The following is a 245,702-nucleotide window of genomic DNA, read 5'->3' as shown; positions in this document are numbered from 1 at the left end:
TCATGATTTATTTATTTCACAACAAATGAACAAGGAAATAAATGTTCATGGAATTTCTTGCAAATTTGTTGAAAACAGAAAACACAGCTCTGGTAAATTATTCAACCTTTTGAACTAAAACTTCAGGGAAACACTCTCGGGCGCAATGTCTGAATCAGCAAAAGTCAGGGGAGCCGAATAATTTCTGGAGGCTCTGTGCTCCACACATGCACACATATACTTCCACACTCACACAGACAGAGCTTCTAGGAAAGGGCTCATAGTACATCCCGTGTCCTCAGGTCCAGTTAGGCAGCCTTGTTAAAATAAGCAAACAGCTCGTCTCGCCCTGTTTGCAGTCTGGCTTTCTCTGGCACTAAATATTGGTGACAGGTGTCTTAAAGCAGGCGCAGCAGCACCTGGACTTCATTATCCAACCAGACACAGCTGGAGCCCTGCCAGCTGCCAAACACACACACGCGCACACACACACACACACACACACACACACACACACACACACACACACACACACACAGGAGACGGACACTCAGTCAGACACAGCTACACATGTGTATACACTCAGCCAGTGGCGTGACTGAGTACGCACACATACACGTCGGCCACCGTGCACGCTCATTCTCAAGCTTGAGCCGCGTGCACGTACAGGTATGCAAACGCCCCAGCATGAATTTACACACTCAAAAACACACACGCACCATACACTTTCTCTCACTCCCCGAGTTGTTCACACTGAGGCTCGCTCTCCCTCTCTGCTGCTGACACACGTACACACGTTTTGTATGACTGTGCTTGAAAGGACCCTCATAGAAACACTGTGATGCCTTCCCTATTACACAGCCCAAGCTTCAGTCATTACAGCTACCTGAATCGTAATCTAGATCTCAGCCTAAACTTCAACCTAAAACTAAGCTGCTGCCCTCAAATGGCCCCTCGAAGGCGTGGACCGACCATAATACCTCACTTTGCTACACGTCCTGACTTAAAGAACCCAATCTTTGCCGACTCATCTGCTCTTTGCTCAACCTGCCTCATTTTGCCACTTGGCTGGACCCTCATCATTTTGATAAAAGGTCCTCACTTCACAACAGCCTTATTTGGGCACAGGGTCCTCACTTTGCAGAAATGCCCTAATTTCTCTGAGATGTCCTCACTTTGGCGAAATGGCCGTAGTTTAGCCACGTCATCACTGTGCCAGAACGTCCTCAGTTAGCTGCAACGTCCTCGCTTCGCCACAAGGTCCTCACTCTGGCCAAGACGTCCTCACTTTGCCGGGATGCCCTCACTTTGCTAAAGTGCCCTCACTTCACTTGAAGATTGTCATTTGCATAATGCCCTCATTTTGGCAGAGCGCCTTCACTTCACCACGATGTCCTCACTTTGGTCGACCATCCCCGTTTTTCTACAACGTCCTCATTTTGCCACATCCTCACTTTGCAGCCATGCCGCTGTTTGTCAGAATGTTCCCACTTTGCCACAATATCCTCGCCAAACACAATTTGCTCCTCACAGAGAAGTATTAGAGCACACAAACACCCGAGACCGTGCACCCATAGAGAAACACACCCAAAACGTCTGCATCTTTCCATCTAATGCCGTCTCTCTCTCTCTCTCTCTCTCTCTCTCACACACACACACACAAAATTGAATTCGGCCTGTTGCCTCTTGCTCATCCAGACAGGGTCTTCCTCTCCTCTCTGCTGTCGCTTCCCAGCCAGCTGGGCAGGGCAGGCCCTCAGGACGAAAGTAAACATAGTTCCCTCACCCCCCCCTTTCTCCCCCTCCCTCACCCCTGCGCCGTCCCCACCCTGACGACCCCCTGGGGCCCCTCGCCTAGCTGTCTTGTTTTTGTAGCACTGGCAGCCTCCGCAGACAGACAGACAGCAGTAGTCTGTCCCCTGCAAGGCCGTACTAGAGCAGAGCGGTCAGACCGATATTTAAGGTCAATACTGATTCTGTTTTATCTAATACTGGATATCGGCCGGGCACTGTTAGCCACCTGTAATATGAATATCATGATAACTTATATTATAATTCAAATGAAAGTGTTTCGCAGGTTTAGAATAAGTTAGCGCTGAAATGATAAGTCAGTTATTCAATTGGTCGACAGAAAATTAATCAACAACTTTGATCTTCAATTAACTGTTGAATTCATCTTTCCAGCAAACGTGCAAACATCTGAAAGTGAAGAACGTGAATATCTTATTTTGAATTGTTAACTGGACAAAACAAGCAATGTGAAAACCTCACCTTAGGCTCCAGCAGCTTCTGATAGTTGTTTTTGTTTTTTTTAAAACTATTTTTATCTACATTTTGTAGATCAAACTATTAAGTTATAAAATAATCAACAGATTAATTGATTATTTTATTGCACCTCTACCGTAGGGTGTCATTATGTCCTATAGCGACAGCAGAAAATGACATTGGACTAGAATAAACGAAGGACCTTGAAGTGACGCTGAAGAAGATGTCGTAGTTGACAAATCCAAACAAGCACTTTGAATAAACAAACTTGGCCATTGTTCCGTGAATAGATACACCAGGAGGTGCAGGTGGTAGGGTTTTTTCTTGGATTTTCCCCGAGGGAAAACCCTGTAAAATGCTGTCTCACATCCCGTCCACACTTCATGCTGTGCAGCAAGCACACCCATCAACATAAAACCAGGTAAACCCAAAGATCCCTTTATACAATTCTGATGGTTTGGTGCAAAAATAAATGCACTACAGAGTGCGTTTACTTTGAATAATGCGTCTGTCCACATATCTTGACGGCATGGCATTCCCAGAGGTGGAACAAATAGATACTGTCACCGGGTAATCAACATACATCGGCATGTTAGTTTGCACATTTCCTATAGAGGACCCCCATGTTGTCACCCACTGAGAAACAGATGAAGAAATATCGATATCATGTTCCCACGAGAGCTGGACAGAGGAATATCGATCTGTAGACTAGACCACAAACGAACCATCAACAGTCATCGATGATGCAGTCATCACAGCCGTGTGCTGCAATGGTAAATTGTCTTTCTGTAGTGCTTTCATCCCAAATTTTTTCTTTCATTCCCCCCTTCCCTGTTTCTCACACACGCACACACACACAAACTGATGACAGCAAGCTACCATGCAAGGTGCTGGTCTGTCCATCGGGAGCCGTTTGGGGTCCGGTGTCTTGACCAAAGATACTCTGACATGTGGACAGGAGGAGCTGGGGATTGAACCGGCAGCCGTGCGAGTATCGGGTGAGCCCTGCCCCCAATCAAATCTGTGTTGGGTCCCCAGGCAAGCTGCAATGATACAATTTGTAGAGGCTCACGCAAGCGCACACTAAAGCACATCAAGCAGTGCAAAGGTCATGCGAGCGTCAGCATACCACGGTTATTCAACGTAGGCTAAAGCGTGTCCGATGTGATGAACAGCACCTACTTGACTGGCATTTTTCTACAGTTCGCAGTGAGGAAAGACAGAATGTTCCAGGCCGTATTTAAACCCAGGAAATCACAGTCACATGGTAATAATAGAAAGCTGCACTATGCAGGGGTATAGTTGAGAGTTGGTTAGATGGTTAAAACAATTAGATTAGATTAGATTTGCAGAATAACCGCTGCATACTTTTAACTTTTTTTCTTTTTTTTTTTTTAATATTGGTGACATGAAAAAGGGGTATGACATACTAGTGATTCGACAAATCCCAGTGTGTTGCTGTCTGCCTTCCAAAGCCCACACTGGTCAAACTCAGAGATTGTGGAGTGGCTGTGGATGTCTGCATGTCGGTGGGTAGGCCCATCTCTTCTGCCTTTTGCTCTACTAGCCTAACTCTCTTCTTTTTCCTCAGCGGCGGGCCCTCCTCAAGTACACATGCAAAGTGGAAAATGGATCGGGGCTCTCCTCTGCCTCATATGTAAAAAAAGAAAAAAAGAAAAGAAAAAAGAACCCAGAGAGCCAACATACAGAAAGACAGATGGGCAGACAGACAAAGCGATGGGGAGAGTGGATGATGGATGAGAGATGGGATGAGAGGGAGAAAGAGAAAGAAGGAAAGACTCAGAGGATGAGTAAGCAGGGCAGTCTGAGAAGTTGAGGAGAGATCAGCGGAGTTTACTTGGCCCCGGGGCAAACAGGGGCTGGGTTAGATTGCTCACACTTCAACTCTGACCTATTTATTGACTTGCTCATCATCGCTGGCTTTCCCAGGAACGCAACCCAGCTCAGTTCATCTGTATTACACTGACTTACAACGAAAAAAAAAGAAAAAGAAATGACTCTCCAGCAGGTTTTGCAAATGCAAGTGAGCCTATTAGTGGTTTGTCTGACCACCAGACTTCTTGGGGAAAGTCTGTGCAGTTTAATAGCACATTGGTGAAGCACACAACGCTGCCAATCCAGAACAAATGCACAGACTTTTCTCCATTTACAAACTACACAGTGACTGCTGTCTTCATGTACTGCATGCTGTAATTATGAACAACAGAATACCATCTGCAGAAACTTAAACTGTAGTAAATCCAAAGAGAAAATCGTGCTTCTCTATCGTGCAATCACTCCCCCCTGGATGAAAAAGACACAATTGCATTTAGCTACATTTAGGAAAAACAACAAATGTCTGGAACATATTCTACAAATGGACAGCGGAGAAGTACATTGTGTTGGAGGAGTGGCTGGGGAAGTTTCTCCGGATGTGTCGATTCTCTTTCTGCAGCGTAAAAACTTGTCGTCCTTTGAATCTGCTGCAGTCGCTCCGAATCCCAGCTGACCGCAGCCACTTTGCGCAGAAGAGACTTCACAGCCACATTCTAGGTCTACGTGGGGACGACTAGTTTCATACTCAGGAAAAAATGTTGGGTAGGGTCCGTCCTTATGGTGTAAGGCTAGCATTTGATTTGCTTCCCATCAAACTATTTGACACAGCATACAACACTGCACAAAGTTTTTAATGATACAGTGACAAACTGTGATGGACATTCAGCCAACGACTGTTGAATCCTAAGCAGTCTTGTCGTACTTCTATTTACTTTCTCTGTTTCGTCTTTCAGCCGCGTCGTTGTTGCCATGAAGCGCTATAAAGTCGGCAGCCACTTTTAGAAAAGCATCAGAACAGTCAGGGGGCTGAAGATGATACTAACTGAAATCCAGAGAGAAGACCTACCTGAGATCCAAGCGTTAGACGATGCAAACAGAAATACTGAAATGTTTGAACGTGCAACTACAAACTTTACGTTGATCTGCAATGAAACGGCCTGGATTAAAGCTTTTTAAAGGTTTTATAGATATCTAGGTTACTAACAGCCATTACTCCATGTGCATTTAAATGGCTGTTTGTCCGTCCTGTTTATATCAGTAAACGTGGACTAAATATTAGCAACACCTCGGAATATGACGCAGTGCAATTCAACAGCACCACAAACAACCTTGGAATGACCACCAGGTTGAATCACCTCTCTAGAACAGTTTGAACAAAAACCAGAAGATTATAGCCTTCATCGAGGAGGATTTATTGCAGGACTGTTGTACCTGACTGCATCAGGTTTAGCTAGGTGGACCTAAACACTGGCAACCGAGCGTTGCCCTTCTTTAAATGCTGTTGTATGCAACCTGAACGTCTAGCAAACCTCCAATTTTAACCCAAATTTAACCTTGACATCGACACACGTTTTTTGACCTGCAAATCATTAAATCGGTTTGTCGTAGGTTTCTAGGTGAGAAAAGTATTAGAGTGCCATCCTCACATGGAGGAAGTGAACCCCGATATTTGATACCTGAGCCTGTCCCACAAACTCATCATCTGAAGTGACTCCCAACTTTATCACTGACACAGATTGTGCTTGATGTTAGCACCATTAGAACCTCTACACGGTAAAGAGTAAGATGAGTAAGTTCTGAATGTGAAACCGGACACTGGACGTGGAGATTCTATCCTGAAATTCTCTGCAACAGTTTATAGCCTCAAAAACCAGAATCCACAGTTTGACAAGTAGCACTGGCACGAATGCTAGCCTCTACCTCACCAGTTTACACACACACATACTCTCTTACACACACACACACACTCACTCACACTCACACACATCTGCCAACAGCTGACAAGTTTCCAGACAGACTCCGGCCTCTCCAAGCACACACAAACACACACATACACACGCATGCCTGCACAAAAACACACACCTCTGAAAGAGACTCAGCATTATTTTGTGGATTTGTTTTGGTCTGGTGCAAAAAACAAGTCTCATTGGCTCTCGTGTAACTCGTAAATACACACACGCACACACACACAGAGAGAGAGAGAGAGAGAGAAAGAGAGAGAGAGAGACTGTATACACACACACACATATACAGAGAGCAGATGCAAACCACAGCAGCACATGCAGACATGCAAACAGCCAACAAGGACACACTAAATCACAAAATACACAGTGAAGCACACAGACTTAACACAATTTACACAAACTCTATCACAATATATACACAGTCTCTCACAAACACAGCATGCACGAAGACATACACACACACACACACACACACACAAACATGCACACACACACACAAACATGCACACCCACACACAAACATGCACACACACACTCAGAGGAGGTTTATAATATTTATCCACTCACCTCGCCTGCAGCAGTCCAAGGGCGTCTCGGTCTGTGTTGAAGATGCCACTCAGTGTGTGTGTGTGTGTGTCTGTGCGTGTGAGTGTGTGTCTGTGAATGTGTATGTGTGTGTTAGCGTGCCAGTGACAGCAGTGGTGTGTTGTGGTGTGTTGGTGAGTAGTGCTGCTGTTGCTGTGGAGTGAAGAGGGAGAGACAGAGAGAGGGAGGGAGAAAGAAAGGAAGGGAGGGAGGGAGGTAAGGTGTACTCTCCCTGCATCCCTCTTCCTCCTCCTTCTCCTCCTCCTCCTCCTCCTCCCCAGTCAGCAGGAGCAGCAGAGTGGCAGCAGACGGAGAAGGTGGGAGGATCAGAGGAGTTAGAAAAAAAACAAAAAAAAAAAAACAGGAGCAACCCTGGCTGGCTGAGAGCGGCCAGCCTGTTCGCTGACTGTTTTTTTTTTTTTCTCTGAGTCACAGTAGTTTATGAGCATCTCAAGAATACTGAAGCACTCGGGGACGTGAAAGAAAAATCCACACAAATAAACATTTTACGGGTTTTATACTACATCTAATGTACTTTAACCTCGCACCTTCCTACTGTCCACTGCCTCCGTCCTTCCTTAGGAATCTGCTCTTGGGGTGAAGAGAATCACTCTGAGGGACAAGCAACTGGACGACGTCACAGACGGACGGGCAGATCGGAGACAGAGGGGAACTCCCTATTTCCCACAGTGCTCTCGTCCCCTGGGTCCTCTGCTTCCATACTGAGCTGTAACATCAGTTTCCGGAAGAAACTTTCTCATTCATTTTTCTCAGGTTGCACTGATATGGGTTTGCTGTAAGCCGATAATTTCTCCCTTCTTGCCAGAATAGATACGGATCTGCTCTTGCTTATTGTCCCGATAAAGACAGTCACAGAACCGTACGGAGTTCGGACATTGTGTTTTTTTCCTTCAACTGATGAACTCTGATGATGATGGCAACAGGTGGCAACGGTGGCAGCAGAGGAGTGAAGAAAAAGAAAGGAGGAAAGAAGGGGGAGAAGATGTCCGACACAGCCTGCGGACGCAGTGTTTTTCGTCGGCTGCAAGCCCTCTGAAGGTGGGTTTGATAACGACCCCACACAGGGGTGAATACCGGGGGCTCCCCGCCCGTCAGTCGGAACTGAAGACGCCTCTTGGATGAGCGGCGAGACGTCTTCGTGTACCTACAACCGAGCCCAGCTGCGCCAGATTCCGCTCAACTTCAAATGTTCCGTGATTGTTTTTTTCTACGACATTTCTGCACTGCTATTTTTTTGTTACTTACCGGCCTACTCATATGCCAGGAGCGAGTTTATCTCCGATAAAACTAGTATAAGCTCATCTGAGTCGATAATATGTGCCCCCTGAGTCAGGCCTTAGTTACGAGTACAATTGGGGAAGTCAAAATGCTCTTTTCGTAAACCTGCTGCAGGGAGTGCTGAGTCATTCCTCCCTGCGTCTGATTATTTTGTTTCAGCTCTGACGTTGCACTGTGGTTACAGTATGTGATGCTTAACACAACGCACATGTAACTGACAGACTGAATTCACTTTCAGGAAGCGTGAAGTGGAATCCATAAGCCTGTGTCTTGATGAAATTACAGTTGTTGTACATAAAGAAGCAGCCAAGGCTCAGAACTGGTTCTTGATATCCAACAAAAGTTCACGAGTAAATTCAGAAGGAACTGGTCCAAATGTGCCATAAGGAACAAACTCCTGTTGTCTTCACTTGTCTTGAAATACGTGGACATGGAGCAGCGTTAGATCATTTGTTTGGCCTTGTGTAAATAAACACTTGACCAATGTGATGAATGATACGATAAGCAGACAAAGTTTTGCTCCGTGATCTTCTGGCGAACTATTCCTTTAAGTGATGGTGAACTGGGATTCCTCCTTCTCCGAAACACACTGAGAAACACAGAGGAAGCCAAAACCAGATGGGAGGACAGCGATTCAGACGGAGGAATGAGACGAGGAGAGAAGAGTGAATGATGAGAGAAGGATGAGCAGACGTCTGAGGACCACCATGTCTGCCCACATGTCGTTTTCCCTCCTTCTCTTCATCTGTCTGCCCCCCCCCACCCCGCTTTATTACGATTTCTCCTCTTCCCTCATGTTTTTCTCTATCTTCTTCTGCTGTTATTTCTCACCCCTCCCTCTCTTCCTCTCTCTATGTGTCTTTCTCTCCTCTTTCGGTCACACTCCGTTCTTCACTTCGCTCTGTTTCTACAGCTGTCTCCCCGCAGCTCTGCACTTGTTCTCCCTGTTACCCTCTGGTCTCTTCTCTGTCCTGATCTCTCGTTCAATTCTGTTCCCTGAACTTCATCGGCTTGAAGTACAATTCGCCAGTGGAGACTCACACGGATTTTGTTGTTAGTCAATAATTCTAAATTGCGACACGTCAAAGTTATAACCCTCAACATTTCAGTCCTTTTCGATTTGACAATACTTGTAGTTACTGGTGCGTTTAATGACCCAGGTCCCGGAGTTTTCATTGCAAATGACGCATGTATCAACCACTGGGGGTGACAAACGCGCCTTGAGCAGCTACTCCGGTCAGAAATGTCCTCTTCGACTTTCTCTCATTCTCTGTGCCTCTCGTGTCTTTCTCTAACTTCGCTCTATCTCCTCTTCCTCCATCTCTCCCTCTTTCTTCTAAGTCTGCTGCTGGTGTGTATGCCGGCTACATTAGCCGCCGCTCTGCTCCATTACCAGATTTATAAGCTGATAGACAGAGTTCAGGGAGGCTGCCAGACCAGAAAAATAAGCCCCACCCACCAACAACAACACCAATTAAAGGCCACCACCCTCTCCTCCACACAAAAAAAAAAAAAAAAAAAAAAAGGGTATAGAGGAAATGTGTTGCACGCGGGCTTACAACACTCCCTTGGGTGTGTTTGTGTGTGTGCCCATTTGCAACATGCCAAACAAAGCCTGGAGTCACTAGGGTTGGTGCACGCAGACAAAAGAGCAATTAAAGGAGTTGTAAACACCACAGCAGACAGAAAAAAAAAAAAAGGAAATGCAAAGAAAAAAAGTTGCCCATTTCAGCCTCTCTCTAAAATGTGTGATACGAAAGACACTTGGAATAATGAAAAACCAGATAAATGAATAGAAGAAAACCTGGAGGTTAAGCTGAGTTTGGGGCAGTAGATATCACAGGTTGCCACACACCAACTTACAGACACCACCGTCCTGTTTCCCAGCATTGACACTATCCAGAACAAGCAGCAATTTTATTTGCAATTTTCTCCCCCGGATGGGTACATCCCGGCCTCCGTACCGAGACGACTTCTGTCTGTATTTGGTTTGTGACCACCGAACCAACTGACGTGATTCAATTGACACGATGCTCCGCGATCTGAGCATTTGCTCTATGTCGGAACGCATCTATACATCGCATCCATGCTGGAGAGCATTATTGCTCTAATACCACATTCCCCGTAAAATCGTCATCCATATTTTCAAGTTAGTCGGGCTAACATGGTGAGATTTTTTGGTTTCAAGCATCAGGTTAGTTAAACCACATCAGTATTTCTGCAATGGTTAAGTCTTCATATGGCCTTTGCATAACGTGGTCATTTTGATATTCTGCCAGAGTTCTTAAGTTTATCATTTTGGCAACACCTCTGGTGATGACCGGTCCCTGCTTTGGTGTTTTGCTCTGAAATATCGGCACTAAATTGACATTTCGTACCAAAAAACCCACTCACTGTACACTCCTGCTGGTGTGTTATATTGTTCTTAAAATTAAATTCTTTCTTAAATTTAGTTTGAACCACCCCAGCAGTTCTTTTTGTCTGTTGGAGAGAGGAAACGCATCAGTTCCTGTACAGCTCAGAAGATTTTCCTGGGAAACAGGGAACTCCTCAATAAGCATTTACAGTGGAAGTCGTCACGAACTGGAGCCAGGCTGAATCATCACGGAAAGTGATGGAATATCAACACAGACTTTTTATTTCATGAAAAGGTTGAAATCATCAAGTCTGTCAAACATGATCAGACACAATTTAACCAACCAATTTAGGACAATTTTATTGTCGGCAAATCCTTGTTAGTTTCACTTTGTTCTGTCTGAACTTTAAATACTCTGGAGTAGCATTTTTAATTGAACTGATATCTAACAAGACCCAAAGGAAATATTAAGTTTTCCTTCAGAATGATACTGTAGGTATCGCTTCAACAAAAACCCGAAAATATAGCTTTTGATGAGAGCACCATTACTTTGTAATTTAGTGCCTTAAATGACACACCATGTGTCATGATTTGGCTTAATTTCGTGCTACGAAAAGTTCTGTAGATGCAGTTGTTAAACATTATCTCATCATGAATAAATTGTTGCGGACAGCTGTTTTCGGTCTGAGTTTTTGAGAGTTTCTGAAACTGTTCTTCAAACGACAGCACCCAGAGAAAAACAAGGCTTAGCTTTTAATTAAAGTTTGATGAAAGAGAAGAACAGCCAAAAGTCTCTGTAAGTGAAACTGTAGGAAAAATATAATTTCCTGCTTATTAAGATGTTTTATATAATTAAAAGAGCAAATAGGGGGGCTTATTGGAATTTAACTCAAAACAAAGAATGACAGTAAAATATCTGATGAACTAAAAGCAACAATCTGGACGACCATTTTACTGACAAGGTAAAATAACACCAGAACTGAGGTGAAGCTCTCCACTCACACTGGTTCCCATTTGTGACTGGCGGGCTGGCTGAAACATAAGCACTGCCCTCCAATTATTTGTGAAAAAGGTCCAGGGGTCAGAGGTCACAACTATTTATTACTGAATCAAAAGGAAGCCCAGTGTTTTTTCAGATGCGTTCAGGAAGTCTGCTCTGCATTCCCACACTAACCCGCCGTGTTTAGACTGAGGGGTCCTGAGGTGAAAGTCACCACGGGCCACAAACTCTCCTGGACAAGAAGAACCGAGGGTCCTCGCATTTCGCTGCCAAAAAAATCCACATTAACAAGACATTTAGTGTAGTAGTGAGTCTAAAAGCAGGACTAGACAAGATTTTTTTGGTAAAAATATCCAAGTGCTCTCAGTAATCCCCACTGGCAGAGACGCTGCAGATTTACATTTTACCTGAGTGAATATTGTTGTCAGAAATGTCATCCAACGGAAAAACTTTTGTCCTGTTAAATGATAATCATTTGGTTTTAAGCATCATATTACCACTGCCAAAATGAAGGCTAAAAATTCTGCAATTGCTTGTTTATGTAATGCGTCTGTGTAAAACAGAGAATCGTTATCAGCCGATATACCATCGTCGTACGTCTTTAATGGGGCCGTCAGAACTGCTTGGTCGACAGCTTCGGAAGAACGAAGAAGTTCGGAGCAAACTATAAACACTTCTGATTTCTGATGTGGTCGGACAACACATCACAAGAACGTGTTGGGACAATTATATCTGGGACCTTAAAGTAGTAGTGTGTAGGATTCTGGGGGCTCTATTGGCAGAAGTGGAATATAATATTCATAGTTTTGTTTTCGTTAGTGAATAATCACCTGAAACTGAGAATCATTGTGTTTTCTTTGGCTTAGAATGAGCCCTTCATATCTACATAGGGAGAGGATCTTCTTCCACGGAGTCCGCCATGTTTCTGCAGTAGCCAAGAGCAGACAAACCAAACAGTGGCTCTATGGAGGGCCCTCCGCGTTTTTACGTTACCTGAAGGCCACCGTAGGTTCTCCTGCAAGCTGAGAAAGGGAGGGGTGAGGGGAGGGGTGTTCAGTTGGTTGCAATCTGCAACCTCACAGCTAGATGTCACTAAATCCTTCACACTGGTCCTTTAAACTCTTTAAATAGCTATGTAAGTATCAGCCTCAAAAAATCCAGTACTGGTCAGGCTGCAGCTCAAATTTTCTACATCAGTGTAGCTGCGAGGGTGTGAGCGGTGTTTTTCATCACCTGCCCACGCCCAAGGGGTCGGCACATACTGTACATTTGGACCGTAGAAGCAGTCTACTCATATGTGGACCTGTCCACAAACACAGACAACCGGCACTGCATAAACAGAACTGCACGTGCAGCCTCTATCAACGCTGCTGTTGATGTCCGAGTCCATTTTGCAGTATATCGGGGCCTGCAGCCTTCTCCCATTTCCCCAACTTTCACATGGTACATTCCAAAGTACACCCCGGCACTGACCTCCTTAACTTCCTGACCACCAGGTCTTGGAGGTTGAGCAGGAGCTTGGGGTGGGGTCATCTAAGGTCGTCTGACTCGTCTGGCCAATAACGGGGGCACTGATGAAGACTCTCTCCACTGCATCAGTCTAACTCACTGTGGCAAATTGCTTTTCACCCACAGGTGGGTGGGACACATGCACATTCCTCTCAGAGAAAGTGGCAAACCCCCTGCTGGGTGCTGCAGTGTGAAACCAAAGGTCACCGAGAGTGACCTGCAACCACAGTGGAGCCAGTTTAGCTATAAGAATGGCACTTACTTCATCGTGCTGAGCTAAGTGCTTTTATATGTGTACATGTAACTACTTCCTACTTCATAAACTATATCTTCTTATGCTATATAGACACATATCAGACTGGTAACCTTTAGATGGGAAAACGAAGATTGCAGACATGTTTTGAACACAACTGGAGGGTTACGTTTGCAGAGAAGCTCCCGGCAGAGGGCGTGGTTAAGCCATGGCAGCTTTTCCAGAACCATCAGGTCTGAGAGTTTGTTTCCAGCCTCGTCCCCGGCAGCTCGGGTTACTGAAACACTCTGAGAATCTGAGGCGTGGGGTGAAACCCCTCAGCAATACTGCACCCTTTGTGTCACTGCCTCAAGCCCCTAAGCAGGTGTAACAGCTGAGAGGAGAGCAGAGGAGGGCAACTGCTGCCTTAACACCATCATGGGATCATTTAAGACATTCATACAGAAATCCTTTCTGGGAACAACAGCACAGTACAGAGTCAAATATGGCTTCACTAAGAGGAGGCAAACAGAAATTAGCCTTATTTGGCACGTCACCCCTGTTTATACAAAACATATGATTTTGAACAACTCACTGCTGTTTTTAACACGTTTAACTCATATACTGCCTTGACTCAGCTAAGAGTAAGTCCTCGAAAATTACATAAAAAACCTTATCGTTGTATTAGAGGTCCTCCTGTGTCCATTTCTTTAACTGAGAGCCAAACGAGTGCGGTTGGGTCCAAATTGTATTCTCTCTAGTCGGGTCAGGTAGGGCCCTGTTGTGTTACCTCGGGTCTCAGGTTGGTACGTCAAAATGTCTGATACCCAAGCAATCGACCTCTATCCAATCACATGGTGTGTGAAATCTTCATTTTTTTGAAGCGGACAGAAAGCGTGACCTGCTCTCTTGTAGACCACAGCTGCTGTGTAACTGGTGGATCATCCTTCCGCTGTCAGTGTGGTCGTTCCACATTTTAAGGGCCTCGGGTCTATTCAGGCTCTCCTCAGGTCCCTCTTCGGATCAGGTGGTATAGAAAAATGACATTAAAAAATGAACACTCTGCGGTCCAAGTTCCTCTGGGACACGTGAGGTGCTGGATGTGTGGGATGTGAGAGACTTTTCCTTGCCCTTTTTACCCTTTTCTGCCTTTTTTTGTATTGACTTTAATGGGAGCAACTCAGCAGGTTGGGCTCAATGCCACATCACACGGCCACAACAAACAGAAACACATGACAGCTGTTTTAATGTCCTCTACAAGATTCCATCTGTTGACTTGGAGAGCGACCCTAGACTTGGTTAAAATCTAATTTGCGAAAAATTCTTATTGTTTGTTTTAACCTAACTAAGCAGCATATGGTTTTGTTGGTTGGAGGGAATGATACTAAGTGCCAACAGCTGCCAACAGATGCAATATTTCTATGAAGAAATACAACCGTCTGAACAGCCTAATTCACAACAAGAGCAGCCTGTCATAAAATCTACTCCCCTCAGGAACTGACGAATAAAAACTACAAACTGTCTCCAAGCAGCCGTCTGTAGAAAGCTACACTCACCAAAGGTACATTTTTTCAGTGCCTGGCCTTTCTGAAGACGCATTTCTGAAAGATGAAAACGAAGCCCTACTATTTGTTGCCATTTGGGAGGGAAGAGTTTAAATTACATGACTATGTAAAAAAGATGACTTATTTGATATATTTAATCATTTCTGGTAAGAAGATCTCTTTCCTTGCTGTCCTCGATGAGAACGTCAGAGGTCAGGTGCAGATCAGTGTCTTTGAGGTTGGATGGGATTCAGTGTCCCACTAACCAGAGAGTGTTTATCAAGGAGGATTCACCGAAACCCTTCAGTACTTTCAGTGACATGTTTTTCAATGACTTTTAATGATTCAATCCTATATTGTAGCATGGCAACTACTGTACGGTTATGGTGTATTTTCGGTTCTTTTGAAAAAACAAAAAAAAAGCATTGTTTGTTGGTTTATTGTTAAGATGCAACATGAACCCTGACCTCCACATTCTTACTTTTCACGTTGCTTCGTCGTTGGTGAATTAATAGAGTAGTTTAGAGCAGGGTTGTGTCAGCCTTGCTCCCAGTTTATCTGCAGGCTCAAAAGGCATTTTTCCTCATAGACCACCATTATTCAGAACACCTACAATGGCACGCGAGGTCAGATATTAGTCTTTATGTTATACGTTTTTAAATCATGAGGATTTAATATTTGTAAAACTTTTGCAAGAACCTTGTGAAGCCATTTCTATGCTCTTCCTCTTAAAAGTGTAAAGGACAAGAGTGCGGGTTCAGTGAGGAGACACTATGTCTGTGTGCAGTCGGCCACACCATGAGAAAGACAACCAGGGAGCGACAAAGCTTCTTTGTCGTATACCCTGAGTGAAGGCCATCCAGCGAATGGGAACCTTCTCGGTACCTGAGTTATGTACTGCTTCCTGCACTAGCACTGAACATTGGCTTTGTAAATCCACCTTGGACTGCAGAATAATTCAATGTGAACATTATAAGCATAATCCGGAGACTGGACTGGTATTCAGTGGCTGAATGCTTGCCACAACAGGTCTCGAATTCTGCTCATTCCAGCTAAAACTTTGTGTTGATCCACGAAGTCTGTGGAAAACTGTTTTGTCTGTTGCTACAAACTGAGAGTAATTTAAGAGATAATGTTCAAACCTGGCATGACATGGTCCATAGATCTGATACAATATGGCACGCTAGCCCTCGCCCTGCCCGAGGCCCCTCCCATGTTGCACTGGTATGCAAACAGCTGCCCAGCGATGACACTGCACATACATGCCTCTGTGGACCCTCCAGCCTGGGGGGGGACATTTAAACTTTAAAGGGCCAAACTGGACAGCTGGGTGTGTCCATGCTGCATGGGTGTGAGTGTCTATGTGTCCCGTATATGCATTCTCTAGCTCACCCACTCACCACTAGACTCACTAGTCACGCACAGTGAGGACTAAGGGACCTGAGGACAACTACTTTCCTAGTTGATGTCACATTTTTATCGATTCCAATTGTTTGAGTGCTCCAACACACCACTGAGTCTACACACCTTATGCTTCATCTTCTTCACCCGATCAGAAGATAATTTTCACTGACTGAGACTGAGGAGCTTCTCAAGCCTACAGGATAGTTTTCTCATCTACAAGCCTTCACGGTTTCTGTTTGAGTTGCGTTTGCTGTCCCACCGTCATGGGTGCATTTATTGCCAAGATGCTGCTTCCAACGGTAAGCAGCCTGGTGTTCCTGCCTGCGGCCAGCGTGGCGGCCAAGAGGGGCTTCCACATGGAGGCCATGGTCTACTTCTTCACCATGTTCTTCACTGCGGTGAGAATTTGCCTATGGTTCTGTTTTGATGTGACAGACTAAGAATGTGTTGCTTCCACATCAGTGACTGTGGTGCTTAAGTGAGATTTTGGTGTCTGAACGTGCAGTCGGCCGACAGCATTGATGCTTCTGGTTCTGATTGGAGGATTTCATATTTTTTTTAAACCGCTCACGTGAAGTTCTTCATTTGAATGTTTTCTATTTGCTGTTCAACTCAAGAGCATGAAGTTTGATCAATATATGTATCATGACAGTTGTAAAGAATTTATATTTGTTGGACTTCAGTTGCATTTTATCTAATCTGAATCCAGTACGAGATCTGTTTATCAAGTCCAAACCCTACCTAATCCCTCACTGATTATAAATTACCTCATTTCTAAGAGCTATGTAAACTCAAATACTGACACTCAAAGAACAGGACCTCAAGTTTACCGGATAACTTATCGCTAATTTGCTGTATTTCTAAAGGACTACCTGTATGTTTTGTACATTATTATTACTTCGATGACAAAGAGAGAGAGGAGATAAAATTCATGATGCAAAAATTGGCTAGAGGCTCAACGTACAACTGACTCTAAAGTGTACATTATTGAAGCCCAACGCAATTTACAAGTTATATACAGTACATAATTATTTTAATGAATAAACTGCCAATTTCAGCTTCATTAACAAACTACGAGTTTTCTTAAATACCACTAATCTGAAATTCTCCTGATTTGTTTTCTCTCAGATGGTTCAGTGATTTAACTTCCCAGATATTGTGAGTGTCTGTTTTACTTGAACTTGTGTGTCCTCCTGTAGATCTATCATGCATGTGATGGACCAGGCCTCTCCATCCTGTGTTTCATGAGATACGACATTCTGGAGTACTTCAGTGTTTACGGCACGGCTCTCTCCATGTGGGTCACACTTACAGGTAAAGTCCTGGTGTACAGCCGGCCACACTCTCCATACAGCATCAGAATGTGTTTTGTGATATGACCGGTTGGTAGTTGCAGCAAGTACCGGCACATTTTAATGTATCTGCGTCTTTCTGCCAAAATCAATGTCCATGATCATGACATGACCTTGAGAAAGACGTCTCACACAATGACTACCAAGACTTCCACTTGTCTTCATTCCACAATGAATTTTTGCACAGGTGTCTTTCATTGCTGTTGTGTTTTTTTTTTTTTTTTTAATGTAAATTCAAGCAGCAAGCACTTGCTAGAGCAAGAAAATAACAATTATTAATTAGCATTCAACAACTGCACTTCACAACCACAAGGTTAAAAACCACCAGCTCCGCCCGCAACAGTTGTCGATGACATATGTTGTGTCTTTGAGTTCTGCTCACATGTGCTCAGATGTGCACACACACACAACCACACACACACACACACACACACACACACACATTAACACATTTGCTGCTCTCCGTAAGTCCTTAAGGTTTTGAAACAAGGGCTTTAAATCACGTGCTGTGGAGGCCCGAAGGCTCTGACAGCTGACTGCACTGATTGGTCTGCGCCCTTTGTTGGAAGGTGTGCTAGCTGTAAAATAGCGAGCTAAATATCACGTCTACGCTCAGCTTAAAAATGTCACAGAGCAAAAACAGAGAAGGTTTTTACAGACTTCAACGGCCATTACCATGTAAACCATCCATTGTGCCCAGGTCTATGCATTCCATACACACTCTTCCACTCCAGATTTTTCGGTATCCTGGTGATAAGGTTTGAAAACCCCTGTGTCACATCAGTATGTGTCTCCTTGTCCCAGCTCTGGGTGACTTTGATGAGCCCCAGCGCTCCAGTATAACCATGTTTGGAGTGTTGACCATCGCTGTGAGGATCTACCAGGATCGCTGGGGCTATGGGATCTACTCTGGACCCATCGGATCAGCTGTCTTCATCATCACCGTCAAATGGGTGAGTGGCCCTAAAATGGCAGCCAAGGCAGCGATAATAGGTTATTGTCTGTAGTCAGGTTTGGTGAGTTGGTTTTGATTTTCTGCAAATGACAGTTCAGTGTATGGTCGTGGCAGACAGAGTACGTGGAACTTTCTTCTCAGTCCTGTCCACTCTGTTTCATGTCCTTCACTCATCTTCCTCTTCATGATCTTTTTCCTCTCCTGTTTCAACATCCTCTGCTTTCTTATCCCTCTTCCTTCCTCTTATTCTCTTCCAGTTTTTCTGAATTTTTTCTTCTCTTTTCAGCACTTGTCACAGCACTTCTTCTCCCATTCCATTCTATCCCTATACTCTCCTCTCCACTTTTCCTCTCCTTCCTTCTCTGTCCACGTTCCATCAATCGATCAATCAATCAATCAATCAATCAATCAATCAATCAATCAATCAATCAATCAACCAATCAACCAATCAACCAATCAACCAGTCGTGTGTGTGGCTAATCCCTCTGAGAATACCACCGTGACAAACTGAGTGTCTCTCCTGGGTTTCCAGCTGCAGAAGATGAAGCAGTTGAGGGCGGTGTATCCAGAGAAGGCGGTGTACACGCAGCAGGTCGGTCCGGGCTGCTGCTTCGGCGCTCTCGCTCTGATGCTGCGTTTCTACTTCGAGGTGACTATCATCCAAATTAAATGAATCCTATGAGATAAATATTATAAAATGCCAAGATCGTGGCTCGGCAGTGAGATTATTTCTTGGAACGAGGCTACATTCTCACTTCTTATTTACATTGTTAGACTCTTTAGGTAGAAATTAAAAAATTATGTGATTGGTTAATGGAAATTACTAAAACAGTTTGAGGTCTGAACTATTTTGTGTTGCTCATTGATATACAACTACTCACAACGCAGCTGACTGTCTAGTTCATTTGTTGAAATAAATTAACATTAATAAATTAAACTGTTCTCAAGACAATGTGCTGCATTCTCTTCCTTGCAGGAGTGGGACTACGCCTATGTTCACAGCTTCTACCATCTGTCTCTGGCTGTGTCCTTCGTCCTGTTGCTGCCAAAGAAGAACCGCTATGCAGGGACGGGACAAAACGCTGCTAAACTCAGCTGCTTCACTCTTTGCTGCTGCGTATGTCATATTTATTCATTCTAAACAAGAGAGTAAGGCTGAAGTGGCAAGTGGTCAGGTCATATGTGAGGGCAGGATAGTTTTAGAGCAGTGGTTCTGCATGAACTAGGTGGAGAGTGAAAGATAAAAATATTTAGGGGGTAAACCGAACCTGTAATAAAGACGCAGCATTCACTGGCAGCTCCTCCGTGTTGCTCTAATCCTGTTCCCTAACTGTTCCCTCTCCAGACCATGTCCCCTGGTAGCTCTAAAGAGAAGAAGGACAAGCCGAAGAAGAAGTCTTCTCGGACCGTGTGGACAGTCCCCACTGAGAAGCCGTGGACACAAGGCCGTAGCACCCCCACCCTGCCTCTTTACAACCCCCCACCCTCCACGCCTGTCAAAGGGACCAGCATCAGCAAGCTCAAAGAGATGAACGGCTGGAAGTGAACCCAAAAGCAGAACTGTCAGTCAGTCTAACGTAGGAGGACCTCATGCTGAAGAACAGGCATAGATTAGTGGTCGGCTATGAGTGCAAAATGGGAAAATCACCAAATAACTGTCAGCCAAGTGCTGATAAACCTGTATGTGGCTGGTAAGTTAATCTGCTTCAGCAGGAAACCAACCATCATGTGGATGTGCCTTTCTACTCCAAAAAATCCTTTTTGGCCGGTAGGATATTTAAGGTCAGCAGCGACTTTAGGAATCCAGCAGCCGCTGGAGCCAGCAGGTAAAGAAACAACAGTACCCTTATGTGGTTACGAAATTTAGGGGCGAGAACAAAAGGCAAATTGGGCCTCTGCTGCCCTCAAAGACCCGATAAGAACACAGCTGTCTGAAGCACTTGTCCAAAGCTGAGGACAGGCAGCGAAAAGAAGACTGGCCTTACGAAAGAACACACACAGCACAAACCGGGAGACGGTGGCTGAGAGAAGCCAGTAAAACTGACTGGAAAATTTATGAGAAGAACAAACAGGCAGATGGTTTATCTCTCCAAAATATATAAATTGTCTTTAGAAATGTTCCTCAGGGGAGACCTTCGTCTGCTTGCCTCTGTCTGCCCCCCCTCCCCTTCTTTCTCTTTCCCACCTCTCTCAGGGAAAGGAACCACGCGGCTGAATTCGGTTATGAGAATTACAAGACTGTAAAGCACATTTTACCGTTTTTATACGTCCTCGAGGTGCCAAATGTGTCATGTGGAGCATCAGACATTGGAGCGAGAGGACGCAGCGACCCAGACTGAGCATCTTGATGTGTTTCTGGATCAACAGGTGGACTCCTTTGTCTGTTAACTCCAGTTCACTGACCGAGCAGCCTTGGCTATGATTTCTGTCCCTAATGTGCCTTGTGTAATTTTTCTTGTGAAAACTTTCATTAATATATTGTTATTTATTGCAGCACGGAATATTGTATATTCAGTATCTTGTGCGTCGGTTTTTTATCATTTTGTTATGATTTATAAATAAAATGAAATGTTGTCTACCTGTTTTTAACTGGTCTTTGGAGACAAGGTGGAATTTTAACAACCATAACTATCCAAGTCATTATCACTGTGCAGTGATATGCACTTTGCAGAAGCGACCATTGACAAAAACCCTGACTGGCACATACTTCAAGGCCCAATCCAGTCTGGCAACACTAATCCAATTCCAAACCCACATATCCCGTTGCACTTTCACTTCAGGAGGACATGGAGTTGTGCGTCCACGCACGTCACCTGCCCCGAACACTACCCAAAGACTACAAACGTGTTCTGCGTATCTTAGACAAAACAGTCTCCAGCCAAAATGTGAATGAACCTCCCCTCCACCAGGGAATGTTTTGAGCTGGGGCCAAGCCGCCAGCTCCTGTGCCCAGAGAAAGGTGTTTTTGTCTGGGCTCAGAAACCTGGCTGGCTGGGCCACCGGCACCTCCCAGCTGGCTGCACCTCTCGGCCCTGACAGGACGGTAACGCGAGCCTTTTATTACACAAGTGTGAAACACTTTTCAGCTCCTTTACGACCACTGTCTATCCCACACCACTCTGCTGAGGGGCTGAAGCCCACACACGTTCAGGACGGTATAGCTGTACTTGTGAGGACTTTCTACTGTCTGTAATCCACGGCCTTAAAAGCACACTTACCTAAATCTATGACCGTATGAATCCTAATCTTGACCTTAAATTCGAGCCGTAGCCTTAAAAGAGCCGTTGTGAGGACCAGCAGAATGTCCTCAGTTTTAAGGAATTTCAGGGTCAACTGACCCATAGGATCCCACGCGGTCCTCATAAGAACAGAAACACAGAATCACACGCACACCGTCTGAGGGCCCTAACCCGCACCCGTCCGCCGCAGGTTGTATTGGGCCGGCCGCACATAAGCGTTGATTGACAGTCCTCCGTGGTTGTCTGCACCCACATTCCAAGGCCGTGTGGAATTTCAGTGGCAGAGTATCGAAATCTAATAGAGAAATACATCTGAATAAATAAAAAAATGATAAATTCTAGACCAGGAAAGAACCCTTTCTCCAATATTCCACATGTGGTGGCCTGTTCAGAAAAGGTAAAGAGAAAATACGCTATATCAGTTTTCATTAGAGTCAATTAGGCACCTAAGTACACGGCGTGAAGTGACGGCGACGGACTCTGGTATGTTTGCTATGTTTGTGCTTCTAGCTATGTGGTGTGGATGCTTTCTACGGCGAGGCAGCGGCCCGTGTGCCACAGGTCCTTTCTCTGTGCGTCAGCTGCTGCCACGGCGGTTATTAACGCCGCGAGGTCAGCTGCCTCTCAGAGAACGCCGCGGCGCCGCGGCCACCGCCGCACCTTCGCTGCCGATACTGATCAACCAGTGAAACACTTCAACTGGCGGTCAAATTCAATACTTCTGCCGGACGGAGCCGTGAGGATTAGTTTGGGGTCCATGGAGAGAAATGATATAATATCCATTTCTCATTGGTTTGGGGAAGAAGAAAGAAAATCTTTTGATTTCTGCATTGCTACGTGCAGATTTCAGTTTTTTTTTATAGGGATTTTGAACATAACATATTATGAGTATAACATCAACGACCGGAGTCACCATCAGCGCATTCCACAACCAGCCTCTCCTGGTCTACTACACACTGTTGTTTGAGCATGGAAGTTTATCCTTGGCCCTGGGAACAGTAGTTTCATAAAGCAATCTTAACACAAGGTCCGCTTCCTAGCTTTTTTCCCGAGGTTTCCAGCGGCAGAGTCGGTCGCAGGGCTTCATCCGATGACGTCTGAAACTTTCCGAAACGGACAATCAAACGGCCGATGCCGGCTTAACGCAGGGATTGCCCCGGTGGTCGAGGCCTTTGAGAAGAGATGAACGTGCAAAAAACGTTAGCCCTGTTATCCGCATTTGTACGATTTACGGTGTCTCTCGTCCAGCCCTATGACGACAGATCTTTTTTTGCCCTGCCTTTTAGCCTAGCCCTTTGGAACAGGTCTAAACACTTCTGACTTCAGATGTGGTTGGAAAACGCACCATACAAGCCAGTTCGAGCTGGTTCAGATCCTCAGACGGTTTGTGTTTGAGCTGGATAAGGCAGCTCTCTCCTTATTGCATAACTTACTGTGATTTAGACAATCATCTATCAATAATAATGCCACCTTGTGTATTATGAGGAAGCGTGTAAGAGAGTATTACCTTTTCGACTGTTACAGTCCCACAGATTTGCACTGCGGTTGCTCTGAAAGGGTCAACTTCCGTCATAACACGACCTGAGGGGCTTCACGACTCCCAGGACAGACGCTGCTTGGCTTCAGAGAACAGGCCCTATTATAATGGACGGGAATTCAATTCAATTTTATGAATGTTAATGAACGTTAAAATACAATTTTACTACTCGAGAAAGACATAAGACATAAAGACGTAGAGAAAAACATCAAGAGATAAAGACGGACTGAGAGAGAGAGAGAGGGAGAGGAACTGGGCACAAAAGAGTAGGAATGCAAGAGAGAGCTTGAGTGAAACTGTGAAAAAGTCCAACAGAAACTAATCTGGTATTGATCTTATGTAATTCTGTTTGATTCTGGTTTAGCAGTGACCTGTGGACCTTAACTGAACAGTGACGAGCAGAGATTAACCCATGGCAGCTTTCTCAACAGGGGGTCTGCGTGTGTTCGCTAAAGCTCCCTCCAGGGGAGAGTTTAGGGTTAATCAACGCACATTTTCACCAAAGCACAATCATTCATTTGGCTGGTTCATTAAGTGTCCAAAGAATTATACTGACTTGACCAAATTAGCCAAGTCAGATAACTTGCACAGCATAGGTGAAGATCATTGGCTAAAGTTAAAGAGCCAAACATTTAGGTCTAATGACATATACAAAACAAGATATTACCAGTCAAACATGGTAGTGGAGCATCCTCATAAATGCCATCATGCTAAACTTGTGCCTCTGCTGCCATCTATTGGACTACACTACATAATAGCATCCTAATTAAAGGATAATACCACACTGTTTTAGAAAAGTGTTGCGACTGTTGATTTTTGATATTTATCTCCGACAAGGAGGTTTCTGTTTTTGCCCGTGTCTGTTTATTTGTCAGCAGAATTACACAAGAAGTGCTGAACCAATTTGCACCAATCTTGGTGAAGGGACCGAGCATGGGCCAGGGAAGAACCCATTACATTCTGGGGCACATCCGCATCATTTCCTATGAATTTGAATTTTTCTCTCTGAAGTCTGGTGGATGTCACATTGGCCTTGGTGGAGGTCTGCGCTCTACTGAGCGCCATTCTACTTTTCCACTGTTTTAACTTCAAACCACGAGTTCAAGTTAAAGGACCGTGGTTGTGGTTTTGCATATTGTAGATTTTCTTCAGAGGATGGTTAAGAGTGATTCACTTAGTGTACTGAAAAAGTTTAATGACATCAAATAATTTTAATGTTTCAGACAAAGAGAAATGCACATAAAAAACACAGCACTCGGAAATAGATAAAACAACACTGATAATAAACCCAGTGTAATTCCAATATCACTTCTGAGGTGTGGACTCCAAACAACCCGAATCTTTTGTGGTAGTACGATCTCCCTTCGTGTCTAAAGGCGGACTGGTCCTGTTCCTGGTGATGGTGGGTGGTGTTCGGGGAGGTGTGGCCCAATGTGGTGCACAGCTGGATGGTCATAGAGAGATGATGGCGTTGCCTCGGTAACCTGCCAGTCAAACAGCTGTAGTTCAGCATAACGACGTAACTTGCTAAAAAATTTCAAAACTCCTCAATATCCTCTTTGTTGCCACTGCCATGGAAAAGGAGACATGGACTATCAACTTTCCATCCATGTGTTTTTGTTATCAATTGGTTTTTAGCTCTTGTTTTTTCTATATGGATTAACGGCCGATGGAAAGCTGGCGACCGCGGGCTTGTTTCACGGATTGCACGTGGTGTCAGCATCACATTTCACAACTGATCGTCGCTCGCAAATTGCAGATAACTTTGTGAGTCAGCAGGGTTCTCACGTGATCCCCTATGACATTTTTTTTTTGATTGGTAAAATTGGGGGATCACCTCGCGTTGCAAATCACGGCGTCCACGTAGCAGACTTAGTGAAACGGACATTAACAATTGTAGCCAAACTACCGGGATCATTTCTGATTTTCCCGTCAGTACCTGCAGAAGGCTCTTCACATTTATCTGCATCTCCTGTTGGTTTACACACAACTTCAGCTCCTCTCCTGCTCCAGATGGGTCTTCTGATTGGCTCGCTGTGTTCTCACTGGTCAGAGTCATCTTTTGGAGTTTCTCACTCAGTCTAAGAAAACAAGACACACTTGTCTAAATACTGTGTTGGTTACAAGCGATCCTAATTTTTTTTAAAAACAACGAGCAGTTGTATCTTTACGCATTGACAGTGAGTGAGTGTAATTTCAATCAATAAAATCACTCAGTGTATTCATGTCTAATTTACACAATATCGTTTTCTTTATGTGGCTCTACATGTTTTATTTTTAGGTGTTTTTTTTTTTTTTTGCTGCTGATTCAGTCGACGGGAGTTGTTTAAGAGAAATCAGAGTTTCCACTCGGCTGACGCACCACTGCTCGTTTGGAGGTCAAACCGTGACACCATCTGTCATTGTGATGTGAAAGTGAATTACTAATGGTCCTCCATTTATATTCTCAGTCGGCAGCAGCAGCAAACCGGTTGCACTTGGAACCTCCCAAGTACGGAGGAGCTATAATTGTGTTTCTACTTGTAACATCCTAAGCTGCAGCACATCTGTCCTAACGTCTGTCGGCTGTGCCACAGTCGGTGTAGAGTAGGTGTGTCTCAGCCTTCTAGTTGGTTTTTTGTGTCGCTGACCTTTGTTGCTCAGAGAAGGAGCTGCAGGCCTGCGTGGACTCCATCAGCTGGACTCTGACTGCTTGTCCTGCTGGACTGGACAAAACATCAGACACGCTGCAACCGGGGAACAGATTCATGAGCATCGGAGGCAGCTACACGGTCAAACACACAAACACACACACATTTTACTACTATTTACTCCTATTCAGAAAAACTAATAACAAAGTCATTGTTTTCCAAGAGGACCCCTAGTGAAAAAGATTGATTGATATGCATAATCACATCTTAATTGTATTAATGTAAAGAGAAGTTGAGCTGAAATAAACACTGTTCAGTTTCTCATGAACTGAATGCATTATATGGGAGAAGAAGTTGGTTTGGTTTTTTTAAAACATAAAAAAGGAATCACAAATCCTAAATTTGGTCTACATTTTGGAATCATCCAGCAGCTGAACACACTCCTGATGTTCTTTCTACAATGGAAATCAAATATTATTCGGAAAGTTCGTCCCAACACTGTTGCAGAAGTTCCCATCAGTGTGTTGCACCTGCAGCTTGCTTTGCTTTCACCCTCTGTCCAGTTCATCCCAAACCAGCTCCAGTGTTTAGGTCTGGAGACTGTGCTGGTCTACCATCATGTGAAGCCGCCGTCTGGTTCTGTTCTTCTAACGTTCTGGGTCATTATCTTGCTGCAGGATGAAGCCCCGACCAGCCAGTCCGTCTTCCTCTGTTACTTGTCTTTTTCTGTCCATTCTGACACCAGTATACCAGTAACGACTTCCTGTGATACAGTACTGTCCTAATAATGCATCAGAGGGTTTGTTCCGACACTATAGGAATAGTTTGCACTCCACTGCTGCAAGAAAAGCTGTAAGTTAAACAGTTTCTCCATCCCTGTAAAAAGCCTGTTTTCTATTAAAATTTACATGATTTTTCAGTTTTTGATGACCTAAGCTTTTTTTTTTTTTTTTTAACCTTTTTACGGTTGAACGCTGAACTTTGTACCATTTAAGGTTTTTCACTGGACTTGAGCTGCTGAAATTTCAATAAAAACTGGAAAAAAGTATATATACAGTCATATTGTGAAAACTGTCACAGCAATATCTCGATACGGGTGAGTTGGTATTCACTGATCGACTAAAAATGACATGGAAAGGTTAAAATTAAGTTCATCTAACTGACTGACCAAAATCCAGTGACTAAGGGGGGTGAGCTGAAACCCTGACCTCCTCGTTGGTGGGATCCAGGATCAGCATGCAGATGAAGTCCTGTCTGGCTCCCTCCAGGTTTAGGAGCTTTCGGAAGGCCTTCGATCTGTTCTCGTAGTACTGACCGGCTGCGGGGTTGTACTGGATGGCCAGAGAAAACATGTCAGCTGCCTCCTGGAAACGCCTGCAGGTGCAGACACACACACACACACACACACACACACACACACACACACACACACACACACACACACACACAAATACAGCATCGAAACAAGATTAATTGGCCTTTCTCTGTTTCTCTGTGTTGATGAGTTTGTGTGGGTGTTAATTTGCATGTTTATGTGTGTGTTAGTGTGTGTTTGTGTTGTTCTGACCCGTCCTGGAAGCAAAAAGTGCCCAACGTGTTGTGGAGGACAGCGAGGCGCAGCCGGATAGCAGGGTCATCAGGCCGCATCATCTCCTCAGCCTGCTGGTAGTCAGCCAGAGCATAACACCACTCAGCCTGCTTAAAAAAACAGTCTGAGACACACACACACACACACACACACACACACACACACACACACACACACACACACACACACACACACACACACACACACACACACACACAGCCCCATACATACACATAAACAAATAAAGAGATCTTTCCAAACAACGGGATTCAACATTTAGTTCACACCGTTGGATAATTTCATAGATCAAGTGGTTCAAACAGGTTTGGTCGAATCAACAAACTCCTATTTTTATTTCCAGAACAGCTTTTTCTGACCATCAATTTCACTTCTGCAAATGTCTTGTTTTGTCCAACCAACAGTCCAAACCTAAAGATATCTTGTTTACAATTATATCAAACAGTGAAAATCAGCAATTCATTACATATGAGAAACTAGAATTAATTAATGATTGATAGATTATCAAAATTGTTGTTAATTTTCTGTCAATCAACTAATTGATATATTGACTGATCATTTTTCCTCTCGCGTGTATAGACACTGCTGAGGGTTCATCCAACAAGCCACTTAAAAACTAAATCCAAACTAAACTGAATTAATAAATGTATTATATCCAGTTGTATGGTGGAGAGTGGTGAAACAGCATAAACTGTGCATTTACTGTGGCTGGAGAATCTCTTCACACTCTACTGCTGAAATATGTTGATCAGATCCACCTCACCTGGTTGGTCATCGTCAATGTCAGAACATACCAACAACAAAGAAAAACGTAACAATGTCACACGGGATGCTCTGTCTTTTTCTACGTGCAGAAAGTTGCAGACTTCAGCTTGAAAGCGACGATTGGTGAGTATTTTCTTCCCCGCAGCAGCAAATAACAGTCAGATTCACAGAGCTGCAGCTGATCCGCACTGAAGACTCAGCGATCGTGTGGCTTATTTCTGGCTCTTAAGCCTCATATTTTGGCCTGAACAAAACATTCGCCACCGACGAAAGTTTCAATATACACAAAATGATTGTGCACAGTATAGAAAGAGATGCACACACACAGACCAAACGTTCGCAGCCTCACCTCCTCGGTTCAGGTAAAGGCCTGCCTGGCCCTTCTCCTCCTCGATGGCCTTGTTGAGGAGCAGAGTTGCTTCAGCGTAAAGGCCTCTACTGAAGCACTGAACAGCAAAGTCATTGTAGGTGAGAACCAGCTGAAACTCCACCTCCTCTTCCAAAGAGCCACGCTCATCCCTCTTGTCGCCTGACCTACGACCCCCCTCCTCACTCTCGCTCAGCTCCACAGCCTGGACCAGATCCTCGATGGCGGCCGTGAAGTCTTTCAGACGTCGGTAGAGTATCCCTCTGATGGAGAATTAGAGTGAATGAAGTTCTTAGATTCTGTAATTAATATAGCAACATTCTGAATTTTGGTAATTTTGGTAACTGATTGATTTTTGTGGTTAGTTGATAACAAAGATGACCAATCACCTGCTGGCTACGGCCTCACAAATGGCGGTCTGACCAAGTAAGCAGTTTAAAAAATTCAGCCCTGGAAACTTACGGGAGTGTGACTTTAACACACTATCTATCAAGTAATCAATAGATTCATTACCCATGAAACATGTTTACTAGTTGCAGCTCCTTGCAGTCACATAACGAGACGTTTGCATGTTCTCTCCACATCTGCATGTTTTTCGTTCAGGTGCCCTGGTTTGCTCCCGCAGACCAAAAACATGCTTGTATTTTGTTGACTTTACTTTACAGCACCTCAGCACGAGTGAGATGCCTTCTACATTTTCCACCGCTCTATTTCTTACTTGAAGCTCGTCTGAGTGTTTCCCATTGGTCGGACTCACCTGAACAGGTAGAGGCGTCCGTCCTGCGGGCAGTTCTCCAGAGCGACATTGATCATGCGGAGGGCTCCAGGCAGCTGGCCAGTCAAAGCTCGGTCCACAGCCTTTTGTCTGGCCCGCTCACCGGCTTGCTGCAGCTGCAGCAGCAGTGCTCCAGCCTCTGGACACGTCGGGTTCAGCGCCAACGCCGACTTCACGTCCTGATAACAGCGTGATGTCTGGATATGAGAGAAAATGGCACTTTAATAACAGACGTGACTGTGTGTTTACAGTAGGTGCAGTATACTTAAGATACCATATGAAACTTTATCTGGTATGAGTGTTCTTTAACACAGTCTGTACCAACTAATTTTTTCTATGTCTGATTATGTGGATACACTGATTAATTTTTATTACATCAGAAAGATTGTACTGTAAGATTTTTTTTCACTGCATTAACTACTTTGAAAAATCTTGGTATTTGAATTTTTCTTTCATTTTTGAAATTTTTTATTCACCGTAGAAATGTTTTAACAAGACCTTTGTTTTTTGCTTGTTGTCAGTAGGAGAAACTAAAGATGGTCTCAAGCCCTGGTACAAAACACTCATTCTATTGTCCTATTTAACGGCTTGATTCTTTACAGCATCAGCTAACTGCCTGAGGTGTAAGGAGTATATGCTGCTGGTTTTAGGTATCTGAAGTCCGTGAGAGGTCCCTGCAGCTGTGACCTGGCGGAGCCGCTGGTGCAGTCGGGCTCTGAGCGTGTAAAGGTCAGCGGTGGGACCGTCTGACACCATCCAGTCGTTCACCAGCTTCAGACAGTCAGTGTGGTGACCTGCAGCTGTCAGACAGGCCAGGCTGGGATGCAAGGCACAAGATGCATTGATGAACAATGTGTGCGGATGAGAAACAAAACTAGAACGAGAACCATAAAAAACAAAACTGCAGATTGTAAATATCACACCTATGGTCTTGAGTACTTGTAATCAATGACATGTCTGGCCCGTCTGCAAACAGCCAATCATACTGTCCAGTGTGAGATAAAGCCGCTATAATTTAGATCAATGTATCTGTGCTCAAATATCTTGAAGCAGAATATTTTTGAAAGGCGGTTGTTAGTAAACCTAAGCAAAAGTGCACAGTTTTAATCTAGATCTCTGCGCGCAGGTTCTTTACCTTCTGACTGCATAGGCCCTGCAGCCGGGCTTCACCTCAGCAGCCTTGCTGAAGGCCTCCAGAGCCTCCAGGAAAAGACCTCGGTCAAACAAACACTGGCCCTGAGGATCAGAGGAATGTTCAGGCATTTACCTGAAATACCTTCCTCCGCTGTGCTTTCAGTCCAAGTTGGTGTGAACAGACACACACTGAAGTGAACCGGTGACATTGGTGATAAACCCCAGCCAGGACCAGGACGCGTTGCCGAGACCCTTACCTGGAGATAGTAGATGAAGGCCAAGCGGTCGCCGACAGCTCCGGGCTCCAGGAGCCAGGCCTTTTTATAACAGGCTGCTGCTGACTGGAAGTCACACAGCTGCAGGTAGGCCTCGGCCTGACCCACATACAGCTGAGCCTAAAACCCACAACAGCAGAGATGATCACACTGAGACAGAGAGGGTGGAAAAACACGAACAGAAACCTGCTGGAGCTTTTTAAAACGTTTCATTGCCAGCAGACACTGGCACCATACCAAGATGGTAGACACACAAATGAACTGAAACCACCAGCTGGGTCGTAGATTATTAGGGTACTTTGATCATTATCATTATAATCAGGGAATTTAGAAACAAATCTTTGTATTGCATTTCTGCCTCTCTCATAAACACCTGATCTATTTAAAATAAAAATGAATTTGAAAAAAAAAAATCAAAAATGTGAAGTGTTAGCACTGCACGTCACCACCTGTGGAAGCACAAATCATAACATACAGTAAGTTTTCACACGGGTAACTCTGTGTCCTAGTTCCTCCAGCACCTGTTCTGGTTGCAGTGTGATGGCTTTGGAGAAGCAGACAACAGCCTTCTCATACCGGAACTTCCCCATCGCCTCTTTTCCATTTGTGTAACTGCAAAGAAAATATATTACATGTGTTATCCAACCCCGAGAAGGCACCGGCTGAATTCCATGTTGCAACTATGCATATAAGGCCTCTCATACTTGGTTTTCCAATATTTGTAACACAGATATGATCTTTGCCTCTCTTCTAGAAAACAAAGCTGAACAGCATTTAAATAAATCCTACAGTGAAATACAATCGGCTCGATCCACAGCACATGGCTATATGTGAGCTTAAAGTGGAACCCTGTCATTCACTCCTGAAAATGTGTTTTTGTTTCATTTCACTCATGATTCTCACTGCTCGGCGGCCTTGCTCTGAATGACGAGGCTCCCCTGTAGGTCTGGTCTCTGAGGGCGTTTGTCTCCCGGTGCCAGAAAGATTTTACTGGAGCCAAAAAGCTGCCTGAAGGTGCTTCTCCTCCCGGCCTCATCCAGCTCCTCCTCTGACACGGCAGTGGGAAATAAACTCTGCCCCTCTGCCTGCTGGTGGACGGTCATTTGACAAAGATTTAACATCAAAGAACAAAACCTTTCAGTTTTCATGAGGGATTCCAATTTACAAAAGGAGGAGGATTAGACTGGCTCGCAACCAAAACAGGGTCCTTTCATTGGAAAAAAACAAACCATTTTTAAGTGGACTCTATCCCAAACTAGTTTGTTTGTTAGTATGTTATGAAGTTAGTAAAGTACGTCTACTTATTTATGGTTTTGGTATCAATTTTTTTCAAAGTCATTTCCTGTTTGAGAATTGTCCTTAGTTAGATAATAATAATAATAATAAGAGGAAGAAGAAGAAGAAATAATAAGAATAATAGAATAATCAAGAAAGTTTCACATAAAGTAAAAGCTAAAAATATCAGAATGAAGTCTAATTAGATGTTTTCAAGGGTCTAGGTTTATTGCCACACACACATTTTACAAGACAATAACTGTGAAGATTTTTCCCAATTGAGCCCATGATACAATTATGGTACCAGTTATATTATATTGACAATATAGTTAATAACTTGTATTGCTTTTATAGAAAAAGTGAGATAAAAATGTGAACATTATAATAAAAATGGAACAACATAAATCAACAATGCAGCTGCAAATCATTTTTAAGAGAGAGAGATAAGGTGAAATGGTTGAAAATGAAATGTTGCTGCGGTGTAACCTCCTCAACAACGTTATTTTGTATGGAAAATTAAAAAATAACAATAAATAAAAAAAAATAATTCAAACCGCTAGCGTCAAGCTAAAAGCCTTACACGAATGTTAAACTCGTTTAAACTGCTTTGGGGTGTAACTCTGTGTTTGGCATTAACTAGCCAAAAAGCCGCAACTTCTAGCGGCCGCTGTTCGTCGACTAACGTTTCTTTACCGTCCGGTCGTTTCTCTCCTCGGAAGCGTCCATTGCTTTGGACAAACAGCGGGTAAAAGCTGTTCTACATCAGCCCGCTGCCTTTCGCCCTCCCTGTTTTCACCTCGCCGGCATCTTGGGGCTCCCGTGTAACGTTCAAATCTGGCCGTCCCCATGGAAACCAAGTTCCGCGCGCGGCCAGAGGCTTTTATTTTGCCTCTTGTCTTGAGCGAGAGGCTTCCCCCCCGCCCCTTTCCGGCGCCGTTTCGATCTTGCCCCGGGGACGGGTTCAGTCCGAGAACGGCGTGCCCCGGTTTCGGCTACGGTTTCGGGCTTCGAATTTACGTTAGAACAACATTTGTTTTGCGCTCACACACCTGGGAATGTGCCTTCGGCGGTTGTGAAGGCTTTAACTGGGATGCGTGACACCCGTTCACAACAACAACAACAACAACAAGCGGGTCAAAAACCGGAGAACCAGTGGCCAGACATTGTCATTTGAGTTCCCCTCAACCTCCCCCTTAGCTGCCGAATCGGAGGCTCTGGACTGGGGGCCGGCCCGCACCTCTGTAGTTCCTATACAAGACGTCTGGGGCTGGAGGGCGTAGCTAACTCTGCTCCAACAGCTACGCGAAGACTTTTATTTTGAAAAAAAAAACCAACGTAATTACGCACTCGGCGATCAGCTGACTGAATTGTTGACAAAGCAAAACCGACCAGCCGGCGGCTTCGGCGATGAGATGCTGTTGGGACTGTAACGACTGCGGCGTCCGGTGGTCACTTCACGGCTCCCTGCGCTGCTGTAGAGTCTCCCCCCTCCGTGATTCCTTCCTTCCTGCCCGCACGGTCGCACGGTCGCCACCTCGCGCGGCGGCAGCGGCAGCATCGGTAGCGGCGGCGGCGGCGGCTCTTGTTGACTTTTCTTCGGAGAGTTTCTTGCCCCGACCTCGTGATCCATGTGAAGCGGGCGAACGGGCCGGAGAAGGTAAACCCCGGGACACGTCGCTGCCGTCGGTATGGACATCCAGAGCGAGAGGAGGAGGCTGCTGGACGACGAGGGCGGAGATGAGGATCCTACGGGACTCATGTCTGAGCAGGCTGCTTATCTGAGGTCGGTTCAGGGGCTCAGTGTGCCCGCGGTCTCTATTCTGCATAACCGAGAACAAATAGTTGGGATAGTTGTTGTTTTTTCAGGGGCTTTGCGTCTTGCTCTTTGACTCCCATCCACCACAAACGACCTGCTCTGAAACTCACCCGCTCTGAATGCACTCTGTCAAGGATCCAGTCGTTTTCACTCATTTCCAGATAATGTAGAAAAAAAGCTGCGTTCATTGTGGTCAGAGTGACGTCGTCGTGTCCAGGTAAACGGTCAGCGCGGTTTCTTTACCACGCAGCGGTGACGGAGGCCAACATCAGGCCAGTTTTCGTGCTCATCGTGGTTGTTTCTTTAGTTTTAGCACAAATGTCAGATGACAGCTGAAAACTGACCATCACGCGTTTCCCCGAAGACTGTTTGTTTTCAACAGGTCAGACCCACTGGTACTCAGGTAACAGTGACGTGAAGCAGCGAAAACAGGGAGGTTTTGCTTGACAGATGACTTAAATGGTGACACAATCATCGAGACTGTTGATAGTTGATTTTCTTTTAGTCGACTAATCGAGGAAACGGCTGATTGTTAGCGAAAAGGAACCGAGGCCAGTGGCCTCCTGGGTCAGACCTGGGTCAGGCCTGGATCCGGCCTGGGTCAGGCCTGGGTCAGACCTGGGTCAGGCCTGGATCCGGCCTGGGTCAGACCTGGATCCGGCCTGGGTCAGACCTAGATCAGGCCTGGGTCAGGCCTGGGTCAGGCCTGGATCTAGCCTGGGTCAGGCCTGGGTCAGGGGTCAGACCTAGATCCGGCCTGGGTCAGGCCTGGGTCAGACCTGGGTCAGGCCTGGGTCTGGCCTGGATCCGGCCTGGGTCAGACCTAGATCAGGCCTGGGTCAGTAGGATACCTAATCATACGCCCTTCATGCAGAGATGGTCTGCAAAAATGGAAGGTTTGCATAATTCGTAGCTGCAGGGCTAACACACACTGGGAGGGTCCTTTCTAAACGTTGGGTCTGCTCCCCGTTCACCATCTGCTCCGCTCGGACACCGCACTGAAAACCTGGATTAAACCACGTGTTTGTTATCCTGACTAAAGTCTTTATTGATAAGTCAAACTTCCTTTGGTTGAAACCGCGCCTCGCTACTTGGCTGGGGGTCATTGACCAAACATTTGAAAAGATGCAGCTCCCGATGATCGTAGCGCCGCAGTGCAAAAAAGAACAACAGACGTGGTACAAACGACATGACTTTAATTCTCAAAAAGTACACGCAGCAAACAGTTTGCGGATGAGTTGTGCAAAGAGAGCCTGCAGGGCCCTGCTGAGGCTTTTTAATGGGCAAACGTGCTTATGTAAGCGGCCGATCGTGCGTGACACGGGGGCCCTTTGACCCTTACCGCCCGCATTCTGTTCCTCTTTCTCCCCACAGCAAAGTGAAGAACAGGAAGCTGTACCTGGCAACGTTTGCGTCCGTTCTGGGTCCCATGAGCTTCGGGTTCGTGTTGGGCTACAGCTCCCCCGCCATCCCCGAACTCACCAAGATCGCTGACCCGCGGCTGCGGCTGGACAACGACCAGGCCTCCTGGTTTGGGGTATGACAACCGGCCACGATGATTCAGCATCACATGCCCTCAAAACAAAACAAAACAGTGTGTCTTCTTACCTTTCACCGCACCATCACATGCTGTCCGCGCACATCGGGCTGGACTCGCTTGAGTTCGAAACCTAGTTACAGTGTAAAGAAACGCAGAGATAAGCTCTCAGCAGAGGTCAGATGCAATTAAAAGGACAAAGATTCGGTTGAAGCCAAACATGGATTACTTCCTGAAAATTCAAAGACGTTGATTAAATCAAAGGGTACCGTAGATGATTACCTCAAAAGCCAATCTACATTTAATTGGGGGATTGAAACTGAACACTCAGGGACCCAATTACAATAAAAGTCAGTAAAGATAGTGAACTACATAGTAAATAGGATTTAATTTCAGACACACAGTTAAGGAACTGACAGTTGGAGCTCTTCCAACGGTTTGATTCCTCTCGGTTGAATCGCTGGTACAAAAGGTTAACTAAGTTTTGTGCACATAAAAACTGAAAGGAAGAAGCCAACCACAACTCCCACCGTGCATTTCAGTAAGAAACATCCGACGGCAGAATTTCAAATTCAGCTGTGTACTCTGCCACCGACGAGCGGAAGCTAAAGATTCTGCCTTTTTAGAGTCCTGATAATACAACCTCCAGATTCTGGCTCGGTGTTCGGCTCATCTAAATAATCATGGTGCCGTTTTTTTGGTCCCCGGCTGCGACGACCGAGCGTTTGGAATTCACTACCGCGCCGATTCACACCTCTAACTGGCTTCGTCTCTATGGCAACAGTGGTGGAGGCTCACGGGAATCGTAGGGTGTGGAGCCGTTCGCGATACCAAACTTGGTGTTTAAAAACAAAAAAACAAAAACCAGTATGATGGTTACATTAACCAGGGGACTGATATGATTGAAAGAAAACTTTGAAATGGGAATTTACAGTAGAGAAAAATACTCCTGGAAGCAGCAGCAGCTCTACAACCCCGTCCTGTAGAGGGACCCTTGGGACTTTTTTTTTTTAAACGATTTTAGTACGATGCCTATCCCCAGCTTCAGTGCCATTAGTCAAAACGCTTCGTGTCACACAGAAAAAAACCTTGAGCCACGGAGTCTTCCCACATACGAGCACCGGTTGGTTTCTGGGTCTCTGGTCATATACTAAGAGTTAGTGGGTCTCAAAGACAAATGCTTGCCCCTAAGCCCCCTAACGGGTTCCTTTGGCCACATCTGTTCTTACATTCATTAGTTTGCTCTTTTATTTTGACGAAACATCGTAACCAAATTGTTATCAGATCAACTGGAGCTGCAATTTTCAGTCTATCGACAGAAAATTAACTATTTTGAAAACTGAATAATCATTGAAGTAATTTTTTAAGCCAAAATGCCAGAATTTTTTTGTCTCCTATGACGGTAAACTGAATGTCTTTGGGTTTTGGACTCAAGAAGATGTTTAAAGATGACACTTTGTGCTCTGGGAAATGATAACGGGGTATTTTTCACTTGTTCTGGCATTTTAGAGATCAAACTATTAACTAAGAATGGTCAGGATGAATGGATAATGAAAACAATCATTAGTTGCATCCAACAACAGAAATCTACAGGAAAAGAAATGTTTGTTTTTAAAAAAGAGCTGTTACATGTTTTCCTCTTGCTGCTCCTTTCTGGTTAAGTCAGTGTGTATAACGTTTCTAGTTAAATGGGTATTTGTCTGTGAAAGAGCCGTTTTGAAGTCATCAACTGAAATTAGCATCGTAGATTAAAAACATGACTGAAGGGTTTAGGTAGAAAATCCAGTCAGCAAAAAAAGTGCAGATTTGAACAATATAACGATGATAATTTACCGTTCTAGTTCTCACGTCTACATAACCTGGATAATTAAAATAGGTCAGATAAAACTGTAAAATTCTAGAGGATATTCTGATGAAGCTGCGTGTTGTGTGTTTTTCAGTCCATAGTGACGGTGGGCGCAGCGGCGGGCGGCCTGCTGGGCGGCTGGATGGTGGAGAAGATCGGCAGGAAGCTCAGCCTGATGTTCTGCTCGCTGCCCTTCGTCTTCGGTTTCACCATCATCATCGCCGCACAGAACGTGTGGATGCTCTACCTCGGCAGAGTGCTCACCGGCCTCGCCAGCGGCGTCACGTCGCTGGTCGTCCCGGTGAGAGGCGCTTGCTCGCTGTCGTTCAGTTCTGTCTGACAGACCCTCTCGCTCTGTTCGCTCTGGCTTGGTCCCGCTCCTGCTGACCGATGACGATGGCCTGGCTTTTCTTCCTCTTCCTCCTTCTATCCTCGATCCATGCTGTGATTTCCTGTCCTGTGGCCTCCAGCCTCACTATCATTGGTTTAAAGTCCCATTCCTACCTTCAGTTTCAGTCAACCACTTGCCTCTTTTTGTCTGATTACTCTGACTCTCCAGTTTGCAGGTATCTGATCACTGATCAGTTCCTTCACTGGTATATTTGTAGTATTTTCACAGGAATATTGGCGTATCTAAGTGTTTTCAGGCGTATGTTTATAAAAGAAAAAAATCTCTCTTTTTTTTTTTAAACATAATCAATTATTCAGTTAGGTAGAAAATTTACTTCAGTGAATCCACGAATCATATAAGTTATTTGTAAAGCAAAAAAAAGCCAAACATTCTCTAGTTTTAGCTTCTCAAACGTAAGACATCTCTGTGTCTCTCTATTCTATGTCATTGTAAACTGAAACATTTGCAATTTAGAACATTAAAAAGACAAACAAGCAGTTTGAGGACATCATTTTGGGCGCGGCTAACTTGTAAAGTGCATTTTTCTCTATTTTCTATGGTTTTATAGACCAAACAATTAATCCGTTGATCCGGAAAGTAACCAACATTTTTTTAAATATCTAATTAACCGGTCACTGTAGTGGACACGTGATTACGTTTCTATAAACAAAAGCCTGAAAGCTTAAATGCCAGAAATATCATTGAGAGTCGGTCGATTGCTGTGAGCGACTGTGATGTTCTGGTATGTTCCTGCTGTGTAATGCTCTCGTTTTTCTCTCCTCACACAGCTGTATATCTCTGAGATGGCACACGAACGGGTCCGTGGGACGTTAGGCGCCTGTGTGCAGCTCATGGTGGTGCTAGGCATCATGGGGGTTTATTTCGCAGGTATGTAAGATCAGATTTGAAGGGTCTGTGGCGTCCTCAAATCTCACGTTGTAAAAGTCTGACTCCAGGTCCGTGAAACTCACTGACTGTTTAAATGAACATCAGAAAGAACACACATCAGAAGGCAAAGCAAATTAATTCATATGGTACATTTCAACAATGAGGCGACTCAAAGTGCTCTACGTAAGAAATGGACCAGCCTACAAAAAAAAAAAAAAAACTTGGGTACATGAGACCCTGTCAGCAACCCAGAAGGCCCGCCTCTCAATTACTCGGATTGGCCGATGGGGATGTGGGCGCTTTTCTGCTCTGAGTTAAAGTTTTTTTCAACTTGAGGTGTTTCAGAGCGTTCCTGCAAAAAAACGCGAGGCGCTCCGAGGGTCTAAGACACGAGGCGCACAAAACGCTTCCTGCCTCTAGAAAACAACTGGAAAAGCTGCATCCTGTCTGATCGGGGCCTAAGACAAGATGTAAAAGAAACACAAGATCAAATAAGACAATATAAAAACATAAATATGATTTAAAAAAGGGGTAAACAAAATTAAACAGAGGATAATTTAAAAATAGTATAAGACAGATGAAACGGGAACAAAACTGACAGTGCAGACATGAACGAATCGTCCCAAATTTAACAAAATAAGATGCAGTGGCAAACAGAAAAGTTCTAAGCCCTGATTTAAAAGAACAGAGTAGCCGAAGATCTCCAGTTTTCCGGGAGTTGGTTCCGGATCTGTGGAGCATAGAAACCGGATGCTGCTTCTCCACGTTCAGTTTTGACTGAGGGGACGGGAAGCAGACGGGTCCATGAAAAGTCCCACAGCTTCAGCACAGCACTTTTCAAGCTGTAAATCACTGAGAGTTTTCCATGATGTAACTTTTACATTTTACTACATCCACCACAGTGACTACATACAGCAGAGTTACAGATCTGCCCTCTCACCTAAAAATGTGTTTCTCCCTGCTCATTATCTCTATTGATTCCCCCTGTGACGCTATCAGACACCTTGTGACAGCATTGTGTTGTTTAAAAAGCTTTTCTCTGAGGTTGCCGTGCTGTTTTAAAGCCCTGGATCGAAGGTCGTGAGGAGGAGATGACCAGGACCTGGCCATCATGTGATGTGATCGTCCTCAGATACGATCGGATTGCTCTGCTGCCTCTTGGACGGCAGCGCTCACAGCTCCACAGCTGTTTCTCGCTAATCTCGTTAACCGCATGCCATTCACCATTTTTCTCAACAGAAGCCGGTGTGTGTCACGTGGTGCGGGTCGTCTCGTGTTGGCTAGGGTGCCTTGGCACTGCTCAGATACAGCAGTTGTGAATCAGTTCAGTCAGTGGTTGGTAAATATGGTGTTTGAGTTGTGTTGAAGGTCTCTAGAAGGTCGAGTTATGGTATAAAACTATGAGGTTGAAAATACAGGTTAAGCATTTAGTTGTTCAATCAACCAGTCAATTGACATAAAAATAATCAGCAACTTTTATACTATCCTGTTATTTGTTTTGTTGATTTTACAAGCAAAAACAGAGAGAAGAATGCTTCACATTCTCAGGTTCCTGCTTCCGAATCAATCACTTGAAAAAAAGAACTTTATTTGAATCGCTAATAACAATAATCTGCTCCTACAGCTCATGTCAAAAGGTTGGTTCATTTAAATTATGAATGAAATGTATTTTTAAAGATATTTTCTAACTTGGTTCTAGTGGCGTCCTGCCACGCAGATACTTTTTGAGAAATCTGCCTCCAACTCAAACCAAAATGGAGGTCAATGCAATGAACAGTTTTCAGGAAAGCTGTTTCTTTTTTTTTATGTGAGAGGCACAACACGCGCGCACAAAAAAAGATTGGTCAAATCCTACACGAGCGTCTCTTTCCAGGAGCACATCGTGCGACTGTATCGAGGTCTCTTAGATCCATTGTGCGTGCCTCTTAAGAACGACACTCTTGGTATAAGTGGCTCTTGCATGAGGCTCATTGTCTCAGTTGCTCTGGGTAATTCACAGACGGCGCTGCACCGGGTTTTCACCGAAACAACACAGTCCCTTTGAAAACTGTTCGTTCCTCGCCGTCTCAAAAATGTGGAAATAACTAAATTAGCTGCATGACTAGATGCCCCTCCTAGAGGACAGTGAAATAATATGTTTGTTATTTGGCTTAAATGCCCCTTTCATGTGTAACATATCTGATATTTACTTAGTTGTTGTAATATACAGGACAAATGAGGAAAAGCATCATGTTACCACATGAACTAAAGATGTAAAAATTTTATGGCACATTTTTATCTCAGTCCCAGTGAAGAGAAGTTAATCACTAGCCAGAAAAACTGGGCGTAGAATGAGGAAATATGTCCTATGGAATCTGGTTTTTCTGAGGAGTAACGGTTTTTATAGCTTGTAAACTAAAAAAGAAAAGAAGAAAAACTTCAACTTCGTCAGAAACCAGCTGCCACTCAGCACAAAGGTGAACACTGCGGTCATTGTAGGACATTCGGTGGAACAGTCAGATGAGCAGAGAGATGTATTTTTAGACACAGCCGATGAAGACGTTCGTGAGGAGACCTGGACTCGACAAGGCTCCTCTGTGTCCTGCAGCCCTCAGTCTGTCTTGTCCGGCCGCCTGACACGTTTACGGCTCTAAACTTCTCGGGGTCACTGAAAAATGGGGACGCAGGTACAATCTCATCTCAATTCGTACGTTTTGGTGATTTGACAGAAAAACCTAATGTAATTCAGGGACACAGAACAGGACCCCTGTTTCTTTTGGGAGGCCCGAATCATCAGCCAACATAGTTTTGTTTTCATTTGATGAACATTTTTAAAAAGTAAATACGCAGCACAACTGTGGTGCAGCTGTTGTGTCACCATCTCGTCATAAATCTCCATCTTAGATCTTTTTCTTTTTATTACGGAGGCAAATTGCCACCAGCACGGAGACAAAGCGTTACCGGAATTAATAGTTCTGTCCTACTCACCCAGTTGAATATGATGTAATGTTGAGGTTGGGCGTTTGCAGCAGCTGCACTATAGAGATAAAAACAAAAAGAGGAGATAACCAGTCAGAGAGAAAATACAATAAAACATTAAAAAAAAAAACAACATTAGAAATAAAGGTAGAGTTAAGGCAGCGAGTAGACGGGTCCCTCCTGAAGGGATGGTTGGAAAAAAATCGTTGGCCCCATTAGGCCAACCAGTGCTGTGACTGGGTTATTTTCCTGGGGAAGAGGCTTTTAGAGGAACTCCGCTGGATGATGTTTTATCCTTAGCTTAACCTGGATGTCTCTTCAGTATGTCTGTGACCACGAATTTCACAGGTTAAGCAGGTATAGGATGACTGTCCTGTTCTTGGCTCATATAAAAAGGTTCTGTCAGCTGGTCGAGACCGACCGCTGAGCAGAAGTTGAAAGATCAGTGTATATAAGCGAAGTGGCACAGTGACTTTTGTGTCCAACTCAAACCAGAGTCTAAATTCATCGCATGAGGTGACCGGCAGGCAGTTTGGAGCTTTACATACCAGAATTCCCACAGTTACTGTAACAATTAAAGGCTTGGATAAGAATTACAGCCTGTGTGACCTTATCACACTTTGTTTGAATCTACGGATCAAAGAAGCGAGTAATAGGGAAAGCACTGGCCAGAGGATGATTTGAACCATCTGCCTCTGTTTAACTTTTATGGAAGTCAGGTGCCTCTCTTACTTTTGTTGAAGTATTTTCTGTGACACTTCATTTCTGCTCGGCGCCGTCGTCTTGTCAGCATTGTATTTGCTGTGAATGTGGTACTGTGTTAATATCTGAATCTGCTTCAAATACTGTTGTGTGATGGCTGAGTTGATAGATAATCCATAGTCCGTCCCAAACGGAGCCGAAGCCTTTGTCTGACACGTTGCTTAGACCAAGTTGGTTAGTTGGGGCCCTAGTTGCGAGCAGTAAACCAGAACCGAAGCGGTTGTAGATCTGAACTGTGTGAACTCGTCCCGCAGGACTTTACCTGGACTGGCGCTGGCTGGCGATCTGCAGCTCCATCCCGCCGACGCTGCTGATGGTCTGCATGTGCTTCATGCCGGAGACGCCTCGCTTCCTGCTGTCGCAGGGCAAGAGGCGCGAGGCCGAGGAGGCGCTGCGCTTCCTGCGGGGACCGGACGCCACCGTGGAATGGGAGTGCGCTCGCATCGAGGACGCCTGTGAGGAGCAGGTGAGTCCACGGGTGGGTCGCGTGGCCGCGAAGCGGCGTGGACAGTGTCAGCCGGCGAGAATGTGGTTTGGGATTGAGCTGGGAAGCGAGGAACAGAGTGAGGTACAAATCGACCGGAAAATACAGTGCAAGAGCGAAGATATTCCGTCGGCGACAGCCCCTTCCTCCTCGCCGCAGGAAACGGCGAAGTAAAAACCCTGACTGTTGGGGTCAAAGGGTCAAACGCTCTGGTCTGCAGTCCCAGACACTGAAATGTCTCACTGATTGTATCCTTAAGAGTTTTGTGTGGCCTCATGAGCGCGGTCTTTCCTCTCAGGGCTCTAGTTTCCAGATGTCCGACCTGCAGGACCCTGGTGTCTACAAGCCCCTGGTGATCGGCCTCATGCTGATGATCTTTCAGCAGATGACGGGGATCAATGCTATCATGTTCTATGCGGAGAACATATTTGAACAAGCGCATTTTAAGGTGAGTGGGCTTTAAATTGTCATTCATGCAGGAATGGATGCGAATGCTTCGTGTGTGAAGATTCAGTTGTTTTTCAGGAGAGCGACCTGGCCTCAGTGATCGTGGGTCTGATCCAGGTGGTCTTTACTGCAGTAGCAGCGCTGATCATGGACAGGGCTGGAAGGAAAGTCCTTCTCATCATATCAGGTATTTTCAGTCGCATTTAAAATTTGAAACGAGTTTTATTTGCTTTTTTTAATGTAAAGAAAAAATAAAATCCCAAACTCTCCCTGGCGGCCACGAGTTGTAAGGCGCTGACTGTGAGCCCGTCTCGTCACACGATTCCTTCCATCTCTATCAATTTCTATTTTCAAATCAGTTTCTATTGTGTGCATTTTGTTTGCACACTCATGTGTGGTCCAGACTGCTCAGATTAAATGGCAGCCGCCCCAGTGTCTGCTCCGGGCAGCCCTTATCACATCAGGTGACCAGACTAGCAGGCTGTGGGTTGGCGGACCTGGTGGGTGATGAGAGGAGGAGGCAGGGCCTGATTTATAGGAGGAGACCTGGAACTGAGGGTTCCCCCTAGTGGAGGTGGAGAGGACTCCCACAGCAGGACGGACCGATCCTCTCGGTGGTGGTGCACAGCTCTCCGGACAGAGAGAGTCTGGACCACATGTTAAAATGCAAACACCCCACATACAGTGCAACGGGAATACAATCATGTCATCATTTCAGCTCTGTCTTTAGCACCAGACAAGATAACTATGTCATGGCAGATTTTTTTTTTGATTGTTTTCCCATTAACAATCAAGGCGTTGCCATGGCGATCAGCACCACGGCATTCGGGGTATACTTCTACTTGATGTCCAAACTCCACAGCACCACCTCCCCGAGCCTCTTGATGCTGGGCATCCAGAGCACGGCCGGTGTAGAACCCCACGCTGACCTGGCCTGGCTGGCCCTGGCCAGCATGGCCGTCTTCATCACAGGTGAGAGCGTGGGTCACGCACAGGTGTCTCCCCCTTTCCATCCCTTTGTCCTGTACTTAGGTCTGCGCTCTTTGCAGCATCCTTTTAGTTCCACGTCTTGTGTTACGTGTGACATGTTTCAGCCAACGGATGTGAGGAGGACAGAAAACTAATGTTGTGTGACAGCACCCATGGGGCAAAGGTTCCCGTTTTAAAAAGGGCAGCTGGAGAGTTCGCTTCAGCTTTCAGCTGATAATCAGATGATTTTGCCCCGATCACATTTGGGTCTGGGTAATTCACAGAGCCAAATGTACTCATCTGCAAAACCTCGAGTCCTTCAAAAGGACTAAATAGACTTTGACAAATTTGGGGCAACCACACTGGTGATGGTGATTTTCAAGGATATATGGACTGGCCTGTGTGTCTCCCCCACAGACTGTGCCTCATTAATAATCGTGTCTGTGTGCAGGTTTTGCTCTGGGTTGGGGTCCGATCCCGTGGCTGGTCATGTCGGAGATTTTCCCCGTCAAAGTGAGAGGGTTTGCCAGCGCTCTCTGCGTCCTTACCAACTGGAGCATGGCTTTCATCGTCACCAAAACCTTCCAAGATATGATGGCAAGTGCCCACCACTCTTTTTTTCTCTTTTTTCTTTCAATGTTTTCCTTTATTTTTTTTTAGATTTCATTGCTATTTTTTCTCTTGATCATGAGAAACTTGTAACTTATTTCGTCAACTCAACATAATATGGGAACTTTTTCTCGCAATCATGGCGTAAATATTATGGGGGTTGAAGGAAAAAATATCCACTTGTGTCAAGATCTTCACCATGATTATGAGAAAGCTTACGTACATGTCCTGCCTCGCTCTGGCACGTTTTGGAAACTTTCGGGGGATTTATTTTTTGGACCTGTCAGTGTCCATACAGATTTGATTTGAAATAAGAGCTGAAATAGCTAAATAATCGATTATTGATCAAAACTTGAGTCATTTATCGTCAAAAAACATTGTGAGTTTTTGCTGCTTTTCTTTATTATATATCACAGGGAACTGAATACGTTTGAATTTAGGACTGTCAGGCTTTGGGAAATTGTGAAAATAGCTTTTTTTTTTTTTTTTTTTTTTTACAATGTTCTTAGTTATAATAATTATAATAATAATCCTTAGTTGCAGCCCGAGATTAAAATGGTACTTGGTTTGAGTGAAATCCATAATCGTCAGTGCTCTAACTGTGTAAGGCCAATTTATTTGTATTGAACCTTTCAACGGCAAGGCCATTCAAAGTGCTTTACGTAAGACATACAATTCTTTAAGGGAAGACACGAAAGAAATACAGGACAATATAAATAAAAAGATTATAAGATAGGAAATTCAAACAAAGCAAAATAGAAGATTAAAGCAAAGCTGAAATAGAATACGACAGATTAAACGGTAGAATAAAAGTTAGAGTGCAGCTGTAGTGCAGTGCAAGATATGAATAACAGTCATGTGTTTTGGTGTCCACTGTGAAGCCATGAGACCTTCCTCTATGGCCCCTCCAACATGACTGAGACATCCATGTCTAAATAACTGTGACCTCTTCCAGAGTCTTCTCACCAGCGCCGGGACCTTCTGGTTGTTCGCCTGCATGTGCACCCTCAATGTCGTCTTCACCACGGCCTTCATCCCAGAGACCAAGGGCAAGACACTGGAGCAAATCGAAGCCACATTCAGAGGGACTTCAGGTCCATGAACATCACGCGTTAAAGACCGACAGATCTCTGATCTCATATTTCTGAACTGACACTGTGTGGTAGTTTTAAAACCTTAGTTAAGCCTATGAGGCTGATTGAGACACTTTCTTATCCTTTTTTTTTGTTACAGAAACAGAACTAATCCAGATTAATACGACAGCGCTGCAATGAATCCTCCCTCCATGAAGGTTATGATGTTCGGTTTCTGTTGAAACGGTTTTAAGGAGGTGCTGATTTACCTGTATGAGGGTTTTGGAGGATGTAGTTTGCAGTGCTGTTGAGCTGTATCGCTTTTTACTAAAACGTGTTTCTAATATTTTGTCCGTCCCATTTACATCAGTGAGGTTAAACTAAACTGGCAGCTGGGTGTAAATCATCTGTGTTTGTAGGAAGTCAATCAAAGAATTCGATAATCAGGCCACGAAATACAGTCTTCCACAGGTTAAACCCTTTACATTTTAAGTTGTGCAGATAAACGCCACATCCAACAGCAACAAAAGAAACCGAAGGGCATTTTAAAAACTCGGTTGCAGACTGACTCCCAGTGACTCCCATTTTCAGCACAGGTTTAGATCTTTCTCAAAAGCCCCTGAGATGGGATACTCCGACTGCGGCGGGACACGGAGCTCGTGAAGCCCAGTGACACGGCTGTACACTGCCCCCTGCAGGTTTCACTGCCGTAATTCACCTCTAAGTCTACACATCCAGATCGGTGAAGTTGTTCCCTGCAGGTTTCAAAGTTGCTCAGGTGCTGGGCAGTTTGACAGTTTTAATATTTGCACTAAAATTCTCCAGAGAGTTTGAATACTGGAATCCAGGAACATAGTAAAGGTGATATGTCACACAGGGGTCTCTGTTCTTCGGAGTCTGAATTATTTACCGTGACGCATCAGAGCAAATGGTGGTAAAGGTATACTCCATCCAAAACGTAACTCGCTGAGGTTTTTATCGTCTTTAAAGGTCCCTTTAAAGGTTTGTTTTTCCATCTTTTAAAGAGAAAAGAGAGGTAATTCTTAATTAATGGCATTATAATGGATTCCAGTGGTGCAGAGTTTTTGTTGTGGTGGGGGGGCACGTCAAAATGTCCATAGGTGTTTCTCAAACTGCAGCTGCAGCGTAATCTACTTTCTTCTCTCTTCTCCCATGTTCCCAGTGCGTTGTGGTTCCAGATCTCGCCAGTCATGGTTAAAACACAGCTTCCGTCTCGATCCTCATGTACTGAGTTTGCTAATTCGACAGGTTAACTCCATGATAGTTTTCTACTCTTAGCATAGGTTTGGACCTTTTTTTTGCCACCTTAATTCCCCTTTGAAAAAAGCTTGAACAATGCGGAAGCACGCAGATACTTGTGCACATACTCGTGTTAACTCAGTTTGATTCAGTGCAAAACTGCTATGGCACTGAAGTATGTCCCCTCCTTTACCAGATAACAGCAGCGTCTGTTCTTGCTCCTCAGATTGAACGTGTCTTTGGTGACTTTTGCAGAAAGCAAACAAAAAAGATAAATTCATTGAGAAGCGAATGCATCACGAAGGTACTGGAGTCGGCCGTTTCCACTGACTGGACTGTGCCGAGTGTTCATTTGACTGTGTAGTTTACATCGTCCGAGAAATGAGGGGAAATTAAACAGATTCTGCCAACTGTGAACTCTCTGTAGAGGAATATGGGTGTGTTTTTGTAAGGATTTTCTCTTGGGATATTCTTGTAAAGGAAATGGTTTAAACATATCTGACTTGTACACACTTGGGATAGTGATGATATTTGATTTCATACGTAAAAAGAAGTGACTTGTCTGTAGAAAACAGATTGTCCAACTCCTTTTTTTCTTTTTTTTTTTTTTTTCAGTTTATATGATTTTTATGGGGTTTGATTGCTTTGAGTTCAGTGTGAAGCTATGAAATAGATAAATCATACCACTCTTTAAACCAATTTTCTGGTGGCTGGATGATTGTAATATAATATAAAAATCCACTCTGCGTTCAGTCTGAACAGAATAAAATAAACTCTTTGTTCCAGTTTTTGTTCATTATCCCGGTGTGAGATTGAATCGTGCCATGAACTGTGTCTGTGAATAAAATCACTTGTTTTCAACATATCGTGTTACGCAGTAATGATTCAAGGATCTTCAGCTTTATTATTATTTTAAATTACAGCCTCTACTTGTCAAAAGTCAACATGTGATGCGCGGGGCAGAGGGACGTCAAAATAAGCCTTCCATCAAAGTTAACATTGAGGCAAATACAACGTTCTGGAGGGATGATGCACCCGGCTGAAATACATGTATTTACAAAAGTAAATCATTTTAAACAGAATATGTCGCTTGAAAAGTTGCATGGTGCCATGAACCGTAAGTCCTGGACTTTATTCTGTTATCCTTGACAGTTGGCAGACATGTGTGACCTCGGGTCCTCTCTCATTGTGTCAACTGAAGCAACCGAAACTAAACCCAAAATGTTCCAAGCATGTACAGAAACTTGACAGTAAAGAATTTGCAGCGGCAAACTCGGATTACCAACCCGGCAAAGCGGGCAACTGCCCAGGGGCCTCAAAAGCTCCAGGTTGACTCCGTATCATTTGGGTCGACGCGGTTTAGTTAATCAGAAACTTGTTAGAAAATTTGTACCACTTGAAGGACAATATCAATGCTGACATGTCCTCGGTTGGGCAGCCTTGACTTACAGAAGGACCCTGAGCCAGAATCTAGTTTTACGATCTTGACCGATTTAGTTTGTGTGTAGCTGGTTCAGCTCGCATTCCATGCGTCTGTTACAGGTGTCTGGGTGTAGACCAGAGCCCAACGTGGGCACAGTGACGCCAGACCCTCACAATCTATTGCAGTTTTTAAAAATAGGTGTGAAAACGTTTTCGCGTCTAACGTTGAACAGGATTTTTTAAAAAGTGTTTTATGTGTGGGTTGTCTTACCACAAATTAAAACCAAACCATAATATAATATTATTATTATTAATAATAAGGAAACACTGTCTCCACTTTTCTTGGCAGTTTTAAATTCCGAGTTTGCGCACTACAATGTATATGACTCTTCAAAATAAAAGCCCCCTCAGGTAAATTTTCCACTGACGGGACAGATTTGTTGATTTTTTTTTTTTTTAATGTTCTCAAGTTTAGGTAACAGCCCTAAAGAAAATAAACAACACTTTAAAATTCATGAAAAGATGTTATCGAATATTATCTTTATTACATCTTCTCAAAGTCTGCACCCTGGAGAACTATTGTGACAGCTGACCCGCACGCTTTTCCGGTCCGCGGTCGAAAATAACGGAAACGCTTCCCGAGCTGCCCAGTGTCACCTCGCTCAACGTCCGGGCTTCGCCTCCGGTGTGCTGCAGCTGCTCGGGCTCGGAGACTCGGGGATGCTGCTGCAGAGATGGAGTTGAACCACAAAAATAGCAAAGTGTCGGAAAGAGTTTGAGACAAAGGGAGGGGGTTTAGCGTTAGTTCTCCGGCTGAACTGACTGCTGGATGGGGTTTTGTTGAAGATAAGACCGGAGGACGTTGAAGAAAAATCGGGTTTGAAAATGAAGCTGCTGAAGCCGAGCTGGGTGAGCCACAACGGTAAGCTTGTGCAGGAATCTGTTGGACCAAGTTGGGCTTTTGTTGTCGGAGGGGGGTGAATTGATAAGGAGGCATCATGGTGGTGGTAGTCGACACTTGTTTGACTTCTTTGTCACTTAACGGTCACTCACAAACCAGACTTAATTCAACAAGTGAACACAAATACACTCGGCGTTTTTTCCGTTAACGGTATCACTCCTCTTGCTTCCAAATATATTAATGTTTGCTAACCGTAGCTAGCTAGCTAGTTAGCGCCCCCCCCCTCTCCCGGCTAGCTCGGATGCCCTGACGTTAGCTAACTTACCTGCCAAAATGACCCATGTCGAAGTTGCTCTCTTAAAGTGACTTCTTGTTTAATACATTTACCACATTTACAGTTTTTACAGTCGACACTTTGGCAGTCACGTCTCAGTTTCGTGGTAGTTAAGAAGTGTCTTTTGGTGAAATCTGCCAACTGTCAGTTTGGAAAGTTATGCATTCAAGTAATTTCTTGTTTGTTTTTTTTTAAGATTAAACATTTAGTCTATCGGGCATCCTGTCGACTGGCACATGTCTGTCACAACATGCCAGAAAACCAAAAGGGCAAGTGATAAGTTCAAGTGCATTTTTATCTAAGCTACCGGACCATAACTTATCCATCCCTCATCGACACCACCGTCGTGCCCTTGAGCAAGGCCCTTAAGCCCCAACTGCTCCAGTGACCAGCAGATCAGACTGCTTTTTTGTGCTGGGCACTTCCAGCTGTGAATGTGTGTAAATACCCTGACAATACCCTGTATAAATAAAGGTTAAATTTAAAAAAAAAAAAAAAAAATTACAGTGATATGAAAAAAGGGAGACAGTAAGAGGATCCATACAGTTTAAAATGATAACAACAATAACAACAACAATAATAATAATAATAAAACTTTATTTGTGTAACACCTTTCATAGACGCAGCTCAAAGTATTTCACATAAAACAACAACAAGTAATAAGAAAAAATATTTAAACAAAAGAAGAATAACACTGAGTAAAATGAAAAACAAAGCTGAAACCGAGAGATGTTTGGTATCTTTTGTTGATAAATGACTTTCAGTACTAACGCTCTTAAAACAAATAGAGATTATTTTCATTATCGATTAACTGAAAACCGATTATCCTCTTGATTAATTGTTTGGAGAAAAAAAAAGTGTAAATGCCTGTTATAATTATTCCAAGCACAAGGTGACATCTTTAAATGTCTTGTCTCGTCCAACTAACAGTTAAAAACCCAAATACTCTCAGTTTACTGCCATTCAAGACAAAGAAAAGCATCAAGCCCAAATGCCAAACATCTGCATTAAATGTTTGGCATTTTGGCTTCAAAAAATTACTAAAATGATCATTCCATTACCAGACTAGTTGCCAGTTAATTCTCTGTCAGTCGACTAATAAATTTTTCGACTAACCGTTGCAGCTGTAAAAGCGTCACCTTCTTCTTTCGGTGTGCACAACTTAAAATGTTTTATTTCAACTTTTGTGATAAACCCTTGGAGTTGAGCCATCTGGTTTTTGAGGTGATCCTTAGACACATAAACATAGACACTGATAGATGATGAAGGCAAAAATAAAAACCGAAAACAAAATCTCCAGTAAAATAATATAATAGAGCTGCAGCTATGTTTTTTTGTATTATAGACTAACCTGTCAATAATTTTTATGATGATAATCACTTAATCATTTACTCTATAAAATAGTGAGACATGCTCTCAACAATTTCTCAGAACCCAAGATGATGTCTTCAGATATCTTGTTTTATCCGACCAAAAGTCCAAAACTCAAAGATATTCAGTCTATTGTGATATAAATCAGAGAAACGCATGAAATCCTCATGTTTGAGAAGGTACCAGCCAGTTTTCCCGTGTTGTTGCGTGACTGACTAATCATTCCAGCCCTAAAAACAATAAATTACAACAATCAAAATGAAAGAACATGTAGAGACACACAGGAGCAAACATCAGCAGCTCTCGCGCTTTCCAAAACCACTTGTCCCATAGCGAGCTTCAGCAGCAAATTACCTGATAATTTATTAATGAAATGAGAGAATTAGGTTGTAATGCCTTAATCTACGATATATGCTGCTTGTTGTCTCAGTATTTTACTGTTGAACATGTTCTTTAGTATGTGTGCTGTTCAGAGACTGAGTATTTTTATCTGTGTATTTTTACTCCTTGTGTTCTCTTGAACATTCCTGTCATATGTTCTTTTTAGGGTAAGGTAAATATAGGTTAAGTAAATATAAATTGTATATAAAAAAAACAGTTGTTTACATATTTTAAATATTGTGCAATTTAGCTGTGTTACATCAAGGGAGAGTTGTAGGGTCAAATACATTATCTGAGCAATTTCAGAGGATTTCACAGAAAGGTCCCTTTACAGAAAAATCCTAGAAAGCATGTTGAGCTAATCAACAGTCACAAAAAAGGAAACAGGAAAGCAAGACCAGTTTCAGATCATGGACATGTTCTGACTTAGCTGTGGAAAATCACAGAAAAGTTGCAAAGGAATTTTCCATCAGGCCAATAGTATGAAGAAAAAAAAAAAAACTGAGGTCATTGTGATATTCCTGTGTTGTGTTGAAATGTGTCCCAGTTAATCTTTTCTCCATTAACTACTACTTTTATTCTTCTGTTCTCAATTATTATTCGTTGTGTGTCTACACTGTCAGTCTGTCTGTTATTCAAATCACTGTTGACAGACACAGACTAACATCATTACCTGTTGACTTATGTGTTGTGTTCCACAGGCAAACCCATATTTTCAGTTGACATTCACCCCGATGGGACAAAATTTGCAACTGGTGGCCAAGGTAAGACCAGCACTGTTGTTCACATCTTCTGGCACCGAACCTGCTTCGCTGTTTTGGGATGTTGTGCTGAAATGGACGTTTGTCATTTAGGGTCCACATGCGGGTAGTTTCCGGTGCTTGATGGAAATTGACAGTGTTGGTGTCAGGTTTAAAACTCCCAGTTCTGAGTCTGTATCGCACTATACTAGATGTTATCCTGCAGCATCGGATTACAGATTTGTTTTGCTGCCTGAAAAATGTTTCCTCTCTCTCTCGCTCTCTCTCTCTCTCTCTCTTTCCCCTCTCTCTCTCCCCCTCTCTCTCCCCCTCTGTCCCTCTCTCCCTCCACCTGTCGTGTTTTCAAATTACAATACGGATATGTCTTTATAGTTCTGTCACGAAACAAAAAATAAGGGGCGTATGGGTTGTGTATTTTATATTATTTTTTTTAATGTTGGATTTTTTTTTTTCAGGAGAGGACTCCGGAAAGGTGATGATCTGGAACATGGCACCAGTCCTCAGAGAGGAGGATGAGAAGAATGAGAATATTCCCAAAATGCTTTGCCAGATGGACAATCACCTAGGTAACCAGCATGATCTGTATTAGTTTACATGTTGATTCAGAAAACCCCGTCGAATGTCGAAATGTTTGATTAATTGATTGATTAGTTGATGAATACACCCCAGTGAACAGTTCTCCTGGTACCTCTGCGTTTAAGAAGCTGTCTGTTCTATAACTTATTCAGCTTTACTGTGAACGAGGCTTGTAGTACGACGAATGCAACAAACGAGGCACCCACTTCTGCTGCTACCCCTTCTACAGAGAAAATACAAAACGGCTAAGGTCGACATACTGTAGGGTCCTTCAGAACGAGGTCGGGCTGCGCGTCCACCATCGTATCGAAAAAGCGGCACAGTAGAAACTTTTTTAGAACTACACTAACTAAGCAACCTTCATACTAAGGGTGACACACAGGTAGCTGCATTTCCTGCTGTGTGGAGCAACAGCTGTGAGAGTTTAATTCAGTTCCATTGCTGACTTCAGAAAGTTAGAAAAATATGGTTATGCAAACCCCTTCGTTTGACCTGAAGGAAGCTTTCCACCCCTTTCACGCTGTCAGCACAGCACATCTGAGCTGGCGTGTAACTGGCCCTTCACTGGAATAGAATAGAACTTCAGTCTTTAAAAGGTGGAACCTTGTCTCCGGCCCGTCCGGCAGTTCATTAAAACATCAAAACATACACACGCAGACATAACAATAGTACTGACAGTATGAAAACTGCAAGTACTTAAATACAATACACCCTTAAGAAAATAAAACATTAAAACTGAGCCTCTATAAACTGTGCAAGCCAATTGTCTGTGGGATAAATGACTTCTTATACATTCTTTGCAGCCTCTATCACTAAAAGTCTGGTTACTTGTAGCTGTATTTATTCTACTGATAGATTCCACCGCCCATCCTAGTTCAGGTTTCTGTGACAGCTCCTCCTCTATCTTTACAGGCTGCTGCTGTTTACTTCATTTTTATTCAACAACTTCGAGCAGTAGAACAGGTTCTACATATTCAGCCCCCACATTTACATCTACTGTTCGTACTTGTACTATAAATAGTAACAGGAGTGGTGTTCCAGCAGCCTAAAGGTTGGAGAAGTTGGATTCTGAGGAGATAGCTGTTAGTGTGACCCCCCCCACATTTTCCCTCTCCACGGTCAACTACTTCTGCTGAGCGTCCAGCGGCAGAACAGTACATCTGTACTCGTGATAGTGCTCCCATTAAAAATGGGACATTAAAATAATTTCATCTGTTCTGCACCACTACTAACAAAACCACGAACTGCTGAGGTGTCAAAGGACCAAATAAATGTTACAAGCAGTCAGGTTTAATAATAGGTACTATTCGTGGCCACCATAACAGGCAACCTCCTCAGCACACATCCATACCAGTTATATTTATAACCAGAGTTAACAGAAGTGTTTGCCTCCGCAGCATGTGTGAACTGTGTGCGCTGGTCCAACAATGGGCTGTACCTGGCATCAGGAGGAGATGACAAGCTGGTTATGGTGTGGAGGAGAGCTGCGTATGTATACACACATACTCACAAACACAAAATGTGCAAATACAGAAGAGGCATTTGCTGCTACAGTCCAGTCTTGATGAATTAAAAAGCAATATTGTGTTTTTTGGATCAATTTCATGACTATTGTCACCACAGAAAGTGTTTTCAATTGAAATGAAATGTTTAAGGTTTGTCCTGTTTTTGTTTAGAACATTCAGAGCTGGTGTATTGGTGGTGACTAGGTGCGTGTATCTCTGCAGGTTCATTGGTCCGAGCACAGTGTTCGGGTCGAGCAGTAAGCTGGCCAATGTGGAGCAGTGGAGGTGTGTCACCATCCTGAGGAATCACACTGGAGGTAATCACACCGGCGATTCGGGAGGTAGAGCGGGTCGTCCACTAACAGGATGACCCGACCTTCCAGCTAATCGGAAGGTCGGTGGCTCAATTTCGCCTGTCGAAGTGTCCAAATGTGGCTGCGTCCTCGGGCGAGATACTGAGCCCCAAACTGCCCCCGATGTGATAGACAAAGTGCTGTATGTGAATGAACCCATTCAGTGGTCGAAAAGACTAAAAGAGCGCTATATAAGTGCAGTCCCTTTACACAAAACAAAATTAAATAGATGTACAAACACGACACATCCACAAAATGCACAGACATGCAGAATTACACTGTAACAAACCCAAAAACACACTTATGCACATCACAGACCCTCTTCATACAGACTAGTATCTTAACTAGTAACAGGCAGTGATGTGTGTTGTTTGTAGATGTGATGGACGTGGCGTGGTCTCCTCATGACATGTGGCTGGCCTCCTGCAGCGTTGACAACACCATCGTCATCTGGAACGCTCGCAAATTCCCAGGTAGGAGACTCGCCTGACACCAGAACCAGAGCTCACCGTGTCTGACGCATCAAAGCTCAAATAAAAAAATGGAGGAGTCGTTGAATGGAAGCTCGAATCGATTCAAATCTGCTCGTTCAGAATTAAAAGTTGCTACATTATAAAACGGACAGTGGGGTCCAAAAGTCTGAGACCACTTTCCCATTGTGTTCTCTTTTGGGCCCCACTGTATCATTTCATCCACATTTTGGAAAATAGGGTTGTTGTTTTTTTTTTGTTTTTTTTTAATCATTTCGCTGAGAATTGGATGAGTTCAATACCAATCTCGTGTTTTAACAGCCAACACGAATCTGTAGTCAGCAACCGGTTAGCTTAGCATAGCATAAAGGCTTTCTGCCCTAGTATTGTTCTCAATATCACCAAATGTCGCCAGAATAACACATTTTTAAATCCTATGCATAACGGCAAGTATTTATAAAAAGTATTCCTTTTGCTGAAAACAAAACAAAATAGTGAAACCTCCTCTGCATACTCTATTGTAATTTATATGGCGATTGCAACAAGGCTGCAACTAACAATTATTTCCATTATCAAATAATCTGGCAGTTATTTTTCTTTATTAATCGATCATTCGTTTGGTCTGTAAAATGCCAGAAATCGATTTTTTTTTTTTTTGTTTCTTTTGTTTTTTTAAATTTAAGAAGCCCGTTAAAAGAAGGAAAAGCAGTAAATCTTCATATATGAGAAGCTGGAACTTGGGAATGTCTGATTGATTTTCTTTTGATTAACTAATAGTTATACTATATTATTTGATACCTGGTATGCTAGTATTTATTTTGTTTTATTTATTTATTAATTTTAATTTAGCCCCTTACACTTGTTTTTTTATTGAACCGCTATCCAGTTCAAGCTGTTGATAGAGCGGGATTTCTCCCTTGGCAGCTCGTCATGCATGTCCCTCTGTCTTCTTTGCGTCTCCAGAGATGGTGACATGTCTGCGAGGACACACTGGGCTGGTTAAAGGTCTGACGTGGGACCCAGTAGGGAAATACATCGCCTCCCAGGCCGACGACCACAGCCTCAAAGTGTGGAGGACGGTGGACTGGCAAATGGAGGCCAACATCACCAAGCCATTCAGCGAGGTACGAAAACACTGCAACCGTCAGCTCTGTCTGATGGCAGCTGACATTGTTATGGTATTACTACATGGAAACATCTGCGCTTGTCATGTGTTTTCACTCATTTATTCAGGTGTTTCTTTTAATTTGTCATGTCTGTATAGTCTGCTGCCAGTTCTGCCACATGCACAGTCTCACCCATGAGGTTTTGAATAATCTTCTCTCTCCCCTTCTCTCTCTCTTTCTCTCTCTCTCTCTCTCTCTGTGTGTCTCAGTGCGGCGGGACGACCCACGTCCTGCGTCTGTCCTGGTCTCCAGATGGTCAGTATCTGGTGTCGGCTCACGCCATGAATAACTCCGGCCCCACCGCTCAGATCGTGGAGAGAGATGGCTGGAAGACGAATATGGACTTTGTGGGCCACCGCAAAGCGGTCACCGTGGTGGTAAGGAAGTTTTAGCCACGTGTTCATCCTTTAAAGATATGCTGCACCCCAAGGCTATCTGCATACTGATGGATCTGGTTTCTCTCTCTCTAGAAATTCAACCCAAAGATCTTTAAGAAGAAGCAGAAGAACGGCAGCTCTCCAAAACCCAGCTGTCCGTACTGCTGCTGTGCTGTTGGCAGCAAAGACCGATCCCTCTCCGTCTGGGTCAGTTCACACTTCAGTTTGTGTATAGAAAATAACATATGAGTTTGAACCAGTGATGCAGGTCTTCTCTGCCAAGTTGCAGATTTCATGGCTCACATTTGTTGTTCATGACGTGTGTATCTGTTTGTTCTGGTCAGCATGAACAGCTTCAGCAGCGATAACCCATCCCAGTAAATGTAACAACTCTCTGATTCATCTGTACCTCATGGAGCCTGGTAGAGTGATTCGTTTAATATGTGACCACACAAAAAAAATTCAAAACTCAAAATTGAAACCTCAAACAGATGCAGGTGCTTATGTGATTTCATAATAATGAGCGTGAAGGCAGTGGGAACCAATGTCTGGCAGGCTGCCATAGTTTTTGGTATCGGCGGTTTCAATAAAGCCTACCCATCAGTTTCAGTATGAACAATGTTTTTTTTTTTTTTTGATGACTGCTCAGTAGAAAGCTTCTAACCCCATTTTAGTTACTGTTCAGTGAGGAAGAAGATATGAAGGATCCTGACAGTACTAACATGGCCTGTGTGTTTCTCCTCTACAGCTGACCTCACTGAAGCGCCCTCTGGTGGTCATCCATGATCTTTTCGATAAATCAATAATGGACATCTCTTGGTGAGTGAAGAGGGGCATTGTGCGGCCTACCCCGTACACTACCGGTCAAGAGGTTTAGAACACCTCCATTTTTCCAGTTTAAAATTTAAACCGAGTCCTGTCTCGGTGACACAGTCTGTTCCAACGCTGCCTTTGTGCAGACAGACGGTCTGTAAGTCATCAGCTATTGTTGGGAAACCTGTAGGATTCATTTGCATTAACCTTCAAGGCTTCATTTACTTCCATTGGTGTAGAAAAGCTGTAAGTAAACCAGTTTTTTCATGCTTGTAAAAAGCCTGTTTTCTATTGAATTTAAATGATTTTTCAGTTTTCGGTGACAAACTTTTGAGGTCTTTTTTTTCATTTTGACTGTTAATGTATGTACATTAATTTTTATTTCCCTGAGACTCCACACTGGGATGACACCACTTAAAATGAAATAGATTGAAACAAAATATTACGATTTATGGTTTAGAAGAATCTTAATCCATGGAGTTATAATTGACTAGTGTGTCCTGTCAGTTTTACAAACACAGTATACGGAGAAAATGCTGTTTGGATCGAGGAGGTTTTTTGCGGTAACACAGGGTTATGAGACATCACTGGTAGTGTTACACCCTTACACACCCATCTCTGAGTTTGGTGTGTCTGTGCGTGTGCGTGTGCGTGTCAGGACTCTGACAGGTCTGGGGATGTTAGTGTGTTCGATGGACGGCACCGTGGCCTATTTGGACTTCTCACTGGATGAACTGGGAGACCCGCTGAGCGAGGAGGAGAAGGTGAGACACACATCATGTAACCACATCAGGCTGATCATCTGTGTGTTTGCAGCACAATATATTTCTGAGCAGAAAATTAGTTATTTCTCTCAATACACACAAAGAAATCACTGATCCTGTCAAGTCTTTTCCCTTCTTCTTTATGTTACTATACTAGCTCCCAACCAGTATGTTGGATGTGAACTTTTCTTGTTCAAACTTGATCAAACCAAAGTCCCCTGAGTCATGTGACTTATTTACAAACCCTGGTTTCCTTGTAATTGGTCAGTGTCACTCAAACCAAAGACATTAAAGATCCCATTTCCAATCATCACCTTATTCTCCAAGGCTTTCCGAGCCAAAGTCGTGACATCACGTCCGGGCTAGCCTCTGTTCCATTAGCTTCAGTATTTCAACACAAACTCTCATTTAGCATTTCTTTCATCCGTCTGTCTGAAGAAATGAGGTGTGTTTTATGGATTACTTTCCATATTCTGGGACAATCCACTCCATCCACTACAGTAGTTGCGATTAGAAATTGAAATCTTGATGATTTTAAGTTAAATAACGTTTACTTTTAATATGAAAAAGTAAAGCAGTGCAGGTACTTAAGTCATTGTAACCTGGTTTCATCCATATCGATCAAACTCACCGGTGCTCTCTTCGAAAGTCATTTTTCAGCTTTCGACTTGTAATCTCTGCTGTCTAAAAACGTCTACAGCGTTCTGTCCCCTCTGTCCTGCTGTTATTACAGACATGTCTAAGACTGCTTGACTTGCTCGTGGACTCTGAACCTCTACTGTCAAGTTATGGAATTTAGCCCACTGGCATCTAGGGCTTATGGGAAATGGTGTTCGTTAAAGGCTGCAGAAGACATGAATATTAAATAAAAAATCATATTAGAGCTATTGTCCATATCTAGGCACTTGAAGTGAGTTGCACAACATACTGCTGAGAAAGTCTCTGTTCCAAGGCTTGGTGTGAAGTTTTTAGTGTACTGACAAATGCCATTTGGATTTTGAATGAGGTTTTCTAACTTCTGGAACAGAAACTGGAAGGTCCTGCTTCACTTCAGGTCGCTATTTAATTCCCGTTTGGATCCTGTCCGTCCTTCCATTTTTCTGTCCAGTAAATCAACAACCCAAATCCAACTTCTCTCTCTTCCTCTGACATACAGAACAGCATCCACCAGAACATCTACGGGAAGAGTCTGGCCATAACCAGCACTGAGGCTCAGCTCTCCACCACCATCATCGAGAACCCCGAGATGCTCAAATACCAGCAGGAGCGCCAGAACTCGGCCCAGGCTAACTCAGGACCGGGCAGTGCCGGGCCCGAATCCTCCGCCCCTAAACTGAACAGTGTGATGAACGGAGAGTCTCTGGAAGACATCAGGAAGGTGGGAAAGTGAAATGTAACATCCAATAAGCAGCACAAAGTGCTAACTGCTGTCTGTTTGGTTCAGTCAAAACAAGGTCAATTGAAGTGAATTCTGATTAATTTGATAATGAATCCTAATTTATTAGTTCACGCACTGTATGGAATAAATTAGAAATATGCAGTACTTTAAGATATCAGGATGCAAGAAAAGACAATATCTAGAAACACAACTGATATTTAGATATTAAAGGGGCTATATGGAAGTTTTCTCTGTGCTGAACGTGGTTTCTTGCTGGTAGCAGATGGTGATGGTGATGGTGATGGTCAAGAGCTTCGGCCGTTGTTGTGTTTACAAGACAGAGGGTTAGAATACAATCTGGGCAGAGCTACTTCTTCATATACTCATGTTGGACTGAGGGCAGGCTGGACGCCACTGTCACTCACTGTCGAAAAGTGACGAGACAGGCCGGCTGGGCGGGGGCCAGCTGGTTAGCAGGTCAACTTCAGTAGAAGAAAAGAAGTAATAGAAATATAAGCAAAATAAGGGTTGATATTGGCGTAGCTTTCCACCGCTGGAGACAGCCCTTGGCGAGTAAAGGAATGAAGTTTGATGCTGAACACAAATGATGTAGGACAAATTGGAAATGGTGCATATTCAAATATCAGTGGTTAATCGGATGCATATTTATCATTTTCAAATAAATACTTGTGATATTTTTGGATCTTGAATTTCTTGGATGTATTATTCTGTCCTCTCAGAACCTTCTGAAGAAGCAAGTGGAGACAAGAACCGCAGACGGCAGAAGACGAATCACGCCGTTGTGCATCGCTCAGCTGGACACAGCGTAGGAGAACATGAAACACAAGCTCTCTGATTTTCATTGGTAGACAGAACTGATACCTTCATTTACAAGATGACTGAGTAGTAGATCGCTGTCCCGCTTTCCCTGCAGGGATTTCTCGCCGGCCCTGTTCAACAGCGTTCCCATCCTGCCCTCGGGCTCCTCCATGTCCAGTCAGCTCACCACTCAGCTCAGCTCTGACTCCAGCCCAGGACAGGCCTCCTCTCTGGGGCTGAGGCCCAGCCATGACCCCATGCTCACCTCACCTCCAGCCAGCAGCGCTGCCAAGGGCCTGGAGGACAATAAGGATGGGTACGCAGATCAGCTGGAGAAGAAGCTTTTACTTTTGTTTTCTTTTCTACCCTCTCTGTTTGTTTGTTTTTGTTTTTTTTTTTTTTAATGTTCTGTCTGCGTCTGAACCAAATATCTCACTCCGAACTCTCTAACGTCCTTCCCTCATCATCCTCCTTCCTTTTTTCTTTTTTCCCTTCATTTATATCGCCCATGATCTTCTCATTCTCTCCTCTTTGTCTTATTTTCTGGTTTCCCTGTGTTTCAGTGTGAAATCCAGTTTGCTGCTCACTTCTGCCTCCAAGATCGAGCCAATGAAAGCTTTGGACTCCAGGTTCACAGAGAGATCAAAGGCCACGCCGGGGGTCACAGCCGCCATCTCCTCCGCCGCTGGACTCACGCCTCTCGAAAGGTCTCAGTATAAGTGAAGCAGTAAAGAAAAAATGGTACAAATGGGAGGTGGACCAAAGCTTAAAAAGAAGAGAATTTTGATTTTGATGTTTGTCCAGCAGGCCAAAAGATGGCATCTCCGCTCTGAAAGACGTAAAAACCAAAGAAGATACCAGCAGCGACAGCGAGGACAAGATGGCCGCCATCAACAAAAACCTGGCGTTTGGCAAGAGGAAACCAGAGCTGCTGATAGATGGAGGAGAAGTGGTGGAGAAGAGGAAGAAGGGACGGCCCAGGAAAGACAAGATGTCCACTACCAACTCCCAACCCTTCACTCAGGTAGAGAGATGGAGGGAGAAGATGAATGAACAGATGGAATGTTTAGAGGTCTCAATGAACTGGTACATTATTGAATTCCAAGCCATCCAGTTATTCCTTTATGGAAACATGATCAAACGTAAAAGGAAGTACATATTTAGGTTGTGGAGACATTTATTAACTTTGTAGTTATGGAGTTATTTTAAAAAATGGCTTGAAATTAAATGGCAAGTATTTAAGAAGTCTAGTAAAAGCTCCTTTTGTGCAGATGTCCTGGAGCACCAGAGAAAGATAAATGAGTGTTTTTGTCTTTCCCCTTCCTGTCAGATAACTCCCCCAGCAGAGCGGGAGCCCAGCAAGGTGGCAGCTCCTCCAGCTCCTGTAGCTGTTCTCAAACTACCAACACCAAGTACGAAGAAGGCCTTCAGTCTGCAGGTAACACGCTGTGACTCCGTGTGATTTATTTGTGCTTCTGGTGGATTCAGAATTTGTATCCACCAGGAAGAACTTATTTTATTTTTTAGAACCACTTTTATGTACGGTTTGCGGCAGGAAGCGGAACTGTTAAATCATACCTGTGTTTCCTTTCTCCACCTTTCTGAGCACCTTGAAGGTGTAAGGCTGGCAGTTTTTTGTTTGAGCCAACAGAATGAAGTCAAGTTTGCAGTCAAACTGAAGCAATATATTGGCAGTAGCTTCAGTCTTGTTTTGGTTTATGTATTTGAACGAATAACAAGACACAAAAATACGTACATCATTAGAAGAGTAAAAAGGAGTGTATGGTGGTGTTTGTTTTGATTGTACTGGCCTTAATTCACCCGTTTTTATATGTTATAAGTGGCCCATCTTTTTCTACCCATAATTCTTGATGTTTCTGTAGTTTGTGTAGATAGCTGTTTAACATCTGACAAACAAAACCGAACAAACTCTTGAAAGACTTTCATGCATCTCAATTATATTTTTATCTGAGGTAACACTGCACAGATCAGATGCGTAAATTTTCCTGTGTCAACACACAATGTCCGTCAGTTAATATAAGTCATACTTGTTAAGCTATAAATGGAAAGTGTGTCTGCGCGTGTGTCTGTGCGTGCGTGCGTGTGTAGGTGAGCATGGAGCCATCGGTGTTCCTGGAGGTGGAGAACGAGGTGTCGGTGGTGGCAGGTTCGAAGCTCAGCCAGCTGCGATGCTCCAGAGACGGACGAGACTGGAACACGCTGCTGCCCAGCTCAGTGGTCACTGCTGCAGGGAGCAGGTGGGAGGCTCCGCTCGGATGTCCTGTGTTTTCATACACAGACAGAGCTGGTCTTTATTCACTTGCACTATTATGGAAAATTTGTTTAATATCATAAGTTCATAATTCAAATGGTTAGACAAACTGTATAAATAAAGAAATCAACAACACTAAGTCAGTTTTTCCTGCTCTTCCTCTCCCTCAGCGACGTCCTGGCCGCCGCCTGCGAGGACAGGATGTTGTCAGTGTTTTCTTCCTGCGGGCGACGGCTCCTTCCTGCCATCCAGCTGGGCACACCTGTGTCAGCTCTGCACTGCTCGGCCCACTTCGTCATGGCTCTGACTGCTGGAGCAACACTCTCCGTCTGGTCGGTGCTCATGTATTTTGTTAAAAATGTCACGTGGAGGATTTTTCTAGCCTTGATCAGTGTTGATTAGGGGTGTTTCCACTGAGAGCTACATTGATTTGGGGTATTTTGATGTAGGGTTTAGGCTGTTACAGATGTTTTTATCTTCAGTACCAGTTGATAGACAGGCAGTTTCTGATATGATCATATCTGATGCAGATAATTTTGTAATTAAAACATTTTGTTAATTTGCTACCTGTCTGTGCAGGGACGTTCAGAAACAGAAGGCTCTGGTGAAGAACGAGTCCCTGCTGACCATTTTATCTGGTGAGAAACTGCAGCAAGTGATGACACTGGAATAGTTCAGGAAACACTGTGGGAAACACACTCGTCTGCTTTTCTTCCTGAGGAAGGAGAAGATGATATCAATCTCACATGAATGAACACTGGAATAGTAATAACAGGGGTTTTTGTTGTTGTTGTTGTTTTTAAACATCTTTTGCCTCAGTTGCACCGTGAGGAAAAAATTGTTTGTATAGACTGATCTGATATGAGAAGACCGATCTCCTCAGCACCTTTCAAATTTCTTCTTTCGGTGTTTAGGTTTATTAAACTGATTTTGCGCATACGAGATGATGATTTATTGCCGATGACATACAGAATTTATTACAATAATCTCAGAAGATGCAGGTCTAATCTCTCCCTCCTTCTCTCTACATGTCAAACTTGAATTCTGAATTCAGACTCATGCCTTGCCGAAACTGATACGGAAATGTTACCGGCCCGACCTGGATGAGACTGCCGTTGTGACTTTTATGTAAAATAGACCAGGGTGCTTATTCAGCCCGCCGGGTTAAATAGCCGTCAGGTTAAGGGGGAATGTGTAAGAACTGGCCAACTGTCGAATTCACACTTAAAACAACTGGGGGCAGCATATTACCAGAAGGTTGGGTTGTCCCTCTCCACTTTAAGAAACAAGGAAATGCACTCTTTGGTCCCTCCTCCCCCTCCCTGTCCCCTGTGCCATAGTCAGGCTGGCCGTCGGGCAGACCGGGACAAATCCTGGTGGGCCGCAGCATCGGGGGATCGCTGGGCCGTCAAAAAATCCCTAAAGTTTTTACCGGCCCTGCCTGTGTGCTTCTCATTCGAGGTGCGCACGAGAGAGTGTGGTGTGCGTGTTCCGGGACTGGGCTCACTGGCCAATCGCAACCAAGTTTCAACCCTCGCGTTGAGCTGACGTCAGCACACGGCGGTTGTCGACATGTTGCCAAAGCTGCATGGATCGGGCAATGAGTTTTTCCAAACAGGTTTACCCTGCAGTCTGATTATGTAACTGGAAGGATGCTGTTTCACACCCAGTCTGCCCTGTGAGAGAGTCAGGGAAGATGTGTTGGTGGCAGGAGTAGAGGACGAGCCACAATAGGTGGAGGAACGCGAGAAAGAGAGAGAGCCGCTGGAGCAGCAGCATCAGTAGCTGAGCTTGAGGGAAGATGGAGGAATGTCGCCGAGAGAGGACGACTGCACCACAGGTTTATAACCTACTCGCAGTAACTACTTCTTTATCCTCCCATGTTGGACTGAGGGCGGACTGGACGCTACAGTGACTCACTATCGCCTCTTGAGGCACAAAGTGGCATTACGAGAGGGGACGGGCCTGGGCTGGCTGGTTAGCAGGCTAACTTCAGTAGATATCTCTGCAACGCAAAACATAGACGTCTTTGACATAACGTCAAAGCTCTTATTTCTTCAAATTCTGTTGATGACTTTAATTCCTGTTTGAATGTTTTTTAAACTAAAATCTTATTACATTGAATGTAAAGGTGCGTGTCTGAAAGGGGCTCGTGTTAATTAGAGCTGAAAGTAGATGTATTTTTGAGCTTTGGCAGAACCAGGGTAACTAAGATAAGCTGACCACATCCTGACTCCAGTTCTGTACATAACACACAGAAATGAGATTGATATCTCATGGTAAGGAAGCACAGAAATGTAGTTCCTAAAATGCTGAACTCTTCCTTTAAAAATATATTTAACACCCGATGTACCTGAACGATCTACTCAGGATTGTTTTCTTTTATGGAGATGAACCATAAGAGAGTTTAGTTGAGATTTTCTTCTCACGTGAAATTGTTTCCAACCACATCATGTTGACCTAACCATTTCTATCCAGTGAGTCCAGAGAATCCAGTCGTCTTATTCTCCCTAACAACATTTTGCCTGTGTCTGCAGGTGCTGACATCACAGTGTCTCAGTCTCTGCTGACCCAGCAGGGAGTTCCAGTCATTGGACTGTCCAACGGGAAGTCCTACTGCTTCAGCCCCTCACTGGAGACATGGTGAGACGCCGAAAAGTTTTGTTGTTTTGTTTATCCGTTTGTTGGCTTGCTTGCCTTTTAGAATTGTTTGATTGATTCTTCTGTACAAGATATATGAGTTACTGTGTTATTGTCGGATTTCAGGAAAAAAGAAACGGACGAGTGGCACAGTTATGCGCCTGTTGTAACACGGACACACTCATAATGTGAAATTCATTGCTGCCTGAATATTTGGCCACAAGACTTGATACATTTTAATTTTGAATTTAATATTTTACCATCTCTGAAACAAAATGAAAACGGTTAATATGAATTTGAAGGGGAAAATATCAACAGCCTCAACTTGTTTCATGTTGCAAGTTTAGTGTTTATTGACTGTGTTTACTGTTTTTGCAAAATGACATGACATGTACCATGATAGGCATAATCATTTTACCCAATAAATAGATGGATAAATAAAATAATAAAGAGTAGAAATACAGTACAACAAGGAAAATGTAGCTGTTGCAGCTTCTACTAATTCTATTGCATCTGTTGAGTTTGGTAAAAAAGACTCTTATGTCTTATAGAGTATTGGTAGTATTATTGATTCATATCTGATTAAACTGCATCCAGTATAAACTTTAAGAATTGTCCTCTTCCTCTCTCAGGACTCTGATAGCAGATAAAGGAGATTCCCTGGTCCAGTGTGCTGACTTCAGGAGCTGCCTGCCTGCCCACGATGCACCTGTGTCCTCAGGGCCACTGGCTGTAATGCAGGGGCGCAACCTCAAGTACGACAGTAACATTTAATCTCCCCTTCTTACCACCAGCATCCGTTACCCACAGTTAAAATGTAACGAGGAACACTCTCGGCAGTCTCTGTAAAGACTGTGTTACACTGGTTCTCTCCATTCAAAAAGAAAAACTGATGTTAACACGTAACTGTCTCGGCCTCTAATATAAGACAACCCCCACTTTTCAAACCCAATTTCCGAGGGAAAATAATACTGTCAAAAGAAACTTCTATCCAGGCCGCTGCGCTAATGAAAAGTGTCTCTGGTCCCCGCAGTGCTGGGCGGCTGGCGTCGCGCCTGTCATCCACCCCTCACCACCTGCAGCAGAGCATGACGTTGGCCTTCCTGGAGAATCAGCTGGCGTCCGCGCTGACTCTGCAGTCAGCGCAGGAGTATCGCTACTGGCTGCTCATCTACGCTCGTTTCCTCGTCAACGAAGGTACCGAACCGTCGCCGTCTAATGATTTCACCCTTACTGCAGACTGACAGAAGTAAAAAAACACATCAGACATAATACTGACTGTGGACATGGAGTGTTAAGTATGTTTTTTGAGAACAGCTTCACTGTTAACTGACAAAAAAAATCAAGCTAGTGGTTTACACACAAGGAGTCAGAACTTAAACGTTATTCTGTTCTTCCTCTAACTGTGTGTGTGTGTGCATGTGTCTTTGCGTGTGCGTGTGTGCTCCGTCCAGGCTCAGAGTTTCGTCTCAGAGAGCTCTGTAAGGAGCTGCTGGGTCCCGTCCACAAATCTGCAGCCACGGCCTGGGAGCCCACCACTCTGGTACGACAGCAACGCTCCGCTATTCGCTGGTTGAATTTGTTCTATCCAAGCTTTGTTTGTTGTTTTCAGAAAGTTTGCCTTCCATACATAAAAAATTCAGTCGCCTCTCCTTCCTTCTGTCAGAGGCTGATTTTTCTCCCATGCTTCTGAGTCTTTTTTTTTTGGCCCAGATTCCAATCCTTTCAATATCAGCCGTCTGCCAAGTCCAATCTAATTTTTTTTTTTTTTTTTTCCCCCATTTACCTAAAGGTTGATTAAGTATGTATCTGACACACTGACATAACAGCTGTTGCTACTAAATCTGGCACACCCTTATTTTTCACTAGTGACTTGATTGAAATGCTGGAGGCCCTGAATCAGAAGTTTAGACGCTTAAATTATTGATATTATTGATACGATAAGAATGAAAGGCAAACTGGAGAACGCCACTCCTGAAACTGACGTGGCACGATCAGTTCGCTTCACTGGAGAAGACGACATCATCGCTCTGCTGGATTTGTTGGAACTACAGAAACACTAAGTCCACTTACGTTTTTAACAGTGTGTTACAGAGCGAAGAGTCTTCCCTCACAAATGATCATTGGCTGTGTAGAGACACACACATCCAGCAACAGCCAAGTTTGGCTTGTTATCAAGTTACTTCTGGAATACAAATTAATTAGTGACAGGTGATGTGACCTGCCAAGACAACATTTGTCGGCTCTGACTAAAAATGAGAAGCCGCTGCCTGAATGTTTTGGACACTGATCTTTGCTAACGATGAAGGAAGTGGAGATGTAGCTGATTCGTTGGAGTCGGAGTTTAGCGATTCACTCTATTTTGCCATCGTGAATATTAGAGATCACGACCACTCGCATCGCTGCGCCCCGAATAATTTTCCACGTTCACGCACTCTTATTTCCACCCGCATAAGATAAACGAGCCTCGACTGATTGTTGGTGTTGCAGCAGCAGAAGGACGGAGATTAGTACAGATAAATAGAGAAAATCAAAAAGTAAATGATTAGGCGTGTATTTATAACAGGAATAAGAATACTATTAAAGTAGTAACTATACAAGAGCAGCTAAACTCGGATCAACAGTTCAAGCAAAAATCATACAGTACCCATGACCAGGGTTGTTCAATATTAGTGCAGAAGTGTCTCAAGTGACGGGACAGAGTGCTGTGATTATTAGCAGCAAAGACAGCTACGTAAAGTGTTAACCAGAGGAAAACTGTGTCCAGCAAAATGCTCGTGCTGCTCTGAAGGAGAGCAGCTCTTCAACACCAGCAGGCTGAGGTGACGACACGCGCCAGAGGACAGCGAGGAAACGGCTGCGATCGGCTTTATTTTAGCTGATACGTCCTTGCAGATATGCTCGGATCGGCCCTGACTCCGGTCTTCAGGATCGGCTCAGGACATTTCTGCTGACACACACACACTAAACACTCAAAGGGAACCAGAGGCAGCAAATGTTGACCATGTCTTATTCATTCATGTCGATTCTTGACTACAACTGGAGCCTGCGCTTCATTCTTGGCCTGCAACTAACAATGATTTCCATTATTAATTAGCCTGTGGATTTTCTTTTTTTTCTTTCAAACAAATCCCAAGGTATCTCACTTGTTTCGTCTTTCCAACAGTCCAAACCCAGACATTCAATTAATAATGATAGGAAAGCAGAGAAAAGCACATCTTCCTCATGTTGGAGAAGCTGAAAGGAGCAGTTATTTGGCATTTTTGATTATTAAACAATTAACCAATTATTAAAGTTGTTGCTGGCTAATTTTCTGTTGGTCTATTAGTCAAATCTTCCTCCCTGCATCCCAATGCGAACGCTGTCGCCCTGTTTGACCTTGTGCTCTGTCATACATGTTGCTCACTATTATTTTTTTCTGTGTGTCCTGTGCGTTCAGGGTCTGCGGAAGCGGGAGCTGCTGAGGGAGGTTTTGCCCGTCATCGGGGAAAACCTGCGATTCCAGAGACTGTTCACCGAGTATCAGGACCAGCTGGAGCTGCTGCGCAACAAATAACAGACACAGAGACACGCAGACTGACACAGACACACACTAGGACTCCTCGTGAAACCAGTTTGGATTGTCCCAGCTCGGCTCGCTTCGGGTAAATCTGACTGCTTTGATCCACTTGGGAAGCTTGACGCGCCGTTCTGGCTGAGACCTGAAAAAGGTCCCGAGTGGTTTTCGGAGAACTTTGATAACAGCCAGTCCACAGTTTTTCAGTGCTGTCGCTCACAGAGGACAAGTGGGTGCCTTTTTTTTTTTTTTTTTTCTTGTCACCATTTCAGTTTGAACTGCTGTCTTTTGTCTTTTTCCTGCTAAATGTGTTTTTTCTGACCTATGCACCTCTCTCCCGCCCTCCTAATCATGAACTTATGAAGATACACTCAAGAGAGACGGTGATAGAAAGGCCACAGGTTTGGTTCCTGTTCACTGCCAACGTGCAGCATCAGCAGCTGTGTGTCCTATTGAATCGTTCTCAACTCTCTTTTTTCCTCCTCAGAGAGAGAGAGAGAGAGAGCAGAGGTGAGACGCTCATAAAAGGCGAATAGAAATCAGAACGGATGTAAAGGAGCAATATGCTTGTACCAAAGTGATGCCTCACACCAGTACCTGCAAGCTGAAGAAGAGGAAGGGCGACTGCACAAAGCTTCGGCTGATATTTCGGAATCTGCCAACATACTCTCTGTCTTTATAAGCGACGATTCCGATGCCACAGTGTGAAGTCGCAGTAACGTCACAGCGGAAAAGATTATTGAATTTATATACTGAAATACGGGACGGATTTCTGGGAAATGGAGTCAGAAGGGATCTCAGATATTCAACTGATGACAAAAAGGTTTCCTTTTTTGTCACTTTGCGGCCAATCACAACCCAGACGGAGCATTCGTGTAAAAGTCAAAGTACACTTTGAGCAGTTTAGATATTAGAAAATGTATTTGTTCACAACGAGGAAGCACAGCAGCCAAGTTATTATTGACTGAATTTTAAACCAGCCTGGTTTCAGACCTTTCAGTCACTGCCCACATCTGATGCCACACCTGATTTAACATGAACACCGTGTCAGACTAAATAACAAAGTAAAAATCACAAGTCAGTCCAGTTATCAGCTCAGAAATCCGTTGTAGATGTGCAGTAGCGTTGATTAGTCAGAACATCTGGAACTGTTGCTGTTTTAGACATAAGTACAAGCTGTCGAAACTGGACGCCATTTTTTTTTTAAGTGTTATACACAGTGTATCCGTGTTGTGATAGAGACTCGTTACCTGAACTTCATCAGCGCCTCTAAAATCAAATCAGATTATTTTTTTAACACAGTGAATGCACTTAAAAAGTCACATTTTTATTGTGTTAGATAAATGAGTTAAGAACTAAACTCAGTTTTCAGTCAGGTATTAAGCTTTTGTCAGGACAGTTTGGATTATATCTGTATACCATATCGTAGTCTCCTCCTACCGGTCTTCCTTGAATTATTATCTCTACACACGTGTGAACCGACGTTCAACAAAATCTGAACAGTGACTCCTCGAGTTTAGAGGAGTTCCACTGAGCTGTGTTTTTTCTGGGCTCTTTTAACTCGTACTCTGCATCGAAGATTTTCCAAGGTGCGTTGTGAACATTTAAGTGTGCGAGGTAGTCGGAGACAAAATACTCTCGTACGTGCTATAGTTTGACTAACTTATAACATATGAGCAGTTTGAGATTGTTACATCGTCTTATTCTTGAAATCATGTGGACATTTCTCATATATATATATATATATATATATATATATATATATATATATAAAAAAAAAAAAAAATGACAGAAACACAACCAGGTCTACAAAGCTAAAATACTATTTCTTGCTGCACCAGTTTATTTTATGTTTTGCCAGGCGAAAAAAAACCACTGCTGAAAGTTCAGTTTTTCAGGACTAAAGGGGGAAAAAAGTTATGTTTTGTTTTTGCCTGACATCCACTGACTTGACTTTTTAACAGGTTTCAAAGGCCTAAAGGTCATGAAACTCATCAATGAACTTCACTTAAAGAATAAAAGTACTGGCGTTTAGCCTTTTGTTTGTCTACAGCAGCAGTAATGCACTCTACTGTCAGCTCAGTCTGTTTATATAAATGGGGACTGTAAACTTAGAAAGCTTGTTTCCTGCTGTATTTCACCGCACTGTGTGGAAAACAGCACTGAGGCAGACACATGACGAGTCCAGAGGAAGATTGACTTCCCTTTCTTTACTAATCTGTACAGCGTTTCTTTCTCTTTGTTTCATTTCTTAATTTTCAGTTTGGTTTTTTTGTCATTAGTCATTTTTCAATGTTTGTACAAGGCAATTTTTTGTGTTTCCATTTTCTATAAGAAAAAGAAAAATGAGCGGAGACAAGCTGAAATTTTACTTTTGAAAAGAGAGTTAAAATTAAACAGATGAAGAACAATTGGGTTTTGGTAAATTCTTGTGGTATGCCTTCACTGTGTATGCGCATGTGTGAGAGACAGAGAGAGAGATTGTCAAAGAAGAACCTGTTAACGATCACTGATATAATATTTGCGTGACACATATATAAAAGGAAAAAGAAGTAAATTTAAAAGATGAAATGAGTTCTCCAACCACTGTAGTGACCCTGCGAGGCTCCTTATCCAGCTTTGCCTGACCCAGGTTTTAAACCAAAGTTTTGGACAAGTTAAAATCTGACCTCTTGATGGCGCTAGATGAAAAGCTGAGGAATCGCCAAAGCTGTTGCGGTTCATCCTGAGGGAGACTAGTTTTAGCAATCCATCCAATAGTTGTCGATGTTTCAGTAAAAACCACAATTGTGAACCTGCGGGTGGCGCTAGAGGAAAAGCCAGGGGATCACCAAAGTCAAAAGTTCCATGGCAATTCATCCGTTGGTGGATGTGCTTCATTCTGGACCAGAGAGCCATGTTGCTAGAAAGGCTAAAAAAAAAAAATAAAAAAAAAATAAGAGAGAGTGTGGAAAGGTCATGTTGTTAACGAAGTCAAGCGTTTATCCCGTGTGTGGCATCTGAAAAGCTCAAATTTACATTGGCTGGTTCCAGATGTCTTCGCTTAAACATATTCTTTCATGTACATGTTTATGTTTATGTAATGACTGTTAAGCTTGATAATGGACACAAATTCCCACCGTGAATTAAGACATTCAGAGGAATTCTCGAGGTCCAGGTCTGGTCCACCTACTGACTTTGGTCACGTAGCAAACATCCAGCCCAGCACCTTTTCAGCCTGGACCCGACGACAGTGAGCACATCACAGTACATCGAAGTCCAGAGGTGGTGGGAGGGGTGGTCACAACTCACGGCTCCACTTTGGCCTCAGCTGAACGCCACTAGCATGCTAACGTGCATTGAGCAGGTAACACTGGGAATGTGAGCTTGCAAACACTCCAGTTGGGAGAACAACAGTTGGAAAATTCTCTCTGGTGTTAGCGTTAATCTCAAGGTTTGCTCGCTGGGGCTGACAGAGGGGTCGGTCCTCAGTTTTAGAAGTGTCCTACTGACGTGCCGGACAAGTGGAAATCTCAACCCGTCGGTAGCCTGAGATCAGAAGGCAGAGGATCACCACCAAAGCCGGACCGATAAATTGGCGAAGCTGACGTACTGGCAGGTGAGACCTTGCTGTAGCACGGAGACGGCTAAGACGTGTCTGAGGTCAGTTAGAAGCAGCGTCTCTATTGCAGTTTGTCCACCTGAGAGCACCAACATCCTCAATAATATAATAATAACAATCAAAATATTACAAGTGTATTTTCCCACTGTTGCTAACTATATTCAGGCCATCCCTTATCCCTTATCCCAGGGCCTGGCTGCTGTGTGGCTGAAACCAGAGTAGAGAGAGGGAGGCTTCCCCGAACCGCTCCGTCACAGTGACCTGCTGATGTTAAAATCCTTCTGCCGCCTCTGATTGTTTTCATTATCTGCTTCCACGTGGCTCCATCCTCATGGGAGGCTGTGGGCAAACGGTGTTCGTTCTCCAGGAAAAAAAAAAACTACATTTCAACCCACACACACGTAACATATTGATGGTGTGGGGCAATTTCCTGACAACACCCCACAACTCACACTGCAGAGGAGCGTGCAGAGTTTATCTGCAGGCTTCCTCATCCTCCGCTCAGATCTTCTTAACACATCACACACGTAAATAACACGATCTCTGCAGGGTTTCTATTTGACTCTCGCTCATATAGATGGAAAGTAGTGGATGCAGAAAATAGATGGACGCTTGCGGATGTTTGGAAGGAGCTGATTGTGTGAACACTCTGACCTCTACCAGGTAAGATGGACATCTGGTCTCCTGATTGGAACGTTGCTACCTGGACCTTGCTGAACCTCCTCAGTGTGTTTTCTTACGGTGAGTTGCCTCGAAGCCACATGTTGCATTTAGCTGTTGCTTGAAGGTTGAACCTCACGGGACAGGCTGGGTTTAGGAAAGATCTGGATCGGTCTTGAATTAACTGAACTGATTTCCTAAAGGCAAATTAGAGTCACTTCACGATTGGTGCTTCAGCTTCCGAACGGGGCAAGTTTAACATCAGGCTACCTGTTGTCTTTCATTCTCATCTGAGCAAGGTCTTTCTTGTAGTTTCTTCTGAGGCCATTGGGTTTTTTTTAAGCTGTGAGTTCTTTCAAAGTGACCTCTGCTTGAGGTAGAGGTAAAATAGAGATTCGGACAGTTTAGATTCTCAAGGACCCCAACGTTGGTGAAGTTGCATTCATGTGATCAACTTTAGGGCATTTATTTATCAATCCAAAACCGATACAAGTTGCAGATGCCGCTTTGATGTCCGCAGAACCGTCACGTTTACTGTTGGTGGATTTCTGTCAGTCTGAGTCTTTTTTTTTTCCTGTGTGGTTGTGCATCAGAAGTCACTGTGAAGAATTCTGATCTGAAGAAGTGTAAAGAGGATGAAAAAGTGTGTGTCACTGACCTCAGAGACTGTGGCAATCACCCGCCTTCATCACTACAGAGTGAGTACGCAGAAACAGACGCGCAGCAGTCGGATATCTCGATGTTGGGTTGTTCTCATCATTCTTGGTTTTATCTTGGTTTTATCTTGGTTTTATCTTGTTTTCACGGTTGCTCCTACTTCAGCTTTTCAAAAGAGGTCGACTTCAGTTTAAACCCGGTCAGAAAAATAGCTGTCGACTCATTGGTTCACTCGCTCATTTACTAACAGCCCCGAAGTCCCCAGATCCTCTTTTCCCACCTTGCTGCTGATGTTTTGAAAATTTCAAGAGGTGGCGGAAGTACTCAGATACTTTACTCCAGTAAGAGTATCGATGCCACACTGTAAAAATACTCGGTTACAAGTAAAAGTCCTGCGCTGGCAAAGTAATTTAAGTAAGTAAGTGTGTTGTTAAAACTGGATATTCCTGTGGTTTTGCTGCAGAGACTCAGAACCTGTCCTGTTACTACCAGTTAATAGACACATCCATGTTGAACGGATCCTTGATCTGTGAGGTGAGTCAGGAGTCAAACAGCCACGCTGAGCCTGACGTCTCTCTCATCGTCAGCAGGTAAGCACTGACGAAAAGGAGAAAGAGAACTACTGAAATGAAATCTTTGACTTTATACTCTGCCGATCTACTCGTGTACAATGTACTTGATTTTTTCAATCAAGAAAATCATGTAAATTACACGCTAACTTTAAGCTACTCAAATATCATTCTTTAATGTATGTTTAATGTGTGTTACCTCGTTTATTCTTTTTCTTCTTCAGTATGAATAGAATCTTGTCCTGTGACCGCATCTTCAACAGTGTAGCCTCCTTCAACATAACAGCCAGTATCAAAATCTACATCACCGGGACAGAGAAAAGATCGCCACCTCTTACCTTTAATCCTTCCAATGCAGGTTAGGGGCCCAGACATGTGAGTGTTTGACTTGTGGTCACTTCACTTCCCGGTAGTGTCAGCAGTCCTCTCCTTTTCTCCTTGTCCCCTCTCCTCTCCTCAGTCAAACCCTCTCAGCCCGTATTAATGGTGCTTCGCTCCACCAAGGACTCCGTCGTCGTGTCTTGGAGGAGCACCAGTGACAACAGCTGCCGACTTCGCTACAGAGTCAACAACACTCTGACGTGGTCTCAGGTCAGCATCGAGGACACACAAACAACTGTATATGTTACGTATGAGGACATTACATTGACCGACTGTTGACTTCCCTGGAGGCCAGCCCCAACCTCAACGATGTAGCCGCCAAACGCCAAACCCAACCCTACCACAACCCTGGGCCCAATTTTGACCTTCACCAATAGTCTTTCTGTTGAAAGTCGGCATTTGCTTTATCTAGACCGAGTTGAATTCCTCCCGTCTTTCGCCTGGAAAAAAATATTTGCAGATAAGCGACTTAACAGATGACAGTAGCTGCGTGGCAACATGTCGTGGCAACGGCAGGTCACGTTATCACTTACGTGTCACAGCGGCTGACGACGTTACCGGTGGAAACTGCAAATTTTTGACATTTCTGTGCCTTTTATTTGTGACATGCTGCACGTACAAGGCCTTTAACCCTACAATAAAGCCAACCTCATGGGGACCGTCTTGCCCCCCGGTGGCACGTGCCCCCACATCGTGACCGTGTGAACGGGTTTGCGTCCCCACAACAAGAACACACGCATTCACATATTGAAAAGCGCTTGTCTCATCTGAGCTTTGTTGTTATAGGCTCTTTTCTTTGCTTGAGCGTGGCCCCCGCTTAGGACTTTGGGAGGCATCTTCTTCCAGAGCGAAGGCGAGCCCTCAAAACCAAATCCAATGATGAGAAATCTCTGTTTGGAGGGAGAACAGTGAGCTTAACTTTCACTTTGCAGGGCTAAGGTTTCTAAATTGGACCATCAGCAGGTGAGAGTGTTGAGAAAAGGGCCACAGAAAAAATAGGACACAGCTTTTTGATGGTTGATGGAAACACGGGTTTTTAGGTGACATTTGGAAAACGTGCTCCAAATGCTCTTGATAGAGTCAACTAACACCCAAAGTCCGTCTTTATCTTGCACTCAGCTATCTGTTTTTTGTCTCCAGACTTCAGATTTTGTACCTGTGTCCCGAAATCAGAAGCCGGTCTACACGATCGAGGACCTCCTGCCGTTCACCATCTACAGAGCCGCTGTGGCTTGCAGGGAAAAGTCTGGCATGTGGAGCGACTGGAGCCCTGACGTCACCGTGAGGACGCTGGCCAGAGGTGACGGCTTACATTCAAACAGAGATAAAATTATAGGCCAGGAAAAAACTGAGTGTGTCCCCAAATTATTGAAATACATTCCCACCATACGTGGCACTACAATAGAATACACTACTTCACATTAAACAAGTGTTTTTAAAGAGCTGTGGTTTCGGCGTCGGCTTCAGTTTTTTAATTTTGTGCTTTTCCTTTGCCAGAGCCCTCCAGGGCTCCAGAGGTGTGCTACGGAGTGGAGAAAACAGACTCCGGTGAACGCTTTTATCTCATGTGGAAGGTACACTGGAAGTATTTAGAATAGCCATCTATGAAATTTTCTTCCTTTTCAGTTTCTAAAGATAAGTCAGCTTCTGCAGGTATCACGTCCTCTCTTGACTTATCTTTGACGCTTTGTTTTCTACAGGGAATCTCGGGGACGAGCAACATTCCCTAAAAAAACCGAGTTACAGATTTGATCTTGGCAGCAGCCAAAGTGTCCGAAAAAATATAACGTTTGAAGGGTCCTTTGGTTGAAATATGTCAAAGTGTCTCCTAGGAGGCAGACATTCGTCTCTCAAAGCTTCCGCTGTGTCTGCCCCTGGGAGAAAAGTGCCCGGTTCCTGTTCTGTGCTGCAAAGCCATCAGGCAGTTTCCTCCAAATCCAACCTGATGCCGCAAAGTCTAAGGTCCGACGAACTGGCAAAGACGCCAGAAAAATTCTTGGCATCAGTGTTAATACCGAACGAAAACGATGGTAAAAAAAAATAACTTTTTAAAAAAAACAAAAACGGGAATAAAACAAAACCAAAAAAAAAGTATCATTTGAAAACAAGAACAATGAGAAAATGTTTAACATTTTGAATAAAATCATCTGCTCTTCAGGAGTGGATTTAGCTGTTTGACTGTAACATTGCGCTAATTAGCAGCATTATGAAATGTCATGTCTCCGTCAGTAATGCCGGCAAACGTCACCAGCTGTTGAGCGTAAAATAGCAACAGATGTACGGACCAAATTTGACCCACCATGCGAAAACCGAAACGCCTTGCACAAGAGGCTGCAACAAAACAGCTGGAGCACACTATGGAAACGTGCATAACAAGGTAATCTAACGTAACCTCATCAAGGGCTTTGGATGGAGCATTGCGTTTCAGTTTGGAGTCGAGTGTCGTTTGTGTCGCTGTCTGTAGGCGTGAGGGCTAATGTGAGCGTCGGCCACCCAGATCATCCTCTAGGTGTTCGCTAAACGGACCGTCACCGCGTCGAAGCTGTCCTCCGTTATTAGGCTTCCCCTCACGCTGAACACCGTCGGTCAACGGGATTTTAACGAACCTGTGATAAATAAGAAGGAGCTGTGACAAAAAGGAAAACCCAGACTGAAATGTGTTTAGTTTTTGTTGAAATAAGACAAACAAAATCGAAAGACTAATAGTTGACGACAGTACGTACATTTTTGTACAGAGACTGAGACGGAAACTAAATAAAGGTCATGTGCCAAAATGTAAAGTTCCTGCCGTTGGTTTGATTAGTTTATGTTGAATATACTAAGTCCAAAACTTTTAATGCTTCTGGTATAAACTTTAAGAAAAAAAAGTCTGGTCTCTGCAGGGTCTTGATCTCCATGAGGCTGGAGGTATTATCCTCGGTTACCAGGTGAGCTACGAGCCAGTGAGGGAGCAGCATCTGCGGCACAGATTCACTCAAAACGTCACGGGGTGGAGGATGATCCTGAACGTGGAGGAGGGGACCTGGATCGTCACCGTCGCCGCCTTCAACAGGGCCGGCTACGGACCTGCTGCAAATCTCAGCATTGACACGCAGAGACGGAGCTGTGAGCGGCACGCCGGTTATTACATGTGGTGCCACTTTCACCTCCACCGTTTATAAAGGCTCCACTAGCTGTAATCAGAGGCTTCGTTAATGCCAACAACTGTCGCGTTGCCGGGTTGCGGAGAATCCACCTCCAGCAGGACGCTCTGCTAGCACTCACATTCACTGCCAGACGTTAGCAAGTCATTAACACAGGGTAATGTGTTTCTCAGTTTGTAATAAGCCTTCAGCAAAACGTAGTCAATCACCGATAAATGTTAATAAACAATTAATAAAGGGTTCTGCAATAATCCATCAAGTGCGTAGTTATAAATGTTAATACGCAGTGTATGAATTTTCAGTGGCTTTTGGTCCAGAGGTCCCAAAGCCTTTTTCCAGAGCTGGTCACACAGACCAAGTCTCCCTAATGAGGCAAATAAATATCTAGAGATGAAAGGGCATGACAAGTTTTGGAAGAGGATTCTCCACAGCCTGGCGACCCACAAGTTGTTCGTAATGGAGGAGTTAATTGCAGCTTACAAACCCTTTATAACTGGTGCCTTTTCAGAAAGTGGTACCTTCCATGCTAGTAGTTAAAACGGCTCATTATTTTCAGTGTCCTGTCGACGTGTTGAGGTTTACCAACAAGCAGGGGGTTTCCGAGCAGTTCTGCAAAATGTTATCTGGCAATAACTGCTGCTGGATTTCGCTCTAAATTATCTGCCAGATTACTGAGATAAAAGTCAACAGGCCAGTAAGTTAATGGCCCACAGCACTGGCACGCACGCACGCTCGCGCACACACACACGCACACACACACACACGCACGCACGCACGCACACACAGGCAATCTTCTGTAAAGTTGAGCAGCCTTTAACTTTTAAAAAGATACAAACAAATTTAAAGCTTGTGCTCTCTGTTTATGCAATATCCTGTGTGTGTGCGTGTCTTTGTGTGTGGGTGCGAGCGCGTGTGTGTGTGTGCCAGTCTGTGCGCTTGCATCTGTGTGCTTAGTGTCAGAGAAGGAAGCTACAGGGCAGTCACACAACGTTCGGATAAAACCTCTTGCAACACTGAACGGTGACGGTTTAAATCTGACCAGTTATTTTGCTCAATGTCGAAATCACGATTTAAAACCGTTTGACTGACCTGAAACGTGAATTTGACAAAACCGGGTTCAGATGAGGGACGGACGGGTGCCGGACGGGTGCTGCGCCTGTTCGTTCTTCTCAGTCGCCGATTATCCTGTTGTGGGTTTCCGCAGATCCTCCCCCGGTCAGAAACCTGTGGGTTTCCAGTTCTTTCCCCACTGCCACAGACCTTCTGGTCCAGTGGGAGATCCCCACCGCCCCGCCCGTGACTCGTTTCGAAGTTCAGTGGCACCCCGAGACGCATCCGTCCGCCAGCCGTTGGTCCACGGTGGACGGCTACACCAGCTCCACAGTCATACAAGGTACAGCTGAGTTGGAGTATTGAACTGTGCATTTATTTTTCTGAATTGTCCGTTGGGCTAAATGTTCGGCTGGACCCGAGCGGACGCTTTATCTGTCGGTCAGTGTGAGGACGTCATGAATTCAGCAGGCAGTTATACTGTTGACACCATTCCTGCGGCAGGGCAGTATGTGTTTCTGAATGTGTAAGGACTTTGGCTTTTGTGTGTCGCGAACAGGTTGAAAAACAAAAGTAAAAGTTATAAAGTATATACAGATTTTTCAGTTAAGAGTTATTCCTCATGAACCATTCGAAACCCAGATCCAATGGCTAAACAAACTTTTGATCAAGAATAAGTATGGTGATATTCAACAAATCCCATGAATAGATCAAAACCAGCAAAGAACTAACTAAAAACAAGTGTGTGTGTGTGTGTGTGTGTGTGTGTGTGTGTGTGTGTGTGTGTGTGTGTGTGTGTGTGTGTGTGTGTGTGTGTGTGTGTGTGTGTGTGTGAGAAATGTCTGATTCCTCTGAGTCACAGAGCTCCGCTGTTTCCAGAATCCATTAAAAGCACATCAGTGAGTCACACTATTGCACTGGGTGAAACATTCCTTCTCCACCATCCACACACACACACCCTTGACTCAGTCCCACACACACACACCATGCTGCCCCAAATACTAACTAGAGCGCCAAATGTGGATTAATCCACTGCTGAAAGTAGTCCCAAGTAGTCACAAATGCACCGTTTCCTCCTGTTTGTTGAATTACAAACTACATTGAGCAGCTGCTTTCTTTTTTTTTTTTTTTTTTTGTCTTTGTCCGTCTTTTTAAAAAATGAAACTATATATTTGTGAGTGTGTTTTTCACGCCTCAAAATTGAATGCTGGACCGCGCATATCCAATGAAAGATAGGCACTGTCCTCTGCGCTGTAACACCATCTACAAACTGATCTGTCACATGACAGCCATGCGGTTATTCTGTTCATCATCAGATCCTGATTGTCGGATTTTTGTTCAGTTGCTCGCAGTTCACAGCAAAAGCCTTCCAGCAGAGAAATGTGATTATCGGTAGCTGGGCTTTTACTCTGAAAGGGCTGCGAAACAAAGAGGCCAATTAAGAGAATCACTGGAGTCCAGGTTGGGTGGTAGAGCACACGCAGGGTCTTCTAACTGTGTGGCGTGTTTGCAGATGTTGACCGGGACGAGTCCTACGTGATCAGGGTGTTCCCCGTCTACGAGCAGCAGTGTGGATCTCCTCGGTCCATGTCTGCCAGTCTGCTGCAGGGAGGTAAACAGGAACTCCTCACAACGTTATTTGTCAATAAATGGATTTGAACGTGAGACGTAAACGGTGTCCTCTGGCTGTTTGTTTTTTTTTTTTTCTCAGCTCTGGTGGAGGCCGTCAGGCTGAAGGCCGTTAACGTGACCAAAACACTGGTGACGGCTGTGTGGGCGTGGCAGAACAAGTCCTGGCCAATCAGAGTGAACAGATACGCGGTGACGCTGAAGGAAAACTCAGGGGGACAAAGTAGGGTGACGGAGTTTTCCCCTGGGATGCGTCGCCCCATTAGTCTCTGATTTAAAAATAAACTGGAGAATTTAGCCAATAAGAACACATTTTATCTTTATAGCGAATTATTTGTCACATCACTGAGCAATTTAAGCAAAACTCGTAGTGTTTAAGAATATTAACAAGAATATATTATTTTAATGTGAAATCCCACTTCAATTTCTTGCCAAAACACAGGGGTTTTTTTTCATATAAAAAGTAATGATGGTTACGCTGGTGAAGAGTATATTTGATGGGACGTTTAGAGATTTGGAAACCGGTCTTTTCAATCATCTGCACGACTATTCCAGCTCTGTCCGTGTGGCCGGACCAACAGCGGCACACCTTTACCAACCTGAAACCTGGCACCGAGTATTCTCTGCTCCTGCTGGCCGACAACGAATCCAGACACATCGTCTCCGTCAGAACACACTTCGGTGAGTTTCACCAGCCGCTCCGGAGCACGGTCTTACATCACGAATTGAAACCCAGCGTCCACGTGAGAGCGCCAGCAGACAGATCTAGCGAAGAGGTGGGAGGCCGCTCAGCGAGGTCCGATCAGTCCCGGGATTTGGTATTAATGAGCAGTATATGAGCATTGATCCGATGGTTTATAACCGGCTAGAATGTAGTGCTAAGCAGAGCAAAGTGTTTATTGATGCGTCTGTCAACCACTTCATCTCCTCCACCCATAAGCAGAGGCTGCTGTACTAACAGATAACGAATCACAATGTAGTAAAATACAGTTGTAATCATAGAAAGCATTTCCTCATAGTAGAAGTTGTGATTGTTGACAAATACTCTAAATACTCCTTAACTATATTACAGTGTGTATTATTAAATGATTATATTCTGCTTCTAAATGCTAAATAGGAGGAGTTGAAGTAAAGAGTTAGCAGATTGTCTGGTGTTCAAACAGCAAAAATGTTTTCTCATTTTCTTTGGGTTTGAGAACAGGACTTTTCAGCCTTTTATAACTGTAATTTTGGCACGATGTTGGTTAGGTACTCGTATTTTAAAGCATAAGCACGGCCTGGAAAATGATTTCTGAACCGTGGAAATCTCTGGAATGATGGCTCAGTCACCGGTCAACATGACATACTAAAATAAATGAACAAAATCTGGTGCAGAAACACATCAGCTGGAACTGTCGCTGGCGTAAAAACATTTACAAACCCTTTGATTCTGGTTTCGAAAGAAGTGAGCGTGGATGTGCTTCCTTTTCAGACGAGGTCCCGGTGGTGGCCACGGTGACTCCTCTCCTGCTGATAGCTCTCACTGTGGGGATCATCTGCATCCTGTCCAGGACTGTGTGAGTCCACGCGCCAGTAAATCACGCAGGAATGTAACCTGCTGTCCGTTTAACGTGGCTGGTGATTGGTTGGATCACGTGGGAGGGAGGAGCTTTGGTTTTGCCACATTATGTCGCTCAGCATGAGCGTCTCGCTGTCGTTTGGCCTGCAGCCCAAACAACTTCTGGAACGTAGGAAAATGTCAAGAACGACGACTACAATACGTTGAAAAGATCATCGAGACATACGTTTTGTTTCTAAAATATCAGATCAAAAATATTCCTCGAAAAAATGTTACTTTCTTGCTCCAGCTGCCAAATTAAATTTCCTCTGCACTGCGCAGGTACAAGTCGTACTTCTTCCCCCCCATCTCCAGCCCTTGGTGCAGTACGGCAGGACAGTGGGCGATGGACCCAAACCACCAGGTAATCTGGTTTTCACAGCTTTTACATCTGGGTTTGCTCACGAAGTGGCGCTTACTGCCGAGTTTCCAGGTGATTTACCTACAAGTTAGGAGACGTTCTGCTCACAGCCGGACTTAAAGACAGCTGGTTCACATGACACGACCAGTTTTAGTCTCAAGGCATTTTTTTCTTCAGAGAAAATTCAATTCCGCCTCTGCACTGCTCTTCCCAGAGCAGTGCACTACTACTACTAATCATGATGATGATAATAATAAGACTAATAATCTTAATCATTATCTCTGATTTCAAACTTTTGCTTTTGAGGATTGAGCCCCCTCTGTACAGTACAGGCCAGTGTGGAGCGTGTTGATTCATTATCACCTGTCCGTAACATTTCACATTTGTTGGGTTTAATGTGATTGAAGCCGTTATCTGTTTTAGTATTATTTTGCAAACTTGCACAATGTGGATTATTCTAAGTGGTCGTTAGTGGAGGTTATTGCCAGACTCTGTGAGGCATTAGCCTCTTAAAAACTTGATTTTCCTCCTTTGTTTTGTTTTTTTAAGTTTCTTTCTGGCCTTGGAAATAGTAGTTTGACGCAAGAATTCTGACTCAAAGTCACCTCCTAGCTTTTTCCAGAGCTTTCAATTTTATCGCACAGTCTTCATCAGTGTGAGATAAATCTGAAAACTATGGAAAATGCCAGCAAATGGTCCTTGAGTTGGGATTGTCTTACCAAACTTTGTTTCAACTCCTCACTGAAGGTACGTGATGTTTACAGTTGGTAAAATATTCAGAAATGCCATGTTATTTTATGGCCGCACCGTTCAGTTAAATAGAAAACGTGCAAGATTTTCCGTGACAGGTTTGGTATCTTTGTAAACTTTGGGGATCTCCACTGGAGGACTTAAATGAACAAATCCCGGATGCAGTCTGGCAGAAAATTGTGATGGACCCTACATGTGACAGATGTAAGCAAGCTCCAGCAAGTCTATTGCATGCGTTCTAGACATGTCCGGATACCTGTTATTAGACTGGACACAGTGTACTGATTTATTTGGTAGATTGGTTGTAGACTGTGAAAATCTTCAACAAAAAGACCTAGAACTTAAAAATAAATTCCCGTGTGTTGCAGCATGTGTCTGTAATGACCCCAGCGCACCAGACAGTTCCTGTCTTCCAGAAATCTAAACTTTTCTTCATCCATACACAAGTTTTGTTCCTGGTTAAAATCCCATCATTTATTCCCTTGAACAGAAATTTGCAGAGAGAAACATCCTGGACATCACAGACTTCCAGGTGCCAGATATACTCAGAGAGAAAAGTGTCATCGCGGTCGAACCAAAGACTCTGCCTTCATCAGAAGAGGACGTACACGAAGACAGCTCTCTGCTGCCGCCCAGTCACCTGGTCGTCAAACTTTCAGCTCTCAGACTGGACACAGAGTACGTTTCTGATTCTCCAGTAACCGCAGCGCACCAACCCCAGTCCCACCATCCTGACAGAGTTTCCATGTCTGAGGAGGGCAGAGAGGCCGACGCTGCTCTGCTGCCTAAGATCAACCAAGCTAACAGTCGGTTTCCTCAGAAAGAGGAAGAGAACTGGCGGCTTCGCCATTGCCAGACATCTCACCAGAGCGCTGTAAAATGTCATTTTCATGAACTCGTGGCTAACGCTGATAGTCCCTGTGTTTGTGGGATGACCAGTGACGCACAGTATGTTCTCAACTCTTCCTTTCAGGGGAAAATGGATGTCGAAACTGAGACTGAAGTGACGGGCTGTTCCTATCTGATCTGTGAGGGTGATTATATCGCAAACAGCTGCTTTACTGCAAAAACTGCAGATGAGGACGGAGACATTGTCAGTATCGCATGCTAGGTCGTCGACATAGTTGAAAAAAAACAAGACCAAAAGGCTGTAGCCAAGCTAGCTGGCTCTAACAATCATTACATCTAAGACTCAAGCTCATGTCTGTTCACATCCACTCACGTCTTTTTGTTTTCTTTTTGACTATTTAATCTGGACACGCTGTCGGTCTAAAATAGACTTTGTCAGCCTCAGTTGTACTTAAAAATCAGCATTTGCTCAGGATAGGATGATAGAATAGGATGCTAACGAGCCTACAGTTAGCATGTTGAGACTCACGTAAACAGCTATTACTGTTTTAATATAGAGCTAACATAATCTTTGATGCTAGCGTGTTAGCATGATTATCATTGCATCTTGCATACAGCGGATGTACTCGTGGCCAAGTGATTTGATTCCAGCTCGGGACCTTACGTTGCAGAAACAGCAACAACAAGACACGCATACAGTTTGCATATTTGCTTATGTTTGATATGTAATGTTTATCATATTAGCATGTTAAAATGCATATATTTACAATATTATCATGTCTGTCAAAATGTGGTCGTGGACAAGGAGAGTTACAGATATTAAGCAATTTAATTTCCAATTAATTTCAGTTTAAGTTTCGCTAATTATGATTAAATACACGCAATACCTTTTTATTAAATTACTTCAAAGTCTTTGCTACATATATTATATGAGTGGTCAGGCATGGATGTAAACTGCAACTTGCTTGTTTGGCAGAGGCGTGCAACCGCGAGGCCGTAATTCTAGCGTTGATCTTGGATACCGCATTAAATTACATTTAACAGATGTATAGTACAACAATTCCCTATTACAATAGTAATAGGGAATTGTTTAATGTGACAGTATAGCCGCATTTTCAAAGTGATAAAAAAAACAATGCTGACTCGCGTTCAGCTGTTCAACATAAATATCCCGACTTTAATTGAAATTAGAGGGTTTTTTTTGGGGGGGGGGGTTTTAAACGGTGGCTTTGACATGCCTTCAAATTTTGCTTCAAAAATAAAATGTTGCTTTTGTTACGCTGTAGGTGTCTGTGGGGTTGACGTAACTTATCTGAACTCTTTACCTTTTATTTGATCCTTCATCACACACAGTCTCTGAGTGTAAGTTCAAACCTGACAGCTGAAGTGTCTGTTGCTTTCAAGTAAGAGTCTATTGTTCGAGATCTTTCTTATTTTTGTACACCTCTGTCTCACCTTTGCCTTTGACTGTAGATGTTGTAATGGCTGTCTCATCCACATTCAAGCAGTGAATTCAGATGATCGGAAGTCATTTAACAGTGAATGCAACCTGAAAGCGATTCCCTCGACTTACAGCTGGTTTGTCGTAACAAGGCAGCAACCAGTTCAGACAACTGCTGCTGTTTCGTTTTTTTTTTTTTTTTTTTAAGACCCATCTGACCCAGGTCTGCCTCGGCTGGCTGGGAGGTCACGTGCCAAAGGCTGGAGGTCAGAGGTTAGAGTTCATACTGATCCAGTGTCTGATCAGCTGGTGGGCAATGGTCTGTCTGGGAGGGATGGTGAAGGCTGGACGGGTTCCTCTGAACATGGAGTCAATCACCTAAACAAACAAAAAAAAGGTTTCTGTCCTTAATTTCAGGTAATTTTCATAAAGATCTCTGTCCTCATCGAAACGAAATCTTTGGTTGTTTTTTTTTACTCGCTATTGGTCAGAAAACATTGTAAACCTCTGCTCCGTCTCAAATGTCGTCGACGGTTGACTGCCATATAGCCCATGTCCCTGTATGAGAAGGTTAACGTGATGCTTCTCCAACACTGCCATTTTGTGGATGGACAGACCAGACAGAGAAAGATTTTCACATTTAGCAAGCGACGGGACAAACTGAGTTCTGCAGAACAGGTTGTCTGTTAAATTTGTAGAATGTGTTCATATTGTCGTTAAGTTGATAATATGAGAAAACTGTAAAAGGATTCGGGTAAAGACTTTTTTTTTTTACACTTCAGATAGAGCTGAAAGACAAATCTCAGCCTCAACTTTCTCTAAACATCTTTTTTTCTCTTTATCAAAATTACAGAAAACAAATTGAGTATATCTCATGATCATATTTTTATTATCATATTATCATTTTTATTATCACTTTTCTTACTAATATAGTTTCATTTTGCATTTAAAATAATACAATCTGTATTATGCATCATACCATTATGTTTTACTGTATCTTATTTACATCATGTTAATTGTTAGAATCACTGGTTGAAAATACACAGTGTTATATACTCTGTAAATGTAACCATGTTAATTAACTGATAATAAACTCATTGATTACAAGTGACAGCCTGAGTCAACACTATCCACTGATGAAGGCAATGAGATATAGCCGAAAGCTCCATTGAGTGGAACTTGCGCTAAAAATTTCCCAGGTCTGTAACGAACCTTCAAGCTCAAATTATTATTTAAATAGTTGTCATCACTAGTAGCAGTATTGAAACTACCTATTGGTATTCGTGCTAATAGTCGAATGTGTGGTTTAGGGTTGTACCTGTTGCCGTGGGAACCATCGAGCCTCCTCGATCTCGTTCTCGTCCACTCTGATGTCCGTTGATACGGCGACAGCGAGGCAGCCGATCATGAGGTTGGAGGGCATCGGCCAGGGCTGGCAGGAGACGTACTGAACCGGTCCGACCTTCACGCCGCTCTCCTCCTCCACCTCCCTCCTCACCGCCTCCTCGATCGTCTCCCCTGCAGGAACATGAGGGGAGACGAGGTCACATTACGAGGACTCGCCTCTAATTTGGGCTTGGTTTTTTGGAAAGGTTTGGGTAAGGTCAAAGTTTAGGCATTTAGCAGTTACGGTTAGGGTTTCGGTAACTTTTGGGAAATTCACGTGGGACAATGCAATGTGTGTGTTTGTGGTAGTTACCGGGCTCTATGAATCCAGCCAGACAGGAGAACAGGCCAGCTGGGAATATCTTCTTCCTTCCCAATAAACACTGGTTTCCATCAGGGTGGATCACCAGCATGATGACCACTGGGTCTGAAAACACACAGAGGACAGAGGAGCTGTATTTACACACAAAAGATATTCAATTCTTTCACTACCACTGTATTTATTATCATAGCCTCCAGTTACAGCTAATCTTCAAACCTTTTAGCAGTTCTAACAGTTGTCCCAATAACATTTAATCATGTTTGTCCCATCTCCACACAGAATCTCTGGAGCTCAGCCCCAGTGACCATCGGGGTCTTGGTCACCTCTTTTACCAAGGCCCTTCTCCCCCGACTGCTCAGATGGCTGGGCGGCCAGCTCTTGGAAGAGTCCTGGCTGTTCCAATCCTCTTCCACCGAAGGATTATGGAGGCCACTGTGCTCTTGGAAACCTTCAACGCAGCAGGATTGTTTTGTAGCCTTCCCCTCCTCTGTGCCTCGACACAATCCGGTCTCTGAGCTCTGCAGGCAGTTCCTTGGACCTCATGGCTTGGTTTTTGCTCTGATACACATTGTCAGCTGAGAGAGCTCCAAATCACGTCCAATCAATTGAATTGACCACAGGTGGACTCAAATAATGGTGCAGAAAAATCTCAAATCATCCCGCCACCCACAGCCACCACAATATCCTCGAGCAGAGAAAAAATATTCACTGTTTTCCACCTGAAAATGTCAAATGCTCACTTGTGTACATCAGCACTGAAATGTCAACTGAATTCAAATACGTACTTTCACAAGTGATTTTGTTTCTTGAACGCAACTTATATCCTGCAGGCTTCTACACTCAGCATTAACATCATATACCGAGAGCAGACAGGGAACGTGGGTGGTGCTTCGTACCGACTCGTGGGTAGCTGGTGTTGTGAACGCCCCGCAGGCTTCTGCAGTCGGAGTTCAGGCAGCTCCTCTTGTACCCTCCCTCCTCCAGCTTGGTGCTGCTGCCACACGTCGGACAGAAGCTGTAGCGGCTGTGCCAGGCCAACACCGATCGAGCCTGAGCCACCACTCCTGGGGGACCGAGAGAGGGAACCAAGTTGGTTAGCTGATTTTAAAATATTTATAAAATACGGAAGTCTTATAAAATGAGTTGTTCTGGTTGAGATGCAAGAAAGAAAGATGTAAAAAAGCAGCTCTGCGTCTGGACATGTTTGTATAAATGACAACTAATAAACAATAACTAAGGAAATACTGTATCTTCCTCACCGGCCTCTTGCTCGTTGAATTTCAGCAGGTCTCTGTTGGGCGTCTTCGGGAAGGAGCAGTTCTTCTCTTTACAGCGTTTCAGAAGTTCAGCTGCATCTTCATCTGTGCCAATGGCAAACCAAGCGGGAGCCCCCTGAACACCCTCCTCTGTCTGAGAGGAGGTGGTGGAGGAGGCTTTTTCCCTCTTGTCCACTCCTAGGAATATGAGCACAGTCGCAGGTTTCTGGAGAAGGTCTTTAACCGCCTCATATCTGAACCGACACAGCTCGGTCTCAGCCTGTTGGGAGTCAGAATCACAACCATGTCACTTAAACTAGCTGCTGGCTGCAGGGTAAAAACATCTCTGTTCTTCTGTTACTTAGTTTCCGTTTCAGTTAGGTGGTGACTTTCAGTTTTCCAGAAATCTTGTAGGTGACAACAATCAAACTGCGTCTGTTCAGGTATGACAATACAAACCTGCTTCTTTATGCAGATGATATGTTACTTTACTGTTCAAACCAATCCCTTTGCTAACCTGTTGAAAAACGTGATTTAACTTATTTAGCGCAAGCTTTTTAACTTCATATTAAACCCATCGGAATTTACATCGGTGTATTTTGGAAAACTGCACATTTGTTTTGCACGTACATATTTTACGGACATGGCAAGAAAAAAATTCAACCATCCTGTCTGTACCATAACTAGTCCACAAGGTGTTCCCATTGAAAAAGTGTCTGTATACAAGTATTTGGTTTGAGTTTGAGGGTTCATTCTTGACCGTGTAACTAAAAGTTTAAAAAAATATGTATATATTGTTTTGATAACAACTACACCATCTACATGTCAACTCAGTAAACTCCATCCTCTGATAACAGCCATGAAATATGACTAAAAGCTTCAGAAAAACAAAGTAAGAGGACCTTAGGAGAAGGGTTTTTTTTTTTTGTCAAACAAGTATATGAGTATTTGGATAAACGGTAGTTAAACTTTCAAAGCTCAAAAGAACTTACTGGTTAAAAACGAGGAAATTAATTTGTTTGTTATTTTGTAAGATAGATTGTTGTCTGTTTCAGACCAAAGGAATGTTAGAATCACACATTCATCTTCCTCAGTGTTTAAGTCCTTGCATGCTAATTATCACTTAAATGATTCCTTCAGTCCTTGTGTTCTTGAAAAAGTCGACCGTCATTCTCCAAATGTTACATTTTCGTTTGACATCGCTTCATTTACAAGGCACTCTTCCAGAAATGTCCTTTTTAATACCACATAGAATTCGATTTAATACCCTTTTCCCTGTCAAAAAGGTCAAAGAATGACGGAAAATCAGAAAATAAAATGATGTATTTTCTACTATATCTTTTAAGCGTGTGAATCGATTGATATTTATATCATGTTTTTGTTAGTACTCCCCAGCTGAACACAACAATAATTCTCAGTCATATAATCAGTCAATTAATGTGACCGGGACCAAGATAAGGGGCAGACAATTCATGGGTAGATTAACCGATTAAAAAATAATTAAGTTTTTGCAAAAATTGACACTTGCCCATTATGAGTCAATGACATCGCCAGCTACTGTGGTTATCAGTAATAGTAATAATAATAGTCCTAATGAATAATGGAATTACATGATAACTCAATTAAAATGCCTCCAGCATGCACGCCGGCTCTACTGTAGAACATCTCCCTATAACCTGCAACCACTCTCTAAAAAAAATGGTGTAACTAACATCACTGACCACACCAGGCAGGACAAAAATATTTAAAAACCTTTGTAGATAAAATATGAGACGTTTTAATACTTTCTCGGGTCTGTGTTTGAGGGAACTGAATCCAGTGTTTTTTAAGTTTCTTCAAGACCTGCAGCTTCCCTTTACTACCGAGAGTCAACTTCAGTGTTGACAGTATTCCGCTCGGTGTTGCTAATACCAGGCGGACTTTACCAAAAACTCAGTAAACTCATCGTGATTGGTTTTCAGACGCGTACAAAGATGTGCGCGCTCAGCTTCAGCAGCTTCAGCGCAACAGTGTCCGTGACTCTAGCCTTCAGTCACGTACCCCTGTGCTGTCGTCCTCCTGGGAGCTGCTGACCATGGGGCTGAGGTTGGAGAACAGGAGGTAGACTGTGTCCGGGTCACTCTGTCTGGCCTCCAACCACACCTTGTCCGTCCTCTTCCCGCTCAGCCGGTCCAGCGTCTCCCTGCTGAAGTAGTTTTCCTGCTGGCTGAGGTCGGAGCCCGGCAGGACTCGCTGGCAGCCGTCGTCAGTCCGGCCCAGCAGGTTGGCGATGTGTCCGTGGCCCCAGAACTTGGCGACATCGTAGGCGGTCTGTGACGAATTGTTCACGGAGTACTTGTCACAGCTTGAAGACAGAATACAGAAAAGAGGTTAGAGATTTCAGGAGTCCATCTCTCCAAGGGCGTGGGTTTTGTTTCAGAAGTGGGGGGACATACTGAAGTCCGGGCTTTTATTTTTCATCATGTAAACTGACTGACATTTTTTAATATTAAATCAACAAATGGCTTTATCTAATATAGCAGAGGTCATTTATGAAAAAACCGACCATCAGACCCAGTCTTAGCCTCTATTAGCCCGTAGCTTTAGCCTTCTTTAGCTCCTGTTTTAGCCTCTTTCAGCCTGCATTTTTTTGTTTCCCTCCAGTGGGATGATCATGTTGCTCTGTTTCTGCTGGACTCGGGCATGGCCGGCTCTTTGCTAACATGTTCACCAGAACAGTTTATACAGGTGGTATCATAGCTGAGGTGACAGTATGTCAGGGCTGTGTCTCTGTCCACTGCTTTTGGATTTCGTCTGTCCCCTAGTGGCTAAAGCGGATTAATGCAGCTTTACTCTTAGACCTCTTAGATCTCAATCACTGACATACCAGTGACTTTAAAGATCGATTTAACAAAATGTTGCTGTGTACCCAACCCCACCGCCCTCATGACACAAAGAGAACCGGTTGTACCCGTGTGACAGCAGCGCCTCCGCCACACCGTAGTGTCCGTTGCGAGCGGCGAGCATCAGCGCCGTCCAGCCGCTGCATCCCGTCCGGTTGACGAGCGAGGGGACTCGGGACAGCAGCGCGGCCACCTGGGTCAGATCTCCTCTGGCCGCAGCGTCCAGAAACTTCTCCACCAGCTCCTCCTTTGCGCTCAGCTGGAGGCTCGTCATTGCCGCCTGCCCGGACACCGAGGATGAACCCCCGCGTTAATAAACCAGGATCTGGACACAGTTATCTGGTGTGTTTATTTGGTTCGACCGGGCAGTTGACGGCTGATTTCTGATTTATTCCAGCTCGTCAGATCTAATCTGGGTCTCAGCTAGTGTCTGCACAGTCAACCAGATACATGAAACATGAAAAATCAAAATCATTTTGAAAAAACTGTTGGATCCATGGACACGGTATTTCTGAAGTCATGGCCATGGCTGAGAATGTAGCTCAGTTTGGATTTGAGAAATCAAAGGTGTGAACCTGTCTTGGCCTGTCGAAGGGGAAACTACCCGACAGCCTACACAAGTGGAGCCGACACCAGGAGTCGATCGATCGACGGGAAATTCATCGGTATTGGTATTTTGACAATAGCGTGCGTCAATTTTCACACGGAATTTCTGAGCAGTTCGCGGTTCCTGCTTCTTAAACGGGAAGGTTTGCTGTTTGCTCCTCGTAGTCGTTTTAATGACTTCGACCACAAAACAAGACGGATGGTGTCGCTCTGGGCTCCTGCATCGATCGAAGTAAAATAAAATAAAAAACCAAATAGTCACCAGCTGCAGCCTCATGCGAAACGGTTGAAATTGAGCTAAAACTCAGCCGGCTTCAACACTACAATGCGTGTAGGCGTGAATGCACCGGTAGCGATCATCTAATGATGAGATGTGTAAAACCAGAGTATTTCTCTGCACTGAGGACTTTTACCTTTGTTGCTTTAAGTGCATTTAGCTGATAATACTCACAATAATACTTTGCTTAAGATACTTTTTCAGAGCAGCACTTTTACTTGTAACGGAGTACTTTTCCAGTGTGGTATCAGTACTTTCACTTGAGTAAAGTATCCGAGTACTTTCTCCGCCACTGATCATCCGTGACTGGACTCGGTGCCCCTTTTATTTGTCTTCCGGGTGTGTGTGCGTGTGTGTGAGAAGGGGCCCTCCCTCTCGTCCTCTCATTGGTGCAAACAGCTGTCAATCGATCTCGCGCTGTGCCTACCTAATCACGCGCTGTTACAAAACGTCCACGTAACACCTCGAAAAACACGTGCGTTTCGGTGGTCACACTGTCGCGATGATGATGATGGTGATGATGATGAAGTCGGGCAGGTGTCGGTGCGGACGCCCGGAGACCGGTACCGGAGCCCCCCGAGACCCGCACCGGTCTGCGGCCGAGAGGTCACTGCAGCGGCAGGTAGCCACTGTAGGAACGGTCACACCTGGAAATTAAACAGACATCTGCCTCAACATCTGCCACCAGCAAACTGAGGGGGACCGACGAGTTAAAGGGGGGTCGTACAGTCCTCTGAACCGGCTCTCCGGTTGCGCCGCTGCGCCGGGACGCTTTACCGGGTAGTCCCGACTCATTCCCGATCGTTTCGGCAGCAGCAGCTTCAGGTGAAATGTCGTGAAAGTCTCACCTTGTCCCCGGGTCCGCGCCGCGTCGCCTCAGTCCGGGACGCAGGTTTGTCTCTTCTGCTGCCTCGAAGGCGACGCGCTGCGTTCAAGAGCAACGAGGACCGTCCCCGGAGCTGCGCTGCCTTCAGGTGCTCCGTAAAGCTCAGAGGCCAGAGCTGCCGTCCCGGTCAAGAAGGTCGGGAGAGAAAAAACAAAGCCCGCCCACCGCCTCGTCAGACCCGGGGCTGCGGGGCCGACATTCAACGAGCCGGCCCCTGAAGCACCTGTCCCGGGACTGTCCCGCGCTTCTGCGGAAGTTTTGAAACGATTCGGAGGAACGTTGAGGTTCCAGCGAGGAGCAGCTCGCTGTCGTTTGAATCCTCAGTGTGTTGGACAGATTCACCGTCCACATATAACAACTAAACGACCCACATATTCATGTCCGAGGTGTTGGTTGTTTGAATGATCAAAAATCTCATTACAAAAATAAATGCACCAATTTATCTATTTTTTATAAATATACATATATCATTTTTTCTACTGCTTCTGTACTAGTTTGGTTTTATTTGTTGTAGCAGCCGTGGAAGGTTTTTCTGATGTGCACTTCCGCATATTCACGTTGCCTCTGTGAAAAACGTCTGGGGCGTCCGGAAAGATGTCTTAACTCGGCAGCCCTCTCTCCTCTGTCCTCCGCCGCTGGGCGCAGCCTCGCCCCGTCCCGAGTCATTCTGTGTCCGGCGAAGGGCAGGGCAGCCCAAACCGGCCGGTTCGCAGGTGTTCGGCACCTGAAATCTGCTGTAGAGCCGCCGGACGACGAAATGGTCCAGAAGAAAAACTAGACACAGACTCCGGTTAATATTTTAATAAAATAATGTACAAAAATGACGTTACCAGAGACACAGAGCCACCTGAACACCGACACACACTCTGCAATCAGGGGTTTTATCATCACAGGTAAACCTTAAAACTGGACACAACAAGTTAATATTTGCACTCATTCATGTGAAACACACGGAGCATATGGCCCGTTACTGTCGGAGAGAAAAGGCCCAGCCATGTCAAAGTTGATGGGGTCGATTAGTTTGTGGATGAGACAGAAATGTTGTCAGATTAAGCTGAATGGAAACACAACATTAGACTTTTAACACTTTTCTCTTGTCACAGTTTCACGTTGGTGAATCTTGAAAGCGTGGTAATATTTCTGTCTGCGGATGAAGGCTGCGGAAAACCGTAATACATACACACGTGTTGCGTGTGGACACTGTACATATGTTTTTGTGTGTGTGTGTGTGTGTGTGTGTTAGGAGTAAAAGGTCAGGACGCTCTGGTGGTTTCCCCGGACCAGCAGCAGAGGCGGGAGGTCTTTGGACAGCGTTTCCAGCCAGCACATGTAGAGAGCGCTCGACACGGTGCCCTTCCTGGCCAAAGGCAGGCTCCTAGGGACGGAGAGCAAGAGAGGGAAGCGGTCACTTCGGGGGGGCAGGTATCAGGATCGCTTATCTAAGGTGTGTCAAAGTTAGGGGATCGTTGCGAAATATGGCCGTTTACGTTTACGTCGTGGGGTTCAACTTCCATAACAGCCCCCTCTGCCCTCAAATGTCAAATGTCAAAGTACATGTCACCTTATGTCACAATATTAATAGACTTGTTTTGATGCAGTGGGTTTCATGGACCAGAGAGTACCGGGGAGTTCTGGGGTCAGTCAGTGACTGTTTCAAGGTGAATCCAGTTTTTCCGGCCCTGGTCTCTGATTTGCAGCTTTATCCGCAATCAGACTTTAAAGTGACGCCTGCCTCGGTTTAAATGTCTGCTGTTTCACAGTATTTACTGTATCTCCCCACTGAGGCACGTTAGAGCGGCTAGTTCCCTTGGCATCACCGCCACCGTGGCTACACTGGTGAAGGTGAACGGCAGAACGGCTGCTCTGGACAGCGTCTGCTTGAAAACCGGAAAGGGGCAGAGAGTTGTACACATCTCGGCGGGCGAGCAGGAGGAACTAACAGAAGCTTCTCGCCGTGTCTTGGGCTGCGGCTCGCCATCAGCAAAACCAAACAAATGAAGCTCTTACATGACGATGAGTTTGGCGGCGCTGGAGTGTTCCTTCAGCAGCTCGTTCAGCCGGATCTGACGGTTGGTCTGAAAGTCACACACACAGGCATGTTCAGCGGCTCTAACATGGCAGCGTAACTAAGGCGAGCTATACAACGTGGTCAGAGCTGGCGTGCCAGCAGTATCTGGGCAGACCTTGGCCTTGTAGAGCTCCAGCTCGTTGTCGGTGATCCTCCACGGCTCCTGGGCCTTCAGCCTCTCTGCAGCCTCCTGCTCCATGTCGTCCTCCTTCAGCCTGTATGGCTCGATCAGCTCCTTAAAAGTCAGCTTACTGCAAAATAAATAAACTTCAGTTTTGATACAGCGCTGTTATCTGGGCAACCACTCTGCCTGACGCTGAACTTTGGAAGTACATTTCAAGACAGTTTCGAACCCGTTCAAAACAGCTTTCTCTCTTTTTTATTTCGAAGCCCGGGTACCTAGAGACCGACTGAACAGACCTGGCCCGGGGACAGAAACAAGATTCTTCCCTGAGAATGAAGAGGAATACACAGACCTAGAGCTGCACAAAGACTGCAGGCAGTCTCCCCCTCATACGCCTGCCGTTCACGAGCCAAGCTCTGAAAGACGGTCTGTGGAAGTGTTAGTCTGGCAGGGTCATAACTGTCTGCGGGATTTGTTAAATTTGGGCTGAAAAGTATGTTTTGTTTTTTCCTTTTCCTTTCTCTGCGATGAGGAGCCCTCACATCGTCAACTCCATCACCAGAATTTGAGCTGAGCTAAAGGGATCTTCGATCGACACCATCGGAGCTCGTACTTGTGTTTCTTGGGTTTGGTGTTGATGTCCCCGAGGACACTGATGTCGGAGAAGTCGATTCTGAACCTGCTGAGCAGCGTGGCCATCCTGCCGGGACACGGGGACAATAGCAACAAATTAGAGACTCGTAGAGGGTCAACATGTGCTTTAGTTTCCCTTTCTTTGTTCACCCACGCTTGCTCCAGTGAGCGGAAAAGCTGCGAGGTTGCAGCCTGCGTATTAGTGCTGAGCAGAGGCAGTGGACTCACACTCGGCGGTCGTGGTCGATGCGGTTGATCTTTCCGCCGATGAAGACGCGGATCCTGCAGTCGCCCCACTTGCTCCGGTTGGTCAGCAGGTAGGGAATCAGCAGAGTCAGACCTGCGAACGCACGCACGCACAGATGTTTCTGACAGCAGTTTATAGGTTTAATCCTTTACCCCAATTTCCCGTTGGTAGCTGTTTCTGTTGGGTTTACACTGCGTAGTACTTTTCAAATTTACCATCAGTCTCTGTGTGTTAATGTGCTTCCGTCTGTTTTCCTATTTATATTGAATGGGGTTTGTTAGAGTCCATACCCAATATAAACCTGTGGAAAACGACTCGCTAATGGAGTGTTAACTTTTGCGCTCCAGAGAAATGAAGGCTCAGTGACACAGCACAGGTTTGAGAGAGAGAGAGCGGGAAATAAAACACATCTCGTGCTCTACCGCGGAAGTAAGCATCGCCTGCCACAAAGCTCACTCCTCGGTCACTCACAACCTGCATTGTCCTTGGGTTAAGCATCTCAGAAGAGGTGCATCTGTCCAACGAGCTTTAATCTAGAAACCCCGGACAAAACAACAGTGAAATTAGTTTGGGTTTGATACCGAATGGTGTTGAAAGTGTGATGGAAGTGGGGAAATGATGGTTCAGTAAATTCATCCTGTAGTTCAAACAGTCCTACATATTTTCTGCTGGACTGCAGAGACACCGACACAATCGGCAGACAGGGAATCCGAAATCCCCTGCACAGCTGTATAACTCAGTCTGGAGCCTTGGTGCCTGGGTGTAGCAGCAAAGCCTCCGTCTCTGTATTAGACCTAACAACTGACCTCCGTCATCAAACAGCCACCAGACATCTATGGTTCCTTTGCCCTGTTTCTTCTTAAACTGCTGGCTGGACTCCAACAGGCGCTGGTCAGTCAGGCTCAGAGGAGACTTGGTCTCTGCAGCAGAGGACAGCACACAGAGGAACATGACGCAAAGACCAATCACTTTGACATCTCACAAATCCTCTTCTCCTCCGTCTCCCCAGTGTCAGAGGAGGAGGAGATGGACGTCTGTCTGTCCAGTGCAGAGAGAGGCTGAACAACAGAGAAAAGACGCAGCTCCCGACAACTCCACGGCTGCCTGACTGTGTGTCTTACTGAACCAGGCTCGCAGTGTCCCCCTGGTTCCCAGGACAGGAAGTGTGGTTATCAACTAATAACTCAGGATGGTAAGAAGAAGAAGTTAAGAAAAACAAGGAGGGGGGTTCATGGATATCTTCCTCCTTTACCTCTCATGATGAGCGGGCTGCTCTGGTTGCTGGTGGTTTTTGAAGGACAGCAGTCCGAGTCTGAGTCCTTAGCCAGACTGACAGAAACCACCACCTCCCTACTGCCCACCGGTGGCTTCTCGTGGGACGACAGCAGCTCGTCTGCAGGGGGGGACAAATCGGGGACACACAGGCAGGCGCCTTACATACAGCAGCCGCGACAGGTAGGTGGACTGATGGGTAGACAGAAAAAGACGGACGTACCTTGTCCCTGGATGTGAGAGACGTCCAGTCCTTCCTGCAGTCGGAGGATCACCACTCCAAACTGCAGGTCGAAGGCGTCACTGGGATATAAAACACAATTGAGCTCAAAGGAAACCTGGTTTGTAAACTTAACAAGTAAAACAAACAAAAAAACAAAATACTATTTATACTTTTTCCAAATTATTTCCTTTTTTTTTTTTTTTTTGCCTACAGTAGCAGACGGTGGATTTATGTTGACGTAAAAATCAACCTGGACTCAAACTGGAGTACTTATTGTGTCATGCATGTAACGGCTCCCAGTCCACATGGGCCTACAAGACACCATAAATTAATACAAAATTCATAAAGCCAGGACGGGGACCAGTTCTTCATGTACACTCCCAAGCAACAAATAAAGCTTCAGACCATCCTACAACAGGATTCATTCATTCATTGGTTCAATTCCAGCCGTCTGAGAGAAGAGGGTCTGGTTCTGTATGTCAGGTGTGGAGTTCAGTTGAACTTGAAGTCAACTGAACTCGAGCCGAAGCCGTTTTTCAGGAGGAGTCAGTTATGTTGTCGTCGTGAAGGTTCCGACGCTTGACATCCTTGAATCTACTGAGATCTTTGCAAATAGGTAAAAAGAGGGATGCAAAAACAAAATGTCCACCTCAGAGGCCACAGACGAATAGGTGTGATCTCCAGAGGATACAGGACATAAATTGGTTTTTTTGTACACGTAAACACACTTGATACTGTCTATGTAAATGACATTTTCAAATGATTACAAAACAAGCCCTTTAAATAAAACTGTAGAAGACGGAAAAAAAGTTCGCTTTAATCGTCATGCGACTTTTGTGCGCAGCATTCCATAAAAAATATTTCTCATCAAAGAGTTTGCGTCGACGTCGTAAACGCATTTGTGGTGCCCTTTGATTTCCGAGTAAAAAAAGTAAGTACTGAAACTGATAGTTTCAAATTCAAAATCTTTCCCACATGAAAACATACTATGTACGTATTACAAACTGCACATTACAAACATCTCCTCTGGCTACGTTCAAACTTCCGTAGACACAAAAGCCAAACTTCAACCATGTTGGAGGCGGAAAAAAATACCTTTGTAAAATGCTAGTGGCTCTAAAAAACATCCAGCCTTACTGTATAGTGTTGATGTAAAGCTCCAAGTCTCTCATGTCTCCATCACTCCAGTTGTTCTTGAAACCCATGACCAGCGTATTGGGCTTCAGACGACCCAAACCAACAGCCTGAAGATCAGAGAGAAAGGGATGTGGCAGAGCTGGGACAGCGCATTTCGAGCTTGATGATTGTTTTTACTTTTTTCAAAATCAGGAAACGTGCAGTTATTTTGGGCTTTAATTTGGAAGGTTTGGTGTAAAAAAAAAAAAAAAAAATTGAGCAGGAAATTAAAAAAAAAAAAAGAGAGGCTGCATGAGATTAAAAAAAATATATGGTAAAAAAAATGATTAAAAAAAATGATTAAAAAATGTGAGCAAAATCACACGATCAAAAGAATACGCTGCAAAAGTGATAGAACAAGATGTAAAAATTATCCTGATACAGAAAATAGAATCAGAACTAAATATATTTTAATAGGAAACAGGTTTGTATACATGGAGACATTTAATAGATCAAATTAAGTAAAAAAAATTGAGTTAAAAAAAGAAAAGTTTGGAGTAATTTGGTTTATGGGTCATTCATGTCTCTGCTTTGAATCTCCAGAGCAGCTGTAAAAAATCTGCAAAATTAAAGTGAAGGAGCATCACTGCGGAAATGAAGAACGCGGCATGAAAACCTGCCGTCGCTCTCACACTGAGATCATTGTAATGATGCATGGAAAATCCACCCGATACACAAAGCAGCGGCGGAGGAAAAGATGTTTCTTTTAAGGGCTTTGGAGTTACAGGTTTTGACCAGGTGGTCTTACCTGCAGGAGGAGCTGCGTCCCGTGCCTCAGGTTGTCGGAGAAAACGGGAGTGTAAAAGGCCTTGATGCGTTTTTCACTGAGCCAGCGCTGACAGCGGGCGTGGTCCTGGGACAAATCCTTAAAGTTCGGCCGGCGGGACACCTGGACCAGGAGAGGGACAAGTCACGATAGAAGACACAGGCGAGGTGATGAAAGAGTGGAGTGTGGTAGAACGTGTTTCAGGCATCACTTGATTAAAGACGTACAGTCTTGATGTGACCGCAGACCATGAGACCCACGTTCTTGGTGAAAGAATGAACCAGCTGGAGCAGAGCAGGACGAGAGTTCGGATAACCAGTCAGCACCAGACACTGTGGCCTGTAAACACGGAAAACGTGAAACTTAATAACTTCCTTAAACATCAGATTCAAGTAGCTCACGATGACTCTTAGTTTTGGCTGTTGTGGAATTTGGCTCCACAAGTTTTTCTGCTGGATACTTGTATTTGAAGCCCCATTAAACAGGATCAGTGGATTCAGATTTAAGCCTTGAGGGTCTGAGTTGGTACAAAAACCTTAACAGCGCCACGTCTGAACCCAGAATCAAAGCCCACATCTAAGCAGCCAGCTGACCTGAAGTTTTTAACGTGGTCCTCGACTCCGGTGAGGTTCAGACAGTGAGTCAGAGCCTGGTTGTACATCAGAGCCTGAGTGGATGAACCCCAGTTCACATCTACGGGAAAACGGCACACACGTTGGTCAGAGCAGTGCATCCATCAACTATGAGCGAACAACAGCCCCGTAACTGATAAATAGCAAAGGCGAAAAATGGATGAAACAACAAAGATTTACTCAAAGTAACTTTACCCAGGTTTGATTCAGATCAAACCATGTCACTGACGTTTCTGACTTCATAGGGGGTCAAGGCTCAACACCTGCATGTGAACATTTCCCTAATGCATCATAACCAATGAGTAACACAGCTGTTTAGTGAAGTATAAAATATGACACAGCCATATTTCACTATTTAGCGAAATAAAAGTGATGTTCCCATTTTGGGATTGCTATTAATCCCCTGAATTCTTGCGGTAACTGAGAAGTAAGGAGGTTTCCCCGCTGACTTCGGCAGCCAGCATCTAGTGGCCCTTTAGACGAACTGCATTTTTTGGGCACTTGATGGTCATCGCCACTTGACAGCTACTGGGCAGCTGCCTGGACCCGAGCAGAAAACAGGTGGTGGGAACCTGGTCGGTTTTACCGCCGGGCGTTAGAAAAGATGAAATGTCACACCACTGAGTTCTTACCGGGTTTCTTGTAGCTGACGTAGATGTAGAGAGCGAGGACGATGAGCAGAGTCACCAGAGCTGCCCACCAGTTGATCACAAACATCACCACGCAGCACAGGACCGCCCCAAGAAGAGACACCCACATGTTGAAGTATTTGAAGCTGGGGCGCCACCCTGTGGCGAGAGACGAGAGTGGAACAAAAAGAGCCATACTGGCACGACGACGGAACGCCAGAGCGAATATTGACAGCCCGTGACATGGCGGACAGTTGTTTTACAAAATGACTGCTGCTGGTCACTGCAGCAAAATCAACGAGGAAAACAGAGTTTAAATTACGCAAATATTTGCCAAAGCCTTGGCAAAGCCAAACTGGCCGTATTGGATGCAGAGGTCATATAAGTCATGGTAATGAAAGAGTATAAGAGGTCAATACTTTTCTTCACACGTTCCCGCTCATTATTACATTTCAAGTCGAGTCAATTTTTCTCTATATAGCCCAAAATCCCAAATTTTTCTAAGAGAGTTTAACACTTATATAACACTATATAAACAGAAATGGACAGTCAGCAAACTTTAAGCAGTAAAAGCTGGATTTTGGTTCCAACACATTTCGTTTTGAAGCAGTCGACAACTTTGTTTCTACCAGAAGTGCTGCTCAATCTTTGAAAATACTTTTGTTCCCAACTAAGTTTTATTATACAACCCAGACTTCAAGCATTGCTGGTAAACTTGGCCAGTTTGAGTCAAGCCAAAAATTCAACACTCATGCGGGTATCGTTTTACACCGAAGGCGAGGAACTTTAAAAAGGCATCAAGTACTCAACAACAATGACATCTCTGTACTCGTGTCACCTTCTGGGAAAGAGTAAGATAAGAATTATTTACAATGACTGGGGGTTGAGGTATACACCTACCCTTCCACTTTATGCACTATAACGGTTAAGTATGAAAGTATGGGCAAACTGGCGACAAAGGCAACTCTGAAAGAGTTTCAAGACTTGAGACAGAAGTCCAAAGTCCTGAGTGTAAATGTAGAATACAAAAAACTAATCCCACCTTTCAAGTTTCTAAACGAAATCATTTTCCTATAGGATGAACCTGTGAATTTATAAACTGTAATAAGTTTCAAACCTTTTTAAATCGCAAAAGACGGAGTCGAGTTTAACGTCACTAAAACCCAAGTGAAGGTAATTCTTAAGAAAATCTAACCTTATCATGAAATGATCATATATGAAGACTAGAGTCAACAAAAATGTGACTCTCAGGGCTCAGTTGACGGGAGCTCCCAGCCTCTGACGACAGAGTTTACCTGGAGAGTTGGCCATGGAGGCATGGAAGACGGAGAAGTTGATGAGAGCGTAGGAGGCCAGGAAGAAGTTGGAGATTATGGGAGCGATGATGTTCAACTCCGCTACAACAGAAAGATTCAATATTCAGGACCAATTGTTTGTTCTGTTACTTCTTCAGGAGTTGAAGCTTTAGTTTTAAGGCTATAAACTAAAGTTTTAACTGTAGATTTTAAAGTCTGTATATAGATGGAGCAGTGGTGACTCATGCAGCAGCCTACCAATGAGGATGAACGCGAGGCCAATGCAGAAGGTCAGGACGTAACCACGGAGAGGCTCGTTGTTCTTCCCATAACCCTTTGCAAAAACGCCCAGCCCTGGATAGATGTTGTCCTTACACAGAGCCTAGAGTCACAAGAGATTTTATTCATTCATTTTATTTGTGAGGTTGATCATTTGTTAAGTCAGTTGTTCAGAGATAGAGAGAGATCCGACATTACAGCATTGGCTTTGGGATGAAAAATGTTGGTAACTGTTGGATCGGGCTCAGGCCCTGATGGATCGGGCTGGATCGGGCTCCGGATGAAAATATAGGCATGTGTAGTACTAAAGCTGGTTCTACATTGGTTCTACATTCTACTGTAGAATTTCATTCTCTGGTCTTCGAAGTTGCATTTTGACAAAAAAAAAAATCACTTACAGTCTGTATCAGTGGACATAGTTTGCTCTGGTGGCATGACAACGTGTCAGAAAAAAATAAATGGAGCTTATGTTAAGTTTTTTTTTTTTTTTTTTTCTGGTCAAATTTTAACTTACTTCAAGTTTACTAATCCTCCTTTTAGTTACTTGCTTATTTGGAAAAATGATCTCAACACAAGGTTCTTTTGTAGCTGTTCTGGAGCTTTCAATCGATGAAGTTTGCCTAGTTGTCTTGTTTTGTCTTTTTCTGAGTGCTTGAGCGACTTCTCGTCCATTTTTGGTTTAAAAGTTGAGCCCGAAAGTTTCTTCCCTCCCTCTGAAACCAACTTTTTGTTGGAACCCAATCTTTATGTGGCCAGCTGCTGTCGAACTGCCAACCTCACGTGCGTGCTTGTTTAGCCGTTCGTCCGCATTCATTACTCCTCCAAATTTGCGAATTTTTGGTGGCGATATATTCAGTTTGTAGCTATTATTAAATGTTCCACTTTTGTGCGTGTGAAGGGGTTGCTGTTAGTTATCTGTAAAATATAAATGAAATAAAACTTTCTGGTTTCTGACCTGGAAGACTTTGGGTGCACTGACCAACGAGGCCAGAGCTGAGGACAGAGTGGCTGAAAAAATCCCGGCCGTGATCAGAGGACCGAAGCCCGACACCAGACTCATCACCTGGACAACACAAGTACACAATCTTGCTTCATTTAGGTTCACATTTAAGATCCATACAGGGTTTGTAAACAGCTTACACGACTTGAACAAGAGTTGGGCGGCAGTCCTGCTATCTCGACGACTGGGGATTGTGGTTGGGGTTGTTGTTACCAGTCAAGAACACAAGACTCTTAGCACTTACGTGTCCTGAAAATCTAAAAAACTGAATGAGGCTGTTTAATCTCCTAAAATCCCACAGTGAGAGCTTCACACAGTCGTTACAGCAAGTGGAGAAAAGAGGCACAGGGCTGCTGGATGAAACGCATGAACAACACATTCAGAAACTCACTGCAGTCTTTTAAAAATCAACAGGCTTTGGTCCTAAATAGAGTAGTTGAATATGAAAATCACCTGATCACAAAATACTGACTGAATTGAAGGACAGGAGACAAACTCTGCTTTCAAAGCTCGATACCTACCAACATTATGGGACATCTGTTAGTTGTTAGTACTGTAGAAACCCCACCATCGACGCTTCTGAGGAAACAAGCAGCGTGTAAGAGCAGGACAGATACACACAAAGGTTAGATCTTTTTTCTGTTAGATTTTATTTTCTGCACATTTTACAGAGCAACTTAAAATAAACAAGAAATAAAACAAGAGCAAGTGTTTCTGTCTGCAGGAATTACACAAGACTGTGACATGTCAGCGATATCAGTGTCAGCGAGCTGTGTGTGTGTGTGGTTGTGTGTGTGTGTGTGTGTGTGTGTGTGTGTGTGTGTGTGTGTGTGTGTGTGTGTGCGTGTGTGTGTAGGTGGATGTTGTCAATGCTCTCATTCAGCTCTGTCTCCAACCAGCAAGAACCTTGTGACTCAAAACAACAGTCACTATTATCACTGCTGCACTTTGTTTGGGAGCACACACACACACACACACACACACACACACACACACACACACACACACACACACACACACACACACACACAGTGAAGCCATCTACAACCAGACACAGAGAAACAGGATCAGAGCAGCACTCTGACATGTTTAACACTTGGGTTAAACAACCAGAAAAGAATCTCCAGGTGTTTATTTTTAATGTGACAAACAGTCTGATATCAGGCATAACTTAAATACTGGATTTCCTTGTTGGTCCTTGAGGCAGAAATATTTATACCCAGTGACTGGAAGTGCTCGGTGTTCCATCAGTATAAAATCAATAATGTGGCAAAACCAAATATCCTTTGACACTTTAGATTAAAAAAACATTTTTGATTCAACGTGAATATTTCAGCAACTTTAAACTAAAACAAAAGGTTCTCAATAGAAATACTGAGAGCGAGAGGACGAGGAAATTGTTATTAAAAAAAAAAAAACTAAAAAAAACTACACACAGAAAAAAGATCGCAGTGTTAAAAAGCTTAAAAATACGTTATTGCACTTTTAGCAGCAAAAACAAAGGGTGTAAAGTGTGAGTCTTATAATGCAGCAATAGTAAAGAGTAGTATCATGATTAAGTTAGATGAGTCTTAAGCTGAAGGCTGCATCATTAAAACATCAGTTAGTGAAGCCCACAGCGCAAAGACAAAAGATATCATCAAGGAAAACTGAACTTGTTCGTCGCGGAAGCGATTTTGATCAAACTGCTGCGTTTGTGGTTTGCTGATGTGTGTGTGGACGATGGGAAACGGGATGGTGTCATATCCTGACACGCAATCGCTGCCGGTGTGTAGGCTCCCAGAGAAAACAGTAGCTGTGGGTGTTCAGATGCGCGGCGCCTTTATGTAACACAAAATTCCCCGAGCTTGCGAGCGTTTTGAGTGAAACGAACAACAAATTTCTCCACCCGATGGGTCGTCATTTCAACATTACGAATTATAATTAACAAAATGTTCTTTTGTCTTCGTGTCTTCTGAAAAGCATCAACGTCCATACTGTCCGGACGTCAGGATGGCCTAGAGGCTAAGACATGTACCTTATACTGTCACTGCAACGTTCCTAGTTTGAATCCAGTGATGCATACGAGTCCCCTGCTCTCTCCCCTTACTCTCAACCCCCAGTTTAACCAAACTTTTTTGGAAAAGGAGATCCGTCATGTACTTCCTTCACCAAGCTTGACCGGTAGTGTTCCTGCACAGATGAACTCGCATGGACGTTGCCATGTCCCCAAATCTCAGAGATTCGTGTAAAAATATAAAATAATTAATAACAACTTCACTTCGTTTCAGTAGGATCCCCATTAGTCTCACCAATGCCGAAGCTATTCTTCCTAGGCTCCACACAACACACACATTTTACATGATACAATCCAAACTTACTATGATTGTTGTGGCGAGGTCACTGATATCATTTCACTTAAATCTGATTCTCGCACCAAAACACAGATAACTTACTGGGTTAAAGTACCCACAATGCCCTCGGGTACATTAGGGCCAGGAGGCAGGTCTGCTATGTTACCGAATGCTGCTCTGGCATCAGATAGGTCTCAGGCTGCAACTAATGATTATTTTCAATACTGATTAACCTCCCAATAATCAATAAATCCACTAATCAATAAATCTTTAGCCTATAAAACATCAGAAAATAGTGACACATGTCCCCAAAGCCTAAGACTGATGTGTTGAAATGTCCTGATTTGTCCAACCAACAGTCCAAAGCCAACGACATTCAGTTTAGAATTATAATTAAATTTGGGAAATCCCTACAATGGAGAAGCGGAAACCAGAGAACACTTGACATTTTCGTAAATAACTCGAATGATTAAGCGATTATCAAAGTTTTGTTTCAGCACTAAATGGGCCCAGTGTATCTTAACTGAAAAACCCCAAAACCGTCAACTTGTACAGGCCAACGAGTGCATGATGGACCCATCACAATCAACATTATCCCAATACACCGGTGATCTCCATAAACCCAAAAACCCCCCCTCAGCTGAGTGTGTGACAGCTACCTGGAAGTCGTTCATCAGGCCGTACTGACAGCCTCCCTCCTTGCAGATGGAGAAGTCGTAGCCCAGCGTGCAGGCGGCGTCGGTGCAGTTCACCGTGTCGCTCACCGTGTCGTTGTGGTCGCCAGTTGCATCTCTCACAATGCAAGATCCTGGCGGAGGAGAAAACCAGAACGCTCTGACATATTGTGACAACAGCGGTGCTGGGGGGGGCAGAGTCAAATCATCAGGGAGGTTCAGCTCACCTGGTTCTGCTGGTTGCAGTCAACCTGTCTCTCTCTTTGCCCACTTCTAATTGCTTTCATTTTTTTCTTTTTAATAGGATAAAAATAGGATAAAACTATACTTTACATCTCTTCATGTTTAACAGCATCTTCCTGTTAATGTTGTACAGGTGTAGACACAGTTTGTGCAACATACGAAAAGCTGTCGTCAGACCTTGCAAAACCAAGTCTATATGAGGCTGAGTTTAAGAAGACGAGCTTCAAAGAGCTACAACTCAAGTACCTACAGGTTGATAAGTGCTAACGTTAAGCTCCATGTAGCGATTGTGTAGAACTTTAACCTGCAGAGATGGTGACGGCCACGTAGGTGACTCCTGTGATGACGATGGCCAGCAGGGTTCCTTTAGGGATCGCTGACTGAGGGTCCTAAAGGTAGAAGCAGGAAGAGAGTCAACTTAAAACTACAGTATGTAACTTTTTTCTAATATTCTTTAGTTGAAATAGGCTCCAAAACATGTCTTAACGTGGAGCGGTGCCGTCACAGGCTCCAGTGACCCAGACTCATTGAGCAGCCTGGCAGCAGGGGAGAGAGGTTCCTCGCCCTCGTGACCAATCAGAGAAGGACAAAGTAACGGGTAGGAGCTCACGGCTGTCAATCAGTACGTGAACTCACCTCTGGTTCACTACTCAACTCATTAGGCTTCAAGCTAGTATTAACTGCCAGAAGACGCGGTGATGGCTGATTGACGGGCTAGCGAACACAACGAGGACACGCTGCACAAGTAAATACACAACTTCTCCGTCACAGTTTCATCCTCCCAGAAACTCCACCTGAAGCAGCGTCACTTTTTAAATTTAATATCGAACTTAGCACAGACGCCTTAGGTGACGTTAGTTGCTCTGGGTAACGTTGCAAGGTGTAAGATGTAAAAACTGAAAGAAAAAGAAAAGCTGAACTCACAGTGAGGTCTCCAGAGATGTTGGCTCCAGCCAGGATCCCGGTGGCTGCTGGGAAGAAGATGGCGAACACAGAGAAGAACGTCTCCTCCTCTCTGAAGTCTGGACCCAAGTTCTCTAGGAGGATGGCCGCTGTAGGAGGAGAGAGACAAAACAGAGGAATATGTAAGCTGGACTTTTACTTTAAATTCTAACACAGGAGTTTTTTACATGGGGGATACTTAAGACTGACTGGGATACAGTATAAACCAAAACCAAGAGAGCTGTTCTTGGGCTGGGATAATAACAATGCAGACTGACTGTGGTAGCCGAAGAATCCTTTGGGCTCTTTGCTTTCTGTGGGCAGGAAGCTTCCTATGAAGTAGTTAACGATGGCTCCCAGCAGGATGATCAGGAGGACAATCTGAGCCTGATGAACAGAGGAACGGGAAGACAGAAAAAGAAAGAGATGGAGTGGTGGATATCAGTAAGAGAAAAAAATAATAAAAGCCCTGGCTCAGACCAGAGTATCAGGGAATGTTATAAGATTTTCTCAGATCAAATTTTGCCCTATTTCTAGCAAAAGCATTTTCTACTGTGTTTGTGTCTGGGGAGCTGTTACACCTGAAAAAAATCGCCGATCAGGGTCCTGATTTTAACCCTCGCACGCCAGCTGCACTAAGAATGTCCATATTTTGGTGATCCCGGCAAGCAAGTGGAGGTGCATTGAAGTTGGTAAACTGCAGATAGTGTTCACATACTTACAGCCTGGCTAGTATCTGGCTTAGAGCAGGAAATTCGAACGGGAGGAGAAACAAGACTAGAAGTCCACAGTCCGCAACCCAGAGCTCTGTGAGGCTCTGGGTTTTGTACTCCTCCTTCTTCTTGTGTGTCTAACACAGTGGAGATTTCCTTTGGTAACACTATCTCGTGTGAAACTTCTACATCAGCAGTCAGTATTAATGATTGTTTATGCTAGTAGTGTTTCCTGCCTGCCAATGTGGTGGTTGTTATACCCTGCGAGGTGAACCGCAGGACCACAGTAGCTTACTTTGAGTATCTCATGTCACCCTTTTGCATTTCGGGTGTCAAGTCCACTTGACTTTCCTGTGATATTGCTGATTCACAGTCCTACCTTGGCTTCCCACTCCATCCCAGCCACAGAGATTCCCAGCAGCAGGATGACGGTCAGAGTCCCAACGATGCGAATGTCATTTAGTTCATCGGTCATCAGGGCGTCAACATCCTGCAACCAATAACCGGAACGGGAACAAGGTGAGTATCACAATTAGTTGTCTATAGACAGACAGATGTTTGAATAATATGCCAGAGTATTTCTCACATTAAGCATCTCAACGACTGTCTCGGCGAAGCCTACGACGTACATGGCCACAGCCACGGCGTTGGCGAAGGCGAAGATCAGACCGATGGAGCCGCCGAACTCCGGCCCCAGACTCCTGGAGATCAGGTAGTACGCCCCTCCTGGACAGAAGACAGAAGAGAAGGCCCAGAGTTAATCACGGTTTCATCGTGAGCTACTAGTGAGCTGGAACGACAGGGACGGAGATCGTCCTCGCCAAGAAAGGGGCTTTAATTTGAAGTGTGCTGGTAAAGTGATGATGTTGACTCATTGGGAACATTGGAACAAGTTTTACTTGTTTTTACTTTACCCTCTTGATTGAGCCTTGGTGCAGCTGGAGCTAAATATGTTTAATTTTCAAAGCTGGTCAAATGTGAGTGATCTTGTAGTGTGAGCTGGTTAACAATGCCACCTTTAACATGGTGAATTTCTCTACAAGTCGGTTGTTAAATTAGAATATTTAACAACCGGTCAGAACTTTTAAACCCCCCTATCTGGTTGTTACAACAGACCCTGGTAACGTTTTCAAAATAAAAGCTCACGATAAGATGCTGTCTCACCTCCTCGTACGAAGCCGTTGGTTGCTATAGCAGAGGTGGACAGACCAGTGATGGTGGTGACCAGAGTGGCCATCAGAATGATCGCGATGGTCAGCCCTGTTACACAAAAAATAAACAAAGGCAAACCAGAGCGAAAGAGTGAAATTGCAGTCGAATTTTAAGGAGACCGCCAGTGAGCTCCAGAAGGACGACAGCGGTCAACCATGTTAAAAGGACCTGCCCGTAAAAGCGACTAGCAGCGTACTTACAGTACAGAGTCATGTCATCATCAACTTTTTGCTCCATTGTATAATGTGGCACAGCTACTATGCCCATTAGCTAGAAGTGCTAAAATATACATAGATGACTAGCCTTGTTCTGAAGCTAGCCACCTGGCCAAGGGCGGAAAAAACTATTGTCACACCACTGTCGCTTGTGTAATCTTTTGCCTGTGTCGTTGAAAGACCAAATACATTTACAAGACCAAAAATAAACAATGTGCTAGTCCTTCAACACTTTCTGACTTCCCTGTCTGTGGCTCTCAGCTCCGAGCCCATCGGTTCCTGCTGAAGACACTAATCTTTTTAGAAAGAAAAAAAAAACACCTCGCAAACATATAGTGTCATTCTTTAAAAAGGCTCAGTGATTTTTCCTAAAACAGCTGAACGCTAGCTTTGGACAAACGTTACACAAACAGGAAAACGCTGCATTTGCTGGGGACTATTTTCACCTGCGGATTAATCCACATTCGATGCTCTAGTGAGCATTCGGGGCAGCAGGACGGTGTGTGTGTGTGTGTGTGTGTGTGTGTGTGTGTGTGTGTGAGTGGGTGGGACTGAGTCCAAACATATCAGGCTTTGGAAACACAAACAGCACTTGTTAGTCAGACACATTCAGTGCTGCTTTGGATCTTTTCATGGGTTTTGTTGAAGAGGAAAACAACATAGAGCCTTATCCTTGAAACCACAGACGATGCCAAATTATCCATCTGATGGGGAAAGCTTTGCTCTGATTGGCCGGTCTGGAGGCGGGGAGCCTGAACTGAAGGAGGCTGAACTCCCTTGGATCCTCCTCCTGAGGTCAAAGTAAAATTTGACTTATTTGCACCCACCAATTCCGGCCTGTCCGACAATCCAGGACATTCTGATGAAGAGCATCACACCCCAGATGTTCAGCATGCAGCGGATCTGCAACACACGCACACAAACACATGGTTAGCCCTCTGGGGTCCAGCGTGGATTGACAGATGGGAGGCGAGTACCGCAGTGTGACGGTGGAAAAACGCGGTGCCGTCCAATCCCTTGTTAATCTTTATTCATTTGATCAGATCACGGAGGAAAATGGAGGAAATGTTATTTTAACACTTCTCCAGGCAGGTAACACTAACCAAGACTCCCTTCACCCAGCCAAACTTGATGGTCCCTCCTTTCGCCTGCTTCGCCGCCAACGCCGCCGCCGCCTCCTCAGCCGCCGATCGCTCTTCCCCATTGGCCAGGCCCTCCTCAAACGGCTCCTTCCCCGCCAGTCACAGCCAAGATGGAAAAAAGAGAGGAGGAGACAAAAAGACACGCAGGTGAGCAACAGGTTATGAAATGCACTGCGTTTTGGCTGTTGAATTATTATAAAATATGAATTCTGAATGTAAAAAAATTGAATTATTTTTAGTAATGTAGGCTCTGGTAACCAGCGAGGAGGATTTGCCATTTTGCCATTTTGCTGATTTTCACTAATTCATTTACTTGATAAGTTCAGACTCGGCTTCAAGGCAGTTTGAGGCTGTGTTTCATATATCAACTCAGACAAGCCTGGTTAATAAGAGCCTGAACTCTGGACACAAGCCTGGATTATTCACTGGTTTAACAAAGACTCCCACCCCGACTTTCTCAGGGCGGTTAAAGTGACTCCCTACGCAAAGAGCTACTGCGGGGCACCTATGAAGTATGTAAATATAATACAATACGTAGCCAAGGACCATCACTGGACTGGCCTCAGAAGACGTTGGTCATGTTTAATGTAGTGGGGTCAAGGTCGAGGCCTCAACGAGATGCATGTGACATTAAACAATCTAACAATTGTGTTTAGAGCCTGGCGACATGTATGAGTCGGTTTTGGCTCCGTGAAATGAGGCAACTGTAGTTTCTCTAACTATGTGATGCGCCGCGAACGCGAGTCCTCGCTCTGTGCTGTTTCGGGAGCTCAAACGTCACCCGGCATCCTGCCGTCGAGGTACGACGTACGCCTACGTTAGGGCTGCCTAGCTGTATCAGGGGAGCGGGAGCTCGGCCGGGGGAGCCCGCAGGGTCCTGAGAGGCAGCATTGTGGCGTGTGCGCGCTGGGGTCCTGCCGCCGCCGATGTCACGGAGCCCGCTCGGAGGGAGTGTTTCCTGGGCGCTGGAGTAAACTGACTTCTGTCAGGTGGACATGTGACTTAGTTCCTCCCAGACAAAGAGTAGTCCAAATGAAAAATAAGAAAGTCAGCAGAGGTCAGAAGAACTTACAGTGGGCAAAATACTGATTCCCCATCACTAGGGTAGTGATTCCCCATCGCTAGGGTATTGATTCCCCATCCCTACGGTATTACTACAGTATTGATTCCCCATCACAAGGGTATTGATTCCCCATCACTACGGTATTACTACGGTATTGATTCCCCATCACTAGGGTATTGATTCCCCATCACTAGGGTATTACTACAGTATTGATTCCCCATCACAAGGGTATTGATTCCCCATCCCTACAGTATTACTACAGTATTGATCCCCCATCACTACGGTGTTGATTCCCCATCACTAGGGTATTGATTCCCCATCACTAAGGTATTACTACGGTATTGATTCCCCATCACTAGGGTAGCGATTCCCCATCACTAGGGTATTGATTCCCCATCACTACGGTATTACTACGGTATTGATTCCCCATCAGAAGGGTATTGATTCCCCATCCCTACGGTATTACTACAGTATTGATTCCCCATCACAAGGGTATTGATTCCCCATCCCTACAGTATTACTACAGTATTGATCCCCCATCACTACGGTGTTGATTCCCCATCACTAGGGTATTGATTCCCCATCACTAAAGTACTGATTCCCCATCACTAGGGTATTGATTCCCCATCACTAAGGTATTACTACGGTATTGATTCCCCATCACTAGGGTAGCGATTCCCCATCACTAGGGTATTGATTCCCCATCACTACGGTATTACTACAGTATTGATTCCCCATCACAAGGGTATTGATTCCCCATCCCTACGGTATTACTACAGTATTGATTCCCCCATCACTACGGTGTTGATTCCCCATCACTACGGTGTTGATTCCCCATCACTAAGGTACTGATTCCCCATCACTAGGGTATTGTTTCCCCATCACTAAGGTATTGATTCCCCATCACTAATGTATTCCTGCGGGAGTTTTCAAAATGTTTTTTCATATCACCATATTATTCTTTACAGGACCTCATCTTACTATAAAGATTTAGATTTTACATGTATTAAGAACATGTTGCTGATAATACTTTTAAACCTACTAATAAAACTTACTATTAAGTACAATTTCGAATGAAGGATTTTTTTTTTTAACTTGTAATGATGTGTTCTTAAATTGCAGTATTGCTCCTGTACATTTCAGTAAAAAGTGTGAATCCTTCTTCCGCCGTTGCTTAATTCTGCCATGCTACTGCAACATGTTGCTGTTGCTGTGAAATCTGACCCGACGTTGTTTTTGGGTTATAAAGGTCTTAAAACTGGGTTTCGTGTCGTTACTTTATCGAGTTCGTCGTGCAGCTCCGACAGCGACGGTCTGGTCATCTTCTCCCCAAACGGCGCAGCAGTCTGCCGGTAGAACTCGATGTTGGGCACGGCGTCTATGGTGTTGTGTCCGAAGGTCCTCATGTAGTAGGTGTTGGAGTGGGAGTCGGAGATGTGCGTATGTCCCGTGCCCGTCGAGTGGAGGCTGACCGAGTCGCTCTTCGCCGTGTCCGGCTCGTGGAAGACATCGGGGGGGAGCCCGATGTCCATCGCGCTGCCCAGCGCGCCCAAATCCGTGAACCCCACCATCCTGAACCGACCTTTGGAGTCCTCGGGCGGCTTGGATCCATCGGCGGGGGCAGGTGCCGGGGCCGAGGCCGGGGCTGGCGCTGCGGATTCCGTCACCACATCCACCTGGAAGCGGCTCTGAGCGGAGCCGCCGCTCCTCAAGGACGGTTTCTGTCCGGACATGTCCGCCCGGATAGACGATGAAACCGGCCCGAAGAATCACTGACGCACCGAGAGACAAACACCTGCTCCAAAACCACGGCGAGGTCCAGGCAGCAGCGCCGCAGCATTTAGCACCGAGCGGACACGCGAACCAGCAGAGTCACGGAGAAACACTCATTTACTCCTCTGCTGTCCTCTGGCAAACTCCGGGTACTGGACGCGCCAGGACGCACGGCGATGACCTGTGTGTAATGTGCGTAAAAGACACCACCTCCCTCTCTCTCTTCTCTCTCTCTCCCCCCTTCCCACTGTGTCTCTCCGTCTGTCCCGCTATCCGTCCATCCGTCCCTCCATCCAGGAGTTGGCGAGAGAGCATCGTCCCCTCAGATGGTGACTCAAACGGCTTATTGTCATCGCCCTCTTTCTCTCTCCCTCCTCCTCTCCCCGGACTCCCGAGACATCCCAGCGTGCCGGGGGGGAGGACAGAGACGGGGAAGAGAACGGTGGATCGGTGTCCATTACGCGTCCGAGTCTGGCACGCGTCCTGGCGCATCCAAGTCGAGGAGAAAAGGGAGGAGGGGGGAACTTGAAGAGATGAGAGAGCATCGGAGATCTTAGCTCATCACGTTTCGACACCAGCAGAACATTTCTCTGTTTGTTTGGGGTTTTTTTCATACGAGCCGGAGCCCCGGGAACCAAAACCCGGCAAGTTCCCGGACCGGCAACGAACCTGGCGACCAAGACACGTGTTTCAGAAGCTGCAGAAAAGTTACTGAGCAGTAAAACTATTCCCGTCCCATAACAACTCATAAACATAAAAACATACAACTGCCTGTGTGTGTGTGTGTGTGTGTGTGTGTGTGTGTGTGTCTGTATGTGTGTGTGTGTGTGTGTGTGTCTGTTTGTGTGTGTGCGTGTCTGTGTCTGTATGTGTGTGTGTGGTAGCATAGAAGAAAGACAATTGTCATCACTGCTGGTGACACACTGAGACATGCACACAGAGGCCGAGACACGCAGGGGAGACGAGTGTGTGTGTGTGTGTGTGTGCGTGTGTTTGCGCGCGCGCTCGCGTGCAGCAGCAGCAGCGTCATTAGCATAGGGAACAACAGTTGCTTTCTCTGTCAAAGTTCTTGATGCCGAGGCCAAACACTGGACAACAAATACCAGGACAGAACGACGCGAACCAGTTTGACCAGTTCAACCAGCTTAACCGACTGTAATGAAGATTAGATTGGGTTGCGTCAGAGGCAACGTCACATCGTCACGATGTCACTGGGATGCTCCTGGTCACGTGACAGTGTTATGATCAAGTTTAATAGGGAGGAAGACGTTAGAAGACGTCAATGAACTGACCTCAAAACTGCGTCTGGACAATGTTGGTAACGATATTTTAATTAGTCAACATTGGATGAAACAATTTATCATGTGTTTCCATTAAAAGAAACAATCCTACAACAATGCGAAGAGCAGAAAAGAAAAGAAAAGCAAAGAAAAGAAAAGAAAAGAAGAGACGTTTTGATTTCTTCATTTCTTCAACATGTTGCTCCTTCATAAGATGAAAGCAACGAAACCCAGGCAGCTCCTGTCAAAACCAATCCCGAACCTGCGGCGACATCAGGCTGCTCCCGCCTCACAGGAGGCTCCTGTGACGGGTCACGTTTACCGACACCGACACCCCGTGGCCAACACGAGAACTACAGGACCAGGACCAGGACCAGGGTGGGGAGTCGGCAAAGGTACCGGTACGGCGGTGCAGCTGGAAGTGTTATCGGCAAAATCCCCCTGAAGTATCAGAGTAAAAGCACTGGCTCTGCAGACAAACGCCCAACTGAAACAGGACCAGTAGGACCAATAAACAGTGTGTAATCCGCTGCTTTCTTCTGTTGTAGCCGGTCGAGACGGCACTAGTGCTTTATATATATGATGTAGTTTAGTCCAGTGGTTCCCATGGAACGGGTCGGGCCCCTCCGAAGGGTGAGATCGTTCACGGGACGGGAAATGTTGGTGAGTTTCGCCCTGTTTGGTCCTGCCATTTAAATGAAAGCATTGGGAAAAGTCTACAGGAAACCGCTCCTGAACATCTGGGACGCGAGCAGTTGAGTCGGCCGGACCCCGCCTCTCTCTGTGAGGGGCCCTGAACCGAAAACCCAGTAACTGGGTCCACTTTTGGACTAGATGCGCTTTACTGGATATGCTTCTATACAGTTGTTTTGTTTTTATCGGCCTCGTTCATGCTGCTCCAGGTGTGTTTGGCAGATTCAGGCGTCACCGCATCTCTTCCGTCTGTTACCAGCCTCTGCTTGGTTTAATGAAAAGTGTAACTGCGGCTCGTGGCGAGAAGGAAAACGTGACGGTTTCTGCCATTTTGATTTCGACATTTTGATATTGTGTGTAGCTTCCTGGCCTTTTTCTTTTCTTTTCTTTAATTAAAATGGGATTAATTCATTGCAAAGTAAACCGAAGGACTGAATTCCCAACTATCACTGTACGTGCATAAAACGATATTAAAACCACTGGCAATTTTTCAGCTTGTGAAGCAGATGACTTGTTAGCGATGGTGCGGTCCGCCTTCAGGTTTGGTAGAGCCGCCTGGTCGTCACCACGGAGCTGTTGTACCTGCGGGGACACGGAGAGTGAAAGGATCCGATGTAGTCAAATCGTCGAAATGTTAGCGGGAATCGACAAACGTCACAACTTCTTCCTTTTTCCAGACCCGCCCTGAAAGCAGCATCAGCCTCTGAGGTGTTTTACCTGGAGAAGGGGGAGGAGTGATGTGCTGTCAGTCCCGTCTGGCTGAGAGGAGCGGAGGAGGAGGAGGAGGAGGAGGAGGAGGAGGAGGAGGAGCGGTGGTTGGCGTCCTGACTGTGGCAGAGACGCTCCCGACCGCAAAAACACAAGGACTCCTCAAGAGGAGCAACAGGAATCCCAGCCAGAGCTGCGTTCTGACACACACACACACACACACACACACACACACACACACACACACACACACACACACACACACACACACACACACACACAGAGTAATGCTTCCATCACTTCAGAGGACATTACATTGACTTACACTCATTTGCTGGAGACTTGCCCTAACCCTGACCTAACCCAGTGGTTCTTAAACCGGGGATTGGGACCCCTCGGGGGGGGCGCATGGGGGCCTTGGGACGGGGCTAAAATACGTACATAATGGCGCCACCTATAGGCTGTGCGATTAAAAACACACCAATTCCCGATTGCACAGGTTACTTCACCGGCGTAGCTGGACTACAGAGACTCGGAGTGCAGAGGTGGGATTAGAAATCAGGAAACGTCAACTCAGTTGGCGGCGTCACGTCTCCCTTTTAAATTGACTGTATGATTACGCAGTCCTAAACCTTGCCTTTCTGGGATGGGGGTGGGCGGGGCCGAATATTTTCATGCTCAAAAAGGGGGTCCCACTCATAAAAAGGTTAAGAACCGCTGCCCTAAACCTGACCTTGAACCAAGTCTTCGCCCTGAGATATAATCATCTCTGTTATGGGAACATGCTTTTTGTCCCCAGGGGGGAAGTCGAGTCCCCGCAGTGTGACAGAATTGTGTCCCCCACAACAGGGGGGACACAGTCCGTTTCCTTCTCTGGTATCTACTTTCATCAGGAGCCTCTGGTTCTTCATGTCCCGTTTCCATGGCATCACGTACAGTCTGGGGATCATGGGATGTCGGGCCGAGAAGGTTGGGATGTGGGAGCAGGACGCCCTTGGATTGGATATGAGAAGACAGTTAGTTTGCTCCTCGGATCTTTTGTCTACTCTTTCTTTCTTTTTTTTTTTACTAAAGCCTTTTCATGCCTGGGTTTTAACTTTTTAACTGCACATTTTCCAGTGCAGTTCCTGAGCGTTGCTGTTGTGAGACAATGAACTGAGCACTGAGCCAAAACAACACAGTTCATGTAACATTTAGACTGAAAAACTGTTGTATAAGGGAGAACTTGACCGTTCTTGCATTTATGGCTTGAGAGGAATAATATATTTATGGGTACTCGTATTTTTCTGGTGAACCCGTTTATGAGTAAATATTGAGTCTTGTGCAGGTTGAGAAGAAAAAGTTAATACTGTGTTCAACTTGTGGTCATGGTGATTTTTTGTTTCTCTCGTAAGGTCGAGTGACGAACTGATGGACTTGATGATTGGTGATGTCAGAAATGATGACGGATGCTATTTTTTTTCTGTTTAGCCAGAAAAATTTAAAAGGATCACAAGCTACAGTGATGTTTCAGACTTCAGGAAAAATATTTCGCCTCCATCTGAATTCATTTTTAATTTCTCATGTGGATCTGACGTTAAGGGTTCTGTTTTTCTGTGTAATAGTCGGTAAATGTACTCACTCGTGCTGGTCAGAGCTCCCTCCTGCTTCAGCCATGTTTGTTGACTGTCAGAGTCGCCTTAGAAACGCCCCCCCCCCCAGTGCACCATGGGTCTTGGGTAGGATTACGAGAAGAGACTTTGGGAGTGAATGATTCAGATTCCACTGGACACACGTGGCTCTAGAAACTATTCCAGAAGCAACGGACCGGTGACTTTCTTCAAGGACTTTCTGTTGACCACAGAGACCTTTTATTAAACCAAAACGAGAGGAGCACTTGGGTTGCAGAATGTGCGGGCACATGCACAGATGTGCCGGGGGGGCGGCACCTTTGGCATTTGCAGTTAAGGAGACCACTTACCTGTCTGTCCACCTGAGTTTACCTTGATTCATGGTTGATACGGTGAAAGTTATTGGGGTTTTTTAAAACTTTTTTACTTCTGTTTTAGAACCACATTCACATACACATGCACACCTACGAGCGTACGGAAGACTTTCTACGCCTTTATTTGCAAAAGGTATAAAACTTTAAACAATGATGGTAACAAAAAACAAAAGCTGTTTGGGAAATCCGTTCAGGTTTTTCCCGCCATCCCTTCTTTCCTGCTGATGGATTAATTGGCAGCTCCACTCTGATGTTTCCAGTCGTCTGCTGCGTCCGTTTTCCCATTATTCTTCCAGCGCTGCTTCTTGTAGACTCAGGATTTGTGTCAGCTTTTCCATTAAGAAGATTTCCTCAGTGATCATCAGCCACTGGTCCTTGTGGACCCTATAACCTGGGCTTTGTTGTAGCACTTTACGCGCCATTTCCCCAGAGCAGTTATTTTCTGACATTACCAAACAATACGTGAGTGATCAACAGCAAATGTCTCTCCAACATCTCTGACGTCTATGTAACTGCTCGCTTTTCACCTTCCTCGCAATGAAGAAACAAATCAGATTTTTTTCCAGGTGAATTCTCTCCATGTCCACGAACTGGTGGTTGTTTGGTGAACTTCCCTCATGTTCTTCCAGTCATCATCTGGAAGTTTAAAATATTACACTCTTTTCCCCATTTTCTCTGAGTGTTTTACCATTAATCTTCAACCCTTGATAAAATTCCCAAATTATTCTTGTGTTACTTTCCTTAAATGCGTTGATTTTGATACGCATCACATCTTTTCTGTAATAAAATAAAATAATGTAACTCCCATCCGATCTGAATGCAGCATAAACCAAAGAGTTGTGACTTTTTGAAACCACGGTAAGTAAATTTGACCGAGGTTGACAAGTGACAGCAGTTTAACGGATAATGTGACATCCACCGTGGATTGAAGAGAAAAAGAACGCAAACAAACATAGCAGCAAAAATAAAACTTTATTCGAACAAAGAGCTTCATTCCCCAACAGAGGAAAATAAAATCCCATCATTAAATCTGCGTATAATTTTTACAGAATCACAGTGACGCTCGTCTCCGTAACAGTCTATCGTTTGGATTTCAACTAAAAAAGTAAATGAACTGGAATCGGCTTGGCGACGTTTACACACACGGTTACAGCTGCAGAGGCAGAGGTAGCAGCTGACCACCTCCTGCATGACATTTTAATGCCGTTTTCCATTTACATTTCACTTAAGAAATGACAGTAAGCACAGCTTCAAGGCACCATGAGGCAAATATAAGAAAAACCCTGTCAGGGGCTGTGGAGTATCTACGTTCTGGTTTGAAGTCCACAGCTGGTTTGAAGTCCTAAATGTCTTCATGTAGACAGAAATGTGTTTGCTATTTCAGACAGCCGAGAATATCAATGTGACCAGCCGAACCGGGTGAAAGACAGGAGATAAATCCGGCACTGAGTAGCTCGATCTCTTCAGAGGTGCACCACCCCAAACGGGAGGCCTCAGTGAAGTCACTGCGACCAAAAAAACCAGCTGAGGTCAGAAGACTTTCACTACGTTGAGAGGAAATACGTCTGAAGCGCTGTTCCTGCCAGAGAGTTTGGTTTCCGATCAGCCAACCAAACGCTGATCGCAGGCCGGCCAGGCAGCGCTTTTAAGAGCTACCCGCTGAAAACCCGGCTGTGGCCTGTTTAACTTCCCGCTGTGCTGCGGTGATGTAGAGGTGTACTCCGGGCTGTGCCGGTACACCGTGACGCCACGACTGGGTGCGGTTACAGGTGAAACAGACTTGAAACTTTCCAACAGCAGCCCGGTGTGTGGTTACGCTTTCACAGTATTCAAAGTCTTTCTGCGCATCATCCTCATCAAGCCTATTACTACATGTTAGTCCAACACACCCCAGTATTGTTGGTTTGTAACTCTCTGCTATTATAAACTATACATTTACAGCATATTTACGGACCTGAATACAGCGCTTTCATGTCAATACGCTGGTTTCCAGTACAGTCAGGCGGCTTCGTCCAGCAGTCTCTGCAGATTCTTCTGCACCTGGAGGAACAGACATTGTGTGTTGTTGCAACTGTTAACTCTTTGCTTTATGATGTGGTGCTCACGAAATGCAATATCTGATGACAGTCAGTGTGTTTCTAAGGGGTCAGTGTGTGTAATTTTATAGCCACTGGTATAAATCAAAATGTACAGTTACACAGGGGTTGGTTGCGGTAAATCTAGCAGCTATCCAGGTTGGTTCACTGGGCAGAGATAACGACTGTTGGTCGGTAGTTCTAGTTAGTCAGGTAAGATAGTTCACTGGCCTGCTGACCTTCCATCCTTCTAAAGAACTAGTTCGGCATTTTGGTGAATGCACATGTTCGATTCCTTTCGAGACGAGAGGATCGGCATCGGTGCTCGGGGCCGGGGGGCAGGTAGCCTAGCTTAGCGTAAAGACTGCTAGTTTCGCGCTACTAGCGCCTCTAAAGCTCACCAATTAAGATGTTGTATCTCATTAGTTTCATCCGTACGGGAAGAGAAATATAAAACTGACGGTGGTTTTGGTCCGAACCCGGGAGCCTCACTGTGATGACCAGCCGCCGGGACGCTGTGCACAGTCGCTGCGTCTGGCGGTTTTGTATAGAAATGGTTCCAGCGTGTAACTCCCCTTTAAAATAATCATTTTCATATTTCTGTTCCTGTACATATCAAACAAAGGACATACATGTGTTAAGTAATGAGCTTTAGTGGTGCTGGTAGGTGTGTTTTTGACATTTGGACCCCTGCTGCCAGTCTTCATGCTGAGCTAAGTTAACCGCCTGAGGACATAAAAAAAACCCCTCTTTTCTTTAGCTTTATTTTATTTCATTTTCTTTATTGATCGATTGATTGTATGCTTCTTATTTTGCTGATCAGCGAACCTGTGCTCTATCTCTCCTGTGCGGTGAGGCCTATCGTCGTTCAGCTGTGTGTTTACCGTCCAATTCAGTGTCCGATTATGATGAAACATTTTGCTCAAGGTTAACGTACTGTAGGTCAGGTGACCAAGTGAGTGTGTTGTTCCTCATAAAATGAATAGGTTGGAGGGGGCTACGCCGTTGGTGTCTTGAGAGTAATCAAAGATAACTGGAAATTGGAGATAAAATAGTGTCGCTGTGGTATAATTTCACATACATAGATAAATATTCATATTTCCAGTCGGATCGGGCTCGCGTTCGCTTGCTAGGGGACGAGTGACGGATGAGAAACGAGCTCTTCTTACCGATGGCGTCAACACTTCTCTGTGAGCAGATCGATGACTATTAATGTTTGATTAACAGCAACGGGCGTCTGGTTACGCTCGGTCCCCTGGAAACCCGTCCCGAAGCTTTTCTGTTTCTGTGGCGTGGACTCACATGTTGTGGACGGGGAAAACGACCCACACACAAATTTCCCCCACTGTCCAGTGGTAGAAAGTAACTAAGTACATTTACTCAGGACAGTTTTGAGGTATTTGGACTTCACCTGAGTGTTTCCATTTTATGCTGCCTTATACTTCCCCTCCACTACATTTCAGAGGGAAATATTGTACTTACTACCCAACTACATTTTTTTTTTTTTTTTATGGCAGCTGCAGCTGTTAGTTACTTTTCGGATTAAGATGTTATATACAAAACATGAGATCGGTTTATAAAGTATAATTCATTATTATAGATTAAACCACCCAAAATAATATGAAGCAGTTAATATTAGCTCCATCTCAACTAACTACGTTACATTAAAGTACTTATAGGGGCCATCATCTATAGTGGGTACTTTTACTTCTGATACTTTAAGTATATTTTGGTCCTAATACCTGTTTATTTTCATCAAAGTAAAATTTTGAATGCAGGGCTTGTACCTGTAATGGAGTATTTACAGTATCCAGCGTAGTATTGCTGCTTGTAATTAAGTACAGTTACCCGAATACTTCCTCCACCACCGCCACCGATTAATTTGCATTAATTGAGTTAAAAGAGATTTAACTAAAGATTAATTTCAATTAAAATAAATAAATACTTTGGTCATAGACAATGAATGGATTTGGAGCAGAAATTGATGTATTGTCAACTTAAATCATTGTAATAAGTTCCAGGACTTTTTAGTCTCATTCACAGTCTTTCAAGTCTTTTGTAAATTCGCTGAAAAACTGTCTTGTTCAAGACATACTCCCAAAAAAATCCCCGAATTCCCCCCAGGCAACTGTTAGTTTCAAAACTAAACATGGTTTTCATTTATGAATTAACAGGAAATTGTGGAATGGAGGGATGTTGATGGGGATAACAACAAAATCAGGGGGTTTTCCTGTATGTTATATTGAACCTGGAAGACCCAGATTGACGGACTGACTGACCTTCTCCAGCTTCATCAGGTTGATGGTCAGTAGTTCAGAGAAAAGCTCTGAGTTCATGTCAGCACTCCCTCGGATAAAGTCGTTTCTGGAACAACCACACGATAGTTGACATCAACACTTTAAAAAAAAAAAAAATCCTGGGAAAAGGTTCAGATGTGTCAAGGAACATGTGTATGTACGTTTTTAATTACTTTTATTTTTTGTTTTTCATGCTCTTTGTTGTAAATAGTAGATGTTAATAAAGAACCAAAGTGATACCAGAACTTCTGGGTTCTGTTCCAGAGAGTAGAAATTCTCAATCAAAATCCCATCGACATTTGTGGTCTAAAACTCCGGCCTTGGTATGGTGCATTTCTCAGCAGTACGGCATATGGCTCGCTTCATATGTCTAGATAAGGATGGTTTCTTTTCTTGGTTTCTTTTTTTTTTTTTTTAATAAAAAATCTAATATCGTTGTGTATTTAATATTTCTGTTATTTTTTTAGTGGCCTTTAATGACCACCATTTCCCTTAATCCCCAGGACAGAGGGGACTTTGGAGGAGAGCGTTGGTCAATTTTATGGCTATGGACGTTGTGAACAACGTCACAAAGACGAAATTCCCTGTGCTGCTGCGTTTTCTCAGGAACCGTCGCTTTTTTCTGCGCCCGTGAAGTAATTGTTGTTTAACTTTGTTAAATTCGCAGAAGTTTCAGTTTCCAAAAGCAAGTGCTGTGGCGGATGAAAAGTAATCCCCAGGAACTGCTGCCTTTTTTCATAAAGACAGATGAAAGAAGTGCTAAGTGAGAGACTGCGTTGAGTTACAGGAGCCTGTGGAACAGAGGCTAGCCTTGCGTCTTCTCATGTATTCGGCCCTCTTTAACATATGCAGTAATGGTATCTTATCTTATTTTATCTTTAACTTTGCAGAGTGACTAATTGGGCCGATACTCGCCAACCTTGGGAGACCCGACGGAGCTTCTTGTTGTGAATATCTGAAAGGGCTGCTAGGTAAGGTGTTTCGACGAGTAGGAAAACATAGGAATGATGATTGTAGCTCTTCCACATCGGTTTGTATGAGTTTTTTCCAAGCTTGGTTTTCTGGGTTTTTCCAGGACTTTTTTCCTGGACGAGCCCAGTGTCTCTGACGGGTTGTGGACTCACCCCTGGTGGGTGAACTCTGTGACGGAGCCGAGCGTCGTCAGCGTCTGCTCCAACGAGATGATCTTATAGGTCAGGTAACAGGAAGACAAGACCAGGACACACACTCTGAAAAAAAACACACACACACACACACACACAATCAATCAGTGATGAATCATGGAGCCAAAGGTTTGGAGTGACAGAAGTGAGTGAATGGACGAATGAATGAATGAATGAATGAATGAATGGCAGTAAACCTACAGAAACAGGTAGACAAACAGCAGAGTGTTGAGAGAAACTAGTTTCAGAGTCCTGCTTTCAATCACCACCTCTGATTCTGGAAACAGAAAAAAAAAATAAGTCAATTTGTTAAACTGGTAAATGTTCTCTAGTTACAGAAGACTGGTTTTTAAGTGGGCCACATAATTTATTCAGATCCCTTTGTTTACTGTCCCACAAAGAGATGCAACATGACTAAAAACAGATGCAAAACAGCAGCAAAAAGACACAAGACAACCACAATGTGACGGAAATTGACCACAAAGAGGCACAAAATGACCAGGGAGAGACAGTAAAACGTCCAGAGAGACATGAAAGAACATGAAACCATCACAAAAGAAACATGACTTCAAAGAAACACAAAGTGACCATAAACCACACAGCCATGTGGTTCTCTTTCAGTCTGGGGGTCTTGCTCTAATGTAGAAGGGGTCGGGGACCCTTTACATGTCTGTGTCCTATGGGTCCGTCGTGTCATAATCCGTCCATGAGTTGGAGGCTCACAGATTTGGTCAGAACCTCTCAGCTCTGTTCCCTATAACCTTGACACTGGCTGATGGTGCAGACAGAAGGATCGTCCTACCGGCATGGTGCGTCTCGTGCTGCTTGTTGTCTGAGCTCTGCTGGTTCTGATGCTGGTTCTTCACTTTGTGCTGATGCTCCGGATGCTCGGGAGGCGCCGCTCTGTCCGCGTGCTTCAACACGTTCAGGAACGGAGGAACGGGGAACTCTGCAGCGTCGAGGAGACGGAAGCAGTGGGAGCAGTGTGAGTGGGGCGACTTTCAACTGGAAAACCTGACTTTGAGCAGGTATGACATGCTGCTGAAGTGTCCTTGAGCAAAACATTGGCTTTGTCCTGGTACTGCTATCTACAGTATGTGTTATCCTCGCTCTGGATAGGCCATTAACTCTACTGCCATCCTTCTCTTTTTCTACTTGTTTAACAGAGGATCACATGATGGCCCTCTGCTGTTCATCTTTCCTCCCGAGCTATTCTCAGGTGTGTTGAATGATCCTCAAAGACTGTACGTTCGTCACGTGGAAGGAAACTGAACAATGAATGTAACCAAATGACGTAAAGGATGCAGAAGGAAAATTTAACCGGCAAAAGTTCAAGCCCCTGTTTCTGCTGCTGAAATGCAAACTGGTTCAGATATCTTCGGTCTTTATGGCACGTGTTCTCTAATTGAGTAAAAGAGATGGGTTTCATAGGTCCTATTTGTGGATCCGCAAAAATATGAGCCAATCATTTGTTGCCTGTGGCTGCTACGCTGCTACCTACTTGTTGGCTGGCTGGTGATACCTGCTAACTTCTCGTAGTCGGGGGTCTGGGAGTCGGAGCTGCTGCTCTCCTCCATCTCCTGCCTCCTCTGTCTCACTGCTCCATCCAGGTCGCTGAAATCACCTGGAAAACTCTGCAGGGACACAGAGACAAGACGTCAGTCAGTCGGTGAGTCACTTACTTACATACCACACCTCCGTGATATTACTTGCAACTTCGACTCAGCTATTATTTGAAAAAATGTCTGCATGAGGAAGGTGTGGAAACATGGCATCCTAATATTTTCAGAGTTGGTGGTGAAGTTAATTAGATGGTGATGATGATGTGAAGGTGATGAAGGAGACACCGCTGACACCGTCTTGATTGCATTTAAAGGTTTTGTCAAGTCGAGCATCTGCAGATCTGCTTGTGAGAGGAGGTGAAGCCGATGAACGGCTCTGAAAATCAGGCTTGACCACCGACTCTTAAATAGGACAGTTGTTTTCCTAAAAACTGTCACGAACATATGGTTTCAGTTACAAAGCATTACCTTCCTTTTCAAGCTATGAGGCCCCCTCTGAGGACCTTTGACCTAGGGACTGTGATCCATGCCTCTATTTTCAACGCATGGTTTCAGTTCTACATATATGACCATACACCTCAGTGGGAAGAACTCTGTAAAATCAGAACCGAGTGATGTGACTGGACCACAGTTCTACAGAGTGGTACCACATGTAGTGCTACACGAACACGGAGTAGTACTCCTGTTCTGGCTAGTGCTCAGACTGTGCTGCTGTTGATGTGTCCGTGGATTTTGATGTGTTTGAGTTTGACGCACCAGAGGAAAGCGAGGCGTTAGCGGTGACCTCTGACCTCTGAAGATGTTCTCTCCCGAGGAGGGGATGGGGCTGCTGCATGGACTCTTCTCCTGCATGTATGCATATTTATAACAATCAGATATAGTGTGTTTTCTATGCTGCAAGTGTTTACTTCACCAAAGCTGGTTGATATCAGAAAAGTATGAATTCTTGGCAAACAACTGTTTCAAATCAGAGCTTTCAAAATTTGTAAAAGGGAGAAACGATTACAGCGTTTAATAGAAGCACAATTAGTAAACTTTGCAAAGCTTTTGCTTCAAGCTAAGAGACTAGATTAAAAGGAAATGTGGAATTTAGGGGTTTTAAAAAACTTGCTATTGTCAAGCAATGTCAATTTATGTCAATTTTGAATCTGTAATATTCATATAGTCCAATATCATTACCCCAAATCTGAGAAAAGACCAGATGAAACTTCAAAAAGAGACAAAAAAGGACAAAGATGTCAGCTGTACTCAGTCATCATTTACGTCTCAGTTCAGGAGTTTACAGATTTTCACCTGGGATTGAATAACTACTCGGGTATATACTGCAGTACATGGCCGCATGTGGGAAATCTGTCCTACCTCCAGGTGAAGACAGACGGACATCAGGAACTTGTAGGTGTTGTCTCTGGACAGGAGGGACACGAACACGTACTGCAACAAATAACACAGCAGTTTTACTGCATACAGCAAAGCTAACAGGTTTTGTTTAGTGATGGATGTGGATTGGACAGTTGTTGGAAACTTTCAGTGAACAGACTCGGCTTATCTGCAAGCACTGTAATGTTTTTCATGCTCAAATAGATGGATTTCAGAACATCTTCCACATGAACAAGTGCCCAAACAAGTAGAGTTACGTTCTGCTTGGATAAAACCTTGTTGAGAGGAAAACGGTGGGTCTTACTCTCTCACCCTGTCATTTGCGGTGGCGATCACCAGAGCGTTTGGCACCAGGATGGCGGTTTTGGTCTTCTTGATGTGAGTGACGGACACGACTGGGATGGCGATCTGGGACGAACAAACACCAGGATGAAAAGCTGAGCCCTGCAGGGACTAGTCTGCTCTCTGTTGGTACAGTATCACTGTCATAAGGGCTTTGAAACCTCATCATATAAAAGGATTCGGGTATATGAAGGGCTGTTTCACCGCGTCATGGACCTCTCACAGCCCCAACCATTGCCATAGACACACACGAACACTAGTTTTTTTTTTCTCAACCCAGAGTGATAGATCCAGATGTTCTCCACAATGTAGCAGATGTGGAACAGTCCAGACTAGAGAAGGGGTACAAGTTATCATCAAAGGCCTGGTCACGCCAGCATTTCAATCAGCAGAATTTGTGGGTAAAATCAGTTCATTTTAAGGGAACTGACGTCAGCATATTCATTCTAAGGGGCGAGGTAAACGCGCGTCAAGTTCAGCTTCGATGAACTCTGGACTAAAAACCACTTCACAAAAGACATGCCACGCGGTCTGAGGCCATTTATAAAGCTTAAATTATAGTTTGTAGGTCCACGTAGCAGCGAGGGTCCACGCGATGTAAACTTCCTCATCATGAGTAGATGATGAAGTTTACATCACGTGGACCCTCGCTGCTACGTCATGTACTCGTCATGTACACGTGGGTCCATGTGCAGCTCAAAATGTTTGCCCCTGCAGACTGGAAGCGCAGGCTTCACGTGCTAACACGTCTGACTATGCATCCATGTAACATGACCGTTTTGACAAGGCTATATTCAGTCGTTCGTGAAGGATTTGATAGAGAGATGTTTCTTGAATTAACCGTGTTATTTGGCTCGTTAGTGACCAAGCTAGCCATCCTGCACATTAGCAGGTAGCTTGGCTTGGCCGGTGGACTATTGTGGCACACGCGTGCTAGCATGTCAGCGGTTAGTCAGCACAGCAGCTGGCTCCACAAGTAGTCAGAGTGAGGACACTTATCTTCTGGCACCACCCGTCTCACAAGGATGCACAAATAATTGTCATAGAGCCAAATTTTTTTTCCTTTTTTGTAAAGTCCTGCTCTCTGCACTGCAGTCGCTGACCAGTAGGTGTCACTAGTACAGGACATGATCCCTCACCGGCTTCTCACCCATTTAATCTATTACACGAATTCACCTCATATTGACCTCTTTTTTTCTTTTTGCCCTTTTTTGTGTAAATCCAGGCTGCCTAGTAATATGGTGTCTTTTCCGGTTTTTGGGTTGTTGTTTTTTTTTTTTTTTGTTTACTATATTTTTGATAGTGTTAAACTGCATTAAACTTAATCTATGTAAACCGTTTTCAAATTTTCACCAGAACTCTCAAGAATTAGATATCTGGAACTGAAGAGACCATAAAAGTAAAATAAGGGTTAAATAAAATTAAATGACATTGAAAAATGTCTCATCTTTGTTGCACCACAATCACTTCTTTATTATCTGTTTAGTTGTTCTTTAGTTTCAAACAGAAAATATACAAAATACATTTAAATAAAAATGTATGTTTCCTGTCAACCGTCTCCTGCACCATAGAGAATACTTCAAAGTTTTCTGTGAAGCTGCTCCAGGTAAGTGTTGATAATTTAAACCAACATCTCCGTTGGCACCTCACTGTAGTTGCCACAACGAAGCGATAACACTCAGCCTTATTACATAAGATGGTTACAATACAGACACTGTAACACTGCAAAGTCTCCGTTTTAGACTTTGAAATGGAAACAAGAGACAGAAGTGAGATAGTCTGAGGATTCTGCACCAGAGACCTCTGAGAGGGAAAACTTTTGATTGCTTTTCCACAGCGATGTCGCGGCTTGATGTGCATGACACCAAAAACAGCATTTCCTGGCATAAAGAAAAACAGACCTTTGCAGTAACAGGCAACTCTGTCCCCGTTTACAGTACCTTTGTGTCTTTGCCAAACACCTTAGAATGGAAGCAGATCCAGTGGTCGGAGACAAACATTCGTCCCTGGTAGAGGATGTCTTTCTGCAGAGCACAGGTGTAACCTGACAACCAGGTAAATAACGTCAGGTGACTGAGGGGCAACTGCAAAACACCTCATTTTTTAAAGCGATAGTTTAGCGGAAAAGAGACAGAAAAGAGACGTTATATAATACGTTGTTGGGATCCAAAAAAGGACAGAGCTCAACGAGATCTATTTTTATTTGAATATAAAGATTTTAAGAGATAAAAACATTTTATTTAAACAGGCAAAGTGATGTTCAGTTATTTACTTTTAGCCTAATTGACTGCAATGGATTGGAATTGAACAGTTATTGCTGAATTTATATTTACTTTGTCATAAGGATTAAATCATCATGTAGTGTTTAACAAACAGCTCGCTGGTATCAAATTTTCAACTGTTACCTAATCCCTCATTCAGTATTTAAGGTGGAGCGGACAGTTGTGAGCATGAAAGACTTACTCTGTCTGAGCTGTTCCTCTTTGCTGATCTCCTTAAATATTTTATGGTACTGGCAGTTGCTCTTTGAGAGCTGAAACACAACACGCACACACACACACACACACACACACACACAGTTAGGACACAGTAAAATGCTCACACAGGCATACTGCAAAGGCTGAGTAAATATTACTTATTAGCGTAAATATCAATATTAGATCTGATCCCAAGTCACATCAATGTCAATTAAAGTAAAAGGATGACAGACATGTGGTATTATATTAATACACTCCACGGTAAAAAACATGACATTAGTCTGTCATGGGACGAAGATACTCAGTAAAGTTGGAGCTTCCAGTCTGTGGCTTTGTAACACGCGGCGCTGTGCAGGTAAAGAAATACCCAAACTTTTCCTTCGCTCACTGCTAGTTTTGAAACTGAACACATTTTGGGATTCGAGAGAACTGTAGCGTTAAGAAAACGAGGTATTTGGCATCCAGGGCTCCCGCGGTAAAAGTCTCTCTCCCATGTGAATCGTGGGCACGTCTGAGAAAAAAAAAAAAAAAGGCCAAAGCTTCAAGCCTTCAGTGATACATGCCGAAGGAGAGAAGTCAACCACGGCTACGCAGGTGCATTTCAATAAGAGATGTACAATCAGAGCTTTACGCCATGTTCCCCACTAACAGTTATCTGAAGCTAAAGATCGCACTTTGTAGAAAGCTACACCCGAATGTCACCTGACAGACCTCTACATGAGTATAACATTCATAATGGTTGAGTGCAGTAATATTACTGTTGAACAAAACGTTTTAATTCACAGAGGTGTAGGAAGCCCTCTCTCAGGCTAGAAGGAGGGCTGACATCCAGACCGGCACGACCCACAAGCTGCTCATCCTGACGCTTGGTGACCGTGTCAGTGATCATCAGTGAGATAACGAGGTTGTGGAAAAAAGCCAGTTGCCAGAAATGACCTCTGATATCACTCAGCCGGGGGGGGGAAAAAAAGGCTCCCGTGCCGTGACGTTTACAGGCGTAACAAAATATGTACCAGAGTTTACTTCCTGACAGCTCACCTGGCTGTAGTGAGACTTCTTCCTCTCTATCTTGGAGTCTGAGACTGTCTGGACGTGAGTCAGCTGAGTGTGGTCAAAGGTCTTTGACCTGCAGATGACAAAATCAGTACACACAGAGAGGAATTCACTTATTATGCATCAAAGATGACATCATATACTCACCATCATATATTACTCCTTACATGACATTTCATGTCTGTCTGTGACCCCTTGTACGCTAATTCAAATGTATTTATATAATACCTATATACTGTTTATTTATATGACACTAGTCTAAAACGGAGTTTAAGGGACCTTTTAAAGCTTCATTAATTAATCTTGATGCAGAGCGAGTGGACAGTCGCCCAGACACCACTTTACACAGTGTACACAGACACAGACCAACATTACTATTCATCTGGATCTGGCGTCTCTGTCACTGGATGAATCTAGGTCCAGTACTCGCTCTCTTTTAGCTCTGGTTTTGGTCTCCTCCCGCTCCCGAGGGAAACATCTGGCTCTTTAGCTGCTAAATGCTCCACCGTGTTCACCAGCTGCTCTCTGACTGTGTCTGTCTGCTGTTTGCTACTGGGCAGGTAGTGGACGGTGGGTTTAGCAGAGTTTGTTTAAAAAAAAAAAACGGATTAATTCACATTTAATGGGAAAGATTATAATGTTGGTTGGTCCATTTATCCAACACTTTAGTCTAGAAAAAGCCGTCTTAACATCAGGGGGCCCAATTGTCAATTAGAATTTGGGTCTTAGAAGATAGATATGAGCGCCACACATTATTCTTTATTTTGTGATGAGATATTTCAGCCGCTGCCTCAAGAGTCAACAATAAAAACCTCTTTAACAGAATCCAGATGCATTTGTTAGCATCCCGTGCACTGTAAGCATCCAATGTAAGTCTTGATTCGTTAAAAAATGAAACAAGAGACCAACAACAACAACAACAACAAGAAAAATTTTGAACAAACAAACAACACAGAAACGTATCCTGGTGTTCACCTGACTAACACCGGCTTCCTCCTGCCTGAGAGCCCCCGTTGCTCCTGATCAGCGGCCTGCAGAGGCTCGCTGTCCGTCCTCCCATTTCTCTGACGCTCCTCGGCCACGTTCTCTAAATCTGAACTGCAGACAAGAAGGGATTAATGGTCAGTTAAAAGAAAAGTGCTTTCTTATTTAGCAGCAAAAGCCAGCAGGGGAAGCTAGAGAGAGCAGAATAAGAGCAGATATAGAGTTGGAAATGCAGGGGTCATTGGGTATTGCACTTGCATGAAGTTGGACAGCTAAAGAGACAGATTAGAGAAGAATGGTCAACAGATCTGTGCAGCAGAGAGAGAGAGATCCCGACTTTTAATCCATATGGGTTAATGGGGTCAACTGTAGGACCCACCCTGCCTCGTAAACACACTATTAATACACAGATTCAGTTTGCAATGCAGCCCGGCTCCCTTTTAAAAAAAGGTTTCAGTCTCCACGTCCATAGGTCCACAAGGGACCCTGAAGACCACGTGTTCACCGTGGTGCAATTAGTTTGCGGTAAATCTGTAAAATTGACATTTTTGTTCTTTAAATAACGGAGCCACCACTAAATCACAATGCAGACTGAAATGATAGGAGCCTTAAGGCCCGAGCACCTGAGCTGTTGCCATCTTTTAGAGGGGCCCCCACTTAAAATCTAGTTCTAAGGCAACTCAGTCTTCCAGGCCACAGTATGAACTGTGCTTTTAGTGAATGGGAGAGACGCCGGGGTTGGAAGGGGCTTGTTGCCCCCTCTTTTTGCCCCCTGGTGGGTTAATCAGGCCCTGCCACAAAAGACATTACAACTGATTTCACAGGATGAGTTATAACAACCACAACGAGTCATCTTCACGTGTAAAATCGGTGGGGTGTCCTTTTGATTGTCAGTGGAGTCAATGGACAAATGTTCCACATCCTGCGAGGTAACAATGTAAATTAGAGGTTCGGTGCAGGACGGAACTGACTCCATTCTGTTTACTGAGATACCTGACGAAGTGGAAGCCACATGGGGTCTCATTCAGCTTGATCAACCACATTCACACAGTCGACTTTTGTTGTTGGTTTTTAAATTAAAAAAACCTCCATCCATCCAATCAAATGTCAGTGTAAGGATTTACTGCCGCTGCAGATTAGATAACCCCGTATAGAGTCTCGTTCCCAATGTTGATGAAATGTAGACACATATTACGGAATATAACGTTTTGTGTGGCGGCTGGAGCCCCACTACATTTTTGAAGCCAGTATCAAAATTTGAGATTTCAAAGTCAAAAATTAAAAATCTATACGATCTGATATTCTTTTTCTTTCTTTTTTTTTTTACACGAAGAATGATTTTTGTTAAGTATCCCTTATATTCGGTTCTTAAAGAGTAGAGCCCGACATGAGCCGCGTTTTTACTGTGTAAAAACAAACTTGTCGGTTCTCTCTGGTGAACAAACTCTGTAATGGAGACACCGTTTCCAAACGACCTTAATCACCCCGTATCTCTGACATTACTATACCGATTTCTATTACTTATCAGTCCACATACTGTACACACAGATAAGAGTTAATAATATCTTTGTTGAGCTCATTTCGGCCGATTTATCAGGGTCTAGTTGCAACTCAGGCTTATTTTCATTACTGATAGAGAAAAGAGCCGCGGGGTGATGTCTCCAGTTTTACTTGTTTTGTCCAAAATTCAAATATATCCAGTTTGCAATGTTATACGAGAAAGAAAAAACAGCAAATCTCACGTCTGAGGAGCTGGAACTAGAAAGTAAATGATCTGATCTATCAGAATTTTTGGTGGTTAATTTTCTATCAGTTGACGAGTCAATTGACAGCAGATTGTTTCAGCACCAACAGAGGCACTATTACCGATAGTACCGCAACACCACTACCAATAAAAAGACTACAAGGCCTATTGCAGCTGCCAGTCCGCTCAGCACCATTATCTGTATTGCTTCAGAATCTAGACATCTTCTCTTTGACCCCGTTTGTACTCAGGAACTCACTGGGACTCCCTCTCCTCGTGCTTTGTGGCTCCTCCGTCACACTTCCTGGCGTCTTCCTCAGACGTCTGCTGGTTCGGGCACTGCTCCGTCATCACGCTCGACGGTTCTCCCCAAACCACACGCCCGGCTGCGCCGCCGTCCCGCAGGCTGCCGTGAGAACCGAGAGGTGAACTGACCCCTCAGCCCGATCCTCCGCTCCTTCACCTGCCTGCGGGAGTGTGGGCTGGGCCTCCCGGTCTCACGTGTCACAGCCAATCAGACGGCAGGGCAGGGTGGTGTGTGTGTGTGTGTGTTTGTGTGTGTGCGTTTAAACCTTTGATCGGTGACATTTTACCCAGCTTTGTTCAGAGAGTAAAGTTTCATTTTTGCTCTCTCCTACGTCTCTGTGCACTTTAAAGTCTTGTCTTATTCTATTCTCCTGTATCCACTTGGGGTCTGGGCAGACTGAACATGTTGAGATATTTAGTGTCAGTGGGAACACGGTGATTTCCCATGCGGCTCCCTCACTTTTCTACCCTCCATGGCTGCCCAGACAAGATGAAAGCTGACTGGTTCCCCGCTGCTGATAAAAATTGGATCATTTATTTCCTTTTTACGGCGCAGATTAACACAGAGCAGGGGGGCCCAGTAGAGGAAACACCTGTCGCACGGCCTTACGCTGACCGCGGCCCTCTGCGATAACAATCCAGCGAACCGATGCTCTCTTCACGCGGAACGTGTGAGGTTGCGTTTTCAGACAAGACTTTCTCTTAAGTAGAGAACACGATGTGTCTGAAGCTTGTGTTAAGGGGAGAAAGTCACCAGACTCCCTTCAAAAATCGGGCAATTTAATTTTGCCTTGGTAACAGTAAAATATTGTAATATTTGTAAAATAATGTCTACAACCACTTTTTTTATTGTTTTTCGATTGTGGTAAGTTCATGCATTAGATTTCAGTTATCTCAAAAAACACACTTTTTTATTTAGGAAAATGCGGCGCATGAGCATCACACAAACTAAAATAATCAAGGTCTTAAAAAACTACTTTTGGAAAGAAGAGACCCTCTATACGACAGGACTGCAGCAGTGTTGATATTGTCCTTTAGTCAAACAAATTGTCTAAGACGTTTGCCGTTAATCAAATGAATGAAAATCGGTCGACACGCAGTGACCCTGTGGGTTTTTGGGCCTCTGGGGTTCCGCAGCCCCGGGGATTTATTTTACGTTTGGTAATCCAGTCTTGGATCACATCCCATTTCATGCTGCTGCAAATGTTGCTCCAAGCCCCGTGCCCGGCATCCCCTCGTCATGCTACCCAGGCACGGTACCTGCTCTTCTGATCAGCTCCCGTGGAGAACTGGCTACTGTATCATCGTGCCAGCGCCGGGAGGATCCCAGTGGTGTTTTTACGTGGGGTCCAGCCACGTGGCTTACAGACGCCTCCTGGAGGATTTTGGCGCACACGACAACGACTGCACATTACAGCTAAAATTAAAATAGTCGGAAGTGCCGCCACAGTACGGATATGTGCATGTGGCCATTAATGAGAAAATTGGCGAACTCCTCAATGGAGCTGCAGGGACAGTTGAGTTGTCACCTGTGTGAAAATGTTGATTTTTTACTTGCAGATTTTTAGTTCCTGAGTAAATTCAGCCTGAATGAGGATTTATGATCCCGCCTGTGTGCGTGTGCGTGTGTGTGTCTACCTGGTCTGACTGATATCAGCTGTGGGTTACTGGGTCACGATGAAAGTCAACAAACATGTTATGAAATCTCTTGTTCTCCCTCTGTCCCTCTATTTCACCTCGGCACAAGCACATACGAATGTAGATACACACGTTCAAAATTACACAGAGGATGAACTCTGTCGTACAAAAAACACGCTGTTGTGCACACAAGCACACAACACGTGTACCTACGCACACAATTGCCCGGCTCTACTTGCGAGGACCCTCGTTGACATAGTCCACTCCCTAACCTTAACAGAATAGTTGGTTTGGTAAACGGGTCAATTGACTTTTGTGCTGAGACGTAGATGAGAGGACCGTAAATGTCATGTTGGCGCACTAGCTAACATGAGTACGGAGCGGGGGTCAGAACGTGGTTTAGCCTAGCTTAGCATAAAGACTGGAGGCAGCGGGAGACAGCCAGCCCGGCTCTGTCCAATGTTCAGGACTACACCTACCAACAGCCCTACCGCTCGCTAATCAATACATTGGATCTCACTTGTTTAACACAGATGTGAAAACGTACATTTGTTTCAGCGATAAAGTTTTGTAATGAAACCAAGATTCCGAACTACTCCTCTAAACTAAACCTGGTTCTAATATTAACCTGGAGACCGAGTCTGAAGCCGCAAAAAAGAAGAAAAGGGCCAGTGTCAGGATACCGGGGTTATTGACTGATAGAGTTTTCTGTTGTTTGTTACGTCAACGTGTCCGTTAATTTAGTGACTGAGAGACTCACAAGTCGCCTTTAGTGACTGTACACACACACACACACACACACACACGCACACACACACACACAATGCTGCACTTTGAAATACAAACAGAGCTGAGCTGTTTGCCAAATCTTTTTTTCCCCAGGTCTTTCATTTAGTTCTGCTTTTAACTTTGCTGGTTCATCTTTTCTCTATTTTGTATGGTTTTCCGACATTATTTTAAAGTTAATAGTTTGTAATGATTACACGAGTATTATGTTGCTACACAATCACGTGTTGCCATTCTGCATGTACTGCAGGTATTTTCATTTTTCCTGTCTCTTGCTGTTGTTTTTAATATCCCTCGTTGCTCTGTTCTTGTCTAAACTGTATGTTTCTTTGAAATGCAATAAATGCCCTTTAATGCCACAACATCCAGACAATTTAATTCAAACTGCTTTGGAAATGAGGAAAATTGAATTTACTTCAGTTGCTCGGATTGATCCACATTAAGATTTAGTGACCCACGGTTGGACAATAATTGCTGAAGACTGCAGAGTCCCCTGCATGTTGTGGTGTGTAAACAGAGGCCAGACGCCCTTTGAAACACAAACATAAACTACATGAACTGCGACTCAGGCTCAGGCACTGAAAACATGAAATGTCAACACAGGATATCTCAGACTGTCTGACTGTTTTTCTGTTTTTTTTCCATCTGTTCCTCAACTTGGAAATGGAAATGCAGTATTAAATCCTTTAAGGGACCCCTCTAATTCCAGACAGTATTGGAAATTCATTCTTTTCAGGTCACAGCAAAGAGTGTGTGTGTGTGTGTGTGTGTGTGTGTGTGTGTGTGTGTGTGTGTGTGTGTGTGTGTGTGTGTGTGTGTGTGTGTGTTTATGTGAGTGTATGTTGGGAGGTGGGTTGGGTTAAAATATTTTGAACCACAAAACGGGATCCTGAGACAAAAGTGCAGCGCGAGAAAACTCAAAGCTCCCGCAAGTTAAACTGAGTTTACCTGACATTTTCCAGGCTGACTAACTCTGGACGGCGCAACACGGATGGACAGACGCAAACAACCCATAATGCAACACTCTCCTGCAGCAACAGGCTCATGCTGTAACTGTATTTGGAGAGAACATCTGCCGTTACCAAAGTATCGGACAAAACTGAAATTTTTTACTATATTTATGTGATGTTGGCGTTAAACGAAAACTCAGACGATCACTAAAAATATTACGGTGCATCCTGAGGGGGACACGAATGACCAGCGATCCATCCGATATTTGTGAGGATACTTCAATAAAGCACAAATCGTCAGCCTCAAAAAACAAAAAGTTTCAGTGGGATTTATCCTCTTGGGACCATGAATGTCTGTACAAAGTTCTGAGTCAAACCATCAAGCAAAAGTTGGGACGTTTTCAGAAAACGTCACTGCAAATCTTCTTACCGGTGACGTCCAGCCGGGTCGGACGGAGCACAGGACGATGTGGACATCGTGCCTCTTCTTCTGAAAGGCAACGAGTCGTCGGTGCTGTAGTTCTCCATCCGAGCAATAGAGCCACTGGCTGGCGCTTCACACGGGCAGACCTGATTCTGCTAAACCAACTTTACCTACAGCTCAAAACAGATTCTGTGGCACATCTGTATTTGAGTGGACCCCCCCTTCCTCTAGTCCATTCATGTGTATTTGACCGTACTCCACTGTTTTCCTCAACTATATACTGCAGGACATGGTTTGGTCACAGAAGACACTCCTCCCAAAACCTCCGCAGCACCATACCCTGTCTGTCAGTCTGTACAGTGGTTGTGTTTGTTTGGTGTTATGACAGTACAGCGTGTCACAGTCTTACGGACCGATCGCTGACCCCTCTTCTTCCTCCCCTTGCTGCCCCAAATCTCTTATCAGAGTCTCTGGTCAGTGAGCGACAGACTCGGGACTGTGTGTTTTGCGCTTTTACTGCCAGAAATGTCTGTTTTGAAGAGAAGATTTTGGCGTGTTGTTTGTTTGCCATGTTGCCCAGGGACATTGGAGAAGACGGACGTCAGTTTCGTCTCGTGTCAGCATTCCTTACAGAGGCAGGTCTGGGACGTGTTTAGCACTGGAAAGGCATCAAAAGTGGAAGAAAAAAAGGACACTTTGATCCATATCCAGTCTTATTTACATGTTGTATCTTGCATATTTAACATATGTAGAATCAGAAAACACACATCGGAGCTAGTTATTGACAAAAATCGCCGCCTTCATCGTGAGGCTTGTGCTGGCTTCTGTGTTCACATCACGTCAGACCGACTGTAACCGTGAGCTGCCGGGGGGGAAAAACTGCTTTGACAATGTTCAAACACATGTCAAAGAGTACATGAATTGAATTTAACATATACGCACGGTGTCTGTAAGAAGACAGTCAACGGTGGGAAAAGGAATCCTTTTTGAAGGTAACTGTAAATCTCTACACAGCTCAGCATTGGTAGACGATAAAACTGCCAGTGTATTTATGGCTTTGATAATGGTCGTTGCTGATTCCCACAGCTGTGTGACGTCCTGTCGGCATCATCTCAGAATTTGGTGAAAGCCTTCTTCTTGGACTCGTAACCAGTTCTTGCAGAACCGACGCTTGCACCCGTCGCCGACGTTCTCGGCAAAGCTGGCCATAGGCCCGTGGGCGTCGGGTGGGACGATCCCTCCATGGACACCCACCTGGCGCCTGTTGGAACTCCGTACCCGACGGAGGACCAGTCCGGGCTCGAAACCTTGAAGGACGTGGCTTACGCACGTTTTCTTATTGTCACCTAATTCCATGAAGAGACCAAAACCAGCAATGTGTCAATTCGTCTGTCCACGCTTTCTGACTTCCCTGCTCCGTCTGTGTCTCGCTGGTTCCCGCCGAAGGCCTGAATCTTTCAGACACATCAAAAATATATATAATATATATAAATATGTATAACTTCCCTAATACGGCTGCTCACTGTACTTTTATATCAAACAAATGGGAGGCCAATAGTGCCCACATCGGTTGGGCACTATTTTCAGCGGTGGATTAATCCACATTTGGTGTGTGTGTGTGTGTGTGTGTGTGTGTGTGTGTGTGTGTGTGTGTGTGTGTGTGTGTGTGTGTGTGTGTGTGTGGGACTAAGTCTAAATAAACTACAGCGTGTGTGTCCATGTTAGTGCAGGAACAGTGGATATATGGAGATGTATCGGGCTTTAGATACACACACAGTGCTTGTTAGTCGGGCACATTCGTCGCTGGTTTGGGGGTTTTCATGGGATTTGTTGACAATAAGAAAACTCATCCTTTCATGTAGAGAGTGAGAAGAGCAGTGAGCGGTGTTTTTTTGGTACATAGAATAAATAAGGTCCAAGCTAAAAGAGTTCCCGGTACCGGCAGAAAATACCGGCTCTCAGACTAAAAGTTCCGGTACATCCGTCTCTGCCTTCACGTTGCCACGTTGCCTCGTTGCCCCGTCTCCGTCCCAGAAATGAGCTGTCGGGAGCTTCTCTAAAACCAATAACTGCCCATAAATTCCTGCACCTAATTCATTCAGTGGGAATTTCTTCCCAGTGAAGAGGATGGATTGACTCTGCCTCCCTCTACAGCTGCAGCAACACTGCTTGGAGCCACGCGCGGCTAAATACTAGCTTTACCGGGTGTGCGGTCTTCTGTCTTTTTCTAATTCACCCAGTTTCTCCACTGTGATTAAAGTTTCATATCGTTAATACATGGTCCTCGTACCGAGTGGGAGCCCCCGGTGTGTGTGTGTATTGTGTGCTCTACGCTGTCTCGTGTCTGTATTTATTCCGCTCACCCCTTTAAGCGACTCTGATAATGAACTCCCGTCTGCGTTGACCGTTCGGGTTCGCACAACGCCATTTCCTCGGCCACAGAGAGAGGAGGGATTTGGTCGTTGGACATTCCTTCATCGCGTCCGACGGCAGCCAGCTGAGCGACAGTTGTTGTTCCTGATCTGCCTTCCTCCCTCTTTAATCCATCTGTCGGAGACTGTTCGGTTTCTACTCCGTGAACAAAACGCGGACGACTCTAAAACCTTCCTCTCACAAACGGTTCAGGTGGTGAAACAGCCACCGGACTGCTGACAGATGTTCGCGTCCTCTGTTGAAATTGATCCGCTGAATCCAGGTCTCTCGTCCTTTTACGCTGTAAAAGTCTCCGTAGTGGTCATGATGTTTGGCTTTGGCGGAAGCTGTTGTGGAGCGGTATTCATTCAACTGCACGACCGTTTTGGAGGCTGCAGTTTTCGTACTGCATTCGGGCTCCGCGCAGTTCAGCGACACCGCAAACTACAGCCTCCGGAACGACGGCGAAATTCGCTCGACGGCCTCAACGAGGACTGAACATTCTGATCTTCGCGAAGGGAAGGATTTATTATGGGGACTCTAGCGTTAGCTTGGGTTAGGTTTAGCGAGGCGGACCTAATAAAATGGCGGCTCATCTCAATCGAGCTGTAAATTTGAACGATCTTGGTCGCATCATACTATTGTGGCTTTATTATTACTATTATATACTATTATTGTTTAACTCAGAAACCTACAGGTTTCGGCTTTTGTTTCCCACGAATTCGTCTTAAGGTTGTTCAACGCATCTCGGAGCTTCTGAGTGGCCACGGCCCAGCGGGATGATGAGAGCTGGACCTAGTTCCATGTTACGCTGCTGCTTGGTGTACACGTCTTATGTGAGTTTGTGTGGGTTCTTGTTTTGTTTTTGTTTTTTTTACACGGCGGCATCATTTGTCATGTATTTAATGCGTTTCCTGTTCAAGTCGGGCCTTCTGTGTTTTACCCGGCCGCGAGACGACGGTGGCCCCTCGGCGACAATAAAGTCGGAGAGTTGAGGTCCTTTGCCAAGTCACAAAATAAAAACAAAGGCCGCTCTCCTCTCCTCCGTTACGATCGACTGTATGTTCTCAGACCGTGTATCACTGAATTATAATAGAAACTGCTGCAGAATGTGGCAAGACAAAGATAGTCCTCCGTTAGATCATCTGTAGAGACCGCGGATGCACTTTAACACCCGCCTCAGGAATATTATAGGTTTTACCGTTAAAGTCGCGAGAGTCTCGTTACATTGGTCAGATGCACACAGCGCGTGGTAGGTGACTATCGGAAGACGGCCGGACAGATCCCCTTCGTTCTGTTCGGTGCTGAAAAGCGACAGGCAGACAGACATCACAGCGCCCCCCCGTGGCTGAGTCGTGAGCCCGGAGAGCGGCGCCCGGGGCGCGTCGGTCCGTCAGAAATTTGGCCCCATCCAGCCCCGGTCTGGCGCTTAGGCAAACGAGACCAACGCCGCAGCGCCCCCCTGCGGCCGAACAGCGACGCCTCGCGACTGACGGAATCGCCCCGTTTTTCTCACCAAATCACGAGTTCGCGGCTCCTGGGATTTTTGTTGTTGTTGTTGTCCTGTTACCCACGTTGACAGAGAGAGAGGGAGCAGATAAAACCCTGCAGCTTCTTCCCTAGAACATCCTCGTTATCACAGAAAACAAACACGAGGAGACACTAGAACACACATTATGTTCCTTTATTACCGTGTTTTTATGTGAATGTTTGATTACGTAATTATTGGAAAGGCGTAAATCTGAGCGCTTCTCTCGGATGTCAGGTGGTTTTTTCCCAAAACTTTATCGGTAGGGTCACATTGTCGATGTCTTCAATATTGGAGAAGATGGGATCGTTAGAAATGGGACCAGCGGTCCCGCAGAACGTCGAACCCGCCGAGCACCTCGGTGTCCGGCGGACATTCGCGGCCGTCGTTCCGCCCGCGATGTAGTTTGCGAAGGACCAGAACCCGCTCCGGGACCAGACCCGATCCAGCAGCCCGTTGCGGACCCGCGTGTGTCCATCCGCGGCTCGCTGCTCTCTGCCTCACTGCGGCGGGCTGGCGGGCCGACAATGACTTGAATGCTGATTATTGTGGAGATCGACAAAGGAGACAAGGAGAGGAGGAGATGAACCGCTTCCTGAGAGCTGGGGAGAACGGAGGGCTGCTGACCGACTGCAGGGAGCTGTCACCCAACCACACCGCCTCCTCCTCCTCTTCCTCCTCCTCTTCCTCCTCCTCCTCCACCGCCGCCTCCATCCCCATCCCCATCACCTCCTCCTCCTCCTCCTCCAGCGCCGCTGGCTCAGCCGACAGACACGCGTCCCTGCCCTCGCTCCAGACCCGGGGACCTGGCGGCGGCGGCGGCGGCGGCGGCGGGTCGGAGCCGAGGAGATCCGCGCTTAAACGCAGCCGAGCCGGCCGGGAGGAACGAGAGGAACCGGAGGCGGCGGCGGATCACTCAGCGGCTGCCGTCGCGGTGCGCGGCGGCGGCGGAGGCGGCGGCGGTGGAGAGCTGTGCGTCGGGGTCGGGAAGCAGCAGCAGCAGCAGCAGCGTCGGGAGGCTCAAGGACGCGGCGTCGGTGGAGACGGTCTGGAGATGATTTCAGCGGTCACCAGGGAGGCGGACGGCGCCGGCGGCGGGAGCGGCAACAACCACAACAACGGCGTCTCCGAAGTGACCACGGCCTCTTCTTCTGCGACATGCGCCAAAGGCAAGGAGGAGAGGAAGGGGAAAAACGTGATTCGGGGCTGGAAGAGGGAGAGGGACAGGGAGAGGGACGCCGCGGCTCCGCCTGCCGCTCCTCCCGCTCCTCCCGTCCGGACGAGGAAGGAGAAGCCCGGCGATGGCTCGTCTCCTCCTCCCTCTGTCTTCCTCCCGTCGTCCGCCCTGCCCGAGCATCATCCGTGCCGCGACGGCCCCGGACACTGCCTCTGCGCCCCGCCGGACCCCAGGATCGCTGGAGATAACGGCAACGCTAACAACGTAAACAATAACAATAATAGCGGGAGTAGCGGCGGCGGCGGCGGCGGCGCGGCAAATAAAACCGCGCTGGATTGTGGAGTAAAAAGCGGCGGCGGCGGCGCTATTGTTGTCAGGCGGCAGCATGACGACACGCCGGCCGCCAAGAAACACAGAGGAGCCGAGAAGGTAAGCGGCTCTTCATCGTCAAGGCCGACGATAACACGCACACACACACACACACACACACACACACAAGAGCAACGCAAAACAGAAACGCGCACACGGCAGCGGTCACTTCACACCTGCGGCCACCTGATCTGCGGCCACGTTCCGTGTTTCCGGGCAGAATTCTTCCCTTTTCCGAGCTGGAAAACGCTCAGACGGGAAGAGAGAGACGCGAAGTAGTCTCGACATTCAGAGCACACACGGTCGGTCGGACGCAGGTGCGAAGGCCACAAAGACGCCCGCACAGCAGCAGCCACACGGCGGGGACGTGTGATGGAGGGCTGACCGCCAGCCTGCCACATGATATTTATTTCCCATTGTTGCTGCCCGGCCGGTGTCAGCGTCCCCAGTCTGTCCGTCTCACTGTCTGTCTGCTGATTTTTGCCACGCTGATGCGCAGACATGAGGCTTTTTCTGTTTTTTGTTGTTGTTGTTGTTGTTGTCTTTCTTCTTTTGGAGAGGAGATGAAGAGAGAAGGAAGAGGAGGAAGAGGAGGAGGAGGGAGGCAGCAGCGGCTTCAGCAGCAGCAGCAGCAGCAGAGTGTCCTCCATCTCCATCCTCCTCCTCCTCCTCTTCCTTCCCCTTTCGGAACCATTTCATCCAGTCCTACTCGTTTTTGCTGGAGATTAGGGGAGAAAGCAACTATCTCCATGTGCAGTGGCGACTCAGCGAAGGCGTGAGGGAACGAGACTGAGCCTCCTCTGCAAATCCCCCTTTTTGTTGCATCCGCACGGGCTTTGTTTGCTCATTTCATTTGGGAAAAAAACACTGTGATGTCAAAATTAATCAGGCTTCAGAGCGCGGGTCAAAATCTTTTTAAATAGGCCGTAAATGCTGCAGGTTGACAGGCCGGGCCGCCCGGGGTTTAATGAGCAGCCCCGGGGTCCATCTTCTAGCCGTTTGAGGGAATAACCGGGGATGTTGCCGCTCGTGAAATCCTTTTTTTTTTTAGTTTAAGTCATCCCGGGGAGAGACAAAGATGGAGGAAGATGGAGGGATGGGTGGAGAAGTGGCGGGGTGAGGAGGGGGAAACAGAGATGTTGGATGGAGGGAGGAATTGGACGTGACAGCAGAGGACAACAGCCTGAGAGAGTCTGAGAGATGCAGGAAAAAAAGAAAAGAGAGAAACAGATGGATGGTGTCCAGAAGGAGTTTTTTGGTTTTTTTTTATTTTTTTATTTTCCAGGGATGCGGGATTAGACGAGGCAGGAGAAACCCGAGCGTACTCCCCGCTGCTGGCAGATGCTGTTGACAGGAGGAACGCCGGCCTGTCCCGCCTGCTTTGTTTATTTGTCGATCTGAAGGATTCCTGAGCGGCGGTGAAACACTTGCGCACACGGTCACCCGGAGCTCCGCGGTGACCGTACTCTCATTCGCTGTCAGCAACAATCTGGGCCCCACTCGAGAGCCTTAGCGGCCTGTGGTGGTGGTAGTGCAGCCCCAGGGGCTTTTTCACAACCTTTGAACACTGAAAACCGGGATTGTTGCCCACATTAAGAGGGTAAATATTCGACGATAGCCTGGTAACTATTGGCACAAACGACGGTCACCTGCAGACACGACCCTCGGAAGACTGCGTGTTGATTTCTCGATATCATTTGGGTCCAGTCTGAAACGTGTCTGTCGCAGAATTTTCAGTATCTTAGTCCCCTTTAGGTCCTTCCGCGTTCAGACGTTTCCCGCGTTTGTCTGCAGTTTCGCTAAGCTGCGACTGTGTTTTAATTTTGGGCGACGTTCTCCAACGGCAGCATCTGTTCGACCTCGGGAGCACATGTATTTGCGATGAAATATTCTAAACTTATGGCTGAATCACTGGTCCCCTTCGGTCGGATGCGCTGGAGAACGCTGGCGAGTAGACCTTGGGGGTCGACTATTTTGGCGCAGAGAGTAAAGCGTGTTCGCGCCGCTCAAAGTAAGTAAAACTCCGGGGGGGTCATGCTGGAGCCTGAGCCTGTATGGTTATTTAGTCATCTAAACTATGCGGGGAAGGAAAATCTGTTAAAGCAAAGGAACCCAGAGGCGGAGCAGTGGACTGTGACACCTGAGTCGGGGTTTGTGTCCTGTGTCCCGAAATTCAGGCCGCTACACGGCTGCAGCTAGCAGCTGTGCTCGTTACTGGTGAACCTGCCGGGTATTTTTCTCGACTAATCGCCCGATAATTTGATGAAAAAGCGGCAAAAATTCGGGCCACAAGTTCCCATAGCCCCGGTAGAAATGATTCGTATTTCAGTTTCTCGTTTCGTCCAGCTATGAGTCTGAAACCCAAAGAGTCGAGCAACTGCTGACATTTGAAAGGCGTGAAATCACTGAAATTTTACACAAACGATCAACCGGTTATCTAAACAACTGACTAATCTATTAGTCATATAATCTCTTAAGTTCCACTCTGCTAAAACGCCTGGTCAAGGGAGATAGGGTGGGTTTCGTCGAACGCTGAAAAGGTCAGAGCATCCCGTCTCATTCTTCAAGTCGGCGGTGACTTTTTCAGTGTTCAACCAAGACCACAACCTTGAGGCTGGGGCTTGCCTGGATAGATCCACAGAAACGCTCATCGGGCTTTAGTTTCCCAGAGCGGATATTGTAAGTGCATTTTTTTATTTTTACGAGGCAGAGTGAGAGTCGGAGAGCATTAAAAATCAAACTGCATGTTTAGAGACGTGAGATGTGAAATTCCTCCCCTGGAAAAAACTGCAGTGCATTTTAAAATGTATTCGGGCCAGAGTGTTTATGAACCACTGATTGCATAAGGTCGTTAATATGTTTTAAAAACCCTGATCACAGCTACTCGGGAAAAACCATCGGGTGTAACGCGGATGAACCTAAAAGGGACGCAACCAGTAACGAGTGTTACGAGTTGGACCCGTGTCTCACAGGTCAACGTGAGAACAGTCTGGGCCGCCTGCTGAGGATATTTGCCCAGGACAGGAGCCTCTTCAAGTCAGCTGAATGGGCAGACGATTGACGCTGCTCCCCTTCCTGCACCCGATGGGATGAACGCATCGCTTGCTGTGTGTAGGAGGGAACCTTTTTACTAGGACCCAGCCCGGGTCTGCCGTCCAGCGGCTCTGACGCATCTCTGTCCGTGACGTCCCACAAACCCAGCGTCTCCCGTTTAGCCTTGAAAATAAATGTCATGCTTCGTCCTCTACCTTGGTCGGCAGCCACTGCTACAATTATTATAACGAGTCTTATTATTATTAATCATTAGTCTTCTTCTTATTAATGTCATCGTCATATTAATATTATTATACATCTTTAAGTGGAACCCGCAAATGTAACTATAAAGAGTACGGTCCGGACCTGTTCTCTATGAAAAGTGCCCCGAGAGGAACTTGTGTTACGATCCGCGCCATATAAATAACACTGACTTTACTTGACTTAGTCTGAAGTTTAGTGTGGTGTAATTATTCTTGAATCAAACAGCTTAATTGCAGTTTACAATTTGCAGTTTTGGCACTGAAATTAATCAGATTTTGAATCGTGAGCACAATTAAATTAAATTGAATCCAAACTCGATGAAATAATTACAGACCTGCTGACAGGAAGAACCGGTGGAAACACTGAGTACGTTAAATTGCTGTACAGGTAAAACAAAGCCTGGATATGACCCGAAGCTCAGATACTACAATTGAATTAAAGATGATTACCACAAAAAAACAAAAAAAACCCAAACCCCTCATAATATAAAGAGTTTACAGAGTAGGCAGAGGTCCTGGTGTGATCAGCTGCAGACTGGTACCTTACCCCTGGTAACTTTGGTGCTTCCCTATGAAATTTTGGTGTTGTTGACGATGAATTTCTTCTGTTTTAACATCAAAATCTTCCCTGGCAAGAAATTTGCAATGTAAAATAATGACAGAAAAAACAAAATGTTCCAGAAATACACTCAGCTAATTTCCATCATTCACGCAGTCGTGTTGGTGGATTAATTTGTAGCTCTGTTCCCGTTTCATCGTTTTAAGCCCTGGATCATGTCAGTTTTCCCCATTTTCTTCGCCGCTGTGCTTCGTGTAATTTCAGGATGTTTTTTTTAACAGAGCATTGCTTCCTATAACAATGTTTTTAGAGAAATCACAGCGATGAAATACAATATAACTCACAGGGAACTTATATTTTAGTATTTCTTGTAGCACTTTATGAACCATTTCCAAAAACACAGTTATTTTCAAACATTTTCAACACAAACTGCAGACTTTTAACCTTGAGTCGTCTACAGAAGCAAATCTTTCTTTTTTTTTTCCAGGAGAATTCCATCGATATTTGTGAATTGGTATTGGACACATTCAATTGCTCAATCATTCAAAAAAACAGGACTAGGACCAGGACTAAAAGGCGGGACTTAGGCATATGTCATTATTTGCAGGCATCAAATGTGAATTTTGACCCGATGATGGCGCTGGATGAAAAGCGGACCATGAATATCTGAACCAAATTTCATGGCAATCCATCCAGCAGCTGCTGACATGTTTCACTCAAAAACTAAATGTCGCCGGGGGAAAAGTCAAAGGTGCACCAGTGGGATTTGTCGTCTGGGAACCAGGAACGTCTCAACTAGATCTTATACTAATCCGTCGAGTAGATCTTGAGACATTTTGCAGGGTAAGTGACGACTTGTTGGCACCAAATGAAAAGTGGAGACTTTGAATCCCAATGACTTCGGCTCATACAAACTGCTGAGAAATCATCCCCTGGGGACCATGAATGAATTTTAGGGCAATCCGTCGCACGGTTGTTCAGATATTGTGGTCCGGCTGGACCGACCATCCCACCTTGTCATTCCCTGGAGCCCTGCCGCTAGCCTGGCTAAAAATACACACACAAAGGGGTCAACTGTAGGGATGAGATGAAAACAGCTGAACTGAACTGCTACCATTTAAAATGCGATCCAGCCTCGGTGACGGACAGAAAAGAGCAGTTCTGCTGCTGCAGAGGCTCAGACTGTCATCTGCATGACAATAAGTTGCACTCGAGTTTGTCTGTGAGCGACAGCGGCTGCTCCGTTATTGCTTTCTGTCTGTCAGTCTGGATCCCTGCAGGCCGAATGAAGGTGAAACAACAAAAACATTCTGCTCCCGTTGGATTTTATCGGTCTATCTTGAATTCTGATCATCTCACGGTGGTGTTGACGTGCTCGTCAATGTCCGCTTGCTACCGTCGTTTTGTTTGGAAACATCAAATCCCGTTTGCCGTAACCGTGGCGAGCTGACGGCTGACGGCGGGGCGGAGATGTTGTGAAAACCGGCAGCCCTTTGGAGTCGTCCCGTTTACCTGGCGGGTTTTAACGGGTTTGCACAGGCTGGGTTTCCATGGCGATGTTGACGGCGTTCGGTTTATTCAGGGGGAGCTGCGATCGGGGCGTGATGCCGCATGTAAACAGCTGATCCTGAGCCAGTGTGCATCAGGACGGAGGGGGAGCAGGACAGGTGCATGTGGGGAAACACAGAAGACCGAGGGAAGAAAGCTTGTGAATTGTGATTAACCTGACGTTATATCTCCTAACACGTCAAATGTTCCTTCGTAATCATGTAGGAAAAGTGATTTTATATTTTCAGCCCAGTTGCTATCGCTTCATGCATAAATAAACCCGCATTTTACTTCAGGTGTAGGTTATTATAATGATAACAGCAATACGCCACACCATTAACACCGGGGACTTCTAATGAAATCCTTCCCACCCCCGACTTGCTGAACACACCGCTCCCTGTCCGCGGTTCTTGGTTTCTGCTTTTCAAAAAACACGACGGACGCTCTGAAACTCTCCGCCGAGATCATGTTGTCGATGCATGCGAGGGGGGGAAATGGCTCAGACGGAATACTGGTTCCTCTCCTGACACCTCCTTTGAGTAGCTGTCAGGTTTCAAGGGGGGCGACGTCATCGTCTCCGCCGATTCCTCCGGCTCTCGGGCCCATTGCTGGTCTGTGTTTTCTCCGTCGAAGGCACCCAGGTCCCCCTGGCAAGCGAGCCGGGGGGGAACCTGGAGTTGAGATTGTCCCGTCAGCTGAACCTGTGAGACGTGAGCCTGTGTTAAATTTACAAAACACCAAATTTCATTTTACTTGTTGAGGAATTGTACATGTGTTTTATAGTTCACACACCGTTTGTGTGTGGATCAATAACCAAAGACTCTACTGTGGCTGTCGTGTTGCTCGCGTTAACAAATGGTTGCCACGGACACATTATACGTAACAAATTCATACAAATCACTAATAATCGGTATTTGTGATGCAACGCGGCACATCGCATTTATGAAATGTGAGGGCGGAGGGCGCATTACACGGCACGATCTGTAAACCAACCGGGCCCAAATGAAACCTGCGCCGATAGCGATGCGCATCGCCTCAAGCAGTAACCGCGCGAGGTCCCGGGCTGGGAGTGTGCGAGCGGCCCGGGACCTCGCGCGGTTACTGCTTGAGGTCATTACAAAGTGCTTTTCACTCAGAACGAGCGCGTCTTCCAGCGTGCAGACAGTGAGGTTAATGACAACATCATAACAGTAAAAACAGCTTCGCCGCACGTCTGTTTTTTTTTTTTTTTTTTCAGGGCGGTCGTTAAAATGGAGCAAATATGCTTCGTTTCACGACACCGCTGTGTTCGGTGCTCAACAACACAGTGCAGTTATATTAATTACATCCAGTCAGGCACGAGCAGTATTTAAACCGTGATCGGATTAGGAAGGTGCCTGTGCTGTGGCCTCACAATGTCTAGACGATGCAGATCAGGTTATTTGAGAGGGATTTTATTTCTAGCGTCTGCATCTTTACGCGTACCCTGTCAGAGAACAACAGCCTGGGGCGAAGCTTCCTGATCGCTGATGTCAAACATTTTGTTCTCTAAACACTTTGAGGATTTAGAGGCAACGGGACAAAAACAAGCTGAGAAAAAAAACAAAAAAAAACAACTTGAATGACTGCATCTTTTCTTTTAAGCCAAAATCACATCACATAAATCACTTACAGGTAGCTTCGCATTAGAGATACTTTTGTAAAATAATTGGTTTTGCAGATGTGTCGATTCGACCTTCAGATGGAGCCTCTCCACAGCTTTCAGGGGAGGCTTTCAACGCGCATTTTCATTTTGTCACTTCGAGTATTTTGCCCCAAACCATCGGTGTGAAAATGATAAAGCTGAAGAAAATCTGCGCAGGTTTAGTGCATCCAGCAAATTACACTTACAGTCTGTTGATGAAGCCTCTCAATACGACATCGAGTTTTACAGTGTGACAAAGGCACAGATGTTGTGAATTTAGTTTGCTGCCTTTTTCTTTTGGGGGGGGGGTTAAAACACTCTTTATCCACTAAATTCATTATGTGCATCTAAGTAGAACCAAATAAATTTAAATGACATGAAAATGGATCCATTTTAAGAGAAAAATAAAAAGTAATCATAACTGTTACGCTTATTAGGTGTTGTTTACCGTCTGATAATCACTGACTGACTGGGCTTTTTATTGAACACGTTATCTTCAGAAAACGGTCACTGGTCCTCAGCAGGATTCAAGCTCACGCCGTCACGTGTCCGGTCTGCACCTGAGGCTGATAATCAGCAGCTCTTTGATGTTGCTTATCCTTTCATTTTCAAAGAACACTGGCTGGAGCGAACCTCGGGCGGCGTGGTCAGACGGTTATCTGACAGCCAGCTACTCAGACTTCTTCTCAAACACTGAACGCATTTTCAAAAGGCCAAAAAAAACAAAAAAAACGTGTGACTCCTGACTCTCGATGTGGTTTTCCTCTCGGTCTGACTCACGTCTGCTGAGACGTCGGATCGGACACGCGCACAGACTTTACAAGAATTTGTAGCCGTTAAACTCCGAGTCCGGCAGGAATTCTTCACAGAAATTTTACAAGGAGAGAGCATCGATTTGGAGACGTCTGCGCCGAGCCTCAGCGTTCGGGGGCAGTCGAAGTGGACTGGAGCTGTGTTTAGACAGAGGTTAACGCTGAACACTGAATCTGACGTCATCCAGTCAGACACGTCCATTCCAGGCAGAAAATACAGGTAGAAAAAACGTCCAGTATCAGCAGCTTTGAGTTTATTTTTTCCCTACAGTATCCGCATCAACTGCAGTGTGGTTATGGTTGGGACAGGTCGCGGTTGTGGAGAGTAAATCATGACTAAGGTACGGTTAGTGTTAGTAACCAGCGTTGAAGCGGCGTCAGTTCATTTTTGGGCTACCTCAATAAACACAGGCATATTATCACCTTAAATTTGATATGATGAACGCGTCAGCAAACGATTGGCTATTTACGCCTCCCACATCATAGTTTATCCGGAGTTGAGCCTGAGTCCATCTGATGAATGTGAAGTCCAGTACTCCCTCTCTTTTTCTCCGTTTTGGACTGGACCGGCTCCTGAGGGAAATCTCTGGCTCTTTAGCTGCCAAATGCTCCACCGTGTTCACCACCCAGTCAAGTCAAATTTGATTTATATCGCCCATTATCACCCTCTGTGCTTAGACTCTCGAATCCGACAAGGCTAAAAAAATTGAGGAAACCTTAGCAAGAGGGACTAGAGGAGGGATCTCTCTTTCAGGACGGACAGACAGGAAACAGAGCAACATAGTAGATTTACAGTATGGACAGTCGCGACGACAACGTTATAGATTGTAAACATTAATGAAGAATATGATCCGGGAGGCAACTTCCAGGTGTCGCCGACAGATAGGACCTGAGCCACGCGACCTCCTCTGACTGTGTCTGTCTGCTGGGTGGGGCCGGGCGGGGACTGGACGGTGGTTTTATCAGAGCTCCTGTCCTGCTGCCGCTGGAAAACGCTGAGACCGAAGCACACGTGCTGGTAAATCTGGCTAAATACATTGCTCCTGTGTCCACCGACCCACCGGCCCTTTGGGAGCTTGAGAGCAGGTGCACCGGTTAGATTGGGCACTTTACAGCACCCGGGCGCCTTCCGTGGATTTTTTGCACCGTTCATGCGAGTCTTGCGGGGAAATAAACTCACACGATGAATCTGTTATCAAAAGCTGGAGTTTAATTAGTCCATTGAATCTTTGATTAATTGATTACCTGTTTCACCTGTAATGAAAAGTCTCTTTCTCTTTTCTCTGTGAAGGAGGAAACCGCAAACTAGTTGCAAGCAGTTATGCTGAGCGCTGTGCTCCACGTCGTATTTCTCATCAGGACTTGCAGTGGGCTTCTTGGTAATTAAACTGCTCTTGGAGCCTAATGTGCAGACCTCGGAGAATGTGACTGAATGAGTTCAGTCTTAGAAATGACAGATGGCGCAATCGACACCATCAAGACACTTCTGAAAAAAAAAAAAAAAAACGATTTAGGTTTTGATCAAATTTACCCAAAGTCTGTACATGAATTTGAATTTTCTTGGCAGAGAGGCCGGCCTTGCAGCTCAGCTGGTGATGAAAACTTGTCTCAGAAGGTGCTGCTTCTCAAAGATTAATGGGAGAATCTTGTTTTTAATTCAGAACCAGAATCAACACAGCCTAAAGTCCTGTTATTAACAGTTCATGAAGAGACTTTCTACAGCTCTACCTAATGTTCCATGTCATTTCGTTATCAATCAAAAATAGGTTTTCCACATTATTATGACGAAGAATGTCTTCTCTAAAAGATGTAAATTTACCAACAAATACATTTTCGGGAAATGTTTAAATATTCCCTCATTTACTCCCTTGATTCTTTCACGGTTCTTCTCGCTAAAGAAGGAGAATCATTAATCTAAAGATCAGAGTAAAATCCAGCTTCATCTCAGTTTTTGTGGTGCAGAGTGGAGCTGGTGGAAGAGTTTTGTTTGGGTTTTGTCTGTCGGCTCCACTGAGCTGTGATGACAGGAGGTTATTGGTTGAAAACATAGAAATCAGACAAGCAGAAGGCAGAAGCAGCCCCCCTGGTGCATTTGACAAGGATGCAGGGCTTCAGAAGCTTTTTAAAAATGAGCAGGTGAACTTGACAGTCCTTTTCATGCCTTAAGACCTAACTTCATCACTATGCTTCATTTTTCCTGTCGCCATCCTGGGGAAAATGTCGAGATCTGCAGGTGTAAATTCTTTAAGTCTTTGAATTTCAACAAACGAGACCTTTAGAGTCATTGAAAATGCTTCAGAAGTCACCAGAAACTCCACTTGTTTGCGTTATCTCCCTCCAGTCTCTGTGTGTTTATTCAGTAGATTACTTAGGATCTGGGACAAATGCTAATTTTTCACTGGAGCTGAAACATTTTCACCTCGCACATCTCGTCTTCACCACAGCTGGGCGGATTTGCATCTTTTTCGCGCCCAGTCGCGTCCTTCCATTGACTTTGTGTGGAATCGTGCTGCTTGTGTCCGAACACGCCTCCAGACCTTCGGTCTTTGTTTCTTCTTCTGAATCTCTGCAGATAATGGGGCCGAGATTTTTTTCCGCCAGTTGTCTGTCACAGCTGCTGATTGACTGGTCAAACCTGAACGCCGGGACCCGGCCCACCCAGTAAAGGATTGTGGACCGGTGCAAACAGGAGATTCCGTTCCTGGTGCGGAATCCGTTGTTGTTACCAGTTTAGAGCTGTGAAACTAGAGGCCTACAGCTTTCAGTCTACTGAAAACCAACTGAAACGGGGGTGTTTGATTGCAGCCAAATGAATGTGTCATGTTATGTGTAAAAATACCAAACACTGGATCATCTAAATGTATTTTATGACTCTGACGGCTCAGTGGAAGCGTGGCAGGTTGTTGGCCAGTTCCATCAGTCTATGACCTGTAAGAAAACCGTAAAATTAGTGTTGATATTGATGGTTCCCAGAGTGCCATCCCTAATAATTTTGATTTCTTCTAGCAGCAGCACCACCGTGAGAAAAACTCTAGTTGGACACAAGAAATATAAAGTCTAATGCCGTGAAACCTTCTGGTCACGTTCAAGCACAGCGAGGCTTTGCAGAAGTAGAAAGTGATTCAACATGTTTGCTTGTCCTGCGTTTGCTTTTTGGAAGAGAGAGCTGTCGTTGCAGCTCCCGCTGCTTGTCTGTGAGCTAAAACTGTCAGTCACGTCGCACCTCCGGGCGCAGCTCCATCAGTGATGTTACAGCCGGTTTTCTGCCTCCATTCGGAATTGTTGTCGACACGAATTAGTCAAATGATATCACAGTGACCCTTTGTTCGCTCCAATTCCCCGCTTCAATTTTATGCATCTTCGAAATTTTGTGATCGTTTTTTGTAAAACGAAGAGATTATTAGACAAATATTGAGAAAGTGGAAAAGGTCTCCTGCTATGATAAATACACAAAGAAGAAAATAGATGCCAAAAATGGCCACCGGGTCATTTGAAGGGGTTCATAATAAGGTGTGGTGTGTAACCAGTGCTGAATTGATCAGCTTCACACGAAATATGTGATCAATCAGAGTTAGGTGATACAGACTAAAATGTCAGTATTTGCTCAATATATTGTCGTTTTGATTCGTCAGCCTGAGTCTAGAAGTAGAGTAATGATTTTCCATTTGAGTTGATATTTAGACAGAAGCTGAAATATAAGAGATTAGGCCCAAGTGGACGAGCATGACGAGTAAATGGCGCCGCTGACAGACTTGTTCCCTACTCGAGGCACAGAAGTGTGTTTTCAGAGCAGTGCCACAGCTCATGTGGGGGCTGGACTGAGAGTCCATTAGGTATCAAAGTATCAGTGCCGACCAGTGTGAAAAGGCTTCGTGGTAGGATGGTACGCCCACACGCTCTGCTCTGCATTCATTCACCACAGCCTCCACTGCTCAAGGAAACACCGTAATAAAGAAAACGCATCATAATATCACCACCCACCATCTGTCATTACCTGGAAAACCTTCTAAGAACCACCCGAGATCCTCTTCTCCTTGTCTGCCTTTCATATTTTATTTGACTGCAGCTTTCTGAAAAACACCGTGTTCCTTTTTATACACAGAGGGGTTCTTCAGTAGAGTGTCTCGTCTCTTAAAATCCAAATCGGATTAAAGCTGCTTCTGTCTGAATTGATCATTATGGTGCAAAGTGACAGGAAATTTGGTCCAAGTCAAAAATGTTTTGGAGTTACGGGGCTGGTTTAGAACATTTCAAGTGTTGTTCAATTGTTCTTCTCATCATAAATGTTTTGTAAGAGCAATTCCAGCGTCTGTGGGCAAGGTCTCTGTAGAATAATTTGAGGCGAATGCTTTCTACAAGGATCCTGTGAAGCACCAAAAGGAGTGATCTCGTCATTTTTAGTTACGATATAAACGCGCTCGTGTGTGCCGGTCTGGTTTTAGAGCTGGCTGGTGTTTGGTTCTGGGCAAGCGTTGTACAATTAGGGCTGGGGTTTGACAGGATTTTAATCGAATCCAAATCCAGTATCAAATCCCCTTATCGAATCCTATTAAGGAACCCAACTCCATGTTAACTTGGTTAGCTTGAGGTTGTTTCCATGTTGTCTTTTGGTGAGAGCCTGAAGACTCAATTATGGAGTTCATCGGTGTCTCTAAGTGTTTACAGTTGATGTTCATTCTCTATCACGGGTTGTCTAATACTACTTATTCCTAAGGATTATGGTGGAGTGCGAAACAATAATAACGCAGATGTGTATTTTAGCTGTCAGCTAGGAACAGAGCGGACCTCTTCAGAGGTTCCACGGAACCAGCAACGTCCAAATTATATCCAGTCTAATTGGATCTGGTGGGGTCCTGTTGTATGGCTTGTTACTGTGGCTGCACATTAATTGATGCTGCTGTCACTGTTGTTGTGCTCCATGTGTTTGGATCTGTTCAGGTCAATTCTTCTGTATATTGGATCAGATCTATTTTGGATGTGGTCTGACTGCCCCCGGGTTCTTTTTGGACTGGGTCTCTTTCTTTGGAGAATGAATTTTAATCTTGTTTGGGTTTTTTTATTTTTGTTTGTTTGTTTGTTTTTTTGTGTCTGGCATTTTCGCCTTTATTTGACAGTCAGTGGAGAGAGAGGGGATGACAAGCAGCAAAGAACCCCGAGCTGCCGAGCTAAGGACTCAGCCTTAATGGTATGCACCTAACTAGGTTAGCTACCGGTGCTCCCCGGGTTTGGGGTAAGTTAGTTTCAGATCCAGTCTAAAATTTTTGACCCATGCAGACCTGGCTGCATAAGGTTCATCGCACTCACACACAAACATACTGATTGCACGGCCATCAGGGGCACTTTGGGGTTCAGTGTCTTGTGGAAGGACACTTCAACATGTGGACCTCGGACCGATCCACCGACCCTCCAGTTTGCGGATGAACCATTCTACCTCCTGAGTCACAGCTGCCCCCGGTCGGGTTCTCAGAGAGTAGAAAAGCTTTTTTAATGTGTGCAGCGTCATCTCAATGCAAAGTCTCTGCATGTCTGTATTCCATGACCAGGAATAAAGAAAAACCTTTGTTCTGTTTCTTGGAGCGCGGTATCCAACTCTGTACACCATCCCGTTGAGCCATCACTGACAAATACACTGTCACGTCATCTCAATTTATAAATTGAGCCATGTTGTGTTGAAGGTTGTTTTAGTTTGACCGTTAGTTTGACACTAAATTTGTTTTTCCACCATATAGAGCGCTAGTTTCACAGTGAGAACTCAACCAAAATAGAAAATGGCCGGGGGGAGAATGCAGTGCAACAGGCACCAAAGAGCGAGGGAGTTATGTTCATCAGCTTACAGTCTCATCCGAGGTTAACGTGTAATTTAAATGTCTTGAGCTTTTGCTTATGACCTTGACAAACACATCAGGTGTAGAATAGCAGTCATTAATTTAGTGCTTCATTACTTTGACTAATGGACTAATGGACAATCTAACTCTATATCCGTTTAATACAGGTTTAACAGGGTTAACTGCCTCAAACAATGGTCTTCAGCTGATGCGAGGAATCCACGTTTGTTTGGTTTTTCAGAAAAGTTCGGATATATCGGAGCTTTCAGAAAAATCTGAATATCCAGTCGTAATTATGACTTGAGTGTTGAGGTAAAGGGTGGTTAAGTTGGAACCTGGCAATCACGGTTACTCCTGCACAGTGTGAAGGCAGCTTCTGTTGTACAGAACATTTCCGGAGCCACAGTTCTCTTTATCCAGGCCTCAGATTTCCCTGTGGTTACTTGATTGAGTCTCTTGTATATTAAAACCATCTCTGGTTTACGTCAGCTGCCAGACTGTGATGTCTGTCTTCAGTTCAATTATGTCATTATGAAAACGCTGCTTGCAAACACTGCAACTCTGGGAGATTAATTTAAGCAGAATGGGGCTAACATAATTATTGTTAACGGTTGATTGTGTAGCAGCGGTGTTGTTGAAGGAAGGCAGCGGTTGTTAGTTTTCAGATATTTTGCAGCAACAGAGTTATTATGGCATTGAGTAATGTCCATTGTTTTCCACTCGGTCGGTTTAAATGGCACTAGAGCTTGTCATTCAATAGGAAAGTAAGTAGTCTGTGTGTGTTTGTAGTGTGTGTCTGTGTGTCGATAATGTAGGGAGTGACAACGAGAGTAGACATGAGAGGCTGGAGAGAGAAAATGGAAAATAAAGATGGCTACCATTTGCTAAAACCGCCACACACGCACACACACGTGCCACTCATACACAAACACACACTCGACAAACCGCAGTTTGTCTGCACATTCACACACCGCCACACACACAATGCCTCATCTTTCAGCAGCTTGACAATAAAGACAGGGATGATTTCTGACTGGGGATGAAAAAAAAACTGTCAGTGTGGCTGCTCACTGAGGGATTTAATAGGAGGGGAGGAGGAAGATGAGAGAGAGGATGGGATGAGGGAGGAGGGAGAGAAGAGGAAGGAGAACAGGGGAGGACACGAGGACACAAAGAAAGGAAAGGAAAGGGAAGGAAGATGAGGCACAGGAAAAATAGGGAAGAGAAGACCGAAAGATGCGGGAAAGGCATAAGAATTAAGAAAAGAAAAGGGGGAGAGGAAGGAGAAAGGAGGACAGGAGATGTAAAGAGGTTGACAAGAAGAAAGGGGAGAGCAAGATAAGAAAAGGAAGAGAGGAGAATATCAAGAAAACTGAGAAAGAAATGAAGAGTGCAAAAAGGAGAAGGGGTGGGAAGGAAACGGGGATGAGAGGCAAGAAAGGAGGTCGGGAGGAAGAGGAAGACGGGGGGACAAGAAAAACGGGAGGCGCAGAGGAGAAGAAGAAGGTAAGACAAGAAATAGGGAGAAGAGAGATAAAGAAAGGAAAGGAGGATGAAAAAAGTGGACGAAAAAAGATGAGAGGAAAGAAAAGAGCTGAGAGAAGTTATGAGGCAGGAAAGAAAGAGTGGAGATGAAACAAAAGAGGAGGAAGAGGAAATGAGGAAGAGGAAGGATGGAGAAGAAAATGGGAGGCATGGAAATGAGTGAGCGAGGAGGAGGACACGAGTACAGGAATAAACGAAAGGAAAAGGGCAGGAAGAAGAAAAGAAAGATGAAACAAGGGAAAGGGAGGAAGGAGGATTAGAGAGGAAGATGGAAAAGGTGAAGGGAAAGAAGAAATGATAAGGAGAAAGGCCAACAAGAAGAAATGAAAGGAAAGGGAGGAGAGCGGGGGGCGTGAAAAGATGAGAGGACACAAAGGACAGAAAGGAAAGAGGAAGGGCAAGAAAGGATGAGAGGAAAGGGTGACAAGAAGAAAGGGAAAACAGAGGAAGAAGATGGAATGAAAAGAAAATGGGAAAGAACAAGAAGAAGGAATGATAGAGGGGGAAGAAGCAGTGCAGTGGGATTAACAAATAAGGTGGATTGAAAGAAGGGGGAAGACAAGAATAAAGGAAGGGAAAGAGGAGGAGGAAGGAGGGACAAGGAGCAAGAAATGGTAGAGAGAAATAAAGACCAGCAGAGCGGTGAAGGAGTGAAGGAATGCAGGAAGAGAAGACAGTAAACAAAAGAAAGAGGAAAGGACAAAAATAGGAGGAGGATGAGTAGAAAGAGGAAGAAGAGATAAATCTGGCACAGGCAGCGTTTTCTCATCAAACAAGTCGTCAGAATTCAGTTTTATAGCTTCTATAAACACTCCTGCATCCATTAGCAGGGCTGGGTGAGGGGGCGGATGGATGGAGGGACGGATGGATGGATGGAAAAATGAAAAAAATGAGAAGATGGATGGATAATTGGATTGTTGGATTGATTAAAATTCTTTATTGGCATTTTTGAACACATTCTTCTGTAGTCCGGGTCATTAAAATAAGATTGAAGATTAAAAAAAATAAGCATAAAAACCAACGATAACAAACGACTCTTTGTTTAATTATAGATTTTAGAGGCAGAATTAATGGAAAGCTCAGCTGGCTCCCCCGACACCCACCATCTACCCTCCCTCTCCTGATTAATTTGAGTAAATCCAGCTCTGTATGCGGACAGCTGTTTGTGATTCAGCCTCCACACAAAGCTCCGGCGCGTCAAAGGAAACATCGACTTGAGGTCGAACTGCAGCAGATCTTTTCCTGGGTTCTGTTTTCCTCCACCCCGCTGCATCCACTGCCTGTCACCGCTGAAGTGGATTCGAGTGCTGGAATCGATCAAGCATACAGCTTTGATCTTGATCCCCATGTCCCGCGAACACAGATTTTACATTTTGGGTTTTTCTTGGTTTTTATTTCTATACATTGTTTTCATCTAGCCTTGAACCGGAGCGCTGTCGCTACGCTCCGACCCCACACCGCACACGCGTTTTACAGTGACAATGTCAGCGTCACTCGCATGTGACTTATTTGTTGAAGCAATAAAACGTGGACGGAAACCCGGCTGGTGAGCTTTAGCAACGAGGGCTGCTAATGTGCTTTGTCCATCGTAGTCAAGAGCTGTTTCTAATCTTTACATGTCACTGGAGGGTTTCATCAGCCGTTGTTGGGTACAGAGCCAAAGTTAAACCAGAACTTCTAGAAGAAAACCCATTTAAAAATCAAATAACCTCCAGAAAAGACAGAGACATCTAATGGCGTTGTCAACTTTTCACCTCTGTTTTTTGGTGGCCTCCAATGAACATTCTTTACCTGGACCTCGTGGACCAAATGCCACAGCCCAGCAAAAGAGGTCCATGGATGGGACGAGGGGTCGCGGCACGTTCCGACACGTTCGTAGTAAGAGCCGGAGAGAGGACGGGACGGTGTAGACGTTTAAAGTTACCATGGGACAAGAGGATTTGTAGATTTTGTGGATATGAAAGAAATCGAGTAACGATGGCACATGCGATAAAACCATATGCTTCACGTTTACATCAGAAAATGTTTTGGGGGTGAGCTCCGACTGACTGGTTGACAAAGTCATCCCGGGTAAAACCTTGAATAGATACAGAGCAGAGCAGCTAATGTTCCACTGAACTTTGAGCCAGGACCTGCTCCCACACAGCGAAAGCTCCATAAAGTGCTGCAGCTAATGCTGATACGCTGACTTTACACTGACGCTGACGTCTGGTAGCTCCTGCTATTTAGCCAGGTGTGCCGCCGATCAACGGCTTCCCATTATCCCGAGACAATTTCACAATCTTGGGATAACAGAGTGTTTTGCTTACGTTTTTCTTATGTCATTATATTGTCACGACAAAACGACTTTCTTATACCTAGATAGGCGATAGGAGATAATATCAAGATAATGAATCGAGGTAATTAACTCGTTATTTGGAGATAATCTGGAGCTTCAGTATTTGTGCGATCTTGTGAAGGGCCTTTTTGTTTTGCAACTGAAAAGAGGAAACCCACTACATCTTTGCGGCGGTATACAGAGGTTTTGCAGTCTGCCTGGTGACGCTGTAATTGATTCTGTGAGGAAAAACGTGGGCAGATTTCGTCTGAAAGACAGTGAGCAAGACAGATTCTGTGTTTGTGCACAGCCCCGGGGTCCGTGCATATTTTACTGTTATTTGGGTCTCTGTGTATTTCGTTCTCCTGCGTGGTTCAGTTAAAGCAGTAATACTTGAGTTTCTCTCTCATTTTTTTTTTTTTTTTCATCATTTTGGTCTTTGTTGCCCAGCCAAAGACACCGAATGCTTCACAAAACAAGGTATTGGAGACTCAGGGAAAAAAACACAACAACGGAAATCAATGAGCGCAGATGCCCAAGGCGAGAGCAGTGATGCAGAGTTTCAATCAGCTCCTGTTCATGGTGGGAGGGCAAAGGACAGAACAAGAAAAGAAACATACTGATTTTGTTAACATGAATATATTGGATTCACCACATGAAGTCCTCCAACATAAATTGTTGTCCGGAATGACTCACATTTCTGATCTATGGTTAAGGTCTGGTTAAGATCTGGCAGCTGAAGATACTCGGTTACTGTCAGGGAAGGGCAGTCTTTGTGGTTAAATAAAGAAGAATGACTGCTGTAGAGCACGGTACCTGAATCACGGTCCGTCACCCAGAAGTGACACACTTTCTGAGGTTTTTTTTTTTTTTTAGGGCAAAATAAAACACTACTCCCGCCTTTGCTACTACGTGAGAACATACATTATTTACACGGCGGGAGAGGTCGCTTGCCAGGAAAAACGTAAGCAGAAGTTATTTTGAGAGTCCTCACCGGTAAACAGCGCTGTTCAGTGCAGTTATTTGCAGTCGTGAGAGCACTGACTGTAGCGTGACATCGCTACAGCCCTGAATGACTTTTAAGGGCAACACATGCTGGCAGTGTGTTGACGTGCTCCATCGTGGGTTGGTACGTCACCGTCCCCAGCGCTGTGTTCGTTTTTTTTTCAGCGTCGATGCACGTCAGCAGTTCAGGAGAGCAGCAGTTTCGTCACACCCCGGACCGGCAGACCCTGGCCGCTGTACCCTGGCTACTCCCTCCTTTCCCTTGCCGTGAGATCCTCTACCACAACCCTGTCCCCTATAAATTACGTTTATATACGGCTAATTTATAATTGTAAATATGTTTTGATGGAAACATTAACTGCGACTGGATTAGGTTTTTTTATTAAAATAATGAGGACATTTTGTTACTTTACGTATTCGTTAGAGAAAGAAACCAATGAAGACTGCCGGTAAGCAACCCTGTCTCCTACACATCCCGTTAATGTATGACGAAGCTGCATTCCCAATTGCGATGTTGGCTGGATGAGGTTCAGAGGCAATGTTTAGCTGAACGGATGAAGTGCCGTTCACGAACGGCATCAGAGTTACAGAGAGGTGGTTAATGGTGGGTGAGACTGAGGTTCGCATCCAGAGTCTGTGGTTTAGGCAACTAAGACCTTTAAGAAACTTTTTCTGTATTTAACTAGACTACAATCTTCCCCTAACCTCAACCAAGATGTTTTAGTTGCTTGATATTAACCAAACCTTAATAAGAGCAACAAGTCCACCAAATTAAACGATACAATACATTGTTTGCAACTGCCTTCTAGAAGTGTTCTCTGATCTGCCCCCACTGTCAGCAGGACGACATTATTTGTCTGTGCCTTCAAAAGCTTGTTATGGTGAAGGTTTGGTTAGGTTTAGGTTTAGGTACAAATACGTCTGGGAAGATTCTGTGGTGTTTCTGTAAATGCTACGCAAAGGCAACTGGACTCACTTGAAGTTCTTGAAGACGCTCGGCCTCTCATCCGAAAGGCTCCTACAGTTCTAACTGACCAGTGGGGAGTCCCAGGTATTAATCCTCTGGTGAGGTCAGCACCGTTTGTCGTTGAGGTCACATGAGTCGTTGACCCTCCCGGTCATCACGTGAGTCGAAACGTCTTCAAGGACTTCAAGCAAGTCCAGTTCCCTTCGCATAGAGTACAAACACTGCTTGGTTGGGGTTGGGTTAGATCGCATTGTAGGGCCAGCTGGTGAATGAAAGAGGGCACGGATTTAGGGGAAATCCATTTCCCTAAGCGTGTGTCATCTCGCGAGCGATAATTTGAAGCCATGAGAATAGAATCAGATAATCAGTGAATCGTTTTAGTCGGTTTTTAGGCCGAAATGCCAAAAGTGTCCTGGTATCAGATTCTTTAATGTGTGATTTTTCTGCTTATCTCTTTTTTGTATTATTCTAAATTGATATTCATTGTGTTTTGGGCTTTTCATTAGACAAAGCGAGGGATTTAAACCTGCCACCTGCAACCATTTTCTGAGATGTTCTTTTCTGATTGATCAGCCAACTGAGAAAATGATAAGCAGATTAATCGCAAAAACCCAATCTGACCAATCCTGCATTATCCGATCACTGCATCACAGAATTTCTCATGGGCATGGTTGTGATGGTCTGGTCATTCAGCTCTATGGTTGTGGCTGGAGGCCGGATGCTTTCACGTCGTCCCTCCGTCCGTCCAACTGTACGTCCAACTGTACGTCCCATTCTCGTGAACTCGATATCGATATCTCAGGAACGGTTTGAGGGAATTTCTTCAAGTTCGGCACAAATGTTCACTTTGACTCAAGGATGAACTGATTAGATTTTGGAGGTCAAAGGTCAAGGCCACTATGACCTCACAAAACATGGTTTTGGCCATAACTCAAGAATTCGTACGCTAATTTTGACAAAATACACTTTATACCTTTTATTCAAAGTCTTCACTCTATGTCTTATATAAGTCTGGACAGGCACGGATGTAAACTGCAACTTGACTGGTTGGTGGGGGCATAAAACAGCACGGCGGTAAATCTAGTATATAACGCTAAAAGGCGCCTCCGGTGCTGCTGTGATCTTTCTCTGTGTATTGTAGGATTTTTTTAATTAAGAAACATTGTGAGAAAGGATGATTTGTTTGAAGCATTTAACACTCGAGGGAGCAGGCTCGTGTTTTTATTGTTATTGTGCTGTGTGACTCGGCGTCCTGGCTGACTATAGCTGCTGTTTGAATTGCGATTGTGCGTTTTTAGTCTGGGTGTCTGAGGGAGGAAAAAGGCGTTAACGGCGGAACAGAAATCACTGGGGATCATGATTATTCTTTTATAGTTAATTTGCTTTGTGATTTGGTAGAAGGAGTCCTGGGTGGTCTTTGTCAGCAGCTGCGTGGGAGTTAACAGATGGTTTCAGGAAGCGCAGAGGATCCTCTGTCTTTTGTTTTATTGCCATTTTGCATGATAAATTTGCATTGTTTATCAGGGTTTTAACATAATTGCAGTGCAGTAGACAGCTGAAACGAGCCTTCTTATAATACCAGCAGTACAGACGGTGGGACTGAAACTAAACCCTGCACCCTGAAGTATCGGCGAGATTCCTCTACATATTTGGGCCACGCGGGGGACCGGCGGAGGGAAAAGAAATTGTTCTGCAAGTTGCGAGCCTGAGTGTAACTTTATGGGGATACGGGGGGAACATCAACACGAATAATTTCACATAAATACAATCTGTCCCCGCGAATGAACCCTGTCAGGTTTCCACGTCGGCCTCGTCCTCCTCGAAGGTATCAGACTCCGTGGTCGGGGATTCTCATGTTTTCCAGTTCTTTCAGATTTTGACAAACAACTGCAGCGTGAATCAATAAGATTACCGGGGAGAATATTTCACTCAGACATCCAGTTTTCTTTGGCCCAGATTCCAATCGTAGTCCTTTAATATTGAATATGTGCTGATATCCAGTCCACAGTGCCGGAGCTGCAGTAACCTCAGCATTTTACGCTGCTGTAGAAGAAAAATAGCAGAAGGGGTTTTAAAGGAGAGCACAGAGCACCCTTGACTCTTTTGTTTCTCTCTCTTTGACAGCGACCTGTGTGAGTAACGGCTTGATCTTCATAATAACACAACAGAAGCACAACTCCTTTATCTGGGAAACCAAACGCCACAGAGGAGTTCCGACTTGACACTGCGCCGCGGTTTTCTCAAGTATTTACAGACTTGGCATGGCGAGCAAGTTCTTTTTAAGGCAGGAAATCACTCAGAAATATCGTCCCGTGAGATATCCGTCGAGCCTGTAATCTTTATTGAGTTGTAACAGCGAGAAAAATCTTCCGTTGCTGATTGCTGCCGCTCTCTCAGCAGAATTATTTCCCAGCGCCGTTGTAATTGGGACCGAAATAAGTGGTGAAGATAAGAGCGGAGCTCTCATAGGCACCAATGACTAAGTATTTCAGTACATGTAACCGCGGCGATTGACGGGGGTTAAGATCACACACACACAAGCTTTGAAGACTGTGGAAACGCCGTTCTTGGTTTTTATGAAACGCTGCTATAAAAAAGTGGAGGACTATGATATAACTCTGGACGTTTCACTCTGAGGCAAAGTGTCCGACTGGCTGTAATACGAGTAAATAAAAATGTAGCTATGATGAATGTAGCGAGCATGTGACTCCAAACGCTAGGAGCGTTACTAATACTTGATACACAACGAGACTAAGGCTGTGCCTAAATCAGAGCTTTCCAAGTCCAGCCTGAATCCCCCGATCGGGCCGAGTATTCCGTTTCTGTATTTTATTTTGACACGGTGTCCTTGTGCTTCCTGCTTTTTCTCATCCATAGCGGAGCTGCGACGATTACTCAATGAATCGAATAGTTGATCAACAGAGGAATAATCAGCAACTATTTTGATTATCAATTAATTTTTCATGCAAACATGGCAAAAAAAAATGAAGATTTCCTGCTTTTCTGTGTTTCATATCATATTAAACGGAATATCTCTGGGTTCTGGACTGTTGGACGGACAAAACAAGATATTTAAAGACGTCTTTTTGAACTTTGAGAAACTGACACGACCAACTGATGATGAAAACAATCTTTAGTTTCAGCCCTAATCTATTTTTTTTTTTGGTATATGAACACTCAGCATTATTACAAATGGGTTTTTATTTTATCTTCCTTACCTACGATCATGAGAAATGTATCATTCATTATTCACTTGATTAGTGAAGCCTCCAACCTAAAGGCTCCAACAGTCGCCACATTCATATTAACCTTGACCTTATAAACCTTTTTACTGTTGCTACGTCTGTGGAGCTTTCAGCGCTTTCCTTTCCAGAGGTGCAGTGGGCAGATTTACCCGTGATTTTTAAAACAATGGGTCCTCGATTTCAGACCAAAAGCAGCTTTTGAAATGACAGCTGTGGTGTTTGTTTGTGTCAACTGAAGTCAGGGTTTTCACAGCCCCCGAGGCGCTCTGCAGTTTTAATAACGTTCATTCGTTTGTAATAAAACACCAGACAGTCACTGTGAGAGTTTCAGCGGGTTCCAGACTTGTGGTTGTGGTTTTGGGGCAAATTTCTTTCGTTGTTTTTGTTTTGTTTTTGTCTTGTTTTTTTTTACATTTTGATCACAGATTATGCTTTTAAATTGAAACGATGTAAGCCGTGACCGAAGAAATAAAATATTCCTTCTCTCGCAAATAACACAATTCAAATACACTCAGGAGTTTGCCGATATGACCAGTCGCTAATGGCGGCAGATGGTGGCGAACGTAAGCAGAAAGCTCAGTAGATATTGCTGAGTAATGACCATTAATGAGTCAGATCACTGACTACTGCTACGTTTTGACAGTTACTGCAGTCATTGCTCTGTAATTATCACTTGTTGCCACAGAGGCTGCCGTTCGACAAGGTTACATATACTAGGCCCATTGTAAGGGGACGGTGTGGTATTTGTTATTGTAGACTTATTTTTGGATCCTCCCTCGTAACTATTGGTCATAAGTGACTGATATTAGTATAATTATATATTCTATTTAATATGCAGGTGCATAGCTTTTGCCTGCTCCACCTCGACCCTGTTCTTCTTGAAGTTATCCCTCGTTTCATTCTCTCGTATTGCTCTCCTCGTTATACACCGATATCCACTCCAACGGGAAAAATGTTGATGGTTGCGAGCTTCCCGCAGCTTTCAGAGAGAACTTCAGTGTGACAGAAATGATTTTCCAACGTTTCCCCTCGTATTCATCGGAGATCCCTGTAGCTGCTGTATGAGACGACTGTGTTATTAAAGTTTTCAGGGAAGCTGTAGGAGGCTCCTCTCCCAAGTCAGCGCTCTTGCCTGAGGCTGCATTTCCCAAACAGAGTCTTTGAGACAAGGTTATTATGGCCAACCGACATAAAAGACAAAGATATGAGAAGAACACCCAGGTTGATAATGGCTGACGATGTCTTGTGAATGCTTTAGACCACAAAAAACAACCTATGATCTGCATGTTGCCAAACTCCATTTTGGAGAATCACATCCACACAGAAGACTTGAACAGCATGCAAATGCCTTTTCCTTGTCAGCAGAGAAACAGTTTTTGTTGTTATAGTCTCACTGGATGAACTCCGGTAATGTTGCCCTATTATACTGTTGCAGGTTTCTGCAAAGTCGCTCTGTACAAAAGTGGCAGCTAATTATAATCCGCAGCTTCTGTGTGTACGTGTTGTTTTGGAAGCACGGGTCCCAACTCACCCATAGCGAGCGAGGGTGAAGTCTTTGGCTCCGGAGAACTCAACCAGCCGCCCGAGAGGGGGAGAGATGCATCGAAGTACACGGAGTGAAGAAACGGATTTTTTTTTACAAGTCTGGATGTAGACGAGAGATGATTAACTGCCGCTCAATATTAGGAAGTTGGTAACTGAAGACTGCAGATAGAATAATGAACGGTGTGACATTTGGAGAAAATGTCTCCTCTTCTAAAATGTCCTTCGGATTCTCGCCTCCATCATAGAGCGGGATCCCGCACAGAAATAATCAGACGCGGTTAGAGTCGTGTCAGGAATATTAAAATGGCCTTAATAATCTTATTTACTCGTATTTTTGAGCATCACTCTTTCAAAGCCTTCTTCCTCTTCTTCAGAAGTATTCAGCACCGCCATGGACCCAAATTTCATTAACTATAATGAAACTGAGCAGAACCGGACCTGAAGTGAACTAAAGTAAAATTACAAATTGAAATGCAGGGCACTCTCCCTCGCTCTGATTTCTAATGAAATCCTCTTCTTTTCAGGTGGACCCCATGTTCACAGTGCCAGCTCCCCCTGCTCCAGGCCACCCCGCGGCCCCCGGTTCCTCTCTGCCTTTGGCTCCTTCCTTCTCCCCTCCAGCCCTGCCCACCTCGAACCCCAAGCAGATGGCGGTGAGGACGAGGTCTGTCGGCACCAACACCCAGGACGGAGGCATCTCAGGGGCGCTGGAGGGCGACTCGGCCTGTCTGGGGCCCTGTCAGCCCGGGACCAGCGTCAACCTGGAGGGCATCGTCTGGCACGAGACGGAGGAAGGTAAGGCGTGTTTCTGAAGTGACATCCTTCTGGGATGTCAATGGCGATTTCTCACTAGTAAACACTCCACTGTAGCATCTACATTACAAAAATGAGAGACTTTGACACTTTCTGCCACCACCTCGAATCGGTCAAGGTGGATAGAACATACTCTGCGTTCCTTAAAACATTAAAAATATACGCTGCATTTGATAGGGACGGTTACAAGGTCATTGCTTCTTGTTCTTCACATAAATAAAATCCCCCCCATCCTCCGCCGTACTGGGTTGGCAGCAGAACTGTGGGAGGCAGATTTCTCAAAATGTCGCCACATAAATCCACACGTCTTTTGTGTGAACTGACGTCCTAATAGCGCGCACCGTTTAATTCTAAGGTGACAAAGGACATTAAAAGTGTTTTTTCCACCTTCCAGGCAGCAACTGGCTTCCATTCATTCCGCGTTTCCACGGTCAGTTTCGAAAATTAAGAATTGCTTTGCGGCAATTCTTGCTTGAGTTAAGTATCAGAGAGAACATCCAGCCCAGGAAGCCAAAAACGCCCAGCCTAGCCTAAATCCTGAGCAACTATCTGAAAAAACCTGTGGTGAATAATGGATCAGCCCCTTTCGCCAACGGGATTTGCGGGTGCTGACACTGGTCCAAAGATGTCCAGGCTGCGATTCAGGTCCACACCCCCGATTCTCTCCCCCCTAATGTTTCCGACTTCCTGAGCAAGAGGATTCGATTATTTTGTTTATAACGCTAAACAGAGGATTTCTGAGTTTTGGACTGTCGGCCGGATAAAACAAGTGATGATATTATTATATAAAACTATTAATTGATAAGGAAAGTAAGTAATCAGCAGTCGATAATGAAGATATCTGGTCGTTTCAGCCCTAGTGTAATGCCATAACTTTGACCAAAAACAAGCAGCGTTTTATTCATTAGACCAGTATTATCCCACATTACGGTGCATTGCTCTGTCATTTTGATCCTTTTTAGTCTAAATGTTTCATTGGTTATGATTTTTATGTGAAGCTCTCAGAAGTGCTTCATAGATAGAGCAGTGCGATTAAGATAAGGCAGTGATTGAGAGGTGAAGAAAAACCCCAGATAAAGAGAGTCTTCAGACACCGTGGTGAGCCTGAGGCCCGGCTAACCGGGCCGTGGCGGGATATGCCGTGTGTGTTGCATTACGCAGAGTCGAGAACAAAGTGAAAATCTTAAAGGAGAGAAAGCCACTGAATGAACCTCGGAGGCTACGCCGCGCTTCGTCGTGTGTCAGACACGGGTAAATAAAATACTTCTTCATGCTTCGGTGAGGCTGAAACTCATCGGCGGCGTCTCTGATCCCAGAGCTTAACTTGACTTTACTTTGACAAAACATTTTTCTTGCCGTGATGTGTGGAAAAGCCCAGACTTACCCCTCACTGCACTCTCCAGCGCAGGGTTTGCCTTTTTTTTTTTCATCTCCATTGTTTTCACTTTTCATGATTAGCGGTTGTCCTGCCTATTTCCTCCCTGTCCCTGAACAGATATAACAGACTGAGAGACTGAGAATCACAGATGAAACAACTTTTACTGAACACAGGCCGAGTGAATTCTGCACTTTGGCTGTTTCCCCGAAATCTCCGAGAGGAAATGTGTGAAAACTCATTTGCACGTTTCCGGAAAATGGTTCGTTTTGGTCGTCCTCATTAAAACCGGTGTTTGCAGGATAAATTCGACGAGGGAGACTGTAATTGGAGACTCTTCGTTTAGAGGCTTTAGACGGACGATATCCACATTTCTGACGGCTCCCGAGGAGCAGGAGTCTGTCTGAAGTCAAAGCTGAGTAAATATTTCCGCCTCCTGAGAAATGGTTTCGCAGGTTTACTGGACTGTTTTGTGTTTCCACAATGATGCTCAGTTTACCAGAGAACAACAGCATTGGTCTTCTGACAAAATAATCTGAACTCAATACAATTCTTCCAGCGCTTTAATCCGCACCTCAGAGTCTTCTGCTTACATCGGTGGATGGAGTCGGTCCAGTTGTTGTCGTGTGACCTAAACAGGAAATTTTGTTCATGTGATAACAGCTGGATGTAAAGTGGTGGAGATGGTAAAGACGGTCTCTGGCGTCAGATGCGACTGTCCTCAGTCGAAGACCTTTGGCCTCTGGATGCTGTGACTGGTTTTGGCCTGGAGGTCAAAGACAGCTTTTGTTGAGGCGCTGCACAATTTGGCTTCGCCATATATCAGAGACTTGCTGTTGCGTCCCAGGTCCACCAGGCCTCTTAGGTCATGAGAACAAAAGCTCCTGGCCGTGCTGAGCTGACGGTTCAAGTCTCACGGTGACTGAACATTTTTCTGTCCTGGCTCCTGGATCACGGGACAGTTCCCCTCTGGGGGTCAGATCTCTAAAGATCTCATCTCAAACCTTTTTATTCTCAGAACCATTCCTTGCACTGAGTTTTCCCTAACTGTAAAACAGCTTTTGCTTGTGTTTTTTTTGTATTCGCTTATTCAAATGCTTTTATCATTACTCTTTGCGGCTGTGAAGCAATTTGTAGGCCTTGTTTTGAAAATCGCTTCACCTATAGCGCCGCTAAACCAGCGGGCAACACGCACCTGCAGGCCTGCGAGTCCAGTAAAATATTTTCGCCAGTGCAGTCGTGTGTCAGCCCATGCTCGCGCATCCGGGCTCCTGTACGGCGGCTGGTACCGCTGCCCCCCATGCGAGCATGGACAGATAGTCCTGGACCTTTATATTATCTGGCGAAGGTTTGGTGATGGCGTTCTTTGCGGAGTCTCGGGGATTTTGTTAGTGATGGAGTTTAGTACTGATGGAGGCTGTTGTGCTTTTTGTCAGCTGTTGGTCTCAAACAGAGGCAAAGTTTCAATTCGTCAAGCGGCTACTTTCTGGCTTTTACTGCTTTGGATGTTCACTGTAAAAGAGAAAAAGTTGAGAAAACAGCAAACTTCAGTAAAACTTTGAGTTGGGCGACTCAACTTAATGCTGTTGACCTACATCGGAGATGCATCAGTTGTTATATTAAAATGACTACATCCACTCTTTTTTTAACTATCAGGTTTTTGTGTCCAGTTTTTCCCCTCGTACTTTCTCCATCCTGCCTGCAGGAACCTTCCTGAACATTCATGACCCCTGTGGCTCAAGTCTCTTTCGTATTGAGGAGGCAGGAAGTGTCTGGGGTTTAAAACTGTCCCCGTTGCGGTTTCAACTGTTTTACGTTCGATCAGAGCAAAGACCATCAGACCCCTCCGAGACACGTGTATGAAAACATCCATAACGGCCTCCGTCATCCGACTCTGTTCATGTCAGGAAAAAAACAGAAGGATTTCTGGTACATTTGAATGCAAAATGCATGCATGTATATGCATGCAACACAACCACCACACCTTCTATAACTTCATTTGACGAGCGACTGAGCTCGTGATTTCCAGCTCTGTATTCACCGACGAGTCAACAGAACTTTCTCCCTCTGTGACAAATCACAGATTAGGACTTGAATTTATCTGGACTCGCTCCCTTTTGTTGAAACAAGAGACTAGTTTGATTTGTTGGGACAGTTGCAAGTTTTACATGAAACGCTGACAACTTAAGTTTCTAAGGCCTTACGGCTTGTAATTTTTATTTATGCCAGAGAAGAAGTCACAGTTTTTACAGTGTCGTTGGCTGTGTTTCATCAACGCGGACAGTTTTACAGACGCTGTAAAGCCCACAAGTTGCCACAGTATTTTTTGAGTGTATTTCTATAATGAAATACTATAGAAATACTATCCATACAGTTCTATAATGCTGAATGCCAAATACCACCGGCCTACTCTACCCTGAGCATCAGCTGACACAGTGCTCTAGGCCAACCGAGCACTTTCAACACACTCCTGCCTGAAGTGTTGTGTCAGCAAAATGACGCTCGGACATTGGAGACCGCTGTTTGCGGCAGTGAGAGCCGGTGTCTTTTATCCACGACCAACCGGGTTTCCCAAGTCGCCGTCCTACCTGGACCGCACCAAACCTTAACCAGATCAGAAAACAGTGACGTGAATCATCTTTTTCACACTGATTCTGTCACATAGAGTGTGTTGTCATTGGCACAGCCTCGCATACAAGGTTTATGTTGTGTTGTATGTCTTTCTTCATTCGGCCCGTTTGAACTCTTTTTACTTTCCCCCTTGAAGAGAATTACGGATTCACCCTGTTTGCCTAACTTAAATTGGCTGTTATTTCAAGTCACGTGCGTTTGAAAAACATACGCTGCGAGAAAAAATAGATAACGCTACTTATCTTTATCTTTCCACACCGTTTAGACACTTTGTGCTTTCCAAAATAAAAATAACCAAAACCCAGTTTATATTTAAACATGACTGGATGTCCTTCCTTTGTCTCATGCCAGCTCAGTTTTGGCGTTGAACTACACATAATCATGACTCCAAAACAAGATGCGAGGTAGAACCAGAAACTTGTCCAACACTACAAAATGATACCATGGGAGTACTGGGCCGCGGATCAGATGGCCTGATGATTCACCCGCCGAGTTCGACGCCACCGCGCTTTGATAGGCCGTTAACGAGGACAGCGCTCAGCTCCGCAGCCTCTCAGCGGATGTGCAATACCTTACTGCAGGCTGCTAATGAATAAATCCCATCTCACTCTGCCAGCCGTCGGGCCTCTGAAGTAGAATGTTGAGTTTGGTGGAGAGGCGTTTGTATCCCAGCCCAGTATTAATTAACTGGAGCTCCACGCTCCAGAAACGAGAAGAAAATACAAACACAACACAGGGAAATTTTTATCCCAGGCCAAGAGTGCTTCTAAACAGGCCAGAGAGATGGGGAGAGGAGGGAAGGAAGGATAGACAGTTAATAAGACAATACCCTGCTTCAGACTCTGTTTGCATAAGAGGAACCAGAGAGCTGCAGTCAGAGAAAACCAGATAAAAACAGGCCACAGAGACAGTGAAAGCGCTGAAATGAAACTGAAATTAAAATACCTCCTTGCAGACCTTGACAGTCTTTAATGGGTAAAAAGGAAAAATAAAACAAAAGGTGAAAAACAATGGAGATGATAAACCCTGGAATTTTAAAAAACAAAGCCTGAATATTCAAACAAAAGGTTTAAGACTTAGAAACCAAACTGGAAACTTCTTCCAAGGCTGCACAGTTCTCGAATTTTTAGCATTGAAAACGTGTCGAGCAATTAGTCGATCATTAGCAAATTAATCGACTATTCTGATAGCTGAATAATCATTTAAGTCATTTAACAAAGAAAAAAATAGACAAATATTGGCTTGTTCTTGTGTCCAAAATGTGAGGATTTGCTGCTTTTCGGTTTTAAATGATTGTAAACTGAATGTGTTGGGGTTTTTGACTGTTGGTCAGAAAAAAGAAGCAATTGTAGGACATTCCCATTGGGCTCTGGGAAGTTGACATGGCCCAATTTCCTGACATGTTCTGTACTAAATGATCATTCCATTAATCATAGAAAAAAAAAAAAACTTTCAGATTGGTCAAAAATGAAAATAATCTTTGTTTGCAGAAGCAAGAAAATGTATTGACTTATACCGAATACAACGACGGACAATGATGGGATACACGTGGCCGATTTCCTATCTGATTGAATGATTTTATAAATTCATCCATCCGTTTGTTTTTGCTATTATACACAACCTTGCACCAGGTCTCTACATGTAGGTGAACACCAACATCCCGTTCCCAACAGTATTTCATATTTATTCTGGTCTCGTCTTTCATAAGCATTGGGTTGTAAGTGTAGGTCGTCCTTTTCTAATCATAAGAGAATATTCAACTTTCTGCCACTTTTATAATTATTCAAATGAATTCTAATGATACTGGCCGGTATACTGGGGATAAAAAGACTGCCGACGTTCAAATCTTCTCCGCAGGTAAAGGAAGAGTTTCAGATTCCTTGAATACACATTTTAGTTCCTACGAACCGGCAGCTGTTTGAATTCAGTTTGGTATCATAAAAGTGTCAGATTTTTAAATTCCCTTAAGTGAGTTAAAGTTCTTGAAAGAATAGTAAAAATGTTCAGTAATGCCCCATCTCACAATGTTAAATTAAAATTCCTCGATTCAAACAAAAAACTACTGACTAACTGCATTCCTTGGCCCGTGGCCGAACTGTCCAGCAAATTTCATTTAATGTCTGAGTAGATTTTCTTGGATATCCTGCTAACATAAAGACAAACAAACAGACGGGACCGAAAACATCCTCCGCCCCCTCGGTGGAGGTAATAAATGCAGAAAACAGAAAGCATCAAAGCCTCGTGTCTCCAGGTTTGTGTGAGTAAACAGACTGGAGCTGCAGCTTCAGTCAAGCGAAGCAGAGTAACAGGATACATACATAATATGACGGATAATTCTGGACGCACACAGACCTAGAGAGGTACACTGTAATGCACCATGAAATACAGATACACAAACACACCGTATGTATTCTAGGAGAAAGACAGAGGCATGGAGGAGGAACAGAGGAGGGATAACTATGGAGGGAAAAAGGGAGAAAATGGCTCAGTCTGGGTCCCAGCAGGCTGACAGGATGGACGGATAGATAGATAGAAGACGGAGAGAGGAGCTTTAGATGGACAGAATGGCTACAAAGGTTTTGTCTATATATTTAAACCACCAGAGGAATGAAGAGACGGGGAGGAATGCAAAGATGTAGGCAGAAAGAAACAGACAGAGAGATGAAGAAGGATCATTTCATCAGACAGAGAGCGGGGGACAATGTCAGAGCCAAAGAGGGAGAGAGAGAGAAAGACAAAGACAAAGAGAGAAGGAGACATGAGAAGGTTGTATTTTCTTGGGTTGTTCACCCTGAGAGGTCCTCCCTGCTGCTGGGGGACTACCGCTTAGGAGGCAGAGTGATAGCTGGAGCCCCCTCCTCGTGGTGGTGGAGGGATTCGATGGGGAGATGCAGGTTGCATGTTAATTAAGCAGAATACTAATTGGAGAAACAGAAAGGAGAAGAAGACGAGACCACCATTTCAGCTTCAGACCCCCCTCCTCCCTGCGGGAGACCGGAGTCTGATGAGCGCTAATCAGACAGTGATTGGCTCAACTCTGAACTGAGCTGCACAGACTGATTTACAGACAGTCTGTCTGACAGTCTGTCTGTCTGACAGTCTGTCTGATTGTCTGTCTGTCTGAAAGTCTGTCTGTCCGATCGTCTGTCTGATTGTCTGTCTGACTGTCTGTCTGATTGTCTGTCTGACTGTCTGTCTGATTGTCTGTCTGACTGTCTGTCTGTCTGACCGTCTGTCTGTCTGACCGTCTGTCTGACCGTCTGTCTGATTGTCTGTCTGACTGTCTGTCTGTCTGTCTGACCGTCTGTCTGACCGTCTGTCTGACCGTCTGTCTGATTGTCTGTCTGACCGTCTGTCTGACTGTCTGTCTGACCATCTGTCTGATTGTCTGTCTGACTGTCTGTCTGACTGTCTGTCTGTCTGACCGTCTGTCTGACCGTCTGTCTGTCTGACCGTCTGTCTGACCGTCTGTCTGTCTGACCGTCTGTCTGACCATCTGTCTGATTGTCTGTCTGACCGTCTGTCTGACTGTCTGTCTGACTGTCTGTCTGACTGTCTGTCTGTCTGACCGTCTGTCTGACCGTCTGTCTGATTGTCTGTCTGACTGTCTGTCTGTCTGACCGTCTGTCTGACCGTCTGTCTGATTGTCTGTCTGACCGTCTGTCTGATTGTCTGTCTGACCGTCTGTCTGACCGTCTGTCTGATTGTCTGTCTGACTGTCTGTCTGACTGTCTGTCTGTCTGACCGTCTGTCTGACTGTCTGTCTGTCTGACCGTCTGTCTGACCGTCTGTCTGACCGTCTGTCTGACTGTCTGTCTGTCTGACCGTCTGTCTGACCGTCTGTCTGATTGTCTGTCTGACTGTCTGTCTGACTGTCTGTCTGTCTGATTGTCTGTCTGACCGTCTGTCTGACTGTCTGTCTGTCTGACCGTCTGTCTGATTGTCTGTCTGTCTGTCTGTCTGACCGTCTGTCTGACCGTCTGTCTGACCGTCTGTCTGACTGTCTGTCTGTCTGTCACCGTCTGTCTGACCGTCTGTCTGACCGTCTGTCTGACCGTCTGTCTGTCTGACCGTCTGTCTGACCGTCTGTCTGTCTGACCATCTGTCTGATTGTCTGTCTGACCGCCTGTCTGACCGTCTGTCTGACCGTCTGTCTGACCGTCTGTCTGACTGTCTGTCTGTCTGACCGTCTGTCTGACCGTCTGTCTGACCGTCTGTCTGACTGTCTGTCTGTCTGACCGTCTGTCTGACCGTCTGCCAGATTGAAAGGTGGTGTTGAGAAGGTGATGCAGCGAGTTGGGCGCGGCACGTTGGCCCCGACCTGCCCTTCAGGCAAAGCCTGTGGAAAACCACCACAAAGTCAGGAGACAGTGGTGATAACAACAAGTTTGAGTGGGAGTGACTCCGAAGCAAAGTTTTACATTCAATTTTACCATTCAGTCTATTTTGATGTTATGTGCAGTGCGTGAAGATGCAGAGAGGGCAGAGGAGTCAGACAAGGAAAGAGAGAAGGGAGAGAACATTTCCTGTCATATCAAACAAACCCTGAAAGTCACGGAGATACAGATTCTCAAATTTGGGGAGATTTGATTCAAGGATTTTCTGATCGCTGCTCTCTTTCTTTCAAAAGTTGTCTGTACGTTTCTGCCCCTGTGAAGCAGAAATCAGCAGTCGCACAAAATGCAGTCGGGGCATTTGCTTGGAGAAGCCAACTCTGAAGGATTTCGAATGTCAGGCGAGTTCTGAAGAACGTCACGTTGGCATTACCACTCACATCCGTGACGGTGAGACGAAAACAGATGAGCTATCGAGTGTTTTGGCATCTTCCCAAGGGGGAGACGTGGGGGCTAAAAATAGAAACGCTGTCACGTTTCAGACCCAGCAAGGCTTCAGGGTCCATGAGAGTAGAGAGGGAAAAACCTGCTCTGGGACAGTAGCTGCAGCACAGTCCCTGAACTGTATCCGACTCTGTTGATGCATTTCTATATATTTTATTTACTTTATCTTCCTACGCGTCCTTGTCTTTTGGACCCGTTTGTTTCTTTATGGCAAACACTGGAGCACTGAAGGAACGCACATTGGTTCCCCCAATGCCCTAAGCCCTCTATATGGAGAGGACGACTGCAGATTCCTACTAACGGTTGAATGATTTGACCGAACCATCCTCCACCACTGGGGAACAAATAGCAAAGATCATCTCTGATGCGCTTCCTAACCTACAGGACCGTTGTCTGTAGTCCGGACACATACGAGCAGACGGTAGGGAAGCCGGTGTCTTTTAGAACATCTGTCCGACATCTGTTGTTTAGGAAAGCCAGTCCCTTGCTGCACTGTCAGCCAGACCAGCTGCGATCATTGTTCTGATGTCGGTCAGTTTGTTTTCGGCGACTCTGACAAACTTCAGATCCTTTTCGAGTCAGTGGTAAAATCATCCCGAGGATTGTTCACTGCGCTCAAGGCTTTGTTCACGGCTCAGTGGATAATCTGCCCCACAGCTGCACTGCAGGGCTTTAGGGGCGGTTCCAAAACCTGTGTCTGGCTCTTACAGGACCCTTTTCTTGTCTCAGATGAACCCCAGAGGGTTTTTTTTTTTTTAAACCAAACAGACACAACGTCAGCTCAATCCAAGCCTGAATAGACTCTGAGGACATGGGGCTAAATTACAGAAATTGGTTACTGGAACATGTTTAGTTTGGTTCAACTGGCAGTGTGTTAGAAAAAACACTCAGGGCCAATTACTGAAGAACTCACTGAGTATATTTACACCCACAGTGGTGCTGGGATGCGATGTTAACATTAAACATGGTTATGCAGCTTTTGCGTATGAGCGTAACCAGGTTTCTGATGAATTTGAGTCAGTGCAGATGTGTTTTTTTGTCAGTGTTGTCATAAAATAAAGTGTTTCTGCCGGTCGTTACATTCATTCAGCCACAGCAGGCTGCCGACTTTAGTGCCACCATAGCAGGCATTAGCCAGAAACCTGGATAAGATGATTACGTGCCGCAATATCCCAGTTTCTTTTGACTTGGAGCACTACAACAAACATATTTATCCAGGCTTCTGGAATCAGGATGTGGTGTTTACACGTGCTAACGCATAACCCGATTAGAGCTGGGATATCAGCGTCCATATGAATGCACTCAGCGAGACTTTTTCTGCCGTACTGGCCCTGGTTCGCTTCAACCCCTTCACCGAGCATTCGCACTTTTTACCTGCACGTCGGGCTCAGAATTGTGTCGTTCCCCTGTGTGTTTCATTACAGTGCGTGAACACGGACAAGACTGTAACACATGGCAATGAATCGTGTAGAAAACGATGCACAGTTGATGTAGAATAATTCCATTTGATACGATGTTGTAGAAAATGTCACCTTGGGTTTTAATATTTCATTCGTCGTGGCTTTTCCGAATATAATGATGCAAAATATAAATAAGAGGTTGTCATACAATGTGGAAAATATATTATATAAAACCTCCAAGCCACTTCAGGGAATATTTAATGAGAATATTGCTGATTAATCAAAACATCCAGCTCATTAACTGCAGATTACAACTGGAGATTTGAGGGCCTTACGGCGAAAAACAAAAATCTCCCTGATCACCTCCACCTCTTGTTAAAATGAGCGACGCACTTGGCCTTGATTCCCACCTCTCATTTGTCTGAGAGAGTCTTAAGAAGGTGGCAAGCATCAGGCTTAATTGAAGAGCGAGAAGTTGTGTGTTTCAGTCAAACCTTGTTTCAAAGCCGTGATGCGTCGAAGATTTGATTTGCTCGGCATCGCCGCTGGCGCATCACAAAACGCAGGTTAATGGTTTTCAAATGTCAGTCGGCGAGCGGGTGAGAGAAAGTGAAAGAAAAAGAGGAAGAGAGAGACATTTTATTTCACATGGCTGAAGGGTCTTCAACCCCCTGATTAGAATTCAGACCTTGAAGACTAAAGTTTCCTCCCAACCAAAAACCCGACCGGAATGGAACTGTCTCTTCCTCTTCAGATGCCCCTGACCAATATCAGTTTGAGCGATTTCACCCAGGCTGTAACAAGCAGTTACACCCAGGCTGTAACAAACAGTTACAGCCTGCGTGAACCGTTCTGAAAACAACTGGAGCCTCTTCAAACTGTGACCTCCATCTGTCTGTTAGCGGCTGCTCTTCTCGCACGTCTGCTCGTCAGGTCGATTTTTCTTCCCTCTAAGGTGCAGTGTGCTCCTCTTATTTCTTATCCTACCTGCACATCTGTCTTTAGTCAGTGTTTCATTAGTCCCCTCATTAGATACAAGTGAGAACAAAGAAATTGGATTTTGAGCAGAGCTACGAAGGATGATATTTACAGTGAAAGAAAAAAGGTGAAAAGCTCCTTTCTGACCCTGTCCTGTGTGGCCGACAGGTGTGCTGGTGGTGAATGTGACGTGGAGGAAGAGGACCTACGTGGGAACCCTGCTGGACTGCACCAAACACGACTGGGCTCCTCCGAGGTAACGCTGCACTCTGTTTTTCCCTTTTTCCTTCTCTTTTTCAAGCCACGCAGAGCAACAGGCAGCAGCGGAACATTACGGCGATAATATATGTCCAGCAATGTCCATTATTCACTACACGTAGCCATGCAAAACTGACCGTACCATTTTTCCAAAAAGGTCAGTAACGACATGGCTGAAACAGTTGCTGAGCTTTCTAAAGCGTATTTGACAACATCCCTGCTGGCCCTAATGAGCAACTTAAAAATAAATCTACTTTTTGCAAGGCAATGAATTCTGTCACTTTCTTATACTATTAGTTGATTCTAGTCTCTTTCTGGCAGTGGCAGGTCTCTGATGTTTTCCCGAGAAAATTCAGCGATTGTGTTCTCGAGATCTAAAGACAGAAATCTGTGAAACTTGGGCGATGTTGCGTTGTACTGAAACACGAGGCACGGCACATTCACACTGATCCGGCTCCGAGAAGGTAGCAGTTTGCTGCCTGACAGGGGATGGCAGCTGGCAGCAATAGTCGGCCTGCATTAGCAACAGTAAAAACGGGTTCCAGCATCAAACCCCACATTGTTTGTTCGTATCGCAGTGTACAGTGTGTACCAAGCATTCTCCAAAACACGTCCAAATAAAGCCGAGGACACAGTATGTTTGTTTAGGTGGGTAAATTGCTAAAGAGGTTAGTAAGTACCATTTCAGAGGCCATTTTCAAGCCTCAGTCTTTAAGATGGAAAAACGGATTTGTGGTATATGATTAAAATCAAGGTAGAATATAGGAAAACTTCTATAGAAAGCACTGCTCCCTACATTCACCACGAGGTTTGTTCATGTATTTGTTCCCCTGTACAGACAGAGGCTGCCGACAGCCTTGAATTTCTATTTTCAACACAGCGCGCCATTTTGTTCAAGTTGGATGGTGACTGGCTTGTCACATTGCCACAGGGTAACACGGAGGTAAAAACAGTCCGGACTCCGGTCTACTTTGTGGCCATATACAAACGAGGCTGCCTGAGGAGTGGATGCTTTGCACTGTGTTTGCATTGTAAATGTCTATATGTACAGCAGCCGTGTGTCAGTGCCCGGCGCTCAGACTGGTGAAGTCAGGACTAAAATTATCCTTGAAATAGAATCTTATTGTAACTGTAACCACATTTTTATTTCTCTGCTTGGTTTATGTCCCTGTTTGATCTATCGTGTTTAACCATTTTATTGTTGTTCTTATTGGCTTTTGTTTCCTGATGATTGTTTTTTTTGTTTTTTTTTTTGATTTACCTGAAAAGAGCACTTGTGCTTTCAAAGTGCTTTAATGTTGCTAAAATGATAAAAAGGCTAAATCGGCTCCGGGGCTGTCAGCTGTTGTTCCGTGATGTGCTTTAACAAAAACCCTCTCCACTCTCCATCACAACTGTTTTACAAACGGAGAGTGGTTTTTGTAATTGCTGAGTGGAAAATGTGACAGTCCCTCCTCACGGGGCTGAAACCTCTCAATTATTGCTCCTGCATGTAAATGATTGTTGTCATGGCAATTACAGCTCAATGTCAGAAACCAGGGACTAAATTGCTTTTTTCATTTGGACTCTTGTCACTGCACGTGTCTGTCAGTGGTGACTGAATGTGATTTTATTATATAATTCAACGGAACAAAACGCCTCCTCTCTGATGACTCATTATCAGTCTGTAACCGAAAGATAAAAGATGTAATGATTAATGGCACAAATGGAAAACGAGTTCGAGGTAATTAAAAAACAAAAAAGTTGAATCTGAACTACATCACTCAATTGATCAAAATTGCTTTTTAAATAGTGGAATGAGAGCTAGAAATATCCTTGAAATGCCAAAGGAAATACGTAAAATTTCAGTCGCATTTCCCACAGCTTCAGTGACATTCAGGGACACACCGATGAAAAAAGCAATTACAAACATCATAGGAAATGTGCGATATCATCGTTTTAAAATCACAGAGGGGGACAAGAAAGTCTAGTCTCAACGTGCTCTGCAGTCTGTTCCGTTAATAAGGTGATTAATACCCTAAACACTCTTTCCAAGGTCAGAATTAATTCATTGAGTCTTTAACACCAACCAGTCCTGTGATGTAGCATCGTAATTAATGCATTAAAAGGCCGGCACAGACGCAAGGTTCAGGACCCAGCTTCGAAAATAGAACCTCACAGGTTTTTGATATAAATAACAATGTGTGAGTTTAGAAAAGCATCTCCAGTGTTAAGATGCAAGGCACTGTGGTAAACAGCATCAAAAGACTTCAAAGCAGAAGGGACAGTGTGTGAATACAGAATGTCTCCATATCAAATACGGAGATAACTGTGGATCGTACAGTTATCAAAAGAGAAGCAGGCTTTATACAGAAAAAAAAAAACTGTATCCTCGACGTTTGGGTGAAGTGGTCCATATGAGCCCGGAATGATAATCTGTTATCTTCCGAGGTTTTTGTCTGATGGTACAAAAGTTCAATTTGCATGATGACGTGAACAAGTTGTCTCGGTTAAAACCTTTCGAGAACGTAATCAACGAGAAAAACAGCCTTGTTTTCATCTTGACGGTCTGATGTGTTTTTTCAGTTTATGTTACAGGATTTAGGAATCTTGTAGGAACTCGATACGACACGACACGACACAGCATGCCACGGTATGGCGCCAGGTGAAACAATACGCTGCGATGTGACACGATACACCGTGACATGATGTGATGCAACGCAACACATTGTGATGCGATAGAATGCGATGGGAAGTGTCGCAATGCCGAAGGACGTGATAGAGTCTGACACATTGTGAGATGACACCGTAATATACAACACGATATTATACGACACGATGTGATAGGACGGGATGTGATAGGACGAGATTCCATTTGATGTGATACTACACAATGGAAACAATACCATTTAAAATATTAAGCGGTGATTAAATTTGAAGTGATTTGATACTTTTTGACACGACACAACACAACATGAACTATCTCATCCCTGTTCCGGGTTGTCAGTAACTGATTAATAAGAGGAATTCTCTTCTAAATCCATTGTTTTTCCTCTTCCTCTGTCCAGGTTTTGCGAATCTCCCTCCAGTGACCCTGAGTTGCCAGGTGGGCGCGGCCGGGGGAAACGGATGCGAATGGCCATGGCTGAGCGGCCCTGCATTGAGCCAGCCCCTGCTGCCAAAGTCAGGGGTCTGTCACAGCACAGGAGCCGTGGAGGTGGTGTGGCTGGAACTGCTGCACCTATCCACAACAAGGGACGGAGAGGCAGCCTGAACCTCATCAACAGCAACTGCCGAACTCCTGCTTCTTTCTTCACTGTGGAGGAGGTGAAATCTTCCAACAGCGCCTCCACCCTCTCGTCTGGGAAGCGAAAGAACAAACCGCCGGCTGACCTGGACCTCAGCCTGGTCTCTTCTGATGACATTAAAAACGGAAATGGGAAGCGGATTCGAGCCAAATCCCGTAGCGCCCCGTCCACGCCGCAGGGCAAATCTGACCCTTCATTCATGGATCCAGGGGGAGGTTGTACCTCCTCACCACCTCCTCCACCCATTCTCATAGACTGCCCCCACCCCAACTGCACTAAACGGTACAAGCACATTAACGGACTGCGCTACCACCAGACACACGCGCACCTGGAGGCTGAAGAGCAGAGGAAACCGGAGCTGGAGCCCATGAAGGATGGCGAGAGTGAGGAACGTCTATCAGACTGTGAGGACACCATCAGCAATATGACATATGACCTCTCAGAGACAAACAACGGCACTAATGCCAACAGTTCCTCTAAGAAACCTGCTCCTCTATACAAAGTGACCACAGTAGGGTCTCCTAAGAACAGACGGTTACTCCTCAGTACTGACCACAGCCCCATGGCCAACTCCAAAACCAGAAGAACCTCACTGCTAAAAGATGGGCTGATCGATGACCTCAGCAACCTGCCCATCATCTCAAACATGACTGTGGTTCTGGAGAACTGCATGGTACCAGACAGGAACTCCACGGTAGAGATGCCCAAACTGGAAGCCGAAGGTTTGATCGACAAGAAGGGAGGTGCATGTGATAAGGGCAAGAAGGCCAATGGGAAGGTAGAGAAGCTGTCGAAGTCACGGACCAACCGGCCCATCGCTCCAGCCCCTGCTCCTCCCAAGCTAATCGCCATTCCCAACGCAACCTATCCCACTGGCACAGCAGATACTGCCAACTCACAGCAGCCCTCTCCCATGGCAGCCGTAGGCCTCACAAGTAAAAACCTTCCCCTGAAACCCATCAAACCAAAGCTGAGCATCGTTGTGGAGCCGAGTCTTGTCAAAGCCACCCTGGTTACCTGCAGCAAAGAGACCAGAAAGAAAGAGAAACGGAGGCTGAAGGACAAACATAGCAAAGATGTGCCAACCAGGATGCCTAATGGAGACAGCAGCGGAATCAAAATGGAAGATGGTGGTGGTGGATCTAAAATGGGTATTAAGGAAATTTCAGGGAGCCTTCTGAAGGAGCACCTCAGTAAGCAGGATGTAATGAACGGACTCACAGAGAGCCAGGAGAGCAGGATGGCCAGTATCCGTGCAGAGGCTGACAAGGTCTACACCTTCACCGACAATGCCCCAAGTCCCTCCATTGGCAGTTCATCGCGGCTTGACGCAAGTGGTGGTTGCCTGGCAACAGCAGACAGCAGCAAGAACAACAGCCCTGCCTACTCTGACATCTCAGATGCCGGGGACGATGGGGGATCTTCCGAAAGTCGCTCGGATGGACTCAGATCCAAGTCTTGCTCCTCAGCCTCTTCCGAGGTGAGCTCTAACAGTAACCATGGTAACTCTGGTAAAACCCCACCCACTGCCCCATCATCAAAAGACTCCCAATCCCCATACTACCACAGCTATGAGCCCTACTACCTGCAGGGCTACATGCAGTCGGACAGGCAGAACAGCAGCAGTGTTGCTTTCCACAAAAGCTCTGCCCATGACGGCAAAGGGAAAGACAGAAAGGATGACGTGAAAGAGGATGACAAAAGCTCCTCCCACGAGTTCTCAGACTCCAAGAAAGGTGACGTGCCGCCTCAGTCTCAGCTCCAGCTAGCCATGAGTCAGACCCAGACCGCCTTGGCCCAGTCCCTGTACTATGGCCAGTACTCCAGAGGACTTTACATGGACCAGAAACTGTTAATGGCCTCCAAATGCTGTGACCAGATGCCCAGTGCCAAGCAGAGGGGCGAGAGGGGACAGGGGATGAGAGACAGCGATGACATTAAACATATGGTTGGGGGTTCAGCCAGTGGACCCATGCTAGGTAAAGGTCCAGACTGTGCTAAAAGTTGCTGTCCTAAACCCATCCTGTCCTACGTGGAGATGAGTGAGAGAGGAGAAAGGGGACAGAGTCTGGGCTTAAAGGCTGTGCACGGTGGCATGGTGGACCAGCACCAGGTCTTGATGAAAGACTGTGATGACATCAAGTCACCTTCCTCTTCCTCTTCTTCATCACTCCACAACCCAAACAGTCAGACAGATCTGGACTCAAATGTTTCCTTTTCCAGTGTAAGTTTCTCCCTCTGTCTATAACCTGCCGCCGCCGCTGATGGTGTTGTTCGTGTGCTTTATAACCGTCGTTGAGTGTCACAAAGAGATTAATCACACATTGCGTACAGCTAAACCAATAGGTGCTAATATCAAAGACCATTACTTCTCTGGTGCTGTAGCTCTGCTTTGCCATACTACTTCAGTCATTTTGCTTAAAAATCAAAACCGTGTAGTTTGATTTGATGGATGCAAATGTTTTTAATGTTTAGATTGAGAATCAATGGAGGAAATGTGTAATTCCAACTTTAACCATAAATGTGAAACAAAAGCAGACAAAAGGAACAAAGGAAACCTTTCTAATACGCAGCTGTTGTTTTTGGTATGAGTTGCTTTTTCAGAAAGCCTGTACAGATTTGTAACCATGTCATCTCACAAAGCATTTAACAAATAACTCTAGCCATGCTGGGTCATGTAAAAAGGTTGTATGAATTGAATGAAAGATGTGTTGGGGAGGGTAGGTTGTGTTTTCCTTCAGTTTGGCCTAAATTCTGCAGTTGATCATGTGTGAGACGTGTCTTGATTCGTGTCATTGAGAGGGACGCCACACTCCTCACATCCCTCCTCTGAATGGCCGCCTGCTGTTGAAACGTCGTCATCCTTCATCAACATCACACCCAGAGCCAATGATAGATGGTCTGTCTCTGGCTCTGTTCACTCGAGTACACAGTGTTTCCTCTATAGTCATTCAGCAGCGGTGGGCCGCCGCAGCAAGAAATTCTCCAACCCTGCCAAAAAGAATATGTACAAATGAAAGTCATAAATTAGCCTTGCTTTCCCTCCAAAAAACACAAAAGAGACAAAACACTAGAGGGCTAACATATAGAATTAATATGAAAAAGGTATTTAGTATTAGCTCTGCAACTGGCCATATAAACAAAAACTGGGACAGAGACATGGACCGAAGTTGAGCTGACCTCAAAATGACTCCCACCCACCACTGTTAACAAAGAATTATAGGGGAAACACTGCAACTAGCACCAACACTTGTCCCCATCGATTTAGCCCTCAGACGGCCCTGCCTGGGCTCACCGCCTGGCTCACAGCAAATACTCAGAGCTACAGAGTCAACATGGAGAGGAGGCCGAGGAGGGTGAAGCAGACAGGGGAAAAGAATGGGGAGCTACGGTGGAGCCTGCCGGGGCCAAGATGACCTCTGGAGGAGGAGGTGGAGGAGAGAGAGGAATGGGTGTGGGCGGAGATGCTAAAAAAAACAGGGTCCATGGATCCCACGATCTCCCACCTGCCCTCGACACAGAGGATTCAGACCGGCTGGAGGGGCTCGATGATCAGGCCCAGGAGCCAATAGGAGGGCTGTCTGAGGAGTCCCAGAGTGCCCGGGCTGCAGTGTCTCCTCCCATGACCCCCCAGCAGCCCTACATCCAGTACCAGCACTCCTCCTACCCGGCCTACCTGGCAATGTGTGAGAGCGGCGGGGGGTCCTATAGAGGGGTCTCTCCAACCCTGGTGCACAATTACCCAGGTAAGAGTCTGAGTAAAGGTTTGGGATAACATTAAAAAAATAGTTTGACATTTTGGGAAATATTTTATCGAAAATATGAAGCTACGGCAGTTGGTTATTGTGGCTTAGCACAAAGACTGGAAACGGGGGAGACAGCTAACCTGTCATTTTTAATATTTTTATAAAAATTTAACAACCTATGGGCTATAATATATTAGTGAGCTTTAGAGGTAGATGGATATAATGGATAAGATGGCTTACACAGTGAACTAGAGAAGGATACATTTTCTGAAAAATTTAAGTGTGCTTGCTTACACTGAAATTTGCAGGTTTTAAAACTGTAAACAAGCTAAATGACGCAAAGTACCATTTCTTAGTCTGTGAAATATTGTATTGGTGCTCCAGTTTAAGTTGAAGAACTCAAATGCATTGAAGTGTGAGTTGAAGTTGAAGCACTGAAAGCATTTGAAATGTCAGTTGAAAGTTAAAGCCCTGTAGGCAGCTGAATCATCAGTTTGTATGTAAGTGAGAAAATAGCCAACAGTTGAATAGTAAGAGATGAAAGCCTCTGAAATGTCATTTGATGTTTAAGCACTGAAGGCAGTCAAGTCAAAAAAAAAACAAAAAACTAAGAGATAAAGATAACTGAACTGTCATCAGCTCTAGAGCCTTATTTCTTTTTGTTTTGATTGCATGGCCCTCATTTTCATCAAATAGGCCCTGATAAACCCAGTGTATATTGCCTGGTCAGTGTCAAATAGCGGACAGACACAGATAAAGACTAGCTGGCAAAGAAAGTGGCGGATTTAGCCGCTACCCTGTCCCTACAAATTCTGTTTCTATACAACTAAATTGCAACAGCAAATAGGTTTTTTAGGAAATGCGAGTGCGACTGGATTATGTTTTCTATTAACATAATGGGGATGTGTTGTGAATTTAGTCGCAAAAATGTTAAAACTGAACGTATCGGTAAAATGTTCACAGACAACGTATTTGTTTTCCACCAAAATATCTGATCTTGCAGTGCGGTATCCACTGGTAGTGACACCAGCATCACTGACCTGTGTTATGGTTGTGCTTAGACTCTCAGAGCACTTGGTTAAGGTTCAGGAAAGATCATGGTCTGGTTTAATACAGAAAAAGTTCAGTGTTTTCAGACACAACCTGTTTATTTACATTCAACCAAAACCACCTTCTTTACCTTGGATGCAAACTCTGGTCTCCGGTGTGACAGTCATGCGCTTTTTACTCCCCCCATCCACCCGGACCACCTCCTAGCGACTCAAAAAATATGTTCCTCTGATCATATTACAGCCAGAGATTATGTTTCCTACAAAACATATTTGGTGTTGCAGTTTAGTGTCACAGAAGTGTAATTTCTGTGAGACAGGGTTGTTAAGCAGCAAAAGAGCCAGATGTTTTTCCTCAGGAGGTGGAGGAGACCAAACCAGAGCTAAAGGCACAGTGAATATTGGACTTACCTTTATTCAGGTGGACACAAACACCACTCCAATGAGATGACAATGGCAGCAGATGTGGAAGTAGGCAGCTTATCGCTAGTTTGTTAGGACTTAGGAGAGTTCATTTCAAATCAATGCATTTCTGTTTTTGAAAGAAGAGACAATTTGAAATCCTCAATATTGTTAAATACACTAAAGATCACATCCTAATAAATATTAATATTTAGTTTAGAACGCTTTATTTTTCCTTTGCGGTGAGTTTTACATTTTGCCAAAAAATCATTTTGTCCTAACCGGTGTTGGATATCTCATAACAGGATATCTCACTTTGGGTTCATTCTGTTTATACGGTGATTTTTCATACACAGAGAGAAGTTCTGCTATTTTTTGTTGTGTGATGGTTTATATTGAAACCAAACACACACACAGTCTCGGTGGAACACAGCTAGGTTGGTTAAGCTCTGCTGTGTGCACAGCCCATATATTCACTATTCCTGAAGCGAAGATAAACAACACAGGGACTTTGGCATGCCATCATAAACCTCCCAACAATCATGGCTGGCGCTTGTATGGTGGGCCACTGGAAAACTGGTTCGCTAATGTCTAAATCTCTGACGCTGTGGTGTGTCACTAATAACTGAACTGACTGGACGTGTTTCTAAGTGGAGGTAAATGAGACACAGTAAATGGTCTTTGCTTCAAAACACACTGAGCTGGAGTTCGACGAGACTCAGCTAAATTAGCCGAACTGTTAGCTAGTAACGTGCCAATAGCCTCATTTAGCAGCTGTTTGCTAGTGGCTGATAACCTCGCTATGACTCAAAGCAGATTTGTTAACGCAGTGAGGGGATTTTATAGAAGAATGTGAACATTTAAAAGCCAAATTTGAAGAGTTTGTGCTCGTAGAGTATTTCAGGGAAATGGCCCTGTAAACTGTGGCCACAAAGACTGGCAAGCTGCTGTTTGTATTTTGCTTTAAACATGATGACTTTCCCACGAGGGAACTGTCTGTAATGTATTAAAGTATTTTTAATGGGGTTTGTGCCGGGTTTAAGAGATTTAAAAGGGTAAGAATCACTTTAAATTTACCAAATAGCATCAAGCCATCACTGTATTATTATTCATTTTGCAATTTCAGTGAAACTCTAATGGTTTTAACCCCTTTAATTCATTCACAATCCCTCTTAAAACTCTTCAATATGATATAATCCATGAATGATAAATTCATTCATGGATTCATTGCTTACCAAATGTGAGATGAATCCCGTAAAGCTTATTAAGTATCTAAGATGCTGCTGAAATTGCACTGTTACTGAAAAATTAAGGACCTTTATAGGAAGAAATTCAGGGGTCAGGATGATTTTTTTTCACCTCAAAGAAGAAACATTTGGCTTCCAGCAGCCTCTGCATTACAAAACCATCTTTAAACTATGAAAGATGCAGCAAACAAAACAAGAAATAAATCTAGATCTATAAATCATACACCCGAAGGTGTGTGTTAAGGTGCTGCACCCTACGATATAGACTCTAGCCTCCAGCACCCAATGAAGATTGCTATTGGACACTATCACAAATTCAGGGACCGTATCTTTAACTATTTGAGTGGTAAATAAAGTTTCAGAAAACAAAAATGTACAGCTTCTTTGTTGTAGATGGCCACAGAAAGTCATTGTTTGCCTGTGTGTGTGTGTGTGTGTGTGTGTTCACCAGGTTTCCATTATCCTCTGTACGGTAAGACGGCGGGCAGGGAGGAGTCGGAAGTGACTCCACCTGGCAGAGGAGGAGCGGTGAGCAGCAAGCAGAGCAGCGACTCGTCCTCGTCCTCAGCCATGGAGCTGCTGCAGCAGCAGAGCCACCAGTACCACGGAAAATCCCCTGCTGTGAGACATCGCTCGCTTTACTGCCACATCCACACCGCAGCTCACAGCGTCACACCTCCAAATGTTTGTTTTCCTTCATGTTTCCTTCATACGCTGCAGGCCAGGATCCCAGTAAAGAAGGTTAAACACAACGCAACAGGAATCAGAAGCTAAAATCCTTGCTTGTAAAAAGTGACCACGCTAATGCTTGATACAATTAACTGCGGCGGTTCCACTCTTCGCATTTAACGCAATCACCCTGGACAGGTACATTTATATTGTGATTCATTTATTGAGTTTCTAGCAGTGAAGACCATATTACACCAGGGCGACACTCTCACAGCTGTTACATTAACACAAAAAAGTATATGGACAAATCAATGAAACTCCCCAAACAGGTGTAAACAACGGACAGATTGGCTTCATCGCCCCAAACACATTTGTAAAAAGAAGAGGGTGAAACGTTGGGAGAGGGAGGTCATATCGTTTTTTTCCCGATCATCGTCACGACTCGCTTTTGTCTTTTTTCTCTGCGGAGTTACGCAATCCTTCCATTGCCATGCAGTTCAGACTGCACCCACTGTCCTCTGCGTTTTCCCTACGACGCGGTTGTAACTGCGCATCAAATGCAGTCCTAGCATCGATTAAAACCGAGCGCCCTTTCAGCTGCTGTATGCTACAAGTGTGTTTGCTTTTCATAGTGGAGTGAAACGGGTGAAAGCCGGTGGCTGCCCGCAGGGAAATAGCTGACTTTGGAAAATTGTCGACAAAAACTTGCAGATCCATTTTTATGATCCTTTAACTTTAAGGGGAATGTTCATTTTTGACCCTCGAAATAGTAGTTTCATTATTCTTTTCAAGTCCCTTCGATATTCAATTTGTAAGTGACTTATCACCTCTCTAACCACTTCTGCACATGAGGTGGATGTGCCATACTACCACTTAATTACGGTAAGAGGCCTTTACTAAGGTTTTATAACTGCTGTGGCATTTGACTGCAGCACCCAGGGGTCCAGTCTGCATGGAAACACTCTCAAATTTGCAATTATCCAGTTACTAGAGCCGGAAAATTCAAATACTGGCAATAAAGTTGAGTAGAACTGAGGTGGGAGGACGACAACCTCCACAGCTTTGTCTTTGTAGAGAGAGAATTTTTTTACTACAGAATTATGCAGCTACATGAAAATATACTCAACAAAAAACATACACAGAATTACTGTTCTTTACTACTGCATTCAGCGCTTTTCAGTCTCATCAAGCCCAGTAATGTCAGTATCCTCCTAATGTGACTATAGAGAGGCGGGAAACAAAAGACACGGTGTAAATGCAGTTGTGTGTGCGTGTGTGTGTGTGTGTGTGTGTGTGTGTGTGTGTGTGTGTGTGTGTGTGTGTGTGTATTCTACAGCCCGGCGAGAAAGGTTCCCCTGACGGAGAGAGAGAGACGGAGAGAGAGAGGAACCACGTGTCGTTCGCCCGACACCTCCACACGCACCATCACACACACCTGGGTATGAGCTACAACCTGATGTCAGGACAATATGACATCTACCAAGGTACAGCTACACCGTGCTCCCGAAAATCTGTCAAGCTGACGGGCACTGGCTAATTTAACCTGTCACCAGACACCCCCCATTACTGTGCAAAAACCTGAAAATAATGTTCCCGAAATAAAAAAAAAGGGACAAACATGGTAGAAATGGGGTTTTTTTTGGCAGAAAAAGGCCTGTAGCGAGACCCTCTGTTTGGAAAACACTTTGGAGCCATGGTCACAAGTCTGAACCAATTCTGTGTCAACAACCGTTGCAGTGATATGAGGATCCTAAAACGCTTTGCACAGATGGATCAGGAGACTTAGAGCTTTCAAACGGTGTAGAATTTGTCACGGTCGTGTGAAGATCGAGTCCAGCACAGACCATAACACACCTGAAGTAGTAGTACCGAGACCAAGGCGCCCGACGGTCAGGACGGTGCATTTTAAAAGGTTAAACGTCCTGAAATAAATTCCACATTGAGCTTGCGCTGGTTTTTATCGACGCCATCCATCCCAGCCAAAATGTTTTGCTAGGATGGAACAAATAGGTTGTTGTTATTAGAGGAGCACATGTCGACCACTAGCCACCATCTTTTCTACCCAACATTTGCTCTGAACTTTTTTGTTCTGACTTTTTCTGCTTCCAAGAGGTTTAAAAAGAACTCCTGTAACTAAAAACCGTGTGATATACTATTGTTGAATGAATGTGAGCACAATCATTGTGAAGTGTGAAATTCTGATGTTCAGTACAGTAGTAGAGATTCATTTATCTTGGCATGGCAGGAATAACTTGCTAGGGGGGGCACGGGGCAAACACGAGCTGCTTGACCCCATTTAACCCCCTATTCCTCCCACAAGTTATATCCGAGGTGCACAGTTTTTCCATGCCGGGACATTACCTAGATCCAGATTTGTTGCGGTAATGTGATTAAACAGAACGTGTGCAGCATTTGAGCACAACACTGAAATAATGAATGTCTTAAAAGCAGATTTTGCCACAGGGACCCCCTTTGAAAAAGGACCTCAAGATCTGGTAATAAAGCAGGACCCACTTTGATGCCCCTATTGAGTTGATACTGTGCTTTAGCCGAACATATTCCCAAACAAATTTTCAGTCTATTTAATAGGGGAAACCGACTAACACGCAGTGGAGCTTGTGGCAGTTGCCTGCTTTTCCTGACTGACATCTTCTGACATCTATAGTTTGCTTGGGAGAGCCTGATGAAAGGGAAACTTTGACTCGCGGCTTATCTGCTAATATAAATGTTTTGTTCAGGATGTGACGAAAGGTGGATTCTAACCGAGCACTTGCTCCTCTGTGTGTTGAAGGGTTGAGCTCCAGGTCGCTGGTTTCCAGTCAGCAGGTGTCAGGACACTCCTCTGCTGGTAGGTTTGAAACACTGTGAAACTATGACCTGTTACTACCGGACTGTGGTCTCATAAGGAGGACAGCAACCGCGGTTGGAGTTTTTTTTTTTTGCTTACAATATTTTGAAGGGCGATACAGTTTTTGAATTTCAGAACTTAGCCCGGCTTGCTCTCCATCATTTCTCTACACACCTCCAAAAGCTGATTTCCATTTTTATATTTCTTGATAGGGGCCCACTTGGAGTGACTTTCCATACTTTTTTGTCTAGAGGACATTATTTCTCGATCATATAGAGTAACAAGACTACGTCCAGACTCAGTTGGCAGTAATATGAGATGACATGATATAATTTACTAATTTAGAAAAAAGTTGATTTAATGTCAAGTTACATTTATGATTTACCCGTTTAACCTGGTAAATTACTCTACTTTACATTACTTCATGATTCTGATTCAGAATTCAGAATTATGCTACTGTCAATGATTAAATTGAGCATGAATGCTCGTAAAATGAAGGCATTTTCAAAATGTCAGTTTCAACAGTGTTGACTTATTAGAGTTAAGATAAAATGCAGCAGGCTAACATACATAACACTGAACAAATAGCCTGTGTTTCTTGTATTAAAACCATGACACACACACACACAAACAAGAAACTGTAGTGGCAAATTTAGCCTCGCTGTGGTGTCTCTTTCGGCGTCTATGATCATTATTTGTCAGTTTCGGTGTTGAATATCTTCTTCATCTCTGGTGTGATCTCAGTGTTGATCCAAACTCAAGAACTATCCACTTACTTTGCATCTTATGAAATTAATTGGGAGCAAAACAAGCAGGGAAATTGTCTCATCTTCACACTGTCTGGTGGGTCAATAAATCTAATATCTAAACCTTCTCTCTTGGGAATAACAGCTCGCTGCTTATTTGGCTCTGTGATGCTCCTGCCTTGTTGCTTAAATTATAATCCAGCAGATCAAACCCACTCTGCAGTGTTTTCCATATATTCTCGTAGGCTATATGTCACTGCCGTTGTTTGAAAGTGTGAAATAATGCAGCTGGTACCTGCCAGGCAGTTAAACAGCATAATGTGATTATTACCGTACTGGTGCGACGACTGCAGTTATTTATAGATGGTAATTGCTGTGAAATAGAGGAGATTAACAGGAGCGATGCTGACAGTGGAAACACAAAACAGCAGAGAAATGAAGAGGAGCACCAGTAGTTTTGTAAGAAAGCCAAAGCACGGGTTGTAGCTAACCATTCAGGCCTGATATCTGAAATCCCTAATTAATTATCTCCTTATTACCGCCGCCAAGGAGGTTATGTTTTCACCCGTGTCTACTTGTTGCTTTATTTGTCAGCAGGATTGCACATGAAGTACTGAACTGATTTGTACCACACACGGTGGATGGATGGGGCACGGGCCAGGGAAGAACCCATTGCATTTTGATGCAGATCCGGTTAAATCCGGGGTGGATCCAGGAATTTTTTTATCACTTTCCTTATCATTGCGAGATAGGGCTTTTTTCAACGTTTTGGTCAATATTCGGCCCTGGCAGAGGATTGTGCTCTACTGAGCCCCATTCTAGTCTTGAGATTTTAAACTGTTTGCTTGCATTACAAAATTAGTTTTCTCATTATCTTGACCAAACAAATGGTGATCATAAAGGTAATATACATTTTGTTTAAGCATTCTTTCTTTATAATCTTGCGTTTTATGGTGTTGTCTCATTATCTTAAGGTAGAGAGAGACTCCATAAAGACATCGATTTAGATCATTTTATGAGATAACGAGATATCGTGATCACAAGGAAACGTTTGGTAAATTGTTAATGTTATAATGAAATCATTATGTTGGGAAAACGGATTTAAAAAGTTGAATGTAAGCACCATCTGATAGCTTAACATAACAAGATAATTAACATATGATGTCTACTGGTTTACATACATACAGCCATACGTTTCCATACATTGTTTTTCCCATTCAAATCCTAGTAGCTCAATAAAGTTCTATCCTAGAGAAATAGGAATCCACTGAATGCGTCAATCATCTTTTCCTCCATTTTGTCTGAGGGTGAAATATAATTTTAAGGCTTTAATTTACAATGAATGGCATCCTGCCACTTCTCCAGTGTTGAAGTTTGTATGCGTAAATGCGGCATTTAGTCCTTTAACTACACATCTCTTATGTTTTACATCTGTTTTGACCATTTTCCCACAATCCCTCCAAATTTAACGACCATACTGGTCGCCTGTCCCTACCTTCGGGTAGGAGCAATAGGAGTATACCGGCTGCAGTCGTACTGGACCCTGGTCGTCATGGTAACAATAATAAACATGCAGTTAAGGTTGTACAACAAAACAATCGGATTCACACAGGAAACAAACAGCGGTCTCTAGTGTGAAGGTCCTGTATTTGTCGACCCATCCATCCATCCCGACCTCCTTTTTCACTCTTTACACTTTGTAACCTGACTTCCTCCTTTGCTCCCATCATAGTTACTACGGGCACTAGAGGCCACCTAATAATAGAACGTAAGTATGGGTCGTAATAACCTGCTTGGACAGATGACCTATGGGCTCGTTTTCTGTAAGAAGACAGTCTCTCACTTCCATAACCATGCTTAATTTTTGATTGATTACCTGCCTTCCAGAAAGCTGTTAGAATAGATAGATAGTTCATTTCAATTGCTGTGATAGTAAACCTTAAGAGACTTGCTTGAAAGACTCCGTGACAGTGAACAATTTATTCCCCTTTTTTTGTCAAAGCTATTTCATTGTTCTGTTGCAATGCAGTTGGATGCACAAGTCAACTTGAAAGCTTTGCTTTGACTGAAACATTTTCAACTTTCAACAAACATCTTTGTTTCCATTTGTGTTGTATAGAGCTGTAAGCACTTGTTCTTTCAACTTGGTAAATGGGAAATAGCTGTAGTGGGAAATTGTGCTCTAATCCAAAGCACAATTTGCCTCTTGTTCACCCATTCACACACTGATGGCTGCGAGCCACCGTGCAAGGTGCCGGTCTGACCATCAGGAGCAATTGGGGGTTCAGTGTCTTGCCCAAGGACGCTTTGACACGTGGATTGGCGGAGCTGGAGATCGAACTACTAAAGCTGTGATTAGGACGACCCACTCTCCCTCCTGAGCCCCAGCCACCCCTCTTGCTTTTTTTTGTTCGACTTTCTTTGTAGTACCGACTCTCAAGAATTTGCTCAGTGTACGGTCTGAACTTTTTTCCTCTTGTCTCCACAGAGGGCGAAGGGAAGAAGTAGGACCATGTGACCACGTCTCACATGAGGAACGGCAGATTTATCAGACATCAATTCCATGGTGTTGAATAAGCTTCGCCTCGCTGAGAGGCAGAGAACAAAAACAAAAAACCTCTTTCATTTATTACTAATGACAACCTCCTGTTTTATAACACATCACCCAGGAGCCGGTGGGCTGACAGAGGGACAGACAAATGAATGGATAGCAGGATCGGGACCTTTTTGAAGGAGGAACTACCTGTACGAATCCAGAATCATAGACTTTTGAAGCTTTCGGTTTTGCGGAGTTTGGACGGAAGCAGGCGGCGCATATAAAGCAAAACATCAGAGCGCTGTGCACTCAGCCTGCTGTGGTGTTCAACTTTATAAAATGCACATTTATTGTTGTGTATTATGATGATGATATGACTGAATGTACTGATGATGACTTACTTTATCCCAATAGTGTTGATCGTTTTTTTAAACTTCTATTGGGAAACAGCATTAGGAAGCTAAAAAGTCTATTATTATCCTTATTATTCTCATTATGATTATTGAAGTGGTCCTCCTCCCTCCATAGTGCTGACGCTACATTTGTATTACTAACCTGTACTTGAGCGTAACCATGTTGATTGTATTGTCTTTATGTGAGAGTAAACCTTCACATTGACCTGCCCAGTGCCATGTAGGAACCCAGTGGTGTATATATTCTGTACAGATTCATGGCAGAGCACTAACATGCTTTATCGTACTCTATGTTGATCTCCATCAGCCATGCAGGGGAGCAGCAGGCAGAGCTGGGGAAACCAGCAGAAACAGAACCACAATGTCATTACTAGCTAAGTTCACTTCATCTGCAGCAGTTTGACCTGGAGGTACATGCTGTACTGACATTGACGCTGATGTTGCATTTATGACGTATCCCATTTGGTGAGAGCAAAAGTTCAGTGAGTCATTTGGTAAATGTAAGCTCTAGTTTGTGCCTCTAAAGTAATCAGTGTTTTTATATTTGAGAGTTTCAAGCCACATAAGGCTCTAGGGGTGGCATTGTTGGTCGGTCATTGTTGGTCGGTCAGTCCACCACTTTGCTTCCGTCTGAAATATTTTGACAAATACCGGATGGATAGCTATGAGATTTGGTACAGACCTTCAAAGCCATTAGATGGTGAATGCTAATGACTTCGGTGATCCCCTGACATTTCATCTGGTGCCAGGTCAAATTTTTCAGTTGTACAGTGAAATATCTCAACATTCTCCAGGTGGACTGGCAGAAAATTTGGTACAGCTTCTTGTCTACTAGTGATTATATTCTCCCAATGGATATGAACCGCTGTTTCTATCCAAACCGGTGCAGAGTGAATTGGAATTTTACCTATTCCTCACAATGTATATTGATTCTTTGACCCAAACAAAGATGCACACTGAGCCAAAAACCAGTTCTCATTTCCTGTTTCTTGTCTTTGTTTAGGTCGAGGAAGGATGACGATCCTTGCGTCAAATTTAGTGTACATTAGAGGAAACACTTTAGAGTCTATAAGGATTATGGTCTTGTCTCTTGGTAAGGGTTGTAGAACAACCTACGAGGTTTTGATTGAGAGTGGCCTATGTCTGTTATTTGAATGTGATCATCAGTCATCAGGGAACATATCAGATATTGTAGTTGACAAAACAATCTAACCTCAAGGTCCATTTAGAAGCAGCTTTATAGCTTTGGATCATACAAAATTATTGTCATCAGCAAATGAAGTCTGCCAGTTGTCATGGAAATAAACCACAAGTCCTTATAGTGCTCGGAAAAAACGAACATCTACAATACCATAACAACCGGGCGAACTGCATCTGCTGAGGACGATTGTGTGATATGATTGAGAGTTCCAGGGAGATTTTGTCAACTGCTGTTTCCAAGTTCAAGAATAATCTTTGGCCCTCTATCTCAAATATAAAATCAGAGGTACAAACTGGGGCAAAGTGAATGAATGCTAATGATGGATGCCAGTGAGTGATACTGTTTGAGCGTGAGAGGTAGATGTGCCAGTTATACTTTTAGTCACAATACCTCGGAAGGACAATTCCAGTGTTAACTGAGTTTTTCCTCATTTTCTAACATCTACCTTACATTACCTCTACAGCCAGCATTACACTCAAAAATAAATGGAATTCGGTGTGTTCGCTCAGGTACGATAGTGACTTTATTACCAAAAAAGAAGCTTTATCATTTGTCATTTGAACTTGTCAAAATTTTTCACGCTCAGTTCACCAGTTTTTGTACAGTTCTGTCTTGTTTTTCGGAACTTAGAGACTGTGTATAAAAGCATTTACTTGCAGCACCATATTCAACAGCAGTTTGGGAATATGCTAAATTCAGTTTAGTTTAAAGTATAGCATGACAACTCCAAATTGATGCTTTCTTCTTGACTGGGATCAAGTCATGATATAAGACAGTGTTTCTCTCATAATATTCATTTTGAATAATGAGTAAAATAACAGACAACTAGAAAATATCATTCAACACGATTAAAGCTAGAAAACCGGCTAGAGTATAGCGATAAAAAACAATACGGTGATGCTGGAATTCAGTAGAAACTGATCACACTGGAATTGTCCTTGAAGTAAAATGCCCACATTCTCAGTGATCCCAGTGGGGATGCATCCTTGTCTGGAGTCCCATAATTCTTTGCCCAGCCTCTGCTCCCAGGCCCTCTATAAGCTAACTAGCTCACTGCAGAGCCTCTGATAGACAGAGCGGTCAGGTTTTACCCTTGGTGCCATACCACTGCCACGTCTCAAGAGCAAGTATATAGTGCCAGTAGGCGTTTGCTTGGGCATCATCAACATCAGCCTTTAACCAGTCTGAGCCACAAACCACATTCTCATTTCCAAAATCTGGTGCTGCTAGTTGTCTTTAACATCTGAGCCACTTTCCTCGGGACACTGGTTGATCCATTCCGATTATCCAGACTACACATCTTGTAGTGAAAACGGAGTTCACAAGATTGCATCTGGCTTCTCTGGGGCTAATGAAGTAATTGAAACAAGGTCCTTTAACATCAATTTTATACTCTAACCTGCACCAGAATGATTGAAACACGATTGAAAAAACTGGTAGAGTCATACTGGATATTTGAAAATGAAGTGAATGAATTTGGAAATCAATTTGGTGGTGTTTGCACAGTTATAATGACATAATTGAGACCAAAACAAAATTCCATACCTTGCCAAACTTCTAAAAAGTTTTGCATAGCCTCATTCACCAGAGGTCCAGTTCATCAGTACTTCCTAGTAGTCAACAATCCTAGGCAGCCTGCTAAGTCAGATACCAGATATGGCCTTGCTGTAGCCCATATATGAAACCCAATTCTTGGGAGTGGAAAATATAGGCGGAATGTGTCGATGTGTCAGGATACCCACTGTCCAATTTTCCAGCATATTTCAAAATTTGGACCAGTGTTGGGTCAAGCCATTCCAGCTACATGAGATGTGACTGATTTCTTTCCATTTTCATCCACTTCACCCCTGAAGGTCATCTATCTATCTATCTATCTGGCGGTGGCATCACTTCTCTGATGCAAACATGTCAAATTCATATACGGCCGTTATAATGGAGCAGTTGATTTACCTTCCAGTTACGTCAACAGAGCTGTTTGCTTATTCATTTAGCAAACACTGATCGTTAACATGCTCCTGCTAGCGTACTAATTGGAAATGTCAAAAACAAGACAGCATTGTTAGCTGATCAGATACAGTAGTTAGTTATTTAGGTGATGGTGAATGCACAACACAATCCGGTATGGCCACCAGATGCTGCATTAACTAACTAAGCCCTGTTGCTGCATTCACACAATCTGCAATGGAAGTACAAGTTGGAAAACTGTATTTCCAGTAACTTGTAAATTTTGTAAATGCAGCATAACGATATATTGAATTTTTCTAATGTCACTGTGGTGCCACCACAGCTGGCAATAAAACCGCAGTAGCCCCACCTTGTCTTTCAGCGGCTCTGCCTCACTCACACAACACCTTACCTACATAGTATCAGTGATCATTCTATTACTTGAATATAGTGCTATGAACTCTGTTTACAAAATGCTGTCAACTTTTGGGAGACACAGTGTTGTCTCATAAGGCTGCTTGGTATGTTCAGTTCATCCACCCGATGTATCCATTTAATAACACACTGAAATCGTATAAACATGGAACCTGCTGTTGCTTTTTTATACTGTATATGCCTTAATTCATATGTTTGGCAATCATGATTAAAGGATGTTTATATATATTTTTTTGTCTGGAGTTTTTTTCTCAGCAGTGACACTGTTTCTGCATTATATTAACCAACATCAGTTTAAATGCTCAAAGAAAAAATAATTGTAATAATTCTATTTTACATTAAGGAGTCCTTGTGTCTGCAACACAGACAGTATTGAATTTTTGTTGACCTTATCATCTTTATGATACTTTTATAACCTGAAAAGCTATAAAATGTCTATAATAAAGTAGGATTTTTATGTTATAATAGAGAACACAATACAACAGGATTAGTCCTTCATCAGTTGCAGCATTGTAAGTCTTTGCTCTGTTTTGAATTTTGAATGTATTTTTAAAACCATGGAAACGAGTATAACTAAATGTACTGTTACATATTAATTTACTGAAACATATGGAGTCTACCCTCCACGGTACTGCTGTGTAATTTCATCAGTCTCAAAAAATGATTCAAATTAACCACAGCACTTCACAGTCTAAAAGTGTTTTTTTGCACGTTAAAAAAAACTTAAAATGAATTAATTGTGCAAGCATCTTGCAATGGTATTGCACCCACGTGCTGATATTTTTAGGCTCAAGGTCTGAATAAAGTAGGTAAGAACCAAAATAGAACTAAAAGACAAATAATATACACTAACTAAAATACATCAGAAATAGAATTAGGATCATGACTTTAACTATATAATGTATTTAATAATAAAAATAATAGTAACAACCATAATAATAATAGTAATCGTTATTATGATTATTATTATTATTAGTAGTAGAAGTAGTGCTAGTACTACTGGTAGTATTGTACTTGCACTTGCAGTTTGACCTCCCACCAGCAGAGGACGCTGAACACTCAACCGTCCCCATCATCACTTCCGCTTTTAAAACAAAATGGGTGGCGCCAAACCTTGACAACAAAGCGGCTGTTTGGGGTCTGCAACGGTCAGACCCTCCGCTGTGTTTGGGTTTTGTGCCCTCGAGTAAGTTCAGAATTAAAGGAAGGTTTAAAACGGAGTTTGGAAGTTTGAATGAACAGCCGGAAAGTTCCCCGTCAGAGTGTACAAATGCCAACATGGCTGCGAAGACAGACCAACTTCTTATCGTTGTGTCCATCCTAGAAGGTAAGCAGGATAACCTGAGTAACAGCTGAGAGTTCGCTTCTAAAATGAACTACACACCTTATGTTACCAGTGTCAACCGATATCAGAGGCTTCTGACACGTTTAGCATCAGTGTACAGCGGCTTCACCGGTGTCATTAGTCACGGCTTAAGGAGCTGGTTGAAGCAGCCTGTTGCTGGGTCCGTTAGATCTTCCCTGAAGTTACGGACAAGCTATTATTAGAGCAAGACGTCCACACCTGGAACATTCATCGTTTCCGTCACATAAAACAAAGGTTTGAAAGGCACATTTAGCACAGAGAGGCCCTTTGGAAGGTGCGGTGTATAATTAAACTTAACTTAGTCGGTACAAAGTACAGTAGACAGCAAAACTGAGTACACCCCTGCTCGGTATCACTGAAATGTTAACTAATCACAAACCCTGTCAAAACAATTTTATTTGTTTTTAGTCGAAGCCCAAAAAGAACGAAGCCAATTTGTTTGACGAACAAACTAATTAAATGATAATGAAATGTCAAACTGCAACAACAGTTCACCCTTCGTTATTTTTTATATATTTTGTACGTCCATCTTTATTTCTGATGACACGTTAGATACTCCTGTTGGTGGATGAAACCAGGCCAACACAGATCTGTGGAGAGATGCTCTGCTGTTCCCCACCGATGATTCTTTTCAGCTGCTCTTTGCTGAAAGGGGTTTTGTTGCTCTAACCTTTGCTTTAAAATACCCCCAAGGCTTTGCCAGATCATAGCTTTCACTTTTTTCTTCTTTACAAGCTCTTGTGTGAGTGTTGCAGCGTGTTTGGGATCATTGTCATTTCGGACAGTTCCTCTCCTGCAGAGCATCTTGAGACTGGGAGTCATCTTTTCATTCAGTTTTGGGTACAAACTTGCCTTCACAGTACCATCTGTACTGTAATGTCACCTCCCCTACACCTTTTGCTCTCATGCAGCCCCATGTCAACACGTCCATGTTACACAGTCGGCACACTGGAGTCACTGTGGTGGTCCTGGCCATGTCTACACCAAACTTGCTGGGCCCCATCTGATCCAAACAAATTTATCTTGGTTCACCTGACCAAAGAATGTGCTGCCAACATTCATCAGGTTTCTTTTCATGTTCTTTGGCAATGTTTAATCTGCAGTTGTGGGACGTTTTATGAACAATGGTTTTCTTCTTGAACGCCGTCCGTAGAAGCTGACTTCATACAATGTCCTTCACGAGGTCCGATCAGTCACTGAAACACCAGTTTCCACAGACAATCCTTGTCCCAAGTCAGAAGCACTGTCCCTTCTCTTTTTCAATGCAAGGTTGTGGCAATAGTGAACTGTGTGTGGCCTCCTTTTTCAAAGACGACCCCTGTGCCTTCTGTTATTGGTAGTACGGCTCTTTCTAAACCTCCTAACCACTGCTGCAGCTGTGTTTCAGCTTATGTTCAGTCGCCCGCTGATGCTCCTGTACTCTCTTCCATCTGTGAAGTCTCACAACCTGGTTTCTTGTTGTTCAGGCAGTTCCTTACCATGTGGAGTCATGTTGCATTAGACACAACTCAGGGCAAAATTAAATAACCTGTTGTGTTCACAGGTTATTTTAAAACCTTCTTCGTGCAATTAGCCTTAACTGGAAATCACATGTAATCCCTTTTAATGTACTGGGGTTGTACTTTGGGCTTGTATTTTAAATGTAGTCTATTTAGACTGTTTGTTTTGAATTATAGATAAGATCAAATACCCCACAGTTCAACTAAAATTTTGCTTTCACAAAATGTATGATTTTGTGGTCCTTTAATTTTGGCGTTTTTGTTTTGCTTATTTGTTTGGTTGCCTGGATTTAACTCCATCAATACAGCGATGAATTTTGATATATTGTGGTAAAGCTTAAATGCGTTGCCTTCTTCATCTTAAAGGCTGCGTATAGTGAAGTTCTGTAACATTTTGACTTATTCTGCTGTTTATCTCAGTGATATTTATTTTTGTCAGTAATAATGTGAAGTTAAGTCAGTTTTTATTCATATAGCCCAACGTCACAAATCATGAATTTTCCTCAAGGCGCTCGTGACACCCCCTGTCCTTAAACCCTACATTTCTGAAAAAAAAAAAAAAACCTTTTAATGGAGGAAAGAAAGGAAGAAACTTCAGGAATAGAAACATGGAGGGGGGGGTCCCTCTTAACAGATGGACAGAGGACAGACACGTAATACATTTCGTGTGTACAGAATAGACCAACACAGTAAATTTACAGTCTGCACAATCATGACGACAAAATTCTAGATAGGTTGTAAACATGTATGAAGAATATGATCTGGGATGTTGAGCACCTTCCAGGTGCCAAGAAACAAATAGGACATGAGCCTCACAACCTCCTCTCCCCCGATGTCAAATACAGTGTTGGAAATTTCTTTCAAAGACGCTGAGAGAAACAGCAAGATTTGGCAAGTAGGACTCTAAATGACATTAGGTCATTTGACATGAATAAAGGTCATTCTTAAGGGGACCCGTGTTGATTGACTATGTAGTTAGCAATAGATATGAGTATTTGCTACCTGCGGAAGTGGTTCCTACCAGCCATCTCTAAAATCTTTTTGCAAATACTCATGATTGGTGGTAATTTACCAGCCTGAGCAGGACTCTAAGTGAAAACCAGTTTAATCTCTCTATAACCAGTGTAGTGGGATGTGTTTAGAGAGTAAAGCTGTCTCCCCTTTCCCAGGTCGCCACTTCCCGAAGAGTCCTCGGCTCAGTCTGGTTGTTCAGGCGAGCTTTGATGGAGAGCAGCTCGCTACAGACCCAGTAGAGCACAGAGAGCAGCCGCAGTTCAGCACCGAGCTGGCCTGGGAGCTGGACCGTCGGACGCTGCACCAACACAGGTCTGCAGTTTGGATTTTCACAATACATAATTACAGACAGCCAAGATGAATTTAACTGAGAGGTAATGTGAAGGAAAAGTTGGTTTATCATTTATTCACTTTGGATGATGCAACTATAGAAGTTTCAAGGTCTCTCCCAGGGGCCTTAGACAGATGTTTTATGAGTCCAGGGACCCTGCATATGGAGCAGCCTGTCGCCTTACCATAAATGGAAATAAGCCAAGCTATGCCTATCTGAGCTTCAATTTATGGCCAGTGCATGTGCAGAGCGTGAACAACTAAATATATTTCTATCTTATTGGATGATGTGTTTGGGTTGAAGTAAAGATGAACAATAGGGACTGAGTTCTTTGTCTCAACAAACACTATAAAGATGATTGTAAGACTCCTTCTCTTGAGAGACTCTCCTCTGACTTCTTGTGATAACGTTTGTTGGTCTCCTATATTGTAACTTACAAGATATTTCACTTTAACCCTGTCAGTGATTTATGTGTTTAATTGTGTTCAGAGTCCTTTGTTGAAAATCTTCCACAACAGTAGATGATTAAAAAAAAGATAAAAATAGAGCTTTTCAGTAAAGAACCCAACTTTCTGTCACTTCCAACTCTCTCTCTGATAATCATTTTTGTTTTTTTTAACACAGTTGATCACACAGTACAGCTGCTTGTCAAATGACTGGATGGCTTTAAATCATGTTTAACTGAGAGTCACAAAAGGCTAACATGTGAAGAACTGCCATTAGATTTGGGTGGGCAGTGGGCTGAAAGCCTGGAATTACAGAATGTAGGACTGCAACTATTTTCATAATCGACCAAATTTATTTTTTTTTATTTTGTCGATCAGTTGTTTGTTTAATCGTTTGACACTGCACAACAGAGTAAAATGTCCAGTACACATTTCCCAGAACCCAAGACGACGTCATCAAATGTCTTGTTTTGTCCAACCAACAGATGAAGACCCAAAGATATCCAGTTTACAGTAATGTTAAGACAAAGAAAAGCAGCCATCTCTCGCAGTTGAGAAACTGGAACTGTCAAATATTTGACATCTTTGCTGGATAATTAACTTTCAATGACGGATTAATCAATTATCAAAATAGCTGCTGATTAATTTTCTGGCATTCAACTAACTGATTAATCAGCTAATTGTTGCAGCGGATGACTGCTGCCTTTAATTATGGCATTATCATAGCAATGTTAGGTAATGAGAACCCTCACGAGGACATAAATATCATGTTTTAACTTGACAGCAGCTTGACCTTCTCTTCCACTTCTCGTGTTGGATTTTGTAAAAATATTACCAAGCTGTGTAATATTGACGCATCGTGACGACTCTCTCCTCCCAGACTGCAGAGAACTCCCATCAAGCTTCAGTGTTTTGCTGTCGACTCTGTCAGCAAGAAGAGAGAGAGTGTTGGCTACATTGTCCTCGACCTCCGATCAGTACAGGAGGTCAAACAGGTAAATGTCTTCACCTTCTGTCTGCCTCGGGGGGGCTGAAGTAGTTGAGATGTGGTAACAAGCGATGTCCAGCTTCCGTTCACTGGGACCAGTAAAAAGAAGGTTTTCTTGCCCTGTTGTGATTAAAGCCTCTTATGAGGGATGTGGAGATGAGTTTGTTTTCTGTGTGTGTCTCTCAGGAGCCTCGCTGGTATCCACTGCTGAGCAGTAAATACACCAAACAGAGACCAGCCCTCCTCCTCAGCGTGGTGCTGGAGAACGACACCAAGCCCTCCGAGCCCTCTCCTGACAGGTTCAAAGCCAGGAAGGCCCCGCCCCGACAAGGTCAGCCGCTTCATCCATGCTGTTTGTTTTATTTGCTCTGTTCTCACGTCACTCTTTGTTTTTCTTATCTTTTGAATGTCACCTGTGTATGTAAAATTAATAGTCGTTTAAATAAAATTTTTAGTTAGCTCATACATGCAGCTGTTTCATGATGCAGGTCAAACCTGGGAAAGTCAAGGGAACGGGCTTAAACTAACACTTTGGTGAATAATTGTCTTTTGGCAGTGTGTCCTCTGTGTCTCTCTGGTAAGCTGTCAGTGCTTTATCGTGCTCTCACTGGCTCACGCCACACGGACTGTTGCTCTTTACAATTCACTTTTTGTCACTTTTATACTTTTTACAAGCTAAACATGATTTTGAAGCCCTCCTCACACTCTGACCTGTGATGAGTCCAAACCTCTGCAGAAGTAGAGATTCCTTTCTCAATCCGCAGATGTGAGTTGGGTCATCTGTGCCCCTTAATTAATGTGTGTTAAACTGAATGAATTTAGGACCTGCTTTACACTCATTTTAAGCCGTAATCCCAGTCATGGCAGGTTTGACTACAGCAGTTACAAATATTTAAAAAAAAAATTAGTTTTCCTTTGGGAAGTGAAAATGATCATGTAAATTATAGTAACATGAAAAGCACCATTAGATACAGGTTATTAGATCATTTCTGATAACGTTCTGATGAAATAGTTCTGTGTGAGGAGGACTTTAAAAAGTATATAATCTCCAAATGATGGCTGCTTCCACAACGAAGTGACAGATACATGTATTAGCCGGCATGTGACCTGTGTTAACATCCCACCCTGTACAGTATGCGCTTCCGTGTGTGTGTCTGTGTGTGTCTGTGTGTGTCTGTGTGTATGTCTGTGTGTCTGTGTGCGTGTGTGTGTGTCTGTGTCTGTGTGTGTGTGTGTGTGTGAATCCTGCTTATCTGTGCTCCCTTTCATATATGTTATTCAGAGTCTTTCACTTCCCACTGATCTACTTCCCTACTGATCACTACTTCTGCTGTTGCCGGGTTTCTAGCCTGTTTAAAGGGAATTGTGCTCTGTCCGTGCTCTATGTACTTGTGAACAGAGCCAGATTCACTTTAAGTTCAGCTCCAGTTGCTGTGAAAGCGTTGGCTCTTCTAAAGTCGAGAGAGAGTAGAGAGTAGAGAAGAATAATTTGAAAGTTTCAGTTGTAAATATTTTAAGAATTGCTGAGTAAATTAGTAAAATACGTGTAAAATAATTGAGCTAAATGGTCTGAAAGAAAAAGTTGAATGATGCTTACTGTGAGTGTTTGAGGTTATTGCAGAGAGCAACCTTTTTCTGGTCTCAGCTCCTTTGCTAGACGTGACTGTTTTAAATCAGATTCTTTTTATGTTTCATTTAATGTTCTCTCTTGTCCTCCTGTCTGTCGGGTGTAGGCTCTCCTGCAGTAACTGAGCTGCTCCCAGACAAGCTGGAGGCCGTACTGATCCCAGACCAGGGTTACCATCAGCTTGGACCCGCAGATCACTGCACTGACGTGTTTGTCCTGTCCGTCACTGTGGCCTTTGCCACTAAACTAGAACAGGTAAACACAACACTTTGCTCCTGACCCCTGACTTCACATTGATAACTTCCAAATGTGTTATTTCTTTAGATAACTTCAGATAATGTAGCCAGCATCACGTCACATCCAGAACTTTCCAGCATCTGGAATCACATGTGATTACAGAAAACGGAGAAACACTCACTTTCTCTTGGCTGGAATGTTTCACTCTTTGTTCCTGCTGTCGTTGTGAGTGTTGCTTTTTCCACTTTTCCCATGTAATGAACCCCTTCACTTCATGCTCACCTCAACGTACCCTGACCTCAAAAAACGCTACCTGGTGCGCAACAAAGAAAGGGCAGCGGAGGGAAAGAAAATTACAGCAGTTCATCACAAAATGACTTTGAACATCTCAGGTGGTAACTGTGGTTTAAACATTAATGCTTCAGCTCTGAACTGCTTCAACAAGCACTGTCCTCCAGAGTGTCATAAGGAAACACTGAAGACGCCGACTCCGTAGTCACTACCAAATTCTCTCTCACTGCAGTTAGAAGTAGGTGGAGACAGCATGTGGTGTGGTATCGTCAGCCCTTAATTCAAAACGTTTGGTGAATTGAAAAATAGTTACGTTGGTCATTTGTTATTTTTTCAAAGCAGTTTTTTCGTTAATGAGGCACTAAAAAGATAAGTTGATTTATTAGTTAGTTGATTGATTAACAGTTAATCAATGGCAGTTTTGATAAGTTGTAAGCCATTAATGAAATCATAAAGCTAAAGATTTCCTGTACATAGCTTCTCAAATGCGTATCTGTGTTTATCTGTCTTGTCTTGTAAAAGGAATCATTTGGAATTTTAGATCAGACAAAATAAACATTGTGTATTTATCACAGGGAAACATGGTTCAACATGTACACATGTTGAACCTTTTTATATATGTATATATATATATATATATATATATATTTTTTTTTTTTTTTTTTTGTCCTGTCTGTAGCTTAGTCAAAAATGCAGCCTTAGTGTTGTATATGCAGCTGAGAAAGTCAACAGATTGGGCAAAACCTTGTTCCACAAAGCTCCTTTCCAGAGTTTACAATATTAAACTTTAACTGAACTCAAAAAACCCTGATAAAAATAGTAAAATAAACGTCAAGTGATAACGTAAAGCGCCGCCTTCATATTTAGTGTTAAAATGTGATTTTGTATCGTTCCCCACAGTTGATCCCCAACACTATGAAACTGTCAGCAGAGGGGTCAGAGTTCTTCTTCTACTACTCTTTACTGGGCAACGACATCACCAGCGAGCCTTTCCACAACCTGCTGAGTCCTGACTTTGAGCCGGAGCGCGCCTCTGTGCGCATCCGCAGCAGCAAACAGATCCTCCAGACCTTCCTTTCTCAGCAGCCCGGTTTAGAGGTGAGAGTCAAGGTGGCTGACCGATACCTCACTACTACATGTTACTGGCCGTGTATCACCATCATACGTCCCCGCCTGTCCCTCCTCCTCAGATCCACCTGTGCTGTGGGAATCACTCTCTGGGCAGCACAGACGTTTCTCTCGCCGCTCTGTCCGCTGTTTCTGTGGATCTGGAGAACAAGACGGCGACGGTGGAGGGAGCGTTCGTACTCCAACCTCCAAAACGCATCAAACAGACACTGCCAGCTCTGCCTGCTGATCTGCAGCCGAACGTAGGAGTGGCTGTTACTCTGAGAAGAGAAGAGGCCACACCACAGGTACTCATCATGGAAATGGTTTGTTTTTTGACTCAAAACATAGTATTCAAAGTGTTAAGAGGTAGTTGTTGATTAAATTTGGTATTTCAGAATTACATGTCATTCATTTTCCTCATTCTGCATTGTCATGCAGAAGAGTCACGCTTTTTGATCACCTGGTCTACTTTTTACTCTTGTGTGTGACAAAGTAGAAATTACTGTGTGTGACGGGGTTAAGAAAATAACTGACAGTGTGTCCACCTGTGTTTTATTACCTGTTTATTCCATGTGTTATTGTGAACAAAGACGACATAGATTGACATTTTCTGATGTGGTCTTTTGGTGCAGATGCACAAACTAGAAACCCAGAAGAAACGCAGGTTTTTTCCGACTGCGTTTTTCAGAAACGCAGCTGTGTTCACCAGATGCTTCTTACAGAAAACTAAGTTTTGCGTGTCTGAGATATTAAACTACTGTTCATCTTAGTGACTAATCAGATCACCACAGTGCACGCAAACACACTTGCAAAATCTGGTTCAGGCTAGACAGGCATGTGCTTTGATTTGCTGTGCCAAACAATTTTTTGAGATCTGACAGGAAAACCCTTGAGTCCGCACGAGTCCCTCATAACAGGTTGACTAGTTTGAGCAGCTACTGAGACACGTCTTGACCTTGTTGTGATCAGTTCCAGATGGTACGGTTTTCAAACATGTTTGATTTCTTTGTGCTTCATTAGTATCCACCACTAATGAGATCAGTTATGTAGTTTGTGCTCCGTTACGTTAATATGAAAAGTCTGGGAGAAGAAACTTAGAAAAAAAACCCCCAGCAATATTGTCGTCTGTCCTTTCTCCAGCCTTTAGGGAGTAAAGATGGAAGTGGAGCTCAGATGCACTCCGTCCCTCCATCTGCCCCTCCCTCAGTTCCTCCTGCTGAACAGAGACCTCGAAGCTCCTCTCCAGTCCAAAAGCCTCATGACTCTTCTTCTCCACGTCCTCCTCTTCCTCCTCCTTCCTCTCATACAGAGAGTGAAGCAGAGAGTCTGCTGGAGGAGCTCCAACATTGCAAAGAGCAGGCAGGACCGGCAGGTGAAGCTCAAAATACCACGTCATTTTCATACAAGACGTTGGACAGGTCAAACCTTGGAAGAGTAACGTTGAAATTGTGTTTGTTAATGGTTCCAGCTCCAGATTTGGAGGTTCCTGTGCCACTACAGGGTCGGACCGAAGCTACAGCAGAGGGCGGAGCATCATCTGTCAGTGTTTCTGCTCCCAAAGTGTCCATCCCCTCCTCCGCCCATCACTACTGCTTCTCTCTGGACCTCCGCAGCCTGGGAAACCTCAGCCTGACACACCCCGTCGCTGCTACGCTCAGGTGAAAGACCGTTGGAACTTTAAGCATTGTACACTCACGTGAAGTTGGCCTGCATAAGTGGTCAGTTGCCTCGGGCATCTTGATCTCATCTTTCTCCAGCAGCTCCTCTTTGTTATGAAAACACTTTACTCACACGTGGACACTGTCACAAGTTGATTTTTTTTATCTGTAATTATCATTACAGATAAAAATGAATGGCAAAACCATCTTACTCCATTTTATGAATGTCCTTTTTAAAAAGTCTATATTTAAATATTTCAGGTAATTTTTACCTTTTTTTTTGTATTTTAGCCTCTAAAACTGCCAAGTAACCAACGACTCAGTGCACAACAGAGTTCTCGATCGTATTGTCGTTCAGCGATTGTTTTGTGTTGTTGTATTTTAGGTATTCGTATCAGTTCTTCGGCAGCGCAGCCCCTATCATGACTAACCCTCCCGTGGAGCTGCAGAGGAACATGGAGGTGTCTCTGCCTCAGTCCTACTGCGCCTTCGACTTTGCCGCCTTGCCACAGCAGCTCCAGGACACCTTCCTCAGGTAGGAACACACGGACACACGCGGAAAACTTTTATCTTAACATACATCTACATGCAGTGTACTGATGTGTTGGTAGAGTGAGAGGGAGGGGGGAGGCTGTTTGTCAATCGCTGATGATGGTAGTATAAATAATGATGCTATTTCTCTCTTACTGTTATTAAAAGCAATTTGACCACGGCCTGTTTATTGTCAGTGTTTTTATCTATTTTATCGATGTTTTGTCTGATTGCACTGTTTTTTATTTTTTTAAACTGTTTATTAGTAAATTATACAGTGCACTCATAGATGTCTGTTTTTTCTCCCACCTGCCCCTTTTTCTCTGATAATCATTTGCCATATTAATTGTGCTCGCTCTTTTGAAACTAGACTTTTTTTTAAGGTTTTTAAAAGGTTTACAGCTGGTCGTCAAAATAGCACAACGAACAACAATAAATACAACAAATTCAGATATAAACACAAAATGTATAGATGATACACAGCGTACTTCTCAGTGTGAATTAGCTGTTCTGTAGCATGAAACACACACACACTACCTGGATACATTTACACAACCATTTCTGTTTAATATACATATACATGTATCCCCTTTATGGTCTTTTTGTGTTTTACTGATGAAATTATATCTAATATACTTGGATGATAATCAAATCCTTAAGACAATATCTAGAAAAAAATGTAATGAAATGGTTCTGAGCTGCACTGGAATTCAATTAATCACTAAGGGAGTTTATTCTGCTTGCACAATAGAGTCCTTTAATATGTCATGTAGTTGTAATGCATCTTCGGTGTTGGGCCAACTTTCCACCTTGGTGGACATTAAAGTCCTGTTCTATTCTATGCTAGTAACGCCTTTACTCAGGTACAGTATTAATCCCATAGTGATGACCTCCTCATTGTTTGCAAGGTCATTTTTGGACCAGCAGGTGGTGCAATAGGACTCCATGTTTGACATTTTTTTCAGTCGGGGTGCTGAGTGACGTAATGTGTTGGAACTAATTTTGCGTGTATCTGTGTTTTTTATAGAGTTCCTCTGGTGGTGGAGGTTTGGCACAGAGACTCCACCAGCAGAGACCAGCTGATTGGGCGAGCCTCCGTCCAGCTGTCTCACCTGCTGAGTTCTGAAAGGAGCAGATACTTGGACTCAACAGGGGAGCAGAGCTGGAGACAAACTCACCAGGACCGGATCCCTGTGGTCAAAACACACTGGTAGGAAACAACACTGACATCAATATCATGACGGAAAATAATGTGGTTGTTAACCTCTGTTTAACCGCCGTGTTTCCATCCATCAGTCCCACCGAGAAGGTCGCAGAGTTGAGCTACTTGGCGACACTGGAGGATCTGGGATTGGTTAAAGCCCGGGAGGTCATCGTGTCCGACTCTTCTCAGGTGAGACAGCTGCATGAAATTGGTCTTATTAGCGAGTATTAACTGCAGACGTCAACAGCGGCCTCTCTAGGCGTGTCTTTCTTTATGAACAAGACTTTGCTCATGTTTTTGGGATAAAGAACATAAAATGTGTGTCAATGTGTGCTGGTGTATTTTTTTATAATGTATTAGCTCATACTCATCAACGCTTCTTATTTTTAACCATCCGCTTCAGTGCCTGGAATTGGATTTTTTTTTATGACACAACAGACTCATGGATGAAAGCATTTCCTTTTTAAAAAAAAATAAGATAAAATGACACAACTGTAAAATATAGTACTGAAAGCACAGTACCAGAATACCCAAATAACCAGCTTCTTCTTCGGTTCACAAGGCTCATTTTTAATCTGACCTGCATGAGTATTAGATGAGTTACTGTTTAAATGTTTTTTATTGTTTTCAATTTTTCAAAACCCTCATCACACAGTGACTAAAAATGTACAGTTTAAAGACTTTTGTTTCTGGTCACCATTAGAAATAGTTGCAAAAGTTTTACAAAGATTTTCATCCTGTTTTCTCAGAATGAACTTGTAGCCCCCACACAACCGTCCTCCCACCCTGCAGCACCCAGACCTGCTGCTCCCAGCCTGCCTACTGCCCTGCTGGGCCCCACAGCTCCCACAGCTCCCACAGCTCCCACAGCTCCCACAGCCCCCAGAGACACCCTGGAGTACCGCATGGCCCTGGAGCTAGAGCTGTGGAAGGAGGAGCAGGAGGATCTGTTTGATGATCAGGTAAAATCAGGACTGAAATCATTAGTGTCAACTTTTTTTTTTTTTTTAAACAAATGTAGGGGAGTTAACGATACTGACAGGTTCCGTTCTGCTCATTACAAAAATAGGAATAATTTAAAGAAATTCATTTTAATATATATAGACATTTAATTTAAAAACATAATAGTCTACAAACTAGATCCACGTGTGTGTGTGTGTGTGTGTGTGTGTGTGTGTGTGTGTGTGTGTGTGTGTGTGTGTGTGTGTGTGTGTGTGTGTAAAAAAAAAAAAAAAAAAAAACAAAACAAAAGAACAGCAGCAGTCTATTCTGCTGAAGTGTTTGTGCTGCTGCTTTTTATTTTGAAAAACTTTTACTACATCCTCTCGCAACAGGAAACAAGGTTTTATAAAAAATGTTTTCAAAAACTTGCATGTAGCTCTTGAAAGCTTGTGAACTACGGTGTTTTACTTTTTATTCGACTGAAGGTGATCAGCTGTTTGACTACTTACGCTCTTCTCCCATGTTGACTATGTGTTTCACGTTATGCTGGATTAAATATGAACATGAATAATAAAAGTATTTTATAATGTGTGTGTGGTTTTTTTTTTCAGTTGAGGAAAAAGGAGCTGAGCCACATGCAAGCATTGGCAGAGGAGTGGAGGAGGAGAGACAGAGAGAGAGAAGCTCTGGTCAAGAAGAAGGTGGATAGTCCACAACTACCTGCACACACACACACACACACACACAAATCAGACTGTAATGACGAACCCGGCTTTTCTCTTTTCTCTCTCTCCGTCTGCAGGAGGTGGAATATAATCTGTTGGAGGAGCAGCTTCAGAAGACTCTGTCTGATTTGGAGAAAAGAGAGAAACAGCTGGCGGAGGCTGAGCTAGAGGTCCGATCCTCCTCTGAGACTTTACACAGAACTGACATTATATACAGTGTCTAAGGTTTATAACATTTACGCAGATCATTGTATTATTGAGTTATGTGTGTTATTAAAATGGATTATGGTAGAAATTCGAACTTGTAGCAGCTTGCTTAAAAACACAGTGGGAAATGATTCAGTTGCTGTGAATTGAACTTTATGCTAAACAGACACACATGGAAAAATACTCACGCCTGTTAGAATTCACTGAAGGCTGTTGTGCTCACATTAGTCTCCTTCCTTACAAACCCAAAGCACCAGTGACAGGATCAAAGCAGCAACATCTACTGTGCTTCTGAATTTAGGACAGTTTCGATAAAATCTGCTCTGCTAGAAATTCTGAAATCAGTTCTTAACCAGAAAAATTAAAATGTGACCCACAGGTGTATTGAAGCTGAAGACCTGAACATAGTCGTAAAAGGAAAATGTGTCCACTTATTTACCCACTGATAGATTTATGCTTATGTTTGTCTTTATGTTTCAGATATGTCAGTGTATATATCTGACACTGACATTTTTTATCTGAACAACAGTTTTATCAAAGTTTATTGTTTGCAGAGTTGTGATTTCTGGAAACACAGATGCTGTGATTTACTACAGTATATCACTGAAATACTAGTAGATGTCATACAGGACAACTGAGAATAACAAAGACGTTCTGAAACTTTCTTTGCTTGGCACCAAACAGCAATAATGTTTTTGATGAATAAAGAGAGACTTTCTGAGACCGTAAAAATCAGCACCCGGTAATATTTACACAAAATTACAACAAAACTAGGTCTGTTATCCAGCTGCGTACACGGTGCTTGTTGATACAATTTGACACAAAGCAGTAAAATCTAAATGTCTGTTACTCACCCGCTTAGAGAATGTAACAGGAGTTTTTACCACAACGACAAGTCAATGAGAGAAAGCTTTAAATTAAATCTCTACATCCACGTTTATACACAAACTAGCTGAAAAGCAGGAGGGGTGACACACCTTTATGCACGTTTTATTTGAATTAGTTGATTTCAAATTCTTCTTCATTAAAACCCCTTCTCTCCATGTTGATCAGCAGCGTGGTTTAACAGTCTTGTGTGTGTGTGTGTGTGTGTGTGTGTGTGTGTGCTTCTGTCTCGTCAGACTCAGAGGCTGCAGAGGGAGCTGCGAGCTGAGCACAGTCTGACCCAGAGGGAGCTGCAGGAGAGCAGCAGGAGGCTGCAGCAGGAGTGTGACCACCGGGTGGCGCTGGAGAGAGACAAAGTGCGACTGATGGAGGAGGAGAGAGCCCGGCTGCTGCAGCAGGTAGAGACACAGATGCAGAAACTCTGTCTGAGGTTCTAAATGTCCAAGTTAACCTAAAAATAACAACTTCTTTTACCCGTTTCTTCTGCTTCTGTTCTGCAGATCGCAGACGGCGAGTCCCGGTATAAGCAGCTGGAGAAAGAGTTTCAACTCTACAGAGAACAACAGAATATCAGACCTGAGTTCAGACTGCAGTCGGAGATCAACCTACTGACTCTAGAGAAGGTAATCAACTAGTTTAAAATATTATTAATGCCAAGATAAACAGAAACTTATTATGTCAGACACGTAACTCGGAAGATACATCTACAGAGAACAGGAGCATTAAAATCCAATAAAAAGAGAAGAGAGTTGAAAATCGCTTGACAGTTATACAGTGTATATGCACATCAAGCACTGCATTTACAACAGCTTTATGTAAATGTATTTTTTGACTCATTTTGTTTATATTTACTTTAAAGAAAACTGCTGTCATTTGAAGAAACTTATTTATATATAAAGATTTGTACATTCAATATAGTAACTGGGATTAACATTTCTTTTTAACCATAATATTTTAGATTTACTAAGTTAAGAGAAGTTGTCGAACTTGTATCCGTAATAACTGTCCTGACCGTTTCAGGTGTGTGTGACTGACTGTGCTCTGTGATTATTAAGGTGGAACTGGAGAGGAAGCTGGAGTCCACCATCAAGTCCAAGCTTCACTACAAGCAGCAGTGGGGGCGGGCCTTGAAAGAACTGGCCAGGTTCAAACAGGTACTGTTGGTTTACGCAATACTGTGTCACTGCACGCTGACCAGTAAAGATTCAGACAGTTAACTTTTAAATGACCTAAAAAGTGGAGTCTGAAGGCCTGTTTTTACATCTTTAAAGCATTTTACCCTTAGCCAGCTGACCAGAAATTGCCTATACTTAACCCAAAGAAAGTGCATCCAAAAGTTATCCTATCAAGAGGCATTGTTTTAGCTAATAGACATTTTAAGTGGGTATCTGTAACTAAATCAAATTGTTTTCAACCCATGAATCCAAACTGCCTCACACAAGTGAGACGGCAGAACAGCAGATGAAGAGATACAGAGTCGGGACTAAAGATTATTTTCATAAATGCCTATTACAGTGTGAGTGGAAGTTGACATATTCATATGTCTGGGTTTTTGACAGTTGGTCTGACAGAACGAAAAGCTAAAAAAAAGCCACACCTCTGAGACCGATTTCACCATCAAAGTGAAGAAACTGTCGACGGCCGAGCCGCGGCCTTTCTGTCCTGACAGCGGTCATATTTCACAGCAGATAATAGTAGTTTTTCTGCATTGGAACGTCTGGCGGGGTCGGACGCCACAGGTTCCTAATCTGCTGCTGGAGACGAGCTGACAGTGTTAGGACGTTTAACAGTTCTGTTTAAAGACGGAGCGAGCGGAGGAAACTGAGCTCAGCCCCGCCGTCATCCGTCAGCTGATTATCACACCATGACTGTGGGAGCGTCTACAAATACACGAGTACACAAGTACAGCGTGGGTGATAGATGTGCTAAAGGTAGGACAGGGTGTGTAGACATTGGCTCAAATTAAAGTTCCTTTGCCTTAGAAAAAGCATCAGTACCGAGTGTAAAAATACTCATTACAGGTAAAAGTGCGTTTAAAATTTTTCTAGCGTACAGTAACATCAGCACCAAATGGGCTCAGTTATCAACAGTAAAAGTACTCATGAAGTAGAACCTGCCGAACTATTAACTTATTGTTCTAGTTGGTCCTGGTGGTGCTGAGTTTAACTACTTTTTATACTATTTGATATGTCGCAATGCAGCATACTTTTTCGGATGCAACATATTATTAGATGAATCAATAGTATGAATCATAATATTTGAAGAATATAAATTAATACATTGTGACGAATATAAATATTGAGTGAGACAATTTAGAGTTGAAAAATAAACTTGTCAGTGCTTTCTGGTGGACAAACTATGTGACGGAGACATTGTTTCTGAATCACCTAAAATATATCTTCGGCTGTACTGTTTTTTTTTTATTTTATTTTTTGGTTATTTATCGACCAACCTATACATCCAAAAGCTGGAAACAGCTGACAGCTGGGCTCCAGTCTTCCATCTGATACAACAGAGGAGTAAAGACTACAATATAAAAAAAAACCCCAATTTGTTTCATATGTTTATTTAATAAAAAACAGCTGATTTGTTTAAAAGGTTTTATAGCCATGCTAGTGGCCTGGCTGTGCTTTAGACCAGACTGGTGCCCAGTGGATGAATACCAGTCACTTTCGTGATCCCTCGACTTTTCCTCTAATGCCTCTAATGAAGTTGGCGTCTGTGGTTTTGAGTAAAATGTCCAAACTATTGGAATGATTACAATAAAATTTAATTATAATTAAATAAACACATTCATCAAATGATTACTTGTAATCACTTCAGTGATCCCTTAACGTTTCATCCAGCGCCATCATCAGGTAAAAGTATTAATGCGTCTCAAACTTTGGTTTCTGATCGTACACCTGCAAAACCAATGACATTCCCGTGAGCCTCAGCTGCACTTTGCGTTTAATGCTACTTAGCAAATGCTAGTGTGCTAACAAAATAAACTAAGACGGTGAACAGGGTAAACATACCTGCTAAACATCAACATGCTGCTAATGCTGCCCAGAGCACAGCCTCACAGAGCAGCCAGCACGGCTGCAGACTCTTAGTCTTGTTGAGGAGGTCACGTCAGCTACAGCGCAACTATAAATTTGGCTTTAGTGTGCGTGTGCGTGTACGTGTGTGTCCGTGTGCGTGAAGGAGAAAGAAAAAGAGAGAGCGAGAAAAAAAAGAGAGGTGTGTTTTTACACCAGAGCCAAATATTTAGCTGATGTGAAGTAGACAATGAAATGTGTGAGAGCCATCAGTTCTTAACAGTGCTCGTGCGCACACACAGACAAAGACACACACACACACACACTCATACTTGTACTTGTATCTTTGTGAGGACACGCTCTGACATAATACATTCCCTCGCCCGTCACCCCAACCCCAACATAAACCTAATTCTAAGCTGAACCCTAAAACCAGGTCTTAACCCTCAAATGGTGTGAGGACCGGCCAAAATGTCCTCACTCCATAAGGTCTGACTTAGTCCTTACAAAGATAGAAGTACAAGGACTCACATACACACACAGCACAAAGTGGGGCTTTAGTCAGCCTAAGACTAATGTAAACACACACAGACCTTATCTGACAAACTAATAACTGTTACTGACATTAACCAGCTGGAAAACTGGACAGATATTTTTCCTCCCTCGTTCTCTTGCTCTCTCTCTCTTCTTTTTGCATCATTCACCCCCCCCCTTTATGTTTTCTCCCCATCTCTACCTTTACTCACTTCTCCTACCTCCCTTTGTGCAGTTTTGCTGTTTTTGTTTGACATTTACTCTTTTCCTTTGCCCTTTCCTTACTTTGTCACTCTTTAATACTCTCGACCAACCCTTCTTTTCATATTTCCCTCTCTCTTCCTTTCTTTCTTCCTCTTAATCTCTCTATCCCTTTTTGTAGCTTTTACTCACATTACTTCTCTCCCATCCCCCTTTATATTTTTTTGTGCACTTTCTTTCACTCTTTCCTTTTCTTTCTGTTATTTCTCTCTTTTCAGACCCCTTTCTGTCTTTAATGGTCTCTCACTCTTTTTCTCCTCCTCACATCTCACCCTTTATTCGTTTCTGTTGCTTCTTTTTTTTTTTCCACCTCACACTTACTTTCTTTTAGTTGGTAACTCCCTTGCCCCTTCCTCCTTTTCATCCTTCCTCCAATGTGTCACTGTCATTCGTTTTAAGTCTTTCTTTTCATTTTCCATCTTTTCCTTTCTTTTCTTCTGCTCTCTCGCGCTCCGTCTCAGCCCTCCCGTCCCTCCTTCCTCCCCTCTCTAAGTGCCACATCATTGTAAAGAAAACATGGTGTGATTTATGCAGCTCTAAGGGGGTTTGGCGCTGAGTGTCACCCCTCGCCTATTAATCATCCCCGGGATTGCGTTGAGCAATAAGCTAGCCAGGCGCTAACTATTCAGATGTCATACTCTCGCTTTTTATAAAATATCAGGCCTGTGTTTACACGACCATCCGTCTTGGTGCTCGGCGGTTTTTAAAGCTGGGGCTTGTTTGGTTTTTCTCGGCCTCTCCTCGCCTATTTATTCTCTCCTCTCAGCGCTTCATATGGCGTGCTGTTTAGCTCAAGTCGGATCATAAAAATTCTTGTCCAAGGAATAATGTGCTTTTCAACCCAGGAGGTGCGGGCGGCCAGAGAGGCAGAGTGAGAATTAATATCCAGACCGCAGTGAGGTATTAGATCAGAGAGTCAGCAACAGTCTTTTTAAATTCAAAATATTGGGACAAGGAGCTTAAGTTGGTCTTTTCAGAAAAAAAAAAAAAAAAATATTGGGACAAAGAGATTGAAGAATTGAGCGTGGGAGCTAAATTTAGGGATTTTTAAGGCCCAAGTAGAAGGTCAGGCAACTAAAAGCTGGTTGCAGTGGGACAGGGAATTAAAGACCATAAAGAAAGAAACAAAGAATTCAGGATATATTTATATGTGTAAATCCAACAGTAACATGGGCCATCAAATACAAAAGCCTAATTTGCCAAACCAGAAACTTCTCCGGCGGACGCACCAGTCTGCCTTACGTGTGTCATATCATGTCTGAATGTCTGCTGCCCGTTGATCGTTATAGTACATAGAGATGAACTGGAATTAGTAGCATCCCCGAAGGGAGCAAATCTGTTCTTAAATGGAAGTCATAATGTTACGGATTATAAGCAGTTTTTAGATAACGGTTGGTAAATGAGATCCCGAGAACATCAGGACACATCACGAGGTTCATCTCTTTAAAGCCTCTGTAATAATAATAATAATTGAGATGGTCTTTTTATTTTGCACCAGTATTTCATCCTTAAGGTTGGTGTCCAGAATCCGAAGATGACGAGTCTTTGTGTCATTTTCACCTTTTGATGTAAAATCTTCATTCATCTGTAGATGTGTCAGCAGTTAAGGACTAACTTACCACTCCAGTGCAAACACACACAGACCAGTACCTCAACCACTGCTCAGTACAGCTGATAGTTAAGATACTGATGCAAAAACAATACTTTTTAATAACTTTCTATGGGGAAAAATACACGTTCTATTTAACAAAATTAGTCAAAATTCTTTTATGCCACGACCACAGAAAATACTGATTTTCTGGCAGACAAGGTACATTTTTATGTGTTGTGTTTGTAATTTTTAATCGATGAAGGTTTTATTATCTGATAAACTATCCCAGAGCAATTTTCTGAAGAATACCTTGGCTTGATATCCCTTTACCAGTTAATCATTCTAGCTGAAACTAACCTTAAAATGACTTAAACTGACTACAAACAAATGTTGAAAAAAAGGAATTGTAGTTTGAACACCTTTGCTTAATGGCCATGGCGTAGTCATGGTATTATCTTGATAGCACACTAATAATAGTATTCTGATATAGAAAATAATGCACTTGTTGGAGGCAGTGCCACGTCACCTTGCACTGTGGTTATTGTCTCGTTTGCCCCATCCGTTACTCTACTTTGTCAAGAAAACCTGCCATTGTTTTCTCGATTTTGATAAAGATTAATTGGTTCAATCAGTCTATGAATTGTGAGAAAACATGTGAAAAATGCCCGTCACATTTTTCCAGAGCCCGTGGAAATGTGTTTTCAAATAGCTCGTTTTCTCTGATCAAGAGTCCACAACACCAATATATTCAGTTTGCTATCATAGAAGACCACCAGATATTTACACTTGAGAAGCAGAGATGAATGATTTATTTATTTATTTATTTGGTTTGGCATTTCGCTTAGAAAAATATTGAACCAGTTGTCTAAATTGTTGCCAATTAATTGTGCTCGTCAACTAATCAATTTCAGCTCTACAAAATAGTAATTTTGACTAAAGAAATAGTCAAAGTGTGGCTGCAAATAATTGACTCTGAAAGCTGATTCGGGCATTTTGTGCACTTTTTTGTGGGAAGTGGTTTCAGTATATTAAAAAAAAATCTCAATAGGGGAGAAGGACTCAGAAAATGAAAACTGACATTGCATCCTTTTAAAGACAAACTTTTAATGAATGAAGTTTGGAGGATCCAAAAAAGAAGTAGCATTGTAGGGATTTTAAATGTGGGATGAAAGAGAGAACCGGCATCGGATTGGTACTGTCAGTGACAACCTTTGAGTATCGGTATCGGGCGAGAAAATGTAGAATCGATGCAATCTTGTCTAAAATTAGGATATAAATAAGAAATATCTGATTTTAGGATTAGAATCTGAACAAGCATTCAGTGTCGGTTTTGGTACTTGTCAGGTTTCATTTAAGGTCTGAAGTCAAAAAGTCTTGTGGTTTGATACCCAGCCCCTACTGACCAGATGCTGTGTTTGAACCAGTTCACCTTCCTAATGTCTTGGTTTGAGAGGTCATGTGATCCTGTTGCAAAGCACTAATGCTTCCCAAGTTTGGGGTTCAGTTCCCTCTGGGTCGGTCCAGACTAAAACTGTCCTCTCTCATGATGCTGCGAGTCTGTTTGTATAAAAATGTCTGTCAAACAACAGATGTAACATGTCATCTGAGGGAATTTTAGTTTTACTGGTCTCAGAGGAGACTCTCTGATGGTTCCCACTGCTCATTCCTGGAATAATATCGAAATCCAGTATTCGGGGGTGTGTTCCAGACAGGGAGGGTCAGAGAGTTTGATGCATTTTCTGGGACCGGTGCGGGATTTCAAGGAATATTACATTTAGTGTGAATATTTGCAGACGTTTTCAGACAGTCGTTGTATTGGATGGTTTTTAGTCCAACTGGAGTGGAAACTAGGCTGAAAAACAACATCAACAAACCAGGAAAGATGAACATTTGTAGTTCAGAGGAGCACTCAAAAGTTTAATATGAGAAGTCAAACAATTTTTCCTCCGGGCCCCCTCCAACACAAACTTCAGACTGAAGGAATTTCAATCTGACATTGGATAAATTTCATCCCAGTTGGAGTGGAAGCCAGACTCTTAACCTCTTCAGACCAGAGATTATTGGAAGATTCAAGGTTTAAAAGTATGTTAGAGTCGTGGATAAAGCCGGGTATTGAAACTTACTCCTGGCATTGGGACCGACTGAAATGTGTCTGTGACACAGAGCGTCAAAAAATTGTTGCGAAACAATTAGAGCTGAAACAATTAGTCAGTTGTTGGGAAATTAACCGTCCTCTACTCAAATGATCCTCTGAACGCCAAAGTTATTTTTTAATGCGAAATGCTAAACATTCACTTGGGCCTTTAGGAGCTGTGATTGGCATTTTCTATTATTTATTACGTAGCACGGACCAAACGTTTAATTGATAAACTGAGAAAATAATCCGACAATTAATTGATAATGGTAAAAAACGCCACTTGCTGCCCCACTGTCACTTGACATTAAATGCCTGGACGGGTTTTACTCTTTTTTTTTTAATCTATTATTTGATCAGATGTTTCCTTATTGAAATACAGATGTCGCCAAATTTTTTTAACCGTTTTATTTCTTGTGCGGCTGCTTGTGTGCAGATAACAATCAATATTTTAGAACTCGGGCTTCTGAGCTCGGGCTGAAAAACATTTTTATATTTCTCAAAAGCTATTGGCTTGGTATTGGTATCAAAACTCAGATATTGCATTCCCACTACAATCCCCGGTTCTTGTCACAGAATATTAAACAAACACAAACAATGGGATCTTAGGTTTTAGTCTTCATTATTAAGTGTTTTTCGACCAGACCAGCCGCCTCTGTTGCAGACTCACAGACCACATTCTTAAACTCTGCCCCTTTCTCTCTTATCTCCTGCTTATCGGTCTAAAAACCCGACAGACCAGCCTGAAAATACTGCTCTTAACCATTCAAGTGGTATGTCGGCGACCGTACCACACCTCGCCTCGGCACTGTGCTCTGTGCCCCGTGTTGCAGTGAACGCAGCTCACACTGCTGAGCCTTTGTAGAGCTGAGTTAACCAAGTCAAGTTTTTGTCATTACAACAAAAGCGGTGAGGAACTCGCTTTTGTGAGGTCGTAATGCGGGACGGGATGGACAGGATACTGCGTACTGATGAAACCATGAATAAAACAAAGTGTACCTTTTTAAGGAGCCAAAAGTTTACTATTCAAAAGTCAAATGGTCTTAACATACTTAAATGTGCAAAATCCCATAAAATATTCACAGAGAAGAAAAGAAATTTCAATCAAAATTTATCTTAAAAACTACGATCTAGGGCTACAACCAACGATTATGTTTCACTATTGATTATTCTGCCAATTAACTTTTTCTGTTAATTGTTTTGTCTTTGAAATAGTGGAGAATGGCCATTATGATTTCCAAGAGTTCTTCAAATATCTTGTTCTGACCAATCAACCATCCAGAACCTAAAAGTTCTCAATTTAGAAGTTGCAACCAGCAAATACTTTTAAATGATCATTTATTAAAATGATCATCAAAATAGTTGCCGATTAATTTTCTGTCAACCATCTAATCGATTAATCAGCTAATTAATATTCCTAAAGTGAATAACTTACCTACCATACTTCAGGAGGTTGAAATAAAAGGCGTACCGTATGTTTGTTGAACATGCACATTACATTCACTCCACTTTATTCCTGTTCAAAGACTTAAAAGTTGTCATTTCATCTGTCCTGGTGTAACTGCAGCTTTCACTGACTTTTCGGGTGAAACTCGTTTTAGTAACTCGCTGTACTCTACACCAGAGAGCAAAAAACTACCCTTGAACCCTCAGGTGTGCACTTAGCTCAACTTCAGTCTGCCATGTCTTTACAGAAGACAGACATTTTAAATATACTTTTATATTTTTCTGTGATTTTCAGCAGTTGTCTAATGTGCACCCCAGTCTTCCTCATTTCCCTTGGTGTTTTATCCATCGCATCCCCCCAAAAAACCTCGCACGTCTGCGGTACAAAACTCCCCCCGAACCGCCACAGGTGGCGAGCTGCTCAGAAAACTACATCTGAGCTGAGAAAAGTGTGTCCACATGTGAGCGATGGCATGAAAGTGTTTGTACGAGACGTCCTCCCCCGGCTCCTCGGGACCGTTGACCCCTGAAAGTAGAGGCGAGTAATGGAGGAAAGAAAGAGGGGAACCTGGGGGAGGAGAAGTCATCCGCTGGTCATCCGTCCCAGAAATCAGGCCCCCGACTGCCTAAACCTCTATGCTTCCCGCCTGGACTTCCTCTCAGGGCTTCCAGTCCCTCTGCAGCTCACAGCTTGTCTGCAGTTTACCATCGTTTGGCTTGTTTGAGTTGGAGTTATGAAGGAGGGAAGAGGGGCGGACGTCATCTTTTTGGTGCCTCTGCCTGGAACTGCATGAAACAGATATCGTGTTTCTGCTGTGATCTGTTAAAAACAACACTGGAATTTATTTTTTCACTGTTTGAAAAATATTTAAACAAGCACGGAGCTTTCTGCAGCCCCTCAGGACACTTGTGGCGATGGCATGTTAACTAAATAACGATCAGTTCATTTAAAAGCGATCCCAGTTGTTAGGCTCCGTGGTCCATCAGCCGACTTTATCCTGACCCGGGCTTTATGTGAACCTACAGACTCTCTTGTCATGTGAAGAACCACTAACAGTCTGGCGGCCAAAGCTGATGGAGGCCCTGACCTCCAACGTGTTAGCAGCCTAAATTCAAATTGACCTGATTTGTCTTGGCATCGTTCAAATGTTTCTCCCGTTCCTCCTGTTTGTTATTTCTGACCAAGCAGCAACCACCAATAGGAACGAGCTTAGTAATTTAACGAATCTGAGTCCAGTTCTTAATCTGCTTACTGAACCTGGATCCTTTCGAATCTGTTATCAAATCTTTTTAATTGGTTTGTTTATTGGGGAATGAGGACATCTGTTCATTTTAAACTAAGAAGCACTGTTTTTATTTCACTCGGCGCAGTAACAAAACAAATTTCAACTGTTTTGTGTAACGGAAGATAGAATCTAACTTCCAAGAAAACATAATTAACACAACTGGGCTGTAGGAGTTACACAACATGTTTCATCACTGCTCTGTGACGTTCGTTAACCCACATCAGTCCTCACTCAGTTTTCCTTTTGCCGGGAGGTGAACAGTGTTTGCTTCTCCCTGGGGGTGGGGGCGGCTGCTGCAGCTACAGAGGCCTAAAATAAAAACGACAAGTCAAAACAATATTAATTCTTCTTTATCACTCAGTGAATATCAATTAAATAAATTGCTGATGTTTTGCACGTTGCTCTGAATGTCACCTGAAGCTGAACCTGAAGTTCTAACTTTAACTTTTTGGACTGTAGATAATATTACTTAAACATGTAATACTAACTTTTGTAAACTTTTAATATACAGTATCAAAACAACAGACTAAACGTGCAGAAAATGTACGTATCTGGTTGTAGAAGAATACCGAGTCAGATCTTAGCAGGGCTGCATAAATAATCGTTTTTGAACCACGGCCTCGAATCACATGGCTCTCCAATCTCATTTTTACGTGACAGCAGTTCTGCCGTGTTTCTATTAAGAGTGAGAGCCGCTGCATTAAAAACCGAGCGCCCCCTCTTCTCCCTAAAACGTTACAACAAATGACAGATCAGTGTTTCCCCACGTGATGATCTGCACACTGGGACGGGGAAGATTTGAAGGCCAATCTAATGTGTGTGTCGCGGTGCAATAAAGGGCAAATTGAGTCAGATACTCGTGTAGCGGCACACCGTTGGTGGCACCACAGTACGTGTAGTGTGGGCGAGGAATAAACAAACATGCCTCCGTTCCTGTTTGAAGCCTAAAAGGGTTGATTTATTAGGCAGTTGGCCGCTGGAAAAGGATTATGATGGAGGTTGGGAATGTCCTTGGTCTGCCCTGTCATGTCAGATCCCACGGCACAGTTGAGAGATGTACACAGAGTCTCAGATTTCAGTGTTGATCAAATTTGTTTTTCCACATTCCTATAGAAAATATGTGTCTGATTTAAAAAGAGAAACAAAAAAAAAATCGTTATTCACATTTGACCTATAATTGTGCAGCTCTAAGTCTTAGTTCTGCCGACTGACCCTGGACGGGGGTGTCAGCACCTCTGGCGTCCCAGTAAAGGCCCGTCTCTGCTGGAGGTGACGATTTGGAATCAGCAGCAGCTTCACGCATCAACGTTAGCTCGCCACAGAACAGAGCAGAACAGAAAACTGTGTGTAGATTCTGCTGAGAAAGGTCAGCGGCGCCAGAACAGACCTAACGGATCACATCGGTGCATCCCTTCATTTTGAATGGGGTCTATTACAGACTGGATCTGACCTCAGTTGACTTGGGTCCCTTTCAGATCAGGTCCCTGTGTCAGATCAGGTGAAACGTTTTGGACCTATGAAGCGAAGTGATGGAGAAACAAACCCCTGTTGTGTTTGCACCTTTTCGACAGCACCTGTACAGAGCCAGCTCTCTGCTACACGGCCATGACGGTGTCAGCTGGGGCTGCTGGGAGATTGATGACCGTTAAATTTCTGCTTCAGGGCACAGAGTTTTAGTAGCTTTTCTCTTCTACCCCTTCCTCCTCATCTCCCCCCCGCTGAGGCCTCAGTATCACCTCGTCCTCTAATTGTTTCAGGACTCGGCCTCAGATTGTCCTTGGCAGCGGGCACTAGAGAAAATGTTTAGCCTGTTTGTTTTTCTAGTAATTAGCCTTAAAACGGCCTGTAATACAGACTGTTAATGGTCCACAGAGAGCTGGGCCTGTGTCAACACGCTGTGTGTGTGTGTGTGTGTGTGTGTGTGTGTGTGTGTGTGTGTGTGTGTGTGTGAATGATGTATTCATGAGAGATTGTGTGTGTTTTCATGTGTGTTTTTTCTGTTAGGAGGTGAGGAGATCAGGCGTGTGAAAATGGAAGCTTTCCGTGTGTGTGTGTGTGTGTGTGTGTGTGTGTGTGTGCTTGAGAGTGGTCGGGCAGTAATGTGAACATGTTAGTTTTCCCATCCAGAATCAGCCGGCCGGTCGTTCTGCTCTTTATCACCAAACACACAGACAGATTCCAGCTTCTCACATCACCTTCCCACTGCCTCCAGTCTGCTCGCTGCATGTTCAGGACGGTGACGTTGGTTTTTCCGTTCGTCCAGCACTTGTCGTTCCATTCAAGATATTTTAAAATCCGGTTTGCAGGTTAAATTAAAATTCGGTGTGGACGTTTGCAGAACTCCGGGGGTTGAACCGCTGACCGTTTGTGCAACGTCGCCACTTTGCAGAATAGAGCTGCCACAATCAGTCGATTGATAAATTAGTCGATTGACAGAAAATGAGCACCAGAAAAAAAACAAAGCGAAATTCAATTAGTAACAGCTCCACAGCTGTTAATCTAAAATGAGCAACCTTGGGCTCTATGGATAGAGGACTCCGAAATACGATGAAACACATTAAGTGTCCTTTCACCAGGCAGAGATTTAAAAAAAACAAGCAAACAAAAAACAGCATAATTTTGAAATTTTTGATTCCTTCTAAACAAACTTCTAGATTAGAGAGCAAATTAAAAAAAATTAAAAAAAAAACCCTTTAAAACAACTGGTTGGTTGATACTGATGCTATTGAACCTGTTCTAAAAAATGTAGAGTGCAGGCATGATGGATTGTTTATGAATGATTTATTAACATGGATAACTGCAGTTGTCTGTCTGACTTCTGCTAAAGGCTCATTAGACACTGAGAAACTCAAGAACATTTATTAATGTCATACTAACATTTACAACTTCCACCCCGGTGACTTAGACAGCGAGAAGCCCTGAGTACTTATTCATTTATAGCAGCATTATTGCTGAACAGAAACACACAGCCAACGTTTTATTGAAACAGGAACAGCAGAATCAAAATGTCAGCCGTCCCCATGTCACATTGACCGTGTCGTTCTCTCTACATTTGTACTGTTTTACGTTTTGCACGCAGCCCAACAGCGAGTCAACGTTTGAGTTAATAAATTGTTTGATCGTAGTAAGTCCGCAACTGTAAATGTTAATAATCAGTTAACAAAGGGATTTTGGTCCAGACGTCCTGCAGCTCTTTTTCCCGGAACATAATTGGAGATGTGTCCTTATGGAGTTTAGGGAGTTAAAAAGACAAGCAAAGTGCTCGGGCAGGAATTTCCACAACCTGGCAACCCAAAAGTCCTTCTTCTTAAAAACTGATCTATAAAGGAATTGGTAGGTAATTTATTAACCATTAATAAAGTCATTTATAAATGGTGCTCTATTAGGAGTGGCACCAAATCCGGAACTCTCTCCGGATTTCTTTGTAAGTCTAGTTCCGTCCAAGGTCTGTTCTTCTGTCCTTTTATTTTGCAGTCAGCGGGTGGCTCACTTGACCCCCTCCCAGACTATCCGGGGTTCTGTTATTTACCAGTGGGAAGCTGTGTTGAGGCAGGGACCTTAAAGTTGTAGTAGTGTGAACATACTTTCACTCTCTCATATCAGATCAGATATATCAGAACGATAACTTTTGATTTATGATCAAAGTTCTGAGGGAAGCAGCGAGAAGCTCCGAGACCAAATTAGTGTTTTTTTTTTTCTTTCTCCCCTGCTCAGACAGTTTCCTTGATTTATTAATGTTCAGCTATAAACCAGTAGACTGAGCCCGGATTGGTATTATGGGTAATTTTGGGAAGTCTGGCTGGTGTGAGCTGGAGGCTGGAGCGGCTGAGAGAAATACGACTTTTAGACATTTTTATGAAGTTTCCTCTCTGTTCTCATGGTGTTGCTCTTGGTCTGCGTGTGAATTCTCTTAAGGTCCTGCGGCATTTTTCTCAGGGAGGTTTTGTGAAAATGTGAAACCAGACAAATTTATCACCAAACACCACTCTGTGCAATTAGGAAAAAAACAAAACAAAAACAAAAAAACTACAGCTTTTTGGCATCTAGACACACACATTTCATCACCGCTGTCAGAGGGTTATTTTCAGATCTGTTTGAAATCGTCACGATGGTTTTGAAATGACCGTGAGGCAAAGGATTAAAGTCCTGAACCCTCTTACACAATAAAGAAGTCCTGTTACGAGTAGAGCCGAAGCGATTCGTTGATAATCCGTTAACCACCGAAAATAATTGTTAGTGGTAACGATCATTTAGATTAGTGAAAGTCACTCGTGTATAGTCAGGGTTTCATTTTTGTGTTTGTGCAGCGCGAGCAGGAAAACGCCATGACGCGTCTGAAGAAGCAGCAGGCGGAGCTGGAGGCCATGAGGCTGCGTTACCTAGCGACAGAGGAGAAGGAGGCGGTCCGACAAGACAGACAGGAGCTGGACAACATCAGGAACGAACTCAACAGGTGAGGATGAGTTTCGTTTCAGGCCCTTCCTTCTGGTTTTCATCTCCTCACGTTTTCACTTCTGTGACTTAACTCTGCATCACTTTCAACGTCACCCTGCAGAATTAGAAGTTGAACCATACGAGCGTTTACACTTTACTGACATTTTCATGCCAGCAATGAGCCAGAGTTTACAGACAGCAGTTTATTCGTCTTTCGGGCTCGGGCATGTTATCGTGTTTGGACCTGAAGCAATTTGTCAGTTAATGACTTAGTCTGCTGTCAAAAAAACAAAAACAAAAAAAAACAAATCTGCAATTATTTTTTATTATACTTTATCCCTTTGAGTCACTTTTTAAGCAAAACTGTCAAAACCTTCTGCGGCTGCAGATTCTCCTTTGTGAAGATCTGATTTGATGTGATAACAAAGTCAAAATCTTTGGGTTCGGGACTGTTGGCCGGTAGAACCCCACCGATATGGGAGTTTTAAGGCTGATGCCGATATTTTGAAATTTAAGGGACCAACAAAATATAACGATAACGACATATCAGCTAATATTCATGTTTCAACATTAAATGTAAAAGAACCAAAGGGTCCCTTACATTTATTTACTGAAGAGTGGCTGGTTATGTGTTATATAATATACATTAGGACCAGTTGTAGCCAGAAGTGATGGTCAAACATCGCAGATTATTTTCGACGTCACGTCGTTCAGGCAGGATAATGAGCAACGCTACACGTTAGCGGCTCATTAGCAGTCGTCCACTGACGAGCCACCGCATTGGCCAGTTTTTGTGGCAACAGATAAACGTGTTTTATAGCGGCTGTCAGCGCTACACTGACGAGGGGGGAGTAGTTCATTTACTCGCCACAACTGTGTTACTGACTGTTTCACAAACGTAGAACAGTCTGTCAACAGGCTGCAGCCTCCACAGCTGACATTACTGCTGTTGGGCTAATTCGGGGTTATACCGGGGGAGAAATGGGGGGCGTGGTTTATTATCATCCAGGTGTTGTATTACGGGTGAAAACGAGCACCTGATCATGAAGATCCACGAACGCTGACTTCGTTCTGCTCTGCTCTGCAGGACAAAGTCCTGTCCACTGTACAAATCGAAGGACAAATCATTAACTGACTAGTCAAGGGAATCATCTGATGATAAATCGATAATGAAAATGTTAGTTGCAGCCCGAACATGCTAACGAAGAGTCTGAGGCTGGGGGAAGAAAAAAAAAACCCCAACTCGGACTGATGAAAGTTGAGTCTGACAGTGAAGAGCTCATGTTCTTTAACATTCAGCATTTTGTAATTCTAATGTAAACATAACACAGCATACCACAGTTAGCATGTTGTTTTCATTGTATACAGACGATAAACCCTTTTGATGCAGGTAACAACATGAAATTTCCTCTGGCGCCACCTTCAGGACAAACTTGTCTTTAACCAATCCTGCCTTCAGATTCACGTTGCCTCTTGTTTTAATCCATTGTGCGTAATATAAAACTCATATTGTTTTAAACTGGTTTTATCTGGTTGGTTGTCAGAAGAAAACTGCAAAACGAAAGTCAGCCCAGTTTTTAATTATTTTCTTTCCCAGGTTAAAGCAGCAGGAGGACAAATTAGGCCCCGCCTCCTCCCGGTCTGGCCCCGCCCCCGCCCCCGGTCTCAGTGAGAGTGCTGACGAACACCTGAGCCGACTCTTAGAGGAGAGAGACACTCTGCTGAGGACCGGAGTTTACACCCACGAAGACCGAATCATCGCCGAGCTCAACAGACAGATACAGGACGCCATGAGGGACAGGCCTGACAGCCTCTGACAGCCGCTGGAGCCGTCCAATCAGAGACAGGCTCACACCTGAGACTGCAGGTGGGATCAGCAGAGCCCCGAGGCTGTTTACACCTGGTCGACTCAGGCTACGTTCCTGAATCGTTTCGTCTGAGGTCCAGTTTGTTTTTACTTCGAATTGAAGTTAAAGTTGCCTTAAATCGAACAAACAATGAAAACCGATTCAGCTTCTTCCTGACAGAACGCGGCCTCTGAGACTTTCTGCTTAATCGGCTCAACAACGACGCAAAAGTTGTGCAGTTTTACATATTGTCTATAAATTAAGAATATGAATTCAGAACATGTTACAAACATACAGAAGCACATTGGGTTCACCAAAGGGGAAAAGAAAGTAATTATGCCCGAGAAAATGTAAAGATGATCATCAGTTATCGGCGTTTAAAGTGGCAGAAGTGAAGCTGCTTTCTTTAATTTGCTTCTTTCTTCCTCCTGCGTTTTGAAGATACTGATGTCGGTTCCGTGTTAATATTTACACAGATAAAAACAAAACGGCGATTCAGTCTGGTTTTCAGGCTGGATTGTTGGGAATATGACCGTGAGATCCACATTTGATTGTTCTGAGATCTTTTCATAGATCATGTCATAGTTACTAGAAAACATTATTATTAGTGTTTTAGTAAATACAATGTGCTCCTGTAAAAACAGATTTTGTTCAACGGGATAGTCTGACAGGGTTTGAATTTATTTACGCCCGGAGGAAAAGTTCGACATCTTGGGAAGTAAACTCACCTTCAGATCGATGTAGATCCGGAGTCGGGCATAAAGACCGGAGGCCTGGATCTGAAAACACGCTCTAACCTAAATCACCAGTGAACACGCTGCGTCTCATCGTCTGATCCGTACACAAACAGGAACGTAAACACGTCGTACGCTGGAACTATTTCTTGGCATCGGTGAACCGGTTAAACGAGATACAACGAGTTAATTAGTGAATTTGAGATTGAGATTGATTGATTGATAAACCCCTGAGCAAATACGGCGATTTCCCAAAATACTGAACTATTCCTTTAACGTGCACCAAAACTGACAGAACATAACAACAAGTGATCGGACACTTCCGACAGAAATAGAACCGTTGATTGAATAATCCAACATTGGCTGTAATGAAATGAAGCTTTATTCGTCCTTCAACTCATTTTAACTCTGTTTTTCCTCGAGCTCCTTTGATGAGAGCAGCAGGGTTGTTTTTCTTTTCGGCCGATGACCATTTACCACATCTTGTCAGTTTCGGGGCTCAGCGATGCGCCGACAAAGTGGTTTAACCTGTGTGACGAGGCCGGTCCATTAAGCCCAACTGGGAGAACTGGAGCTTTCAGATTACGCTACTGGCTGCTGTTCATCTGCCGCAGCGGCTCTCAGATGGGATTTCTTTCCTTCTCTTGTTGGAGAAAACCGACGCTCGAGTGTTTTCATATCGGCGGAGTGTTTCTGTGTTCGTCCGTGGTCATATTTCTGAACAAGGCTCAGCGGAAAGGTTTGCGTTTTTCCAAGTCTGCCTCGGTGCTGCCCTGACGTTCTGTATGTCCTAGCGCTACAACAATCAATCGGTGAGTCAGCTGACAGAAAACAGCCGATCAAACCTAAAATCCTAAATTTCTTTCTAGCCTCTCAGATGTGAATATTTGCCAAACAAGACAACTAAACATCAACTTGGGCTCTTAGGAAACTGTTGTAGACATTTTTGAGACTGTTCCATGACATTAAATGGACCGAATGATCAGCCGAGAAGCTAACAGACAGATTGTGTATTTGAGGCAGTTGTGTGCTGCAGTCCTGATACGTCCATCCAAAGAGTTACGAGTCGCTGTAACCTCCAGCGTGAGGAACGGGGCTTAAAAATCGATTCCTGAAGATCGGCTGAAGTTAATCTGCCTCTTTTCTGCCACTTTGCGTCAGTCCGGAGAGGAGGAGTGATTCCGGCCACCGGCCACTCTGCCCGAGCGGGCGTGTGTTTGCTGTTTTCAGGTTAGACTTGGAAAAGTTTGAACCCGTCCTCTAAAGGCCCACGCCACCAGTTTAGCACGTTGTCACCTAAAATCCAAAGTTTCTATCGCCGCTCAGACAGATTTTCTACCTTTCAGGCAAAGAAGCTTCCCTGTTCGTCACGGACGCTCTGACGTCTGTCTTAACTAGAGCTGCAGCTAAAAAGGATTTTCAGTACCAGTTGATCTGCTCAGAAACATCTGAAGTCTGTGAAAAATGTCCTGCACACACCAGAATATTGATTTTACTGCAGCGTGAGGCCAAGAAAAGCAGTTTGTCCTCACATTTAAGAACACGATCAAGCAGAAGATCAAGTTTTTGACTGAAACAGTCACCCAATTATCAATATAGCTGCCAATCAATCGACTAATGGTTGCAAGTGGAGACTGAACCCCAGTCCGTAGTCGGAGAGTAGAGGATTAGGAAAACCAGGAAATGTTCACATCTGTGCAGTTGGAAGCAGTGAATGTTTTATGCACTTTTTCTTTAACAATGACTCAAACAATTATTCGGTTATCAAAGCGGTTGCTGATAAATATTCTGTTTATAGACAAGTTAAGTGAATGTTTCAGCTTCGATACAGTTTATAAAAATATAACGTGGTTTGAAGTCTGCGCATGCTGACTTTCACAGAACGGAGCTGAGGTTTCTGCCTGGAAGGAGAGAAATCAGGCTGAAAACTGCTTATTTGGTTTGGAACTCTTCCGAGGTTATTGGAGAACCTGGAGCTCGTGAACGGTCCGTTGAGTTTCGGCGCTGATTGTTCTGAGCTGCTGGTCGGTGACATTGATGAGAGCTTTTTACCTGACAGCAGGTGGCGCCGCAGCCTCAGAAAAGCCTCCAAACACTGAGAGACTTTAATTTATTATTTTCATCGTCAGAGCAGACACGACTCTGATCTGTGTGTTTGTCTGGAGTCAATATTTTTGGTTGAGTGTGGTTCATGTGTGTTTTTGGTATTTTCTGATGATGTTTACACTGGTAAGTTAAGATCATTTCATTTTCACACATTTTGTAAATACTGATATATTTTAATTTATTGTATTTACAAGTAGCTGTACAAATGTGAAGTGACTAAATATGGAATGAAAACATTGATTCAACGGCTCAGCGAAGGAGCCTCGGAGGTTGATGAATTGTTTTTGTGTTGTTTTTTGTTTGTCCTCATTGTACTTGTTTAAATTAAAGCAGAAAAAAAAAATCCTGATGACATCTGTCTGTTTTTCTTTTCCTGTATGTGTTTAGTCCCAACCCTCTCCTCTGATTGGTTGAAGCTTTTATTTTAATAACTAAATCGACACCATTTCCAAGCAGCAGGTGTAAATATGAAACATCTAACACATGAAATGCACGTTTAAAAAAATATATATATATAGGTGTCACTATGTGGTGGTGTAACCACTGTTGTGTGTTGTTTCTGAGTAGAACAAACTAACACAAAAAGAGATTTATGAAACATTTGTACTTCTCTAAATATGTAAATCAGGATTTATTGTTGGTTTTTGTGGAATTTTAAATTTTCCAACAGGTTAGTTTCCACCTCCTTCACTTTAAGTACTTTTCCCGACGCTTGAATCTATAGAAATGAACGCATTTTATAAGTTTCCTACATATGTTGTTTGTGAAATCTTAATCCATAAAGTAAGGCAGCGTCTTACTGGCACCGTGACCATGAAACTTTTGCTCCGGTTCCCGTGATAACGAGAAACTTTTCTCGTTTCTACGTTTTTCGTGCACTTATGACATATTTCATCGTCATGACTACATACCAAAAAATTCTCCAAGGCAATGGTGGACTTTTTTTCTTGGAAGTTTCTTGTTATCACAACATACCAACCTATAATGTTTTCAATGAGATACGTCGGTATTTTGAAATAACGAAAAAGATAAATTGATAACTTGTTACACCAAGAACAGTTTCTTGTGGATATTTTGGTATGAAGTCATACTGAGAAAATAAGTTGTGGAATTTTTTTTTTTTTTTTTTCATGTCGTAGCAGAGTAATCAGTAACTATAACTGCAGAATAAATGTAGTGGAGTAGAAGTATAAAGTAACAGAGAATAAAAATACTCAAGTAAAGTACAATTGCCTCAAAATTGAACTTAAGAGCAGTACTTGAGTAAATGTACTTTACTTTGCACCAGAGATGTAAATGAAAAAGCAGAAGACAAAATTTTAAACATACAAAAAGCATGTCGGTGATTAGATTAAAAAAAAAAGAAAAAAAAGTGCTAAATAAAATTCACTAAATCAACATTAAAAATACAATAAATGAAAAAGAAAAAGTGTTTAGAGCTGAAAATGTAAAGTGAGAAAAGAAGCAGCCAGAGGTCGACCGAGGCCTCTAGAAACCAGACAGACAGCACGTGTTATCACATGTACAACAACATGTTAACACACAGTGAGTGCGTGTGTGTGCGTGTGTTGACATCTGGGCCCTCAGTGCTGATGGTGAGCAGATGTTCCCAACTCATCTATCTACTGAGAGGAGGAGGAGGGTGAAGAGGAGAGGAAGATAAGGAGAGGGGAGCAGCAAAGGGGAAAAAAATGCGACGTCGAGGTTTAACGTGAAATCCTCCTCGAATATCTTATCAACTTTGTTTTTATCTGAAATTCCAGCTTGTAAAACTTTTTTTTTTGACTGATAACTGACTGAATCCGGCTCTCTCACATCACGCACACACGTACAGGACAGTAAGGAGCCTTAGAAAAAGACACGGAAGTTATCAGGAAAAGGTCGAATCGAGTCAAGGTGAACTGGCAAAACAGTCTCACCTCAAGGTCAATGAAGCATCGGTTCTGGAGATGTTGATCACATCACACGATCTTCCTTGGCAGACGGAGTTTGTTAGGTTGTCATGGAGTTGCAGACGTTCGCATTCCCGTGACAACAACAACAACAGAGTTCTGCGTGTATTTACAGATGAACCCCCGCGGGTCCTTCCGGTCTAGGTCTGCAGCTCCGACCGATCCGAGCTCCCGTGGCCGCGTTCACGCTCGTCAAACCGGCGACGCCACCTGCAGAAGGACACGAGGAAACGGCACGACAAAAACAAACAGTAACAGCCGCGAGAGTTAACGCAACAACCGAACGAAGACCAACCTATTCAGCCACAGATCGGACGCATCTCATTCATCGTCTGGTCTCACAACACGAGGACACAAGCAGACGTGAACGGGACATTCAGAAATGAAAACATTATTAGATCCTGATTGATTTTCAGGGACTCCAGCCCGTCGGCTTAAAGAAATGAACCTTTTCCTGAACAAAATGTTATGAAAACACAGCTGGGACACGCCTGTTGTTGCCATGGTGACTCATGAAGTCAGTGAAGTCGATCATCGGTCAGTGGTGTTGGGATCTGAGCGTAGATGTAGGTTTGGTTTTTATCTTTCTTTAAACATTCTGGTCAAATGATCCAGAAATGATTGATGTCTGCTGGTAACGCTGCAGTTTTTTCTCTGTGTGGTGCGTTTTATATGTTTTGTTGTATTTTCTGTATTTTGTTTTGTTTCCACTTTTTTTTGTATTTTCTGTTTTGTTTTATTTTCTATTTTTTGTTTCATTTTCTGTTGCTTTGTTTTTTGTTGTTTTCTATTTTTTGCTTTGTTGTTTTTTTTTGTTGTTTTTTCTATTTTTTGTTGTGTTTTGTTGTATTTTCTGTGTTTTGTTGTGTTTTCTATTTTTGTTGTGTTTTCTATTTTTTGTTGTGTTTTGTTGTATTTTCTGTATTTTGTTGTGTTTTCTATTTTTTGTTTTGTTTCTATTTTTTGTCTTGTTTTTTGTATTTTGTTGTTTTCTATTTTTTGTTGCTTTGTTTTTTGTGTTGTGTTCTGTTTTCTATTTTTTGTTGTTTTGTTTCCAATTTTTTTTGTATTTTCTGTTTTGTTGTATTTTCAATTTTTTGTTTTGTTTTCTGTATTTTGTTGTTTTTTGTTTTGTTTTCTATTTTTTTGTTGTGTTCTGTTGTATTTTCTGTATTTTGTTGTGTTTTGTTGTGTTTTCTGTGTTTTGTTGTGTTTTCTATTTTTTTGTTTTGTTGCTTTGTTTTTTTTGTTGTGTTTTCTATTTTTTTGTTGTGTTTTCTGTGTTTTGTTGTGTTTTCTGTGGTTGCTTTCTGTGTTTGTTTTCTCTCTGTTTTGCAGCATGTTTTGTAAAAGCTGTGCATGTGTTATGAAGCTGGTGAAGATGTGTTCTTAAATTTGTTTGTGTTTTGTTTTGTTTTGTGTTTCGTGGCAATCTTGAAGATTTTCATAAAATTAATTTTTGTAAAGTCCCTATCTATCTATTTGTCTCTCTCTCTCTGTCTATTGCTTTAACACAACAGTGACTGAGCCTTTGTCCACTAATGAAAGTATATTTATATATTTGCAGTCTTATGAACTGGGCGTCTGTGGCGTCAGGAAACGCAACGTGTTTGTCAGTGAGCTCAGCACTTACCGCTGTCGTTCCTCAAAAATGCATCTACAAAACAAGGCAACGGTCATTCTGGTCATTTCTGGACAGCGGATAAAATATTGCAGGGAGTGATGGAAAGGGAAGGAGCAGCCTCCATCAGAATGATGAAAAAAGGCCAATTATTGCCCGACTTCTTTGTTAAAACCGCAAATAGTTTTTTACGCTGCTCCCAGAATTCTGGGACCTGTTGCATCAAACCACATGTGCCGTTACCACCAGTAACTACAGGCGTCAGCAAATCAACCAGGACTGAAATCTTCCAGGTTGCCTATTAAGACGTAGTGCGTTGAGCTCTGAAGGCCACCGTAGGATTCAGTGTGAGCACGGAGAAGCTGCGTTAAATAATAAAAAGGGGAAAAAATGTAATTATAAATATAATTCAAAGGCTTGAAATAAATCTGGTATTAACATCTTAACATCTGTGACTTCCAGTGAGGCCGACAGATGAAAACTTGTTTTCTCATGTCATTGTTTCGTTTAGTTTTTTTGATCAAATAAACTAATAAAAATATCATTAAAGAAACAAAATCTGTACGAAATATGATGACGTTAATATGGACACACACACACACACACACTCTGACATGTTTTAACCCCAGGTCGGGTTGACAGCAGTCAGATGTTCTCAGTGAAACTTTCCCACTTTTCTCCTTCAATATGTTTCCAATTAAAATAAAAAAAATAAAAAAAACCCACAGCTTTGTGTCTAATTGGTTTTTGAAAGTGTGACCTCTTGTCTGCTTAGTGCGCCCCCCAACAGGAAATACCAGCAAAAGCAAACCATTACACCCATTAAACACACTTCAATCCACATCAATTTTACCGATACTTGACTGATGTCCTATTTTCCATATTACCTTCTTCTCTTGTAGCTGTAAAAGTTGATAAAAACATTCACAGCTCCCAGCAGGGTGGAAAATATCTGAGTCACTTTAGACGTTTTTCATCTTTACTTGAGTATTTCAGTTCTGGAAGAATTTTTCTGCTTTTCCTACACCATGTTTCAGAAGGAAAACTACTTTTTACATTCAGTTTTTTTTATTCGACGTCATATAATTACGGCTGTTGTTGGCTCAAAAACTTTAAAAAAAAGTCAACATTTTGGTAAGTATTAAAAAAAAAAAAAAAAGAAAGACAGCGAGAGAGACCCAGTGTTGGAAGTACTCAGATCCTTTACTGAGGTAAAAGTAGCAGTAGCACCACAGAGCAGAAATACTCTCTTACAAGTAAAAGTCAAGCATTCGAAAATGTACCAGATGTAAAAATACTTGTGCAGAATGGCCCATTTCAGAATAATGTACATAAATGCATATTATAGAATTATAAAGTATTGCTGCATTGTGGATCACATTAACGTTGCTGCTGAGTAGCTTGTGAATTTCCCCCCGGGGATCAATAAAGTTTCAACATCATAATTTATTTGTTGATTACATCTTTGCATTATTTATCTGAGCCTGCGAAACAACCCAAGTAATCGAATGAATCTAGTGGAGTAGAAGCAAAAAGAAGTACTTCAAAATTGTACTTAAGTACAGTACCTGAGTAAATGTACTTAGTTACTTTCCACCACTGAGAGGAACAAGTAATCATTTAATTTAAAGCCTAAGACCCGAAGCAAACAAATTAACCCAATTTTTATTATTTCAATATTTAAAACTGCTATAAGGAATATTTTTATATGAAGAACTGATCACATGACCACTTGTATGTGAAAGGGGTCACTCATACACTGATGACGAACCCACAGAGAAGCTCCCATCGGCTTCACGGAGCTTTACAGTGAGTCTCAGCTCAGTGTTTATCCGTTCGCTGCTCCGGTTCGCTCTCGCCGCTCTCGTGGCGTCGTTTTCTGCCGCAGCGGGCAGATGTTTTCGGAGAAACAGCTGTAAGAAGCCACCGTCCGCTACCTGCTGATCAGCAACCAGCAGTAAGACACGGTCAGAGACCAGCTGGTGAACACAGTGGAGCATTGAGCAGCTAAAAGAGCCAGATGTTTCCCTCAGGAGCTGGTGGAGACCAAAGCCAGAGCTAAAAGAGAGGGAGTACTGGACTCAGAATCATCAGACTCAGGTACCAGATCCAGATGAAGGAGCATGCTGCTCTGTAACTGCTGGATGTGGAAATAAGAAATTGTTTGATCACAAGTTCAACACATCAAATGAACTTGATGATACGTCAGTGTTTACAGTTTTGTTTTTCTGCCCACGAGTGGCCAAAAATCAGGTATTTGTGGAATTTCAATCTATTTAAACACCATCAAAGAGGATTTTCACAGTGTGTGTCTGTACTTCAGACACGAGAAGTTTTTACTGATACTTTACAGTTTACTTTAGATTTTCCACCACAGGCATACAGTATATTTATTTAAAGCTAACTTTTCCCCAACATGTCATTTAGTTCATCTTTGTTTACAGTAACCACATTCGGTTCAAACTTCCAATATTTATAATCCAATGACATTCAACATCCCTATGATGATGGTGTCAGTCCGGCTCTCGACAGCTGTTATCAACAGTTGTTTCATTTTTCTTTCCAGCTCAACCCAGTTTCCAAGTGACCGATTATTGCAATTATGTAATTACTTATTACTAAAGCATCAACTTTTTGCTGTTTTTCTTTGTTAAATAATCTGGATCTATCTTTCACATCGTGAGTCTGTTTGCGTATATAGGTATTTAGGTTATGAATCAGTCATTCGTTGGGGGTTTTCCCTCTCCCTGTACATTACTGTTTTCTTTTTTTTGAACTTGTTAAAATAAATAAAAGTCAAACTCGAAACAGTTAAAAACCATTTTTTCCTCCTCTGCCTTCTTCCCCAGTCAGCAGTTTCTGTTTGTTTTTCTTCTTTCCTACTAACTGCTTTTAATTAAAACTACCACTTCCATAATCTCATTACATGTAATCTAATCCAGACTCATTCACATTAAAAAAAAGAAAGAAAAGAAAAAAAGAGGAAAGAAAGAAAAGAAAAAGACATGAAACTTTTGGTTGTGCGATCATTTGTTTGGCCTCGGGCTTTGGCTCCGGTTCCCACGGTGAAAAAACAGCTGTGATTGATGTCTGAAAGCTCTGACTGTGTTTGTTTTGGTGAATATGTCGAATCCTCGCAGGAATAATCTCTGAAATCAGACTGGAAAGTGGAAAGTCCAGTTTGTGTTTGCAGACTGACAGAGCTGGGGTCAAGGCGGGGCTGTGTGTGTGTGTGTGTGTGTGTGTGTGTGTTTTACAGATTATTAGCACTAAGTAGAGGCAGCTGTTGATCGGTTACTAAATCTCCCGTGTGGCATTTTATAAAAAGCTTTGTTCAACAATTACCGATCAAACTCAAAACAGATTTCAGTAACAGTCTCAGGGGGACAGTGTCGAGTGGGACACTGTTGCCCCCCCCAATGAATTGATCCTAATCCTTCTCTTAAACGGTCCGATCATAGTTGAGCAATAACTGTGACAACCTCTGACAACTTTCCTGGTGTATTTACAAGATGTAATGCCCCCACAGATAAGCAACCTTAAGGAGAATTAACATCTAAAGCTCACAAATTAACACGCTGTATCTTGTTTGGTAAATGTGTCCAAACATTGAATTGTAAAAATAACCAGATTCCATCATGTGATGGGATCACACCAGCTGCGACGTCCCGCAACACGTTGACGTTCAAACCCACGAGTACTCAGTAGTCATTAGTACATCATTACACGAGTACTCAGCAGTCGCGGGTCAGACCACAGCCTTCTTCGAACTCGGCCTTCATTTTGATCTCCACCACACACCTGTAAAGTTTGGTGACTGCATCCGGCACGTTTGTGATGCTATCGCAGGGACAACATCTGTCCACAGACAGACAGACACCCGCCAAAGGACTCAAAACTGCCCCTGTGGTAGTTCCCGCTACACTAGGCTTCTCTTGCCCCAATGACACACACACACACACACACACACACACACACACACTCATTCACAAGATGAAAAGAGTACCAGCCCCGCTGTCACTGCTGATTACGAACTGCTGTTTTGTACGGGGTTATGTACCGGACTGGTTCAGGGCTTCAGCAGGTTCACCAAGTTAAATTTTAGAGTTTTTGAGACCTTTTTAACACCACACAGAATGCAGTTTGATACTCGGTTCACCAGTGGGTATGATATGGCTACAATTATTTATGGTCATACTGTACTTCCAAGCAGTATATAATAATTTCTAATTGCATAATTAATTAAATAAATGTGACCTGGACCCAGAAAAACGGGCAGAAAATGGATGGATGGATTAACCAACTACAAATGAGGAATTAATTTAAATTAATTTAGGTTTCTGCTCTAATCTTGACTTTCCGATCCCAAGTTGATGATCTTTCTGTCTCCTTTAGCAGCAGCAGTGACGGACTGTCCTGCAGCAGATTCCAATGGTACCGCAACAGCGGGGCCAGTTCTACAGGATAGACGCAAATGTTTGTCACTGGAGTTTCCCCATTGGTCGGTTGGCTGAGTGTTGGATTTTCCCCATTGTCCGTTGCTCTTTCAAAATTAACTGGCGTAAACAGTTTCTCATCATCGGGGGGTCGTTTACAGGCAGTGTTGCCAATTTAGTGCATTCGTCACTAGGACTACCGGGTTTGTTTTTTGCTTTTTTTTTGCATGACTTCTTTGAGGGAACACGCAAATTTGCGTGGATGTTCCTGTGGCATCATGCTAGTAAACGACGTAGTACAATAAAATCACGGAGAGCGTTACTGATAAGAATCAAAACTGGGAATCAGCTTTATTTCCTACGGAACAACTTCCTTTTGGCGTTTGATTTGATTTTGTCATTCATTAAAAAAGGGAGGGGGGGGATCATGCAAACAAGATCGAGTCAAAAGGGATTTATAAGTCTTTCTGTCTGACATGACAGTTTTTTCTCATATTACAGAGGAAATGATTCATCATCATCAGAAGGTATGAGCAAGATTCAATTCCTCTAAAGCTGATCCGAGAGATTTACATTTCCAACCAGCTAAGGTTTATTTATGCTGCATATTTCAATTCATTCGTCAGTATTAGAAACCTTGTGACCTGTGACACCAAATTTAGTTTTAGGATTTAATGTTCCATTTTAGAGAAGAGACAACAGTAAGTTTACATACTTATTTCCACCAGGGCCCGTGGTGGAAGATTGGGGTTTAAAATATCCCTTTTTAAACCCAACTTCTCTCAATCTGTGTACTTCTACTTCGGTCAGGGGCTGCCTACATTTCCCAAAAAGAACGGGCCTGATGACTTATGAGAAGTCAACTGTGAAGAATTTCATAGGTTTCATAGGTTTCATAGGTCATAACCTCAAGCACACAGCAGAGGGGATTTTTAAACATTGTATTTAAAAAAAAAAAAATTAAAGTATTTAATTTTGAAACATTTTCTGCCATAAAAACTTCATTGTATTTTATAGAAATATCTAAACGTCATTAAGTTGTCTGTGCTTGACCAGTAAATTAGGGTGAGTTTTTATCTTAACTAAACGGCAGCTGATGGACGATTTGTCACAACTTTGTCTCTCGGATGTGCTGAAAGTTATTATTGAAGTCCATCCTCCGGATCCTGACAGATGTGAACAGAAAGTGAATTTGCTCGGAGCTCTGGTTCATATTGTGTTTTGTCCTTTACTGAGTCAATTTATTTCACCTCAGTTCCCTTTAACCATCATATAAAAATCCCATAGTTTGTATTTTTCTATATACAACATTGGATCAATATGCATTTTGAATAAAGAGATGTCTCACTTGGGCACAAAACTGTTTTACTTTTGGTAACACAAACACGTCTGTAAGAGCCTGAGGAGCAGGAGCTTCACCTCCACCAAACATCTGGATTTATAATCAGATCACAGTGTCAATAAATGAAGAGATTTTGTTTAAAATATGAAAAACTGGTATAATTTTGGAGTCCATGTTTACCACATTTTAACACTTTGAGCATCTGTGTACTTTCAAACCTAAGGGCAGAATAACTGAATGGCAGCTTGTCATTCCCATTTAGATACGTTCATATATTGAACGTGTTAAAACTTAGAAATTATTTAATTCTTTTATTTGTAAATTAGAACAATATTATGTTAGCAGACATCACTACATTTCCACAAAGAGGTTCATTGCATCAGTGTGAATTTAGTGATGGTTTTCTTATTAGTTACTTTTAAACTGTTGTTGTTATTGAACTTGCTACCATGTCTGGCAGAACTCGTGGAGATGCAGGAGATGTTTACTATATATTTGCACATGTGAAAGGTCGCATTAAAGTGAAAATGTTTTTGTCATTTACAGAATCTGGAAAGCGTAACCAGATAATTACAACTGTCACCTATTTTTTTTAATTATTGCTAAAGCTGAAAAATGATTGCTCCTACAATACTGAATAATTTCACTAGAACAGACAGACAGTAACACAATTGGAGAATCGTCAAAGAGTCCAACAGTTGAGCACGCTCACTGTGAAAGGAAGACTGTGGTCTGATTCCAGGTTTGAAGCCAGTCTCCCTGCAGCTGATTCTCAGTCCCCAGTCAGCCCAAGTCCACTTTCTCAAAACAAATCCCACTGTGGCAGCTGTGTGGTCCTCCAGTGCCAGGACAGAGCTGAATGTGTCAACACTCGACTCAGTTTGATACGAGAGAAATTGTCCAAGTGTTTTCAATCTTGCTGAGGTGCATACTAGTTTCCAATGGGAATAAAATTATATTTCTAATTTCTCTACTATTTTCTCTAATTCTGTATTTTTTCTAATATTTCTATTGAGCGCTGCCCTTAAAAGTGCATAATGACACTGGTTACAAGCTTGTTGTAACCCACACATTGACAAATAGTTCCACATAATACAGGTAAACGCGGAAACAAATATGACAGATAAGAACAAACTTTGATGGAACATGAGCAACCCTTCACAGTGACAGATTGTGATTCATTACATCTCACCTCCTGCATGTCCGGCTCGTTACAACTTGCAGATGGTGATGTGAGCTGCTTTCCCTCATCACTATTTTGTATTTCCAATGACTGTGGCTCCTCAGACTGGACAAGATGGCTCATCAGTCATTTGTAAACTCTTACAGACATTTGCAAAGGTAAAAGTAAAACATTTTTCCTGTAGTGAAACATCCCTTTGACTTTTGGTTTGGACTGTAGATTTACATCCACCAGGTTCAACACTCTGTTGGTCTTTGGGAAGATAAATTACAGTTTTCAGATTATTATCATTATTAAAGCTTTTTTAACTCACAGGCACAAAAACCTATTTGGTGTTCATGTAATAACTGTGCTTTTACCCTCATTCATTTTAATACAAAGTGTATCGTAATGACACAGGACTATTTACACATCTGAGATTGCTTGTGAATGGAGTCAAACTTGCATTGCGTAGCAAATACACTCCGTGAGACAACACTTATCATGAGAGAAGTCATGAATCA

General features: G+C 43.8%; 10 protein-coding genes across 20 annotated transcripts; 6 read left to right on the top strand and 4 right to left on the bottom strand.

Moving 5' to 3' along the window:
- Window positions 1-16,236: 16,236 nt before the first annotated feature.
- mymk (myomaker, myoblast fusion factor) lies at window positions 16,237-19,826 on the top strand. Its single transcript, XM_040156224.1, has 6 exons — window positions 16,237-16,371; window positions 17,173-17,287; window positions 18,130-18,278; window positions 18,813-18,929; window positions 19,257-19,397; window positions 19,626-19,826. Exons 1-6 carry the CDS (start codon window positions 16,237-16,239, stop codon window positions 19,824-19,826), a joined length of 858 nt encoding a protein of 285 aa, XP_040012158.1.
- Window positions 19,827-24,269: 4,443 nt separating this feature from the next.
- On the bottom strand, window positions 24,270-37,564 carry LOC120804895 (tetratricopeptide repeat protein 16). The gene is made up of 14 exons (XM_040154618.1): window positions 37,471-37,564; window positions 35,099-35,274; window positions 31,512-31,696; window positions 31,130-31,220; window positions 30,591-30,728; window positions 30,335-30,435; window positions 29,887-30,016; window positions 29,182-29,396; window positions 28,407-28,687; window positions 27,254-27,398; window positions 26,895-27,060; window positions 25,687-25,820; window positions 24,996-25,137; window positions 24,270-24,540 (listed from the first exon to the last, which is right to left on the bottom strand). Exons 1-14 carry the CDS (start codon window positions 37,562-37,564, stop codon window positions 24,427-24,429), a joined length of 2,112 nt encoding a protein of 703 aa, XP_040010552.1. The 3' UTR covers window positions 24,270-24,426.
- slc2a8 (solute carrier family 2 member 8) lies at window positions 32,788-47,777 on the top strand. The gene is made up of 10 exons (XM_040155174.1): window positions 32,788-33,666; window positions 35,074-35,236; window positions 37,177-37,383; window positions 38,262-38,361; window positions 42,336-42,547; window positions 42,864-43,013; window positions 43,091-43,199; window positions 43,808-43,984; window positions 44,433-44,578; window positions 45,546-47,777. Exons 1-10 carry the CDS (start codon window positions 33,572-33,574, stop codon window positions 45,690-45,692), a joined length of 1,506 nt encoding a protein of 501 aa, XP_040011108.1. The 5' UTR covers window positions 32,788-33,571; the 3' UTR covers window positions 45,693-47,777.
- Window positions 47,778-49,000: 1,223 nt separating this feature from the next.
- LOC120805688 (protein HIRA) lies at window positions 49,001-70,528 on the top strand. The gene is made up of 25 exons (XM_040156154.1): window positions 49,001-49,267; window positions 52,034-52,096; window positions 52,549-52,659; window positions 54,067-54,157; window positions 54,397-54,491; window positions 54,905-55,000; window positions 55,961-56,121; window positions 56,373-56,540; window positions 56,634-56,747; window positions 57,289-57,359; window positions 58,012-58,117; window positions 59,274-59,495; window positions 60,236-60,321; window positions 60,430-60,630; window positions 60,878-61,021; window positions 61,122-61,338; window positions 61,645-61,752; window positions 62,424-62,572; window positions 62,757-62,918; window positions 63,166-63,224; window positions 65,124-65,229; window positions 65,859-65,981; window positions 66,260-66,423; window positions 66,681-66,769; window positions 68,666-70,528. The coding sequence occupies exons 1-25, from the start codon at window positions 49,231-49,233 to the stop codon at window positions 68,780-68,782; spliced, it is 3,060 nt and encodes a 1,019-aa protein (XP_040012088.1). The 5' UTR covers window positions 49,001-49,230; the 3' UTR covers window positions 68,783-70,528.
- Window positions 70,529-72,548: 2,020 nt separating this feature from the next.
- LOC120805689 (interleukin-6 receptor subunit beta) lies at window positions 72,549-84,315 on the top strand. Of its 2 annotated transcripts, XM_040156155.1 has the most exons (15): window positions 72,549-73,124; window positions 73,637-73,741; window positions 74,164-74,290; window positions 74,494-74,627; window positions 74,730-74,860; window positions 75,791-75,950; window positions 76,148-76,224; window positions 77,533-77,755; window positions 78,998-79,186; window positions 80,357-80,455; window positions 80,555-80,695; window positions 81,028-81,153; window positions 81,944-82,028; window positions 82,352-82,433; window positions 83,671-84,315. In XM_040156155.1, the coding sequence occupies exons 1-15, from the start codon at window positions 73,052-73,054 to the stop codon at window positions 84,289-84,291; spliced, it is 2,373 nt and encodes a 790-aa protein (XP_040012089.1). In that variant the 5' UTR covers window positions 72,549-73,051; the 3' UTR covers window positions 84,292-84,315. The 2 variants fall into 2 exon arrangements, with proteins under 2 accessions (XP_040012089.1, XP_040012090.1); XM_040156156.1 differs by lacking the exons at window positions 72,549-73,124; window positions 73,637-73,741 and adding an exon at window positions 73,752-74,114 and having other exon boundaries at window positions 74,193-74,290.
- A 1,399-nt stretch (window positions 84,316-85,714) lies between these two features.
- On the bottom strand, window positions 85,715-93,199 carry nudt12 (nudix (nucleoside diphosphate linked moiety X)-type motif 12). Of its 4 annotated transcripts, none has more exons than XM_040156158.1 (8): window positions 93,048-93,199; window positions 91,385-91,641; window positions 90,475-90,778; window positions 88,438-88,714; window positions 88,075-88,242; window positions 87,170-87,283; window positions 86,789-86,988; window positions 85,715-85,848 (listed from the first exon to the last, which is right to left on the bottom strand). In XM_040156158.1, exons 2-8 carry the CDS (start codon window positions 91,588-91,590, stop codon window positions 85,738-85,740), a joined length of 1,380 nt encoding a protein of 459 aa, XP_040012092.1. In that variant the 5' UTR covers window positions 91,591-91,641; window positions 93,048-93,199; the 3' UTR covers window positions 85,715-85,737. The 4 variants fall into 4 exon arrangements, with proteins under 4 accessions (XP_040012092.1, XP_040012091.1, XP_040012093.1 ...); XM_040156157.1 differs by having other exon boundaries at window positions 91,385-91,596; XM_040156159.1 differs by lacking the exon at window positions 93,048-93,199 and adding an exon at window positions 92,627-92,688.
- A 687-nt stretch (window positions 93,200-93,886) lies between these two features.
- On the bottom strand, window positions 93,887-113,372 carry LOC120805126 (solute carrier family 12 member 2-like). The gene is made up of 26 exons (XM_040155030.1): window positions 113,244-113,372; window positions 110,865-110,990; window positions 110,589-110,664; window positions 109,499-109,594; window positions 108,921-109,060; window positions 108,714-108,824; window positions 107,900-108,008; window positions 107,604-107,731; window positions 106,984-107,068; window positions 106,422-106,570; window positions 103,385-103,492; window positions 102,409-102,532; window positions 102,151-102,252; window positions 100,859-101,014; window positions 100,188-100,287; window positions 99,822-99,933; window positions 99,577-99,717; window positions 98,790-98,896; window positions 97,653-97,732; window positions 97,410-97,550; window positions 96,964-97,077; window positions 96,139-96,250; window positions 95,891-95,977; window positions 95,269-95,404; window positions 95,093-95,160; window positions 93,887-94,460 (listed from the first exon to the last, which is right to left on the bottom strand). The coding sequence occupies exons 1-26, from the start codon at window positions 113,370-113,372 to the stop codon at window positions 94,325-94,327; spliced, it is 2,973 nt and encodes a 990-aa protein (XP_040010964.1). The 3' UTR covers window positions 93,887-94,324.
- Window positions 113,373-119,378: 6,006 nt separating this feature from the next.
- Window positions 119,379-137,936, bottom strand: LOC120805653 (GRAM domain-containing protein 2B). Of its 7 annotated transcripts, none has more exons than XM_040156082.1 (14): window positions 137,589-137,936; window positions 131,726-131,848; window positions 130,736-130,823; window positions 129,684-129,753; window positions 129,161-129,315; window positions 127,191-127,286; window positions 126,861-126,932; window positions 126,258-126,347; window positions 125,441-125,573; window positions 124,742-124,888; window positions 124,141-124,216; window positions 123,901-124,005; window positions 122,759-122,843; window positions 119,379-120,444 (listed from the first exon to the last, which is right to left on the bottom strand). In XM_040156082.1, the coding sequence occupies exons 1-14, from the start codon at window positions 137,684-137,686 to the stop codon at window positions 120,403-120,405; spliced, it is 1,380 nt and encodes a 459-aa protein (XP_040012016.1). In that variant the 5' UTR covers window positions 137,687-137,936; the 3' UTR covers window positions 119,379-120,402. The 7 variants fall into 7 exon arrangements, with proteins under 7 accessions (XP_040012016.1, XP_040012018.1, XP_040012020.1 ...); XM_040156084.1 differs by having other exon boundaries at window positions 125,462-125,573; XM_040156086.1 differs by having other exon boundaries at window positions 129,161-129,264.
- Window positions 137,937-142,105: 4,169 nt separating this feature from the next.
- Window positions 142,106-200,412, top strand: znf608 (zinc finger protein 608). The gene is made up of 12 exons (XM_040154098.1): window positions 142,106-142,206; window positions 142,282-142,456; window positions 142,520-143,128; window positions 167,920-168,190; window positions 179,599-179,686; window positions 182,736-185,199; window positions 186,244-186,406; window positions 186,440-186,721; window positions 189,871-190,040; window positions 191,425-191,572; window positions 192,880-192,936; window positions 196,171-200,412. The coding sequence occupies exons 1-12, from the start codon at window positions 142,106-142,108 to the stop codon at window positions 196,188-196,190; spliced, it is 4,548 nt and encodes a 1,515-aa protein (XP_040010032.1). The 3' UTR covers window positions 196,191-200,412.
- Window positions 200,413-201,293: 881 nt separating this feature from the next.
- On the top strand, window positions 201,294-232,606 carry LOC120805432 (centrosomal protein of 120 kDa). Its single transcript, XM_040155652.1, has 20 exons — window positions 201,294-201,538; window positions 204,246-204,402; window positions 205,748-205,862; window positions 206,042-206,186; window positions 207,589-207,737; window positions 208,911-209,108; window positions 209,201-209,425; window positions 210,261-210,492; window positions 210,589-210,778; window positions 211,164-211,313; window positions 212,337-212,519; window positions 212,606-212,702; window positions 213,263-213,475; window positions 214,067-214,156; window positions 214,258-214,350; window positions 215,509-215,670; window positions 215,773-215,895; window positions 216,328-216,426; window positions 229,852-229,997; window positions 231,576-232,606. The coding sequence occupies exons 1-20, from the start codon at window positions 201,490-201,492 to the stop codon at window positions 231,793-231,795; spliced, it is 3,036 nt and encodes a 1,011-aa protein (XP_040011586.1). The 5' UTR covers window positions 201,294-201,489; the 3' UTR covers window positions 231,796-232,606.
- Window positions 232,607-245,702: the final 13,096 nt, after the last annotated feature.

This window comes from Xiphias gladius, chromosome 19, assembly GCF_016859285.1.
Source record: "Xiphias gladius isolate SHS-SW01 ecotype Sanya breed wild chromosome 19, ASM1685928v1, whole genome shotgun sequence".
NCBI classification, from domain to species: Eukaryota; Metazoa; Chordata; class Actinopteri; order Istiophoriformes; family Xiphiidae; genus Xiphias; species Xiphias gladius.
The sequence above is the reverse complement of the archived record's forward strand: the minus strand, read 5'-3'. Positions and strand labels throughout refer to the sequence as shown.

What these genes read in the sequence shown, in the direction of transcription:
- mymk (XM_040156224.1), top strand. Translation starts at nt 16,237, where the DNA reads ATGGGTGCATTTATTGCCAAGATGCTGCTTCCAACGGTAAGCAGCCTG. An exon ending in CATGTGGGTCACACTTACAG is followed by an intron (nt 17,288 to 18,129) that starts GTAAAGTCCTGG and finishes TCCTTGTCCCAG; the next exon opens with CTCTGGGTGACTTTGATGAG. An exon ending in GCTTCACTCTTTGCTGCTGC is followed by an intron (nt 19,398 to 19,625) that starts GTATGTCATATT and finishes TTCCCTCTCCAG; the next exon opens with ACCATGTCCCCTGGTAGCTC.
- slc2a8 (XM_040155174.1), top strand. Translation starts at nt 33,572, where the DNA reads ATGGACATCCAGAGCGAGAGGAGGAGGCTGCTGGACGACGAGGGCGGA. An exon ending in ACCAGGCCTCCTGGTTTGGG is followed by an intron (nt 35,237 to 37,176) that starts GTATGACAACCG and finishes TGTGTTTTTCAG; the next exon opens with TCCATAGTGACGGTGGGCGC. An exon ending in AGGACGCCTGTGAGGAGCAG is followed by an intron (nt 42,548 to 42,863) that starts GTGAGTCCACGG and finishes CTTTCCTCTCAG; the next exon opens with GGCTCTAGTTTCCAGATGTC.
- LOC120804895 (XM_040154618.1), bottom strand. Translation starts at nt 37,564, where the DNA reads ATGATAGTGAGGCTGGAGGCCACAGGACAGGAAATCACAGCATGGATC. An exon ending in CCTTCATCTACTATCTCCAG is followed by an intron (nt 30,436 to 30,590) that starts GTAAGGGTCTCG and finishes TCTGATCCTCAG; the next exon opens with GGCCAGTGTTTGTTTGACCG. An exon ending in TCCTTCTCTGAGCAACAAAG is followed by an intron (nt 25,138 to 25,686) that starts GTCAGCGACACA and finishes TTGTTTTCTTAG; the next exon opens with ACTGAGTGAGAAACTCCAAA.
- LOC120805688 (XM_040156154.1), top strand. Translation starts at nt 49,231, where the DNA reads ATGAAGCTGCTGAAGCCGAGCTGGGTGAGCCACAACG. An exon ending in ACCGATCCCTCTCCGTCTGG is followed by an intron (nt 56,748 to 57,288) that starts GTCAGTTCACAC and finishes TCTCCTCTACAG; the next exon opens with CTGACCTCACTGAAGCGCCC. An exon ending in CTCTGGAAGACATCAGGAAG is followed by an intron (nt 59,496 to 60,235) that starts GTGGGAAAGTGA and finishes CTGTCCTCTCAG; the next exon opens with AACCTTCTGAAGAAGCAAGT.
- LOC120805689 (XM_040156155.1), top strand. Translation starts at nt 73,052, where the DNA reads ATGGACATCTGGTCTCCTGATTGGAACGTTGCTACCTGGACCTTGCTG. An exon ending in CCCGCCTTCATCACTACAGA is followed by an intron (nt 73,742 to 74,163) that starts GTGAGTACGCAG and finishes GTTTTGCTGCAG; the next exon opens with AGACTCAGAACCTGTCCTGT. An exon ending in CGATGGACCCAAACCACCAG is followed by an intron (nt 82,434 to 83,670) that starts GTAATCTGGTTT and finishes TCCCTTGAACAG; the next exon opens with AAATTTGCAGAGAGAAACAT.
- nudt12 (XM_040156158.1), bottom strand. Translation starts at nt 91,590, where the DNA reads ATGACGAGCCTCCAGCTGAGCGCAAAGGAGGAGCTGGTGGAGAAGTTT. An exon ending in GAGGCGCTGCTGTCACACGG is followed by an intron (nt 90,779 to 91,384) that starts GTACAACCGGTT and finishes TCTGTCTTCAAG; the next exon opens with CTGTGACAAGTACTCCGTGA. An exon ending in GATGGTTCCCACGGCAACAG is followed by an intron (nt 85,849 to 86,788) that starts GTACAACCCTAA and finishes TTGTTTGTTTAG; the next exon opens with GTGATTGACTCCATGTTCAG.
- LOC120805126 (XM_040155030.1), bottom strand. Translation starts at nt 113,372, where the DNA reads ATGAGGACCTTCGGACACAACACCATAGACGCCGTGCCCAACATCGAG. An exon ending in GGCCGTCACCATCTCTGCAG is followed by an intron (nt 106,571 to 106,983) that starts GTTAAAGTTCTA and finishes CTCCTCCGCCAG; the next exon opens with GATCTTGCATTGTGAGAGAT. An exon ending in GCCTGATGAACGACTTCCAG is followed by an intron (nt 103,493 to 106,421) that starts GTAGCTGTCACA and finishes TGTGTTGTCCAG; the next exon opens with GTGATGAGTCTGGTGTCGGG.
- LOC120805653 (XM_040156082.1), bottom strand. Translation starts at nt 137,686, where the DNA reads ATGGAGAACTACAGCACCGACGACTCGTTGCCTTTCAGAAGAAGAGGC. An exon ending in AGGAAGCCGGTGTTAGTCAG is followed by an intron (nt 130,824 to 131,725) that starts GTGAACACCAGG and finishes TGTCATCTGCAG; the next exon opens with GTCAAAGACCTTTGACCACA. An exon ending in AGAAGTCTCACTACAGCCAG is followed by an intron (nt 129,754 to 130,735) that starts GTGAGCTGTCAG and finishes GTTGTGTTTCAG; the next exon opens with CTCTCAAAGAGCAACTGCCA.
- znf608 (XM_040154098.1), top strand. Translation starts at nt 142,106, where the DNA reads ATGAACCGCTTCCTGAGAGCTGGGGAGAACGGAGGGCTGCTGACCGAC. An exon ending in CTGGCACGAGACGGAGGAAG is followed by an intron (nt 168,191 to 179,598) that starts GTAAGGCGTGTT and finishes TGTGGCCGACAG; the next exon opens with GTGTGCTGGTGGTGAATGTG. An exon ending in CAAATGTTTCCTTTTCCAGT is followed by an intron (nt 185,200 to 186,243) that starts GTAAGTTTCTCC and finishes CCATCGATTTAG; the next exon opens with CCCTCAGACGGCCCTGCCTG.
- LOC120805432 (XM_040155652.1), top strand. Translation starts at nt 201,490, where the DNA reads ATGGCTGCGAAGACAGACCAACTTCTTATCGTTGTGTCCATCCTAGAA. An exon ending in CGGACGCTGCACCAACACAG is followed by an intron (nt 204,403 to 205,747) that starts GTCTGCAGTTTG and finishes CTCTCCTCCCAG; the next exon opens with ACTGCAGAGAACTCCCATCA. An exon ending in CCCGTCGCTGCTACGCTCAG is followed by an intron (nt 210,779 to 211,163) that starts GTGAAAGACCGT and finishes GTTGTATTTTAG; the next exon opens with GTATTCGTATCAGTTCTTCG.